The 288,358-nt window shown below is 43.7% G+C and overlaps 6 protein-coding genes and 1 long non-coding RNA gene across 14 annotated transcripts in view; 6 read left to right on the top strand and 1 right to left on the bottom strand.

Moving 5' to 3' along the window:
- Positions 1-20,224, top strand: part of ABHD6 (abhydrolase domain containing 6, acylglycerol lipase) — a 43,777-nt gene extending 23,553 nt beyond the window's left edge. For both annotated transcript variants that reach the window (XM_040359214.1, XM_040359213.1), the window contains exons 4-9: positions 915-1,028; positions 5,372-5,504; positions 8,737-8,897; positions 14,074-14,128; positions 16,417-16,517; positions 19,322-20,224. In XM_040359214.1, the coding sequence (XP_040215148.1) occupies positions 915-1,028; positions 5,372-5,504; positions 8,737-8,897; positions 14,074-14,128; positions 16,417-16,517; positions 19,322-19,498 (741 nt within the window). In that variant the 3' untranslated portion in view covers positions 19,499-20,224. The remainder of the gene's footprint in view (positions 1-914; positions 1,029-5,371; positions 5,505-8,736; positions 8,898-14,073; positions 14,129-16,416; positions 16,518-19,321) is intronic.
- Positions 20,225-39,392: 19,168 nt separating this feature from the next.
- On the top strand, positions 39,393-50,926 carry LOC120944814. Of its 2 annotated transcripts, XR_005750477.1 has the most exons (6): positions 39,393-39,547; positions 39,807-39,828; positions 43,584-43,601; positions 49,251-49,319; positions 49,437-49,444; positions 50,738-50,926. It is a non-coding gene; the product is annotated as an uncharacterized LOC120944814 (long non-coding RNA). The 2 variants fall into 2 exon arrangements; XR_005750476.1 differs by lacking the exon at positions 49,437-49,444 and having other exon boundaries at positions 39,400-39,547.
- Positions 50,927-53,470: 2,544 nt separating this feature from the next.
- LOC120945221 (ribonuclease P protein subunit p14-like) lies at positions 53,471-65,073 on the top strand. Of its 2 annotated transcripts, XM_040359212.1 has the most exons (6): positions 53,471-53,631; positions 55,671-55,824; positions 56,282-56,366; positions 61,035-61,111; positions 62,941-63,019; positions 64,062-64,125. In XM_040359212.1, exons 2-6 carry the CDS (start codon positions 55,733-55,735, stop codon positions 64,116-64,118), a joined length of 390 nt encoding a protein of 129 aa, XP_040215146.1. In that variant the 5' UTR covers positions 53,471-53,631; positions 55,671-55,732; the 3' UTR covers positions 64,119-64,125. The 2 variants fall into 2 exon arrangements, with proteins under 2 accessions (XP_040215146.1, XP_040215145.1); XM_040359211.1 differs by lacking the exons at positions 53,471-53,631; positions 55,671-55,824; positions 56,282-56,366; positions 61,035-61,111 and having other exon boundaries at positions 64,062-65,073.
- Positions 65,074-74,723: 9,650 nt separating this feature from the next.
- Positions 74,724-183,747, top strand: PXK (PX domain containing serine/threonine kinase like). Of its 2 annotated transcripts, none has more exons than XM_040359209.1 (18): positions 74,724-74,885; positions 119,700-119,750; positions 122,971-123,018; positions 131,209-131,395; positions 136,758-136,835; positions 136,951-137,024; positions 140,896-140,970; positions 145,668-145,772; positions 147,933-148,034; positions 149,752-149,913; positions 150,588-150,705; positions 152,942-153,020; positions 155,263-155,311; positions 158,671-158,748; positions 158,838-158,924; positions 160,294-160,363; positions 170,257-170,316; positions 181,542-183,747. In XM_040359209.1, exons 1-18 carry the CDS (start codon positions 74,784-74,786, stop codon positions 181,754-181,756), a joined length of 1,740 nt encoding a protein of 579 aa, XP_040215143.1. In that variant the 5' UTR covers positions 74,724-74,783; the 3' UTR covers positions 181,757-183,747. The 2 variants fall into 2 exon arrangements, with proteins under 2 accessions (XP_040215143.1, XP_040215144.1); XM_040359210.1 differs by lacking the exon at positions 181,542-183,747 and adding an exon at positions 173,748-174,246.
- A 23,326-nt stretch (positions 183,748-207,073) lies between these two features.
- LMOD3 (leiomodin 3) lies at positions 207,074-239,439 on the top strand. Of its 2 annotated transcripts, XR_005750545.1 has the most exons (4): positions 207,074-207,707; positions 224,101-225,576; positions 226,046-226,144; positions 238,306-238,410. XR_005750545.1 is itself a non-coding variant. In XM_040359207.1 (3 exons), exons 1-3 carry the CDS (start codon positions 207,240-207,242, stop codon positions 238,351-238,353), a joined length of 1,992 nt encoding a protein of 663 aa, XP_040215141.1. In that variant the 5' UTR covers positions 207,075-207,239; the 3' UTR covers positions 238,354-239,439. The 2 variants fall into 2 exon arrangements, 1 of the variants encoding a protein (XP_040215141.1); XM_040359207.1 differs by lacking the exon at positions 226,046-226,144 and having other exon boundaries at positions 207,075-207,707; positions 238,306-239,439.
- A 10,175-nt stretch (positions 239,440-249,614) lies between these two features.
- On the bottom strand, positions 249,615-268,304 carry ARL6IP5 (ADP ribosylation factor like GTPase 6 interacting protein 5). The gene is made up of 3 exons (XM_040359206.1): positions 268,066-268,304; positions 253,488-253,705; positions 249,615-251,086 (listed from the first exon to the last, which is right to left on the bottom strand). Exons 1-3 carry the CDS (start codon positions 268,278-268,280, stop codon positions 250,914-250,916), a joined length of 606 nt encoding a protein of 201 aa, XP_040215140.1. The 5' UTR covers positions 268,281-268,304; the 3' UTR covers positions 249,615-250,913.
- Positions 268,305-272,012: 3,708 nt separating this feature from the next.
- The window catches only part of UBA3 (ubiquitin like modifier activating enzyme 3), a 43,460-nt gene continuing 27,114 nt past the window's right edge, over positions 272,013-288,358 (top strand). Inside the window, exons 1-3 of one of the 3 annotated variants that reach the window (XM_040359204.1) lie at positions 272,023-272,118; positions 272,214-272,252; positions 281,590-281,710. In XM_040359204.1, coding sequence (XP_040215138.1) covers positions 272,099-272,118; positions 272,214-272,252; positions 281,590-281,710 — 180 coding nt within the window. In that variant the 5' untranslated portion in view covers positions 272,023-272,098. Of the gene's footprint in view, positions 272,119-272,213; positions 272,274-281,589; positions 281,711-288,358 lie in introns of all 3 variants that reach the window. The other 2 variants (XM_040359203.1, XM_040359205.1) reach the window with 2 other exon arrangements.

Here is a 288,358-nt window from a genome sequence, read left to right as displayed (position 1 = left end):
ACGTCATTGGTTTCGACGTGAACGTAAATGACGTCCAGCCCCATTCACGGACGACTTACGCAAACAACGTAACTTTTTCAAATTTCGACGCGGGAACGACGGCCATACTTAACATTGTTACGCCACCATATAGCAGGGGTAAATATACGCCGGGAAAAGCCTAACGTAAACGGCGTAACTTTATTGCGTCGGCCGGGCGTACGTTCGGGAATTCGCTTATCTAGCTCATTTACATATTTTGACGCGTAAATCAGCGTACACGCCCGTAGCGGCCAGCGTAAATATGCAGTTACGATCCAACGGCGTAAGAGACTTACACCGTCGGATCTAACCGATATCTATGCGTAACTGATTCTAAGAATCAGGCGCATAGATACGACGGCACAACGCAGAGATACGATGGCGTATATGGAGATACGCCGTCGTATCTCCACTGAGAATCCGGGCCTATGTGTTGTAACCTCTAGCAACCAGCCAGTGAGCGGTAAGGATAGGCTGTAACCTCTGGCAAACAATTGCAATCGCTGTGTGATCTGCTGCAGTAAACTGATTTTGAGTCTATCTGATATTTTTTTGTATGGAGGGGGGGAGCCAAGAAAATGTCTGCCCAGGGCCCAGTCAAAAGTAAAGACGGCCTTGGATACTAGTATCGGGACAACCCTATACTGTGTGTGTGTGTGTGTGTGTATATGTGTGTGTGTGTATATATGTATATGTGTGTGTGTGTGTGTGTGTGTATATGTGTGTGTGTGTATATGTGTGTATATATATATATATATATATATATATATATATATATATATATATATATATATATATATATATATATATATATATATATATATATATATATATATATAGTATTTACTATTGTATATTGCTGCTGTCAGTTTATAACTGCTGTTTATTTACAGTTCCTTCCTAAAAATGTACATGTGATTTGTGTGGATCTACCTGGTCATGAGGGAACCACACGCTCACCTTTAGATGACTACTCAATCAGCGGACAGGTGAAGCGGATACACCAGGTACTTGCTTTTCCTATGTTACGTCTTTGAATGTAATGGAATGAATCAATTAACAATAACTCCTAGGGAGGGGATGTGTCATGGTTTTTAGATTTTGTTAGGAACTTTCTAATACTCTGAGATTCTGTTTTACTGTCTGCTGTCCACCTTGAAAATTTAAAGTACCCAAAATACATGCTTCCAATTGTCTTATATTAAATCTTTTAAAAGTAACTTTACAAAACAATCCCCACTGGCAGATCTATGTACGTTGCAAGGATTTTTACAAACTTTGTTGCAGATTCTTACCTTTTTGTTATTCTGAAGAAATGGCAGTTTGTCCGTGTCCATGCGAAAGAGAATGTAAGTGACCTTTTCATTAGTGATGATCAGCTGCTGCACCTGCAGGGTTCTATTAAAGAAAGTGGCATGGTCTGAATCCCTTTTAGATGTGAATTAACCCTTTGGGAGTATCTCACCAAAACTAATGCTGGCCATACACTATACGAAAAATCGTCCGAACGAACTTTCGAAAAACGAACATTCGGCCGTGAGCGCAAACGTGTAATGACCGATAAATCGTTCAGTGGACATAAATAAAATAAAAATATATATACCGTATTTATCGGCGTATACCGCGCACTTTTTTCCCCTTAAAATAAGGGGAAAATCGTGGGTGCGCGATATACGCCGATACCCGCTTCCCGCGCTGTGTTTGAATGCCTCGAACACTCGGCTACATTCGGCCAGGCTCGGCTTCACTCGTGCTCACGCATAAACATCACAGAGCGTGAGCACGAGCGAAGCCTGGCCGAACGTAGCCGAGTGTACTGCACTCGGTATACGTCGGCGGAGGCGTTCAAACTGAGCGCGGGAAGCGGCGATTCGACGGGGAGACAGCGCGGGAGAAGCCGGGAGGACACCACCGAAGCCGCAGACGGACGCCGGACCCGACGAGGCCGCCGATGTAAGTATTAAAATTATTTTTTTTTACAGGAATTGCGGGTCCACATTAGGGGTGCGCGCTATACGCCGGAGCGTGCAATACCCCGATAAATACGGTATATATATATTTTTACATATACCTAGTGCAGAAAGTTGGGACGGGAAACACATTAACCTTTCAATTTATTGTCGTTCGGCAGAAACTTTCCAAACTTGTCCTTCGTTTTTTCGGCTCAAAAACGTCCAACGATTATCGATTTTGTGCTCATTAACTGTTCGAAAAACGAACGAACTGTCTGAACGACCGAAATTCGAACGATTTTTCATATAGTGTATGGCCAGCATAAAATCAAATTTGTATCTTGGTGCAGACTTCTGGAAAAATCAGTGAGCCAATCACATGTAGGAAAATACATTTCTGGGGGCGTTCCATACACCATCTGTGTACACACTACACACGCCTCCAGGTAGCCATACTGCATTGCATTTTATAGAACATTACAGTGCTGCAGATTGAAAAGGAAAGGTCATTTTTAATTACATTCAATTACAATATGACTTGTGTAGCAATTGTATATGCGATAGTAATTTTTTATGCCCATTTTTTTTCTCCCCACGATAGTGGACTTGCCCTTTAACGTAATTTTTGGACGAACATGTAAATGTTGGAGCAAGTTGTCATAATAGGACCAGGGTGGCGAAGTGAGAAACATAGTTACCCAACGCACGTCTTACTTCCTTGTCAGTGCTAAAAAAAGAAAAAAAAACATCTTATGCCCGTACACACGACCAGTTTTCCCGTCGGAAAAAGTCCGATGAGAGCTTTTGGCCGGGAATCCCAGCCGTGTGTATGCTCCATCAGACTTTTTCCAACAGGGAAACTGCTGGGGAAAAAAAAGAGCAGGATCTCTATGTGAAACGGAGGACCAGCGAGCCTCTAAGCTCTGCTCAACCTTGAAGCGTGCTTCAACACAACTACGTTACCGTTCCATAAATGCATTTTGTGAATGTAAATCTGATGTGAGGACGCACAACAAAATCACATTACCAGCACTCTGATAAATTGCTCTGGCTGATAAACACATGTCACATTCTCTCCTACAGATAGATCTGCCACTGCTCCCTAATTCTTTCCAGATTAAAATCTTCCCTGTCATGCTGCGTCTAAGATGATTACATTCCATCTGCTTCACCTTTCACTTAATAAAAAGGAATCAAAAAGCTCAGGCAAAGTTGTGATGAATTTACCAAAACCCATCCTCGTGAATCTGTTATAATTATAATTTCATCTTTGAATGTACTGCCATTGTAAGCTAATTACCTGAAAATGTTACTTATTCAATGGTATGCTTCAAGCGTTCAAGATTTGCCCCTAAAATTGGTTTAGAAAACAGTTTAGAAGTGTGTATGTGTGATATATATATATATATATGTGTATATGTATATGTGTGTATATATATATATATATATATGTGTATATGTGTATATATATATATATATATATATATATATATATATATATATATGTAAATGTATGTATATATATATATATATATATATGTATGTGTGTGTGTATATATATATATATTTGTTTTTTTTTTTTTTTTTTATTATTATTATCAATTATATAAAAAAAAATAAAAAATTATTTGGCATTAATTTTGTCCAGCTGACTACCATGAAATCTCTTTCAACGTCAGCATTCATATTTTTGTTGAAAGCCCGAAATCTGATTATTCAGAACAGCAGGCCAATTGTTTCCTGGTGCTGAGTACCACCGTCTGTAGTTCTTAGAAAAAGATTTCAAGGATGAATGTCATGAAACTGATTTTTAAAATGAGAATAAAAAACTTTGGCTTTTAGATGGTGCTCATACAACCAACCACACTTTTTAATGTCTATGGTCAACTTAGGTAAAGCTTGCAGGTGCACTTTAAATCAGTTGTTGTTAGTCAATGGACTGTGTACCCTTGAGAATGCTTTCAAAATCTTCATAGGTTATTCCTCTTTGCCAGATTATTTTTAATTAAAGGGGTTGTAAAGGTAAAACATGTTTTCCCTAAATAGCTTCCTTTACCTTAGTGCAGTCCTCCTTCACTTACCTCATCCTTCGATTTTGCTTTTAAATGTCCTTATTTCTTCTGAGAAATCCTCACTTCCTGTTCTTCTGTCTGTAACTAAACCCAGTAATGCAAGGCTTTCTCCCTGGTGTGGAGTGTTGTGCTCGCCCCCTCCCTTGGACTACAGGAGGGTCAGGACGCCCACTAACACACAGCTCCTTTCTCTATCTGCAATGTAGAGAGCGTCCTGAATCTCCTGTAGTTCAAGGGAAGGGGCGAGCATGACACTCCACACCAGAGAGAAAGACTTGCATTACTGTGTAGAGTTACAGAAAATAAGCTCAAACTCTACCTCCTCTCTCTTTCCCGTGGTCCACAATAAGCTCCCACTCTACCTCCTCTCTCTTTCCCATGGTCCACAATAAGCTCCCACTCTACCTCCTCTCTTTCCTGTGGTCCACAATAAGCTCCCACTCTACCTCCTCTCTCTTTCCCGTGTTCCACAATAAGCTCCCACTCTACCTCCTCTCTCTTTCCTGTGGTCCACAATAAGCTCCCACTCTACCTCCCTCTCTTTCCCATGGTCCACAATAAGCTCCCACTCTACCTCCCTCTTTTTCCCGTGGTCCACAATAAGCTCCCACTCTACCTCCTCTCTCTTTCCCGTGGTCCACAATAAGCTCCCACTATACCTCCCTCTCTTTCCCATGGTCCACAATAAGCTCCCACTCTACCTCCTCTCTCTTTCCCGGGGTCCACAATAAGCTCCCACTCTACCTCCCTCTCTTTCCTGTGGTCCACAATAAGCTCCCACTCTACCTCCCTCTCTTTCCCATGGTCCACAATAAGCTCCCACTCTACCTCCTCTCTCTTTCCAGTGGTCCACAATAAGCTCCCACTCTACCTCCTCTCTTTCCCATGGTCCACAATAAGCTCCCACTCTACCTCCTCTCTCTTTCCCATGGTCCACAATAAGCTCCCACTACCTCCTCTCTTTCTTGTGGTCCACAATAAGCTCCCACTCTACCTCCCTCTCTTTTCCTTCTAGTCCAATGTCAGCTTCCTCTCTTTGGCCTCCAGGCTATGATAAGCTCTTGCGCTTCCTCTTCTCTCTTCCTCCTGGTCAATGATCGGTTCAGTTTTTGCCTTTTTATCTCTTTCCCCCCATATTCTGTGGTTGGCTACTCCTCATTTTTACCCTTACCACTTGTCTGTTTCTTACATTAAGCAAAGTATCCTCCATGTTTAGTTACGTTGTTTTGTGGTGTCGGAGGCTCCCCCAGAAAATGTCCAGCAAAACTACTTTACAAATAGCTAATATGTCAGATTTAAGAGAACGCATTTTTTTTTCCTTGACAGTTTGTTGAGAGCATAAACCTGAACAAGAGGCCTTTCCATCTTGTTGGTACATCGATGGGTGGGTGTGTGGCCGGGGTATACGCTGCTCAGAATCCAGAAGACATCTGCAGTTTGACTCTAATTTGTCCTGCAGGTAAGTCACAATAATCACATCTTTACCTCTTCTGGGCTGGAGCTTTTTATTGATGTGTCAATGTAATCCTTAAAGTAGAACTATATGCAAAACTTTATTTCCATTTTTGGATAAGGCAAGGAGGGGTTCTAACTTCTGTCAGATCTGTGTCCCATTGGGAAGATTTCCCTTCACTTCCTGTCCCATAGCCAAACAGGAAGTGAGGTGAAATCCCTGCTAACGAAGAGAATTTATTGGGGGACCTCCAGGTCACCACTGTCCCCATTAAGAGATTTCCCTTCTATTTCTGTTCTGGGGACAACCCAAGATTTGGGGTTTTCTTTTACTCGCACTTTCAATAATAATGGTAAACAGGACAAATAGAAAGGGTAAATCTCCCTAATGCCCTTTACGCACGACCGGTTTTCCCGTCGGAATAAACTCAGACAGTTTTTCCGACGGAATTTAGCTCAAGCTGTCTTGCATACACACGGTCACACCAAATTCCGACCGTTGAGCCGAGAACAATGAAGTTCAATGATTCCGAGCGTCGACTTGATTCTGAGTATGCGTGGTTTTTAGTCCGTCAGAATTGCATCCAGACGAATGGAAATTCTGATAGAATTTTTTTTCATCTGAAAAATCTACCGTATATACTCGAGTATAAGCCAAGTTTTTCTGCACATTTTTTTGTGCGGGAAAAAACCCCCCTTGGCTTATACTCGAGTCACCTTTTTGCGCCTGATCTCCTGGAATTTGGGGACCCGGTACCGGCCAGTGTTCAAAGTTTGTTGTCCGGGGGACCTACGGCCAGGGAGCACCGATTTTTATTTTTTTATTTATATATTTTTTATTTTTTATTTATTTTTTCCCAAAGCCAGGCACTCCTTCCATAGACTCCCATGTTAAACGGTAATTTCTCCGGTGACTTTGAGGACCTGGTACCGGCCAGTCGTAGGTCCCCTGGACCTGGAACACGTGTAGCCCTATTTCTTCTCTACAAGTGTACAAAGTTTGTTGTCTGGGGGACCTACGGCTGGGGAGCACCGATTTTTTTTCAAACCAGGGCACCCCTTCTATAGACTCCCATGTTCAACATCAGTCTAGTCATGGGCACAGTGAGGCATGGGCACAGTGAGGCATGCACATCGACACAGTGAGGCATGCAGATGGACACCCTAGGCTTTTACTCGAGTCAATACGTTTTTCCCATTTTTTTGTGGTAAAATTAGGTGCCTCGGCTTATATTCGGGTCAGCTTATACTCGACTATATACGGTAAATCCGTCTGAATTTCCGACGGAAAAAGTCAGATGGGGCATACACACGGACGGAATATCCGATGAAAAGCTTCCATCTGATTTTTTTCATTGGAAATTCCGCTCGTGTGTACAAGGCATAACAGGGACACAGACCGCAATAAAAACTGACAGGTGTTCTAATCCTTCTCCACTCTATCCAAAACTAAAAAAAAAGTTTGCTTTTAGTTATACTTTAATCATGTTTTTATTATGTAAGTTATCAATTGGAATTTGAGATTCATGACCTACAGGCTATTGTCTCAGTCTCTCTCTATGCTTTCATAGGCACATGTTACTAACAATAAGGCCTCTTGCACGCGATACTCCTGTTTGAGCATCTACTTTTTCAGACTTTTTTTTTTATTTTTATTTTTTTTTATGTATTTTTGTGACCCTTCAGCACAGGACTACTTGTAAAGAATTATATTCTTGCTAAAACAAGGGTTACTAAACTTGCCTTTCTGGTGGTCTATTTGTTAAAACGCTGCCTGTTCCAGGTGTGTGAAATACCTGCTCCCCGGCCGCATGCTGTGGATTTTCCGCTGGTTTATGTATGAGTTAGCAGGAAGAACCACACCTTACAGGAAAACAGGTATTTAACCCATCTGACTGGTTGAATACTTGCAGTGGCAAGTCAGCAGCATGGCTAAGTTTCAACAAATGAGCCAACCCAAAGTACAGTGATTTCTTAAAGGGGTTGTAAAGGCTTGTTTTTTATTTTTTAAATAGGTTCCATTAAGCTAGTGCATTGTTGGTTCACTAAACTTTTTCCTGTCGATTTCCCTTTTAAATGTTTTTTTATCTTTGTTGTCTTTGTCTGAATTTCTCGCTTCCTGTTCTTCCTCAGTAAGCTGTTCTGGTTGACTAACCCCCATGGATGATGGGGGCAAGCTTACTGAGCAGAAACAGGAAGTGAGAAATTCAGACAAAGGAACAAATACAATTAGAAGGGAAATGGAAGGAAAAGGTAAGTGAACCAACAATGCACTAGCTAAAAGGAACCTATTTAGAACATAAAAAAACGAACCTTTACAACCCCTTTAAAGCAGGTATGTAATTGTGTACAAGTGACTCTGTGCTGACGGGATCAGTTTAGAAGAGAAGTATGGGCATTAAAAAAAATAAACATACAGTATCTCACAAAAATTAGTACACCCCTCACATTTTTGAAAATATTTTATTTTATCTTTTCATGTGACAACACTGAAGAAATGACACTTTGCTACAATGTAGTAGTGAGTGTACAGCTTGTAGAACAGTGTAAATTTGCTGTCCCCTCAAAATAACTCAACACATAGCCATTAAAGCGGGAGTTCACCCATAAAATTTTTTTTCAAAGAATCCCCTTAGATGGATGCTTGTTTTGTCTAGGGGAATCAGCTAATTGTTTTAAAATATGAGCCGTACTTACCGTTTTCGAGATGCATCTTCTCCGTCGCTTCCGGGTATGGGTCTTCGGGAGCGGGCGTTCCTTCTTGATTGACAGTCTTCCGAGAGGCTTCCGACGGTCGCATCCATCGCGTCAATAGTAGCCGAAAGAAGCCGAACGTCGGTGCGGCTCTATACTGCGCCTGCGCACCGACGTTCGGCTTCTTTCGGAAAATCGTGACGCGATGGATGCGACCGTCGGAAGCCTCTCGGAAGACTGTCAATCAAAATAGGAACGCCCAGTCCCGCAGCCCATACCCGGAAGCGGCGGAGAAGATGCATCTCGTAAACGGTAAGTACGGATCATATTTTAAAACAACTAGCCGATTCCCCTAGACAAAACGAGCAGGAATCTAGGGGGAAAAAGTGTCATGTGCGGGTGAACCTCCGCTTTAATATCTAAACTGCTGGCAACAAACATGAATACACCCCCTAAGTGAAAAAAGTATTCACTGTTTTTTGTCTTTTTTTTTTTTTTTATTCACAAATCTTCTTTTATTTGTCGTTTTCCTCCTCAACAATTAGGTTTGCAGTATCCAACTGAAAGCAAATTTGTGAAACAGCTACAAGGCTTAGCAGAATCTGGAGAAGAAAATCCAAGAATCCCCCTCGTTCCATCCACTGCAGAAGAAATGGGGCAGATGCTGAAACTCTGCTCGCATGTCCGCTTTAAGATTCCACAGCAGGTAGGTGGTGCTGAGTGCACAGAACTGGGGACACTTACCCCCAGCACCTGGGAATCTGGGAAATCATCTAAAGCATTTGTAAAGTCATAGTTATCACTGTAGACGAGACGGATGGATGGAACTGTGGAATAAGCAAATGTTGTCTGTTGTCTGTGATCGGACCCACTGGGTCCCTTCCACAGCTCTTCTCTCTACTTTACTTTAATAAGGTAATAATTGGGATTTCAAAAACATTTGGGGTATACAACGTGCATTTTTTATTCTTTATGGCTTAATCTGATTGTTTTTGCACCCCCTCATCAATATACAGTAAAACCTTGGTTTGAGAGTAACTTGGTTTGAGAGCGTTTTGCAAGACAAGCAACATTTTTTAATAAACTTTGACTTGATATACCAGCGATGTCTTGATATAAGAGTAGTGTCATGTCACAACTGAGTATAAAAGAGAACAGAGCCTCTAAGTGTAGCATTATGGTTACATTTAATGAAGGTACAACATTTAGAAATTCACATGGTTGATGATTAAAACAGGCACATCTAAGTATGCAGGCATCCGGGGTAAAGCTGTCCACATAGACCATTCTCCACACCGCCAATGATGTCGTCCCTTCCACAAGCCGTTTAAGCCTCGCTTTTTAGATCGCTTTACTTCAGGGTAGTCTTCCCGATCACCATTGCAGACTGACAGCGGTGAAGAGGATAGTCTATGTGGATCGCTTTACCCCGGATCCCTGCATACTTAGATGTGCCTCTTTTAACTGCTTGCCGACCTGCCGCCGCAGTTATACGGTGGCAGGTCGGCTCCCCTGCGCGAGAGCCCGTAGCTATACGTCGGCTCTCGCGCAGGCCACTAGGGGCCCGACTCCTGTGCGCGATCGCCGCCGGGCACACGCGATCGCTCATTACAGAGCGAGGATCGGGAGCTGTGTGTGTACAATGTATAAACAGAAGATCAGTTATTTTCCCTAGTGAGGCCACCCCCCTTCAGTTAGAAAACACCCAGGGAACATACTTAACCCCTTCACTGCCCCCTAGTGTTAACCCCTTCACTGCCAGTGGCATTTTTATAGTAATCCAATGCATTTTTATAGCACTGATCGCTATAAAAATGCCAATGGTCCCAAAAATGTGTCAAGAGTCCGCCATAATGTCGCGGTACCGAAAAAAATCGCTGATCGCCGCCATTACTAGTAAAAAAAATATATTAATAAAAATGCCATAAAAATACCCCCTATTTTGTAAACGCTATAACTTTTGCGCAAACCAATCAATAAACGCGATTTTTTTTTTCTTTTTACGAAAAATACGTATCGGCCTAAACTGAGGGAAAAAAATGTTTTTTTTATATATTTTTGGGGGATATTTATTATAGCAAAAAGTAAAAAAATATTAATTTTTTTCAAAATTGTCGCTCTATTTATTTTTGTTTATAGCACAAAAACTAAAAACCACAGAGGTGATCAAATACCACCAAAAGAAAGCTCTATTTGTGGGGAAAAAAGGACACCAATTTTGTTTGGGAGCCACGCGCAATTGTCAGTTAAAGCGACGCAGTGCCGAATCGCAAAAAGTGCTCTGGTGTTTGACCAGCAATATGGTCCGGGGGTTAAGTGGTTAATCATCAACCATGTGAGTTGCTAAATGTTGTACCTTCATTAAATGTAACCAGATTGCTACACTTAAGCCTCGTACACACGCACGGTTTTCTTGGCAAGCGTGTGTACGAGGCTTTGAGGTTTCTCGTCAAGAAAACTGCCCAGAATCTCGACGAGAAAAATAAAGAACCTGCTCTCTATTTTCTCGTCGTGAGATTCTTTGCAGTGTTTTCCTGCCGAGAAACCTGAGCGTCTGTATACTTACCTCTCCATGTAAACCCGCGCATGCTCGAAATGACTTTGACACATGCGCAGTAGCTTCCAAAGAAATAGGTAGGGTGAAGCAAGATGGCGGCGACGGCATCGATTGTGACAAGCGCATGCTCGTCGTTCTCTGACGTCACCGCGTTCGTGCCATTCAAACGAACGGCGGTTCTTTTGAATGGAGTGTGTGGACACTCAGCCGGCAAGAGAATCTTGCCAAGAATCTCATCAGGAAAAACTAAATTTTTTTCCTGACGAGATTCTGGCCCGTGTTTACAGGGCTTCAGAGGCACCTCTCTTCTCTTTTATACTCTGGAGCTTCTGCTGGATTTTGCTTCTAATCCCCTTGGGGAGGCTTCCATTTGTGGATGGACATTTTATGGTTACACATATACAAGTACTTTGGATTACAAGCATGCTTCCGGAACAAATTATGCTCGCAATACAAGGTTTTACTGTACTAAAGAAAAGTTTAAGTAAAATATTTCTCTTTTCATTACATACCTTAAAGAAGCACAGCCAAAGCTCATTTGCTGCACTCCTGTGACCTGTTTTCAGCAGACAGCGGGATGAAGGCGGCTTTCGGCTGACATGACAGAGCTGGTCCAGGCTCCAGAAAGATTGTAACCATATGGTCGGGATCCATTTACATGTCTGGACTGCAAGCCGGCCGCTCCTGCCCCCTCCACAGCCCAGTGTTCCAGTGGGCACGGGGGGGGGGGGGCAGAGCAGAGAGCGGTGACTGACAGTTACCAGCTCTTTGCTCAGGGAGCTCTGGGAACCGAGCGATTGGCGGCCATTGATCACTTGGATCTCAGCCTAAAGACTTCCATCTGACTTTTCCATGGATTTTGGTCCGATGGGCATTGTCCGTGAACTTGCTATGTATACACACAGCAGAACATTTTCAGCCAACAAACACGAACGTAGTGACGTAATAGACGTACTACTTGTTTTTTCTGCTCTTTAGTGCCACCCTTTGGGCAACTTCTGCTAATGTTGTCTTATGATTAGCATTGGTTCTGAGTATGCGTGTTTTTACTTTGGATTTTAGTCCGATTGACTTGTGTACACACGATTGGATAATCTAACATGCATGCACAGCCAACATTTGTTGTCGGAAATTCCGACAACAATTGTCCGATGGAGCTTAGACGGTCCGATAAAACACGTCCGTCGGACCGTTGTTGTTGGAAAGTCCGATCGTGTGTATGGGCCTTTAGAGCTAGCAGGGGGCAGATGCAGCATCAGACCGGTGCTGCATCCACCTATTTTTTATGATTTAAAAAAAATATATACTGTATTTATTGGCGTATAACACTCACTTTTTTTACCCTGAAAATTGAGGGTAAACTGTGCATGCGTGTTATACGGAGGGGGCTGTGGAAAGTTTTTTTTCCTGAAACTTCCCTCTTAAAGTTAGGGTGCGTGTTATACGCCTGTGCGTGTTATACGCCGATAAATACGGTATATATATATATTCCCATGCTTCAGCCAGGAAATGATGCAGGCTTTATCTGACTTGCTTTACCTTCTAGTGCACATGTGAGAAGTTTGAAGATATTTGTTGAGTGGAGAAATGTCAAAATTGGAAAAAATTACTCTTTTTGAATTCCCCTAGTAGATTCTGTAACATTATGTAATGCCCCAGAGACAGAAATTGGATTGAACCGTCCCTCTACAACAGCCTTTTTCCTGCTCTGAATCTGATTAGTTGCTCTACAAACATTACAGACACATTGATAAATGAGACTCACCACAGCCCAGCGCCCTGTGGCAAGAGTTTTTTTAAGCATTTTTTTTTCTGGCAGTCCAGGAAAAGCTGTTGTATGTTAGATTTGTCCACATGATGTTTATCTCAGATCTGCTGCTGATAAAAATCACTCTGTCTTATTATGGGTATCCCGAGCTAATGTGCATTTCATAATACAGCATAATCTGAGCTATTTTCAGCCTTGTCTGCACAGATGGCGGTGGGTAGCGGGGACTGGCAGTGAAAATCATGTGGGCAGCTGGGGGTTTTCAGGCATAATACCAACCTTTGGTCTATTTGGATAGAAAGGATCTCCTTCAACCTGTCACTCAGGTACCGACTGACAGGTGATGAATCCTTCAGTGTCCAGCTACCTTGATCCCCAGTGGTTTGTCAAGGCCCTTTTTGATCGCCAGCCTCTCAATGGCGCTCCTCAGACGGACTCCCCACTGAACAGCAATACAGCTTGGGATCCTCAAAGGTGGGAACCCAGTTGCTCAATAGGTTCCCGTCGCTGTTCAGATGCTCCGGGCCAACATGGCCCCGGAACCAGAAACACTGCGTGGCACGCACGCCCCCCGGCCAGGTAGGCCATAACGCCGGGGCGCCATGATGTGGTCACCCTAAAGGTGGAAGACCCAAAACCAATTGCATCTGCCTCATAAATACCACTCCCCAGCATGCACAGCGAGGCCAAACCCTCCTGATTGATCGCTGGGAAAGAGCACCCAAACCTTGACTCCACTGCTGTCCCCTGCAGCACCGGGGTTGGAAGAACACCCCAATGCAACAGAATAGCCTACAGAACAGCCAAGCTGAGACAGAGACACTGTTTTGCACTTAACAATATGGATCAGAGTTTAACTACACTCTGATCTCCCTCTAAATTTAACTAGCACCGGTACTATTAAGTACCCAGGCTCTACATATGTTTTTCATGAGCTTTAACGTAAACAAAAGCTTACTTTACCTTCCTAACTGAGCCAAATCCTCCTTCATTTGTGTCTCGCATGCTTCCCTTCCCAGACATTTCAACTCACATTGGGTGGGTTTCAGCTACCTAGGCTGTTCTGTCAATCCAGAAAGTAACGGACAGGACTAGGTGTCGGCAGATGCTGATTGACAAGCTGCAGGCTCATAAATCAGACTTGAAAATGCTACAAAATGCCCCCTACAGCATTTTTTCATGCCACTGTAGTGCAAGCCAACCCAGCCTACATGAGAGTGGCAACTCTGCTCTGATTTCAGGAGCAGTGCAGCATTGTTGCCACACTATCACGTAAAGCTGAATTGGGTAACTTCACAGGTAGACACAACAGGTATTTGTGTCTGAGAGAAAACTATAGATGCACATATAATTAGGTACTGTAGCGCATATTTTAAAGGGAGGACATTGTTCAACCACAAGGAAGTGCTATGGAAGTGTCTATCTGCTACATTTATAGCCCCAGTGTTGAATAGGAAGAAACTGCAGAGGAAAGCTATGAAACCAGTTTGTACTTAATTAATTCTGTGTTGAATATGTAACATATCTTTAATATTTGATCCACTTTATTGTTCCTAGGTGCTGCAAGGACTCGTGGATGTTCGCATTCCTCATAATGAATTTTACAGAACGTGTAAGTAACAGTCTGTTAGTAGAATGCATTAAGGTGAAAAAACATGAACCTTTACAACCCCTTTAAAATTAATTAAATAGTGTTTTTGGTGCCCAGATGCAGTGTAGTTCTGCTTTAAGGGAAATCTCCCTGACAGAACATGAAAAAAACTTGACCGGTTGTAACCTTTCCCTACTCTGGTCCTCAAGTTCCCCCAACAGGTCATGTTTTCAGGCTTTCCATTATTTTGCACTGGCGATTTGATCAGTTTCAATGCCTTAGTAATTACCACAGCCGTTTCATCTGAGGGAAATCCTGAAGACATGACCAGCTGGGGGTACTTGAGGACTGGATTTGAGAAACTTTGTCCTACTCTATCCAAAAAAATGGTTACTGTATTTTCCGGCGTATAAGACGACCTTTCGCATGAAAAAAAAACTCGGGGGTCGTCTTATATGCCGGTACCTGTCTGTAAGGCTACGAGTGTCCATTATTCAAAAGCCGCGCCTCCTCCTCAGGCTTTTCCGTGATAGGCGGAACACTCATTTTCCCAGCAGAGCCTCTGTTCAGTGTTCCGCCTATCAGGGATGCCTTCTCATCCTCGGACTAGAGGACATCCGTGATAGGCGGAACACTGAACAGAGGCTCTGCTGCGAAAATGAGTGTTCCGCCTATCACGGAACAGCCTGAGGAGGAGGCGCGGCTTTTGAAAAATGGATGCCCGCAGCCTGAGAAACTCTGCAAACAGGAGAAGGTAGGGAGATCGTCGAGGCAGGCATACTGGCACAGTGAGGCAGGCATACTGGCACAGTGAGGCATGTATAATGGCACAGTGAGGTAGACAATGGCACAGTGAGGCACGTAATGTAATGTAATGGCACAGTGAGATTTGAAAAAAGCCTGTTTCTGTCAGCGGTTTTTCCTGTCAGTGGTTGTTGCGTCTACCCCTCAGCTTCCAGAAAGACTAGTAGGAGGGGGGTCGTCTTATACGGTGAGTATATCCCAAAACCAACATTTTAGCTGGAAAATTAGGGGGTCGTCTTATACGCCGGCAAATACGACACAACTCAACAATAAAAGACAATGCATGTCAGATACTGTAAAGATGCTTCATGTAAGAGTTCTATGTGCCATTTCATTTCAACCTACATAGATGTGAGATATCTGAGTATGTGGCAAATTATTATCCTTATTTTTATAAGTACCACCTGGCAACTAAGTAAAAATTGATAAAAAAAAACTATTCTTTAAAAAGGCCCCAAAATGATTTATCGTGGAGTGCTTTGATTGTAAGAAGGCAGACGATGGTGCAGATTTGGTGTTGGGAAGCTCTTAAGCTGGCCACGCACTGTACACAATTCGTCCTGTTCCCAAGGAGCTGGCTAAAATTCACTCAGTGAGTGGCCCAGTTGGTGACACATCCCGCACAACATCCCTTGATTGAAAAATCGAAGGGCCCGGGCCAGCTTTACTCTATGCACCAAGTCATGGCTAAACCCAAGAACAAAAATGAGAGGTATTGCAGTTTAGCAGTCCTTGGGTGGGAGTGGTGGCTGCATATATTCTTTATTTTTTTAGGTGAAGGTGTATACCCTGTTTCCCCGAAAATAAGACCTACCCCGAAAATAAGACCTAGCGTTATTTTCCAGGAGGGCTGCAATATAAGCCCTACCCCGAAAATAAGCCCTAGTTTAAAATGTTTGTAACATCCTATAATCCACTCTATTACAGTAGTATATAATGTACAATGTGTGTGTTTCTGTAATATAACTGTGGGGAAGAGAGCTCCGGCGGGTCACAGAAGCGCCGAACGGCGCTATAACGAAGGTATTTGGCACAATTATATTACAGAAACACACACATTGTACATTATATACTACTGTAATAGAGTGGATTATAGGATTTTACAAGCATTTTAACTCGGTTTACACTGGGGATTCCTGTCAGGCAGGGAGAGAGAGGGGGAGAGAAGACAGCACATTACATGGTAAGACCTACCCCGAAAATAAGCCCTACTGTGTCTTTTGTTGCCAAAATTAATATAAGACCCGGGCTTATTTTCGGGGAAACACGGTATTACTAATCTCATCACCCCAGCCAGGGTCAGGTGGGTTATTTGCAGGATTACCAGGTGAAAATTAAGGAAATCAAATCCTGAAAAATAAAACATGCAGTCGTCACCTCTAAGGCCTGGTAAGCTGCAAAATTATACTTTTTTTTTGTTTTTGGGGTTATATATACTTTAAATGTGCGCATAGTGTGTGTCTGGGTTGATAATGGTGACATCTAACAAGCAATATTCTGTTCAGTGTTTTTAGATTTGGTTGCTGAGAAATCGCGTCACATTCTTCATGAAAACATGAACAAAATTACAGCTCCCACCCAGATTATCTGGGGCCGACAGGACCAGGTGGGTCTTTTTTTATTTTTTATTTGTGACATGTATATGGTAGGCACATACCTTATTTATCTTCGTATAGCGCGCACCCCCAACCTGGAAGGGAAATTTCAGGAAAAAAAGAAAATACTTACAGTTTGAATGCCCCTTGTCGGTGTCTTGCCCGGCGTCCATCGGCGGCCTTGTCCGGTCCGGCGTCCGTCTGCAGCCCTGGTGGTGTCCTCCCCGCTTCTCCCGCGCTGTTTCTGAGTCGATCCCCGCTTCCCGCGCTGTGTTTGAATGCCGCCGCCGACATATACCGAGCGCAGTGCACTCGGGCGCGCTCGGCTCCTCTCGCATAAAGGCTAGGAGGCGGCACAGGGCGTGACCGCGAGGGGAGCCGATCCTGGCCGAGTGTACTGCGCTCGGTATATGTCGGCGGCGTTCAAACACAGCCCGGGAAGCGGGATCGGCGTATATCGCGCACCCACGATTTCCCCCTGATTTTAAGGGGAAAAAAGTGCGCGTATACGCCGATTAATACGGTAGTTAAAGCGGTTGTTACCCCAACATTTCATATTCCTGATATGTGCCTGCTGTACCGTGTACTTGTACGAGAAAGATTCCTGTTCTCTTTGTACTGTTTCTTTATGTGAAATCCCTGGTGATCCTGCTAGTCCCCTTGCTTTCCTAATATAAACTGACCACGCTAAGTAGGAAAGTACCCCATGGTCAGTTCTCTAGCTGCTCTGGGAACTCAGTGTACTCTCCTGCAATGATCAGACTTGTCCTGACATGCCCCCACTGCACAGCCATTCACTGGGAATCTCAGTGTGCTGTTGCTTCTCCTCCCTCAGCTCATAGGCAGCTGGGAATAGAGGGAATCTGATCACTTAAAAAAGGAGGAAAATGTATTTATAATGTTTTTTTTATATCTATACAAAAAAAAAAATTGCCTTTCATTTCTATTTTAAACCGAATGGGTTATTTTACAAGGTAATCATTTACAATTACTTTAACCGCTTCAGCCCCGGAGCATTTTGGTGGTCAAAGACCAGGCCGCTTTTTGCGATTCGGCACTGCTTCGCTTTAACTGACAATTGCGTGGCCGTGTGACTTGGCTCCCAAACAAAATCTATACCAGACCCTTATCTGAGCATGCAGCCCGGCAGGTCAGGAAAGGGGGGGACGAGCAAGCACCCTCCCCTTCGAACCATGCCAGGCCACATGCCATGTTGGGGTGGTTGTGGGGGTCTGTGGGCAGAAGGCTTATTGGAATTTGGAAGCACCCTTTAAGAAGGGGGCACCCAGATCCCCCCCCCCCACCTCATGTGAATGAGTATCGGGTACATAGTACTCCTACCCATTCACCAAATAAGTGTCACACAGTAATAAAAACACACACACAGTTTTTGACAAGTCCTTTATTTAAAAAAAATATATATAGTGTTCCCCAATGTAAATGCTTCGTCAATCACGCCACCCGCCGCACCCGAAAAAGGCGCCCCCGCCGACGATGAAGGCTGGCTGCCTATTGCAGGCTCTGAGATCTGACATTTCTTATATAGGTAAGGGGCGAGGCCACCAGGAGGTCCCACCCCTTGTGACATCATGGACTGGTGCATGCACTGCACTGCAAAAGTATGAACTATGCCTTGATTTTGAACTATCTATGCAGTTGAGGCGCAGTCAAAAAATGCAGCTTACTGCATCCCACTGCGTTAGGTGTGAATGGGCCCTATAGCAGGGATCTTCAGACTTTCAACAAACAATGGGCCAGTGTACTGTCCTTCAGGCTTTGAGGGGACTGGATTGTGGGCAGTGTAAGTGGGGGGAGGGGGGGCAGTGGCGGAATAATGCCTTGTATAAGTGACAGGAATAGTGCTTCAAGGGCCGGATAAAGGCAAGCAAAAGGCCCCACCCGGCACCCAAAACGCTTTTTGGAGACCACTGTTTTAAAACACCCCAAACTTGGTCTAAGTTCTATAACTGGTGCATAAGTTAACCACTCTTTCCAATCAATGGGGTTCCCGGCAGGGCCGGCCTTTTTGGGTGTGCAAGCTGTGCGGCCGCACAGGGCGCCATGGGCAACAGGGGCGCCGTGCGGCCATCACAGCTCGCAGAATGTGATTTGCAGCAGGGCCGGCGCCAGCTTCCTACCACCCCCCCTGTACCCCACTGCCAGCTTCCTAACACCCCTCCAACGTCATCCCCCTACCACCCCACCCCCGTCATTCCCCTGTCACCTTCATCCCTCCTGTACCCCTCCTGTGATCAATGTTTTGATACATATTTTTGGTTAAAAAAATCTCATTAATGATTGGTTTGTGCAAAAGTTATTGCGTCTACAAACTACGGGAAAGATTTATGTCATTTTTATTGTTTTTTTTTACTAGTAATGGCAGCGATCTGCATTTTTTGCGGGACTGCGACATTGGGGCGGACAGATCAGACCCCTAACTGACACTTTTGGGGGTACCAGTGACATTACTACAGTAATCGGTGCTTAAAATATGCACTGTTACAGTAATAATGCCATTGGCAGGGAAGGGGTTAAGTTATTTATTATTGTAATTGTTTGCACAAGCACATGCAGTTAACTGTTATTAAAACAAATTATTTGTTACAAATATTTTTTTATTCTTTGTGTATGTTTAGGTGACCAGGGGGCGAGGGGTGAAGATGGGTGGGGGGGGGGGGGGCGCCACAGGATTAGCTTGCACAGGGCGCCTGAATACCTAAGGCCGGCCCTGGTTCCCGGCATCCCTTTTAGTCCTTATGCGTTATTCTCAGCTCAAATGTATAAAACACTACCTGTGCTTTTTTCTGTGTTGCAGGTCCTGGATGTTTCTGGAGCAGAAGTCTTGTCCGGTGCCATACCTGGATGCCAGGTGGAGATCCTGGAGAACTGTGGCCACTCAGTAGTGATGGAGAGACCCAGAAAAACAGCCAAGCTCATAATGGACTTTTTATCTTCCATGCAAACCACAGAGAACAATAAAAAACATGATTAACAATCAGGAAAGGCCTGGGACAAGTCTGGTCCTCTCTGGATACCATACCACTCTGAGTTTCTCAGGGGATCTTGTAGAACTCTTAGGAAAGTAGTTTAGTTCCTTGTGAACACAAGACCAGGACTTCAATATCTACATGCAGATGCGTTCCAATGTTTCAGTGGCTTATGATAATGCATGTGATGGACATGGATGATTAAGGTCTCTATGGTATGCTGATGGTGGTTTCCAAAGTCGACATCATCTGATAAAATTGAAAGCCTTCAATCAGGAACCAGTCACAAATCTGATGCACGGAAGGTGTTGACCCAACACTTTAAAACCACTATAGATGCAAGATGATCTTTTAAACCTGTTTATTATATGCAATGTACAGTACTGCTGTTGCAGAAATATTTGTTAATAGGGCCTCAAGGGTAGAAGATTTCCCTTTTACTGTGATGCTGGTGAGTCATTGTGCAATGGAAGTACCAGTCCTTCCAGCTGCTGAGATGTACAAGTATGAGCACACTGCTTGAGATGTGTGCAATATGCTATAAGAATATTTTGGTACCGTGCCTTCAAAGCAGCATTGTGCAAACCGCACATTGCACCAATCAGCTTTGACACTATGCGCACTGTGATCTAAGGCATGCATGATGTAAACGATCAGAAGATTTGTACCACACATGTGCTTCCATGAAATATCACACTCAGAGGAATACAAATAAATGTCCTTAACTGATATGCAAATGTTCATGTTCACACCAGCCACGAAAGTACTGAACAGTTTTACAGAGTTGTATTTTAGTATTTGCCACTGAGACTGGAGATCATAATAAGGATGTTATTTGTTATGTAGATTAAACATTAAGGCTGGATTCACACCTTTGCATTTTTAGTGCTTTTTGCAGATTTGCACTACAGCCCATTTAACCACTTGTCCACCGGGCCTATTTTGGCACTTCTCTCCTTCATGTAAAAATCACGATTTTTTTGCTGGCGGTCATTGCAACTTTTTTTCTCGTACAGTATTTTTTTTTTTTGATCACTTTTATTCCTATTACAAGGAATGTAAACATCCCTTGTAATGGGAATCCGTGTGACCGGTCCTCTTTATGGAGAGATATGGGGTCAATAAGACCCCACATCTCTACTCCAGGCTTAAAAGCATGAAATCAGTGGAAAAAAAATCACAGATCACATGCCGACAGCCGCAATTGCGGCTTTGTTTACTTCCGGGTACCGGGCATGACGTCATAACGTCGCACCCGGGCCTCCGACGGTCATAGAGATGACTGGTGACCATCTGGTCACCAGTCATCTCTATGCTTTCCAGGCAGCGCCGACCGATTCGCTCTCCGGGGCCCCCGATGGCACGGGTGAGCCCAGAGAAGCAGCGGATGGCGGCGGGAGGAGGGGGGGGGGCATCCCCTCCTGCTGCCTATAAGAACGATCAATCGGCGGACCCGCTGCTTTGATCGTTCTTATCGTGCACAGAATCAGCAGCTGAAGACGGCGATATCTGAATGACGCCTGTAGCTGCAGGCATCATTCAGATATCTCCGCACAAATTCAAGGACGTCATATGACGTCCTCCGGTGGACAAGTGGTTAACATGGTTTCCTATGGAACACGTTCTGTAGAGCAAATCTGCAAAATGCAAAAAGTACAAAAAATGCATAGGTGGGAATCCAGCCTAAAATCAGATGTTCCTACCACGATGTGTGATAAGAATATTAGGTTTGATTTACTGAAGGCAAATAGGCTGTTCACATTGCAAAGAATACAAAATCACCTGCAAGGAAAATATAAAAAACAGTGTTTTACAGGCACATTATTGGACGATGAAAGTCAGCAGAGCTTCATTTGATTCCCTAAGCTCCGAGAGAAATTCTCTTGCAGAGTGCAACTTCCCTTTGCAAAGGGAACAGTTTATTTGCCTTTAGTAAATCAACCCCATCATGTCTAATTTATCAAGCTGCAGTGGCTCATAAAAGAAACTAAAGTGGCCTCTCAAGTTATATCATGACGTGCCTGAAAGGTGACTTTAGCACACTTTTTAAAACTATGGGCAAAATAAAAAAAAATGCATATATGATGCAGTATGTCACTAGCATTAACACAGCAGTTTTATGTCTTTCATAGTCCCCCGTTGTAAAATTTTACAGTTTATATTGCCAATGGCCCAGTATTTTTTTTTTCACTTCTATTAACAGGCCTGGCTGTCCAGCAAAAGTGTCCTTTAGGGGTAATTCAGACAGGCGCTGAGACCCATCCTCTATGGCTGCTATGCTGCTTTTTGCTGCATGTGCATTCAGCACTGACACGCGGGCAGCAGAGGGTGCATGGATCCAAATGCAGTGTCTGCAGGCAGATCCATACATGCATTCCTGCCTGCATGTCAAGTTTTGAAATGCGACTGTGTCCATGCCGCCGATGCGTCTGCATCCACTTCTGTAGGCTCGGAAATGGATGCAGACAACGCAAAAAGTTGACAGTGTCTGTCTGAATAAGCTCTTATAGAGGTTTTATCAAACCCCATTAAAAAAAAGGACAGGGGTGCATATTCATTTGATTTAGGAACAGGTTCATACTCTTGCACATAGTGCAGGTACGTTGTCGCATGTGATCCGAAATGTTACATGCGTTCCCTGGAGATAGCATATTTATTATTGTACCACACTGCACAGTTATGCATTACCGTCTATTATGGTACTCTGCAATGTACGTTCATTTTCAAAGTGCATCGGGTTGCCATTAAGAATGAATGGCACCACATTGCACCAATGCACACCAAATGGACATTGCAGTAATGCGCACTAACCCATTGCAGTAATGCGCACTAACCCATTGCAGTAATGCGCACTAACCCATTGCAGTAATGCGCACTAACCCATTGCAGTAATGCGCACTAACCCATTGCAGTAATGCGCACTAACCCATTGCAGTAATGCGCACTAACACATTGCAGTTAGGGTTGTCCCGATACCACTTTTTTAGGACCGAGTACAAGTACCGATACTTTTTTTCGTGTACTCGCCGATACCGAATACCGATACTTTTTTTTAAAATGCAGCCACGTGTCCCCAAATGCAGCCTTGTGTCCCCAAATGCAGCCTTGTGTCCCCAAATGCAGCCTTGTCCCTTAATTCAGCCATGTCCCTAAATTCAGCCATGTCCCTAATGCAGCCTTGTGTCCCTAAATTCAGCCATGTCCCTAATGCAGCCTTGTGTCCCTAAATTCAGCCATGTCCCTAATGCAGCCTTGTGTCCCTAAATTCAGCCATGTCCCTAATGCAGCCTTGTGTCCCCTAAGACAAAGCCAAGTCAATCCCCCCCCTCCCCCCGCCGCTGCCGACATCTAGTTACTATGCGCTGGGGTTACACAACAGCTGTCATTTGCATTTGAATAGCTGTGTGTTTCCCCACCGCGCCGTCATGTATAGCCCCTCCCCCAGAAACTTTGATAGACAGGTTACCCGTCGTATCAAAGTGCCCGGGCAAGGGGGAGGGGCTATACATGACGGCGCGTCGGGGAAACACACAGCTATTCAAATGCAAATGACAGCTGTTGTGTTCCCCCAGCGCATAGTAACTAGATGTCGGCAGCGGCGGGGGGAGGGGGGGGGATTGACTTTGCTTTGTCTAAGGCGGCAGCAGCTCTCCTCTCCCCCATACGAGGACTGCTCTGCTCCGCTCTCCACCCGCACTGGGAAAAAAAAAAAAGTATTCTATCTGGCATCGGGAGTATTTGCGCGAGTACAAGTACTAGCGCAAATACTCGGTATCGGTCCCGATACCGATACTAGTATGGGTATCGGGACAACCCTAATTGCAGTAATGCGCACTAGTCCATTGCAGTAATGCGCACTAGTCCATTGCAGTAATGCGCACTAAGACATTGCAGTAATGCATGCTCACAGTACAAGTGCATGAACCCAGCCTAAACCATTTAAAAAAAAAATGCATGAAGGTAAAAAAACCTTGAGCCTTTACAACCACTTTAAAATTTAGACACTGGCCTCCTGTATTTTGTGTATTTTGTGTTAATGAGAAGAAACTTAGTGGTCTATTGTTGGATGAATGTCACGCATTCATGCAGCCTGGCCACATTTTGCCCATCATGCGGAGGGAGAGACCCGGAAAGCCGAGGCTCTCGTGCAGTGCTGGATCGACATGGGGCTCAGGTAAGTATTGGGGGGGGGGCTGAGGTGGGCTACTGCACACAGAAGGTTTTTTCAGATAAAAAACCTTCTGGGGTAGATTCACATACCTACGCTGCGCCCGGTGCAGATGTCACGCTACGCCGCTGTAACTTTGAGTTGGTTTGAATCCTCAACGAATTTGCGCCGTAAGTTACGGCGGCGTAGTGTATCTCTCGCGGCGTAAGGGCGCGGAATTCAAATTGGGCGGGTAGGGGGCGTGTTTCATTTAAATGAAGCGCGTCCCCGCGCCGAACGAACTGCGCATGCGCCGTCCCTAAAATTTCCCGGCGTGCATTGCTCTAAATGACGTCGCAAGGACGTCATTGGTTTTGACGTGGACGTAAATTACGTCCAGCCCCATTCACGGACGACTTACGCAAACAACGTAACATTTTCAAAATTATACGTGGGAACGACGGCCATACTTAACATTGAGTACGCCACCATATAGCAGCTTTAACTATATGCCGGAAAAAGCCGGCGTAAAAAATGCGACGGCCGCTCGTACGTTCGTGGATCGTCGGAAATAGCTAATTTGCATACTCGACGCGCAATACGACGGGAACACCACCTAGCGGCCGCAGAAAAATTGCATCTAAGATCCGACGGCGTACTAAGGTGTACGCCTGTCGGATCTAACACAGATGCCGTTGTATCTTGTTTTGTGGATACTAAAACAAAGGTACGACGCGCAAAATTTGAAATTACGCGGCGTATCAACAGTTGATACGCCGGCCTAATTTCTTTGAGGATCTGCCCCTCTGCCTTTAGAACCACTTTTCAGGGAAATTGTCTAGGGGAGAAACGGTTTTACTCAGTGGATCCTCTGATCCTCCAGCAGACATGGTGGAGTGTCCCTCGGTGTCCTCACAGCCAGAGCAGGGCAATGGAACCCTGCTCTACTTTCCATAACATCATGACGCTACAACACAGGGGTACAGAAGCTGTGAGGACCCGTCCAGCTGCAGAAAGAAGTGGATGATCGGGTAGGTATATTTTCTTTCATTATTCTCCTAGACATAAACAAGAAATAAACCCCATGTACTTTGGGCACAGCTCCACTGCAAGGGATCATTTTTATTTTTCTCTAGGTTAGGCATTAAAGTCAATGTAGGATTACATGGTTTAAGACTAAACCTAAACCGTCCTCAGGGGGACAACACTGTTTGTGATTTAACTGCAGTGCGAACAGTGTTGTCCCATTACAGGAAGTAAAACTATAAGGCCCGGTACACACGAGCAAACATGTACGATGAAACCGGTCCGTCGGACCGTTTTCACCGTACATGCCTGCCAGAGGGCTTCTGTATGATGGTTGTACTAACCATCGTACAGAAGTCCGCGCGTAAACAATACGCGGGGCGTGTCCGCGTCGTCGCCGGGCCTGCCATTTAAAGGCTTCCACGCATGCGTCAAAGTCATTCGACGCATGCGAGGGACGGCGGGCGCTCGGACATGTACGGTAGGTCTGTACTGACGACCGTACATGTCCGAGCGGGCAGGATTCCAGCGGACGGTTTTAAAACACGTCCAGGAATATTTGCCCGCTGGGAAAAGGCCCGGCGGGCAAATGTTTGCTGGAATTCGGCCCGCTCGCGCCTACACACGACCGAACATGTATGCTGAAACTGGCCCGCGGACCAGTTTCAGCAGACATGTTTGGTCGTGTGTACGGGGCCTAACAGATCTACTGTCTGGATCAACAAGTAATAAACTTGTTACGGGGGGGACCCTGAAAAACAAAAACTGCTCCTAGTTGCTAGTGACATGTTCAATATATATATACGTAATGTATTATGTCACCCAGAGTTCAACTTTAAAGGGGTTGTAAAGGTAAAAATCCCTAAATAGCTTCCTTTACCTTAGTGCAATCCTCCTTCACTTGCCTCATTCTTCGATTTTTGCTTTTAAAGCGGAGGTTCACCCTAAAACAATTATATACCATTACATCCAGCATACTTCCGACATCTGCAGTATGCTGTTTTTTTTGCCGTACATACCGTTTTATTGTTATTTTCCCCCCCGGGTTCTGGCTCCCGCGGGACTGGGCGTTCCTATTCAGAGGCTAGATGATTGACGTCTGGTGAAAAACTTCCCCTGGCGCATAAGGTGCGTCACCAGTTAAATAGCCGACCTGCGAGACGGCTCTATACCGCGCCTGCGCCCGCCTTGTAGAGCTGACTGCGCAGACGCCATATAGAGCCGACTCGCAGGTCGTCTATTTACGGAAAACTGGTGACGCGCCTTATGCGCCAGGGGAAGTTTTTCACCAGACGTCAATCATCTAACCTCTGAATAGGAACTCCCGCGGGAGCCAGAACCCGGAACCTGGGGGGAAAATAACAATAAAACGGTATGTACGGCAAAAAAAACCCAGCATATTGTAGATGTCGGAGGGTATGCTGGATGTAATGGTATATAGATGTTTTTTAGGGGGAACCTCCGCTTTAAATGTCATTTCTTCTGAGAAATCCTCACTTCCTGTTCTTCTGTCTGTAGCTCCACACAGTAATGTAAGGCTTTCTCCCTGGTGTGGAGAAAGCCTCTTGAGTGGGCAGGGGGCGAGCAGGAGGGTCAGGACTCCCACTAACACACAGCTCCTTTCTCTATCTGCAATGTACAGAGTGTCCTGACTTGCCTGCTCGCCCCCCTTCCCCCTCAAGAGGCTTTCTCCACACCAGGAAGAAAGCCTCGCATTACTGTGTGGAGTTACAGACAGAAGAACAGGAAGTGAGGATTTCTCAGAAGAAATAAGGACATTTAAAAGCAAAATGGAAGGATGAGGTAAGGGAAGGAGGACTGCACTGAGGTAAAGGAAGCTATTTAGGAAAAAAATTACCTTTACATCCCCTTTACCTACTTGATAGATCAGAGCCAGTGACGATGGTCGATTCCCAGGTCCCCTGATGTCAACTGTATCCACCTGGGTTATCACTTGGAATGTTGGCAATGATGTAGGTTGGGGCTGTATATATTACTGCCTCTAGCAATAAAGATGACCTGCCACTTCCTAATATGTTATTATCCATCAGTTTGATGAAAATAAAGACAACTTGAATGCAGTAAAGCACCAGGTGTAGATGGAGGAGAGCTTTTCATTCGGTAGCAGGGTTAGATCCTTTTGATATTTATAATTTGAAATCATCTTCAGAGTCCAATACATTAACAACCGCTAACGAGTTATTACCAGCCACACAACGGCATCATTTATGAGCGTGTCACAATTTCTGGTGACCGCCACCCTACATGAATGAATGTATCCTGGAATAATAAACTACCTTTTGCACTGAAAAGCAGAACAATTCTACCTGTCAATCTTATTTATGATTAGTGTAATTCTTATCGGAATGGTCAATGAGACTAAACACAAGACCCAACGAATTGTCCGCTATGTTAGTCCTGGCACTGTGTATGTTTTCCCACAATTGACGCTCGGTATAAGATCTCCCTTACAATGTTTGCACCAAATTTGTTTGATCACCAGCGGGTTGCTTAGTAACTAGGCACTTCCTACCATCAGAAATTGAACAGTACGATATAAATACATCAATCATGCCATAGTAATTAACACTGACTTCGAAAATATATTTTTGGAATGCATTTTGTATGCCAAGTAATTTCTTCCAATCTTCCATCTAACCTCTCATATCCCTCCTAACAAAGCCACCTCCTCCAGTCCTCCTCTGTCTGAAACTATTGGGCCAGATTCTGAAAGGACTTACGACGGCGCAGCGCCATGTACGCCGTCGTAAGTCCTAATCCGACCCGTTGTATCTATGCGCCTGATTCTTAGAATCAGTTAAGCATAGATATCCATTAGATCCGACAGGCGTAAGTCTCTTACGCCGTCGGATCGTAACTGCATTTTTCCACTGACCGCTAGGGGCGTGTAAGCTGATTTACGCGGGTCGAAATATGTAAATAAGCTAGATACGCAAATTCCCGAACGTACGCCCCGACCGACGCAGTAAAGTTACGACGTTTACGTTAGGCTTTTCCCGGCGTATAGTTGCCCCTGCTATATGAGGCATAAGTGCGGCGTACCAATGTTAAGTATGGCCGTTGTTCCTGCGTCGAGATTTGAAAAAGGTAGGTCGTTTGCGTAAGTCGTCCGTGAATGGGGCTGGACGTCATTTACGTTCACGTCGAAACCAATGACGTCCTTACGGCGTACTTTGGAGCAATGCACACTGGGAAATTCCACGGGCGGCGCATGCGCCGTTCGGGAAAAACGTCAATCACGTTGGGTCACAGTAGATTTACATAAAACATGCCCCCCTGATCCAAATTTGAATTAGGCAGGCTTACGCCGGCCGATTTACGATACGTCGCCGCAACTTACGGAGCGAGTGCTTTGAGAATACAGCACTTGCCCGTCTAAGTTGCGGAGGCGTAACGTAAATCAGATACGTTACGCCCGCACAAAATTGCGCGGATGTACGAGAATCTGGCCCATTGTGTTTAGTATCAAGGGAGATACTTGACATGTTCCATTTTTCAGTCGAATTTGAGAAAGCATACCCAAAAAAATCAAAAATAATATATATATATATATATATATATATATATTATATTTTTTTTTTTTTTACCCTTTACATCAGCCTAACCAGGGTTCCTTCAGAGATTGTTATGGGTTCCTCAAGTTATGGCTATTTGGCCTTCCATCTGATGGTGCCTTCCTAGATCCAGGTCCATCACCACTTGACAGAGCCGGGTAGAATGACAACATTGGGCCAGATTCAGGTACATTTGCGGCGGCGTAACGTATCGCATTTACGTTACACCGCCGCAAGTTTTACGGGCAAGTGCTTGATTCACAAAGCACTTGCCTGTAAAGTTGCGGCGGCGTAGCGTAAATCCCTCCGGCGCAAGCCCGCCTAATTCAAATGATCCGGGTAGGGGGCGTGGATCATTTAAATTAGGCGCGTTCCCGCACCGAACGTACTGCGCATGCTCCGTTTTGAAATTTCCCGCTGTGCTTTGCGCGAAATGACGTCGCACAGACATGATTTTTTGAACGTCGACGTAAGTTACGTCCTTTCCTATTCACGGACGACTTTGAAAATTTGACGCGGGAACGACGGCCATACTTTAACATGGCAGGTCTATCTATACGCCAGGAAATAGCAGCTTTAACTATACGCCGGGAAAAGCTGACTAGCGACGACGTAAGAGAATGCGACGGCCGCGCGTACCTTCGTGAATCGCCGGAAAAAGCTAATTAGCATACCCGATGCGGAAAATGACGAGAACTCCACCCAGCGGGCGCCAAAGTATTACACCTACAATCCGAAGGCGTACGAAGGCATACTGTAAAGGAAGGGCTCTCGCACTATCAATGTTCTAAACCTAGGCATACGCCTGTCGGATCAAAGCCAAAAGCCGTCGTATCTTGGTTTGAGGATTCAAACTAAAGATACGACGCAGGTAATTTGAAAGTACGCCGGAGTATCAGTAGATACTCCGGCGTACTTCTTCTGTGAATCTGGCCCATTGATCTTTAAACATGTCTGAAAGGATGGCTTTCTAGCCACCACTGTAACGGCCCACCAATTTAAGAGGAATTTTTCTAGTGACCCCCCCCAATGGACTAACCTTAGCAGGGGTTCTCTTAGACATGACAATTATTTCAAGGGTTCCACTTTGAGTAAAAAAAAAAAAGGTTGGGAAAGGCTGTTGTATGCCCTGTACACACGATCGGAATTTCAGATGGGATAAAATCCGATGGAATTCCGTTCAAGCTGTCTTGCATACACACTGTCGAACCAGATTCCGACCGTTCAAAACGCGGTGACGTAAAACACTACGACAAGCTGAGAAAAATTAAGTTCAATGCTTCCCAGCATGCGTCGACTTGATTCTGAGCATGCATGTTTTTTTTCTCCGTCGGAGTTCCACACAGATGATCGGAATTTCCATCGTCAAAAAATAAAACATGATCTATTTCTAAACTCCGACGGAAAAAAGTCAGATGGGGCTCCACACACACGGTCGGAATATTCGATGAAAAAAGTCTGTCTGACTTTTTTTATCGTAAATTCTGTGTACAAGGCATAAGATGTTTCTCAGGAGAAGACTTGTGCCAGACTGCAAGCATTTATGAACAATTTCGGAGTGACTTTGCCCCAAAGGGTCTATTTATAAAACATTTGTTGCGCAGATAGAATTAATTTTGACTGTAATTTCTGAAATAGATGGATTCCTATGATTGTCATCTCCGTCTAGTGGCCAAAATGTTGTATATTTTCTCACTGAGGTATTTCAGAAAACTATACAGCATTTTGGCTACTGCATGGAGCAGACGATAATATGAATTACGGTAATCTATTACAGAAATGATGGCCAAAATCTGTGAAGCCTGCATGAATGCGTGACATTCATCCAACAAATATTTTTTTTAATAGACCCCCAAGTTTCTTCTCATTAAAACACAATGCAGAATGCCAGCTTCTACATTTTTAAGTGGTTGTAAAGGCTCAATATTTTTTTCCACCTTCTGTGTGCAGCAGCCCCCCTAATACTTATCTGAGCCCCATTATGATCCAGCGTTGTGCACAAGAGCCTCTGTTTTCCGGGAACTCTCTCTCCTCATTGGCTGAGACAACAGTGGAAGCCTTTTTGTTTCTACTGCCGTCAATCACAGCTAGTGAGCCAATGAGGAGAGAGAGGAGGCAGGGCAGAGCCACGGCTGTGTGTGGGAATAGACACGCAGAGCAGCAGTTCAGCAGCAATCTTAGGTGCCCCCATAGCAAGCTGTTTGCTCTGGGGGCAATTGGCAGGAGGGAGGGGCCAGTAACACCGGTAGGGGACCCGAGAAGAGGAGAATCAGGGGTGCTTTGTGCAAAACCATTTCACAGAACAGGTAAGTATGACACGTTTGTTATTTTTAAACTGGCCTTAAATATCAGTTTTGGTTAGCACAGACAGTGTTCAAATCTAGCTTAGGCCCCTTTCACATTGGACCTGTAGCCGCGTTTGGCGGTATATCGCCGCTAAAAATAGCGGCGCTATACCGCCGAGATTGCTGCGGGCATCGGCCGCTAGCGGTGCGGTATTAACCCCCGCTAGCGGGCGATAAAGGGTTAATACTGCCCGCAATGCGCCTCTATAGAGTATTGCCGCGGTTTCCCATTGTTCTCAATGGGAAGGAGCGGTGAAGGAGCGGTATACACGCCGCTCCTCACCGCTCCAAAGATGCTGCTGACAGGAGATTTTTTTGTCTCCTGCTAGCGCATCGCCTCAGTGTGAAAGCCCTCCGGCTTTCACATTGAGGTAGCTGGGCAGGAATTTTTCAGTTGGTATAGCAGTGCTATTTTTAGCGCTGTACCGCCTGAAAAACTTCTTAATGTGAAAGGGGCCTTACTGATAGTGAGATCTGCCAGTACAGTGTGTACAGGGTTAATGTTGGCAAACACAGCTCCCCAGCCCTCTCACAAACAAAGAGAACTATGTAGGATTTTCAGTGCTGGAGATATCAGACAAGAGCATCTAAAATGGTAAGTAGCTTATTTTTTTTTGGTGAATAGGAACATGTAGCAGATGCTAAGTAGGTGTTATCCTAATTTGTCTGAAAAATGTAAAATACACTTTAAGCTTGAAGAAATAGTATTACTACTAGTGATGAAAGAGCTTAGAAGTAGAACTGAACAGTCTATAGTAGAGCTGCATGATTCTGTCTAAAATGAGAATCACAATTTTTTTGCTTAGAACTTGAGATAGATCACAAATTTTGGCGCAACGTAACATCATCTTTCACATTTAAATTATGCTAACTTTACTATTTCGTTTTTTTATTTTATTCATTGAAGTGTATTTTTTTCCCAATAAATTGCATTCGAAAGACCGCTGGATAAATACAGTGTGACATAAAATATTGCAGCAATTGCCATTTTATTCCCTATGGTCTCTGCTAAAATATATTTCCTGACGAGATTCTTGGCAAGAATCTCTTGCCGCCCGAGTGTACACACTCTCCTTTTTTAAAAGAACCACGGTTCTCTTGAAAGGCAAGAACGCGGTGATGTCATTGCATACGACGAGCATGCGCTCGTCACATTTGATGCCGTCGCCGCCATCTTTCTGCACCCTACCTATGCCTAGGAAGGTACAGCGCATGTGTCAAAGTCATTTCGAGCATGCGCAGGTTTCCATGACGATAGGAAAGTATACAGACGCTCGGGTTTCTCGTCGGGAAACAGGCCAACAAGAATCTCAACGAGAAAATAGAGAGCAGGATCTCTATTTTTCTCGTTGAGATTCTGGGCAGATTTCCAGACGAGAAACCTGAAAGCCTCGTACACACGAACGGTTTACTCAGCAAGAAAGCTCTGTCAGCAGTTTTCCTGCTGGTTCTTACCGAGAAAACCGAGCGTGTGTACGAGGCTTGAGTCTCAGTCCTCCTTGCTGTATTCTGAGTGATATCAAATTGATTGAAGATCTAGCAGCAAGCATTTACCCCCCCCCCCTTCCTTCCTTCCAATTTATTAATAGCACTAAGAGGGTTAAGCTGGGAAATCCGTTAAAGGTAACTGGTCACTACAATATCCAAGGAATATATTCAATTCTAAAGCCGCGTACACACGATCAGTCCATCCGATGAGAACGGACCGATGGACCGTTTTCATCGGTTAACCGATGAAGCTGACTGATGGTCCGTCGCGCCCACACACTATCGGTTAAATAACCGATCGTGTCAGAACACGGTGACGTAAAACACAACGGCGTGCTGAAAAAAAACGAAGTTCAATGCTTCCAAGCATGCGTTGACTTGATTCTGAGCATGCATGGATTTTTAACCGATGGTTGTGGAATCCATCGGTTAAATTTAAAGCAAGTTTGCTTTTTTCTAACCGATGGTTAAATAACCTATGATCAGTTTTGACCGATGAAAACAGTCCATCAGATCGTTGTCCTCTGTTTGTGGAGGTTCACCCGAAAACTTAATTTTTACCATTAGATTGATGCTCATTTTGTCAAGGGGAATCGGGTAGTTTTTTTAAAATCGAAGCTGTACTTACCGTTTTAGAGAGCGATCTTCTCCACCGCTTCCGGGTATGGGCTGCGGGACTGGGCATTCCTATTTGATTTACAGGCTTCCGACGGTCGCATACATCGCATCACGATCTTTCGAAAGTAGCCGAACGTCGGTGCGCAGGCACCGTATAGAGCCGCACCGACGTTCGGCTTCTTTCGGCTACTCGTGACGCGATGTATGCGACCGTCGGAAGCCTGTCGGAAGCCTGTCCATCAAATAGGAACGCCCAGTCCCGAAGACCATACCCGGAAGCGGCGGAGAAGATCGCTCTCTAAAATGGTAAGTAATGCTTCGATTTTAAAAAAACTACCCGATTCCCCTTGACAAAATGAGCATCAATCTAATGTTAAAAAAAAAATTCGGGTGAACTCCCGCTTTAACCTATCGTGTGTAAGAGGCCAAAAGGATGATTGGACCTGCCAGTATCTATCCATTTCATATTCATTATGTGGAAAAATAAGCCAGTACATAGGCAATGCAATTCATTTTTCAGCATTGAGCTCCATCTGAAGATATGCACAGTATAATATGCAGAAAATAAAAAGCCAAAATACCTCAATGCATAGACTACTGTCACTTTTCTGTTACCATCTTTAATTATTTTATAAGTTTCACTTAAAAAATTAAATTTGTTCATTCGATAAAAAATTTCCAACCTCCTCCTGCGATCTTTTTAGCAATCTAAAGTTGAAACCGATTAATTGTACCCAATAATTTTCAGAAAATCAAATGATTGTTTCCAAATTGACAAATTCCCAACACATTTGTACAGGTCTATGGTCAATGATCTATTACTCAATTACCCTTTACCAATAGGGTGAATGATGGGTGATTAGGTGTCCCTGGCAATAAACAGGACACCCAACAGGTGGAATCTAAAGAACATGCTAGCGAATGTTTAACTTCTACTTTATGGCCTCCTACTACACAAAGGTAGGATTTAGATAAGTGGAACAAGCATTGAATGGTCTTGTGTCCTGTTGTCACCGGGTTCAGATTTATATTTCCGTTCGTCCCTAGGTCTTGTGCCATCCACATCCCACCCCAGTGACTTGCTAAACATCAGTGCCACCCAAGTCACGCTACAGTTGGAGGTGGAGAGGCTGTGGATTAGAAGAGAGGGGCAAGATTTACTGGCACAACCAAGGTTTTACTGACATTTCCAAAAGTTACAAAATTTCAGTTTTATGTGCACATTTCAGTATTAAGACTGACCATACATTATAACTCATATTTCGTGTTCAATTTCCTTTAGATTTACCTTCAACTATGTAGTGGAAGGATAGAAACTTCGAAGCCAGCCAGCCGCACTCCAAAAGAACTCTTGAGTTGTCTTTATTTGTAAAATCAATTAAAAATGCACTACAAGAAAGCAGCAAAAATAGGGAACCAACAGCCGACTCGTTTCACACTGACTCAGTGCTTATTCATGTCTGTGAAACGCGTTGGCTGTTTGTTCCCTATTTTTGCTGCTTTCTTCTAGTGCATTTTCCATTGATTTTACAAATAAAGACAACTCAAGAGTTCTTTTGGAGTGCGGCTGTCCATCCTTTTTTGAAGTTTCTACCATAGCCCAGTGCATTGCCGGAACCCTTGGTTTACTGAGAGGTTCTTGATTGCATAGTGGACCCACCTGGAGCGGTGACTCCCTTTCCCTATGTAGTGGAAGGACCTACCTGATTGCATACAAATTAGAATGTTTAGGTTTGACCTCATATATGGTTCTGGTAAATCTAAAGGAAAATTGTGTAACATTTGGCCAGCCTTAGGCTACAAACAACTACATGGAAATGAACGGTTTTTGGCAGTTTTCCTATGGGAAAAACTGCGACGGAGCATACACACGGCCGGGATTCCTGACCAAAGCTCCGTCACAGTTTTCCTGTCTGGAAAACCAGCCGTGTGTAGGGGGAAAGACTGACAGAGCAGGTTCTCGGCTTTCCCCTCTGGAATTCCGACGGGAACTTTTCCAGTCGGAAATCCTGCACGTTTGCATGGGGCATTACAGTGACAGCAGTGTGCAGCAGCACAGATGATGATTGTAACGGTCACCACCGTTTACGACCTTCCATCAACCCACGACAGCTTATCGACACTCCACAATCAGGCAAACAAACACGATCCATAAGAATTCCCCCCAGACACGAGACACACAGCTCTGTTCTGGTTTCAAATGCAAGACAACTTTAATGGTTAGCTCTCAAGTTTATATACAGTTCAAGCATGAAAGGAACCATCAAACTCTCCACCCACACATCATACCCTGGGGGGCTTCAATACACCTTCAGATGGCTAATTGCTAAACATTCCAGACATCTCGGCGCCGGGCTATAATTATCACTGCACCTGAGAAGTCACATTCCTTCATTAACAGAATTCAAACAAAACACCATCACACAATAAATCCCTCTCAATCCACATCTTTAGACAGACGTTCTGTCTCCGCATGAAAAGTATTTACACCTCTGAGCATCAATAGGCTTTAAACAGTGTTATCACACAATGAATGGCCTTTAAAGAGCCAGCCTTATTTAACATGTCAACAGTCTACACAGAGAGATGAGTCATAGAATAATAGAATAAACCAACACTTTGCAATATCTCCAATTGCAATATGAGCTATCAGTAATGTCCACTGTCCTGTAATTTAGGATATAATTTCTCAGTCACCCTATGGCCCTATTGGACATAAGGTGACCCTAGACATAAGAGTTATTAATGACGCTGGCACAGGAGTACCCCTCATCCTTCCAAAGTCTCTGTTTGTCCCGGGTCATTCCGTTACATCGATAATAACACCTCACCCACATGACTGAGTCACATTGACAGTCTCTCTCCACAGCAGGTGGTTCCTTCAGTCCACTCTAGTCCAAACAGCACTGATAGTCCCACTCCCAGCTTGCCTTGCTCCCGTCCCGCATACAAGACTCTGGCTTCTCCACTCGCATCCCCCTTGCACCATGACATCACACAACACACTCAGGCACCTCCTCCACCAGACCTGCCTCTGGTGCCACCTGAACCCAGCCAGCTCCAGACTGAAACTTCATATGCGCAGTTCTGAGATAAGCGTCACAGCTATATTTTTACAGGTACTGTCACTAGCATTTACTGGCATGAGAAAAGTACCATTTTTTTAGTGGTTGCTAGTAAGAATACTGATGGTTGGCAACACTGACTTAGAGCCACTTGTTCAGATCTAATCTTGTGCATCGCAGTTTGTTGTGCATGGGGCTGCAAAGTCGCAGACCGGTGAGGGTGCCCATGCTGACCCGTGTCCACAACCAAAAGCACCTACAATGGACATGTGAGCATCAGAACTGGACCAGATACCACAGCATACCTTCATAGGTCTAGTGGCATCCATGCCTCGATAAGTCAGGGCTGTTTTGATGTCAAAAGGGGCGGCCTACTCAATATTAGGTGGTGGTCATAATGTTATGTCTAATTAGTGAATATTTGTTAGAGAATAGAGATCTCTTCCAGCAGGACTGGGTGGACTCTGCATTGAACCCTGTACACATCTCATAACCTTTATCCCAGTGTAGAGAGATTATTATAATCTGACTACATTCCTGACCTCTAGTCTACATCACCGTGCCCTGTTCTCTGTGCTGCTATCTTATCGCTCATTTGAAAAAGCCGACCTCAAGGTCCATTACTACTCCTCTGAGTATCATATATCTCATATAGTCCATTCATTTACTATTTCTCATACTGCAGGAAATGCCATGTTTGTGGAGGGGAGATGAGGACACGCGGTGCCCAGATTTATCAGGATATACATCTCTCCAGGCACAAGTAACATTTGACAGATAAAACGTTGGCAGATAATGCTGTATGAAAAATACAGAAAATTGTAGTACAGACTTCATATTAATAGACAATCTCACTGCTCAACCTGTCCAAGACTAGTGCCCTGGCCTTGTCTGTAATTATCATGTGGCAGGCCCCAGGGCCGCCATCAGGGGGGTACAGGCAGTACCCCTGTAAGGGGCTTGGAGGTCCCCAGGGGCCCGGATGGCAACCCCCTTTTTTTTTAGGGGTCCGGAGGTCCCCAGGGGCCCGGAGGCCTACAGGGCCCCAGGTGGCAACTCCCCTTTTTTTTCTATAAAAAAAAAATTAAAAATGTTATATATTTTTTTTTTATTATTAAAGGGCCCAGAGGTCCCCAGGGCCCTGGATGGCAACCCCCCCCTTTTTTTTTTTTATAAATGTTTATTTTAGTTTTTTATATATTTTTTTAATTTATTTTTATTAAAGGGCCCAGAGGTTTCTTTTTTTTGTTATTATTATTAAAGGGCCCAAAGGTCCCGGATCGCAACCCCCCTTTTTTGTAGTTTATTTTTATAAAAAAAATAATAATAATTTGTGTGTGTGTGTATATATATATATATATATATATATATATATATATATATTTATTTTTTATTAAAGGGCCCAGAGGTCCCCAGGGCCCCGCATGGCTACCCCCTTTTTTTATATATATTTTTCTTTATTTCTTCTTTTTTTGTAAAGGGGCCCCCCCCCGCTTCTCAATTTCAGGCGGCAACACCCCCCCTGGTTCTCTGCTCCAGGGGGCCCATGCCTGAAGCTGTGTAAGGGGCCCAATAATTCCTGATGACTGCCCTGGTGGGACCTCTGGTGTGATGGGGTTCCTCTGATGTGATGGTGGGACCTTTCATGTGAAGGGGGTTTCTCTGATGTGATGGGAGTTCCTCTGATGTGATGGGAATTCCTCTGATGTGATGGTAGTTCCTCTGATGTGATGGCGGTTCCTTTGATGTGATTGTGGGACCTCTGATGTGATGGGGGGTTCCTCTGATGTGATGGTGGGACCTCTGATGTGATGGGGGTTTCTCTGATGTGATGGGGGTTCCTCTGATGTGATGGTGTGACATCTGATGTGATGGGGGGTTCCTCTGATGTGATGGTGGGACCTCTGATGTGATGGGGGTTTTCTGATATGATGGGGGTTCCTCTGATGTGATGGGGGTTCCTCTGATGTGATGAGGGTTCCTCTGATGTGATGAGGGTTCCTCTGATGTGATGGGGGTTTCTCTGATGTGATGGGGGTTCCTCTGATGTGATGAGTGTTCCTCTGATGTGATGAGGGTTCCTCTGATGTGATGAGGGTTCCTCTGATGTGATGAGTGTTCCTCTGATGTGATGAGTGTTCCTCTGATGTGATGAGGGTTCCTCTGATGTGATGGGGGACCTCTAATGTGATGGGGGTTTCTCTGATGTGATGGGGGTTCCTCTGATGTGATGAGTGTTCCTCTGATGTGATGAGGGTTCCTCTGATGTGATGGGGGTTCCTCTGGGGTGATGGTGGGACCTCTGATGTGAGGATGGGGCTTCTGATGTGAGGATGGGGCTTCTGATGTGAAGTTAATTTTATCAAGGGGTAGGGGGTTATGTTCATCATCTCAGGCTCGGGTTACCCTTTGATGGGTAACATTTACATTTTTTACATTTTGGACTGGGTGCCTTGACATGTTGCATGCTTTTAAGTGGTGCCCAGACTAAAAAAAGGTTGCGAAACGCTGGTCCAATGACATGCGATAGGTGAACAGGGATCTACTTTTCACAGGACAGGATAATTTAAGAGAATTTTCACTCATTTTGTTGTGCAAAAATTCTCAGCTCTTTTGTAAACAAGTCTTTGAATAAAGACATATGAATTTACACAGCACTGATTCACCCAGCAGACCCACCCACCTTACATATGAGGGTCTTTCTGGAATCTGGATGAAGTGACTTTCTCCCATTGGCACTTTTGAAATGTTTTGAGCATAGCCTTTCACTGGGCAATCTAATCGTATCATGTCTACAGAGGAGACAAGAAGCTTCCAAGGTCAAATTGGTTGTCGCCTTGTATAAGCATCTGGTATGGGGCATCTACACAAAACTGAAATATCTGTTCTGGACAGACTGACCCAAGATAAAAACCTTGGGCCAGATCCACAGACAGAGTACGCCGGCGTATCTACTGATATGCCGGCGTACTTTCAAATTACCCACGTTGTATCTTTGGTTTGAATCCTCAAACCAAGATACGACGACATCTGGGTTAGATCCGACAGGTATACGTCCTCGTACGCCTTTCGGATCTAAGATGCAATACTTCGGCGTCCGCTGGGTGGCGTTCACGTTTTTTTCCGTGTCCGGTATGCAAATTAGCTATTTCCGACGATCCACGAACCTACGCGCGGCCGTCGCATTCTCTTACCTCGTCTCTAGTCGGCTTTTTCCGGCGTATAGTTAGATTTGCCATGTTAAGTATGGCCGTCATTCCCGTGTCGAAATTTGAATTTTTTCTTTTTTTTGCGTAAGTCGTCCGTGAATCGGGATGGACGTAAGTCACGTCTAAGTTTAAAAAATGACGTCCTTGCGACGTCTATTCGCGCAATGCACGACGGGAAATTTAGAAACGGAGCATGCGCAGTTCATTCGGCGCGGGGACGCGCTTCATTTAAATGAATCACGCCCCCTAATCGCCGATTTGAATTCCGCCGCCAGAGATACACTACGCCGCTGTAACTTACGGCGCAAATTCTTCCAGGATTCAAACCAGTTACAGCGGCGTAGCGTATCTCTGATACGCTGCGCCGATCTAATTCTATGTGGATCTGGCCCCTTTGTTTTCTGAGAACACCATCAGCCCCTGCTTTCTTATCACACCAATCATTCCTAATCCTTGAAGATTAATTCTTCTGTGAAAATAATCTTTCAATCTTGGAAATGAAATAGCAGGGGCTGGGAGGTGACTCAAGGAGTGACCATTATTCTCTGCAGCCATGGGCTGTGGGCCCTCCGTGGATGCTGGTAATGTAGACTTTCAATCATTACAAATACAATTGTATACTATTATTATTTTTTTTAGCCTTGTAACATTTGAGCTTCCTAAGGGTTGTATTCTTACAAGAACTTTTGCAAACTATAATGTTGGGCTGGGTACAGCCAGGAAGTGAGGGGAAATCTCACCAAAGGGGACACAAGCAGTAATGAAAATAATCTGTAAAATAACTTTCATTTTCTTCTGCATGCCACCTTGTAATGTGTAATAACTCCTTCTGTTCCTTAGCTGCACGAGAGTGTAGAGACTGGTAAGGCAATTTTATTTTATATTATACTCAGTTTTATGGCATGAGACATCACACAGAAGGAGTGTATAAAAAAATTGCATATTGGTCCAGTAAAACTGTATGTACATTCGTTATGTGTGAAATAACCAGCATTGGCTCATTCATTTAGGGATTTTTCATACAATGTATATAGCTGTGTCTGTTGTGTGAATAGGACAAAATCGAATGTTCTTAAGGTATTTTCTCTTCTGGTCGAATGTTCTTAGTCTATGGTCAAAGGGTATTTTTTCTTCTTGTGAAATGTATTTAGTCTACGGTTGAATGTCCTTAGCCTAAAATTTATATTCGCAAAGGTTATTGTTTTAGGCTATATTTTTTCAGGCCGACCTAAAGTTCTGAAAGTAAAATTTCACACAAATTAAAAACAATGTGAAATAACCAGCATTGGCTCATTAGTTTTAGAGATTATTCATGCAATGTATAAAGCTGTTGCTGTTGTTTGAATAGGACAAAATCAAAAGTTCTTAAAGCGGGGGTTCACCCTTAGAGGGCACTTTTCCCCCTTAGATTCCTGCTCATTATTACTAGGGGAATCGGTTATTTATTTTAAAATATGTGCAGTACTTACCCGTTTACGAGACGCATCCTCTCCGTCGCTTCCGGGTATGGGCTTCGGGAATGGGCGTTCCTTCTTGATTGACAGGTTTCCGAGAGGCTTCCGACGGTCGCATCCATCGCGTCACGATTTTCCGAAAGAAGCCGAACGTCGGTGCGCAGGCGCAGTATAGACCCGCACCGACGTTCGGCTTCTTTCGGCTACGAGTGACGCGATGGATGCGACCGTCGGAAGCCTCTCGGAAGAATGTCAATCAAGAAGGAACGCCGGCTCCCGAAGACCCATACCCGGAAGCGACGGAAGAAGATGCAGCTCGAAAACGGGTAAGTACTGCACATATTTTAATATAAATAGCCGATTCCCCTAGACCGAACGAGCAGGAAGCTAAGGGGAGATTTTTTTATTTTTTTTAAATGGGTGAACTCCCGCTTTAAGGTATTTTCTCTTCTGGTCGAATGTTCTTAGTCTATGGTCAAAAGGTATTTTTTCTTTTGGTCAAATGTACTTTAGCTATGGTTAAATGTCCTTAGACTATAGTTTTAGGCTTTTTTTCTTCCACCAAAAAACTATTTAAATATAAAAAAATATTTGCAAAGGTTATTGTTTTAGGCTTTTTTTTTCGGCCAACTTACATTTCTGAAAACAACATTTCACACAAATTAAAAACAAAACAATGTGAAATAACCAGCATTGGCTCATTCGTTTTAGAGATTATTCATGCAATGTATAAAGCTGTTGCTGTTGTTTGAATAGGACAAAATCGAAAGTTCTTAAGGTCTTTTCTCTTCTGGTCGAATGTTCTTATGCCTTGTACACACGATCGGTTCGTCTGATGAAAGCGGTCTGATGGACCGGTTTCATCAGACAAACCGATCGTGTGTGGGCCCCATCGGTTTTTTCCCATCGTGAAAAAACTTAGAACCTGTTTTAAAATTATCTGATGGTTAAAAAAACGATAGAAAAAAACGATCCTCTGTTTTAGGCTTTTTTTTTCACCTAACTTAAATTTCTGAAATTAACATTTCGCACAAATTAAAAACAATGTGAATTAACCAGCATTAGCTTATTAGTTTTAGAGATTTGTCATGCAATGTATAAAGCTGTTGCTGTTGTTTGAATAGGACAAAACCAAATGTTCTTAAAGTATTTTCTTTTCTGGTCGAATGTTCTTAGTCTATGGTCAAAGGGTATTTTTTATTTTGGTCAAATGTACTTTAGCTATGGTTAAATGTCTTTAGGCTATCGTTTAGGCTTTTTTCTTCCGCCATAGGACAATTTAGATATAAAAAAATGTTTGCAAAGATTTTTTAGGCTTTTAGGCTTGTTTAGGCTTTTTTTTCACCTAACTTAAATTTCAGAAATTAACATTTCGCAACACATTAATATTATTTGAATGAACCAACATTGGCTCATTCGTTTTAGGGATTTGTTGTTCAATGTTTAAAGCTGGGGCTGTTGTGTGAATAGGACAAGATCAAATATTCTTAAGGTAATCTCTCTTCTAGTTGAGTGTTATTAAGCTATGATCAAAAGGTATTTACTCTTCTGGTTGAATGTCCTTAAGCCAGTGTTTCTCAATTCCAGTCCTCAGGCCCCCCCAACAGGTCAGGTTTTCAGGATTTCCATTATTTTGCACAGGTGATTTGATCAGTTTCACTGCCTTAGTAATCACCACAGCCTTTTCATCTGAGGGAAATCCTGAAAACCTGACCTGTTGGGGGGGCCTGAGGACTGGAATTGAGAAACACTGCCTTAAGCTATCATTTTAGGCTTTTTTTTCTTTAACCGAAAGAAAGACAAGTTAAATTTTAAAAATAATACATTTTCGCCAGGGTAATATTCGTGACTTTTGTGTAGCAATTTAATTTATTGTTAGCCCACTTTACAATATGAGATGCCTAAAGCCTCGTACACACGATAGGTTAACCAGAGGACAATGGTCTGAAGGACCGTTGTCATAGGTTAACCGATGAAGCTGACTGATGGTCCGTCACGCCTACACACCATAGGTTAAATAACCGATCGTGTCAGACCGCGGTGACGTAAAACACAACGACGTGCTGAAAAATACGAAGTTCAATGCTTCCAAACATGCGTCGTCTTGATTCTGAGCATGCGTGGATGGTTTAATAACCTATGGGGCCTACACACGATCGGTTTTGACCGATGAAAACAGTCCTGCAGACCGTTGTCCTCTGGTTAACCTATCGTGTGTATGAGGCCTAAGAGTTTAAAGTCTTCTGGGAAAAGCAGTGAGCCAATCACAAAAACAGAAAATTTGAGTCCTGGGACCATTCTGTGCACCAGCAATGTATAGAACGTCTTTAGGTTACAGTATTACAAAGAAGCAATTTTGGGAAATACGTGATGGAAATATAACAGTAATTATTAGGAATATTAAAGCGGAGTTCCACCTAAAAGTGGAACTTCCGCTTAACCCACTCCTCGCCCCCTTACATGCCACATTTGGCATGTAATTTTTTTGGGAGGGGAGTGGGGGCTTCAGGAGAAGGGGACTTCCTGTCACACTTCCTCCTTCTGCCGAGGGGCTGGAAAGGCAATTAGCTTAATCGGCCTTTTCACAGCCCCTCCCTGTAGGCGAGCGCCTGTCCAATCGGACGGCGCCGCTCACGCATGCGCACTGCCGCTCACGCATGCGCACTGCCGCTCACGCATGCGCAGTGGGTGCCCGGCCCTGAAGTCGAAAGCTGTCACGGCCGGGTGCCCACACTAAGAATGAAGATGCCGGCCGGCGAGGGGCGTCGCGTCGCTGGAGCCGTGGAGCAGGTAAGTGTCTGTTTATTAAAAGCCAGCAGCTACACTTTTTGTAGCTGCTGACTTTTAATAAACTTAAAAAAAAGGTGGAAAACCCCTTTAAATTACAAGATGGTTTGTGTTGCAATTATTATTATTATTTATTTTTTTTAGCCAGAATTGAGTTTTCCTTGAATTATGTGTATTAAATGTCATAAAAAAGGTGTTAAAACTCATGACTTGGACTCAATATTATTGTTCATGTTCAATATCTATAATAATGGTCACTCCTTTATTGTGCTAGCTAGAATGTTCTATAGAAGCGGGATGAGAATAGAGATCAGGATCCTTTTATCCACTTGTTCATTTATTTTTTATGATTTATTTATTTCTACAATATAACTAGGAATGACAGTGAGGGCAGGTAAGATTTGGTGGTGTTTGTATTTTGTGTATTTCTATTAGCAGTCGTGTCCCAGTTTGAAACGTTTGTGTTAAATAGAGTTTGAATGGAACATTCCACCATGTTTATTGCCCAACTGAAATTTCAGTTTAAAGAATATGTAAACCCAACATTTCATATTCCAAATGTGTGCCTGCTGTACCGCTTTCCTATTAAAAACTGACCACACTAGGCAGAGGGGCGTCAGTTTTCTGGTTTTGCTGGGAGCTAATCCAATGATCAAGCTCATGCTGACACACATTCCCCCCACCCCCTGTACAGCCATTCACTGGGAAGAAATGTTTTTGCCTTTTATTTTAATCTGAATTTAGAAGGTGAGGGTTCACATTTACTTTAAATCAGCGAATGCAGTCCAGCTGTACAAAGTCTTACAGCTCATTTACTTTACAAAGCAGCATCAGCATTAAAAGTCTGTACTCTGTGGTCTTGTCACCTCTCCACTAAGCAGGGAGCTCTAGGCAGGGCCAGATTAAGAACATCATGGGCCTGGTGCTGAGGATTTTGGTGGGGCCTTTTAGGCTGCATTCACACCTCCGCGACAAGTAACGCCACGTACGCGGCGTATTTTGCCGCGAATAGTGTAACTTTTGTTTACAAATCCTTCCTATTGCTTTGTATGGCCGAACGCCAATGCCGCCAGAATAAAAGGGTCCGGGACTTTTTTTCATGCCGCAGGTGTACGGCGTCTATGAGATGTGAACCATCTCATAGACAGCAATGGGAATTCTCCCCTCCCTGAACGCAGCCCAGCCAAGGCAAGTGACCAAAGGCACAGAACCCAGAAGGAAGACCGGGTGAAGATGGAAGTGTCCAGGCCCCGCCTGATTCATCGCAGCACTGGAGGGCTCAGTCTGAAAATGTAAGTGTACACTAATGTGCTAATATGCTGTGCATACTTGTACATTGTGGCATAACCTACCCCAGGGCCTCTAAAAAGTAGTAATGTCAGGAAAGTTTACTACCGCTTTATTATCACAGGATCCCAGGAGCCTCTCATGGGGCCCCCTACTATTTTCAGGGCCACTTTTTTATATAAGTGCTATATTTAGAGTAGCTGAGATCCCCGATGTTCCTCTATACATCATAGTAGTAATCACAAAATTAAATGAGTACTAATAATGGGCAGAACAAATATGAGAACTGATATTTCCTTTAGTTGAACTAACAAAAGTGTGTCCATTCTAGAGCTGGTAACATTGAGGATATTCAGTATAATTTTAAAGAACTGTTTTTGTGGGTAAGCGACATAGGGGAGGAGTATGGACGGTATATAAGTGGGAAGTATGTGCAGGTGAGGGAGAGGAATGTGGAAGGTCTAACAGTGGGCACTATGTACAGGAGAGGAGTACAAAGGGTACGGAAAAAAGCACTATGTACAGGAGAGGAGTGTGAAGGGTATGACAATGGGCAGTATGTACAGGAAGAGTGAGGGGGTATGACAGAGGGTAGTACATACCAGAGAGAAGTGTGGAGGGTATGATGGGGCAGTATGTACAGGAGAGGAGTGTGGAGGGTATGACAGTGGGCAGTATGTACAGGAGAGGAATGTAGACGGTATGATAGTGGGCTCTATGTATAGGAGAGGAGTGTAGAGGGTATGACAGTGGGCACTATGTATAGGAGAGGAGTGTGGAGGGTGCGACAGTGGGCACTAAGTACAGGAGAGAAGTGTATGACAGCAGGCACTATGTACAGGAGAGGAGTGTGAAGGGTATGACAGTGGGCGCTATGTATAGGAGAGGAGTGTGGAGGGTATGACAGTGGGCGCTATGTATAGGAGAGGAGTGTGGAGGGTGTGACAGTGGGCACTATGTACAGGAGAGGAGTGTGTAGGGTATGACAGTGGGTACTATGTATAGGAGAGAAGTGTGGAGAGTATGACAGTGGGCACTATGTACAGGAGAGGAGTGTGGAGAGTATGACAGTGAGCACTATGTACAGGAGTGGAAGGATATTTAGGGACTGAGTAGTGGTTAAGCGGGTCATACATGGATTGAAATTATGCAAATTATGCAGAGACCAGCCATAGTCGATCTATGTATGGGCTAGCTGGTTTTACACAAGTCAATCTATTAATCAACTTGAGTACAACCAGCCTGTTTTTTTTTTCTTAAAACAATCAGTGCTGCCAGCTAAAGTTAGCAACACTGATCATTGTACGCACTGGCAGAACACAATAACACTGCAGGAGTGATTCCCCCATCCACAGGTCAGAAGGTGAGAGGGTGTGTCTGGACAGGCTGGGGAGAGATACTAGTCAGTGGCTGGGTAGGCACTGGTAGTATCAGAGCCAGATACACACAGGTTACATACGCCACGATCGTTAGAGCGAGAACAATAATTCTAGTACTAGACCTCCTCTGTAACTCTAAACATGTAACCTAAAAAAATGTAAAGCATCGCTTAGGATACCAAAAAAAATTGTGCTAACTTAACTAACTGTTTTTTTAATGAATGAAACATTTTTTTTCCAAAAAAACATGTTTGAAAAATTGCTGCACAAATACCGTGCTAGAGCTGCACAATTAATCGTTAAAAAAATTGTGATCTTGATTCAACCCCCCTGACGATCTCCAATGCAGAGTTTGATGATTCTTTCATATAACAAGTGGAAAGACTTTCAGCTGTCAAAAGAAAATATCTGGGCAGTCTGCCAAGTTTTTAACAGGAAACATTGTAACTGACACTTCCTTCTTAGATCAAAGGGATACACTTCTGTGTGTAAAGAACAAATCTGGGCAGTCTGCGAAGTTTGTAAACAAAATGAAACATTGTAACTAACTAACATTGTAACTAAATTTAACCACTTAAAGTCCAACACTTGTTTCTTAAGTTAGAAAGCAATATTATTTGCTAGAAAATTACTTGGAACTGCCAAACATTATATATATTTTAGCAGAGACTCTAGGGAATACAATGGCTATTGCTGCAATATGTTATGTCACACTGCATTTTCCCACTTCAATGAATAATAAAAACCATAAAAACAAAACAGTGAAGTTAGCCCATTTTTTTTTTTTTTTTTTATGTGAAAGATGATGTTACGCCGTAACAATCGTGAGAGAATCGTGATCTATCTTCTAAGCAAAAAAATTGCAATTCTCATTTTAGCCAGAATCGTGCAGCTCTGTACCCTGCAACATAAAAAGTGCAAAGACCACCATAGAGTAATTTTCTAGCAAAAAACAAATGATGATTTTTACATGTAGTAGAGAAGTGTCAGAATTGGCCTGGGTGGCAAGGGGTTAATTACCATGAGTAATATACAAATAATTATTATAAGCACTGTGATCCTATCAGTCTGCTGCAGTGTGTCAGCTTGTATTTATATTGGCCGCTCTGAATGTAGCTTCTGACAGGCTGTGCAAGCAGGCCCGTATCTCCGGAACCATAAATGATAGCCGTCTCATATTTTAACCAGTTGTGGGGTAGCTCTTCCCATGCCTACCTCCAAATGTGGGGTTTCTGTGACCTCTGGTCATCGAGCTACAACCCCCCAAATTCGATCTTAGAAAAAAAAATTCTTAAAAAAAAAAAAAAAAAAAAAATTTTTTTTTTTTTTTGGGCAAATGGGCCTATCTTGAGAAAGGGGCCTGGAGCTGCAGCTCCATCAGCCCCATTGTTAATCCGGCCCTGGCTCTAGGTTTGACCCAGCAAGGGTGTGTTTGACCTCTGCAGAGAGACCACTGATTCCATATAGAGAGCAAGGGTGCTTCTTCTACAGTTTGCTGTCAATGGGCAGGCTTTGCTACTCAAGCTGTGTCTTCTTCTAAAGAAAATTAATTGTAAGACTTCAAAGACCTTTTTATGCACCTGGGACGTATTTAGCAGATTTAAACTAAAAGTTCAGCCGTAGGTGTACGTCGGCCGCTTTAAGTGCTCTAGGGGGCGCGCAATCTCTCCTCAGAGAGCCAGAACGGGGATGTGTCAATGTAAACAGACAGATCCCCGTTCTGTCAGGGAAGTAGAGAGAGATCTGCTGTTCCCAGTGATCAGGAACAACGATCTCTCTGTACTCCCTTTCAGTCCACTCCCCCCACAGTTAAGGCCCGTACACACGATCGGATTATCTGATGGGAATTATGTGATGACAGGCTGTTGTCAGAAAATCCGACCGTTTGTACGCTCCATCGGACAATTGTTGTCGGATTTTCCACGAACAAATGTGGGATAGCACGCTTTAAAATTGTCCGCAAACAAATGTGTGTTATCGGATTATCCGATTGTGTGTACACAAGTCCTTCAGTCAAAACTCCAAAGTACAAACACGCATTCTCAGAAGCAATGCTAACCATAACACGACATTAGCAGAAGTTGCCCAAAGGGTGACACTAAAGAGCTGAAAAAACATGTAGTTTCTTGTTTGTTGGCCGACAATTCTTTGCCATTTGTATGCAATCCAAGTTCACGGCCGACACCCTTCGGACAAAAGTCCTACGCTTTGTTCTCAGAAAATCCGATCGTGTGTTATGAGGCTTTAGAAACACCTCCCTAGGGAACACTTAACCCCTTGTGTTAATCTCTTCTCTGCCAGTGACATTTATACAGTAATTAGTGGCTATTTTTATCTCTGATCGCTGTATAAATGTCACTGGTCCCACATATTCACGTACAGTGGAACCTCGGATTATGCACGCGTGCATAATCCGTTCCAGGAGAATGCTTGTAATCCAAAGTACTCACATATCAAAGTGAGTTTCCCCATTGAAGTCAATGGAAACGAAAATAATTTGTTCCGCATTGACTTCAATGGAATGCAATACCGTATACGGCCTGAGGCGGGGGGCGCCAGAGAGCCTCAGAAATGGCGGAAAAGGCCCAAGCAAACCACAGAAAGACTTCCTACCCGAGATTTGCTGAGGTCAGCCGTGCTGTCCTCGGGCCTTTCCGTGCATTTCGGTGCGGATCAGCTGCAATCGGCGACGTTCGGCTTTGCTCAGCTCCAGCACCCCCCCACCTCAGGCCAAAAGCGGTACTGCACATAGATTTGGCCTTAATCGTGCTCGTTTTGTGAGACAACACTCGCAAACTGAGTCACGTTTTTTTAAAATACGAGTCTCGTATTGCGAAACGCTCGTTAACCGTGTTACTTGCAATCTAAGGTTCCACTGTAATTGTATGTCGCCCCCAGAGCCAACGAAAGCGACGTCATACAGCTACGTGAATTTGCACTGAAGGGCCGCCCTGCCGCAGTACATTGGGGCGGTCCTTAAGTGGTTAATATCACTTTAAAGTAATTCTATCTTTGTAAAACTGCTACTGTCCCCCCTCCCCCCAACTTCCCCAGGCCATGACAGAGCTGACCATACACTATACCAGGGGTCTAAAACTGGCAGCCCTACAGCTGTTGCGGAGCTACAAGTTTCATCATGCTTCTGCCTTAGGGGGGTCATGCTGTAGCCTTGCAATGCCTCATGGGAGTTGTAGTTCTGCAACAGCTGGGTGGGCCGCCAGTTTGAGACCCCTGACCTATACTATCTGATTGTGGTGTGTATGACCACCCTAAGGCAACAACAGGCAGCACAATGTCAGGTGACAAATGTACATCTGAAATATATGAATATATGAAGAAACATGCATGTAATTCCAAATCTCTTGATGACAATACAGACCCCCAACGCAGACCACACAGGTAACGGAGGACCCGGGAGACGACAACATGGAGGATGACGTGAATAGGTAGGTGGAATGGATGGAGCCACTGAGCACCACGTGAGAGAGGAGGGTGGGGAGAGTTCATCTCTAATGTTTTCTAATTATTCTTCCCATTTTATATTTTATATTTGCTGCCTGAAGGTCCAAAGGTAAGAAAAAGCATTTAGATCAAAGTATAATTAAAGGCAAAACTTTATTTAGTTTTGGAAAAAGTGGAGAAGGATTAGAACCCCCGTTTCTGGGACCATTATCATTTTTACAGCTATAAAAATGCACCGATTACTGTGAAAATGACACTGGCAGTGAAGGGGTTAACCACTAGATGGCACTGAAGGGGGTTAAGTGTGCCCTAGGGAGTGATTCTAACTGTAGAGGGGATGGGCTATGTGTGACACAACACTGATCACCGCTTCCGATTACAGGAAGCTGTGTACACTGTCCTGTCACTAGGAAGACTGGGGAAATGCTTGTTTACATCAGTATTTCCCCGTTCTTCCTTATCATGCCCGCGGACATCGAATCCGAGGGACCCGCGGTTGGAGTCACGGAGCTTGCGGCGGGCGCGTCCAGGGTTGGACTGGGACAGAAATTTGGCCCTGGACTTCATCCAGACTGGCCCACTTTGACAGGTCTCTCCCATGGCGGCCGGACACCTCCCGCACCCCCCTGGCCACCCAAGCCCCCTCTCCCCCTTCACTAGCCGTTCTACTTTATTAGAGTAGAACGGCTGGTACTGGTACTCTTATAGGCAGTACCAGTGGGGAAGCTAGACATTATTTCACCCGGGGCAAAGAATCAGTACGGTGCCCCCCCCCCCCGCATGGGACAAGATTAGGCAAAAGTGAGAAACTCCCAGGCCATAGCTGTTGAGTCAGCTGTCTGTCCCCTCCCCCGTGCTCCTCTGTAGTCCCCCCTGCTTCTTTGTTCCCCTCAGGTGAGCGCTGCGGGGAGGGAGAGACAGAGGAGCAGAGGGGGGCAGCGGTCCGCTGTCACTGAAGCCGGCCCACTGAGCCATCGGCCCACCGGGAAACTCACTGTAGTCCCAATGGCCTGCGTCTGCGTGCGGCGGTCGGGAAGCAGTTAAAGCAACCTAAAAATATATATTTTTTAAAAACATTCTATACAGTGAAACCTCGGATTGCGAGTAACGCGGTTAACGAGCGTTTCGCAATGCAAGCATTTTTTTTTTTAAATCCTGACTTGATTTGTGAGTGTTGTCTCGCAAAACGAGCAGGATTCAAGCCACAGCGGTGTGCAGTACCTTATTTGGCCAGAGGTGCGGGGGCGCCGGACCCGTTCGGAAGATGCTGGAAATCGGCAACACAGGCATGCAACAAAAAGGGTGAAAATTGCCCTTTATTTAAAAAGGACAATTGTTTATGATATAAAAATAATTTTAATAGAAATATGATTTTTTATTTATATTTTACGTTACATTGCAGATACTGGAGGCACCTAGGAGGGAACTCTATTATCTGAAGACATGAGAAAAGAATTCACTATTGGAATGGGAAAACAAGATTCAACGTATTACAAATATACATTCAAATGTCCAATCAACTTACACTGTCCTACATACATGATTTGTATCTACTTTGCAATTCTAGGAAATAAAATAAGATTCTTATAAAGTGTATGGCTGTTTATTTCAATGTCCTTCTAAATAAAGAGTGAAACATTTCTGATTGTGACGGGTTATAACCTTAGTGTGAGTTCCCATTTTTCCACTAGGTGACAGCAAAACACCAATGATGGGGCACAATTCCTTCTACTGACACCAATGATGGGGCACTATTCCTTCTACTGACACCAATGATGGGGCACTATTCATTCTACTGACACCAATGATGGGGCACTATTCCTTCTACTGACACCACTGATGGGGCACGATTCCTTTTACTGACACCAATGATGGGGCACCATTCCTTCTACTGACACCAATGATGGGGCACTATTCATTCTACTGACACCGATGATGGGGCACTATTCCTTCAACTGACACCAATGATGAGGCACTATTCCTCCCACTGACACCAATGATGGGGCACCATTCCTTCTACTGACACCAATGATGGGGCACTATTCATTCTACTGACACCGATGATGGGGCACTATTCCTTCTACTGACACCAATGATGGGGCACTATTCCTCCCACTGACACCAATGATGGGGCACTATTCATTCTACTGACACCGATGATGGGGCACTATTCCTTCTACTGACACCAATGATGAGGCACTATTCCTCCCACTGACACCAATGATGGGGCACTATTCCTTCTACTGACACCAATGATGGGGCACTATTCCTTCTACTGACACCAATGATGGGGCACTATTCCTCCCATTGACACCAATGATGGGGCACTATTCCTCCCACTGACACCAATGTTGGGGCACTATTCCTCCCACTGACACCAATGATGGGGCACTATTCCCCCCACTGACACCAATGATGGGGCACTATTCATTTTACTGACACCAATGATGGGGCACTATTCCTCCCACTGACACCAATGATGGGGCACTATTCATTTTACTGACACCAATGATGGGGCACTATTCCTTCTACTGACACCAATGATGGGGCACTATTCCTTCTACTGACACCAATGATGGGGCACTATTCCTTCTACTGACACCAATGATGGGGCACTATTCCTTTTACTGACACCAATGATGGGGCACTATTCCCCCCACTGACACTAATGATGGGGCACTATTCCTTCCACTGACACCAATGATGGGGCACTATTCCTCCCACTGACACCACTGATGGGGCACTATTCCTCCCACTGACACCACTGATGGGGCACTATTCCTTCCACTGACACCAATGATGGGGCACTATTCCTTCCACTGACACCACTGATGGGGCACTATTCCTCCCACTGACACCACTGATGGGGCACTATTCCTCCCACTGACACCAATGATGGGGCACTATTCCTCCCACTGACACCAATGATGGGGCACTATTTCTCCCATTGATACCATAATGGGGAACTATTCCTCCTACTGACACCAATAATTATATAGTTGCATAGTTAGTCAGGTTGAAAAAAGACATAAGTCCATCTAGTTCAACCATAAAAATAAAAATAAAATAATTTCCCCTGATATCAATGATGGTTCCTTCTTCTGACACCAGTGATGGGCCACTATTTCTCCCACAGACAACAACAATGGGGCACTATTTCTCCCACAGACAACAACAATGGGGCACTATTTCTCCCACAGACAACAACAATGGGGTACCATTTCTCCCACAGACAACAACAATGGGGCACTATTCCTCCCATTGATACCAACAATGATGCACTATTCCTCCCAATGACAGGGCTTTTTTTCCTTCCACTGTTACCAACGATGGGGCACTTCTCCTCTCATTAACACCAATAATGGGCCATTGTTTACCCCCCATTGACACTATTTTATACCAGCACTCATTGACTGGCACATCCAACCCCAGTCTGAAAAACAGTAAACTGACCCTTTGTTTAGAAAGTTTGGGTACCCCTGATTTAAATGTAAGGAGTGAAATATACAGTATGTGATTGTGATGTATTGTAACCTTAGTGTAAATTCTTATTTTTCCAGGTGGCAGTAACACATCGGTCATTGAACCAATTTTGTCAATTCCTATTTCTGCACTAGGTGGCAGTATCACACCAATATTGAACACATTTATATATTATGTCCTTTGTGTAAATTCCTATTTCTCCACTAGGTGACAGTAACACATCGGTAATTGAACCAATGTACACTATATGTTATAACCTTAATATAAATTCCTATTTTTCCACTAAATAGCAGCAGCACACCACTATAGAACCAGTTTATGTATTATGTCCTTGGTGTAAATTCCTTTTTCTCCACCGGGTGGCACTAGCACACCAATATTGAACAAATTTATATATTATAACCGTAATGTCAAATCCTATTTCTCCACCAGGTGGCAGTAGTAAACCATTATTGAACCAATTGTATGTATTATGTCATTGGTGCAAATTTTTATTTCTCCACTAGATGGTAGTAATACACCAATTATTGAACTGCATCGACTATATTTTCGCTCTAGGAACTAGGCTGATACAGTTAAGTTTCCAGGGGGTGGTTTACAGTGTTGCGCCTGCAGATGTAGTCCATAGAGGTCGCGTGTCGTTTAATTTTGTCCCCATTGTGGAGCCATTTTGCGGTGGATATCGCAGCCAATGTGAGAGCTTCTTTGATCTCCTTAAACATGGCGGTCGCCTTAGATCCTGGAGGACCATCTGTACCGGTAGTGCAGACATGCGAAGATTTGTCTTTCTTGTAGAGTCCAAGTGGAGGGATGGTGAGTGTCATGGTGGTGAGAGGGGTGTAGGACATACAAGGTACAGAGGGTTATGGTGGTGAGAGGGGTGTAGGACATACAAGGTACAGAGGGTTATGGTGGTGAGAGGGGTGTAGGACATGCAGGGTACAGAGGGTTATGGTGGTGAGAGGGGTGTAGGACATACAGGGTACAGAGGGTTATGGTGGTGAGAGGGGTGTAGGACATGCAGGGTACAGAGGGTTATGGTGGTGAGAGGGGTGTAGGACATACAAGGTACAGAGGGTTATGGTGGTGAGAGGGGTGTAGGACATACAAGGTACAGAGGGTTATGGTGGTGAGAGGGGTGTAGGACATGCAGGGTACAGAGGGTTATGGTGGTGAGAGGGGTGTAGGACATGCAGGGTACAGAGGGTTATGGTGGTGAGAGGGGTGTAGGACATACAGGGTACAGAGGGTTATGGTGGTGAGAGGGGTGTAGGACATACAAGGTACAGAGGGTTATGGTGGTGAGAGGGGTGTAGGACATACAGGGTACAGAGGGTTATGGTGGTGAGAGGGGTGTAGGACATGCAGGGTACAGAGGGTTATGGTGGTGAGAGGGGTGTAGGACATACAGGGTACAGAGGGTTATGGTGGTGAGAGGGGTGTAGGACTTGCAGGGTACAGAGGGTTATGGTGGTGAGAGGGGTGTAGGACATACAGGGTACAGAGGGTTATGGCGGTGAGAGGGGTGTAGGATTTGCAGGGTACAGAGGGTTATGGCGGTGAGAGGGGTGTAGGACATACAGGGTACAGAGGGTTATGGCGGTGAGAGGGGTGTAGGACATGCAGGGTACAGAGGGTTATGGCGGTGAGAGGGGTGTAGGACATGCAGGGTACAGAGGGTTATGGTGGTGAGAGGGGTGTAGGACATGCAGGGTACAGAGGGTTATGGTGGTGAGAGGGGTGTAGGACATACAAGGTACAGAGGGTTATGGGGGTGAGAGGGGTGTAGGACATGCAGGGTACAGAGGGTTATGGTGGTGAGAGGGGTGTAGGACATACAAGGTACAGAGGGTTATGGTGGTGAGAGGAGTGTAGGACATGCAGGGTACAGAGGGTTATGGGGGTGAGAGGGGTGTAGGACATGCAGGGTACAGAGGGTTATGGTGGTGAGAGGGGTGTAGGACATACAAGGTACAGAGGGTTATGGTGGTGAGAGGAGTGTAGGACATGCAGGGTACAGAGGGTTATGGTGGTGAGAGGAGTGTAGGACATGCAGGGTACAGAGGGTTATGGTGGTGAGAGGGGTGTATGACATACAGGGGAGACCTGTGTGTGCGTCCCCTGCTATCTTCTGGGAGACAAACAGATCCCAGAAGACCGTAGGGACCAGTAAGGACTTGCATTGCACAGTAGGGAACCAGGCTATGAAGCCACAAGGCTTCACTTCCTGATTCCCTTACTGAAGATGGCGGCGCCTCCACCCGGAGCAGAGGGATGGATTGGCTTCGGGTGAGGACATCGCGGGCGCCCTGGACAGGTAAGTGCCCATATTTTAAAAGTCAGCAGCTGCAGTATTTGTTGTTGAGGACTTTTAATTTTTCGGCAGAACTCCACTTTAATGCTTTCTGCATTAATGTTAAAAATCTTCTGTGTTAGATACCCCTCCCCCAGCCCTCCTTATACTTATCTGAGCAGATCGCCATCTGGAACAGCGGCTCTCTTGGTTCTCTCCCTTCTCATAGGCTCAGATACAGCAGAAGGAGTCATTGGCTCCCACTGCTGTTAATAACTTAGAGTGAGGCGGGAGCAGGGACAAGGCTGAGCCATGCTTTGTGTGCACTAGTGCCCCATAGCAAGTGGCTAGCTACAGTGGGGTACATGGGGGTGGTGGGGAACCCTAGAAGGGGAGAATCTGGTCTGCTTTGTGCAAAGCCTTTGCACAGAGCAGGTAAGTGTAACATGTTTGTTATTTTATTTTTTTAAATATGAGTTTACTATCACTTTTTAAAGTAAAAAAAAAAAAAACATGTTTCGCTTTCAGAACTGTTCTAACTTCTGTTTGTTTTTATTAGCGAGCCTATGCATCTGGATAAGAAGCCTTATATTTTCCTTGAAGTAAGAGGATTGTGGAAACATGAAAGGGCGACCCGTTTCATCGGAACCAACTTCTTATGAAAGGACTGTGCTGAAGAACCCCTCCGAGCATCAATACTTGAAGGTTCAGCTGTGAGTTCCTCTACACCAGGGGTAGGAATCCTCGTCCCTCAAGCTGTGGTGAAACTACAAGTCCCATGAGACATTGCAAGACCCTGACAATCCCAGACATGACCCCTAGAGGCAGAGGCATGATGGGATTTGCAGTTTCACCACAGCTGGAGTGCCGAGGTTGCCTACCCCTGATCTACACTATTTATAAGTCGGGATGAGTCCGGAAATTTTCAGATCCTAGTCCGGACCCAGGTAAGTGAGCCTGCCAGGAATCTGTCACTTGTACTGGGCTGAGGCAGTTGCTCATATACAAGGGGCGTGTGGGGCAGGAAATGCCATGGCCACAGAAGATTGGCCCAGTATAGGTGACAGCTTCCTGGGGGGGGCTCGCTCAACTGAGGATCCAAAACACGCCACTCATCCCTAATTATAAGATCTCTGTGTACTTACTGATATACTTGTGTTTGGTCTGCAGAGTATTTCAGCGTGAAGGTGTCAAGTTGACTGCGGCTCAGTACAAATCGCTGATCGTGTCTGCTGTAAAGGAATTGCATGGAGAGGTAAGTACTTCTGGTGTCTGATATTCATGGACTGTCCACTTTTATGGCTTCCAATACAGAATACTTCCCTGGTAAAATTGTTACATCCCCATCACCAGAATATCCTGTGAAAAAAGCACACAACTGACTAGGCTTATGCTATTTAGGATGTAATGTAATCATATATAGAGTGGTTACATACCTACAAGGATGGATATACACTCCTGGATGCACATTCATCCCAAAGGCTGGATTCACACCTATGCAGTTTTAGTGCTTTTTGCATTTTGCAGATTTGCACTACAGTCCATTTACCATGGTTTCCTATGGAACACGTTCTGTAGTGCAAATCTGGAAATTGCAAAAAGCACTAAAACTGCATAGGTGTGAATCCAGCTTTTGGGATGAATGTGCGTACAGCAGGTAAGCAATCCATGTGGCTGCAGACAGCAGTGGACAATGTCTGCCTGTTATTGATGAGCTCAGGCGTGTTTGCAAATCCACTTGCTGACAATCTGCATCGTTAATCACAGGCAGAGACACAATTCCCCATGTGCGGGTGCACAGATCGGAAAATGTCTCACTGCCTGTGATTAGCGCTACGGAGTGTCGGCTTCCACGTGGGCACGGGCACATTGACTTGCGAACACGCCTGAGCTCATCCTTGGTATTGATTTATACAGGCTTCCTATCCTTCCACTACTGATTGGAACACATGTTTTATCCCTTCAGATATATGCTGGTCTGGGTGGTGTACGGCCCTAATCTGCTATGTGCATGAGCTTATAATTGTAATGATTTTTGTTTTTTTGGATTCAATTTTTTTAAAGGATAAGTTCACTTTTATTAAAAAATACACATTTTTTTTGCAGGTACAAATTTGCATTTTTTTTTTATTTATTTGGAGCCTGTAAAGCTTTGCACCAGCTATCAGCGGATCGCTGGTACCATTCAGGTCTCTTCCAGATCTGTTAAAATATGTGTGCCAGTACATCCCGTATGGGCAAGCAGATATAATCTGAAGAAGAATCGATGAACTACATTGAGAATTTCAAGCCGACAGGCGCAAAGGACGTTGGGGCTCGTAGTTCATTAACACACAGAACCTAAAAATGGGTGGAACATGTAGCATATTCCCAAAGGTGAACTTATCCTTTAATCACTTCCCGGCTGGCCTATAGCAGAATGATGACCGGGCGGGGGTTCAGTTATCAGGACTGGGCGTCATATGATGTCCAGCAGGATAACAGCCACCACACGCCCGTGGGGGGCGCATTGCGTTGATCGGTGGTGTCAGTTTGACACACCGTTACACCTATCTCAGTAAAGAGCCTCTGACGGAGGCTCTTTACCACGTCATCAGCTGTGTCCAGTCACGGCTGATCACAATGTAAACAGGAAGAGCCGTTGATCGACTTTTCCTCAATCGCGTCTGACAGACGTTAATCGGCTGCTCTCCTGACAAGGGGGGGTCTGTGCTGATTGTTTATCAGCGCAGCCCCCCCGCCCAAGACCACCAGGATGCCGCAGTGGACCACCAGGGAAGGCCACCACACTGGACCACCAGGCAGCTGCCAATCAGTGGCAAATAAAAAATGTCTGCCAGTGCCAACAGTGATGCCGATCGGTGCAGTCTATCAGTGCCACCCATAAGTGCCCTTATGAGAGCCCATCAGTGCCCATTATCTGTGTCACCTATCAGTGCCCATCGTCGGTGCAGCTTATCAGTGCGCATCAGTGAAGGAGGAAACTTACTTATTTACAACATTTTATAACAGAAACAAAGAAAAACCTTTTTGGTATTTTTTTTTTTTGTATTTGTTTAGCAAAAAATTAAAACCACAGAGGTGATCAAATGCCACCAAAAGAAAGCTCTATTTGTGAGAACAAAATTATAAAAATTCTGTTTGGGTACAGTATAGCATGGCTGTGCAATTGTCATTTAAAAAGTGACAGCACTGAAAGCTGAAAATCGGCCTGGGCAGGAACGAGGTGTAAGTGCCTTGTATTGAAGTGGTTAAAAAAAAAAAAAATACAATGTAACAGCCACATTTCCATGGATATGAGTGAATAGACCAGCGGTCTCCAAACTGCGGCCCTTTGCCTGCCTTTATCCGGCCCTTGGGACTCTACTCCTCCCACTGATACGAGACACTATTCTGCCAACAGACACCAATAATAAAGCACAATATCTCCCACTGACCCCAATAATGAAGCATTCTTCCTCCCAATGATGGGCCACTGCTCCTCCCCTAATACCAAATGTGGCGATGTTTACTCCCACGGGTACCAGGAATATTTCCCCTCCCAATGGCCATAGTATGAAGGACAATAAACTGACCCTTTTGTTTAGGAAGTCTGCAGACTCCTGGAATATACAGTAGTAGAGAATATGTCAATTCATAGCAATTGGGTATTTTTTGTTTCTTGTCCAGCTCCTTCTAAAAACGTTGGTCTCAAAACTGTGACTGTGCGTAAGGTTCTGTTCACACCTATGCAGGTGTGACGGTGTGCTTGTGTTTTGGAGCATCACGTTTAGGCTGGATTCACCCCTATGCATATTTTTTTTGTGCTTTTTGCAGATTTGCTCTACAGTCCATTTAACACGGTTTCCTATGGAACACGTTCTGTAGTGCAAGTATGCAAAAAGCACAAAAAATGCATGGGTGTGAATCCAGCCTTAGGGCAGCCCGTTCAATTCAACACTTGACATCACACAAGAAATGCAAGCACCATTTTTTTTTTAAATCGCACCACACAAAATGCATGGTACTTAACGTATGTGTTTTGGTGCGCAAATGTGAACACATCTTAGTGTGTTGGGGTGCCATTAATTAATGGCACTGCTGTGTGCGTTTTTGTACCTTGTGGGAACACGTGCGATTTTGTGTGCATTCCTTTATCGCACAAATGTGAACCTAGCCTTGCTGTTCCACTCTGTGTAAGACCTCTTTCACATTGAGGCGTGGAGCCGCGGTGACGGTATAGCCGCGCTATTTGTAGCGAGGCTATACCGTCGTATTTACCGCGATATTCGGGCGCTAGCGGTGAGGTTTTAACCCCCTGCTAGCGTCCGAAAAAGGGTTAATACCGCCCGCTTTGCGCGCAGTATTACCGCGCTTTCCCTTGATTTCAATGGGAAGGCGCGGTATAGGAGCGGTGAACACACCGCTCCTATACCGCGGTAAAGATGCGGCTAGCAGGACTTTTGGAGCGCTCCTGCTAGCGCACCGCTTCAATGTGAAAGCCTTCGAGCTTTCACATTGAACACTACAGGGCAGGTTTTTTCATGCGGTATAGCAGCGCTGTACCGCATGAAAAACGCCTCAATGTGAAAGGGGCCTAAGACTATCATATTTCATATTGAGTCACAGAAATGGAACTTATTTGCGGCTAATTGTCCTTAAGCCCTGGTTCACACTGGGCTGCGGGAGTGAAGCCGTGCGAATTCAGCTGAACTTGCACGATTTCACTCCCGCTGGCAGTCCTGATTTCGGCCGCGATTTAAGAGACATCTGTGCAGGTTTCTGCACAGATGTCAATCGCGGCCCGAAATCGCAAAAATGTGGACCTTGGATTAATAACTGAAACGGAACTGGCTGAGGGCACATTCTAGTTTCCTTTCAAATTGGTTGTGACATCCAGAATACCCCCCACTGTTACCTGTGATTTTATCTTCTTTTTTGACAATTCCTTTTTATTGCTTGTTCAATTATTACCGTAAATGTTGTAAGGAGCAACTAATGAAGAGACACTAACGATTAAAACATGCAGCTCTGGCCATAATGTAATGGTGTATGTAAAGCCCAAATTTTTTTTTATATATTGGTAAGAATAGGAAAACTAAGACCCCTATCCAGGTTTTTTTGTTTGTTTATTTTTGTTTCTCTTTGCTGCATTTGTCTTAATGAGGGGATTTCCCATCACATCCTGTTTTTGCGAAGCAACAGGAAGTAAGAGAAAATCTCTCTCCCATTGAACAGAATTGCTATTCTAGAATGTTATTACAGGAACAGGTGTCCCTATTGGAGGACTTTCCCTTACCCTTTTTTTCTCTGGAGACAACTCTTAAGCCTCGTACACACGATGGGTTAACCAGAGGACAACGGTCTGAAGGACCGTTGTCATGGGTTAACCGATGAAGCTGACTGATGGTCCGTCACGCCTACACACCATCGGTTAAAAAAAACGATCATGTCAGAACGTGGTGACGTAAAACACAATGACGTGCTGAAAAAAACGTAGTTCAATGCTTCCAAGCATGCGTCGACTTGCTTCTGAGCATACGTGGGTTTTTAACCGATGGTCGTGCCTACTAACGATCGGTTTTGACCTATCGGTTACCAATCCATAGGTACATTTTAAAGCAAGTTGGCTTTTTTTTAACCTATGGTTAAAATAACCTATGGGGCCCACACACGATCGGTTTTGACCGATGAAAATGGTTCTTCGGACCGTTGTCCTCTGGTTAACCTAACGTGTGTACGAGGCCTTACAATAATTTATTTCCTCCTTATTTTCTTTCTCAGTGACTAATGGACTATACTCTACTCTACACTTGTTAAACGAAAAAATTGTCGTTTATATACACTTTATTTTATGACAATTTCATCAGATTTTTTTATTTCTGTATAGACCTTCTGCTATTCAGTCCACTGAGTTATCCTTTTCTTTGTGTTTGGTTTGTAGGTGGGAGCCTCTTGTCCTTTGGACTTGTTAAAATATGATGATAAGACTTTGTCTGCGATATTGAGAATCAACAGCAGGTATGTGAAGTAGATGTAAAGAACTATGTACAGGGTATGTATACATACATAAACAGTATGTAAAACGGAGACATAATCAGTTGTCTCACATGAATCGGTTACTTTCCACGCAGAGAACCTGGTGCTGCTTGTTTTGGGATCAGGGACCAGGTGGCTTTGCGAACGCAAGAGGGTTTTATTGGGTTGAAGGATTTTTTAAGGTAAAAAATCTTTTGTCTTCTACCTTTTGAAAACACGTCAGCCAGTTTAGACCCCTTTAGGTTCCCCCCTGAACTCTGATGAACATTCTTTACTCACTCTTTTGTGTGTTAATTTTACAACAATTTCTTAATAAATAGATTTTGTGGGATAATGCACTAGGCTGGTGCACCCTTCTGTGTTTGTTTCTTGTACTGACTTCAGGACACCCCCAATCTTAGAGGGCAGCACAGCTTGTAGTGTGTCCCTATGATGTGAATTCATCTCTAATACTTGCACCAGGCTACCACATTTATGTGCAAGAGGCATTTTAATTGATATTGTGGAAGTCTGCAGTTGGTTGCAGATCTGAAAAGAGGGAGGCCATGGCCCAGTGGTTGGGAACCACTGCCCTTGGTTCAAAGTACTTTGTTTTAGGTGCTTTCTAACATTAGTTATGAGGTCCATCCTACCCCTTCGCACACGATCCAACAACAGCTATGAAGGAGATTTATAGCTGCAGCCTTAGGATTAGGTCTCAGCTGTGAACACTTTCTATAGACATGCAAATGGAAAGATGAATGCAGAGCCTGACACGCCCCCCTCCCTCTGCTTTCCTCTTGCCATTAATTGTCTTGGGAAAGTGATGACAGCCAAGACAAGCTACAGCTAAAAAACTGCTGTCTCCTTCAAAGCTGTTGTTGGATCGGCAGGAGACGAGGGGTGGGGCGCAGGTCAGTGCTCATAATTGGTTTTAGAAAGCACTTAGAAACCTACTTTGTCCAATACGGCAGTAGTTTCCAACCACTGGTCCATAGCCTGGTGCTGGGCCATGGTCTCCCTCCTCCCAAGTCTTCAACCATCTGCAGATCTCCTACCCTTCCACAGTGCCTCATAGCTTCCATAGTGCCCCCAACCTTCCATAATTGCTGGAAATGCCTCTCAACCCCTCACAGTACCCTTGGGCTACCCATAATGCTCCCAACAGTGTCCCGCAGTGCCCTCCAGTCTCCCACAGTGCCCCTGCAAAGCTCCCAGTTTTCTGGAGAGACTCCTACTTCCTCTAGAGAAGTCATCCCCTACAGGGCTGCCAGGTCTGATGCAGAATTAACTTGCCCCCCCTCCCCCCCCCCCACAGTGACACCCCAGTGAGTATAAACTTTATATATATATATATATATATATATATATATATATATATATACTGTTTTGGGCATGGAGAGATGTGTGTTTTTTTTTTTTTTTTGTAGGGGATTTAACTGTAAAATAAAAAATTGAATGATCTTTTTTTTTTTTAAAAGCAATGACACGGGTTCATATGTTTGTATTATCTTTATTAAAAAGGTCTTATGCTCTTTCTTTTGTGAAACTAAACACAACCTCCAATTGCAGATGAGTAAGATAAGAATCTGATTCTAATCCTACCTCTTTGAATTAAAGCATTTTCCCAACATTAAATCACATAATCCAAGGGGGTCTCATCTTTCATTGAAAATAAGTCCTTACATGCTACACTAAGCATGAGATCTGATTTAAGGTGTGATTTGTTTGAAGTTTTATACTTGCTAGCAGCACACACAGAACCCCTATAATATGCATCGTCTATGGTTGCTTGCATGTCTAATTAGGTTGATATTCTTCTTTTCTCGCAGTGGATTTGTGAAACTGTGGACTTCTCTGACTCTTCTGGGACATTATCAGAACCAGGAGTGCTCTATCCGTGTTTTACAGGTAAATCTATATTTCTAGCTGTCACTGCATGGAACAATAACACTGGGCTTTCATTCATGTCTGAGATTCGGAGCTCCTGCCAATGAACTTTCTAACTGTAAAGACCGGACAGACCTGTTCTGTGAACCTTCCATTCCTTCTGGAATGGAAACAAAAAACATTTAAAACACGCCACAGTTTACTGTATTGTTACAGCTCAAGTTCATGTTTGCAAGAAAGCAGGTAAAGAGTATCTGGTATTTGCAGATATAAAACTGCACGTGGGTATTTAAATGAGAAGTTCACCTTTTTGTAAATAAAAAAAATTATACGCTCCTATGCATAATTACTAAACCGCATGTTTTTTTTTTTTTCGATCCACTGTACTTTAATCCTTTTTTTACTGGCCACTTCCTGTATATGGATTCATCAGGTAGTGTGTGGGTATTCCGTCACTTCCTCGATGCCGCAATGTCTCCTGGGAGCTTTTGTCATTGTTCCCAGGAGACATTGCAGAGGTCTGCCGCAAGTTATCGCGGGAAGTAGAAAGAAGCAAGTTCTTTCTACTTCCCGCGATAACTTGCGGCAGACCTCTGCAATGTCTCCTGGGAACAATGACAAAAGCTCCCAGGAGACATTGCGGCATCGAGGAAGTGACGGAATACCCGCACACTACCTGATGAATCCATATACAGAAAGCGGCCAGTAACATTAAGGATTACTAAGGTTTGCCTGCCCCTGACAGTGACTCGAGCTGGGAATTGCCGCTTAGTGAAGGATTGGCTCGGGGCGGCTCGGCTGCAAAGGGAACTGAGTTCCTGCTGTGACAAAAGTGCAGGAACTCCGTTCCCACGCGTTCCTGCAGGACTTGAGCCCTGATCTGGCTCCTGGGTAAGACAGACTGGAATTCGTATACATTTTTCCTCCCCTGCATGTTGCATCCTGGCATGCCAGGACTCAAAGCATATACAGTTACATATACAACTACAGTATTCATAAAATATACAAACATATTGATTCATGCTGATCAAGTAAAATTATTATTATTTTTCTTTTTACATAGGTCTCTCCCTTCTTGTTGGCACTGGCTGGCAACAGCAGAGAACTGGTTCTTGACTAGCTATTCTGAAAAATGTTCCGTAGCTTGGTCACCAGAGGAACAATACTTGGTATTTCCAGCAGTCCATTATCATCCAAGTGGTACAACAACTTGGTGTTGTGGCAGCCATTGCACCTGCAGGTTGGGGATAGCGCTGAGCTCTTCAGGACCTTCACTCAGAAGGATGTCACCCTGTTCTCTGAACTTACTGGCGATACAAACCCACTGCATCTGGATGAGGAGTTTGCTAAGAACACAAGATTTGAGAAACCGGTTGTTCATGGTGTTCTCCTCAATGGCCTAGTGTCTGCAGTCCTGGGCACTAAACTACCCGGGGAAGGCTGTGTGCTTCTCTCCCAGAACATTCGCTTTCCAGCTCCATTACATGCTGGGGAGGAGGTTGTAGCGAGAGCCCAGGTTACATCTTTAAAGAAAGCCTTGGCTTTCATTAGTGTATCTTGTGTTGCAGTGGAAAGCGGACGGACTGTAATGGAGGGGACAGTAAAAATTCTTGTTCCTGGAGATTGATTTTGAGGCTGTTCTGTAGTTCAACAGCAAAACAAGGACAAAGCTAAAATGTGTCCATCGCTTCTAGTCAAAGCAACATCTTGCCTGTCTTCTAAACATGAGAGTTGTGATAGTAGACTAATATTCATTGAAATAATGATTCTGCCATAAAAAGACCTTTGCAGGAATTTCCTATTATATGGTGACCACGCTCTGTCCTTGTCTTACAGTTGTGCACTTGTTTCCAATGGAGATTCCAAGTGGCCATTTTATCACCCATTATGCAGACTTGTCCCATTGTTGCCACAGTCCGGAAACCTGACCTGAGAAATGACATGCGGTCAAGGCTGTAGTATATGTAGATAGAAAGTTATTCCAGGAGATGAACAACACTGAGATGAAACAAAGATTGAAAATTAATTTTTTGTTGTTATTTTTTTGAAGAGCAGTGGCTTGTCATACACAGTCCTTTTAAAGCGGATGTGCCATGGGAACAAAATATTAAAAGCCAGCAGCTACAAATACTGCAGCTGCTGACTTTTAATATTAGGACACTTACCTGTCCTGGAGTCCAGCGCCGATCGCAGCAGAGCACGAGCGATCGCTCGTCACTCTGCTGCTCCCCCCGCCATCCACGCTGAGGGAACCAGGAAGTGAAGCGCTGCGGCTTCACTGCCCGGTTCCCTACGGCGCATGCGCGAGTCGCGCTGGGCCCGCCGATTGGCTCACACGCTGTGTGCTGGGAGCCGAGTGTTCCCAGCACACAACGGGCGACAGACGGGATGTGACGGAATGCCCGTCTTTCGCCCGTAGCGTGTGGCCGGAAGTGGGTGCAAATACCTGTCTTTAGACAGGTGTCTGCACCCCCCTCCCCCCTGAAAGGTGTCAAATGTGACACCGGAGGGGGGGAGGGTTCCGATCAGCGGGACTCCACTTTAGGGTGGAGGACCGCTTTAAGAAGGAAATCTAATTCATTTAGGATTTATATATACTTTGAGGCCTGGTGTAAAAAAAATCTGGTGCAGTTGTGCATGGTAACCAATCGGCTTCCAGGTTTTAGCCCCTGTTCACATGTCAAATCACAGCCTATTGCCGGCAACGGCACTGTCCCAATTGGTGCCACGCCAACTTTGCGGCCCCACACTGATTTCCAAAAGTAGTTCCTGCACTACTTTTGCTGACTTCGGGGACAATTTCAATGGACTTCTGTGCATTTACACGAACAGTTGTCCTTCAAATCGCCCCCGAACTCGCACTGAAATGGTGGTTTGAAATTGCGCGAGTTCATCTGGACTCGCACGATTTCAAACCCAAATTCTGTGTGAACGTACCCCAAGGCTGGGTTCACACTGGTACGACAAACGTTCCGAAATTGGAAGCTCATGTCGCATGATGTTTGAAAATCAATGGTTCCCTATGGGAGCCGTCTTAACTGGTCCGATACAAGTCGGTGCGACTTTGAAAATGCTCCCTGTACTACTTTGACCTGACTTTGGTCCTACTTCAGCCCATTGAATATCATTGAAGTCGGGTCAAAGTAGGATCCTTGTCCTTACCATCCGACTTGTGACATCTCACATGGCGATTACAGCAGCAGTAAAAGGAATTTATGTCGCACTGGGATTGATTTGATTGGTCAAAGGACAAGTCGTACTAGCACAAATTTGGATCAAAGTAGTATCCTGTTCATTCAAGTTGGATGGATGTAGGACTGATGTCGCAGGGCAAAGCAGGATGACTGTCGTGTAGTATTGGTGTGAACCCAGCCTTTGTCAAAGCTTGCTTGAACAAGCTGAAGTTAAAATCTAGTTACTATGCACAGCTCCACCAGATTCTGTGTGCTCCAGTTTTAGGCGCCTTTTACGCTATTTTTTAGCAGTGCTTTACCATCAATTTTGCAGCACTAGTGGGGCGTTTTTACCCCCCCCCCCCCGCGCTAGCGGCCAAGAAAGGGTTAAAACCACCTCAAAGTGCCTCTGCAGAGGCGTTTTGCCGGAGGTATAGCCGCGGTGCCTCAATGTGCCTCAATGTGGAGGAGCGGTATACACATCGCTCCAAAGATGTGGCTAGCAGGACTTTTTTTACCGTCCTGCTAGCGCACCCCTCCAGTGTGAAAGCCCTCAGGGCTTTCACACTAGAGAGACAGCAGCGGCTGTTTCAGGTCGCTTTGCAGACGCTATTTTTAGTTTTGTAGCGCCTGCAAAGTGACCCAGTGTGAAAGGGGTCTTGGTTAAACTTCCCTGAGTGTTACGGTAATACACGGTAAAACATAATGCGGGGTGGTGAAGAAACCATGGTGCCGCCTTGATGCTATTCTTTTACCATGCATTGGCACATAGGGCGCACACTGTTACAGTAGTGGGCAACACCAATGCATTGCACCACAATGCACAGGAATGCTCTTTGCCAACATGTGCATGTTAAGCATCTGTTTGCCGGGCATGGAGGACTGCCTGACCATATAAGGCTCCATGCACACTGAAGCTGATAAACTGCAGTTTATTGGCGTTTTGGCTTTTTTTTTTTTTTTTTAAAGCCCATGAACTGAACTCTGTTAGCCTATGTGCCCATGCACACCTGGGCATTTTTTTAGTGCTAATGAGCTTTGGAGTTTATTGTTTTTTTTTTTTTTCAGAACACCCGAAATTTGCGTTCAAAGTGCAGTTTTTTGGCAGGAAAAACACTCTAAAACGCCGGCGCCAGCGTTTTTTATCCATAAAAAAAAGAAAAGCTACACTGAAAAATGCTGATTAAAGCGATTGCAAAAACGCTAAAAAAACGTTGAAAGGCTCCCTGCAAAGCTACTGGCGTTTTTTTTTTTTTTATAGCTTTTATCAGCTTCAGTGTGCATGGAGCCTAAAGGTGCATTACGGGCATCTGTGTACATGGGCTGGCAGTCCTCCATACCTTGTAATCAGGAATGGCACAATGATCGTGTAGAAGTGGTGCCACCTTCGGGTTTTTTCATATGGCGGTCAGTTAGCACAGTCTGAGTTTTGTTTGGAAATCCATGCTGTATAATGGCTTATGTTCAGAATCTTTTATTGGTAATGAGAACTGCAGACAGATGGCCAATTCTGTAAATTGTGTGTATCTGAGATAAAAACATGTAATTCTTTTTGCGATTGTTTATTTGCCTTTGTGCACAATTATCATTATTTTATATACATATAATAAAGAATTGCATTACAGTTTAATTTAAACTCTTTTTATTTGGGTCAATATATTTCTAATGCTGGCTGCATGTGACAATTTGTATGCAATTCCAAACACTTTTAATCGGCTTTTGAATGTCGAAGCAACCAAATAATTCTGGGCAACCTACTACCGGCACTACCAAGATCCTGACCTGGAATCAATAGAAACTGTTGGCGGCGGGCTGCATTGATCACTATGGCCCTGTATAAAGTTAAAGGCTGAAATTCCTTGAAATATACAGCATGTGGACAGTATAAGTGTATGTATAGACGATACTTTTTATTTTTTAGGTAGTGTAGGGAAGTGTTAAAACCCATGTTAGCACCTCATTGGGGCGATTTTCCAAATGTTACAAATCTTGCACAGTTGTCATCACATGTGTCTCCATTTAGAAAGTTTGTATTGATTAAAGTAAATACCTTAAAGTGGAGTTCCACCCATAAATATAACATTACATCAGTAGTTTTAAAAAAAATTCATTAGTCCTTTACGAAATGTATTTTTTTTTTTAGATGCCTTCAAAGTGTTGTTGCTAGGCAGAATAGTTAATCTTCCCACTTCCTGCACCTAGGTGCTTAATGCTTCCTAACCTACACCGCACAGACTCCTGGGAATGTAGTGGGTGTAACTTTCCAGGAGTCTGTGCATTCCCCAGTCTCAAAGAATCATGTGACTTGGACAGCACAGGTGCTGAAACCTGATCTGACACTGCTTGTGCAGCACTGAGCATGTGCGAGGTCTGCAAGGCTGAAATCCAGGAAGTCATACAGTCTGGCTTCATGATGCCCACACTTAAGATGGCCCCAGTCAATTTCTATTTTATAAAGTGTCTAAATGCTGTAACAACCTAACAAAACAGACCTTAGTTTACAGGCCAACTTTACTAGAATACATTAAGCTTGTGTATTACAGGGGTATTTATATTTAAAAAGTGAAATTGTGGCCGGAACTCCGCTTTAAAGTGTTCTCCTTTACAAAAAAACATGCAATGGACACCCCCATCCCCCTCCCGTCCACGCAGTACTTGGCTCCAAGGATGCTGAGCTATCAGATCTTACACAGCTGGTCCAGTGGTCCAATTATTTTAGTAAATATAAACTGCTAAATACCTTTTCTCATCAGCAGTACATAGTAGTATCATGACTTCTATCAGTGTCTGGTTAAAGCTTGTAGGAGGAGTTTTCATTCTTCTCGGACTGTCCTGTGAGCCTGTAGGACCCCTTACCCTCTCTGGTTGGACTTGCGCTGATCACATGCATTCCCCCCCCCCAAAAAAAAACCTCTCGAGCAATACACACCAAACTGAGCATGTGCAGAGTGCCTCCTAGGGCTCTGTACTCTTAGGAGATGGATTAGGGACAGTGGGAGAAGGGGAGGATCAGAGAAGACCGATTTTACTGTTGTGGGTTTAGTAACACGTTAATGTCCGATCTCAGACTGGACTGGGGAAGGAGATGCGAGTAAGGAAGAATTTCAGCAGAGATTTTTTTTCCCTATAGTCGTTCAGTAAAATGAGTGAGCATCTTAATCATCATTTCAGAGAGGGGAGGTTGTTGATTTGTCCAAAATAAGGATGCCTCCAACTATAAGTGTAAAGTAGAACATACAGTATCTCACACAAGTGAGTACACCCCTCACTTTTTTTGTAAATATTTTATTATATCTTTTCATGTGATAACACTGAAGAAAAGACACTTTGCTACAATGTAAGGTAGTGAGTGTGCAGCTTGTATAACAGTGTAAATTTACTGTCCCTTCAAAATAACTAAACACACAGCCATTAATGTCTAAACCACTGGCAACAAAAGTGAGTACACCCCTAAGTGAAAATGTTCAAATTGGGCCAAATTAGCCATTTTCCTTCCCTGGTGTCATGTGACTCGTTAATGTTTTTCAAGGTCTCAGGTGTGAATTGGGAGCAGGTGAGTTACATTTGGTGTTATCACTCTTACTGGTCATTGAAAGTTCAACATGGCACCTCATGGCAAAAAGCTCTGAGGATCTGAAAAAAAAATTGTTGCTCTACATCAGGGATATGCAATTAGCGGACCTCCAGCTGTTGCAAAACTACAAGTCCCATCATGCCTCTGCCTCTGGGTGTCATGCTTGTGGCTGTCAGTCTTGCTATGCCTCATGGCACTTGTAGTTCTGCAACAGCTGGAGGTCCGCTAATTGCATATCCCTGTTCTACATAAAGATGGCCTAGTCTATAAGAAGATTGCCAAGATCCTGAAACTGAGAGGAGAGGAGAGCCGCCCACCTGAGCGCCTTCTGGAGCCTGCAGGCTAAGATGGACGTCACATCACACATCCCGCGGCTATGGCACTCAGCCACTCCCTCCCGACGCCCCTGATCAGCCCCATGTGTCATTATTTTGTTGGACCCATTTTTGCTCTATTTACAGCCTTTAGTATGTCTCGCATATCTACAAAGTCTACATCTAGACTTTGCAATATTTGCCCACTTTTTCCTTTTTAACTGTTGTTGTCTCACAAATGTGTATAGATTGCACCTATAAAGTCCCAAAACTCTTCTCTCCTTTTCCTACTATATACCTAAGGGATGTTGGTGCCACATACAGTTGTGCTCATAAGTTTACATACCCTGGCAGAATTCATGATTTCTTGGCCATTTTTCACTTTAGAACGACAAATTGCTTTTTAAAAAATGTGCCTGTTATGATCCCATAGAGAAGCATTAGGATTTTCTTAGGGACCTATTGCCGTAGCAAAGTGTCGTCAGTCTTTATAATGCTGATCTTAAAAAGTCAAAGTGTGTGCTGTGGCCAGAGAACTCCTTTAACCACTTCCTGTTCAGCATATGTCTGTAAATGTCCTGGACAGGAAGCAGTTATACCAATGTTAGGGCAGCACCTGCAGCAACCATCCTGGTATTGTTTTAGTGCCAGCAATCAACTTTCCTGTAAAAGTGATCTAAGCGGCTTTACAGCTGCCCAGGTCACTTTTAGAGCCTCTGTGCTCACTCATGCTCTTATGCAAATTCACATTTATGTCTGGCAAGTATATGTAAAAAGTGATCGCGCTACACGTGAGGTATCGCCGTGAACGTCAGAGCGAGAGCAATAACTGTAATGCCAGAGCTCACATTTACTCTAAATTTCGGGATGTAAAAAATGACATTTTTTTTTAATGTCATTAAAAACGATCGTGTGTGTAGTATCCAGAGCATTTTTCACGACAAAAAAAATGGGCATTAAAAATTTAGAACATGCTCAAAATGTTCACATCGTAAAAAATGGTCGTGTGCGGGCTTTAACAACGTGAAAAAAACGTGCATGCTCAGAAGCAAGTTATGAGACAGGAGCGCTCGTTCTGGTAAAACTAGCATTTGTAATGGAGATCGCACATTCATCACGCTGTAACAGACTGAAAAGCGCGAATCATCTCTCGCCAAACTTTTACTAACACAAAAGCAGCCTCAAGGGTGACGCCATCCGAATGGAACTTCCCCTTTATAGTGCCGTCGTACGTGTTGTACGTCACCGCACTTTGCTAGAGCATTTTTTTTTCACGATTGTGTGTAGGCAAGGCCGGGCTTAACAATAATCGGGTTGAAAAAAACGTTTTTTTTTTCTAGACCATTAAAAATGGTCGTGTGTACGCGGCATAAGGCTTTGTTCACACTTCTTCACATGGCTGCGGGTGCAGGAATCACAGCGATTCCCTCACCCGCAGTAAAAACACGCTGCTCTGTGAAAACGCACAGGGCTGCCATTCATTCTGAATGGCACCACCATGCATGTAAAAGCAATGCAGGTGCGGGAGACAAAGAGAAATCGCATGGTCACAATGATCATGCAACTTCCATGCATGCTGCATTTTGAAAAAGGTGCATGCCTCAATTTCTGCGGGAAACACAGGCACGGCAGGCTATTGAAATGAATGGGCTGCCGCCTGCCGTGCCCATGCAAGCGTGGCCGGCAAAAACACATACAGTTAAACCTTGGTTTGAGAGTGTTTTGTAGGACAAGCAAACATTTTTAATAAATTTGAAATTTTATATACAAGCGATGTCTTGATATAAAAGTAGCGTCATATCGCAACAGAGTATGAAAGAGAAGAGAGGCGCCTCTAAGTGTAGCAATATGGTTACATTTAATGAAGGTACAACATTTAGAAGCGCACATGATTAAAACAGGCAGATCTAAGTATGCAGGCATCCAGGGTAAAGCTGTTCACATACCATTCTCCGCACCGCCAATGATGTTGTCCCTTCCACGAGCGGTTCAAGCTTCATTTTCTGATCGCTCTACTGCAGGGTAGTCTTTCCGATCACGATTGCAGACTGATAGCGGTGAGAGCTGGCGGTGAAGAGGATGGTCTATGTGGATCGCTTTACCTCGGATCCCTGCATACTTAGATGTGCCTCTTTTAATCATCAACCATGTGAGTTATTAACTGGTTGCCGACCAGCCGCCGCAGTTCTACGACGGCAGGCCGGCTCTCCTGTGCGAGAGCCCGTAGCTCTACGTCGGCAGTTGAAGCGGCCGGGCACCCGCGATCGCTCGTTACGGAGCGAGAATCGGGAGATGTGTGTGTAAACACACAGCTCCCGGTCCTGTCAGGGGAGAAATTCCTGACCAACTGTTCATACAATGTATGAACAGCGATCAGTCATTTCCCCTAGTGAGGCCACCCCCCCTACAGTTGGCATTTTTATAGTAATCCAATGCATTTTTATAGGACTGATCGCTATAAAATGCCAATGGTCCCAAAAATGTGTCAAAAGTGTCCGAAGTGTCCGCCATAATGTCGCAGTACCGAAAAAAAATCGTTGATTGCCGCCATTACTAGTAAAAAAAAAATATTAATAAAAATGCCATAAAACTACCCTCTATTTTGTAAACGCTATAACTTTTGCACAAACCAATCAATAAACGCTTATTGCGATTTTTTTTTTTACGAAAAATATGTAGACGAATACGTATCGGCCTAAACTGAGGAAAAAAAATTTGGGGGATATTTTTTATAGCAAAAAGTAAAAAATATTCATTTTTTTCAAAATTGTCACTCTATTTTTGTTTATAGCACAAAAACTAAAAACCGCAGAGGTGATCAAATACCACCAAAAGAAAGCGCTATTTGTGGGGAAAAAAGGACGCCAATTTTGTTTGGGAGCCACGATGCACGACCGCGCAATTGTCAGTTAAAGCGACGCAGTGCCGAATCTCAAAAAGTGCTCTGGTCTTTGACCAGCAATATGGTCCGGGGGTTAAGTAGTTAAATGTTGTACATTCATTAAATGTAACCATATTGCTACACTTAGACGCGCCTCTCTTCTCTTTTATACTCTGTAGCTCCTGCTGGATTTTGCTTCTAATCCCCTGTGGAGGCTTCTATTTGTGGATGGACATTTTATGGTTGCACAACTTATCACATTGCTATAATCTTTTTATATGGACTATAAACTGAAGGATTTATGAATAAATGGTTGTGGAACGAATCATTCAAATTTCCATTATTTCTTATGGGAAAATTCGCTTTGGATTACAAGCATGCTTCCAGAGCGAATTATGCTTGCAATCCAAGGTTTTACTATATGTGAACCTAGGGGTAAAGTCTTGTAAAGTGTCACCAATAGACAATTTTAGGTTTTGTAGTTTGTTGCCATTTCACAGGTGTGCCCAATTTTAAATCATGTTTGGAAATCTATTTACTCGGCGCAAGTTCATTTTTAATATTTTACAAAATTTTTATTGAAATTAATTTTGTGTATTTTTTTCTAAAGATTAGCGTTTTAATAAACCGTTGTGCAAATATTATGCAATAAAAATTTGCATCAACTACCATTTTATTCTCCGAGGCCTCTGCTTTTACAAAATATATAGGGGCTAGATTCAGCAACAACATACGGCGGCGTATCTCCAGATACGGCCCTGTAATTTCAAATCTGCGCCATCGTATCTTTACGCCGATTCTCAAAGGCAGAAAGGCTTCCTCCGCTGACGTAAGTTGAATACGCCGGCGTATAATTGTGTGAAATTTTACACTGGCCGCTAGGGACGCTTCCGTAGATTTCAGCGTAGAATATGCAAATTACCTAGATACGCCGATTCACAAACGTACGTGCGCCCGACGAATTTTTTTTACGTCCTTTGCGTAAGGCTTTTCCGGCGTAACGTTGCTCCTGCTTCTATGAGGTGTACGCAATGTTAAGTATTGACGTCGTTCCCGCGTCGAATTTTGAATTTTTTTACGTCGTTTGCGTAAGTCGTTCGCGAATAGGGCTGGACGTAATTTACGGTCACGTCAAAATCAATACGTCCTTGCGGTGTACTTTGGAGCAATGCACACTGGAATATGTACACGGATGGCGCATGCGCCATTAGTAAAAAACGTCAATCACGTTGGGTCACCAAGAATTAACATAAAACACGCCCTCTCATCCACATTTGAATTACGCGCTTACGCTGGCCCCATTTACGCTACGCCGCTGTAACTTAGAAGGCAAGTGCTTTGTGAATACAGCACTTGCCTCTCTAACTTACGGCGGCGTAGCATAAATACAATACGCTACGCCGCCGTAACATTGTGCGCCTCTACCTGAATCTAGCCCATAATGTTTGGAGGTTCTAAGTAACTTTCTAGCAAAAAAAAGTAGATTTTTGCAAGGATACAAAAAAATTCAAAACCAGACAACAAGTGGTTAATGATGTAAATGTGTGTGTCTTTTATGTATGCCTGGAGGCATCAGTTTCATCAGAGCCTTGTACATAGGGAGGACTGTACATGAATCAGACCATAGACAGCTCTGTGCAGTGCAGCACTCTCTCTAGGACCCAGAGGCGGCGTCAGCTCCTCCCTCCCGTACACGCCCCAATAGCAAAGTCACACCCCTCTTCCTCGTGACACTGTCTCGTGGAACGCCCATCATGTCACGGTAGCCCCACCCTCAGCCCCTGGGCACGCCCCCCTGAGTGGCCGGGCCTGCGCTCAGTAAGGTTGTCTCGGAGTTGCCGGGATGGCGTTCATGGAGAAGCCGCCGTCCAATAAACTGTCTCTGGATGACACCGCACCGCTCACCGCTGTCATAGAGGCCAGCCAGAGCCTGCAGTCCCACACTGTGAGTGTGTATATAGATACATGTGTGTATAGAGTGTGTATATGGAGTGCTGTGTGTACTGTACTCCCTCCCTGCGTGTCATCTGTACCCTGTCCTGTACATCATACATGGAGGGTGTATATATACAGATCACTGATACATGGAGGGTGTATATACATAGATCACTGATACATGGAGGGTGTATATACATAGATCACTGATACATGGAGGGTGTATATATACATAGATCACTGATACATGGAGGGTGTACACTATATCTGATACATGGAGGGTGTATATACATATATCTGATACATGGAGGGTGTATATATACATAGATCACTGATACATGGAGGGTGTATATATACATAGATCACTGATACATGGAGGGTGTATATACATAGATCACTGATACATGGAGGGTGTATATACATAGATCACTGATACGTGGAGGGTGTATATACATAGATCATTGATACATGGAGGGTGTATACTATATCTGATACATGGAGGATGTATATACATAGATCACTGATACATGGAGGGTGTATATTACAGATCACTGATACATGCAGGGTGTATATTACAGATCACTGATACATGGAGGGTGTATATACATAGATCACTGATACATGGAGGGTGTATATACACAGATCACTGATACATGGAGGGTGTATATACACAGATCACTGATACATGGAGGGTGTATATACATAGATCACTGATACATGGAGGGGGTATATACATAGATCACTGATACATGGAGGGTGTATATACACAGATCACTGATACATGGAGGGTGTATATACACAGATCACTGATACATGGAGGGTGTATATACACAGATCACTGATACATGGAGGGTGTATATACACAGATCACTGATACATGGAGGGTGTATATACACAGATCACTGATACATGGAGGGTGTATATACACAGATCACTGATACATGGAGGGTGTACACTATATCTGATGCATGGAGGGTGTATATATACAGATCACTGATACATGGAGGGTGTATATATACAGATCACTGATACATGGAGGGTGTATATATACAGATCACTGATACATGGAGGGTGTATATATACAGATCACTGATACATGGAGGGTGTATATATACAGATCACTGATACATGGAGGGTGTATATATACAGATCACTGATACATGGAGGGTGTATATACATAGATCACTGATACATGGAGGGTGTATATTACAGGTCACTGATACATGGAGGGTGTATATTACAGATCACTGATACATGGAGGGTGTATATACATATATCACGGATACATGGAGGGTGTATACTATTCAGAAGCAGAACTATAGTTTTGTCTGCATTTAATATTTATCGCATCTTCATCACAATAAATTATTTAGGGATGATGTTTATATGAGTTGTGTGTGTGTGTATATATATATATATATATATATATATATATATATATATATATATATATATATATATATATATATAATGCTCTTCATAACATATCTGTCACAGGTTATGTCTATATAGTACACACATATGTTGTACAACATATTATATAGTATGTGTGTGTGAATGATGTACAGCCCATTATATAGTACATACAAATGACATACAGTATACTCTACAGTAGATATACATATGACGTACATTACATTTATTATATATGTATGGCAATGGCACGCAATACTTTTATATAGTGTGTGTGTGTGTATATACACACACACACACTTGACATACAGTATACCAATGATGTACAGCACATTTTATAGTACATACAGTTTACTCTATAGTGTGTACATATGACTTACAATACATTTATTATATATGTATGGCACACAGTGTGTATATATATATATATATATATATATATATATATATATATATATATATATATATATATATATATATATATATATATATAGATATATATATATATATATATAGATATAGCCGGCACTATGATTATACCATATGTGGTCATTATTGTATCCTGACAAGTATAAAAAGGACAAGCAGACACATTTGGGCACATGCCTTGTTCACAGCTCTATTATACATTATATAATATATACTCATGATGTTGCCAGTAATGAGTATATATGTCTCTCTAGGATGCGGTATGTTATAATCTGTTATAAATTGTTTGTAATCTCTCTGTTCATCTACAATCGGTTGTACATATACTGTGTACACCAAGGGATGTCTGATAGTCTATAGGTAACTAGGACATATACACGGAGAGCACTTACAACTGTCTGTCTTGTATCTGTATGGGATAGATAATGAAGATAATTACAGTACAATTTTGTTTTTTCTTTAATGGGTCTTATCTCCACAGATATAATCACAGGGCTTATTAATGTGTCTATCGTATACAGATGACGACTATAATGTGTGTTATAATCCGCTCTGTATAATAATCACTTGATACATCCGTTATTTCATGGTCCAGTGGTGGTATATCAGGGCAGAATGGAGACATTTGCATGCATTGCAGAGATGTACAGAACATTTTCTGCATTTTATCCCTCTATAGACCCCTCAGGTACAGAAGAATACTTTGTTGATCTGACAGAAATATGCCCCCCTCCTCAGTCCTGTGGTGATCTCAAAACACGCAGAATTTTTGAGGCCTGCCCAGTGTCGGCCCTGCCAAGCTATCTTTTGCTGAACTACTCAAACCCATAGTTTGTTCTTCACATCATAAAATTGTTCTAAGATAAGAGCAAGGGCTAATTAGGTTACCTCAGGTAGATATGCACAGGAGGGCTCTGAATTTTTGGCAGGACCAACAGGTATTTTTGTGCTCTCGTTGAACAGCTATTACAAAATGCTTCCAATGAGAGCAAATACTGTGCGCTGTGGTGTATGAAGCACAACAACACATATGACATGCATTACCATGCACTGCTGTATTGTGCACATGATCACAGTGAAATACTGTAAATAGGCCCATGTTTTCATGAGGGGTAATGGAACACAGAGCACAGATTTATATATTATATACTGTGCCAAGTACAGCTGATATCCACACAGGATGTGTGCAGAATGGAAACTGAAAGTAACTGAAGTACGAGTTGTGTGATGTGTACAGCATAATGGTGCTGGAGCTGTGAGGGTTGTGTGAGGCTTTCGGAACAATAATACTCTAACTATGAGGGTTTTACAAAGTATATGGGATGCAAGTGCTATAGTTATGAAGATTATGTGAGGTATACGGGAATATAGCGCTGTACCTAATGAGGGTTGTGTGAGGTATATGGGATAGTATCGCTGTACCTCTGAGAGATGTGTGAGGTATATGGGATAGTAACTCTGTACCTAATGAGGGTTGTGTGAGGTATATGGAAAGTATTGTACCTATGAGGTATATGCAGGGCTTTTTTTCAGGGAGAACTTGGTGGAACTCAGTTCCACCACCTCTGGCTCAGACCCTTTGGCGCCTGCTCAACACAATCACTTGTAAACACAGAAGTCTGGTTTCTGTGTTTACAAGCAACAGCTCTACACTCTGTGTGTTACCACCTGAACTCTGCACTCTGTATGTAATGCAATCCTGGTATTTAATGCCCCTTTAAGACCCTTCTACTGTTTGTGAAATCTGAACGGGGTCGCGGTTGAGTTCCTGCACCTATTTTCTGAGAAAAAAAGCTCTGGGTATATGGGATAGTAACGCGGTACCTAATGAGGGTTGTGTGGGGTATATGGGATAGTAACGCTGTACCTAATGAGGGTTGTGTGAGGTATATGGGATAGTAACGCTGTACCTAATGAGGGTTGTGTGAGGTATATGGGATAGTAACGCTGTACCTAATGAGGGTTGTGTGAGGTATATGGGATTAGTAACGCTGTACCTAATGAGGGTTGTGTGAGGTATATGGGATAGTAACGCTGTACCTAATGAGGGTTGTGTTCGGTATATGGGATAGTAACGCTGTACCTAATGAGGGTTGTGTGAGGTATATGGGATAGTAACGCTGTACCTAATGAGGGTTGTGTGAGGTATATGGGATAGTAATGCTGTACCTAATGAGGGTTGTGTGAGGTATATGGGATAGTAATGCTGTACCTAATGAGGGTTGTGTGAGGTATATGGGATAGTAATGCTGTACCTAATGAGGGTTGTGTGAGGTATATGGGATAGTAATGCTGTACCTAATGAGGGTTGTGTGAGGTATATGGGACAGTAACGCTGTACCTAATGAGGGTTGTGTGAGGTATATGGGATAGTAACTCTGTACCTAATGAGGGTTGTGTGAGGTATATGGGATAGTAATGCTGTACCTAATGAGGGTTGTGTGAGGTACCGTATTTATCGGCGTATAACACGCACAGGCGTATAACACGCACCCTAACTTTAAGAGGGAAGTTTTAGGGAAAAAACATTCCACAGCCCCCTGCGTATAACACGCAGGCACAGTTTACCCTCTATTTTCAGGGTAAAAAAGTGAGTGTTATACGCCAACAAATACAGTATATGGGATAGTAATGCTGTACCTAATGAGGGTTGTGTGAGGTATATGGGATAGTAATGCTGTACTTAATGAGGGTTGCGTGAGTCAAGTACAGTAAAACCTTGGTTTGCAAGCAATTTTTGTTCCAGAAACATGCTTGTAATCCAAAGCACTTGTATATCAAAGCATTTTTTTTACAGGGTATAAAAGAGAAGAGAGGCACCTCTAAGTGTAGCAATAAGTTTCTAAATGTTGTACCTTCATTAAATGTAACCATATTGCTACACTTAGAGGCTCCTCTCTCTTTTTTTTTTTTATACTCACTTGTGACATGACGCAACTCTTATATCAAGACATCGCTTGTATACCAAGGCAAAATTTATTAAAACATTTTGCTTGTCTTGCAAAACGCTCTCAAACCTAGTTACTCTCAAACCAAGGTTTTACTGTACAGAAGAATACTTTGTTGATCTCCAGAAATGTGCCCCCCTCCTCAGTCCTGTTGTGGGCTCAAAACACGCAGCATTTTTGAGGTCTGCCGGGTGTCAGCTCTGCTCAGCTATCTTTTGCTAAACTGTAGCCGTGAGGGTTGTGTAAGGTGAACGGGATAATTGTGTTGTAACATTGAGGTATATGGTTTAATAGTGTTGTATCTGTAAATGGTTGTGTGAGGTATATGGGAAAATAGTTGTGTAGCATTGAGGTATGTGGAATAATAGTGTTGTACCTATGAGGGTTGTGTGAGGTATATGGGGAAAATAGCGATGTAACCTATGGGGAAAATGGTATTGTAAGGGTTTTGTGAGGTATACAGTATAATGGTATTGTAGTTATGAGTGTTGTGTGAGGTATACGGGATAATAGTTCTGTAGCAGTGAGGTATACGGGATAATGGTGCTGTAGCTATGAGGGATATACAGGATGATGGTATTGTAAGCTGTGAGGTATACAGTATAATGGTGCTGTAGCTATGAGGGGTATACGGGATGATATCGCTAGAGCTGTGATCACTGTCTGGGCCCACTCACACCTCTCGCTCCTATTGGTTACTTTCATATGAACACTTTGTATCACAGCACACCGTATTTTACATTTTTTTTTCTGTGGTAGTTGAGCTGAATTTCATTGCTTGTTTTTTCTCAGAATTGTTATTTCCTTGATGAAAATAAAAATAAATTCTAGCTATTTCCTGGTAGGTCTGAAAGGTCAGAAGAAATACTTTTTGCATAATTGTCAGCGCGACAATCAGGCTGCTGGCATTTTCAGAAGGTGAGGTCAGCAATGGCAGCATGTGTTTTTATTTTTTTCATAGAAGGGTTTCTTAAAGCAGAACTCTGGTGAAAACAGAAGCCGATTCTTGTATTGGCTCCCCCTACCCACTGCCTGTGTTTACCTTCTCATGCCACTGCGTTAAATCTAGGTGTTTTGGGGGCAAGGGAGGCACAGGTGAAATGTACAGCCTGCTGCCAACAGCTTACCAAAAATTAATGGCTGAAATGCATGACGGCTGTACACTGTTCTTAGCAGTTCTTACATTTAGGGACAAGTTCCCCATAAATTTCAGCCTGTCATTTGATTTTGACGGGTGCTGACTGCATCTCTGCCTCACTTGTGCCCAAAAATGCCCACATATATGGCTGTTTTGCTCATTTTTCTCTAGAGGCAGAAGTAGAAAAGCTTACCTTATTAATTGCTTCTGTGGGTTTTCTTCACGTCACGCAACCAGTCTCTAAAGCCGCTGCTCAGCCTCTCTGACCTCATCACATACAACACAGGACCAGTGGTCATGCGTTGTGTGAGGATGTCAAGGGCTCAGCCATGAACTTGGCGTGTCGGAGAGCACTGGCTGCCAGGGGAGTTAGGAACAAGGTAAGTATTTCCGCTTATTCCTCTCCCCCAGAGAAAGCAAGAATTTAACCCTTGCAGTTCAGGGTTTAGTTTTTTATTTTGAAGTGAGCCTGTCATAAATTTGACCAGTCAAAAATTAATTATCCTGCAAAAGAAGGCTTGGACATATTTAACTTTCCCACTGCCCATATTGATGAGTAATGTACCCCCAAAGTCTGCTGGGAAACCCACACTTCTGCGATTGCTGATCTCCTGTGTCCCCCATAGCACTCTGTGTTTTCTTTTTCTCTCCTCCATGTCACTATTGTGTCCTGCACTGGAGTTGAACTGGAGTTTGACAGGTGCTCTTTATATAAGACCCCAAACCCCTCCTTTGCACTTGAAGTATTCAAAACGTCAAGATTGACGTTTTTGAATACTTTATTTTTTAAAGCTGGCACCTTTAAGATGCCAGTAATCTGGGAACTGATGTCATGACATCACTTCTGGATTACTAAATTCGAGACAGAAACAAAGCATCGCCTTTTTTCGGGTCTTCGGCCAGCCGGTTGCTCGGGCCTCATATATATATATATATATATATATATATATATATATATATATATATATATATATATATATATATATATATATATATATATATATATATATATAATATATACACACTGTAGGAAACACACCGACTGATTATCCAATAGAACTGCTGTACACTATGGGGCAGATCCACATACATGCCCGGCGCAGATGTAAGATACGCTAAGCCGCTGTAACTTACTTTGAGTTGGTTTGAATCCTCAACGAATTCGCACCGTAAGTTACGGCGGCGTAGTGTATCTCTCACGGCGTAAGGGCGCGGAATTTAAATTCGGCGGGTAGGGGACGTGTTTCATTTAAATGAAGCGCGTCCCCGCGCCGTCCGTAAAAACTCCCAGGGTGCATTGCTCCAAATGATGTCGCAAGGACGTCATTGTTTTCGACGTGAAAGTAAATGGTGTCCAGCCCCATTCACGGACGACTTATGCAAACGACGTAAAATTTTCAAAATTAGACGCGGGAACGGCCAAACTTAACATTGAGTACGCCACCATATAGCAGCTTTAACTATACGCTGGAAAAAGCCGAACGGGAACGACGTAAAAAAATGCGACGGCCGCTCCTACGTTCGTGGATCGGCAGAAATAGCTAATTTGCATACTCGACGCGCAATACGACGGAAACGCCACCTAGCGGCTGCCGAAACATTGCATGTAAGATCTGAAGGCGTACGCCTGTCGGATCTAACACAGATGCCGTCGTATCTTGTTTTGTGGATACCAAAACAAAGATACCACGCGCAAAATTTAAAATTACGCAGCGTATCAAGAGATACGCCGGCGTAATTTCTTTGAGGATCTGCCCCTATGTTTTGTTTTATATACAGCATTCTGTATTTAAAGCACAAAAGTGTGTAAATGGGTCCAAAAACTGACCCATAGTTTTGACTTTTAGGTTGTGGATAGATATATAATATTTTGTTGAAAAAATGTCCTTCCAGTTCACATATATCTGTGTGTATACTGTATGTATATCCATGTACCCAGAATGTCATGGCTGATAATAGTAAGCATTGCAAAATTGTAAACCTTTCCATGACGTTGTGATAGTTCAGCTAGCATTAACTGCTGCTTGTTTTGGTGTAAGCAAAGCTTGTATGATTTAGCTTTACCTGTACTGCCTCTTGGCCGTCATGCACACGTTGATTTGAAGAGCTTTTCCAGAATAATTTCAACATTAAGCTTTCCATGTTATCCTTTGTGCTGTTCACATCTGAGCAGTGTGCTAACGCTCAGAAAAAGTACAGGAGCTCCTTTTTGCCATTTTTGACTTTAATAGGCTTCAATCGGAGCACCTAATACATTGAGCGGAAAAAGTATTTGATCCCCTGCTGATTTTGTACGTTTGCCCACTGACAAAGAAATGATCAGTCTATAATTTTAATGGTAAGTTTATTTTAACAGTGACAGACAAAAATATCTAGAAAAATGCATTTAAAAAAAGTCATAATGAATTTAACGAGTGAAATAAGTATTTGATCCCCTGTCAGTCTGCAAGATTTATGGCTCCCAGGTATCTTCTATACAGGTAACAAGCTGAGATTAGGAGCACTCTCTTAAAGGGAGTGCTCCTAATCTCGGCTTGTTACCCATATAAAAGACACCTGTCCACAGAAGCAATCAATCAGATTCCAATCTCTCCATCATGGCCAAGACCAAAGAGATGTCCAAGGATGTCAGGGACAAGATTGTAGACCTACACAAGGCTGGAATGGGCTACAAGACCATCGCCCAGCAGCTTGGTAAGAGGGGGACAACAGTTGGTGTGATTATTCGCAAATGGAAGAAACGCAAAATAACTCAATCTCCCTCAGTCTGGGGCTCCATGCAAGATCTCACCTCGTGGCATTTCAATATTCATGAAAACAGAGAGGAATCAGCCCAGAACTACACGGGAGAATCTTGTCGATTAATTTCAAGGCAGCTGAAGAAGCAATGATAGGCTAGCGAAACCCAGCTTCAGCATGACGTTGGCACGTCAGGGACGGCCCACAGTACATGCGGCTTTGCACGGCTCTGCACAGCGGTGGTAAAGGGACCCCTGGAAGCATTACCTGGATGTTGGTATATAGGAGCTTAACTGCTTCAGCATTCAGCCGCAAACTGCATAGAAGAGCTGGGAGTGAATGGTGGATGTCCTAGTGGAGACGACAGAGGTGGTGAGATGATACCTAAACATTATTGATCGTCACATGATGTGACCCTGAACGCTTTAGATCTCTCTTCTCCCTCCCGTAGGTGAACCTTCCCACCATCCTCCCCTTGATGAACTATCCTCAAGGAACTCTTGTATTCCAGGATGATCTCCCCATGTTTGACGCTGGTTATTACAAGCTTGACTGACCAAGCAGCCTGTAGTCATAGCCTAACGCCTCAAAGAACTAAGTACCAGGACTGCAGGAAGTACCTCCACAGACTTTTACTTCATCCTTCTAACTCGGACAATTTTCTTGAGCAGTTCCTAAATTGGCAAGCCGCTCTGTAGTGCCTGCAACCACACCAGCAAATATACACAGTCCATCTATGGTCCCATGCAAATGGATTGCCCCTATGGATTTTACAGTGCTATCAACCAATTTATGGTAGACCATATATAAGTGTGACTGCTGTGTGAATGGATGCGAGCGCAGTGTATGTGTGTGTGTGTGTGTATATGTATATGTATGTGTGTGTGTGTGTGTGTGTATATATATATATATATATATATATATATATATATATATATATATATATATATATACATACATACATACATACATACATACATACATACATACATACATACACACATTAGGGCTGTTACTGATTAAAATGTTTGTATTCGATTAATCTTTTTTTTATTAATCAACTTATTTTGATTAATTATAATGCGCATACATTTTTCGGATCACCACCAAATATATTGCCTACTGTAATATCCTCAGACACCTCCCCCCCCCACTGTAATATCCTCAGACACCTCCCCCCACTGTAATATGGTCCACATCTCCCCCACTGTATGGGAAGATTAGTGCTTGCTTAGTCCTACCAGAGAAGCCGGCCGAACATGAGCAGTTGAGGCCGGGTGATGACGTCAGCGCGCCCCTCTAGGCCGCCGCCGGGTGGACCAAGATGACCGACGCTCCGGGAGCTAGGCCGAAGCCGCGGTCTTTCCTATGGCTGAGGCCGCAGCGGAGCTCCGCAGATCACGTGGTGTGCCGATCCGCATATGATGACTCGTTCAGATCACGGATCATTTCGATCCGTTGCACCACTAGTATCGATCAACATTTTTTACGATTAATCGAGGAATTAATCTTTAATTTCCACAGCCCTATATATATATATACACAAAATAATCTATGTTATTCACTGCATATAAAAGTTATGGCTGATCAGCATATACTGTATGACATTTGTTCTTGGGTTTAGATGCACTTTTTTATCTTATGCATCTAAACCCAAGAACAAATGTCATACAGTATATGCTGATCGGCTATAACTTTTATATGCAGTGAATAACATTGATTATTTTGTTACAATAATCTTGGTGAGATATATTAGGCAGTGAGTAAACATGTCTCTGAAGTTAAAGTGTTTGAAAGCCAAAAAAATGGGCATCGCAGTATGTTGGGTATGGGGCAGCCTAGTTGAAAACCCGTCTTGACCCGTGTCCTCAGCCAAAAATGCCTACAGTGGACATGTGAGCATCAGAACTGGACCAGTTCTGGCCTGATCTGAGGAATCACACTTTTTCTTTTACATCGTGTGGATATCCAGGTGCATGTATGTTGCTTATCTAGGGAAGAGATGGCACCAAGATGCAGTATGGTAAGAAGGCAAGCCGGTGGAGGCAGTGTGATGCTTTGGTAAATGTTCTGCTGGGAAAACTTGTTTCTGCCATTTATGTGAACGTCACTTTTGACACAAACCACCTACCTAAACATTGTTGGTGTCCAAGTACATCCCTTCAATAAGAGTATTCCTCTTTACAGCGCGCTTTATTCTCTCTTCCTCATTAAGATATGTGAAATGTTGGTATTCTGTACTAAAGGTTGGAAGTGAATGCCATCGAGGGGGTCAGGAGGATCTTGGAGAAGATAAACACTGTGGGGGTCCCTCTCGAACTTCCTGCACATTGTTGTTTTACCCTGGGCCTCAATACTAAACACAGCAGCTGGTTCAGTGCAAACACAATGCCCCTGCCTGCAGCACAAATAAGCATTTTAGTACCGTTTATTAAAAAGAAATATACCAACGTTGATGTGGGACCAGCTTTTCTGCTAATGCATAGAGAGCCAGCAGAGTAATAGGGAGATAGAAGAACAAAGTCTCTCTTGTTTTATTTTATTTAAGTCGGCTACATTAATGCTGTCATTAAGCAGTGAGCCTGGGTGAGAAGCCTCCGATGAATGCTGCCATTCCCTGACTCTCAGGCCATGATAATGCAGGACGGCAACGCTGAACCGATTTGGCTTTATTTACTAACTAGTAAGTGGTTTGAGATTGGTAGTTTATATCTAGTTATTAGAGGTGCCTGTCATACTTAAAGTGCACCTGTCATGGAGGCTTTTATCTGTGTCTTACTTCACAGTCCTGGAACAAGCATTTTTATTTTGTGTTAAAAAGTCAGAAAATAATAAAAGCAAAGCATCAACATGACAACTAGACAGCCAGGTAACTAACACTTTTGCAAAGAGGGTTCAGTCATGGCAGCAAACATGTGACCCTGAACTCCAGCTGGAAGTGTTACTAAACCCATAACAATAAAACCATATATATGCAGTAAAGCATGCTTTTTGTACTCGCTGTGGAACTAATCCTCCACATTGTGTATAAAGGCTGTTAGATCCTGTCTTCCCTTTAGCCTCCCCTTTTTCCACAGTCCCCTAACCATCTCCTGATAAGACAGAGCCTTGGGGGCACTTTGCACATGCTCAGTTTGAAGTGTATTGCAAGAGTTTTATTTATTTTTTTTTTTTTTTTTTTTTTTACTTGTGACAGACAGAGGGTCAGGGGTCCTGCAGCTTCAAAGGACAGTCAGAGGAGAATAAAAACTCCTCCTGCAAGCTTTAACCAGACACAATAGAAGTCACAAGACTGCAATATTGCTGATGAGAAAAGATATTTAGTAGTTTATATTTACTAAAATAATCGCATTCTGTGTACTGTGGGATACCGGATATAGAGAATGCAGGGTCCTGGGTTGAGTAATACTTTCAAACTTAAAGCGGAGGTCCACCCACAAAAATAATTAAAAACCTGCAGCTACACATACTTCAGCTGCCGGCTTTTAATAATGGGACACTTACCTGTCCTGGAGTCCTGCGATGTCGGCACCGCAGCTGATGTTTCCATCATCTGTTGGGTGTTCCGTCGCCATTGTGGGTAAGGGTACCCGGCAGTGTAGCCTTTCGGCTTCATGCTGGGGGGAACCATACTGCGCATGCATGAGGCCCGCTCCTCTCTCCTACCGGCCAGGGAGGAGGAGGGAGCCCCAGCCGTGAAAGCTGAGGCTCCAGGAAGTGGGAATTGATACCTGTCTAGTATTCCCCCCTCCCCCCCCCAATTTTGGCACCGGAAGGGGGGGGGGGAGAATCAGATGAGTGGAAGTTCCACTTTTGGGTGGAACTCCGCTTTAAAACTGAACTCCAGCTTCCCTACTCCCTCAACCCCCCTGCAGTCTTTAGTCTGGTACAGTGGCATCACAGGGTCTCCTTCCTTCGTGTTAGTTGTCTTTCCTCCTGGAGTGAGTGGCACTAAGGGGGTCAATTCACTAAAGGAGTCTGCATGTAATATGAAGGTCACGTGACAATTTTTTTTTTAAATACCTATTAAAAAAAAAAAAAAATGAGAACTCATTTTAAAGTCAATTCACAAAAGAACCCACACATTCCAGTATGTGGTCGGTATTTTAGAAAAGTACAAAATAACAAATGAGGGGAACTCTGCTCTGGCCAGTAAGCAAAAAGTATACAATGTCGATTTTTTTTTTTTCCCCTGGGCTCAGGAATGAATATACATTGTAACATTTTACCAGATGAAGATCTTTCTGTGAGAATGTGTTCAGAGCCAGTTCACACCAGATGCAGTTCAGTTTTTTCTGCACCAATACAGTCAGTTTCCGGTCAGTTTCTGCAGTGTTAAATGGTTCGTCTGGAAATAGAGCTTGTTCTTTTGAAAAACAGACTTGCTGGCTGGATCACCAGGAAAGAAAGCCTAAAAAAGAAATCTAATGCAGCCATCACATCTAAGTATTAGTAAGTAGCAATATAATGTTTGCTTTTGGGTATAATACTACTTTAACTTCAAGCAAGATGGAAGTTTGCACTGGGCACCACTAACCACAAATCTAGATGTTGTAATCTGTTCACCTATTTGACTACGGAGACCATACCAGAGAGGCTCAGAACCTGTCGTTTCCTTTACCATAAACTAAACTCCGGTGAGGAAAAGGTGTTTTAGTGTGTAAAGTGTGTGTGTGTGTGGGGGGGGGGGGGGGGTGGAGCAGCAACGCTTAGTTTTTATTTTTAGTAAAATTGTGTTATGAATTCAATAAGGCCCCTTTCACACTGGGGCGGGAGGCGCGGTGGCGGTTCGTCCGCTAGCAGTGCAGTATTAACCACCGCTAGCGGCTGATAAAGGGTTAATACCGCCCGCAATGCTCCTCTGCAGAGGCACATTGCGGTCGATATTACCGCGGTTTCCCATTATTTTAAATGTGAAGGAGCGGTATACACACCGCTCCTCTCACCGCTCCAAAGATGCTGCTGGCAGATTTTTTTTCTCTCCTGCCAGCGCATCGCCTCAGTGTGAAAGCCCTACAGTATAGGAGTTTTTCAGGCGGTATAGCAGCGCTATTTTTAGCGCTGTACCGCCTGAAAAACTCCTCAGTGTGAAAGGGGTCTAAGGGTTACAAAAACAGCTAAGAATACTGAATGGGTGATATGCATGGCTGCAGATCAATGGGAACACATGCTGTACAGGAAACATCCGTGGTATGATTCTGTGTGATAAACATGTGTTGAAACTTGTGACTGGAAGAGAAGCTCGTTGTGGGATAAACTTTGGTGACTCTGTTGCAACACATCCGCTGTGTACAATGTGAAAATCATCCATCATTGATGATTGCAGACCAAATGTGTTCTGACTAAAAGTCAGGACTGAAATCTGTATTCTTATCAGACCAGGTTGGCATTTATTCCAAACTGTATATTAAAAAATGTGGCAACATACTTAAAACAGAGCTCCAGGCTCTTTCAGAGAAAAAATAAAACTCGGCAGCTGCAAATACTGTAGCTGCTGACTTTTAATATTGGAGCACTTACCTGTTCACGAATCCAGAGGTGTCCTCACCCGAGCCATTTTTTTTAATCGTCTCTCGGGTGCTGCTGCCACCATCTCAGCTAAAGGAAACCGGCAGTGAAGCCTTGTGGCTTGACAGCGGTTTCTCACTGTGCATGCGTGAAGCGCGCTGCGTTTTGTGGATGACCTGGTGATGGAGGAAAGGGGCCGAACGTCTGTCTGAGTTCGCCGCGGCGAGCTCACCCGGGAGTGCGAGTGGGTACCTGTCAAAACCAGGTACCCACTAACCCCAAAGGGTGCCGAATGTGTCAGCGGTGGGGGGGGGGGGGTGTTTTGGGGTGGTGCTTCCCCTTTTTGGGTGGAGCTCTGCTTTAAAACAAAAAATGTGTTTTGATTTTAATTGCAGCTTGCCAGAATAATAATGTTAATATGTATTATTTATTGCAATTTACCATTATTTGTATTATTATTATTATTATTAATAATAATAATAATAATAATAATAATAATAATAATAATAATAATAGTTGTGTATTGCAATGTACCTTAAGACCCAGTTCACACAGGGGCGGCACAACTTTGGGGGCGACTCGGGAAGGCGACCCCAAGACAACTTCAGAGGCGACTTGCAAAATGGCTTCTGTATTGAAGTCAATGCCCCCAAAGTCGTACAAGAACCCTTTTCTAAGTTGGAGCGACTTGAGTCGCTCCTATTAGAACGCTTCCATTGAACAGAGCGGAGCGCGACTTGTCAGGCGGCCGAGTCACCCCAGTGTGAACCGGCTCTTACTGTTATTAATGACAATAAGTATAAATAACAACAATAAGTGATATTGCAGCTTAAAGTGTTTTTTTTTTTTTTAACCTTTTATGCATTTTATGCGTGAAGGTAAAAAACCCTCTCTGTGCAGCATCCCCCCCAATACTTACGCGAACCCCGTCGCACTCCAGTGGTGTGCAAGAGAGCAGTGGCTATCCGGAGTCTTTTTCCTCATTGGCTGAGACAGCAGCGGGAACCATTGGCTCCTGCTGCTGCCAATCACATCCAGTAAACCAATGAGGAGAGCGTGGAGCAGGGCGGGGCCAAGCCATGCTTCATATGTGAATGGACACACAGAGCAGTGGCTCGGGAGCAAGCCTGCCTGGGTGCCCCCATAGCAAGCCGCTTGCTATGGTGGCACTCGGCAGGAGGGAGGGGCTAGGAGTGCTGGCATGGGACCCAAGAAGAGGAGGATCGGGGCTGCTTTGTGCAAAATCACTGCATAGGGCAGAGAAGTATGACCTGTTTGTTATTTAAATATATTTTAAAAAAAGTATATGTAATATACAGTACCTCATATATACATTATAATGTATATATATATTATACTGTACATTATGTATTACATAATACAGTATAATAACTATTGTGATTAACCTGTCCTTAGTAGGAGTGGCTCCTTTTAACCTGGTGATGACAGATAACACACTTCCTGTCGTAGGGCGACAAGGCTCACTCACCGCACTGTATCTTTAAAGAAGCGGTATTGTCAGCCTAGTCTGCTGTCTTTATTTGTATTGCCAACACCTCCTTCTGTCCTCAATCCCGTTTCATGGGGGAGGTGTTTTGTAGTAATCGGAGGATGGCTGGAAAAGCTGATTACATTGTTTTGCAATTCATTGTTCAATTCACAGGAAGTGACAATGACAGGGAATTCTGGCAAGATCAACGTGTAACCTTTTTTGCTTGCAGAAACCCTTCTTAGCCTGAAAAAATAAAACTAATGCAGTTACCTCCTCTAAGGACTGGTAAGCTGATTATATATATATATATATATATATATATATATATATATATATATATATATATATATATATATATATATATATATATATATATATATATATATATATATATATATATAAATATTTTATTTTATGGAACCTCTTATCTGAATAGGCTTGTTCAATAATGAACCCTGTTAGCTGTAAGGTGGCCATCAACTGTCTAATAATCCCAAATGGTGATTCTTATATGAGTGTTGCTTGTGACGGTTTAGCTGTTTCTGACTTAAAGGGTTGTGACAAGTATTTCATCAGACGCTCGGTATTGCTGACAGAGTTGATCAGTCACTCTACTGTAAAGTGGATAGGATCAAAGTATTCTGTGGGCTGCACTGTCCTTGTCAGCTGGCTCTGGTGCTCCAGCACTTTAGGTAAACCCCTCGGGTATTTCAAACCAAGCATATGGTGAAAAAAATGCAAAAGTAATTTGGAGATCCAGACAGCTAAAGTTGACACCTAAAGTTGACAATCTCGACCCTTCCTGCGACGGTTGATCTTGACTAGGTCCTGCTGACCTTTGTTGTCTCCTTTTTGGCCCATGAAAGCACCCTTTACATTAAGAGCCGGTTCACACTGGGGCGACTCGTCAGGCGGCTCAGCCACCTGACGAGTCGCGTCCCATTCAATGCAATGGAACCGTTCTAATAGGAGCAACGCAAGTCGCTCTGACTTAGAAAAAGGTTCTTGCACGACTTTGCGGGCGGCTCGGGGCGACCTGCATTGACTTCTATACAGAAGTCGTTTTGCAGGTCGCCATTTTCATCAGATTTCAGGTGATCCAATCCGCCAAGACAGATGGCGAACGTATCGCCATACGTCTGATTTAAGCGGATCGGGTGTCAGTGGAAATCCGAAAAAACAGAGAAGTGGACCCGAATGGGCTTTTTGTGTTAAAGGGGCCTAAAGATGAACTTGTGCTTCGCCCATGCCGGTTGGAATCGCAGGTTTTGTTTATGGTTCACAGTTTTGTTTTAACTTTTTATACTTTAAAGCGGGGGTTCACCCTAAAAAAAGTATATGCCAATCAATCCAGCATACTGCCGACCTGTACAGTATGCTGTTTTTTTTTGGTTTACATACCGTAGTATAGGTATTTCCCAGGGGACTGGGCGTTCCTATTCGAGACTAAGTGATTGACGTATGACAAAAGTTTGCCCCTTGGCGCATAATGTGCATCACCAGTTTCCGAAAGAAGCCGAACTGCGAGTCGGCGCTATACAGCGTCTGCGCACCGACATTCGGCTTTTTTCGGAAACTGGTGACGCGCCTTTTGCACCGGGGGGCAAGCTTTTGTCGTACGTCAATCACTTAGTCTCGAATAGGAACGCCCACTCCCGCGGGATTCACTACCCGGAAGCCGGGGGAAGAAATACTTATACTACGGTATGTAAACCAAAAAAAAAACAAAAAACAGCATACTGTACATGTCGGCAGTATGCTGGATTGAATGGTATATACTTTTTAGGGTGAACCTCCACTTTAACTAAAAGCGGAACTTCAGTAATTTTTCATCTTTCCATCTATTACATTTTCTGCCCTTGTTGTTTTACCTTTTGGATCGTAAAACATTTTTTTCGACCAATAAATACCTTATACAGCCCACTTCCTGTTTCTTGTCTGGTATTTTGCCTAGGCTTATGACATCATGCACAGCTCCCTCTCTCTCACTCTAGTGAGAGTTTGCCATGAAGGCAGGGGGAATGAGTCATAAGGGGCCAATGAGAGCTGCAGAGCTGGAGGTGTGCCTCTGTGTGTCTGTAAATCCAGGAAGTGAACAGGCAGCAGCTTCAGCTGCCCACAGTTAAAATGGTTGCAGCCAGACTCAGTGGAGGGAGATTTCTGCAGCATATTTGGCAAGTACAGAATCGCAGTATATAATATGCAAAGTGGTTGGAGGGAAGCTTCAGAATGGAAAGATGGTTTTATTACAAATTATGTGAGCAGACTGCAGTTCCTCTAACTTTTTATGCCACTTTTTTTTTTTTTTTTTACTTCTCTCCCCCTCTGAATTGTATTTTATAGCATTTCTACCTTTTTTATGCTCTGTTGTTAATCTTTAAACATTTTACTGGATATTGTTACCTGTTTACTGCTGACAACAACCCAGCAGCATGAAATCATTTTCTATTTTTGCAGCAGTGTTATCAAAAACACGTGATAGAAGGGATTTTACCAGTCTCCTGGTATTCCTTTGTTGTGTTTTTCCCTTCTTTCTTTTTTTTTTTTGTAACAGTGAAAATGACAGAGAAAGAAAGACCAGTACAACAAGTTTGAAGGTAAAGCTAAGTCGGTACAAAAATATTCACACCTTTGCACTCTTGCTAGAGTGAAATCAAGATTAACGCATCTCAACACATGTAAAGAGGCACGTCTGCATGCTTTGTGACGGCACTTTGAGGCATCATGGGGCACATATTGGCAGCAGGGCAGCCATCAGAAATTTTTGGGCCCCCTGCACAACTTTAGGCCTGACCACCAACAATGCCAAGGGCTTCCAAGCTAGTTTAAAAAAAAAAACAAAAAAAAAGTTGCTGACACAGAGGAGCACAGTACAGGCAGCTCACACGAGGGGTGCACATGCACATAGTAGCCAGAGGTGGCCGTAAAGAGCTTGATGTCTGAGCTCAATGACACAGAGAGCAGCAGAAGCTGCAAGATCATTTCTAGTGCACAACACTGTTCCCCTTCACCCGTCCTGCCTTCTTCTGGCCCAGGCGGGCCCCTCAGGCCCTCTTACAGTTGTATGAACCCCCTGATGGCTGCCCTGATTGGCAGCATTACTTGCATTAACATTCAATGCAAAGTGAATGCTCAACAGCATGCATCAACATTCATTATAAAGTGCATAAGCATCAACATTCATTATAAAGTGTATGCATAACAACATACATCAATGATTGTTTACATGCATTTCATTAAAAACCGCGGTGTGAATCCAAAATCACAGTTGGTATCATGTCTGGTGGGTGAGCTCTTGCTATAATTCACATCATAGTTGCACATTATGGCACACTTACCCTCTAGTGTTCCCTCCTCCAGCAATGGGATGTGTGCGCTCTCCCTTGTTTCGTCTATGGGCCAATCTTCTCCTGTTTCTAGTGTGTTCACAGTTGAGCAGCCACTGATGATGTAACTCCTGGACATGCAATAGAGCAGGGGTATTGAATTAAAGTAACATTAAACCTTATTTTTATTTTTTTATTAAAATAACAAACATGTTATACTTACCTGCTCTGTGCAGTGGTTTTGCACAAAGCAGCCCCCGATCCTCATTTTCTGGGGTCCCCTGCCAGCGCTACCTGAAGTTCAGCTTTAGGTAAAGGGGAGCAACACCAACCTTTTAGGCCTTTTGCACACAGGAGTAGAAGACGCTGCGTTTTTTTACTGATCTAAACAGGGGTGCATTGTTGTCTTTAGAACAATGCACAAGGCTGCGTGAAGATCAGTGATCAGTACAGAGCCTTAAAATAAACATAGAAAATGAGACATTTAGGCTGGGTTCACGTACTGTATATGCGAATTGGATGTGGGTTTCCCTGCTTTCAATTGGCATGAAAAGGAGACTGTGACTGGCTTTGAATTGAGTCTGTTCACACGGCTCCGGGGCAGCTTCAGTCTGCAATGACAAAGAGTTCTGTGCGTCTTTGGCTCAGTTTCAGGTGCAAATTCAGGCAAGAATTTGGACCTGATTCGCACCTGAATTGGTGTATAGGGACGCACTGGACCCCCTAATGGGAACCACGGCCGCATCAGTGTGAACTCGGCCTTAAAGAGGAACTGCAGTCTGCTCACATTTTTTATAAAAACATCTTTACCATTCTGAAGCTTCCCTCCAATCACTTTGCATATTATTTTATGTATATACTGTGACTCTGTTCTTTTCCAAATATGCTGCAGAAATCTCCCTCCACTGAGTCTGGCTGCAACTATCTTAACTGTGGGCAGCTTAAGTTACTGCCTGTTCATTTCTTGGATTTTACACAGACATACCTCTAGCTCTGCAGCTCTCATTGGCCCTCTTATGACTCCCCCCCTCCTCCCTGGCAAACTCTCAGGCGAGTGCGAGAGCTGTGCATAATGTCATAAGCCTAGGCCTTTTCCCAGACAAGAAAAAGGAAGTGGACCGTATAAGGTATTTACTGGCAGAAAAAAATGTTTTACCATCCAAAGTTAAAACAAGGGCAGAAGATTTAATGGATGGAAAGATGAAAAAATGACAGAAGTTCCGCTTTAAAGCGGAGTCGCACCCAAAACTGGAACTTCCGCTTTTGGGAACCCTCCCCCCCCCCCCCCCCCCCCACTCCGGTGTCACATTTAGCACCTTTCAGGGGGCAGCAGATACCTGTCTAAAACAGGTATTTGCACCCACTTCCGGGGCATAGATGGACACATTTTCTGTGGGTATCTACGAACCCCACCCCTGTCTTCTGGGGGACACACAGGTCCCAGAAGTCAGCAGGGACCATTCGGAATGCGCAGCGCGACAGGGAACCAAGAAGTGAAGCCGCAAGGCTACACCTCCTGATTCCCTTACTAAAGATGGCGTTGGCAGCATCCGAGGGACGGTGTTGGCTTCGGGTGCCGACATCGCGGGCGCCCTGGACAGGTAAGTGTCCTTATTTTAAAAGTCGGCAGCTGCAGTATTTGTAGCTGCTGACTTTTAAAAAAATAAATACAAAAATTTGGTGGACCTCCGCTTTAAGGATCTGTTTCCACCAGAATGTAGTGAGGGAACCACTTGTTTCCTATACCTCCGTTCAAAACGCACTGCAGTTGCGATCTGCAATGGGTGACAATATTAAGCTAATGACACCCAAAAACACAGGTCGCAAACGCAGTTAATTTTCTCACCTCCGGATTTTATGGTTCAGATCGCATGCGATCCAGGTTGCAGTGAGTTCCCAATAGTAGTGCATACACTTGTTTTGAATGAGCTGAAATTGCACTGCACCAAAAATAATGTGCTGAAATCGCACTACACAGAACTACATGTGGATCGCACAGGAACACACACGGCGTGTGCAGCCTTTGGTGGAGTAATTTATACACGCATGTATGTGCACATATTGCAACACTGGCAACCAAAGGAGGAGGAAGAAGAATTGTTTTCTTTACACAAGGGCCCCCCGAATCACAAAGCACTTGCGCCGACGTATCTCCAGATACGCCGCGTTAGTGCAAATATGCGCCGTCGTATCTGTGCGCCGGACCCACAAACTAAGATACGCCTAAAAACAGGCTTCGTCCCAACGACGTAACTTGCCTACACCGGCGTAGGGTGGGCACACATTTACGCTGGGCGCATATTTACGCTCACATTGATCAGCCATTCAAATATGCAAATGAGGAAAATACGCCGATTCACGAACGTACGTGCGCCGGACGCAGTGCGTGTAAGTTATACGTCCGGCATAAAGTTATGCCCAATAAAGGAGGTGTAACTCGGCAGCATCCATGCAAAGGGCTGCACCAGGGAACCCAAGCCGGCGTAATTTATCTTGGGCAGTTGTTCCGACGTGGTTGTGAGCATGCGCACGGGGATGCGTCCACGTTCCGGCGCATGCGCAGTTCGTTATACGTATGTGTCTGGCGCTTGGCCCATCATTTGCATGGGGTCACGGATCATTTGCATGGCTCACGCCCACTTCCACCTACGCCGGCTTACGCCTTTCGAAACCAAGCGCAGTTTTGGGAGCACTGGCTTTGTGAATTCCGTGCTTGCCTCTCTGCGTCGGCGTAGCGTATATTTTTTGCGCTACGGCGGCTTAAATGTGCGCCGCTCTCCGTGAATCCGGGCCAAGGTGTTTATGGAACATTTTTAATCAGGATCTTTCTATCAACAAGATCCTGAGTATAAACATCGGTAAATCCTGTCCATTTATAAGTACATCTGTGTAGCTATAATAATTTAAGAGTTCATTTTGGATTCTTGCATAAGGCCAGCTGTGATTGGTTATCTATAAGCTCTTCATTTTCATGCTGGCTCTGGATGTCGTCTGATGCTGGCTGGGAAGATGTGTGTGAGATGGGAAATGAAATGAACCGTGGAAGGTCCAAGCTGTTGAAATATTATGTGTCTGGCGGTATAATACGGATGTCTATCACCGTGTGGAGGTTATTGGTCACCTTGATGCTGCAGCGATTTATCTGTAAAGAGCTGTAAATGAGCATTCTTTTTTTTGCACGGGTCTTTGAACCTTCTAAAGTGCTGATTGCAACGATGAACACATTTTCCAGCAGGCTCTGTCACAGGCTGGGTTCCATTCATGGCAGCGGCCAGTGACAACATCTTTTTGTTTACAATTCCAGCAGGCCAGCTCAGTGTGTGTTTATGTTGGATGAGCCCAGCCAGGACGCTATGGATTATGGCCAGTCTGAGATCTGACACACCAGTAATTTATTTACTTGTGAGGTTTAGGCCTTGTACATACAGTATGGGCTTCAGGTTGTATTAGAGCAGTGGTTCTCAACCTGGGGGTCGGGACCCCCTCAGGGGTCAAATTACGATTTGCCAGGGGTCACGAATCCTAGGCTGTTCCTGAAGCCTGTGCTGCTCTCCCAGCCTTTTCGCAGCTGCCCAGCAGGGCTGTCCCTGGAGCCTGTGGCCACCCACTCAGCCTCTTCGCAGCCGCCCATTCAGTTTACGGGATGGGTGGAGGGCAGAGACTAGAGGTTAGCTGACTGGTGAGGAATGTGAAGTGGGAGGGGCTGGAGGAGACCCTATTTCCTATTTTCGGCATAGGTGTCACTGCTACGAGACACCACAGAGTCAAAGACACAGGGAGTAACACCATCTGTGATTATAGTTGCCATTAAAAGTCCCCACTACAGTTCTCGATCAGTAGATGACCTTGATCAAGAGCAACTAAGTTGGTTAATCAGAACTCCCACCAGCACTACCACTGATCCCAACTCCCCCCACCCCCACCAAGGATTAAAAGAAGGAATTAGTTGAGAATACATGGAAGGGTGAGGAAAAGAGGTGGAGGAACAAAGAAGAGGGGAGAGAAACAACAAGAAAGACGGATAGAGAGAGGGATGGGGGGGAAAAAACAAGAAATTAGGATAGAGATTAAAAGGAAAGAAAGGAGAACAAACAGAAAGAGTAGTGCATCCGAAATGTAGCCTAAGTGTTTTAATACTTTATGAGTGCAAGGGAGCGCTAAGTGTCCGTGGGTTAAGGGCATTGTCTTGCCTGGGATGCTGACAACCCACGCTACAAAAATAATTTTACTGTTAGGGGTCCCCACAACTTGGGAAATTTTATCAAGGGGTCAGGGCACTAGAAAGGTTGAGAACCGCTGTATTAGAGCAATATGGAAAAAAGATTTTACAAAGCATTTGCAAAACTCTTAAAGTGTAATTAAACTCCAAAGCCAAAATGTAATATATTGCAGCTTACCAGTCATTAGATCTGATGGCTGCAATCATTTCCTTTTTATAGGCTCCCCCCTGGTGATCTGGCCAGTAGCGCACCTCCTGTATTAGAGTGTCCCCGACTCTGGATGAAGGAGCACATGAGGCACCTTTTGGACAGCAGCATTGTCAGTCTGTTAGGGAGGGGAGGGTTAGATGTACTGGCAGATTTTAAATACACTAACAAATTGAAGCCAGACTCTAAGGGCCAGATTCAGGAACGAGTTACGACAGTGTATCTCCAAATTACTGTGTGGGCAACTATACTTTTGAAATTTTAATAAAGTTTTATAAAAGTGGGCCGGTAAGCCCTTAAAGCGGAGTTCCGGCCACAATTTCACTTTTTAAATATAAATACCCCTGTAATACACAAGCTTAATGTATTCTAGTAAAGTTAGTCTGTAAACTAAGGTCCGTTTTGTTAGGTTGTTACAGCATTTAGACACTTTATAAAATAGAAATTGACTGGCGCCATCTTAAGTGTGGGCATCATGAAGCCAGACTGTATGACTTCCTGGATTTCAGCCTTGCAGATCTCTGTATTAGGTTTCAGATCAGGTTTCAGCACCTGTACTGTCCAAGTCACATGATTCTTCGAGACTGGGGAGTGCACAGACTCCTGGAAAGTCTGTGCGGTGTAGGTTAGGAAGCATTAAGCACCTAGGTGCAGGAAGTGGGAAGATTAACTATTCTGCCTAGCAACAACACTTTGAAGGCATCTAAAAAAAACATTTTTTTTCTTAAAGGACTAATGACATTTTTTTAAAACTACTGATGTAATGTTATATTTATGGGTGGAACTCCACTTTAACCACAGTTCAGACTGGCATGACTCACTAAAAAACACAATACCACTGAGCTAACCACCCCCCAATATGGCAATACTTGGTCAAATAGAAACAAAAGTTCAGCGCCACTATAGGAAAAACAAGAGAACTCCCAATATGATAGGAATTTTGTAGTGAGGTGAAAAAGTATTACACAATAAAATACAAAGGTGATGTATAGTATCAAAAAAATATATCTATCAAAGATAACATGTATAACACATTACTCTTATTCGGAAATTAAATTGTGCAAGTGTCCATGAGACAAAAAAAACAACTGTCCATAAAAGTGATGATATAAAGACATCAGATTTTAGCATGGAGAATAAGGAATGGTTCCCTCAACATCACCGTAGGTCATTCACACCCAGGAGTATATGCACCATCCGATCAAAGGAAAAAAAATGGGTACTCTTACCGGATCTGATAAACCCAACTCACCGTACCGCGGTGGATCTAACGAGCATAGACAGCCAAAAGGCTGATCTGGTCAAATCTGCTACCGAACTCCTCGCTTTGCGTCAGGATGAAGATCTTTGCGATGAATAGTTGTACCATCAAACATCAAGGTAACCAATCCAAATCCACTTGACGTGATAAGATAAAGCAATATTCAACCTCCTCTGCCGCCAGATCCAGCAACGTCTCCTCTCTACTTCACTTGACTGTCCGTAATAATAAAGTCTTTCTAAAATAAACCTGTACTACCCCCGGATTCCCCAAAATACTCCAGCAATTTTACCATAAGGTTCCTGCTCCTACCTTGCCCACTTCCTGGTCCACAACTTGAGCCCCCTGAAAAGCCTATACCCTACTGACTCTGAAAGCCAATATTTTTATTGGGGTAGGCACCCTCCAAACCAAGGGGTGTCTAACTTGGTTTCATCGCAGGCCACATCAGCATTTTGGTGGTTGCCCTCAAAGGGCTAGATGTTGTTTTTCTAAGGCTAGATGCCCAGAGCATCCCCACCCCCTTTCATCAGATGACAAGAGTCCTCTACCCACATTTCATTACAATGCATCTCCCCTACCTTGTGATGATGCTGGGGAAAAAGCTGACGGCAGAGCTAGGAAGCAGAAAGAGCAAGGTCTGGAGGAGGAATAGAGTCGGCTGCCTGAGTCTTCTGAATGCTGAGACCTATGGCGGTGGAGACTAGGGAGTGCTGCAGCTGCACAGAGCACAGGATCTGTAGGAAGAGTTCTGTCCTCCTCTATGCTTCTGACTCCTGAGATGGGGGAGAGGTTGGCAGAGACGAGCCTCTCTGCGGCTGCAAGAGAAGTGCAGGATCTGGTGGAGGAGTTCTGTCATCCTCCCGAATTCTGAGACAAGGTTGGAAGAGACTAGCTGTGTTGTAGCTGCAGGAGAAGTATGAGGGCCACATGAAATGACCTGGCGGGCAGGATTCAGCCCATGTGCCTTGTGTTTTGAAACCTAAGTGTGTTGGGGGGGCACTGGAGATCAGCCAATCGAGAAATAAATGTATTTAATTGTGGGAGAACCCCAAAATGGGAAGTACATGTTTTTACTGTGGCTCCAATGGTAGCTCTGGGAAGGTCGGAGCAGAAGCCTTCTGTGCAATGGCTTTGTTACTTTGGGGAGCTTTACTATGGTAAAGGTTTTACTTGAAAGCCTGCCCCCCACCCCCACCCGGTATGTATATTATGCTTTAGAATTTTTTTATAATAAACCTTTCAAGATGATCACATGAAGCCCACAGTCCTCTTCCCTTTTTTTTCGTGAGCTGGGTGGACTTCAATGATGCAGGGCGCCCCCCGTAGTGTGCAGATGGTACAGCAGGTGCTGCAGCCTTCGACTTGTCTATTTCCTGTAGGACTTGGCTCAGCAGCATTCCCCCTCTCGGTCATTGCTGTAATACATTGTCGCTGACTGCCATGAAATATTTGCATAGTCATAGTTTCAACTTTCCAGTGAACAATGAAGACGGAAATGAGTCGGCTATATACAGCAACGTTAATAGAGCAGTGATTTGATATGAGGATGAATATGAAATGCAGAAGTGGTGTACTCCGCTCTGTTTCGGGGAAAGTTTTGCCAAGAGCTGTTGCTCTGATCTTGATCGGCTGTTTGTGTGGGGTCTTAAAAGTCCATTTTCTTTGCCACCTGGAGGGAGCCGCATGTAATCCGGGGGGTTCCAGGAAGCCAGCATGTGTTCAGAATGGATTGTATTCGAAGAATCCACTGGACGTCTCCTTTTTATGTTGTGAATATTGAGAACATCTGTTAGTGCTGTGTTATTGCTGAATTGTGGGAAGTGACTTTACATCGATTCTGTTTATTAAAATTGTGTAGGTTCAGCTCAGATATCCGATTTCACAATATACTCCTATCTGGAGTATTGATGATTGGTGTTTTTTCTGTAGATTTTGCTAGAGATCTAAAGCGTTAAAACTAGGGATGTTACTGATTACAATTTTTGTGTTTTGAAGAATCAATTTTTTTGTTTTTTTTTTCATCGATTTAATCGTCCAAATTTCGATTAATTATAACGCACATACAGATCCAACTACTTTTAGCTGATCTCCTTGCAGGCTGATTCCCAGTGCAGCTACCAACCACTGGAAAAATGGATAGCAGGATACAAATAACACACAAATGCAGTGCTCGATGGGAATAGCATTAAAACTTTTATAGTCTTCAAGTAGGTAACAAAATAAATATGCACTGGAGATAAAATTGATGTAGCTACATAAACTGTAAAAATGGTGCTAGTAATAACAAACGGTAGCAAAAGCAGTAATAAAAACATGTAGCCAAGTATGATACTGGTATAAAAATGTGCACAACGATACCACTGCTGAATCCAGATGAGGGGTTAACATCTGTCCGTCGGCATATAGATGTCCCATGATGGGAACTATCACAACTCCCAGTGGATGGCTGTAGAATCCCAGGTTGATAGAGGGAAGTGTAACAGCCCCTGCGTGTGGCAGATAGTAAGGTCCCGCCGGCATGCAGATATGAAGGCACAGCAAAGGAGCCCTTCAGATGTACACGGCAAGCCCTGCCGGTGTCTGTGACGTCACCGGATCTCCGACAGAACTCCCTGAAGACCCAGAAGCCGGCACAGAGGTGAGTACCAATCAAAAGAATTTTGATCGATCAAAAAAATTAACAATCAATCGAGGAATTAATAATTAATTTCCACAGCCCTGGTTAAAACCCCTATTGGACCTTTCTCTGTGTGCCCCTATTGGGTAGAATTCCTGGTTACAGACATTCCTTGAAACACAGGGTGCCACCAAGACTGGAAACCGGCAAAATCTCCCCAAGAGGGACTTATGGAGCAATAATAGTCCTCCTCGCTCTACAAAAAAAAAAGATTGTTTATTGGCGTCTCTTGCAATTTGGAGAGATTCTCCTTACTTCCTGTCTCAGTGGTTACAGAGGAAAAGAGGGCAAACGTCCACAATGGGGAAACATGTAGGATTGTAATTCTAAAGGTTTGAGGATTTCCTTTTTTAAATAAAAGCGGGTAAACCTTGCTATGCAATGTTTGCAACACTCACCACCTCTATGGCACTGTCCCGCCACCACAGCACCCCCTCTCCATCATAAGATGCTCTTATTCTCCTGGGTTAAATGACGACCAGCGTTCCTCAAACCAGAAGACTGAATAAATATTCTAAGTGTGGGGCATCATGGACCCGCCCCTGAGGGGTTGCCACCATGGCACCCTGCACTCACAATATAACGATAGAGTGGTGCTGCTGTCTGATATTGAGAATCTCCAGGCCCAGGAAAAGGACGATTACCCAGGGCATCATGTGACTGGTCTGAAGACTCCTGGGAAAAAAGGTAAATAGAACAAAATAGTGTCTGAGAGGCCTGCAGAAGTACACCAGAGGGGGGGAAGCCCAGAGCTTCACTTTTAATGAGGTTAGCCCCCTAACAACATTTTTATTGTTTATTTTATTTTTTTAAAGTGAAATTTTGCTTTAAACATTGCAAAAAACATAAGTGGTCACTGAAAACACCCTATACTTCTCCTGTATACTGAATAACTGTACTTATAAGAATATGACGCTCTGTGTTCACGACTTGTATAGCTGACCTTAGGGCATTATGATCCACAAGTCTAAAGATCGCTACTTACTTGAGATAAGTTATCTTCATCCATGGCCTGAATGCCGCAATAGTCATGTGATAATGACTTTCTATCGTTAAATGATAACCGTAAACACGCAATGATTCGGTACCCCATAACTATTACCCTTTCCCGTGGTTTACAATAAGGCCTCATGTACACTGCTGCTGGTAAATGGACGTTTAGGAGCAGTTGGGCATTTTTTTCAACTGCACCTGGACACCCCTTTGTTATCTTATCAGTTCCTGTACACAGGGTCGTTTATAGTCATTTCTAGAAACCAAAAAAATGTGTTCAGAAGCTGTGTTTGAGGCATTTCAGGCGCTAAACGCCGTAACTCGCATTTAGCAGTGTTTCGTTTTACAGACGTTTTTCATTTAAAAAATAAATTTCAAACGCTTCTAGATGCAAACGCGGCATGTAAACGCGGCTAAACTGACGTTTTTAGATGCCGGTTTCTATCTGTCTCTGTGGAATATAGGGAAGAGAAATGCTGCTTACCGTTAACACGGCTAAACGCCCGTTAACGTCAATGTAAAATGCTTCTAAAAGTGCGTTTTTACAGTCACTTTTTCGTGGCGTTGGTATTGGCTTTGCAGCTAGTTTTTTAAATTGCCCTATGTGCAAGAGGCCTTAAAGTGAACCTGTGCTGAAGTAACAGTCCTATGCTACTCTTAACTGCTCCTGCTCAAATAGTAAGTGGAACTATTTAGTTTTCCTGCCGTCCTGGTAGTGCCATTGATGAGACCAAATGCAGGATCACTTAAAGTGGATGTAAACCCACTCTCATCCTTTCTAAACTACTGCCATAGTGCTGATCTATAAGGATATAGATGCCTCCTGCATGTATCCTTACCTGTCAAATGTCTCCCCTCTGTCTGTTATGAGACCCGAAAAACTGCAGATTCTGTGGGTGGGTCTGTTGTCTGGCGCGCGGTGAGTGGAGTAGTGATGTCGGAAGACTCCCTGCCCACCTCTACACTCCCCTGGTCACCATGCATTTTTTCCTTTGTATTCCTTACACTGAATTCTGCTATGATCACTAACATCCAGTCAAAATCCAGAAAAGTAAGCACATGATTTCAGAAAAAGAGTGGAGGTGGGAATTAAAAAATAATGCCTGTCTCAGGCTAGTGCATGGTAATGGGGACTGGGGTGTTCTGAAATACATAAATAAACTTAGGTAAACAAGTCCTCTTTATAAGATTGATTCTTCTTCCTACCAGAGTCAATGGCAAAGATGTCCATACAGGGGCTCCCTGGGTTACGAACCCGTTAGGGACTTTCCTCCTGTTTGTGCAGACCGGCAATTACGAACATTTCCGATGTTCCGTCGAATGCCGTTCTGCGCATGCACAGCCAATTACGGACATTTCCCGAGGCTCCGTCTGGCTGCGTAGAACAGCAGACAGTCCGCCCAAAATGGAGGAGGGTACCCGCAGCGCCCCGATTCGTAACTAGGAAAAATTCGTAACTCAGGCATTCGTAAGTCGGGGATCCCATGTACTGTACATTTCTGAGTAAGCTGAGTAAGGATGGAGGTTATTAGATCGATGGCGTGTAAGTACATCACTTTTTTGCACACAATCATCGCGCATTTGCAGGTGCTCCAATTTAAGTACGGTGTAAAAAAAAAGCCTGAATTTGCTCAAAAAAGCTCATGTACTTTTTTGAGTATCGAAAAGACTGAGTACAAGTGTGAGTGAGGACAATTGGAAAGAACAGGATAATGCATGGAGAACGAGCAGAAAAATACTCAGTGTGAAGAGGGTTTCAGTGAGGAGAGTTGGAAATTACTCTGATAACAAATGAGCTTTGTGTCGGTGGGAAGTATACTTTCAGGATTATGAAGTCAAACCTCATCTTCTCACTTCTACTTGCACTTTCATTTCCCTCAGAATACTATTGTTTAGAGAAATAGTAATACCTAGAAAGCAATTGCAGTTCTATATATGTACTAATAGCTAGATTCACATAGATGGCCGCAACTTTAAGGCGGCGTAGCTTAAGGCATTTAAGCTACGCAGCCGTAAGTTAGCGAGGCAAGTACATGATTCACAATGTACTTGCCTGCTAAGTTACGGCGGCGTAGCCTAAAGCAGGCGGGCGTAAGGGCGCCTAATTCAAATTTGTCTGAGGGGGCGTGTTTTATAATAATGAGGCTTAACCTTAAGTTGTTTGCAAACTGCGCATGCGCCGGGCGCCTACATTTCCCAGGGTGCATTGCGGCTAAGTATGCCGCACGGGCCTATTGATTTTGACGTGGATGTAAACAACGTAAATCCCGATTCACGGACGACTTGCGCAAACGACGTAAAGAATTTGAATTTTGACGTGGGAACGGCGGCCATACTTGACATTACTATTCCAATAGGGCCTAGCTCTAACTTTACGCGGCCTATCTCTTACGTAAACGGCGTAAAAGTACTGCGTCGGCCTGGCGTACGTTCGTGAATCGGCGTATTGCCTCATTTACATATTCTACGCCGACCGCAATGGAAGCGCCACCTAGCGGCCATCCAAAATATTGTAATCTAAGATAGGACGGCGCAAGATATGTTTAAGCGTATCTCTTAAACATAAGTCGGCGTAGATTCTGAGTTAGGTCGGCTTATCTACTGATAAGTCGGCCTAACTCTTACTGAATCTACCTATCGGTGTGAAGAGGGTTTCAGTGAGGAGAGTTGGAAATTACTCTGATAACAAATGAGCTTTGTGTCGGTGGGAAGTCTACTTTCAGGATTATGGAGTCAAACCTCATCTTCTCACTTCTACTTAATTTCCCTCAGAATACTATTGTTTAGAGAAATAGTAATACCTAGAAAGCAATAACAGTTCTATATATGTACTCGGTGGCTGGAATATTAGAACTTGTTGAGTAGCATGTTGGACCACTAATGTCTCCCATACCTTCCATGTGAGACTCTGCTGGTGTTTTCTTGCTCTGAGCCCTGGTTCACACTGGGTACGATTTGGAACGATTTGGAACGCGATTTGACATGTCAAATCGCATCTCAAATCGGCGGCAATTGTCGGCAATGGCACTGTCCTAATCAGTGCGACGCCGCATCTGCGATTTCAAAAAGTAGTTCCTGTACTACTTTTTGCGATTTCGGGCCACGATTTACATTAAATTGCGGCCGAAATCGCAGCCGCGAAATCGCCGTAAAATCGCGCATTTTACCGCGATTTTGAATTCGCAGCAGTGTGAACCTAGGCTGAAAGCCATCTGTATAAATATCAATGCAGCAGCCACATGTTGATAGGAGGATGTTTTTTTACAAACGAAACTTGAGTTCATCCCAAATATGTCCCGCCCTAAGTCTACCACCCCATTAGTGGTTTAATGGGATTCATCAAATCGCATGACAGTTTCCTGTTATGGACAACCAATAGTGATGTCCTTTAAACCAGACAAATGTTTTCGGTGGGTTAAAGCGGGAGTTCACCCGAATTTTTTTTTTTAACATTAGATTGAGGCTCATTTTGGGCAGCAGAATCGGGTGTTTTTTTTAAAAAACTAAGCAGTACTTACCGTTTTGGAGAGCGATCTTCTCCGCCGCTTACGGTTATGGTCTTCGGGACTGGGCGTTCCTATTTGATTGACAGGCTTCCGACGGTCGCATACAGCGTGTCACGAGTGCGGCTCTATACGGCGCCTGCGCACCGACGTTCGGCTACTTTCGGAAAATCGTGATGCGCTGTATGCTACCGTCGGAAGCCTGTCGGAAGCCTGTCAATCAAATAGGAACGCCCAGTCCCGCAGCCCATACCCGGAAGCGGCGGAGAACATCGCTCTCTAAAACGGTAAGTACTGCTTCGTTTTTTAAAAAAACACCTGATTCTGCCGCCCAAAATGAGCCTCAATCTAATGTTAAAAATTTAGTTTTGGGTGAACCTCCACTTTAAAGCAGAACATTTAGTACATTATAAGTTGCTAATTCTTTGATGTATCAGTTACAGGGCTGGGACAAACCAATTAACATTGGCAGGGATGCTTACAATGATCAGCATTTATTTATGTAAAATCTTTATTCTAAAAGGTAAAAAAAAATGCTGTAATTGGTTATAAAGTGAAAAAGTGAAGATCGTGTGCACATTGTTGGTTTCTGAAATTATTCAGTTAAGTGTGTGTGTATGTGTATGTGTGTGTGTGTGTGTATGTATGTATGTATGTATGTATGTATGTATGTGTGTGTGTATGTATGTATATGTGTGTAAATATATATATATATATATATATATATATATATATATATATATATATATATAATTTATTTATGGAATAAAGGGCTTTTATGTATGATACCAACAGTCTTCACATGTGGTGGCGACCTGGGGCTAGCACCTGGTATGCGTTAAGTCTGCGGTGTGATTCCTGTCCAAATCGCATGCAGTTTCCCGCACCTCTCCTGTGTGCACCCAGGCTGATTTCACAATGACAGCCCTGGGTTCACACAGGAGCAGTGGGGGGAAACTACACGTGATTTGGACAGGAATCGCACCGCATCCCTGTTTAAATCACATGCGGTTCTTTGCAGTGCGATTTGAGCCCAATAATTTAGTATGGGCTCAAAGCGCACCGCAAAGGTATTGGTTTCAGGTATCCGAGCATTTGTATGCGGTATGAGTACTTGTGCAAATGCTTAGTATCGGTACCGATGCTGGTAACCTACTTATTACCATTTTTTGCTGTCTGGGTATGAAAATAAATGCAGCAGATGGAGGGTTTCTGTTTTCTGGCCACTGAGTATATTCATATATATTATGTCCGTTCTATTCTTCTTTTTCCTGAGAAAGGGTCAGTTGTACAATTTTCTCAGTTGTATTTACTATCTTCATTGTGCATTTTTCTGAGCGAGTGCTTACGAGTTTCCTGAGTTTCCTTTTTCCCCGGCAATGTTCTTTTCCTAATAAACAAGATATTGAAAGTCTGCAGATTGTGCGGTTTATGTAGCCTGTTGTTCTCTTCCTATTTCTGAGTAACGGTCTGATTCAGCACAAATGGCAGCTCTGGCTCATTAATACAGCGCTTCCTGCATGTTCGCCTGTGCCAGGACTTCTCAGTCTGTGGCACATGTATCCCCGGGGGTGTGAGGCTAATCGGAGGCTACACCGGGCTTTTCGTGAAGATCCACAAAGCGATGTATGCATATAATGACCAATGACAAAAACTTTGTTCTATAATTTAAAAAGAGAAAGACAACCCTTCTCGGGAAAAGAAAGAAAGTTGTCTCCTTTCCTCTAACTCAGTGGCCCAGATTCAAGAAGCACTTGCGCCCGCGCAACCATAGTTGCGCGGCGCAAGTGCTTACTTGCTCCGGTGTAACGAGTGCTCCTGATTCAGGAACCTCGTTACACCGAATGCAGCCTAGGATGTGACAAACATAAGCCTCCTTATGCCTTCACATCCCAGGCTGCATTCTTGCGTTGGCCGCTAGGGGGCGCGGCCTTTGTGATCGGCGTGTAGTATGCAAATTGCATACTACCACCGATTCACAAAAGTTGCGCGGGCCCTGCGTACGCAAGGTACGGAGTTTCCGTACGGCGCCTTTAGCATAAGGTTGCTCCTGCTAATAGCAGGCGCAGCCAATGCTAAAGTATAGCTGCGCCTCCCGCTCGCGACGTTCAAATTTCACGTCGTTTACGTAAGTGAACCGTGAATGGCGCTGGACGCCATTCACGTTCACTTACAAGCAAATGACGTCCTTGCAACGTCATTTGCCGCAATGCACGTCGGGAAAGTTTCCCGACGGAGCATGCGCTGTTCGCTCGGCGCGGGAGCGCGCCTAATTTAAATGATTCCCGCCCCCGGCGGGATCATTTACATTAGGCAGCCTTGCGCCCGGCTGCTTAGCATATTGCCCGCGCAATTTACGGAGCAACTGCTCCGTGAATCGCGGGCAAAGCGCAATATTTGCGTGGGCGCAGAGAAAAAAATGTGCTCTTTGCCCACGCAAATATTGCGCGATTCTACTTGAATCTGGGCCAGTGTTTCTCAACTCCAGTCCTCAAGGCGCACCAACAGGTCATGTTTTCAGGATTTCCTTCAGTTAAAATGGCTGTGGTAATTACTAAGGCAGTGAACCTGATCAAATCACAACAGCAGCTGTAAAATGAGTGTTGGGTGGTGTAATGCTGCACGGGTTGCCATAGCCATGCTGTAAACATTGTAGCACATGTACGAGATCTGGCACTGATGTCATCGGTGGGCCAGCGGAGAATAAGAAAGAAGAAGTTGGCCACTGATGATTTCATTTTCAGTTTTATTAAAGTGGTTGTAAAGGAAAAAAATGTAAATAAAATAAACGAACATGTCTATACTTATCTGCTCTGTGCAATAGAATTGCACAGAGTTCCCTGATCCTCTTTTTCTTAAGTCCCCCCCCCCCCCGCTGGTGCTCCTGGCTCCTCCCCTCTTGCTGGGGCCCTCAATAGGAAGCTGATTCCCATGGGGGCACTCGGCCCCGTTCCCTCCTCACTGGAGTTCAATGACAGGAGTGGGAGTCAATAGCTCCCGCTGCCATCAATCTGCCTAGGGAGGAGGGACAAAGCCAGGAGAGCCGCACTTTTAAAATGGAGTTCAGATTTAACCCCTTTACGACCGCCTAACACATACAGTATGTTTGGCAGCAAAATGTGCTCTCGGCATAAAGACTGAGATGTCGAAGACCATTTCGGAAGAAAGATTGTTAGCCAGTGGGACCAGTTTCTGATCATGTGACCAGTGTAACCGTGATCACATTATCGCTGATCCTTCCTGCCCCTCAGGCATTCAGAACTACTTAGAGATGCCGGGGTGGTGGATGGAAGGGGTTAAAGACCCAGCAAGTGCAGACAAATACCTGTTGATCTCCCAGGAAGATATTCAACTGCTGAGTCCTGTTGTAGGCTGACAACACAGTGCTTTTTGTGGTCTGAAACGCATCGAACTGTTTTTTTGTCCCAGGCCCTCCCATCTCCACAACAATATAGGCTGATCTTTCTGTAGTTGAAGGCAAGCAGCATCCTTGGAGAGCTTTAGGAGTGGTGTATGCACCGCTCCTAAAGTGCCCCTGCCCATTGAACTCAATGGGCAGGGGTGCTTTGCGGGCATTTTAAACCCTTTATTTGCCCCTTTAAAAGCGCCCTGCTAGCGGCCGAAAAGCACCACTAAAACTAGCGGCGCTTTACCGCTGATGCCCCGTGCTGTCAGTGTGAAAGTACCCTTAATGTACACGAGACGTTTTAAAACCTCCGTGTTTTATGAGTGTTTAAAATGTATTTTTATTTTTTTCAAATAGTCAAAAATGTATCTCCATTAAAAACGCCTGTGAACGAAACGCGGCTTACCGTGTTTACAAGCTGTTACAGGCATTTGCCGTTTCAAATGCCTCTGAATATTCATCCTAAACTTATTTTTTTTTGCTTTCCAAAAAATGCTTCTAAACTCAACTGCCTAGAAACTACTAAAAACGACCCTGTGTACATGTACTGATAAGATAACATAGTGGAAAGTTCAGGGGCAGCTGAAAAAAACGCCCAACTGCTACTAAAACGTCCGTTTACCAGCAGCCGTGTACATGAGGCCTTATAAAAACGCAGAGGGAGGGTTATTTGCTATCCTTGAGGTGACACAGAAAGTGTGCACAGGACGGCTCTGAATTCCTGACTTGATTGACAGGTATTTTCTGCATTCTCAAACAGATTTAACAAAAGGCTTCCAATAGTAAATTTATTAGACCAAAACTGAGCCAATAGGAGACGTTAATTTTTGGGGTTTACTTACGTGGTTTCTGTAGACCCTTTTCCACCCTGAGTGATTTTAGTGATCTATGTTGTAAATGGATTTAATGTCAGCTTTATGCAAACTCTAAGGTTCACTCCTGTGTCCTTGATGTATTATCAGGAACTTTATTGCTAGTCCACACATTCTTATAAGATTTGTGTCTATTTAGCTGAAGAACATTTTGTATTGTAAGCTTTCAAATGAAATAATTCTGCTCTAAACAAAACCTCTTCTGTATGCTTTTATGCTTTTTTTTATGCATGTAAATGCTAACCACTACATACAAGGCCATTCACAACATCGCCCCCATCTACATCACCAACCTCATCTGCAGAAATCGCCCCCTCCGCTCCTCCCAGGATCTCCTGCTCCCTTGTTGCCTCCTCTCTAGCTCCCTTGTTTCCTCCTCTCTAGCTCCCTTGTTTCCTCCTCTCTAGCTCCCTTGTTTCCTCCTCTCTAGCTCCCTTGTTTCCTCCTCTCTAGCTCCCTTGTTTCCTCCTCTCTAGCTCCCTTGTTTCCTCCTCTCTAGCTCCCTTGTTTCCTCCTCTCTAGCTCCCTTGTTTCTCTTATCACCTTCCAGGACGGCACCCGAGAGATGATGGCTCCTCCCTGCAGGAAACACAATCACATGACAGTTTAAAAAGCCCCACCCTTCCCCTTGCTCCCCAGTATTGATTGTGTTTCTCCGAACACAGCGACACGTTTATTTTTTTTTAAGAAAACCTAGAGACCGGGGAGGGTCGAAGGTACCCCTGTGAGACAGGTTTTAGGGAGGCCGGGGAGGGCTGAACTAACCTGTAGACTTCGGTCCAAACTCACAGGTCGCCCCCTATACACACCAGTGCTCTGAGCTGCGGGGAGGTGAGCCATCACTGAGTGCTGTTGAAACCACCGCCATCGAAAAGGCTGTTCCCGGGTCTTCAAAATTCAAACGCTGCGTTCCAAGCCTCGTTCTGGGAACAGGAACCGCATCACAGGAAGTGGGCGGTTCCCGGCGGCGTAACCCGGAAGTTCCTGTCGGCAACGTGACACAGCGCTGAGCGGTGGGCAGGTCGGCTTGTGGACGACTCGTGTAGGAGTATCGACAGCCAGGACCAAGTCACCCTCCTCATGGAAGAGGACGGAAAGACAGATGCGACCGCTGGCAGATCCAGGTCGGGGGTCGGTAAGTACGAATCCCCCTGGAAAGGGAGGAGGGAAGCAGTGAAGATTTCCCAAACTTTTAGGGAACGACCAGTGCAGGATCTGGCCCTTCTTCTACTCTGCTTTCTCTCCTCCCCAGTACAGCCAGCAGTCTTTGGGGAAAAAAGACAGAGTAATGTGTGTATACCTCATGTCTTTCAGAATCCCCCAGCGGAGCCCAGGAGGCCTCAGCTCAGTCTCCTGCCGCTACAGGGCATAGTTCCTCTAAGAAATGTGGGAATTGCAGAGAGAAACTCCCCAAATCTTACTCTAAGCCTTTCTGCTACAAATGTATTAATACTTTAGCAGGGAAGGAGGCTGCTGCAATGATGAAGAATTTTCTTACATCTATGCAAACAGAAATGTTAGCAACAGTAAAAGCTTTCCGGGAGGCAGCTGGTCAGACAGCTCAGACTGGGACAGAGGATCTTACCCCCAGGGAAGGCACTTCCTCACAAGAAAACCCCTTTTCTAGGGGCCCAAGTGCCTTCTTCACATCACCGCAAATTCCCCCTCTGGGGGAGATAGAGGGTGAAGAAAGTGAGGTAGCAAGCTTACCCAGGTCCCGGCACAGCTCAGGAGAGGTAGAAGGGGACCCAATTAGTCAGTCTCAGGAAGACGCACGTCTTAGGAGACACCTCTTTGCCGTGGAAGATCTGGAGGGTCTCCTCCAGGCAATTTACGCCACAGAGGAGATACCAGAGACCCCTAAAGCAGCATCAGCACAGGATAAGGTCTATAGGGGTTTGGGCGACACCCAATCTAAAGTATTTCCCCTACACCAGTCCCTCAAGGAATTAGTCCTACAGGAGTGGAGAGATCCTGAAAGGAGGATTATCAAACAAAAAACCTGGAAAAGAAGGTTTCCCTTCTCCCAGGAAGACGAGGAGGTCTTTTTTAAACTCCCTAGACTTGATGCGGCTTTGTCGCAAGTCACTAAATTGTCTGATCTCTCCTTTGAGGATGCGGGTAACATCAAGGATCTGATGGACCGTAGAGCAGAATCTCTCCTTAGAAAAGCTTGGGAGGCCAACTCGGCAGCACTGAGTCCAGCTCTAGCAGCAGCATGCGTAGCTAGGAACACCGATATATGGGTGGAAACGCTCACCGAGCACATGGCTCAGAATACTGATGCAGAAGAAGTAGTTGAATCACTTACAGTGATAAGGAAAGCGATTGCTTACCTAGCAGATGCAGCAATTGAATCTGCACGAGCATCAGCTAAAACAGCAGCCCTCATTAACTCAGCCAGGAGGGCAGTTTGGATTAAAGCCTGGGAAGGAGATGTAACATCCAAGGGTAAATTATGTGGTATCCCCTTTCAGGGTTCCCTGTTGTTTGGCAAAGACCTAGATGATGTCCTGGCCAGGTCATCAGAAAAAGGCAAAAAATTTCCAGTTAAACCCAAAAAAGAAGTTTTCAAAAAAAACTTTTCGAGGCCCCCAGGGGCAGGGTAAACAAAAATCCAAAAAGGAACCTTACAGGCGCTGGAACTTTGGTAAAGGGAATAAGAGGAACAACCTGCTTTTCCCTCCTCCAAAAGCCGGCGACAAGCAATCCAAGTGACGCCGAGATCAAAGTGGGGGGTCGACTGTCCCAATTCCTTCCCCAATGGGAAAAAATTTCGAACAGTCCCTACATTCGCCTAATAATTCAAAAGGGCTATCGTCTAGAATTTCTGACGACACCCCCCTCTATGGTCACGCTTACACATCTTCCCAGGGATGCTCTGAAGAGATCTGCCCTCTTACAGGGCATAAGGGAGTTAGCAGAACAACTAGTGATAGTGCCGGTACCAAAGGATCAGCAATACCGGGGATTTTATTCCCATGTATTCGTGGTTCGCAAACCTTCTGGAAAATACCGTTTAATAGTGAATCTGAGAAACCTGAACAAGTTTCTGGAATACAAAAAATTCACTATGGAAAGTATTTATTCGGTAAGAAAGAACCTCATGAAGGAAGCCTTCATGGTGACCCTAGACCTCAAAGATGCCTACCTTCACGTGCCAATTCATGTGGATCACCAGGCATACCTGAGGTTTGCGGTTGTAGTGGAAGGAGAAATCCTCCACTGGCAGTTCAGGGCACTACCCTTTGGGCTAACTTCCAGCCCAAGAATATTCACAAAAATCCTAGCGGAAGCTACGGCATTCCTACACCTACAGGGCATATCCCTTATACCCTATCTGGACGACTTACTGATATCAGGAAAGTCTGCCATTCAGGTCTCGTTGGACACCAACAGGGTAATAGCAGTCCTGGAGGGTCTAGGGTGGATAGTCAACAAAGAAAAATCCTCCCTCAAACCAGAGCAGGTCAAGACCTTCCTGGGATATATAGTGGACACTCGGCAGCAGAAGCTCTTCTTACCAGAAGACAAGGTGCTAAAGCTAGCCTCAGCGGCAGGGGCCCTAAAAAAGAACCCCAGACTCTCCAGAAGAAGTGTTCTGAGAGTCTTAGGCCTTATGTCAGCCAGCATTCCAGCAGTGGTCTGGGCGCAGCTTCATGCCAGGACACTGCATTTCTTCTTCCTGTCCTCATGGGACAAAAAGAGGGAGTCCCTAGACCAGGACATTCTGCTCACCCCCCAGGTCCTGACCTCCCTGGAGTGGTGGACGTTTCACCAAAACCTGAAGGAAGGGCGACCATGGGCACAGTGGAACCCAGTGAAGGTTACCACCGATGCCAGTTCCTGGGGGTGGGGCGCCCACCTGGAAAAGAAAAAAGCTCAGGGGCAATGGGACAGCTCACTAGCTCGCAGGTCATCCAACTACAGGGAACTCAGAGCAGTGGGGGAAGCCCTAATAGCCTTCCAGGAAGACATCAGGGGCAGAGAAGTCCTAGTAAGCTCCGACAATTCCACAGTGGTAGCGTACCTAGGCCACCAGGGAGGGACCAGATCCAGCCCCCTATTAGAATTATCCAAGGAGATCTTGGAATGGGCAGAAGGAAGAGTAGTCTCCATTTCAGCCATACACATAAAGGGGACGAACAATACAGAAGCGGACTTCCTCAGCCGTTACCAGTTGAGGCAGGAGGAATGGGAACTGAACCCAGAGGTCTTTCAAACTTTGGTCCAGCTCTTCGGAAATCCAGAGATAGACCTATTTGCCAACCGACAAAACAGGAAGGTGGGAAGGTACTTCTCGATTTCCAGGGAACCACAGTCGGAGGGTCTGGATGCACTATCCCAGACCTGGGACTTCGGGCTGGCCTATGCTTTTCCGCCGGTGATACTTATCCCGCGAGTTCTCCAAAAACTCAGCAGGTCCCTGGGCCAGATTCTTCTGATAGCACCATGGTGGCCAAGAAGAACTTGGTTCGCAAACCTAAGATCCATGGCGATAAGGGAACCAATAAAACTCCCGTACAGGGCAGATCTCCTCAGGCAGGGCCCAGTACTTCACCCCAAGCCGGAATTTTTTCAACTAGCGGCCTGGTTAGTGAGCGCCAGATCTTAGAACGCAAAGGCTGCTCAGAGAGGGTCATTAGTACTCTCCTCATGAGCAGGAAATCAGTAACTCAAAAGATTTACCTTAAGGTGTGGAAGACCTTCTGTTCCTGGGGTAAGAAAAAACAAGTATCCTTAACTTCTATCCCGGTTATCCTGGACTTCCTCCAGGATGGGGTAGACATGGGACTAAAAGTCAGTACCCTTCGGGTCCAGATAGCGGCCCTCTCGGTCTATCTTGACAAAAGATTGGCCAAAGAGGACCTGATTAGACGTTTCTTGTTGGCCAGGGAAAGAGGGTCTCCAGTCCAGAAACATAGTTGTCCGCCTTGGGACTTAACTAGGGTGTTAGAGGCGTTATCTATACACCCATTCGAACCTCTGGAAGAGGTTTCCCTTAAGTTTCTAACTTTAAAATTGACTTTTTTGTTAGCCATTACTTCGGCCAGGAGGGTAGGGGATTTGCAGGCGCTATCCATGAAAGAACCCTTCCTGAGAGTACAGGCAGATAGGATCACTCTTAGAGCAGACCCCCTGTATTTACCGAAAGTGGCATCCTTATTTAATAGGACGCAAGACATAATATTGCCGTCCTTTTGTTCTGAACCAAAGAACGAGAAAGAAAAGAAATTTCATTTTTTAGACGTAAGAAGGTGTCTTCTTAATTACCTAGAAAGAACTAAGAGTTTTAGGAGATCCAATCACCTATTAGTTCTACATGCTGGGCCCAGGAAGGGACTGCAGGCATCAAAGGGCTCAGTCTCAAGATGGATTAGAGAGGCTATATCCATAGCCTACGTATGCACCGGAGCGACTGCTCCCAGTAAAATCAAGGCTCACTCTACTAGATCCTTGGCAACTTCCTGGGCTGAGAAAGCAGGGGCCTCCTGGGAACAAATCCGCAGCGCGGCTACCTGGTCCAGCCATCACACATTCCTGAAGCACTATCGTGTGGAAATGTTATCACAGCAAGACTTAGCCTTTGGTCGAAAGGTTCTACAAGCTGTGGTCCCACCCTGAAGGTAGGCCTGTGTATACTTGATTATCCTCTCGGGTGCCGTCCTGGAAGGTGATAAGAGAAAACCTACGTTAGGCTTACCGGTAACGGTATTTCTATGAACCTTCCAGGACGGCAGGCCTACTTCCCGCCCTATGTGGAGGGAAAAAGGTAAGTACCTATAAGGACTATGTCCCTTGTGAACCAGTTCAGGATTACTCTATTACATACTGGGGAGCAAGGGGAAGGGTGGGGCTTTTTAAACTGTCATGTGATTGTGTTTCCTGCAGGGAGGAGCCATCATCTCTCGGGTGCCGTCCTGGAAGGTTCATAGAAATACCGTTACCGGTAAGCCTAACGTAGGTTTTCCTCTCTAGCTCCCTTGTTTCCTCCTCTCTAGCTCCCTTGTTGCCTCCTCTCTAGCTCCCTTGTTGCCTCCTCTCTTGCTCCCTTGTTGCCTCCTCTCTAGCTCCCTTGTTGCCTCCTCTCTAGCTCCCTTGTTGCCTCCTCTCTAGCTCCCTTGTTGCCTCCTCTCTAGCTCCCTTGTTGCCTCCTCTCTAGCTCCCTTGTTGCCTCCTCTCTAGCTCCCTTGTTGCCTCCTCTCTAGCTCCCTTGTTGCCTCCTCTCTAGCTCCCTTGTTGCCTCCTCTCTAGCTCCCTTGTTGCCTCCTCTCTAGCTCCCTTGTTGCCTCCTCTCTAGCTCCCTTGTTGCCTCCTCTCTAGCTCCCTTGTTGCCTCCTCTCATGCTTGCCTTTAGGACTTTTCCAGAGCCTCTCCCTTCCTCTGGAACTCCCTGCCCCGTTATGTTCGATCAGCCCCTAACCTCTCCACCTTTATGAGATCCCTGAAAACTCATTTATTTAGGGAAGCCTATCCCACACCCACCTAACAACTGTCCCCGAGCCACCCCCATCAAATCATTCGCTGCAGCGATTACCTTTTGTACCAGCACCCCCTCCCTTTAGAATGTAAGCTCTACGAGCCGGGCCCTCCTGTACCTTCTGTATTGAACGGTACTGTAATTGTGCTGTACCCCCTCTACATAAAGCGATGTGTAAACTGTTGGCGCTATATAAATTGTGTATAATAATAATAAGAAAAATAATGCTTTCTAATGGCAGAGGCTTGAAAATTAAAGAGACCCTGCCTCCAACTTTAAAAATGCACAAAAAAATCAACCACTTTAAATACTTTTAGAATTTTTTTTCCCATAAAGGATTTTTATTCACTTGCAATGTGCCTGGCTAGAAAGTTAGCTTGTCATTTCTCTAGCACAGCCTGCTCCTTCCTGGCATGTCCTAGTCCTCTTCTCCTCTGGGAGTGTGTAATATGGGGAATAAGAAGGAAGGCCACAGTCACCCAACCGTCCGCACTTAGGGGGGAGATTTACTATAACCAAATTCTGTGTGCACAGGTTTTTTAGCCCCCATTCACACCGGTGTGAGAGGTCAAATCGCATGACAAGTCGCACCCTATTGTCAGCAATGGAACTATACTAAACGGTTTAACACCAACTTTTTGTGGTGCCGCACCAATTTGAAAAAGTAGTTCCTGCACAACTTTTGGCGATTTTCAGGTGCGACTTGCTTAGACCTCAGCCAAGTCACACCTGAAGTCACACTGACATGGCTTTGAAATCGTGCAATTGCAAGTGAAGTTGTGCGATTTTAAAGCCACATTAAATGTGAACGAGGGCTTTAGTAAATCTTCCCTATAGAGAAGGTCCCCACCAAAGCGAGGAGGGAGAAAATGCACAGGCTAAGGGTACCATATTGTGTTTACACACAGCTCTCCCCGTTCTTCAGCTCCGGGGACCGATCACGGGACTCCAGCGGCGATCGGGTCCGCAAGTCCCGCGGCCGCGGAGCTTCGGACCGGGTCGCGGGCGAGCTGACATATATCGGCGTTAGGCGGTCCTTAAGTGGTTAAGAAGCCCAGCCGTGGGTCGCGAGCGAGCCGTCGGCTCGCTCGCGACCAGTCCTGTGCTCCGTGACCGCGCCCGCGGGACCCGATCGCAGCCAGTGTCTCGCGATCGGGTCACAGAGCTGAAGAATGGGGAGAGGTAAGTGTGTAAACAAACCTCTCCCCGTGCTTCCTAGTGAGCCTGTCACTGATCGTCTGTTCCCTGTCATAGGGAACGACTATCAGTGACGTCACATGCCCAGCCACGCCCCCCCTACAGTAAGAAACACACATTAGGTCACACCCCTTTAGCGCCCCCTACAGGTTGCATTTTTATAGTATTGTTTGCTGTAAAAATCACAATGGTCCCAAAATAGTGGCAAAAGTATCCTATGTGTCCGCCATAATGTCGCAGTCACAATAATAATTTTTTACTAGTAATGGTGGCGATCAGCAATTTTTAATAAAAATGCCATAAAACTATCCCCTATTTGTAGACGCTATAACTTTTGCGCAAACCAATCAATAAACGCTTATTGCGTTTTTTTTTTTTTAACCAAAAATATGTAGAAAAAAACATATCGGCCTAAACTGAGGAAAAAAATTATTTTTTTTTTATATATTTTTGGGGAATATTTATTATAGCATATTGCATTTTTTTTTTAAAATTGACGCTTTATTTTTGTTTATAGCGCAAAAAATAAAAACCGCAGAGGTGATCAAATACCACCAAAATAAAGCTCTATTTGTGGGGAAAAAAAGGACGTCAATTTTGTTTGGGAGTCACGTCGCACGACTGCGCAATTATCAGTTAAAGCGATGCAGTGCCGAATCGCAAAAAGGGGCCTGGTCCTTTTAGCTGCATAATGGTCCGGGGCTTAAGTGGTTAAGGGGTTCCTGTAATCTAACTTCAGGCTCTGGGTGGACTTTTCATAAAGTCAGCGAGCCAATCACAGGAGATTATGTTATGACATTTTTAATAAATATATTGTATACATGTATCTATTCTGTGGTTAGGAATGTAAAGCAACATGTACTAACCAGATGCAGCCCTTTTTTCTCTCTTATGTAATGCACTCTGTATATTGTGTGTTGTACAGTTTGATGCGGTGACACTGCTGGAGGCTATGTTGGTTGATGTAGATAATTACAATGCTTTGCTCAGTACTCTGCTTTGGTTCCACAGGAATACATCATACGAGTCCAGCGAGGAGTATCCATGGAAAACAGCTGGCAGGTAATTCATGTGCTGATTTCTTCTTGTCAGCAGCATCTTTTGCATTGTAAACACGTCCTTGGTCACAGCATTATTGTGGCTGGTAAACACACAGATCCATCATCTGCACTGTAATAATGACGTGCGTTACACGGCTGTCTGAGAGCTGCTCCTACATGGTTCTGAAATAGATAATCAATGGGGCTCAATAAGGGGATCAATAAGGGGATCCTGACGCATCACTCCTCTGATGAAGGTGTTTATAAGATGCGGGCATTCCTATTGTAGAACTCTTACAGGGGTTTACCCTGCTCTACGTGAGCCTACTGGTTATAAACCAATGGTCAAGGGCATATTTCTGCGATGCTCTTTATAAAGAACACTACAGAAATTGCCCTTGGGCAGCCAGTGCGCCCCGTCAATCAGTGCCCCCCCCCCCCCCATCTGCCTTCCTCCTTTACCTTCCTTATTCTGCACATCTGTACTTTAACCCCTTCATCTCCATCCTCCCACTGTATGTGACCTATACTTTAATCCCTAAGTGAATAATTTTTTTTGTACTATATGGGCATTTTTGTTGTATAACCGAAAGTAAGGTAAACTTTTTTTGTTTTAAGTTCTTTATTTTAAGGGTCCTTTCACACGTGCGGACCGTTCGTCCGTTTTTTCATACGTCCGTTTACGGACTGCAATGCTTTCCAATGGGATAGCGTACGTTAGCGGATGAGCATCCGCTAACGTCTGTTAACATCCGTCTCCGTTAAGCTCCGTTTTTTTGAACGGAAGAAAACCCTATTTTTCTTCCGTCAAAAAAAGGGAACGGACGAAAAATGTATGTTAGCTGACGATCCGTTTAACATCCGATCCGCTAACATCCGTTTTTCATCAAAATATGTAATAAAAATAAAGTTCTAACAAAAAAAAACGGATGAAAAAACGGATGAAAAAACGGATGAAAAACTGATGACAACTGATGACAACTGATGACAACTGATGACAACTGATGACAACTGATGACAACTGATGACAACTGATGACAACAAACGCGACAACTGATGACAACAAACGCGACAACTGATGACAACAAACGCGACAACTGATGACAACAAACGCGACAACTGATGACAAAAAACGCGACAACTGATGATAAAAAACGCATCAACTGATGATAAAAAACGCATCAACTGATGATAAAAAAACTGATCTAAAAAACGGTCCGCACGTGTGAAAGGACCCTTAAGGATAAGTTCACCTTTTTAGAAAAAAAGTTAATAAATGTGAGGACGGGGTTAAATGTATTCCCTGGGTGTGATTCTTACTGTGTGTAGAGGGGGACTGACTGGGGGAGGTGACCGATGCTGTGTCCCTATAACAGGACGTGGAGCTCTGTGTTTACACACAGAGCTCCACGTCCCTGCTGTCGCTGCTGATCGCGGGTACCTGACGGACATCGCGCTCGCCAGGCGCGCGCATCGGCATCTTAGCGATGTGCCGGGCAGTGTTTTTCCCTGCTGCGCGCCCCCCGGGAATGCAAATAAAAGGACGTCCAGGGACGTCCACCCAGCAATTGAGAGCCGCGCTGTGGACGTCTTTCGTCTACAGCGCGGGTCTCAAGTGGTTAAGTAGGGTCTATTTTCCTAACGTGTGTAATTGTTACTGAGAGCTAAAGCCAGCCATACATGGGTCGAATTCCGATTTTTTTTTTTTTTTAATGAAAAATGTAACTAAGAATTTTTCGTTCAAATTTTGCACCATTAGTGGGCCGCAGCAACGACCAATTTTTGTGCGGCCATCGAATTTGAGTGATCGGAAATGTTGGAATTTTTTGAAAAACACATTTCTAATCAATGATGGGAGAATCATGCGGAATATATATAATCGAAAAAGAAATGCATGTGAGCTGTGACCTGTAAAGAAAACAAGGTTCCTGGCCACAATTTATTTTCTGTAGCAACATGAGAAGAAATTGAAGGCTTGGTTGGTCGAATTTTGAAATCAATGGTGGCGTCATCGGATCACAAAACGCACACAGCTTCAGTTTTTTTTTTTTTTGAGAAAATTTGTTCAGAATTATATCAATGTATTAGTCAGTTTCCAAAAAACTTCCATGCACTTTCTGTGGAGGTGTGTTGTTGTTCTCAAGCCCCAGTAATCAATTAATGTGCTGGCCAAGAATGACAGTTATCACTTCAGAGCTTCTCTAGATAGGAATGCAGTAGAGACTAACCAGACTCAGCCAGGGTTGGTCTAAAGCGGTGATGGCAAACGTTGGCACCCCAGATGTTTTGGAACTACATTTCCCATGATGCTCAACTGCACTGCAGAGTGCATGAGCATCATAGGAAATGTAGTTTCAAAACATCTGGGGTGCCAAGGTACGCCATCACTGGTCTAAGGCTGCTTCTAGCTACACAAATGGGCCATTAGAGTGTAATCAATACATCTAATCTTGACCAAGGGCTAATTCCATTTTTGTTACTATGTTTCATGTTACCTCAAACTGCCCCCCCCACACACTTGTATTATGGGGTTCTTCTCCTGAAGCATTCTTTATATATATATATATATATATATATATATATTTTTTTTTATTTGGCTGAGTTACGCACATTCACATCATTCATTCACAGATTCATTCACAGAATCTGTGAATGGAAAAACTACAAGTTCCTTCTGACACCACTGCAGAGGGGCTTGTAGTTCTCAATGGTAAACATCGTTGCATACATAGTCAGGTTGAAAAAAGACACAAGGCTATCTGAGTCAACCAATAAAAAAAATCATCCAAAGACATGGATAAGCAAGTTTGGGGTGGAGGAACTTGACTGGCCTGCATAGAATCCTGACCTCAACCCCATAGAACACCTTTGGGGTGAATTAGAGCGAAGACTGAGAGCCAGGCCTTCTCATTCAACATTAGTGCCTGACCTCACAAATGCTCTTCTGGAAGAATGGTCTAACACTCCCATAGACACACTCCTAAACCTTGTGGACAGCTTTTCCAGAAGAGTTGAAGCTGTTATAGCTGCAAAGGGTGGGTCAACTCAATATTGAACCCTCCGGACTAAGACTGGGGTGCCATTAAAGTTCATGTGTGTGTAAATGGCAGGTGTCCCAATACTTTGGTAATATAGTGAGTGTGTGTGTATAGAGACGGAGATAGATATCTATCTATCTATCTATCCATCCACACATCATTGTTTTTTTGTTTTTTAATATGTAATTTATTTATACCTTTCAGATTATAAGAAGATACAGTGACTTTGACACGCTCAACAATAACCTGCAGGTAATTTTTGACTTGAATTAGTCATGAATATTTTTAGCACGTTTTTAAGTTAGAAGATTTAAATTTTTCTCACAGTGTGAAATCCGCAAATAAAATGGTAAATATCAGCTCTGCTCATTGCTCATCATGTGTTCTGAAATTATACTACATGTCCCTTCATTATATATATATATATATATATATATATATATATATATATATATATATATATATATATATATATATATATATATATATATTCAAAATATTGAAGGCTAGTAGGGGGAAAAAAGCAGATGTAAAACAGTTTAAAAATCTATAAACTTAAAAAATATACACATTTACCCAATGGTTTAATTTCTTAAAATTGCAAGGGATTTTATAACTTCAGTATATTATATTGGTACTAGATAAGAGACTAGTTTCACTTGTTGCCTGGAATTCATTTTTATGAGTGGTGACTTTCCAACATAAGATAATTCTTATGGATAGAGCAGAGAAACCCTGTCTGTTTTTGTTCCCATCTGTGTACATTGGGATTTACCTTATCTTCCTGTCCTAAAGATATAATGTGACCTAAGAGAAAACCTTACTAAATTGAAAGCAATCCTCTTGTAGAGAGTTGTCACCAGAACAGGTTTTCTCATTGGAAGATTCCCCCTTCACTTACTGTTCTGGTGACAACTTAAACTTTTGCATATTCTTCCCAACAGGTTCCATGGAACAGTAGAGTTCCTCCAGAGGTTGCTAGGGGTTCATTGTGCTGAACTGATTGACCTCCTGTGTGATGATGCCTGCATGGTTCTAAAGCCAAAACCACTTGGAAAAGCCAGTGGTGTGACACTAATGATCTCTGTTAGGGTGGCATTCTGACCACCAATGTAAGAGTCCCTTTTCTCTGACCCCCAATAAATTGGTTTTAACGGGTATTCCCCATAATCTGACATATCTTAAGGCAGGGCTCGACAAATCCCGGTCGCCATGGCGACTAGAAATAGTGTCCTGGCGACTTGGCTTGTGAGCTGGCGCCATCTGGTGGTGAGCCATTGGTATTACAAGTTATTACCACCAGATGTGAGCTGGCGCCATCTGGTGGTGGCCGTTGGTATTACAAGTTAAGCATTACAAGTTAAACAGCAATTCTAATGTCATTTTTCACTATTTTCACTGCCATCTTCTTCCCTCTAATTGGAACCCCCAAACATTATATATATTTTTTTATCCTAACACCCTAGAGAATAAAATGGCGATCGTTGCAATACTTTCTGTCATGCCGTATTTGCACAGCGGTCTTACAAGCACACTTTTTTGGGAAAAAATTACACTTTTTTTAATTAAAAAATAAGACAACAGTAAAGTTATCCCCATTTTTTTTAATATTAAGAAAGAGATAATGTTACACCGAGTAAATTCATACCCAACATGTCACGCTTCAAAATTGCGTCCGCTCGTGGAATGCCGACAAACTTTTACCCTTTAAAATCTTCATAGGCGACGTTTAAAAAAATCTACAGGTTGCGTGTTTTGAGTTAGAGGAGGTCTAGGGCTAGAATTATTGCTCTACCAATCGCGGCGATACCTCACATGTGTGGTTTGAACACCGTTTACATATGCGGGCGCTGCTCACGTATGTGTTCGCTTCTGCACGCAAGCTCGTCGGGACGGGGTGCGTTTTCTGGCTCCTAACTTTTTTAGCTGGCTCCTAGATTCCAAGCAAATTTGTCAAACCCTGTCTTAAGGGTTCCTCTGGAGAACAAAGTTGAGAAAGTCTGCTGTTGGCTTTCAGTGCTCCCCCCCCCCCCCCCCCCCCGGTGTTATGGGGCTAAAAGGAGTTTTTGTTCTGGAGTCCTAACACACCTTCCTTTACTAGTGTAACAACACTGTCACCCTATGATAGGAGGTCACTTTTCAATATGACATGAACTTTACTGACAAGCATTCGTTTTAATGGCACATTTAAATCAGATCCCTGGTTTTGTGTCCGTTGAAAAAAATAAGGCACAGGAAATGCTTTTCTGCTTAAACCTTGCATTCGATCCTTGCCATGCCAAATGGGCACTTAAAGTAGTTGTAGATGTATCCCCACTTAAGTATGATGAGCTCTATATTAGCACTGAATAGATTTATAGAACCTTTAGAGGAGACTCTCAATTTTTGTTCTGCGCTGTCATCACAATCGAGAAGGTGAGGGCACCGAAAATGCTTTACTGAGTAAGCTGCATATTCTCCCCCTGTGGCTGATCATTTAATTTTTCGTCGTTCTCGCTCTCAAATGTGACTTGTTTCAGGTGTAATTGGATTTTCAGACGCTTGTCAGATCTGATAATCTCCATTGCTCACATCTAGCATGTAAACTGGCAGTAATTCCTCCTTTTTAACGCAGGCCACGCTTCATATCCTCTTCATTACCGTGCCCTGTATCTCGCACTTTGGCTTTCTCCTGGGCTGTGTTTAATGGGCACAAATTGAATTTCAGGACAGATGGTTATAAAGTACAACTGTGAAAAGAAAATGTACGTTTTATAATGCCACGAGTTCAGGATACAAAGTCAGACCGGCAGAGAACATGACGTATTTATGTCAGATGGGCAGTTTATTTTAAGGTCTGTTATACTGATATGATCATTCAGCCAGCAGACATAGGTCCTTCTTTATCTCATCTGGGTGCGGTATCTGTGATCATTATACAAGCAGAAGAATGGCTTCTTATGACGTATACAAAGCTTTGAAATAATAATTGTGTGTAAAAAATAAAAGCCTATGGGTAGCGGTGATGGATTACATGCTTCAGCTGGGTTTATAACAAAATCAAACAGTTGTAATCCAGTGTAGCAATTTAATTGGCTGTTCAAACGCCCGTATGATTTTATTCCCAGGATTAACAAAAGCTTTTTGTGTTCATGTTATGAGCGCTGCAGATGGGTCAGCATGCACAAGTCCCAATAGTAAAGTAACCTAGAAACCAAAAAACTACAGCTGACCATTCATTTTTTTTAGACTATTATTGCTAGTGAACAAGTCACACTTGGAGTTATGAGGGAATCTGTATACCCAGTCTTAATTTATCATTAAAGTGGTTTGTAAACCTCAGGCATGAAATATGAACAAAGCATATCCCTCCATCATGTGTACTTGAGCACTAAGAGTAATGTCTTTCAGCTGCTTCGTTCTTCTGCTATAGTTCTGCTATAGTTCCAGCATACTGCTAACATCTGCAGTATGCTGGGTTTTTTTTTCCCGCTACTTATCGTTTTATGAGATGTTGTTATCCGCCTCCGAGCGGGGAATCCTGCGAGGAGTAGGCGTTCCTAAGCGAAGAGGAGTTGATTGACGGGCTGCTAAAATGCGTCACGGCTTCCGAAAATACCCGAAATGACACTAGGGTGTTTACGGCGCTAAACGGCGCCTGCCGTGTAGAGCTGACTGCGCAGGCGCCGTAAACACTCTCGGGTATTTTCGGAAGCCGTGACGCGCTTTAGCCGACCGTCAATCAACTCCTCTTTGCTTAGGAATGCCTATACCCGGAAGCGATCCCCGCTCGGAGCCAGATAACGACGGCTCATAAAACGATAAGTAGCGGGAAAAAAAAAAAACAGCATACTGCAGATGTTAGCAGTATGCTGGAATTAATGTCAGAAAGTTGATTTGGGGGTGAACTCCCGCTTTAATAAATTCTGCACTTTGAACGGATGTAGAGTAAAGAGAAGACTGCAGATAGAGAGGTACAACTTTATATAGGAGAATTTGTTTAATCATCTTATAAATCACCTGAGACCAGTCACTTCACTGGGTATATGTAAGGGTTTACAACCACTTTATTGTGCAGGCCTATCTTTAAAGAACCTAAATTTGCCATGAAATAAAATGATAATAAATCTCCTCCTTTTCTTTAATTTAAGAAGAGGAGGTCCAGGCTCACCTTATACAGGGCTTGATCAAACTGGGCTGCCGGACAAATTCTACCCACATCCTGCAGGCCCCACCACCCCCCAGCTATGTATCCTGGGCTCTGCTTGCCCATCTGCGGGCCTGGGAGCAATATAGCGGGTGCCGCTGTGGAGAGGGGAGGGAGGAGAGCAGACACGTTATTTTGCACTGTTATTTGTTGATCCAGAAGTGACGTGTGATGTCATTTCCGGGTCCCCGTTCAGTTTCCTTGGCCATGGAGGCCGGGAAAGACCGTAATACAATAACATTCACTGGAGCACAGGGGAGACATGCAGGGTCTTTTTTAATTTGTAAAAAAGTAATGTTACACCCAAGCACACAACCCCAACGGAGGCCCCCCCACATATAGGCATGTACAAGATGGGGCGCCTGAAAACGTTGATTTGTGATGCACATATTGCATGACACCGTAAACACCGGAATGAGAGCAATAATTCTAGCACCAGACCTCCTTTGTAATGCTAAACTGATGACCTATATGAGTTTTAAAGCATCACCTATGGAAAATTTGGGTGCTAACATATTTAAGGTTTGACATGTTGGGTATCTATTTACTCTGTGCAACCTCCTCTTTTATATTTTACCCAAAATTTGGTAATTTATTGCGTTTCTTTGCCCCCCCAAAACATTTTCTTTTTAATGTTTTTTTTTTTTTTAATGAAATAAATAAGAAAATACCTTTGCAGTAATATTGTGTGACATAAAAAATTCGAACTTCCACTATTGTATTCTCTAGGGTCTGCTTTCAGAAAATATATATAATGTTTGCGGGTTTTATGTAGTCTTCAGGCCTCAAATGATTTTTTTAAATGTGTGGAAAAAACACAATAATGGCTCTGGATGTGAAAGGGTTAAATGATAAGTTTGCCTTCGGGACAGGTTACGTGTTCAACCAAAAAAAACTGTCTCCTATCTTTTAGCAGGTTCCTAAATTCAAAGTAAATTTGTCAAGCCCTGACCTAATAGTGACCAGGGCAGCAGGTAAGTGTTTGGAGATGTAGTTGGAGGATGGTTTTCGCATGTACTGGGCACTTTTTACCTTTCACCTTTTTAGCCTGTGAAAGCTTCAAGGTAAAGAAACGTTAAACTTTTAGTACTACTTTAACTTATTGTGTTTGAGGATGAATGAACCTAGGACTTGAGATTCAGGAGGTAAAAGGTCACCTGAAGTCTAGCATTTGCTACTCTGCCAATTACCTGACTTCATGCTGATAACACAGGGTCTTCTGAGTGCGCATACCAATATCTCATAACAAAAAACTGTCCATAACAAGCATGTGAGCAAACGCAGGGCTTGCGCTTTGATGATCGTATTGTTACTTAGAAGCTGGAAGACCTATTTCTTTATCAGTATGGGTCCAGACACCTGGCAGGGCAGCAGTTGTCACCCAAGGAGGCTTCCATCTCTGACTCTAGGCTGATGTTATACATGTGATCCTTGCCCGTCACAAGATCGCTGAAAAATGCAGAGAAAATACTTGCCTGCTTCCATGGGTCACTATCTCAGTGGAGATGTGGAGAGTGGATGAGCAAAGCATTGCAAAAATGTTGCAGAATGTAAGTTGCTAGCGAGGGAGCAAAGAGTCTCTCATCCAACCAATGAGGGAGTGACACATGGAACCAGGTGAGTCTATTTCTACCCTATTTAGGCCCATATAGCAATCCTGACATTGGCAAGCTCATAATGGCTACAAGAGTGACATGGACTTTAGTTCCAAGATTCATTCTCATAAAGTTGAATAAGAGGGATATAAATCATGCATAGACAGGTATAATAATATAGAAAAAATAATGTTCCAATCCTTGCATTAACTTTGTGAAGTTCCCATTAAAGAACAGTGGTACCAAACCTATTAGCTTTTTTTTAAAGCAGAATTTAGCGATTTAACTCTACAACTTTTTTTTAATGGCCCCTATGAGGCATTAGCCATAATGTGCGAGTATGCCCAGCATATTAGCACATTATGGCACACCTAACTGTCAAACAATCCCCTCCAGCAGTGTGCTGTCATTGTTTGCCTCCGTCTTCTTTCTACGGGGTTCCTACTGTTCGACCACTGGACTGGCCAGGTTGCAATGATGTCACTCCCACACATGTTATCGCGAATAACATCATCTCGGCTCAAAACAGTTCCATAAATAAATGGACATGCATGGCTCAGTGTACATAATTATTGACAGGCAGTGAGAAGGCATTTATGACAGAAGAGACCAATAGAATCTCCTCTGTCATAAAAATCATACCTGTCAGTGTTTCTTGTTTTTTAAGTTGGTTTCCATTTTAATATACTCAGGGATACAAATTAAGATACCAGGGAATGCCACTTGTTGGCTTTTCTATACCTGTGCTTTGAGAGTTGTCATCGCATGGCCGGGTCTGTGTAAACGGTGCTTAGTATTATATTCAGCTGTCTGAACATGCAGGTTGGAGGGTGATCTGACTTCAGACAATGACTGACAAGTACAAGGAATGCATCTGCCCCATGTATCTGTTCAATGTATTCAGTCCCAGGAGCTGTAAATGATGACTTTAAACGACACTATAATAGACAGAGTAGGGCTAAGCGCTAAGGAGCCTGGTAGACCAACAAGTATCAGATGCAGCTGTATAAACCTCCTGGGAGTGAAAGCAAAGCATACAAAACAAAAATGAAAACAGCGCAGTGAAATTGAGCAATAGTTAGTAGCCAATGATGTAGGAAAATCTTGCCCAAGAAGAGATTAAAAAACAACACAATGCTGTCCAGTATTGAAGAATAAAAGTAAGTCTTAAATAGTTACAAAACTGTGTAACAATATATAAAACAACCGCCATATGGTGGTATAGGCTCATGGGTATATCGATACTTTCTCACCGGACCCATGGTAATATCTCCTGGTGGGATGTGGAGAACATGGCGTGTTTGTAGATTGCTTGCTCGGTGGTCCCAGAGTAAGCACCAAGGTAGCGCTAGTATTCGACCCGCAGAGTTCTCCGGTCGAAGACAATTGTTGTATGCGGACGCCAAGTAACTGACAGGTAACCAACAGTATGGCCGCTCTCTAGGACCGTGCTGTCTGCAACTGGAAGTGATGTCACCACTCGGCCAGATATGACATCCACGGGACCCCGGTGTGGATGGTGGCTGAAAATACTCAAAAAAGCCAACCTGATGGATAACGTGTTTCAAAGCAAAAGCTTCTTTATCAAATACAAACAGTAAACAAAGAAAGTCTATTGTATAAACAACCCTGCGGGTGGAAATGGGAGGGCCTGGGAGGTGAATTTTTGCGCTCCAATTTCAGTCCAAAGGGTTGTCTATATAATAGGCTAAATATGTTCATTGTTTGGATTTGATAAAGAAGCTTTTGCTTTAAAACATGTTATCCATCAGGTTGGCTTTTTTGAGCCGCCATTCACACCGTGGTCCCATGGACGTCGCATCCGGCCGACTGGTGACATCACTTCTGGTTGCTGACATTACGGCTCTAGAGAGCGGCCATACTGTTGGGTTACCTGTCAGTTACTTTGTGAACAGCGTCTGCATACAACAGCGGCTTCGATAACTATTAAAGACTTACGTTTATTCCTCAATATTGGACAGCATTGAATTGTTTTTTAACCTCTTCTTGGACAACATTTTCCTACATCATTGGTCACCAACTATTGCTCAGTTCCAGTGCACTGTTTTCATTTTTGTTCTTGGTTAAACTACACTATGCTCATCTACTCACTGGAGCAAGAGATCATAAACCACTGGGCTACATAACTTTAGCCAAGTCATGCCCATCTCCCATACATTGTGATTTAGGAAGCCCATGCTTTAAAACTGAATGCACATATAGGGGTATTCCATATGTCTTTCCTTGTTCATTCCTGATTGGCAGACACATGTCTCTCTCTATAGCCTAAAATCAAGACCAGAAACAAGTTGAATGTAAACAAAGCACTGGCCTGGACCTGTGATAACTTTTTAAACACATCAAATGAAATGGTAAAGGATTATATTTGCAAAATTTGCTTCTCTTCTCAGGATATAAAAAAAAGAGCAAATGTTTTTCAAAATTACAGTTATAGGCAATCCTCCAAGCAGTATCATAGCCCTCATTATACCGACCACACTTCTAGCCATATGCGACGCAGAATATTAACCATTTGTTTTTGCTGCTGTGTTTGATGTAATGAATTATTTTGCATGCTTTGTTCCACCCAGCTGGAAAGTTTTTGCTTGGTGAACTTTAACAATACATTACCTATACTTTTGTGCTTTTATGTCTTCTCAGATCTCAGGTCTAAGTCTACCTCTTCCCCCCAAGAAACTCATTGGAAACATGGACCGTGAATTTATCGCTGAGCGACAGAAAGGGCTCCAAAATTATCTGAACTTTATCACCTCCAATCATATACTGAGTAATTGTGAAATTGTAAAAAAGTTCCTGGACCCAAATAATTATTCTGCAAATTACACAGGTAGGTCACAAGACTGATGTTTTATGTCCCCTACAGTGAGTTAGATTTTGGCATGATTCAGATGATGCAGTCATATGGTAGTCTGATTGTGTATGATAGTGTCACTAAATCTACAGGTCCGCATTGGCTGCAAGAATGTTATTTGGAGGGTCCATACTAGTGCGGGCCGTTAAACATTTAAGATGCCCACACATGTAATTATTTACCGGATTTTGCTGACATAATTTGCCAATATTTAGGCTGCGAGTAGATTATCTCTGTCTCTCAAGGCTGAGTATTAACTGAAAGGCTGCTTTATGTGGCCTTATAATGGATGCATCAATGATGAATATGAAGACCTAAAATAACCGCTATTTTTTTCTATTGCATGAATGCTGCAGACAAGATATGTCAGACCTCGGAATCACTATGACGTAAACATGGCACCAGTGCCCAGTTGTCAGGTGGCCTGATCTGCATCATTATAACTGCCTTAATGCTAATCTTCAGGCTCTCTAAATTATCCTTTTTAGCTAAATTACCCAGCTTAACAGGTTCTGAAAACAGTATTACCTTAAAGTGCCTCGTGTTTTGCTAATTCCTGCCGTCTGCCTAATTCTTGCAGTAAAGCCAAGGAAACAAACCAGCGGTATATTATTGTGTCCTTGTACTAAAAAAGAAAAAAATACATATGTTTATTACTAAACCATTGAATGGCATAACATAATGCAGCATAACATGCATAGTACAGTTGTCCGCTTACATCAAGATAATTGTTGATCACATGGCACATAACAGTAAAAGGTACGCATACTGGATATTGGGTAAAATTTTGTCTGATAGAAACATGCATCCATGTTCTAAAACGGGAAGGGATAGATAACCATTATAGTCTGTTGTATCAACCACCGTAAGGAACTTGGTTACTTAAAGATTGCTGGCCATACCTAAAATTACTCGCGTATGAGCTAAAATGTGTGATAGCGTGTGCCAAGGACCGACCAACTATGTCTCACCCGGGAGCTGAGAAAGGGATCCAATAGGAAAAGCCAGGCGCGCAGTCACAGTCCCCTATGGAAAGTGGGTGCGTAATGTCATTGTTAATGGGAATTCTGGAATATGTGAAATAAAGTAGAAAATATATAGTATATATATATAACCATATCAATGTATATAGATATGCGAGAATTGAACCCATAACCACGATGAGAGAATGGAAGTATGATAGGTGTGCACAGTCAATAATGCCACGTACACACGACCGTTTTTCGGGTTGTAAAAAAATGATTTTTTTTTTAATGTCATTAAAAACGATCGTGTGTGGGCTCCAGAGCATTTTTCACGACGTAAAAAATGGGCATTAAAAATTTAGAACATGCTCTAATTTTTCACGCCGTTTTTAACGTTGTCGTATTTAACGTTGTAAAAAATGGTCGTGTGTGGACTTTAACGACGTGAAAAAAACACGCATGCTCAGAAGCAAGTTATGAGACGGGTGCGGGAAAGGGGAGTTAACGCTCCAGGTGGGTTTGCTGGACAATCAATAGCTTCTCAGGAGACCAGGAGTGCCGGCAATGCACAAGGCAAAATGTAGAGGCTAGAAGAATGGACAGCCGCACTTCCAAAAAAACCCTTAGGTTGTCTTTATTTTAAAACCGATGGCAAATGCACTACAAAGTACATCAAAAAAATTGAGATTGCAGCCTACGCGTTTCACACTACGATCAGTGCTTAATCCTGGCTCATGAGACGGGAGCGCTCGTTCTGATAAAACTAGCGTTCGTAATGAAGATGGCACATTCATCACGCTGTAACAGACTGAAAAGCGTGAATCGTCTTTTACTAACACAAAATCGGCAAAAGCAGACCCAAGGGTGGCGCCATCCGAATGGAACTTCCCCTTTATAGTGCCGTTGTACGTCACCGCGCTTTGCTAGAGCATTTTTTTTTTCACGATCGTGTGTAGGCAAGGCCAGTTTAACGATCGGGTTGACCATTAAAAACGTAATTTTTTACAACCCGAAAAACGGTTGTGTGTACGCGGCATTAGTGTCCTTAATAGAACCAGAATGAAAGAGTGAAGTGAGAGAGAACATGAACATTCTGTCTCTTGTAGTGTGGCTTTTACTCTTGGCAGAATTTTGGGGAGTCCCAAATCTTTTTCAGCTGTGAGTAGGTTCATGCAGATCCTGGAGGGGTTCCCTTAGGTGTGTGTGTGCGCGCGCACGTGTGCCAGCGATGTAAGCTGTACCGTGCACGTGCAGCTATGTTTACATGCAGCAGAGGTCTGCACACAGGCAGGTAGGTGTGTTTTATTGCAGAAGGGATATTGCATATCTCTTCTGCGATAATAGCCTGTCTGCTTGCAGTCTTATGTTGAATGCCTTTAGTTCCGCTTTAATGTTCTACTGGGTCATTTTGTTGGCTTTATTGCAAGAATTAGAAATGTGCCATGAATTAGTAAAACACCAAGTACTTGCTCATGTGGTTCTTCATGCTTTGATTTTGAAAAATGCTAGGTGAGTGTAACAACTGGATAACATATCTTCCCGCTTGAGGATCTTCTATCAGGCTTTAGTGTGACTTCATGTAGTGGAAAGGTTTTGGGTCATGTTTTGGGAGTTAATGAGTGGTAACGAAACAGTAGGTATGACATGTAGGTAGCGCTATCAGTTATGGTGGTTTAGCTTAGCAGACAAGGTAGCCATGAGGGACATAACGTTTATACCGATGATTGTTTACATCATAGCACAGACCATTGCTGATCCTGCTTTCTTTAGGGGGGAATTAGAACAGCCTGGTATTCCTTAGAGACATATAGAGAAGAGCAGTTTGGGGACTTGGAGAACACAATCTTAAGAACTGCTATGGCGTGGAAATTATCCGTAAAAGCTGAACTGTAAAATACTCAGAAGTTTAAGTATTTGCAATCAGGACTATTGTGTATATGTTCTTTTTGCTGAACCAAGAGTGCAGCTTTAAGATTTTTTTTGTTTTTGACATAAAACAATTCATGCAATAAATATGAAGGGCACCAAACCAAAAACAATATACTGCTTTTATTTAAGGCTGCTGCTCCATTAAGTTCAAATAAAACACTGACAATATATATAGAATTATGAAGGGTAGGTGCTGCCCTATACACCAAAAACATAAAAAAAATAAAAATAAATCCCAAAACAAATGAATTAATATACAAAAAAGATGCTAAATATGTGACATGTAGATATAAAAAGTCCATATATACAGTGGGGAGAATGATTGATTATTTGATACCTTGCAGGTTCTGTAAGCTTGCCCACTTACAAAGAAATGAATGGTCTATAATTTGTTTTAGTTTCAATCCACCTGATGGTCACCTTGCTGGGCGTATTGCTTTGGTGAGCCTGAATTTTATAAGCACGTGGTGGAGCACTTTCGATAGAAGATTTTTGCCACTTTTCAGACTTTTCAGCAACACACTATTGCTTGTGTGGACTTTTTATGTCTACACATGTCAAATATGTGGCATCTGTTTTGTATATTAATTTGGTTTTTGGTGTATAAGGCAGTGCCTACCTTCCCTTTATACTTATAGAATAAAACAATTGTCTTGTGATTGTACTATTTTTGGGTTTTAGACTCAAATCAACCGGGTATCACCTGCCCTGTGTCTAGCTTAGATAAGATATAGGAATCCAGAAACATGATAATATCCTAAGGCAGTTGGGTGAAACATGTAAGCTGGTTTTATTTGTTATCGCCTCATAGAAAATAAAGAATCAACACTGATGTTTCGGCTTCCTATATCTTATCTACATTTGGTGTAAGTGATTAAGAGGACACTGAAGCCTGAGCACCGATACTTGCAGGACGCTAGACTTGGATCTATTTGGTTCCTGGTGTGAGCGCTGCTACCATTCTTTTCCTATTTCTTGCGTGTTTTATCATCTAATGGACAAATAAAAGCCAGCTGTAGCAGCTGCCTCTGATGTCTACGTGAGGAGATGAAATACCTTGCTTTTATCAACACATGTTCTTCAAGTGTTCACATATTGCACAGAACAAAGGCCCAAAGCTTTGCTATAATGACAGCTTTAGCAGATGTGACAACAGAGAGAAAAGGGATATATGAACACCTTAAAGAGGAAATGAACTCTAGAAGCTGTGCCCATAAAAAAGACAAGCAGAGGGAAAAGGCTCGGTATTACCTGTGGTGCTGATCTTCCTCCATTATTGACTTAAAGTGCTACTAAAGACAAAACTATATATATATTTTTTTTTTTTTTACAAAACTGCTTTTATTGCAGTCTGTGCCACCGTTCAGGAGATTCACCACCCCCCCCCCCCAATTGCTCCTTTTTACTGTTATCTTTGAAAGTAAAAGGAAATCCCTAATTTTGGGTTGTCCCCAGAAAAAAAATAGAGAGCAAATCTTCCAGTGGGGATACTAATTCTGGGGACTTGGGGGTCCCCAAGGATTTTTTTTTTGCTTAATATACAGGGATTATCGCTAGCTTCCTGTTTGGCTGGGGGACAGAAAATGAAGATAAATCTCCACAATGAGAAACAAATGGTAAAAATTTCCAAAACGGGAAAAGTGTTTGCCTATAGTTACATACATTATTCTGCACTGTGTATCTGTGTGGAAGGAGGGCTTTTCTTCCTTATGTCATAAGTTCCAGCTAGCGGCACAGTTATAACATTATTAAAGATTACTGTATATTATTATGGGTTTAGGTCCACTTTTAGTTTGGATGTGCAGTTTTGAAAACCAACTACATCATGTATAACTTATTTGTATTTATTTTTTTCTGCTGGGGGGGGGGGTGTGGTTTAAAACACACCTAATGATTTAGATTTTTCAGCTTGAGTTACCTGGGTCTGTACATCTGCAGCTACTTCTACAAAGGCACCCAACTGCTGGGTTTTCAAAGTCCCACTGCAGCCATATTGTTATAGTTGAGGCTAGAGTGGGGAAGAATTAGAAGGTCTCTTAGAAGGTAAGTGGCAATGTCCCAAGTCAGGGATTGCTAGCATTGAAAAAATGAGTTCTCAAGGAACTCAAGAAACATGAAGTATGTCATAGGATTCTTGCATCTGTAGTAGCGCTATCTGAAGCTACCAGGTGACACTTAGTCTGTTTTACAGACTCCCTATGAGATTGATGGGGCATTAGACTGCTGTAGATGCTTTCTATTTCCCCCTTGGGAGGTTGGAAAGTAAAAATTTAAATCGGGAGCATTCCTTGCTATTATCGAGCAGGTGGTAGATTTTTTTCCTAGGAGCTTATTATGTTTTTAATTATACATCATAAGTAATAGGTAGCTATAAATAAGTAAAATGCTAAAAAAAAAAAAAAAGCTGATAATAAATTAAACAAATTACTGTTATATTTGCACAGAAATTGCCTTGCAACAAGTGTCCATGTTCTTCCGATCAGATCCCAAATACGAGGTGATGGAGCCTCTTAAAGACATAGGTGAGATTGTGTGTAAGAATCATTCGTGTCTGAAATATGTGCAAGAACCATCCCTGTCTGAAATTTCTTCTGGTCCTGATATCTGTGGATCCCATTTTATGTTCTTTTCCCATAGGCTGGAGATTACGGAAAAGGTATTTCCTAATGAGATGTAAAAGTCAGCCTAAAGAGCATCTTGTGTTAAGCTGGGTAAGTGGATTAACTGTTCTTCCTGATTCATTTAAAGATGCTCTCCAGACAAAATGTAAAATGAAAGCCTGACAGCAGAGCTTACAGTACCCACTGACTAGTGTTATATATATATACATATATATATATATATGTATGTATGTATGTATGTATGTGTACGTACGTACGTACGTACATACGTACACACACAGCTAGTCAAGAATAGATCATAACAGCCCCCATATGAATGTGCAATGTTGGATCTGTATTTGGCTATGCAAAGGGTTAAAGGGTCACTAAAGGAAAACAATTTTTTGGCTGAAATGACTGTTTACAGGGTATAGAGACATAAAAGTTAACTTCCTTTTAAAATTACAAATAGATAAAAATCAATCATATAATGTGCCTGCAGGTTAGTTTCACTTTTAAACTGGTTTCATGTTCTTGTGAACTAGAGAGACACACAGAACAAAAACAAACAAATCCAGGGCAGTATTTTGTTTTTAAAATTAATCTGATTGGTTCTGTTATGTTTTAGACACACAGTAATGACAGCTTAGACCACAGTGAAAAGCTCCCAGTACTGTGTTTATAAGGAAACAGACAACCAGGAAGTGTGGAGATCACAGCAGAATTACAGCAACTTCAAAGCAAAAACGAACAATAAGGACATGAAACCAGTACTGCAGTAAGGTAAAGGAAGCTATTTAGCTAAAAAAAATAATTCCTTTAGTGATCCTTTAAAGAGGAACGAGACCATGGAATCTGTCCAAAAAAAGGCAGTCAGAGGGCAAAGGATTAGTCGCCAGTATTGCCCGTGGTCTCCCCTCAGCTGAGATGCCCCCTTTACAGATTTACAATGCCTTGTTCAGCGCAGCTTCTCTATGTGGAGGTGGCTATCTTTGTAGAGGTCGGGGGTTTTCCTCCTCATGTCATAAGTTCCAGCAAGGAAATAATTAAGCAGCAGAGTAGGGACATCGGAGGCAACAGTGCCTTAGATCTTACACTGCAGATATACAACTATCAGACAAATAAGCACAGGAGGGCCTAGGCACACTCGCATACCAGGAAGTTCACAAAAGGTAAAATTTTTAGGATCATGCCTAGGCACAACTGTTGGACCTCTAGATGTTGGAGTAATGCTTGCAATGCCTCATGGGACTTCTGCAACAGCTGGAGTACTGTTAGTTTGACACCTGTGCTCTATGGGGTTGTGTGTGGTTATTCTTTAGGGGATTACACAGAATTCGGATACTTTTTGAATAAATTTTTATTATTTTAACACATTTGTGTTTTTCGGGTAATATTAGTCACTCACTGAATACTTTCATTTGTTACCTCTTTCTTCTCCTACCGGACAGCTCCTCTTAAGCTGTCCATAGGTGGATCAAGATTTGACCAGTACTGGACGGATTTTGATCTTCAGTACAACCAGCCTGTACTTTTTTTTGTTTGTTTTTTTGATCAATGCCCGCGCAATTATAGCCGCTAACCGTGATAATTGTATTTAGAAGGCTGGGGAACCTCCTACTGTCAAAATACAATAGACTAGAGGGAGGCATTCATGTAAGGCAACACAGTCAGTGTTGATGGGGGGGGGGGGAAACAGGCATTTTTTTTTTATTTTAGTGCTTGAAGAAAATAAAATTGCATATTGTATGGGCCAGCCTTGCCTTATCGGGACTAGAAAGTCGCAGAAAAGGTTAAAAGGCCTACCCTCCCCTCCCATCAGTGTTTTCCCTGTCAGTATAGAATATGAGAAGGTTATTCTTGTCGGCCCATGTTTTTTATTATTTACTTATTTCTTTTTCAGCTCCTAGAGTTGCAGTCTTTCCGTTTTTTATAGATTTTTAGGATTACCTAGTCAGTATGCTGTTCAGGTAAAGATGCTGGTTTAAAAAGGTGGCCATACAGTCTTTATGTAAAATTGTGGAAACACAATTACCAGTAAGAGTAATCCCCGGATTTCTCAAACGGTGTTGCTCCAGACATCACGCCTCATGCAATCACCATGGACATCCTGGTTGCAGACTCAAAAGGCATGTCTTAGTTTCTATTGAAGGGCACTGATAAATGGAGAAGCTCTACACCACAATCCATTTTGTTGAACTGTCTATTGTACAGCTGGCAACATGATGCCCCCACCAGGAGGTCACCATTTCTTATGCATTTCACCGAAAATGAATTGATCACAAGGATGCTTGATCCTTGTGATCAAGCTGGCAAAATGAGCTAAGTGCATGTGACCTCTGAGCGGGGACACACTTTTACCAGCCAATGAAATAGATTTTGAAGTACAAGATATTGGTGTGTGGCCATCCATTCATTTATCCCAAATTTCTGTTATTAACTTGTTGGGTCCTTTTACAGTTTACTTGGTTCTGGATATACATTATTCAGTGACTGCTGTGAGCCGGTGGCATTACCTGTGGCTGGATACCAGCATGACAGTACAGTAGCCATTTAAGTACAGATTAACTTGTATATACTGTAAAGCACAACGTGAACCACCTGACCACTTCATAAAGTAACATAAGTTATTTAACCACTTCAGCTCTAAAAGATTTCCCCCCCTTCATAACCAGGCCATCCTTTGCTAAATGGCACTGTGCTATTTTACCTGGCAATTGTGTGGTCATGCAATGCAGTACCCAAACAACATTTATATAATTTTTTTCACACAGATAGAGCTTCCTTTTGGTGTTGGTCACAATTGTTAGTTTTTTTCCATTGATATCGCAAAAAATAAATAAAAATGTTTTACTTTCTGCTATAAAACATATCCAATAAAAAAAACAAAAAACAAATTTCTTCATAAATTTTGGCCAAAATGCATTACATGTCTTTGATAAAAAATCCCAACAAGTCTATATTGATTGGTTTACGTGAAAATTATAGCACCTACGAACTATGGTGTGTGTGTGTGTATATATACTGGAATTTTTATTTATTTATTTTTATACTACTAAAGGCAGGGATCAGCGACTTATAATGGGACTGCAATAATGCGGCGAACAATCTGCCACTGACGCTGGGGGGAACTGACTAACTGCCACTGACGTCATCACTGACATTAATACATCAGTGATAATATCATACATGGTCACTATACTAATGACACTGGCCCGGAAGGGGTTAACATCTGGGGTGATCATGGGGCTAAATGTATGCCCAACAATGTGTAATGTGTGTATATGTGATGCTTTTTCTAATAAGATAATTATAATAAGAAGAAGAATCTTAAGATTCCATCCCTGTTTTGCAGGGATGTAAAAAGAGAGGGATCGTTCTCTCTGTACAAAGTGCTGTGTTGTTTGTAAACACAGAGCTCTGGGTTGTGATTGTACAGAGCCGGCAGGACCCGCTGTGTACAATTGAAGCGGGTGCTGGCCAGGGGGCATGCATGCGTGTGCCCTAAACCCGGAAGTAGGCAGCGACATGCGGGTACGGTGCTTTGGCTACTTTCCGCAGTACATGGCAGGCATTAAGTGGTTAAGGTGTATCTAAACCCAAGAACAAAAATGGACTGTTTTGCAGCTCACCAATTTTTAGATGTGGTCACTGCATTCGTTTTGTATGAGCTCACTGAATTTCTGACAGAATAAACCAGTATTTTTTGCATTTATTGAACAGATTTACCAATACAGTTTCAGTTGTATATTTAATTGGCTGCAAGGGGCAAAAAGGAGAAGTTCATTGCTAGGATTTACATATCCTTTAGTGGAACTCTGACATGCACACAATTCAAATTTTGCTGGAACTTCAGTCTTTCTTGACTCCCAAAACTTAAAATCTGGCACAGCCAATATGGAAAGTGCAATGAAGGGGATGTCGCGTGTGTTTTTATTGTCTGAATATAAAAGCATTGATATTTTTTCCTTATCTCTGGCAGGCTGATCTGGGTCCTGAAAAATATTTACAAGATAAAGATTTTCAGTGCGCGATAAAACTCCTGCCATCTTGGTCTGTGAGTATACATGACTCGTACTCTCCCTATTCAATAATCGTTTGTTTTGTACTTTGCAAAATGTGTTTATTCAGAATTCATTCACTCCCTGCATTAAACCATTGCTTCATTTATATTGCATTATAATAGATGTAGGCAGATCCATAGAATTGGCAATTATTATTTCACATAATAATTACTTTTAAAATCCTGATATCCTATTTCAGATGTGTTTTTTTTTTTTTTTTTTTCATGGCAACATCCTATTCCATCAAGTTAAAATTAGGATTGTTGTAGGGGTGCCTGTACTGTGAGCTGGTTGTTGGGGGGGGTTACATAGGCAGGCTTATGGGTGCGAGAGCTCAGAGTGGGTATTAAATCACTGGCATGGTGATATTCTATAGAAGTCTAAAACAGTGGGTCTTGCAAAACCTCAGAGCAGGATTTGAGATTTGCCATTAACAGTGACCCATCATCTTTATATTAATTAAAGGTAATTTTTTTTCTCTTTAATGAGGCTTTTTACATTATGGTTTAGCCACCCAGGTTTCTCCTTCACTCTTCTATATTTATTGCCCATTGGAATGCACTGTGTAATACCTTTGTTTATTATGCTCCTAAAGCATTCCTATTTTTCTTCCATGTTCAATGCATCTAGGATTTGGTCCCAATTGATGTCGTGTAGCAATGACCGCAGTTCAGAAAAATTTATTTTTCTTGTACTACCCTTGTGCCTCCTTTTTCTATGTTTTATGTTAAATAAGATCATACTATGATCACTAGATCCCAAGTTATACCGTATTTCCACTGAGATCAGACTAGGATCGTTCGTAATTAATAAATATAGGGGGGCATTCTTTCTAGTTGGGGAATCCACCATTTGGGACATTAAGTTGTCCTGTAAGACATTCATTAAATGAGTGCGCTGTCTTCTCTGCCCAGTCATGATAATTGAAGTCCCCCATTATGATGACATTTCCCTGCCTTGCTGCCATTTCTAACTGTGATAGTAGGTCCCGCTCCTCTCCTCCTTCAGGTTGGGTGGCATATTAACACCCCCCCCCACTAATAATTTCACACTTCTCTTTGAAGTTCTACCCATACTGATTCCACCCCCCCCCCCCCATCCCATTCACAGTGTTGCTCCTCTATACCACCATTGCATATTTTTTTGCATATAGACACACCCCTCCCCCTCTTCTACCTTCCCTGTCTGTCCGATACAAGGAATACCCCTGGATATTTGCCAGCCAGTCATGTGAGCTGTCAAACCAAGTTTCAGTTATTCCCACAAAGTCCAAGTCCTCGTGTAAAAGCAGCTCCAGTTCCTCCATTTTGTTAGCTAGGCTCCTAGCATTTGTGTATGCGCCTCTCAGCGTTGCATGGGTGAATAATAACTTCCCCTTAGTTTTACTCGGGCTTTGTTTTCAAAGTGTCCTTGCATTCACCCCAAGATTAAAAGTTACAGCTGTATTATCACTACTGACGCCATTATTACCCTCTGTCCTATGTTCACCTACGGCCATTCTAATAAAAAAATTAAAATTACGATTACGTTTTGATCAGTAGAAGTGAACTGCCCTTTAAAAGTCCCATTTAGAGGAAAAAAATAAAAATGATCTTGTTCAGGGATGTGGGTCAGTTATTCAAAATTTTTGACAAAAAGCACCATTTTGCAACTTCTGGATATTGGTTCCTCTGCCCCCCCCCTCCTCCCCGCAATAAGTAGTTTAAAAGCCCCTCCAACTTTGTGGCTATCTTTCTTCCCAATGGGCTGTACCATCCCAATTAAGGTGCAGCCCGTCCTTTCAAAAGCGCCAGTAACTGACTGAGAAGTCAGCCCAGTTCTCCAGGAACCCGAACCCCTCTTTCCTACACCAATTCCTCAGCCACTTGTTCAGTTCCCTAATCTCCTGCTGCCTCTCTGGTGAGACTTGAGGTAAAATGCTAGATAACAGGATGAATATCAATATTGCAAACGGCAATAATTAGATTTTGCATTAGCTCAGCTGTGGCTTGTCCTCATATTGCAGGAATGCTGATTTCATTATTTGAAATACAGATAGAAACTGAAGCAAGTGCCTGCATATCTGTAAATTAAATTCTATCATGAAAATATTGCATGCATGTAAAATCTTAAACTGAAATGATACATAAAATCCAGGCAATAGGAACACAAATTAGTTTTCCTTTAAGACCGCAGAAAAAAGTCTATTAAGCATTTGCATAATGAGTTGAGCTTTATGTAAGATGCTTAGAATATCAAAGGTGACAGGTTGTCAATGATTTGTAAAATTATATAATCCTAGCATTACCCTCAAAGCTGACAGCTGAAAAATGTTAAGAAGCTCAGTATTAGGCATTGAGCTTGACAATTCTAGGTCATCTATATTCCGGGGCCGTCTTACAGAGCAGATCCATGTCATATAACAGGCAAATAAAGTAAACGACACTTGGCCGTCACTGTGCACAGCCTTTCGGATTTCCATGACTGCATTCTGCTGGCTGTGTACGCCAGAGCTGCATATACTTACTGGCTGTTCTCCGGGCACAAATGAATATGTAAAACCTACCTCATAAAAGCAGCTGTAAAAACAAAATGTGGGAGGACGTCTAACCAAAAAAATACTGCACGATATTAACTGGTACTGTCTGTGCCTGTTTATATACCAGGCTTGTAAAGTACATATTTTTTTTCCAGATGAAGTCCAGCCATGGCAGAATTGGCTTGTATCTGTAGCTATGGCATTGGTAAAGTGTACCTGTCATTCTAAAGTGAACCTGTCTGACATTTTTCTCATCTTGTCAAACAGTAGTGATTGTAAAGGGTGAATTATTGCGCTGTCTATTGAATGGTTCTACCTCACTCTAGTGTCATAGATATACAATACTGCTGCAACTAAAATGTGAGACTCACACAATGAATCTATTCTAAAAAAAAAAAATAAGCTGCGCCGTGAGAAAAATTAAATAAGTGACAAACATGAACATGTCCCATGCAGCGACAAAATAATTATGTAATGCTAATATCAGCATCAATGGGGGTCAGTCAGGCTCCCAATCCGCTGAAAATAATGATGATAAACCAAGAACTGTGCCACTTCAAAATATAACATATAAATCATAAATGAATATGGTAAACTTCAGATGATCTAAAAATCATATACCTTATTTCTTAGGGCCATATGTCCTATAAAAGTCCACAGTATTTGAGATAAAAAAAGTTCCTGCTATCATGCAATACTCCAGGGGGTTAATTCCTATGTGAGATCCACAGTTCACTTGGCATCCGTGACTTCAAACCAAAAAACCCAAGAAATAGTGATGAGTTGAGAAAAAAAAGTTCCTCCACCAAAGATACCACTGCCGCTTACCAGATAAATTGATGTCTTTTTAGAGAGATCAAAGAAGCCTGTGACTTATACCCCAGCCCGGGTCTCTATGCCTGTCAGCAAGGTATCCCAGCTCCTCTGCTCTAGATGTCCTCGGTACAGCCCACGGTTAGTGGTTCCCCATATTGGAATGAAAGAAAGCTTTCATTGTGTGATTCAGCAAAACATTTTAATATATATAAAAAAAACGGAATTGCACTTACAATGCACTTACAATGTGATATAGATAAAAAGCGTGTCATAAAAAATTATTCGCGGTGACGTCAGCACGCCGCTCCCCCCTACGCCGTTTCGGCACAGATGACGTCCTCTGTGACTAAACGGCGTAGGGAGGAGTGGCGTGCTGACGTCACCGCAAATAATGCAAGAAATGGGCTGATATTGAAAGACAGCCGGCTTGAAAACTTTTTCATGACACACTTTTTATCGACATCACATTGTAAGTGGAATTCGTTTTTATATATATATATATATATATATATATATATATATATATATATATATATATATATATATATATATATATACACTGTATTGTTTTGCGGAATCACTCTATGGAAGCTTTCTTTCATTCCAATATGGGGGACCACTAGCCGTGGGCTGTACCAAGGACATCTAGAGCAGAGGAGCTGGGATACCTTGCTGACGGGCATAGAGGCCCGAGCTGGGGTATCTTTGGGGGAGGAACCTTTCTTTCTCAACCCATCACTATTTCTTGGGTTTTTTGGTTTGAAATCACGGATGTCAAGTGAACTGTGGATCTCGCATGAATTAACCCTTGGAGTATTGCATGATGGCAGGAACTTTTTTCGTCTCAAATACTGTGGACTTTTATAGGGCATATGGCCCTAAAGAAATATATGATTTTTTAGATCATCTGAAGTTTACCATATTCATTTGATTTATGTTATATTTTGAAGTGGCACAGTTCTTGGTTTATCATTCTTATTTTCAGTGGATTGGGAGCCTGACTGACCCCCATTGATGCTGATATTAGCATCACATAATTATTTCCTCGATGCATGGGACATGGTCATATTTGTCACTTATTTAATTTTTCAAACAGTAGTGATTGTTTCTGCTTCCTTAGCGAGCAAAAAGCTTTCTCTTTGCCACACTGTGATCTTGCTTTGACTTTATCGCTAAAGGCTCAACATCACTAGTCTTTGAGTTAACCCCCCCCCATCTACCTGTTTGATGATAGTGCGTTTACTGACCACCTATGCACAATGATTAGATAGGTGGGTGGACAGGGTCAGGGTTTACAGTTTGCTCACATTGTTTGATTTTGGTGAGCAGTATCTCAATTTCTAATCTTCTTTGCAGCATTCGTATATATACCGAGTGACGTTTGCCACTGCTAGTGAGTCGTCTGCACTTGTGATTAGGCAGTTCAATGAAAAAGGGACGCTAAAGGATCTGATCTATAAGGTAATTATTTGAGAACCTGACTTCTGGGGGAATCAACAGCTTTAAAACCGGACATGAAAAATAAAGAAATGTTTTTAAGGCATCTCTGACCCCACTGGGGAGATTCCGCCTTAACTTTTTTTCCTTGTGACACCAGAAATAGAAACATGAGGTAATGTGTTTTCTAGGACAAGTAGATACTGACAGCAACACAGAACACACGCACAAAAAAAAAAAAAGTTTGTCAGTGACCTTAATTTATGGAGACCATGTCACGTCATAAAAACATTTCGGCAAATTGCTCACTTGAAAAGAGGCTGATTACTTACTACTACTTCTTCCACGTGGGAGTAGATTTTGGAGGGCCATTGTTGTGGAATGGAGCAGCATTTAGCAGCTTGGGTAACAGAAGGAGTATTCAGTCTCTTCTTTTCAGATATGTCCTGAAATGTTTTCATGATGTGACAGGGTCTCTTTAATTTTAGCATTCTTACCTAGTTTAGCCATATACACAACAATTTTTGGGTTTATTTGATAAAAATTGTATAACATTTAATATCTACAGTAAATAAATGGTTTCTTTTTTTTATATTTTTTGATGTGATATTTTATAGTTTATTTATGGTCCTTGTTTTATTTAGGCTTTGCAGTATACACCCTCAAAAAGAAAATATTCCAAGAAATATACACTTACCGGCCACTTTATTAGGTACACCTGTTCAATTAATGGGTAACCCAAATTGCTAATCGGCCAATCGCATGGCAGCAACTCAATGTTTTTAGGTATCTAGACGTGGTAAAGACGACTTGCTGATGTTCAAACCGAGTATCAGAATGGGGGGGGGGGGGGTTTAAGTGACTTTGAACGTGGCCTGGTTGTTTGTGCCAGATGGGCTTTTCTGAGTATTTCAAAAACTGCAGATCTACTGTGATTTTCACGCATGACCATCTCTAGGGTTTCCAAAAGAGAAAATATCCAGTGAGCGGCAGTTGTGTGAATGAAAATGCCTTGTTGATGTCAGAGGAGAATAGGCAGACGTTCCAGATGATAAAAAGGCAACAGTAACTCAAATAACTACTCGTTACAACCAAGGTATGCAGAATACCATCTCTGAATGCACAACACATCGAGCCTTGAAGCAAGTGGGCTACAGCAGCAGAAGACCACACAGGGTGCCACTCCTGTCAGCTAAGAACAGGAAATTGAGGCTACAATTTGCACAGCCTTGCCAAAATTGGACTATAGAAGATTGGAAAAACGTTGCCGGATCTGATGCGTCTGGTTTCCAGCTGCGACATTCAGATGGTAGGGTCAGAATTTGTTGAAAACATGAAAGCATGGATCCATCCTGCCCTTCAACGGTACAGGCTGGTGGTGGTGGTGTAAAGGTGTCGGGGATATTTTCTTGGCGCACTTTGGGCCCCTTGGTACCAATTAAGCATCGTTTAAACGCCACGGCCTACCTGAGTATTGTTGCTGACCATGTCCATCCCTTTATGACTACAGTGTCCCCATCTTCTGATGACTACTTCCAGCATGGGAGATGCACATCACGGATGCGTAGCCGACAAATCTGCAGCAACTGCGTGATGTTATCATGTCACTATGGACCAAAATCTGAGGAATAGTTCCAACATTTTGTTGAGTCTTTGCCATAAAGAATTAAGGCAGTTCGAAGGGGGTCCAACTTGGTACTAGCAAGGTGTACCTAATAAAGTGGCAGTGAGTGTATATTTTAGATTGTAATGGTCTAAATGCTAAATATTTGAATACAGTATATATCATCACTCAGAAATGACTCTGCTGAGAATGATGGTCTTCATTGATCATTGCAATATTTACAATGTCCTTGTAGCCACCAGTCCATCAAATGTGTAATTCTTGGATAAAGTCATCCTGTGTATGACCAGTACTCCATTACATTCTGACTCAAGATTACTAATACTCTACTTTAACAAAACCACTACCGACTTGAGTAAACTCTTCATTTACTGATAATGTCAAGATGTTTAAATCAGAACTGTGTTTACCCCTAACCACCAAACAGAATCAGACCTGCTCTATAAAGTATGGAATGAACATTTAATTTGGTATTGTGAAACCATAGAGAAGACACTTTATTAGAGAGTTTGACAGACTAGACTCCTCAATTAATTGGCTCTTATGTTACCCTCTTTTAGGCCAAACCTAAAGATCCCTTTCTGAAGAAATATTGTAATCCAAGAAAAATTCAGGGCCTTGAGCTCCAGCAAATCAAAACCTTTGGACGACAGATACTAGAGGTACAGTAGATTCATGTATGAGAATAAGTCTGATTACGTCAGGCAATGACAATGTAAATAAGCAACCCGCTCTCTCTGATCTGGACAAAAGTAGTGATGAATACTACTAATGTTGAAAACTACAGTCCACTCATTTAAAAAATGATCCGGTAAAATGAATACAAGGGAGAGCAAAAAGAAAACCGATGTGGAAGGGGTGGGATACCACAAGAAGCTTGGTCTTCTTTGAAAAGGTCCTCGCATAGAAGGCCAGTTTGCCAACAAGGGGTTTAATGTTGGTAAATGGCAGGATTAGTGTTAGGGGTACAAAAATGGCTTGTCTTATGGCTAGTGAAAGGTTATGGCCTACATGGAAGGTACAGAGTAGTGTTAAGAGTGGGAGCTAACATGGATGGTTGGTTTTAAGGTTATTGTTAGGATTAGAGTTGGAGAGAAATTTAGGAATGAGGTTCAGGGAAGAGGGTAGATGTTGGTAGAAGGGGGGTTTAGTGTTGGGGGTTAATACAAGAAAGGTTAGTCTTCAGCCTCGTACACGCGATCGGGTTTCCATCGGACAAATCCGTGGAATTTTGTGAGAAGGGCGTTGGCCGTGAACTTGTTCTGCATACAGACGGCAGTATTTCTTCAGCCAGCATACACAAAACTACGTGATTTTTCTGCTCTTTAGCGCTACCCTTTGGGCAACTTCTGCTAATGTTGTCTTATGGTTAGCAGTGGTTCGTTAGCCTAGTACCGGAACACGTTCCGGTTCTAGGCTCCACTAATTAATTCTGTCCGGTGTGCATGGAGCAGTCTTCTGTCTGCCCCGCCCCCTCTGCGTGTGTCGGCTCTTCTCCCATAGGCGGTGTGATGAGAGGCTTCTGGGTTGGTCGGAGCTGCTGCCAATTATCCTGTGCACTCCCAGAAATGCTCTCCGAGTGCCACCCTCCAAGTAACCAAAGATGCCACGTATGCCCCGCCCCCTGTAATGTGCTTCTGCTCTCAGCACGCCCGAGCTACAGGGATCTATTGAACAGGTACTGATCTATGGGGACACCTGCTGTGGGGGGCTCTGATGGGGGACACCTGCTATGGGGGGCTCTGATGGGGGACACCTGCTGGGGGGGCTCAGATGGGGGACACTAATAAAGACTTCTTAGGGGAGCATCTCTGTGTTTGAGTCGTAGCCATAGAAACATTTGTAAAGGGGAGGAGTTGGTAAGATGACTACGCCCATGTGGGGGCGCCAAAAATATTTCTGCACCCAGGCGTCTGTGACCCTAGGATCGGCCCTGGGTTCGGAGCATGCGTGTGTGTGTACACACGATCGGATAATCTGACGGCACACATTTGTTCTCGGAAAATTTGAGAGCATGCTAGCCCACATTTGTTGTCGGAAATTCCGACAACAATTGTACGATGGAGCGTACAAACGGTTCGGATTATCCGACAAAAACCCTGCCATCACACAATTGATGTCGGAAAATACGATCGTGTGTACGGGCCTTTAATCATCAAAACTACCAGTACTGAGCTTCCAGCACTAAAGCAAATGACTCCATTCTATACTGCCTATTTGGGATTTTAGGATTTTTTTAAAAAAAAAGCTCAGTTTGCTAACTGTAAACATTTTATTTGTGTAAGCAACCTGAAAAGTGTATCTTGGTGGCTGTGTCCTTTAAGTGGATTGTGTTTAGGCAACATTTCCATTCCTCACCAGTATTCTGATCACCGCTAGGTACTAAAGTTCTTACATGACCGGGGCTTTCCATATGGTCATCTCCATGCCTCCAATGTGATGCTGGAAGGAGAGACGTGTCGACTGATGGACCTGGAGAATTCTCTGCTTGGACTGCCGTCATTTTACAGATCGTACTTCTCACAGTTCAGAAAAATTAATGTGAGTTCAACACTAATTTAGGTTTCTGTAAAATGAATTTCATTTCTTTGTATAGCATTTCCTATGCACAGTTTAGAGGGCATGTAGGGCACCTACATTTGCTCATTATAAATGCAATGCATGCCGTGCTTCATCAGGAGTGCTGCATTGTGATTTTGATGCGTGTGTGACCATTCCTATGCAACTGCATTGACATGTACTTTATATTGGGTGTATAGGACATATTTATACATTGCCACATACAAATAATCATGACAAAAGTTGGCTATATGCATATTGATTTTTTTCTATTCAGCCTGCCTGCTGAACTGAAAAAATGTAAGCTTCCGCCATCCAAGCTACAAAGCATAGATGGATGATTCTCCTGATGTGGCTATTGTTTTTTTGACAGCCGGTGGCACATTGTATGCTGACAGTCGGTGGCGCCAGCTGTCAAAATACTAGAACAGAGCCTACATCTGGTTGAACGGTTTCCCCACCTGCTCCTTTGACTTTAAAATTAAGGGATGTCAGGCAGGAGGTGGATGACTGGGTCACCCACTGAGTGAATTTCAGCTGGTTCATCAGGAACCAAGGGAAATTTGCTATGTGTGGTTGTGTCAAGGGCAGGCGTTCAAAATGTAGATAAGTCTTTGTGAACTAACTTTTTATTGAAATGCATCTTTGTCTTCTAGACATTAGAAAGTATTGATGTGCATTGCTTTGGTCACTTACTATATGAGATGACGTATGGAAGACCCCCCGATTCTATACCCGTGGACCAGTTTCCACCTGCACCGTCCATGTCAGTGGGTGAGTGTTCAGTCTGGCAGTAATGATGAAAATCCCGTCTGTGTTAGGTTTAAGACTGTTTTGTATAGCCCCCTGTAGTATAAATTTGCAGCTAAACCATTAAAGTGATTGTAAAGCCATACCTTTCACTGTCAAGGGAACTGGTGTGAGCTTGCTCCAGAGCCGACTCTGTGTCCATAAGCACAGGAAGCTCAGCTCTGCCCCCTCCTTATTTACTGTGATTACCAGCAGCGGGAGCCTATGAGGAGAGTGGAGAGAACCGCTGCACTCGTGCACATTACTGGATCGAGATTGTGCTCAGATAAGGGGAGGAGCTGCACTCAATTTTTTTTTTTTTTTTTTTTTATGCAGAAAATGCATTGGGGTAAAGAAAACCTTCAACCTTTACAACCACTTTAATAAAACATAAGTTCACGATTACACCTCAATAATAGAATAATCATACGTGGATTTAATTTGCTTATACCTTTCATTTAGATATGTCCATAAAAAGCAACGTATAGTCTTTTTAATTAGTGAAAAACGTAAAATCATTTTTTTTGGAAATGAACGTTTCAGTGTAAATTAACGTCTTAAAATCATTGTTTCTGTGTATAGTTTGTGATGTACATGGGAGCAGCACTTCCCTGCCCATTCCCTTTGTCAGCATGAATACAGCAGCACATGTGTTCTCCACAAATGAAGCTGAACTTTAAAAAAAATTAGAACCTCTCTCTGGTTTTTATTGGTGACGTTAGAAAATTGCCCCAACTGGTGTGCTGAAAAAACACAGCTCAGTGGACATTGTGTAAAGAAGCCCTAAATCTAGTAGTGATTGAGCTTTTCTCATTTAACTAATAAAATGACACAGCATGATATCAATGGAAATACCTCCATTGAGGTCATAATTAAAAATCTTGAAAGATGTTCTACCCTTACTCTGTCTAAAGTGGGAAAGAAGTTTTAATTCTTCTTTAAAGGGGTTGTAAAGGTTCGTCTTTTATTTTCTAAATTGGTTCCTTTAAGCTGGTGCATTGTTGGTTCACTTACCTTTTTCCTTCGATTTCCCTTCTAAATGTTTTTTTTTTCCTTTGTTTGAATTTCTCACTTCCTGTTTCTCCTCAGTAAGCTTTCCACCATCATCCGAGCGGTGGAAAATCATTTAGAAGAGCTTACTGAACACCTTACTGAGGAGGAACAGGAAGGGAGAAATTCAGACAAAGAAAACAAAGAAAAAAAACATTTAGAAGTGAAATTGAAGGAAAAGGTAAGTAAACCAACAATGCAGTAGCTTAAAGTAACCTATTTATAAAATAAAAATGAACCTTTACAACCCCTTTAAGCTTGGAGATCCCGGTGATACAAATTTTCCACATAGGAAAGAAGATTTAGCTCAAATACGCTACATTAATGTGTTGTATAACTAGCTAATTAGGTCACGCTCGTAACATGCTCATTCTTTCGGATTATTGCATAACAAATTTGTTCCCTTTTTATTTATAGAACCATTTACTATAACAGTGGTTGCCAAATAGGAAGGACTTGTCAGTTTGTTCCTAGGCATGTGTCAAATCACCAGACAGGGCACCCACCATTTGCAATAGGAAGGACAAATACAATGCATTGGTTGCCATATGGGTCATTTACACAACAGTTTGTAGCTCAGTAAAATTAATGCTACTAGTTAATTGACCAAATTGTGACTTTCCAAAACTGTTCGGTCAGCAGGATTTCCGTGTGTTACCTCTCATGGCTTACAGCTCAGTTCCAGCCTGTTTGTACTCCATAGAGCACCCTCTGGATAAATGATTTTCAATTCATCTTTGGTCAGGGCATTATATGTCATGGGCCCGCTTTTAGTGCTGTAAAGAGAAAAAGGGAAACTGTGCCTTCTAAGTGTAGCATAAAAAACGAACTCTTTTATTTCCACAAGTAAGCAACTCACAAGAAACAATAAGGAGAGCGCTCCTCCAGCTACAAGCACTGGTTTTCGTCTGGTCTTGATGACTGTAGATCCCTGGAAGGCTATCCCAAGTTGTTGTTGGCTCCCAGCACTTCCTGGTTGACTTGGGTCCACAAGGGGTGTAAAAGTGGGTTATAGTAGCTTTCTTAAAACTAAAAATTCTAGACATTTGTTCCTTGAGACTTGTGTGTTGTGATCCTCTATAAAATGTCCCTCAGAAGGGTATTTGTATTCATACAATATTTGTTGCCATTTTCTACACTGAGAGTATATAATGTTTACATTCTGTTTCAGTGTCTGTTCTGGAGTCCATCCTGTCCTGTGAGGCCTGTAAATCTGGCATGCCTTCCGTGTCCCAGCTCCTACAGATGCCGTGAGTCACTTAATCCTTATGCTTTTGTTACTTACCTTAAAAGAGGAGTGTGGGCATCTATACTCTCCTAGATTACTGCAGCATCAATCCGATGCTGCTGTTTTAAACTGCCTTTACATCAAGAACTGAGTGATCAAAGATTGCTGATCGCTCATTTCTCATTGTGAGCAGAAAGCCAGTGACTGTTGGTGGCTCTCTGCTCTGCCTCGCCAGCGCTCATCTGCTGGTCAGGCATCTGGGCAGATCCTGACATTGTCAGGATCCCTGCAGAGTCTGGACCAGCTTGGTGATGTCAGGCGACAGTGGACTTTAGCCCATTGTGAGCTGAATCTTGGTTGCAGGAGTGCAGAACCACAAGGAGGGACTGCACACAAGCCTGAATGTCAGGGAGAAGAGGAGAGTATCTAATGCTGGAGAAACCGGGGGTAAGCTAAGATAAAGTTCTTGTTACTGATAAATGAGCATTTAACCCTTGCAGAGTTAAATGCAAGGTTTTTTTTGCAGTGTTAAATGCAAGGGTTTTTTTTTTCCTCCCAGAGCTCAGATTTAACCTCTTCTTTGCTCATTTAAAATAAAACGGGTTGCCACTCTTCCCACATGCTTGCCTTACTCTTGTTCCCCCAAATCTGCTCAGCCACCAGAAGCACAGAAAAAATCCAGTACTTCTGGTTCTGGATATGGAGAAGCATGTGATTCATTTACCATCCTCTTATGTGAGCTGTTGCTTGTCCCAGTGCTGTGACATTAGGGGTGGGGAGCCAGTCTTTATCCTTGTGTAAGTTACAGTTATGACTTGGAACTTACATAGGGCTTGCTTTGTTCGACTTCAACACATATCAAACATGCTTATTTGACATGTTTTTGATGCTTCTGCGATGCTTCAATGATGCTTCGGTTGTGTATTTTTGAAGCTTTAATGAAGCTTGGCAGATGCCCTGTGTGTGTGTTGTGTTGATATATCATACCTGCAATTGCTCCAAAACAAAGAGAAGCTAAAGCTGAATAAAAGCCTCTCAAAAGCTTTAGGTGCTTCAAGCGAGCTTTGCCGTAGACTTCTATGGAGGCTTTGAAGAAGCCTTAAAGGGGTTGTAAAGGTAAAAAAAATGTTTTCCCCTAAATGGCTTCCTTTACCTTGGTGCAGTCCTCCTTCACTTACCTCATCCTACGATTTTGCTTTTAAATGTCCTTATTTCTTCTGAGACATCCTCACTTCCTGTTCTTCTTCTGTCTGTAACTCCACACCGTAATGCAAGGCTTTCTCCCTGGTGTGGAGAAAGCCTCTTGAGGGGGGAGGGGGCTAGCAGGCAAGTCAGGACACTCTCTCTACTTTACAGATAGAGAAAGGAGCTGTGTGTTAGTGGGCGTCCTGACACTCCTGCTCGCCCCCTCCCCCCTCAAAAGGCTTGCTCCACACCAGGGAGAAAGCCTTGCATTACTGTGTGTAGTTAGACAGAAGAACAGGAAGTGAGGATTTCTCAGAAGAAATAAGGACATTTAAAATCAAAATGGAAGGATGAGGTAAGTGAAGGAGGACTGCACTAAGGTAAAGCTATTTAGGGAAAACATTTTTTACCTTTACAACCCCTTTAAAGCACCACTAAAGGGACATGGGGTTTAATTTTTGAAGCAAATGCAAAGTCTAACCATTTTATTTAGTGACAGGAGCTTTGACTGGCTTTCAGAGAGCTTTAAAAAAAGCGTGTCCGAAGCCAGGTTTTGAAGCAAGTGTAAAAGAGCCCTAAGTGATATTTGCCCTTTGAAAAGGGAAACCCCTTGACTTGTTGATCAGTACTTACTGCATTGGAATTCTGAGCAGGAATCCTTTGCTATAATAAGGGCCAATCGGCTATAATCCCTCCAGCAGTTTCTGGGCACTATTGTGTGCACAGCCGGAAACTGATGGGTGGAGATACTTGGCTGCGAGACACTCGCCTGTCATCAGTGGCATGTAATGCCTCGTACACACGATCGGAATTGCCGATGGAAAAAGGCCTCCTTTCCTCCAATGGAATTCCGATGTGAATTTGGTCAGACAAAAGTCCGATCGTGTGTACAGGGCATTAGAGTGCTTTACGGTTTTTTTTTCCCCTTCCCGTTGTATGCTTCCACCATTTCAACCAAATCTAGGAATGGAATTGGTTACTAAAGAGTACCTTTTTATTGGTTCGTATGTTCATTAAGCAGCAGAATCTCCCTTGTATAACAATCTTTACACTCAATATATATGTATTTTGTTTTGCAGGTTGTTCAGTGATGTGACACTGATGAATACTGAAAAACCTCAATTTAAGGTAATAGTCTGAGACCTAAATACTGAGGCCCAGATTCACAAAGGAGATACGACGGCGTATCTCTGAGTCTGAGCCGTCGTATCTATGCGCCTGATTCATAGAATCTGTTACGCATAGATTTCTATTAGATCCGACCGGCGTAAGTCTCTTACGCCGTCGGATCTTAACTGCATATTTATGGTGGCCGCTAGGGGCGTGTACGCTGATTTACACCTAGAATATGTAAATCAGCTAGATACGCAAATTCACAAACGTACGCCCGGCCGACGCAGTACAGTTACGCCATTTACGTTAGGCTTTTCCCGGCGTAAAGCTACCCCTGCTATATGGTGGCGTACATGCGGCGTACCAATGTTGAGTATGGACGTCGTTCCCGCGTCGAATTTTGAAAAGTTTGCGGCGTCAAAACCAATACGTCCTTGCGGCGTACTTTGGAGCAATGCACACTGGGAAATTCCACGGACGGCGCATTCGCCGTTCGTGAAAAACGTCAATCACGTCGGGTCGTGGTTAATTTACATAACACACGCCCACCTCTTCACAATTTGAATTAGGCGGGCTTACGCCGTCCTATTTACGCTACACCGCAACTTTCTTTTGAGAATACGGCACTTGCCTGTGAAAGTTGCGGAGGCGTAACGTAAATACGATACGTTACGCCCGCACAAAGATACGCCATTCTACGTGAATCTACCCCTGAATGTATGGATGTCTTATTGTGGCATGTTTAATGGAAGAAAAAAAAAACAAAACATGTAGACGAATTTCACGTTCCCTACATAATCATGTGGATTGGGTGTTTGAAAGACTCAATCACCATTTAAAAAAAAACATAAACTAATTGCAGTTAAAAGTACAGGAAAACCAAGTACTTTAAATGCTTACTTGCAGTGTTTTTCCTTCTAATACATTTTATTTATTTTCCAAATTCCTCTGAATTTGCTAAAACATTTGACCACTCCAGGAAAAATCCCTAGGACAGTCCTCCCCCTTTTGCATTTCATAGCACTCTCCTCTGTGCTGGCCCAGCTCCTTGTTTCCTTGCCCCCTTACCTGTTATGTAGCTGATGAGTTAGAAGAGAAGATGAATATTTTAGAGTGGCATCTGAGTCTGCTGTGGCTGCTGATATCACACCCAAGCAAGCAGTCTCTGGGTATTTGGATTTCTGTACAATCTCCAGTGAAGAGCACTGTTCTACAGAATACTCAGACATTTTTTACAATTGTGCATTTGTGGCAACAGTTTGGGGGAGGCTCTTTTCTCTTCCAGCATGACTGCCCCTGTACACAAAGCCAGCTCAAAAAAGATGTGGTTTGATGAGTTTTTTTTTCTGAAGGAACTTGAGTGGGGCTGTACAGGGAGAGAGTTGCCCTCAACTCGATTGAACACCTTTTGGATGCATTGGAACACTGATTAAAGGCCAAGCTTTCTTATCCACGTCCGTCCCTGACATTACAAATGCTTTTTTTTACTAATTGGGTGAATGTTCCCACAGATGCACTCCAAAATCTTGTAAAAAGCCCTTTCAGAAGAGTGGAAGCTGTTAGGCCTCCTTCACACGGGGAGGCAGCAATGGGACAGCTGGCATGGGGATGCACGCTATACCTGTGTATCCCTGTCTCAGTAAAACATGGCCCTGCGGGAGGCACGGATTAAAATTGGCCAGTGGCGGCTGGTGCTCAAAATTTTTGGGGGGCGCAAAAAAAAAAAAATTGCAGCCTCACTATGCCCATCAAAGGCAGCCACTGTGCCCATCGATTGTTGCCACTGTGCCCATCGATTGTTGCCACTGTGCCCATCGATTGTTGCCACTGTGCCTTGTAAAATGCTGCCAGATTGCACCCCTGCCTAGCACTTACATTTCTGGGGTCAGCCATCCTCCTTCCACCGTCCCTCGATGTCTTCTCCCGCCCTCGAGGATGCTTCAGCCAATCAGGTTACCAGAACCTGATTGGCTGAGACGCCTGTCAGTGTTAACCAGGGAACACACTTCCCGTGCGTCCTCTGGTTAACTATTTGGAAGCCGATTACAGCCCACAGCCGCTGGCTCTGATAGACACTTCCAAAGCCAACCAGCTGCCGTTATCCAGATGGCCGGCGCTCACCAGTGGGCCGGCCATCTGAATAGTGGGCAGCAGCAAACAATACATGGATTTGTGCAATGCATGAATCTATGTATTGTTGATCAGTGGCGGTGCAGGAGAGCGAGGGGGCGGCGCTCCTGCGCCCTCTATGGACGCACCGCCACTACATGTGACTGAGGCCTTATAGCCGCAAAGGAGAGAACCAACTCCATAATAATGCCCATGAGTTTGAAATGGAATGTCCAACAAGCGCATATGTGGTGTGATGGTCAGGTGTCCACAAACCATAGTATTATTACGATCCCCGCTGATGTTTCCTCTGCTGACTCATTCATTTTAAAGTGCATGTCCAGCCAAACTTACTTTGTAGTTTTGCATAGAGTGGGGAGAGGTTTGAACTTGAGACAGATTTTACTGTTATCTGGGGCTCTGATTGAGAGATTCCCCCCCCCCCCCCCTTGTGACAACCGTTTCATGAGACGGCAAGTAAGAGGAAATTCACAAAAGCAACACGGACAAAAATATTATTATTATTTTTTTTAGTAGAGTATGGGAAGGCTAGGACCCCTGTCCACTGCATATTTTTGTGTCCCCTGCTTCAGATTTTCCCTCACTACCTGTCGGGTGAAACCGTTGTCACTGTGTCAGGAAGTAAGAAGAACTTGAATGGAGCCCTGGATAGCAGTAAAAACATGAGTTTTTTTTTCTCATGTACTTTCATTCTGCCCCAAGGAGGTATCTTCCATTACCCATGCAGAATGTACCAAAAAAAAAAAAATCTGCATTTTCCTCCTCCTCCGGTGGCGGAACACAAATCTTCCACATTCAGGAGAGGGAGGTTTAACCTCACTTAAACGCAGCAGCCCCTAAACTCTGCTAAAAGCCTATGTGTACATGGACAGATTTTATAGAGTTTGAGTTTAGGAACTTTGGCAAAAAAAAACACTGCTAGTGTACATGAAGCCTTATGTGAAATGTTATGCTGCCCCTTCTAAACAACTGTGGTCAGCTAAATCAATTCATTATTTGTCTTGGATGACCCAGGTTTTGTATTATGTATCCTAAATTTGTTAGCATGAGCACAATTTAATACCTGTTAGTTCGTCTTGGTTTCAAAGAATGTTGAAGATTTGTATGTCAGGTTATAAAACACACTTGAGATGCTGCTGCATTTTTCTGCCACCTGCTGGCAGAATGATGAAATGACATCCAAGACAATGATTATTTTATTCTGTTTCATTTATTTAACCAGTCTTTATTTTTACTATTTCCAGATTCCTACCAAGTTAAAAGAAGCCCTCAAAACAGCCAAAGAATGTATGGAGAAGAGACTTGTAGAAGAGCAGAAATTGGTAATGTTTTAAAAATGTTATATATATATTGTAAGATATTATATATATCTGATGAGGTCATTTATCAAATTATGCTATCTGTACTGTAGATGTACCAGCACAGACGACTGACTCGAGCACAGTCACATCATGGGTCAGAGGAGGAAAAGAAAAAGAGAAAAATTTTAGCAAGAAAAGTAAGTGAATTTTTACTGAAATATCACACAGTACATTGTTTTACTTCTCCTGAATGAGTTAACTTGACAGCTAGAAACCGACATCTAAAAACGGTCGTTTAGCTGCCTTTGCATCTAAAAGCGGTTTTCTGCCAACATGAAAAATGTCTGTAAACGAAACGCTGCTGAATACGAGTTATTGCGTTTAGCAGCCTTTACAGGCTGTTACAGGCATTTCACGTTTCAAATGCCTCTGAACATCTGTCCTGAACGCAATGGGATGTGACTTGTCTTGCAACTTTGTTTCCAATGTTGCATGACAAGTGCCACTAATGTGAATGGAGCCTTATGCTGGCCATACACTATAGGAAAATTCAGCCGAAATTTGGTCGTTCAGACAGTTCTTTTGTTTTTTCGGGCAGTTAATGGGCACAAAATTGATAATCTTTAAGACTTTTTTGAGCCGAAAAAAACGAACGACACATTTGGAAATTGTCTGCCGAACGAACGATAAATCGGAAGGTTAATGTGTTACCGTTCGAACTTTTTTTCTTTTTCTTTTTTTTCTTCTTTTTCTTTTTTTTTTTGTAATTCTTTTATTTTCAAAAAAATATATGTAACTGACAAACCGTACAGCATACATATAGCATCAGTAAACAGAAACGATCATACAAAAAAGAAAAGTGTATGAATGAGAGGGGTCGTCAGACAAGATAAACACAGCAGATACTCCAGCAATACACTGTAAGAAGACCTAAATGGCAAGGCATTGAAATAGGATCAGAGTATGGAGCCATGGAGGCCGCTAGATAAGGGTTTGCACGACCAAAAACCTCTAGCAACATACACCGTGCTACTTAATATAATATAATTAACTTTTTCATAACAGTGTGGGAAGCGAAGCAGCCCAACTTTCTTTTTCTTCTTCTTCTTTTTATTTTTCTTCTCCTTTTTTTTTTTTTCTTCCTCCTAAATTTGAACAGGTTTTAGCCTGTTGAAGTCTCTATAGAGCAGAACTAGATTGTGAAAGGAAGAAGTAGCACAAGGAGCCAATCGATCATGTGCTGACAAGGATCACGCTGATTGAAAGAGAATGCAGAGTGACAGAAAGATAAGCTCATCACTATGCCTCTTCTCCTTTCATTGGTCTGTCACAGGCTGGGGTGAGTCCAGGACAACCTGGGCTCATAGGAAGGGAGTTTAATCATTCTGGTCTTCAGACTGAGGAAAACTAGTGGAGAAAAAACTACTGCAGGGGAAATTTCTAGGCTAGTAATATTTATCTTATTTTTGACTGTTTTTGTTTTAAGCAATACTATTTTTTTTTAAATGCTTGTCTGATTTTGGTTAAACCTCCTTAAATGTTCTGTCCCATCTTGCTTTTCTTTAGAAGTCAAAACGCACAAGCTGCGATTATGGAGAGGAGCAGTTAATTAAATGCAACAACTCAAACAATTCAGGTATGAAGTATCCTCCTTTTACAGCTAATAGCATTGTCTCTTTAAAGTCAGCCTGTGCCCAGATTTACACAAGTATTTATATTTTCTGAACAAGCAGTAAAGCCCTTTTAAACAAACCTTCATTCATTCCTATATCTGAAAGTATTTTGTAGAAATTTAAATTGGTAATCAACCCAAAAGCAAAAATTATATCGCAGCTTATCAGTTCCTGGATATGGTGGCTGCATTAGTTTCCTATTTTTAGACTTTTTCCTTTATCAAAACAAATGATCCGGCTAGTTAGATGATTGAGACAAACCATTTAACACTGTCAGGAATGCTTGCAATCATCAGATTTTGTCCTTTATGTAACATCTTTATCGAAAAAAGAGAAAAAATGTATTGCTGTAACTGCTTAAAAAATGTAAGCTGGAGTTCAGTTTTAACCGCTTGCTGCCCACCCACAGTAGTTGTACTGCAGGCCGAGCATCTTATTGGTACTGGCCAATGATTTTGACTGAAGTCAGATGACTGACTGTGCTCAATCACACACAGAGTTCTGTGTTTACAAAAACACAGAACTCTGTGTATTGTAAATGGCGATCTGGTAAAAAAAAAAAAAAAAAAACGGACTGATAGTTATGTAAATGCAGCACACATTGTTAGGCACACCGTTGCTACTTTCTTTGCCCTAAAATATTAACCCCTTCCCAGCCAGTGTCATTCATGCAGTGACTGTGTACAGTATTGGCACTGATCATTGTATTAGTGTCCTATTGATATCAGTGTTGGCTAGAGCCAGATTGCCCGACACACTATAGCAGTCCCATTCCCATTACATTTTTAATTTTTTTTACCAAAGACATGAAGCAGAATACATTGATGACAACATTTGATTTTTTTGATTGGTTATGTTTTGTAATAGAAAATATATATATATTTTTCTTTATCGTACATCACGGGACACAGAGCAGCATAGCCATTACATATGGGTTATATAGTGTACCTTCAGGTGATGGACACTGGCACTCTCCGACAGGAAGTTCCCTCCCTATATAACCCCCACCCATAGTGGGAGTACCTCAGTTTTTTCGCCAGTGTCTTAGGTGTTGGTGCACGTTGAAGGTTGTGCCTGCAGTTTGTCCTTGGGACCAGGGCCAGCCGACCGGATCCGTCCAAGGTGCTTCATAGCCAAAGTGGACGGTACCCGGGCCCCAATTCGTGGATGGGGTTTTGCCTATAATGCCTCTCCTTGGAGGGCTGGACTCTGGGTTCCAGGACTGGGTTTTTTAACCTATGGATACCTGCTGCCAGTAGTGCTGTATAGGTCCAGGTGTGTGGGGTTCCTGACTTGGACCCCGGTCCCTGAAGGTCTATGACCATACCCACGGTGAAGGGGGAAGATTGGGCCTCTTGCATGAGCAATACCCTGCGGCGTGGAAAGGTAAGCGGGGGGCCTACGGAACTTGGTTTGTCAGTGGGCTCCCCACAGGGGACTCTGGGGAAAAGCCTTTTTTTATGCCTCTGTGCATGGGCTAAAGAGAAACCACAAAGTCTGCATGACTGGATGGCTCAAACACCCAGGTATACTGTTCCTCTGGCTGGGCTAATAGACTGCTGCTGCTGCTACAAGGTGTTTTTGCTCCATGAAATGTAAAGGGGAGCATGTCAGGTTTAAATTACTTACTTCCTGATGTCTGTGTGTCTCCAGCAGCTCCCGGGCTCCTCTCCCCACATGGATTCTGCTTCCTGCTTCCTGTAGAGCGGCGTCGGGAGCGCGTGCGCGCGCACTGTTATAGGCGCCGACGCTGCGTGGAGGGGCGGGGGACGCCCAGGGAGTTCCCTCCCCTCTGTACATCAGAGGGAAAACTCTATTTAGCCTGTCAGTTTGCTGAAGGCTGTGAAGGGACACGGAGCAGCGATGCTGAGCTGAGCAGGATAGGTTTGCCTATGTTATGCTGACACAGTGACACCTAGTGGCCGTTTTTTTTGTACACACCTTGCTAAAGAGCTGTTTAAGCTCATATTTTCTCTGAAAAGCCGGTGTACTAAGTAGCAGTCAGAGTACTTAGCATTTGGTACTCTCTTAGCCCAGCATTAAGGGAAGCAATATTAGGATATGATTAAGCCCTTGGGGCTCAATATTGCTATCTCTTGTTAGGTTTTGGGAAGTTTAGTTTTCTGTCTAACATTACCCTAGCCTAATTTTTTTCCTCATTTATTTAAATGTGTGTTTTTCTCCAGCTATTACAGTTAGTTGTATATTAGCGGAGTATCTCAGATTTGTTTATTATGGCTCCTAAGGGTGCAGGGAACGCTAAAAATGCTAAAGGTGTTAAAAAGCCGAAGGGTTCCTCATCGGGCTCGGAGGATATTTCCCAGAATCCACCTGCCCCTACCTCCCCGGAGGATCCGGAGGTTGCTGCCCTGGGTGAGCCATCGGGGTTGCTAGGTGCTATGGCGGGCCCTATTCAACCAACTCCTTCCTATGTAACGGAAGAGATGTTAGCCTCCACCTTGGGTGGATTTGAAAAAAGGATGGCCGCTCTTATTACGGCCTCTTTATCCGGGAAGAAGCGGGCTAGGTCCCCGTCTCCCAGGTTTGAATCTCCTGAGGAAGATGTCCTTTCCACTGAGGAATTGGAAGATACAGGAGACCAGGCTGAGGATCACCTGGACCATTTAGGTTCTGAAGATTCTACTATAGAAGAACCTTTTTCAGCTTCTCACGCAGAAAAATTGTGGGTCCAGTCCTTAACGGATATGGTGCGGTCAGCTTTTAAAATGCCTTTGCCTCAGCCTCTGGCCTCCGCTGTGTCCTCATTGGGCTCCCTAAAAGCGCCCCAAGCCAACCTGGTGTTCCCGGTCCATCCTTTATTAAAGGACCTGATATTTCAGGACTGGGTTAAGCCAGACAGGATTTTTTTTTGCCTCCTAAAAGGTTCGCAGTTATGTACCCTTTAGAGGAGGAGTTTTCAAGGAAATGGGCTGTCCCCACTGTTGACGCAGCCATATCATGTGTCAATAAAGCGTTAACGTGTCCGGTGGACAATATTCACATGTTCAAAGATCCTGTGGATAAAAGGCTTGAGACCTTACTGAAGGCATCCTTTGCCACAGCGGGGGCAGTGGTCCAGCCAGCTGTAGCTGCCATTGGCGTCTGCCAGGCTTTAAAAGACCAGGCCAAGCAGGCCCTAAAGGACCTTCCGGCTCAACAGGCTCAGGACTTAGCCGATCTACCTAGAGCTTTATGTTTCGCGGTAGACGCTATCAAGGATTCAATCCAACAGGCGTCCCGCCTATCCCTGTATTTGGTTCACATGAGAAGATTACTTTGGTTAAAGAACTGGTCTGCAGAAACCCCCTGCAAAAAACTCCTTACAGGATTCTCCTTTCAAGGAGAGAGATTGTTTGGAGAAGATCTTGACAAATATATTCAAAAGATCTCTAGTGGTAAGAGCACCCTTTTGCCGGTTAAGAAAAGGTTCCGAGGTCCCTCTTTTAAGCGCCCAACCTCTCCAGTTCCAGGGCCCTCATTCTCTAGGCAGTATCGACGGCCTCCTGGACGCGCAGCTGCAAACAGGCCCCAGGGGCAAGCTGCAGGGAACAAGAGACCGTGGAACCGTAAGCCGGTTAAGGCTGCCCCTAAGGCAGCCTTGTGAAGGGGCGCCCCCACTCTCTCGAGTGGGGGGAAGACTCCGGTTGTTCTCGGAGTTGTGGGGGGCCCAAGTTACCGACCAATGGGTTCTGTCCTCAGTAACTCAGGGGTACAAGCTGGAGTTTCGGGAGTTCCCCCCTCCTCACTTTCAAACGTCAAGACTTCCAGGCGACCCTCAGAGACAGGCATCGCTTCTGTCCGCCCTAGAGCGACTCCTATCTCAAGGAGTGATTATGGAAGTACCAGCAGGGGAGCAAGGACAAGGGTTTTACTCAAACCTCTTCGTTGTCCCGAAGCCAAACGGCGACGTCAGGCCTATTCTGGACCTAAAGTTATTAAACCGCTTTTTAAGAGTCCGGTCTTTTCGAATGGAGTCCATTCGTTCGGTGGTGGCCGCCCTCCAAGGAAAGGAGTTCTTGGCCTCCATCGATATAAAGGACGCATACCTGCACGTTCCGATTTTCCCAGGCCATTACAGGTATCTGCGTTTTGCCCTAAACTATCGGCATTATCAGTTCGTGGCTCTTCCGTTCGGACTAGCCACGGCCCCTCGGGTTTTTACGAAGATCCTGGCCCCCGTATTAGCCATCCTAAGGGAACAGGGCATTCTGATCATGGCCTACCTAGACGATCTTCTGGTAGTCGACCACTCAGCGGCCGGTCTAAATCGGGCAGTGTTGCTAGCAGTAAACTGCCTAGAGTCCCTGGGTTGGGTTCTAAACCGGGACAAATCGGCTTTACAGCCCACAAGAAGGTTGGAGTATCTAGGTCTGATTTTAGATACAAGACAACAACGGATCTTCCTGCCCCAGTCCAGACTGGACTCGATAAGGGAGTTAATCCACATAGTCCTAAGCAGCACAAGGCCATCTATACGCCTCTGCATGCGCCTGTTGGGAAAGCTAGTGGCCACCTTCGAGGCAGTGCCCTATGCCCAGATCCATTCTCGGAGGCTACAGAGAGCAATTCTCACGGCCTGGGACAAAAGACTCCAGGCCTTGGATCTTCCCATTTCCCTTCCCTATGCGGTAAGGCAGAGCCTGTGTTGGTGGCTAGTCACAAAAAATCTTCTGAAAGGAAGATCGTTCAATCCCCCCTCATGGAGGATAGTAACCACGGACGCCAGCCTATCAGGTTGGGGTGCAGTCCTAGACGATTTAACCCTACAGGGGAAATGGTCAAGGGCAGAATCAGCCCTACCCATAAATGTCTTAGAGATCCGAGCAGCTCGGTTGGCTCTTTTGGGCTGGACGGAGGTTCTGCAGGGCTCCCCAGTAAGGGTACAATCCGACAATGCCACTGCCGTAGCTTATATAAACCACCAGGGTGGCACCAGGAGTCAGGCAGCCCAAAGGGAGGTAGATCGGATCTTTTCATGGGCAGAAGCCCATGTCCCCTGCATCTCAGCTATCTTTATCCCCGGGGTGGACAATTGGCAAGCGGACTTCCTCAGCCGCCAACAGATGTCCCCAGGGGAGTGGTCCCTCCATCCCGAAGTGTTCCAGGTCATTTGCCGGAAGTGGGGTACTCCGGAGGTGGACATTATGGCGTCCAGATTCAATGCCAAAGTAGCAAACTTTGTCTCTCGAACGAGGGATCCATTGGCCTGCGGGACAGATGCCTTGGTGTGTCCTTGGCATCAGTTTGCGCTAATCTATGCCTTCCCTCCAATACGGATGCTACCCCGTCTTCTTCACAGAATTCAAAGGGAACGCAAGCCAGCGATTCTAGTGGCCCCAGCGTGGCCCCGAAGACCTTGGTACTCCTTGATAAAAAGGATGACCGTAGAGGAGCCTTGGGTCCTCCCTCTACGTCCGGACCTCCTCTCACAAGGGCCATTCTACCACCCTGCCTTACAGGCCCTAAATTTAACGGCCTGGCGGCTGAGTCCCTGATTCTCAGAAACAGAGGCCTTTCAGGGCAGGTCGTTTCTACCCTTATAAACGCAAGAAAACCAGTTTCCAGGTTAATATACTATAGGGTGTGGAAGGCCTATATTACCTGGTGTGAAACCAGGAAATGGGATCCCCGCAAATATACTATTGGGAGAATCCTGGAGTTTTTACAGTTGGGAGTGGAAAAAGGTTTGGCGGTCGGCACAATCAAGGGGCAGGTGTCTGCCTTGTCGGTCTTCTTCCAGAGATCGTTGGCTGCCCATTCCTTAATGAAATCCTTTTTACAAGGTGTTATTCGGGTGAATCCCCCGATTAAAGCTCCCCTGTATCCTTGGGATCTAAATTTGGTTCTATCGGCCTTGCAAAGCCAGCCCTTTGAGCCCTTGTCCGTGATCCCTTTGGTCCTTTTGACTAGGAAACTAGTGTTTCTGGTGGCCATGGCATCCGCCAGAAGGGTGTCGGAGTTGGCAGCCTTGTCATGTAAGGCACCTTATTTATTATTGCATAAGGACAGGGTCGTTTTGCGGCCGCTTCCGTCCTTCCTGCCTAAAGTGGTATCAAATTTTCACCTTAATCAAGATGTGATTCTTCCATCATTTTTTCCAAAGCCTTCTTCTAAGGAAGAGAGGTTACTACATTCCTTGGATGTAGTTAGAGCTGTAAAGATTTACTTTGAAGCTACAGCCCAGATTCGTAAGACGGACGTCTTATTCATTCTGCCGGAAGGGCCCAAGAAGGGCCAGGCAGCGTCTAAGGCCACTATTGCTAAGTGGATTAGGCAGACGATTATTCAGGCCTATGGCCTGAAGGGGAAGAGTCCACCCTTATCGGTTAAGGCTCATTCCACTAGAGCTATAAGTGCCTCTTGGGCAGCGTATCACCAGGTCCCTATGGCTCAGGTCTGCAGGGCAGCAACCTGGTCATCTGTCCACACATTTGCAAAATTTTATCAAATGGACGTTAGGAGGAACGCTGATTCAGCCTTTGGGCAGGCGGTACTGCGGGCCGCAGTTTAATCTCCTCTTGTCCGGTGGCACCTCTTGTTTGGTTTTTTCTGGTTGTCTCCCTCCCCTCATGGAGCATTGCTTGGGGACATCCCATATGTAATGGCTATGCTGCTCTGTGTCCCGTGATGTACGATAAAGAAAAAGGGATTTTTATTAACAGCTTACCTGTAAAATCCTTTTCTTGTAGTACATCACGGGACACAGAGCTCCCACCCCTCTTATGGGGAATTTTGGGATGCATATTGCTTGCTACAAAACTGAGGTACTCCCACTATGGGTGGGGGTTATATAGGGAGGGAACTTCCTGTCGGAGAGTGCCAGTGTCCATCACCTGAAGGTACACTATATAACCCATATGTAATGGCTATGCTGCTCTGTGTCCCGTGATGTACTACAAGAAAAGGATTTTACAGGTAAGCTGTTAATAAAAATCCCTTTTTTTTGTTTGTTTTTGTTTATATTGCAAACAAATAAAAAAATAGTAGTAATCAAACCCTATCAAACCCTATTGTGTGAAAAAAATGATAAAAATGTAATTTGCGTACAGTGTTGCAATTGCCAGTTAAAGTATCGTAGTGCTGAATGCTCTGGTCATGAAAGGGGTAAAACCTTCTGGAGCTCAAGTGGTAATTTTTTAGAAAATGGGAAAGACACGTAATGAAGAGGGAAAATTACTGCTCACCCCGGATATGCGTGATATGGCATTTTCCCCCAATGGGGTTTTTAGGCAGCTCAATTAATTGATTGAAGACAATGGCCCGGATTCTCGTACGAGTTACGCCGGCGTATCTCCAGATACGCCGGCGTAACTCTGAGTCCGAGCCATCGTATCTATGCGCCTGATTCTTAGAATCAGTTAAGCATAGATTTGTATTAGATCCGACCGGCGTAAGTCTCTTACGCCGTCGTATCTTAACTGCATATTTACGCTGGCCTATAGGGGCGTGTACGCTGATTTACACCTAGAAATATGTAAATCAGCTAGATACGCCAATTCACGAACGTACGCCCGGCTGACGCAGTACAGATACGCCATTTACGTTAGGCTTTTCCCAGCGTAAAGTTACCCCTGCTATATGAGGCGTACCAATGTTAAGTATGGACGTCGGGCCGGCGTCAAATTTTTCACGTTTTACATCGTTTGCGTAAGTCGTTCGCGAATAGGGCTGGGCGTCGTTTACGTTCACGTCGAAAGCATTGGCTTATTGCGGGTTAATTCGGAGCATGCGCACTGGAATACTTTGACAGACGGCGCATGCGCCGTTTGTAAAAAGCGTCATTTACGCGGGTCACATTAAATTTACATAACACACGCCCATATCTACCACATTTGAATTAGGCGGGCTTGCGCCGGGCCTATTTACGCTACGCCGCCGCAACTTTGGTTTGAGAATACGCCACTTGCCTGTCAAAGTTGCGGAGGCGTAACGTAAATAGGATACGTTACGCCCGCACAAAGATACGCGGTTCTACGTGAATCCGGGCCATTGTATAAACAAAAGGTTTTATTTAGTAAAAAATGATGCAAAGAATCGTGACAGTTAAGATATGAGTTCCGGAGCCGCACATTCTTAAAAATTCATACACATGAATAGCAAACACAAAACATTGTCATACAGCTCAGCGTATGTCATATATAAACATGGAGCAATGCTAACGCGTTTCAGCCATTTTAAGGGTCTTCTTCAGACATGCTTTTGAAACTCATAATTTTTTTTTTCACAGCAACACCAAAACCTCTGAAGAAGACCCTTAAAAGGGTTGAAACACGTTAGATTTGCTACATGCTTATACATGACATATGCTGAGCTGTATGACAATTTTTTGTGTTTGCTATTCATGTGTATGCATTTTTAAGAATGTACGATACCGGAACTCATATCTAAACTGTCACGATTCTTTGCATATTTTTTTACTAAATAAAACCTTTTATTTATACATTGTCTTCAATCAATTTATTGAGGTGCCTAAAAAACCCATTGGGGGAAATTCCCATATCAAGTAGTCATTTCTTTTTACTCCAGTCCATTTAAATCTGCTAGTGCATCTAAAGCCAGCCATGGACGGTTCAAACCTTTTCCGCTTCAGCAGGGATCGGCCGAAATTCAAACCATATATGTGCAGACTAATTGTATTACCAGCGGCTGTAGCCACTAGCAATAATCACTGGAGGTTATTTACGAAAGGAAAATTCACTTTGCACTACAAGTGCAAAGTGCACTTGAAATTGCACTGAAAGTTCACTTGGAAGTGCAGTCGCTTTAGAACTGAGGGGTAGATCTGAAATTAGGGGAATCTCTTCTGATTTTATCATCCAATAATGTGCAAGCTAAAATGCTGTTTTTTATTTTCCTTTCCTAGATCGCAGTGCGAACTGTGAACTCGCACATGAATCAGATTGCATGAGTGAGAACACCTATGTGACCCGATTCCAGTGGGGGGGGGGGGGGGGGGGGGCGGCTGAACTCGCATTGCACAGACATCGCATGTGATCGGCACCACAGGGTGGGTACTAATCACAAGCAATGTCTGTGTTTGCACAAGTGTGAACCCAGGCTCAGTGTAAATGGGGAAATCGAGCGGTTTTCCTTCCTACAAATTATAGTTGCAGGAAAGAAAATAGCTCCATCCATCCATCCATAGCCAGCTTAATGCTATCGAAGATTAATTGAACAAGCTGAAGTTAGAAGCTGATTGGTTACTATGCATAACTGCACCACGTTCTGCACCACGTTCTGTGTGCACCAGGTTTAGAAAAATCTCCCCCATTGTGTTTTTAGACCTTTATATCTCCAAACCCATTATTATGACATCTAGGACATATAGAAGACCCATATTCAGCTGCAACTAATAGGCAGGTCGTCAGGGAATTGCTGTTCCTAGACAGGAAAAACATGACCCTATGCCTGTCCATGAATGAGAATTGTAGAACCATGGTGAATACTTTTGTACAGTTTGAACACTTTTATATAAGACTATATATAAGACTAGGGAAATGTCAACCCACGGCCAAAAACATTCAGTACCATTGGGGAAATTTCCCTTCACATCCTGTCCCATATCCAGAACAGAATGTTAGAGGAAATCTCCCAAAAGTAAGGGAAATACCCCTTGGACAGTTGTCCCCATGGGAATGTTTTCCTTACCTCTTGTTCTGGGGACAACTCTAAATATTTGGATTTCCCCTCTCTTTCACAGTGGTCATCAGTACAAATAGAGGGGTGAATCTTCCCAATGATTGTTCACCCAATCGAAAAACGGGGAAAAAAAAGTTTTGCTTAGTAATACGCTTTAGTAAAAAAAATTGTTGATTTAAAAATCTCAGTGCAATGACTTCTCTATGTTGATGATTAGGCTCTGGAACGAGTTCTCCTCTCACGTCGCCATCATCTCCTACACCACCGTCTACAGCAGGTCAGTAATATATACTCTTCTCTCTTCGTATCTTCAATTTTTTTATTTTACCCATTAATTGCAGAGTCATTACCAGTATATGAATGGAGAATAGTACTTATTTTGCTTGGAGACCAATCAAGTTCTTTCTGATAGTAAGAGAAAGATTGTGATTGGTTGATTTAAAAAAAAAAAGCAAGAACTTTTTTGTTCAGACCCATTTATATACAAGTCACTTTGTGTGTGTATGTGTAGCATTTGTATGTCTGAATGGCTTTTTTTACTGAACTGGAGCACGTTTTTTTAGATAAGGCTGCATACACACTAAAGCCTGGTACACACCACTGACAGCTCAGGTAGAAGCCGCTGTACTAACAATCCCATGTAAGTATAGCGATCTCCCCTACTGTGCTCTTGTGTTCTGCCAGAAAACTTCAGTCAACACACGCCATTGGCTGAGAGCGGTGATTGGGTGCCAATCGGCAGACCTTTTTTGGTCATGCCCCTTCGACAGAAGCCGGCCGGCTTCTGTCAGACCGGCTGCCATACACACAACAAAGCTTGCACTGCACAGGCCACCGGTGTGCAGTATCCCTCCAGGTGCTCGCCCCAGGTCACCACCATAACTAGATATATATATAAGAAAGAAAGTGGCCACACACTGGAACGAGAAGTTTGCTTGACGGGAATCTTTGTCGCATGCCAGACAGATGATACAGGACCAAAGATAATGTTTCACACATATATACCGTGCTTGTTCTGGATATACCATTTGGTTGGGAACAAGCATGGTATATTCGTGTGAAACGTTAACTTTGGTCCTGTATCATCTGTCTGGCATGCGACAATAAAGATTGCTGTCAAGAAAACTTCTCGTTCCAGTGTGGGGCCACTTTGTTTCTTCTGCCATACACACGGGTGGAATGTCGGCTGTTTTTTTATTGAACCGACCGACATTTAGCCCTCTGTGTATTAGGCTTAACTGTGAAAAACATGTTCACCTCTGTTTTGGTGGGTCACACTCAACGCATGTTAAACACAGAGAAGCTGTAACTGATATAATCTAATTAGAGCTATTTAAAGCACCCCTGCACATACCTCATATAAAAAGCTCAGTGTGAGCACATGTATGTAAACATCAATTACAGCGCACATGGAAGGTAGTGAGTGTTGGAGTGAGAGTAATTCTAGGGCCATAGATTCTAGGGCTCTTAAAGCGTCACCTAGGGAAATCTTTGGATACCATAGGCACAGTTGTGCGCAATTCTATGACTTGACATGTTTGGTATCTATTTACCCAATGCAACCTAATCTTTTATATCTTGCCAAAAAAGCTTTCCGCGGTTTGATAGTTTTTATATAGGGAAGGGGCGGGACCACGCCAGTGATGTTACCTTGTGACCCCGCCACCTCATGATGTCACTGACCCAGCATGCACCAGTTGGTGATGTTATGAGGGGCAGAGCCACCAAGTGACATCACGGGTGTGGTCCCGACCCTTTCCTACATAATAACTGTCAGACCGTGGGAAGAGTTCAACGGGAGCAGACCTTTTTTTATTTTTCAGATCACAGGCAGGGTGTTTGACGATGGATTTACATCAGTGTTCTTCTATTTTTCAATATTTTAATAAGGGACTTGTCGGAAACTGTGTGTGTGTTTGTTTTTTCTTATTTTTGATTTTTGCACACTTTATTGGTGAATGGGTACCCCATACTCATTCACATGGGTGGGGGGGCAGGATCTGGGATCCCCCAGGCTGTTTTTTTTTTTTTTTGTTTTTGTTTTTTTACAAATATCGCAAGTGATACCGCCAGCAAAACCCTGGTGTTAATTATCACAACCTTTTTTTACTCTGGTCCGTTGGTGAATTGGACTTAATATTTTATTTTTTTGCGATATTTACTGGCACATTTTTTTTTTTTTACGGTAAATACTGTATAAACTTTATTTTTTGTGAATTGGACTTTTTTTTAACCACATACAATTATTTATGCAAATGAGTAACCTTATACCCTTATCGCATGCAGCACAGCTTTTGTGAATTGACCCTTAAAGTGGTTGTAAACCCTTACACACCACTTTTACCTACAGGTAAGCCTATAATAAGGCTTACCTGTAGGTACTGGAAATATCTCCTAAACCTGCACTGTTTAGGAGATAATTTCCATATACGCTTGCACCGACTGACACGTGCGCACTGAAGAAAGGGCCCATGCCGTAAGTCACATGGCCAGCCAGCCACGGCCCCCGGAAGGAGAGGGGTGAAGATGGTCACAGCCACCAGCGGGGACATCGCAGCCTTCATTTGCAGGTAAGTGACACATAATGGGCTAGTATGCAATGCATACTAGCCCATTATGCTTTTACTTTGCAGGGGAAATAAGGGGAAATAAAACCCATCAGGGTTTACTTCCTCGTTTAGGAGCCCTTTCAAACTGATGCTCCCATTGACATACAATGGAAGGTGCCATTTTGGTGCGCTTTTGAAAAACTGCACCAAAGATGCATAATGCAGGACTTTTCAAAGCACAGTACACCTGCAGTGTGAACATTTACTTAGGATTTATTGGGGAATAGTTTTCTTGCACAAAAAGCACACCAATGTGAAAGGGGCCTAATTGTACAAGACTTGTTAGGGTGCATTGAATTTCCTTTGGATACTACACTGTGCCGTACTGCAGTTTATCGTGCTTTGTCCCCAAGGTGTTCTGAAAAGTGTTCCTTAAAGAAGAACTCCGATTTAAACAAAATATTAATATTATTTTTTAAGATAGCGCTTTTTTAGTCTCATCAGTCTGAATTTCCAGGGCTGGGAAGGTTCATCCTATGCAGATTAGCTACCATCTTAAATGAGAGAGCCAGAATGATTTGTTGTCTGTGTGGCCTCATACAGCTTCAGTTTATTTTATTTTATTTTTTTTCTTCCACTTATGCATGAAAAGAAAGACGTGGAAACCCAATATGGCCTTGTTTACACAGGGTGTGATATAGCATATGCTTGTTCAAGGGATGCACATGTGTTTTGTTTATCCCTGTTCAGACAGTCCCATTTTTGTCAGTTGGAACACAGCGGCTGCACGGACACAATCAATGCTCTCAATTTGACATTGGTGCGGGTACACAGCCACCAATGCAGCTGATGTCAAATTGGGAGCAACGGCTGTGTCTGTGCAGCTGCTGCTGCATCCCAATCAACATCAATGGGACTTCCAGCACAAGGATACACGGAAAACCTGTGCATCCCTGTTTGGGTAAACATGGCCCTCGCACAGGTGTACATTGTAGTATGCCCCATGTAAATGAAGCCTAACCGGTTGTTGTTTTCTTCTAAATGGTATATTGAAATAATATAATGAGCTTAGAGGCAAATAGTGCTTAGTGGAGTTCTTCCTTAATGATATACTTGGCGTGAACCTACCTGTTGATGATTTGTACGTTTGTTTTCCCAGAACCCCAGTGAGGTAAGTGCCTTCCTCTTTAAACTATTAGCGCATTTGTCTGTGCAGCTGAGCCATCTTGGTCTGCTTCTACCCCAAAACTTCCATCCACAGCTGCTGCTTATTCAGCTCACCGGCGGCTGCTTTCATATACACGCTGTACTCCATGATCATTTGTATTGAAGCATCCTGCTCTTGTCATGTATGGATATCCATGCTAATCCATATAATGCTAAATGTGCTATTGAGTCATGGCATAAGGCTTGGCTCCATCTTTCTGTCTGGTCAGTATACATGTTAGCCATGACTCTCAGCTGAGATGTATGACCCTTGGAGCAAGGTGGCAAATGGTTTCCACAATTACAAGGGACTACATGACCAATCATCAAAAGCTGTATTCTGTTTATACATGTCAACTTCTCTAATATTGATGCACTTAAGAGTAAGGCTTGGGTTCGCACCTATGCGAATCGGATGTGACTTTCTTCGCATTGCAGGAGATTGTGACCGTCTCTCTATGGAGCCGCATCGGCTCCGATTCAAATTTCTCCAAAACGTTGTGTGTCTTTTTTGGTCCCTTTTCAGGTCTGAATTCAGCCCAAAATTAGGGCTGAAATCAGACCTGAAATAGTTAATGAAGACGCACCGAACTCCTGCTGTGAGCCGCATGCGGCTTAGATGTGAACCCAGCCTAATGGTCTAGATTTCTGACTTTGTTACCAAATTAATGTTCAGTCTTAACTCATTGGCACCATATTGGCTATTTGCTGGAGGTTACTACTCTTTAACGTAAAGTTTCAAATATATGGTGATTGCAGGGATGTCACACTTTATGTGTAATGAAAAATATACTAACATTCTAAATAATTACAGCAAGAAAATACAACTACTTATAGGATTTGAAAAATACAAATGAGAAAACATAATTCTGATATTGTTACGCAAGTCTTTATTAAAGTAGTACTGTATTAAACTACAAAAATAATATTCGCTGACAGGTAGGGTCTCATGTCATAAATGTTTTTTTCTTAACATGTCAGTAGTTATGTGCTCTGAGCCATGCATGCGCAGCTCAGGGTACATTTACGGCACCCATTCTGTGCCATGATGAAGTGACTCCCATGTACATGCATGGGTGTGACATCATCGCAGCTTGACCATTCAAACAGGCAATAGAGGGAACCCGAAAGAAAGATCAGGTGAATATAGAAGAGTGCTGACTACACAACGTTGGAAGACTTCCTTAGATAGGCAAGTCTGTCATAATGTGCCAGTATGCCTTACATATGAGCACATCATGGCAATAAACCTCCTGGGGCAGTGTTACCAACCTACCAGATTGAAATTTACTGACAGGACATGCAGAGATTACTGGCGCAGCCAAGTTTTTACTGGCATTTCCATAAGTTACAACATTACAGTTATAAGTACAATATGCAATTGGACATTTGATTTAAGGTAGATATTAAGGCAAAAAACATATTTCTTATTCTTTTTTCGATATAGTAAGTAGGTAGCTCAGGGACAGGACTCAGGAGGGCAAGAAATTAGAACGGGCAGCACACAAACATGAAATTGACTCTCACAGTGACACTGACAGCAGTGTGCAGCAGCAAAGATCCCCAACACAACACATCCTCTCCAGAGTCAGTGACAGTCTCTCTCCACACCAGGTGGTCACCCCACTACAAACCGCATTGACAGTCCTGCTCCTGGCTTGCATTGCTCCCGTCCCTCAGATCCGCACACAAGGCTCCGGCCACTCCAGTTGACTCCCTTGCACCATGACATCACACAACACTCTCAGGCACTACCTCCACCAGTCCCATCCCCTGCCGGCACTGACTGAACACACTTCAGAGCGTACTTGGACGGTCTTGAGTGTCGCAGCCATATTTTTTTACTGACAACCTTTTCCTCTTACTGGCAGAAGAAAAGTGCCCATTTTTTACTGGCTGCCAGTAAAAATACTGACGATTGGCAACACTGTCCTGGGGGCACATAAAAAATACAAACCTTTAGCTGAGTTTAATACCGCTTTAAAAAAAATATACTTTGATGATGCTCTATTATAGTTTGCATCACCAACATTTCTAACCCACCATGTGTCCCCCTATAGATGGGGATCACATTATAATTCATACAATGCATCCACTGTGAAGGTTCCCATTTATCTTGGCCATGGTATATCTAGTAGTAGTATTAGTAAGCCACATTCAACTGGACTTGTTCTGTAATTTTGAAGACATTGCAAGCATATTTAAGCCATTTCTTCAGTTCTCTAATGGAGATTATATAGCCATACAGATGAAAGGTCTTGTGCATTGGATGCACGTCCTATATTTTGCTGCATTTGGTAGAGTTCTCTCCCTGGTGAAGGGGGTGTGTGTTGGTATATATGATATGATTAAATAAATATTCTATTCCATGAGTGGCACTCTATTCTTTTTTTTTTTTTCTTCTGTGAACTTGACCCGCAACACCCCCTTGTGGCCCTTTTTGTGTATTCCGGGATTGTTGCAGGGCGTAATATACTCTGTGTCCTAGACCCTCCTTATTCAAGAGCAGTGGTCTCCAGACTGCGGCCTTGGGGCTGGATGCAGCCCTTTGCCTGCCTTTATCCGGCCCTTGGGTCACTACTTCCAAAGATACAAGACACGATTCTGCCAACTGATACCAGCAATGAAGCACAATATCTCCCACCAATAATGGGATACTATTCATCCCACTGATACTAATGATGGGGCATTATTGCTTTCAAATGATACTGATGTTGGGGTATTATTCCTCCCCTCCCAATGATACCAATAAAGGGGCACTGTTCCTTCCAATTAAACCAATGACTGGGCACTATTCCTGCCAATGATAGGGTACTGCTTCTCCCCCAATACCAATTATGGCGATGTTTACTTCCACTGATGCCAAGAAAATTTCCACTAACACTGGCCATAGTCTGGCCCGCCTTAAGTCTGAAGGTCAATAAACTGGCTCTTTGTTTAGAAAGTTTTGGAGACCCCTGTTCAAGAGGAACCCAACACAGTGCTTGGATCCAGTGCCTCCCATCTACATTTTCAAACAAGTGTAGATTGCTGTCTGTGAGTTTCCTGTATCTTCCTGTCCTGGTGTCACCCTGTCTAACCCTGACATACAGTGATCCTGATACATAATGGCTACTAACAAAAAATAAGTGTGCTTATCGTCATTTGTGTCATGGTTTGAGAGATTTCCCTTCTCTTCCTATCCAGGTGAGGGAGACATTTATGCAACAGGGCCACAGAAAGCAATTAAAACCTGTCCTTCCCCACTCTATCACAAACTAAAAATCAGCCCCACCAACTGTATGGGGCATATTTAAAAAGCAGTGAATCTGACAGTCAACATTCTCTGCAGATGAATTTTCCTGGTATATGTGTTTTTGATTGACTCGCCACCAGTAAATGTATGATGAAAGTGGTATTTACTGCTTTATAAATATGCCAATATGCACTTATGTGTTGTGAATATTGTCTTCAATACCCAAATAATGATCAGTGTCTTTCTTTTCTCCCTTTGTTGTCTCTCTTCATTGTAGAGCATGCATGATTTTAAATGTGAGTTATCGGTAAAGTAAGCAAAGCTTCATTTTTTTCACCTTCGCTGTCATTCTTTATTGACAGTGCAGAACATTTTGTCATTACCCCTTTATACCATTTACAGTTTGTTGGCAAAGATCTAACAGCGAGACAAACCTTTGCTTTGTATCACTTTTGTCATTTTTATTCATATGCTTCTCTTGTTATTATATGTAAACCATTTTCCCTGCTTCAAAAATCCCCCCACCGTGACTATTTTTGTTAAACATCCATCGATGCTAAGGTGGAATAAAACATTTTTTGTTGTTCAGTGACTCGGATGCAGTACTATGCTGTTTATACTCTATTGCATTCTGATGCAGATCAGAGAACACTAATGATGTATAAAGTGTGGTGGATAAAAGTAACCATTCATCTTTCACTTTTTATTGACTTTGAGCAGTGTGAAAAATGTGCAATGATTGCTGATTGGTTTGAATAAAAAACGTACAGTGCTCTTTCATATGAAGTGTACACCTTTCAGAGTAAAAAAAAAAAATGAACTAACATCGGAAGCCCTCCCCACCCCTTGGTTTCCACTGTATTTGCCTTCAGGGACGCAGTGCTGTCAGCGCCCACACAGCCAGTCCATCAGTCCAAGGATTTGAAATCTCCGCTCTTCACTCTGCAGTGCTTCCTGGATGAACCAGAGAAATTCTCATTATTCAGAGCCATCACAGAGAATCACTCTGATCTGTCCTGGAAGTTCTCCACAGAGAGGAAAGGAGAAGACCTGGGATTTCAAATACCCAGACTGCTGGACCGGCTTCATATGCACTGATAGTACAGCATCCTGGAGGTAAGTACAGCGGCGACTGAGGGGTGGGGAAAGCATCCGGTGTTAGTTCACCTTTTAATTTTTTCTGTAGTTGAACTAACACTTTTTAAGACCATTCCTAAAAATAAAACGCAGGGCTTGGCTGTCAGTTTGACAGCTGGGTCCCATTCTATGTGTGAGGAATTTTCGATAGCAACTCTTATATGAATCAAGCCTGCAAGTAGCAGTTGGGGACTTCATTTATAAATACATTGTACCAGTATTGTTATGATGTATTTTAATTTGTGCACATATGAAAATCAAGCTATCAATCAAGTTGTACTAATCAGAATGACCTGGAATTTAACCATAGCAGCACAGTCATGGAGGCTGCTTCAGGTTTGTGCCTAGACGTGTCTACACTCCAATATGCAGTCAGATTTCAATTTCATCCTGAGATGTATTTCCAAATTTAGACACCTACTTTTATATGTTAAATGGTCCCATTTACATAGCATAATAAGTATTTCAAAATTACTTCATATCTTTTTATGTGCTTAAAAACGCTACCTAGTTTTCCCCATCTATGTCATGTTAAGTATGGCCAAAGCTTTTTTGGGAATACTTCTCTTGTGGGGATCACAGTTGGGCACTTACTTTTGCTTTCCTGCGACTCGGAGTCAGTTGACAGCGCGCTATTTTCCTCGTAAGGTTTTTAGTACAATGTGAAAATGCCATGTGTAAAGGAAAAAAAATAATTTTTTTAATTCCTTCATTTATAAATGAGGTCCACACAATGTAAGTCTCCTATAATAAGTGCTAATGTTTTTTAAAACCTTAATTATAGTACACAGAGCAGCCATATTGTCTTATTAGAAATGCAGGCTCTTCTTTATGTGCTGCACAGTTATCGAACTGAAAACCATGGCATAGACTATGGCTAGCTGAGTCTATCTCCATAGCCCTTAAAGGATACATGTGAGCATTTTAAAATGTAATATCCCAGTAGTAGGGTGATAACGCATGCTACTGCAAACACGTTTTATTTTTGTAGTATCCTGATTCCCCAAAAATGCTGGGATGCTGTGCAGAAACAAGGGGACCACAGAGTTTATAGATTTACAGTGGGAAGAGAAGTTCATAATGACAGCCAATAAAGGTCAGGTCGCCATTTATATATTGGACATCTCTGTTTTTTTTAAGTAACCAGGACATTATAAAAATAAAAGAAGAATGTATGTAACCAGTTGAGGGAGAGGATGCAACATTATATTTAGAAATTCCATAGGTACACTTGTGGAATAACAAATCTTTTAGGGCTCGTTCACACTGCATGAAAACTGTGCAGATTTCACTTGCAGAGACATCGGCTTTAATTTGTGTTTCAGTTGTTTTTTTATGCACGTTGACATCAGTTTTCATGTGTGTCAGTTATGTGCCCTATTCACACAAATGTTGATGCCACATCAGTTTGTTTTCCTATGCAGAAAACCGCATTCACGTTGCAGATTCCTGCATTTTTAGCATTTTTTTCCCGCCGAAAAACAGCACTTTGAACGCAAATTTCGGGTGTTCAGAAAAAAGGCAATAAACTCCAAAGCTCAATAACACTAAAAAACGCCCATGTGTGCATGGGCACATAGGCTAACATAGAGTTCAGTTTATGGGCTTTTTAAAAAAAAAATGCAGATAAACTGCAGTTTATCAGCTTCTGTGTGCATGGAGCCTTAAGCTCAACAATAGGGTACCAGTTCTTCAACCAACGATGGAATACCATTCCTCCCCCTGATAACAAATTTGGCAATGTTTGGAGGCCCCTGCATCAAAGAAAGGTTGTTAATTAAGTTTCCTGATATACAAACAATCACTGGAGGAAACATTTTCATATCTGTATATGACATATACAGAAGAGTAAGCAAAGTATAAAGATTACTTTCACGTAAATAATACATTAGTAATTCAACATGTGAACCTAATGAGAAATGTGCTGTGCTTTCCTTTTATTCTTCAGCATGTGTATGACAATGGTAGTTTTTTATTTCTTTTTTTTTTTTTTCATAGAAGTTCTTGATTTTCTGAAACTGTTACCATTTTACATGTAATCTTCAGTTTAGTGTGGTGGACAAATTCTCACCTCTTTATAAAGCTTATATTAGTGCTGTAAAGCATGATTTAAATCCTCACATGTATTTAGGAGGCGTGATTTAAAATAAACCAGTGGTCATGCTGCGCAGACTAAACTGCTACTAATGTTGACTAGCTGAACCTCCAGGAAGTAAATTCCTTTAATTGCAGAGAGTTTATGAGCCATAAATGCAGAGCAATTAATAATAATATTGACCACCTCCTATGGTCAGGTCCACTTAAGCAGCCCATTGGAAGAGACAGATGGGGGAAGGCCAGAGCCATCAACCACTGAAGGTGGTCAGTATTTGCATAGTAGATTGTTATAGAGTTTTGGGCTCCAAGAGTTTGGTGTGCCTACCTGTTGTTCAACTTGTGTAGCCTCTTTAGGGCAAAACATGATGGTGGCCACACCAGGTGCACAAACTAGCCTTCACTTTGCTCCCCGACCATTCTGTTTTGGCTGCAGGGAAGGGACAGCATTTACAGTACTTTTGGGTATGGGAGAGCATGTGCCTCACTCCCCTTCCCATGTGACAGCACTGGTGCTTGGCAATTAACTGCTCAGCCACCTAGTTCTGTCAAATAAGGGTGGGGGGAGTCTTCTGCAAAGAAAAGGTAAGTTTAAATGGTAAATCCTAACAATAAACTTTGTATGTGTACTTTTTGGTCTGCTAAATATAGCAATAAATGCATTTTTTGATATCTGTTTAATATGTGCAAAAAATAATGTGTTGGTCCTACCAGAAACTTTATAAGCAGACAACTACCTGTGTTGTATTCTTATCAGTTCTATTGTTCTCAGTTATCTCTGAGGACTACAGAAGCCCTCCTGTCTGTTATGGAGAAGAGGAGAGGTTTGCTTCTGTAGTCTAGTCTTGTTTCTGCTGTCCTGACACAGTGGGGTGAGGAAATGTATTACTGGCAGGATCACCAGGTGATAATAAAGGAAATGAATGCAAGTCATCAAATCAGCTGTTCAATTGCAAAATATTACATTTTTGTTTTTTATTTTTTATATACCTTTTAAGCAGCATTTATTTAGGTGAACCTGTTGATTTGTAATTTATGGGCAAAATACACGTTTGCTAAGCATCCAGTAGCTCATGTAGTAGAACACTGTTGTGGCACAAGTTTACTGTCCTGTATTATGAGGATGTTTCTTAAGGTTTTAGTACAGATTGTCCATAATTTAAGTATAGCATAATATTTAAGGATTACATATATTGTTTTTAACTGTATGGAAAAACATAAAGGAGGCATTCTTTACAATGTTATGCTTCTAATATTGCAATCTCATGTTTTTTTACACAGGAAATGCAACATCTCAAATACCAGCACCACCGCCTGCGCCGCCACCACCACCTGCGCCTCTCCCTCCTCCAAGCAAGGATGTGCCAACACAGTCGGTCGCCCCCGCAGTGAATGGTACAGACCGTGGAGCCTTACTTAATTCCATTAAAAGCTTCAAGAAAGGAGTGCTGAAAAAGTCTTTGACCAATGACCACAGCACCCCACGGATCAGCTGAAATCCGCAATTGAACTGCACCTGGCCATAAGCGCCAAATATGATATATATATAGATATATATCTATATATATAGATATATACATATATATAGAAAAAATAATGCTTGGGTTGCTCTCAGTTCAGATGTTTTATTTTGGAGCAGGATTTAAATTCTGGAAAAGCAAGTGTATAGTGGAAAGAAGGCCTTACGTTTTAAGAAAGGTTGAAGTGTAAAATATAGGCCTGGACTGGCCTAAATAATTCACAATACTGGACTCTCTTATCAAAAATTCTCAAGGAGGGATTCTCGCATCTTGTACATATTGGCTTCACTTTTTTAATAGCAGTGTGTACAGCAAGCTTCTACAAAGCATATGCAAAGCTTTTATCCAACTTCAAGCAGCATGTTTGAAATCTTTAAAGCACCCTTCAGCTCAAGTTTGGGAAGGTTTCACACAGATCTTAAAGAGGAGCTCCAGTCTCCCCCAATTAAAAATAAAACTCAACAGCTATAAATACTGTATCTGCTGAATTTTAATATGAGGACACTTGCCTGTCCAGAGATCCAACAATGTTGGCATCTGCGCAGATTCTTTGGGTGCAGGCATCTTGGGTCGCGCTGTGCATGGGGAATGGTCCCGCACTCTTTCTAGTTCATCTGACTCAGAAGTGAAAAGCTGTCAAAAACGTGTACCCACTTCCCCCAAAAAAGTGCCAAATGTGGAGGGGGGGGGGGGCGCAAGGGTGCAAACGGGCAGAGCTTCCCCTTTTGGATGTAGTTCAACTTAAATGGGGACTATCACTTGAAATAAGCTGCTAGCAAGTTTCAGTAAGCTTTAGCACTACTTGTTTAAAGCTTGTTTAAAGCAGAACTCTTACCAAAAATAATAAAATAAAAATGAATAGCCCAATATGTAATGCATGTGGTTGCTGTGTGCTAGTGCAGGGTTCAGGGATTAAAGCAGACAAAAAGGAGAAGATACAACACCGCTTTACCACCTGTCAAATGCGTTTAGATGAACGATTTCTAATAATTTATAATGCAGATCGCTCTTTAGAGAGCCAAGCTTGTGTGAATTGGTCCTAAAAACTACATTTAAATATGTCTTAATGATAACAAAGCTGCATTAATTTGTGTATTTTATAACTGCCAATAAATCAGCTTTAAAATGATGGCACTACCATTAACATTCACTTTCTGGAACTGAGTTTGCTTTGACAGAGCTTTCTGAAAGCTTTGCAAATGCTTCAAAATCTTGCAGTACACATTGGTCTTTAATATACTAATGTCCATATGTACAAGGCCTTAATACAAACACATGCTTTGCCCATGCCGAGCAATGTAACAGGTATACTTTAATGCTCCCCTCCTTAGCAGCATACACTCACTCTTCCTGCACTTTTCTATTGCTCTCTTCATCCACAATGGTGAATGTGTACTGCCGGGAAAGGGTACGTTCAATTAGACCTGTTGCCTTTGCCCTGAATGGACAAAGCATAGATTTCCTTTGGGCAATCTATGTTGCATATAGTTGTCAAATATTTTTCTGTTGCTATGTAGGTAAAAGTTAGAATGCAATGCAGCAGAGATTTGTATGAGACAGTCCTTCCTTACAACCCTTTTGCTATATGATGGCCATTTTGTTTTAAAGTAGTTGTTCATCCAAAACCTAACTAACTCTAAACCTATTTGCAGTCACATTCTAAAACTAATTTATCTAGCACTGTAAAGAAGAAATTGCTATACATACCTTTTCTGAAGCCGCTCCAGTCCAGTCTTTGACGGCGGATGCTGTGTGCAGGAGAGAATTGACAACAGTTGTGAAGTGACGTCACCCATAGACTATGGGGCTTCCGTTGTCGGCTGCCTCTCGTGCACACGCCTACATACTGAAGCTGCCGCTGACAGCTTAGTGGGGGACTGGATCAGAGCGCCTTTAGGCCCCTTTCACATGGAACGGTCCGCCTGTGAGTTTTTTAGGCGGACCTGAACGGACGCTCCGTGCAGGTCTATGGAGCCACGGATGTCCGCGGTAACATGTCCGCTGACATCCGACCCACTCCAGTCTGCAGCGGATCGGATGAAAACGGACGCTACGGTCCATCTTCATCCGATCCCCCATGGGGGAGAGCGGAGCTCTGACAGGTCGGTCCATGCACAGTGTGCAGAGACCGACCTGTCATTAGCCTGCTCAGCGGGGATCCCTGCTGAGCAAAGCGGAGCCCGCACACGGACACGTCCATGTGAAAGGGCCCTTACAGGGCTTGATGGATTTGTTTTAGAATGTGGCTTTGAGTAGGTTTAGCGTTTTTAGGTTTTGGGTGAACGTCTACTTTAAGAGATCGTCTTACAGATTCAGTAAACAGATCATCTCTTTCTTGTACAGTTTACCATGCACAATGTATCCCTTCCGCTTTAATGCTGCAATGTAATATTTTGGCATAAAACATACCAATCATTTGGTAAAGTCTAGTTGCTGCTTAACTTGCCTTAAAGAGATTACTGTTAAAGTCAAAATACAGATTTGTTAAGGGAACAAGCCCTAGATTATCTGGACAACTTTCAATATCCGCTAATCTTATTGCAGATCCCTACTCCTTTTCTGCAGCTGTTGAGCAAAAACCACAGCAGTTGCAAATTATTTTAAAGTAACGCCAGATATGGCAACCTGTCAGAATTGGCAACAGAAGTGACGTTCCGTCGCCGCCATCTTGCTACACCCCACATTCCTCCACAGTAATGATACACTGAGAAGGTGGCAAGCGGATATCTTGTTGCACCCCTTGGAGTTTTGCACTTCACAGGTATTTTTAACAGGAAACGGCCTGTATGGTGAAATACAGTATTTGAAAATCCGACGGACTGCTTACATGTTGAATTTTAAAATCGGCAGCGTTCTGTCACATTAGCAAAACTGTGAGGTCAGCAGGTTTGCCGCTGCTTTTAAAATTTAACATCGAAACAGTCCTTTGGATTTCCAAATACTGTATTTCACCTTATAAGCTCCGCTTCCTGTTAAAAAGAAATGTGAAATGCAAAACTCTGGTGGGTGTAAGAAGATGTCTGCTTGCCCCCTTCTCGGTGTTTCATTATGCCCCGTACACACCATCACTTTGTGATGAAAAAAAACGACATTTTCTGTGAAGTAAAAAATGACGTTTTTGAAACTTCAATTTTCAAAGACGAAGTTGCCTACACACCATCGTTTTTCTCACAATGTTCTAGCAAAGCGAGGTTACGTTCTCACCACTTTTCCCATTAAAGCTTGCTTCATAAGTAGCTTCTGGGCATGCGCGGGTGAAAAAACATTGTTTTAAACGACGTTTTTTACTACACACGGTCAATTTCTGTGAAGTAAAAAATGACGTTTTGAAAAACGACAAATAAAATTGAAGCATGCTTCAATTTTTTTTGGTTGTTTTTTACAAGACATAAAATGACATTTTCCCCCACACACGGTCAATTAAAGTGACGTTTTTAAAAACGTCGTTTTTGTTCATCACATAAAGTGATGGTGTGTACGGGGCTTTACTGTGGAGGAATGCGGGGTGTAGTAAGATGGCGGCGACGGAACGTCACTTCCGTTAACCAATTCTGACGGGTAACCAAATCTGACGTAATACCTGCAAAGTGGGAAGTTTTATGCTCAAGCCCAGTGTTGTATGATACAGTGCATCCCCGGCATCTGTTTGGATGTGGGAAGTCCTATGCTGAACCCCAGTGCTGTATGATGCAGTGCATCCCCGGCATCTGTTTGGATGTGGAAAGTCCTATGCTGAACCCCAGTGCTGTATGATGCAGTGCATCCCCGGCATCTGTTTAGATGTGTGAAGTCCTATGCTGAACCCCAGTGCTGTATGATGCAGTGCATCCCCGGCATCTGTTTAGATGTGGGAAGTCCTATGCTGAACCCCAGTGCTGTATGATGCAGTGCATCTGTTTAGATGTGGGAAGTCCTATGCTGAACCCCAGTGCTGTATGATGCAGTGCATCCCCAGCATAAATAAAGGAGTGCATGCCTCCCAAAGTAGACATTACAGAGTTATCATCGGGAGGCAAGGTTTGCTGGATAGTATTGCTGAAATCTTCAGTCAAAATATTTATGTAAACTTAAAATCTGTTTTCATTTTGTTTGGCATCATTCTTGACTTTCTTTAGCACAATGAGAACCCAGCCACTGCCTCCAAGTTAGCAGCAGTGTTGTCAGCCTGTGTGAGCGATCCCTTGGTTGGCTGCTGGGTTGTATGTCAGGTCTGTCAGACAACCCAACAGCCATCTGAAGGTGCAGATCACACGGCATGCCGACAAGCTGCTGCTACTACCCAGGCAATGACTTGGCATTGTCAGCTTGAAACCGGAAGTTTTGTTCCTGGCAGGAATCAGATCTCTAGGTAAAAAACTTTGTAACAGTAACAAAAAAGGAGTTGATTAAAGCTGAGGTTTAGGCTGTGTTCACACTGTTGCGAATTGGATGAGAGTTTCACCGCATCCAATTCGTATGTCAGGAGATTGTGACCGGCTCTCTATAGAGCCAGTTCACACATCTTCGGAGAGAATTGCACAGGAGTCCTGTGCGTTTTCAGGTCCGAATTCAGACCAAAAATTCTGACACAAATCAGACATGAAACACTCAATACTGCGGTGTGAACCCAGCCTTAATCTGCTTATATTTTTGTTTCCCCAATTCCTCCTTTCCCCCAGCAACATCATAATGAAAAAAAATTAACAAAAAATATATTTTTTTATTATGTACCTTATTTTGGACCTATTGAGAGCATCACTTGATCTCTGTGCTTCCCTATGCAATGCAGGCAGATCATAGCTAGCAGGAGGGGTCAGCAGGGTGCTGTACATAGCTTCCTGAAAACAACATAGTACTCCCCTCAACAGCCCTGAGACCTAAGGCTGTTTTTTTTTTTTGAGGAGTTATGCAAATATCAATATGCCTGGATGGGAGGGTGTCGGTGTGGAGGAGTGGGTGTTCCTAGGAGGCTGCATTTACATGTAGACAGTCCTACGTAATTCCCACATGTGGTGCTGAGCCGCCATGAATGAAAGGGACACGCCAGGGACAGAAAGGCTGGGGAGAAAAGAACTAGATGATGGTGTACGTCCTCCAGCCAGAAAATTAGCCTCTATCTGATGTGCAGCAGCCTCTAGTGCACACTGGGAGAAGCTTACAGTGTGCAGTGAAATCCAGTGTAATTAGTTTCAGTACAGGAGAGTAGCTTGTACAATTGTGCCAGACTGAAGGAAAAACTTTTAGGTTAAAGGATAAGCTCACTTTTAATAAAATAAATGCACTTTTTTTAAGCCTGTAAAGCATTGCGCCATTGGTCAGCAGATTGCTGGTGCCATGTATCTGCTTGTCCATACGCGATATGCGGGCAAGCAGATACACTGACAGGAAGAATCAGTGAACCTTGTGGAGCGCTGTGGTAGTTCATTGAGAATTTAAGCCGACATCGGCAAAGGATGTCGGTACTTGTAGTTCATTAATTCAGGGAACTCTGTAAATGAATGACGTAGCCGCGCGTGGGCGGAGTCCCGCACTGCCACGCTGGTTAATAAAAAATGTGAAGCTAGTACAGAGAACTTCTCCCCGTACTGCTGTCACAGGGAGGGATCAGGTGGAACATGTAACATGTTCTCAAAGGTGAACTTATCCTTTAAGGTGAGATTCAGATTAAAGGAAACTATATGCAGTGAAGTATGGTGCTAAACCCAATGAAAAACAGATTTTGAGTTTGAAATGAAGTGCTAGTGATGCCATACTTCATACTATAAATGTATTCTAAGTTGACTTCATACTCTGTGCATAGTTCCATGAGCGTGGAAGTGACCTTATAACAGACCTGGGGAATAAGGTTTCTGGGAATGATTTACTGCAAACAGTTTTTTTTTCTAATTGGCTTTTAGAGTGTCCATTTGGAGAACATTGCAACATTGGCCATTGGGCGTTTTACAGCTGTCTATGGAAAATTTGCATAGAAACAGAATTGTGTCTGCATTTGGCCCATAGCAACTAGCAAATGTTTTTCATTGGACACTGTCAGTACATCAAGGAACATTTACCGATTGTATCACACAATGTGCTTTGTTGTGGGCCTTGGGCTGGATTCACGTATATGCAAATTAGATGCTTTTTACACCGCATCCTATTGGCATGACATGTGAATGTGGCCAGCAGCCAAGGGAGCCGGTTCAGGTGCGAATTCAGGCAAATGAACAGACGCACACCCTGGACTGCAAACCGCAGCCACACATATGGGAACACAGCTTTAAAGTAAATGTAGAATTGTGGAAGATGCTATTGCCAACTTGGTTCCTAATGGCATCTTTCTGGAATGTTCTCCTGACCCTGACTTTATTTTGTAGTAAGTAATTGACCAGGAACAAGAATGCAGGCAGTGAAGTCTGAACTCCTGTCCTCCATACTTGTTTTCAGATGGTGACTCACTAGGAATGGAAGCTAGGAACAGTGGTGAGTGATGGTTCTGGAGCCTTTTCAATGGCTGCTGCTTTATTTCTTTGTCAGAGGTTCCCTGCAATTGACTCTAATGCCTCGTACACACAACCAGTTTTCCTGGCAGGAAAACTGCCATGAGAGCTTTTGGCGGGGAATCCCGGCCGTGTGTATGCTCCATCGCAGTTTTCCTTACAGGAAAAAGGAGAACATGTTCTTTACCTATGGGGAAAACCTGCGGTGGAGCATACACACGGCCAGGTTTCCCAACCAAAGCTGTCATGGCAGTTTTCCTGTCAGGGGGAAAAAGCTACCCGGCAGGTTCTCGGTTTTCCCCTCGGTTTTTCCGGCGGACTTTTTACCGCCGGGAAAACCGATCATGTGAACAAGGCATAAGGACTCAGAACAGAGCAACCATCAATAATAAAATCACCTCAGAGCCGGTTCACACTGGGGCGACTTGTGATCCGACTTCATGTCGCCTCAAGTCGTCCCAAGTCGCGCTGTAGAGAAAAACAATGGAAGTGAATGGGAGCGGTGTTAATACACACGACTCAAGGCGATCCGACTTCAGAAAAGGTTCCTGTACTACTTCAATCCGACTTGTAGGCGATTTGTACCCATTGATTTCAATGGAAATCGACTCAGAAGTCGGATCACTGTCTTAACTGAAGCGACTTTCCAGGAAGATAACATACATTTCTCAGGCAAACCCCTCCTTCCCCCTCCCTCTCCCAGAGCTGATTGTTGTTTTATTGGCCACAGGAAAGTCTCCTGTCCTGGAAACGACTTCAAGTTGTGTTGTAAATCGCCCCAGATCGCCCTGTGGTTCATGTTCAAGTTGTGTCGGAGTTGCCTCTGAAAGTCGCGCTGGAAGTCGTGTCGCCCTAGTGTGAACCGACTCTCAATGCAACGTACACTGCCAGCCAGTTTGGGTATCCTCTACTGTAGCGGTTGGTACTCGCAGATCTCCATGATGCGATGTCACCGCACTTGTAACTCATTGCTTGCCTCCCCCAATTCCAAACCGGTATGTCTGTATCTGAGTACAGACTTGGAGCTAGGGGCCGAGTCTTCAGGAGCCTGTGATGCCCTGATTGCGGTTACAATGTTCTGCAGGCCCAGAAGGCACAAAAGAGCACATTTTTTCTTTGATCCACGTGGGTGCATTTTATTTATTTATTTTCTTCCCCTTAAAAAGTGGACTATGCCATTTTAATAGTGCTGAAGATTACTGGAAGCCTAGTAAAACTCATTTAAAGTGAGAGCCAGCACTCCTGTTATGTGCTCTACTTAACATTCTAAAACTGGGACCTGGCATTTGCTTGGCACTTTACAGAGCTTTCAGACAGCTTCAAGCAGCTTTAAATACATTTGTAGTACACACTGCTGTTATACAAGCTAAAGTTCATGTGCACAGGACTGAAGTGCAGCTAAATGGATAAAGATGCAGTTGAAATACTTGCGTGCGTCTTACAAGCCCAATAGATTGCAATTGTCTTCAGCAAGTTTTCCCAACCAGACCCACTTCCAATTACTATAGACAACTCCTGGCCGTTCACATTTGTCCAATATAGTCAAAGCAATACAGCTTGGTGAAGATTGTGATTGGATAGTGAAGGGACAGCAGCTCACAGATGAGGCGATCTTTGTGCTCAATCCTCCAATAGGCATGCTTTATGTGTTTTATAGCACTCTGCAAAGCCTGACCAGGCCAACTGTGCTGTCCCTTTCTCTGAATGCTGGTGTGCAGGGGGGTGACAGGAGGCTATTACAGAAAAACATTGGAGAACTATTTACTACTGTAGTTGACTGTCTTCTGCCTGTTTTGAATTGCATAAATGGATTAAGGGGGGTGTATATGTGTGTAGCTAGATATATATATATATATATATATATATATATATATATATATATATATATATATATATATATATATATATATATATATACGCACACACACCAACTGATCAGCCGCACCATTATGACCACCCGCCTCATATTGAGTAGGTCTCCCTTTAGCCACCAAAACAGCTCAGACCCATCAAGGCTTGTCCCCCGACTAGACAAAGCTTCCCACTGCCTCAGCCGGCTTGCCATCCATAGTGCATACTGGTGCCGCCTGTTCCCCAGGTATGCAACACAAGCACCCGGCTATCCACATGATGTAAAAGAAAACATGAATTGTCAGACCAGGCCACCTTTTTTCATTGCTCCAATGTCCAGTTCTGATGCTCACGTTATAGACACTTTTAGCTGTGGACACGGGTCAGCATGGGCACCCTGACCGGTCTGCAGCTACACAGCCCCATACACAACAAAATGCCATGCACTGTGTGTTCTGACAACTTTCTATCGGAAACCAGCATGAACTTTTTCAGCAACTTTTTTTAAATCGATCGACTAATTTAGATTAATTATAACGCACATACATTTTTCGGATCACCACCATATATAGTCCCCACGTTAATATCCACAGACATCTCCCCCCCCCACTGTAATATCCACAGACCTCTCCCCCCCCCCCACTGTAATATCCACAGACCTCTCCCCCCCACTGTAATATCCACAGACATCTCCCCCCCACTGTAATATCCACAGACATCTCCCCCCCACTGTAATATCCACAGACCTCTCCCCCCCCACTGTAATATCCACAGACATCTCCCCCCCACTGTAATATCCACAGACATCTCCCCCCCACTGTAATATCCACAGACCTCTCCCCCCACTGTAATATCCACAGACATCTCCCCCCCACTGTAATATCCACAGACATCTCCCCCCCGCTGTGATATCCACAGACATCTCCCCCCCCGCTGTGATATCCACAGACATTTCCCCCCCCTGCTGTGATATCCACAGACATCTCCCCCCCGCTGTGATATCCACAGACATCTCCCCCCCGCTGTGATATCCACAGACATCTCCCCCCCGCTGTGATATCCACAGACATCTCCCCCCCGCTGTAATATCCACAGACATCTCCCCCCCGCTGTAATATCCACAGACATCTCCCCCCCCCCACTGTAATATCCACAGACCTCTCCCCCCCCACTGTAATATCCACAGACATCTCCCCCCCCCTGTAATATCCACAGACATCTCCCCCCCACTGTAATATCCACAGACCTCTCCCCCCCCACTGTAATATCCACAGACATCTCCCCCCCACTGTAATATCCACAGACATCTCCCCCCCACTGTAATATCCACAGACCTCTCCCCCACTGTAATATCCACAGACATCTCCCCCCCACTGTAATATCCACAGACATCTCCCCCCCACTGTAATATCCACAGACATCTCCCCCCCGCTGTGATATCCACAGACATCTCCCCCCCCGCTGTGATATCCACAGACATTTCCCCCCCCCCGCTGTGATATCCACAGACATTTCCCCCCCCCTGCTGTGATATCCACAGACATCTCCCCCCCGCTGTGATATCCACAGACATTTCCCCCCCCCCCGCTGTGATATCCACAGACATCTCCCCCCCGCTGTAATATCCACAGACATCTCCCCCCCGCTGTAATATCCACAGACATCTCCCCCCGCTGTAATATCCACAGACATCTCCCCCCCCGCTGTAATATCCACAGACATCTCCCCCCCCCCGCTGTAATATCCACAGACATCTCCCCCCCCCCCCCAGTAATATCCACAGACATCTCCCCCCCCCCCCACTGTAATATCCACAGACATCCCCCCCCACTGTAATATCCACAGACATCTTCCCCCCCCCCCCCACTGTAATATCCACAGACATCTCCCCCCCACTGTAATATCCACAGACATCTTCCCCCCCCCCCACTGTAATATCCCCAGACATCTCCCCCCACTGTGATATGGTCCACATCTCCCCCCACTGTGATATGGTCCACATCTCCCCCCACTGTATAGGAAGATTAGTGCTTGCTTAGTCTTACCAGAGAAGCCGGCCGAGCACGAGCACTTGAGGCCAGGTAATGACGTCGGTGCGCCGCTCTAGGCTCACCTAGGCCACCGCCGGGTGGACCAAGATGGCCACCGCTCCGGGAGCTAGGCCGAAGCCGCTGCCTTTCCTATGGCCGAGGCAGCAGCGGAGCTCCGCGGATCACGTGGTGTGCCGATCCGCATATGGTGACCCATTCGGATCACGGACCACTAGTATCGATCAAAAAAATTAATGATCAATCGAGGAATTAATCTTTAATTTCCACAGCCCTAATATATAACATTTCACAATGTAGGTAAGATGAAGGCAGTTTTTATACGCTTTAACAACGTAACTCTTAAACCTAACTGCAAAGTGAAACTACCCAAAACTAGACAAATGTTTTCCCTGGAGAGTAGGGAAGGGTTAGAACTTTACAGGATTTTTATTGTTGAAAGTTTCTCATAATAGCTGTCGCTCTGTCACTTGCTATCCTGGTAAGCATTGTCACCAACACAGAAGGTGATTTGAAATAAAACAATTTAGAGTTGTCAATGGAACAGGATCATAATAGGGACATCTTCTCCCACTGACAACTACTGTCTGAGAAGGGGTTTCCCCTTGCTTTTAGAGTTAATTTATTTTATTTCATGTTGTGTCTACAGAGCAGGAAGTGAAGGGAAATCTCCCCAGTGGGTTTTAACTCCCTTGCTTTGAGGAGATGTCGTCGAACTTCCTGTTCTGCATCTCCAGGACTAGTAGTGAATGGGAAATCTTCCCAAAGAGGCACGAACAAGAAACACCTTGCATAGTTGCATATTTAATAGGGCTCCTGTGTCATTTCATAAATAGGAACTTCTCCTTTTTTTTTTTTCTATTTGACAGTCAGCAGCTACAAATCACATACTTACCAATCCATGGAGTTCAGTAGGTCTTCCTGCAGCCCTGTGCCCCCTTCACACCACCATCTTGGATTTGGGAGTTGGCTGGGACTTCCTGAAGAATCACAGCTGGCTCCTACTGCACATGTTCACGATTGTGTGGCACAGTAAGACTGGTCCTGCAGCCTCCTGGGTGTTAGGTGTCTCAAGTGGCTGCAGTCCAGGATGGGAGCAGGATGAGCAATTTCATTCTTGCCTAGATGAAAATTAAGGAAGTGGAAATGGGTGCCTGTGAAGGAAAAGTTGCCCCGTCCCCAAACAAAAAGCCCCTCTGTGTTTGGACCCTTTCACACAAGCTGTCCAATCGGGTCCGCCAGTCAGTTTTTCAGGTGGACCTGATGGAACCCTCCAGTCTCTTCTATGGGGAGGCGGATTCGCTGACACCTGCCGCCATCCGATCTGATCCTGTCTGCCAAAAACAGATGGATGGTGGTACTATTCCCCATCCATTCGGGGGATTGGATGGAAACGGACAGACGGTCTGTTTCCATCCAATTACCATATAGAGCAGAGCAGGACTGTGTCCATGTCCACTCTGCATAGCGGCGCGAACACGGATCTGTCATTCGGAGAGATCCCGCTAAGCGGGATCTTCTATGTGAAAGGGGCCTTAGGAGTGGGACGGAGGATGAGTGTTACCTTTACTTGTAAGTGAAGATCTGCTCTAAGTACAACAATACTGTTTCATTGCATTTAATAAAAAGGGAATGCTAGCAGGTAGGTTAGATCTTGTCTAGCAGCCTGAAATGTGTGTCTACTTTGTACAGAGAATGCGATTGGATGGCCCATGCGTTATCCAACCATCATCCAATGCACATAATAATGCCATTCTGAGCGATTATTGATTTTTCACAATGTATCTCCGCCGTTCCTCTGTAGAAAAGAAAAGGCTGCAGATATCTGTATGGACCTATATAAAAAAAAAAAGCCACTCTCTAACTGCACTGGGGGGATTTAAACAAACCTATTTTTCATTTGGACTGGGAATGTATTGTATCTATAGTTTACACAATTTACTGGAAACACTACCATCTGCAAACTGATAAATGAGGCTGAAATCTGGGCCAAGCCCTCAAAGGTGTAAACTCTGGGTTGCCACCTTTTCTTCAGGCCAAACCCAAACAGTAGGGGCCTGGGACGCCTTTGGGTGCCCCAAGGAGAATAGTAATGCGGCGCAGCAAAATGTGGGTGTGGCCAAATTGCTCTCGCTGACATCATCACCCCCCAAGTGATACACAACCTGCCCCCAGTCAGCCACCCGCAGCTCTCGGATGACAACAGATTTGTGTGTGACTATCTTGATCACTTGGGGAGCCACAGCCCGCTCTAAATAATGTGTCTGGATTTCAGTCTGCTTGAAACCCGGACACATGATTCAAAACCTGGACTGTCTGGGTGAATCCCAGGTAGGTGGCAACCCTATGTACACTGCTCATAGCACCCAGATTCTTCCGTTAACTCCTCCAGTACAGGTTCATTTACAATATAACTGGTGGTCATGAGCAATGGACAACTGGGATCACTAAGCCCCACAATACCAGTAAATCCCTACTCTGGTTTCCAGCAACATGCATTCAAGCGTCTGTACTTTAACATTTCCTTTTAAGACTATAAGGTGTTTACAATGTTTAATCTGTTACCCAAATGTTATATATTAGCCAGGCAATGAGATATTGTATTAATATAGATGGTACACTTGGTGAATTTGAATCTAATTTACTTTTTTTGCACTTTAAATCTGTTTTACAGAAGGCAGAGGGATTGTCATGTGTATGATTATTGGGCTCAGTAATACAATGTATATTCAGTCATATTTTTAATAAAATAAACTCGTTCCATGATCTCTTATCTGTTCGTATTGTCAGTCATTTTAGGGTCATTCCACTCAAAGTCAAATTGGGTTTAAGGAAAGCTATAGTCTTAAGGCAACCAACGTCCTGACTACCAATCCGATATTTTGGAGTGCCGGGACAGTAGACACACCCACAAAATATCTACATTTTGGAGAGTAAACACCCTAAGGTATTTTTTAAGAGGCATGGTGAGTCTTTTGAAGATTTTTTATTTTTTTTTGCCACAAGTCTTTGAACAATGTAGAAAGAAAATGAAAATGTAATTTTTTTTCCACTCAGTTGTACCATTTGCAGACCACCCACCTGCCCAGTGCTCACAATGTACTGCGGATGGGCGGCACGTACAGGCACAGCAACGTGCTGGTATGACCCTCTGTGATTGTACACGGCAGGAGTTTTGGCAGTAATGATTCATGGCCAGGACCTGCTGATCAGCTGTGTCTAGTCACAGCCCAGAGCTCTGTGTTGACAATCAACACAGGTCTCTACAGAAGGAACAATCTCTGTTTCTCAGGGATAGGAAGCAAATGGATATTTGGTAAAAAGCAGCACACATTACACATGTTGGGTTCACATTTAACGCCTTGATTACCTAAGATGTTAACCCTTTCTCAGACAGTATCATTGGTACAGACAGTGGCAGTGTATAGTATTATCACTAATCACTGTATTAGTGTCTCTAGTGGTAGTTCTCATCCGGTGTAAATTAGTTTCAGATTGCCCCTCCCCACTATCACAGTCCTACTACAGGTGCATCTCAAAAAATTAGAAAATAATCCAAAAGTACATTTATTTCAGCAATTCAAAAAGTGAAACTCCTATATTCTGTAGATGTGTTACACACAGAGCGATATAGCTCAAGCATTTCTTTCTTTTAATTTTGATGATTATGGCTTACAGCTAGTGAAAACCCAAAATTCAGTATCTCACAAAATTTGAATATTGTGAAAAAGTTCAATATTGTAGACTCGTGTGGGTTGATTTACTAGAGGCAAATCCACTATGCACTACAAGTGCACTTGGGAGTGTAGTCGCTGTAGATCTGGGGAGAAGATCTGAAATGAGGGAAGCTCTGCTGATTTCTATCATTCAATCATGTGCAAGCAAAAATGCTTTTTTTTTTTATATATTATTGTCCTGGCATGTCCCCTTCAGATCTACAGCAAGTGCACTTGCAATGCACAGTTGATTTGCCTTTAGTAAATAACCCCCATGGTGTGGCACTCTAATCAGCTAAAAAACTCAAAACACCTGTGAAGGTTTCCTGAGCCTTTAAATGGTCTCCAGTCTGGTTCAGTAGGTTACACAATCATGGGGAAGACTGCTGACTTGACAGTTGTCCAGAAGACAGTCATTGACATCTTCCACAAGGAGGGTAAGTCACAAAAGGTCATTGCTAAAGAAGCTGGCTGTTCAGAGTGCTGTATCCAAGCATATTAATGGAACGTTGAGAGGAAGGGAAACGTGTGATAGAAAAAGGTGCACAAGCAACAGGGATAACTGCAGCCTTGAAAGGGTTGTGAAACAAAGGCCATTCGAGAATTTGGGGGCGATTCACAAGGGGGGGGGGGCTGGTGTCAGTGCTTCAAGAGCCACCTCCTGAACCAGAGACAACATCAGAAGCATCTTACCTGATAACGAACAATTTGGCTGAATATTAATTCGGATTGAAACAAACTGCACATGTCTATGTGGGCTTCATTGGACGTGTGTTCTCTTTACACCTCCATTCCACATGAGGTGGGCTTGTGGGCGCACAACCATTTTTTATGCAACGATTTTCAGATCAGTTCCAGAAAAGGCCCAGTTCCTAGTGGACGGCACCAAGTTTTGTTACAGCATGACTACTTTTTCAGTATAGATTTCATCTCCAAACCAGGGGTACGGCCATGGGTGCTAGTTTTGCTCCATGTTATGCAAACCTTACCATGGGACTGTGGGAGAATTCAGAAGGCGGTATGAATACTCCATCCAATCTGACAGAGCTTGAGCTGTCACTCTCTAGATCAGTGGTTCTCAACCTGGGGTTCGGGACCCCCTCGGGGGTCAAATTACGATTTGCTAGGGGTCACCAAATCCTGGGCTGTTCCTGAAGCCCACACCATTCTCCCAACCTTTTTGTGACCGCACAAAAGGGCTGTTCCTGGAGCCCGCGGTCGCCCACTTAGTCTCTTCGCAACCACCCATTCAGTTTATGGCATGGTTGGGGGGAGAGACTAGAGGTTAGCTGACTGGTGAGGAATGTGAAGTGGGAGGGGCTGAAGGAGACCCTATCTCCTGATTTCGGCATAGGTGTCACTGCTACGAGACACCACAAAGTGGGATACACCATGAGTAACACTACCTGTGATTTAGTGTTGCCATTAAGTCCCCACTACAGTTTTCAGATCAGCAGAGGACCTTGATCAAGAGCACCTAAGTTGGTTGATCGGAACTCCCCCCAGAACTGGCACTCATCCCGCCCCCCCCCCTCCTTACCAAGGAGTAAGAGAAGGAATAAAGATGGAGAATACGTGGAAGGGAAAGGAAAATAGGGTGAGGAACAAAGAAAAAGGGAGAGAAAGAATAAGAGAAAGAACAAGAAAAGGGGCTAGAGAGAAGGATGGGGAAAAAATAAAAATAAAAAAAAATTAGGATAGAGGGAGATACAGGGCAAAGAAAGGAGAACGAAGTGGTACATCCTAAAATGTACCATTAGGGGTTTTAATACTGTACAAGTGGAAGAGACTCAGGGAGTGCTAAATGTCCGTGGGTTAGGGGCGCAAATTACTTGTCTTGGGTGCTGACAACCTACGCTACGAAAATAATTTTACTGTTAGGGGTCCCCACAACTTGGGAAATTTTATCAACGGGTCACGGCACTTGCAAGGTTGAGAACCCCTGCCCTAGATGTTCAAAGCTGGTAGAGACATCCCCAAAAAGACTTGCAGCTGTAATTGTAGCGAAAGGTGGTTCTACAAAGTATTGACTCGGGTGGGGGGGGGGGGGGGTCTGAATACAAATGCTTGCCACACTTTTCACATATTTATTTGTAAAAAATGTTGAAAAACATTTATCATTTTCCTTCCTCTTCACAATTATGTGCCACTTTGTTTTGGTCCATCACATAAAATCCCAATAAAATACATTTACTGTTTTGGTTGTAACATGACAAAATGTAGAACATTTCAAGGGGTATGAATACTTTTTCAAGGCACTGTATTTCCTCACCCCCTGCACACTCCTATGTCTCCCACTCTAACAATAACTCTGTACCGTCCATGTAAGCCATAACCTTCCATTAGCCATAACACTAATCATCTCTGTAACCCGATTAATAATCCTCCCAGTAACTGTAATGTTAATAAATCTCTCTACAACTATAATTCCGCGTACAGACGGTCGTTTTATGCGATGTAAAAAAACAACGTTTTTAAAAACGTCAATTTAATTGACCGTGTGTGGGAGAGAACGTCGTTTTATGTCTTCTGAAAAACGTCGTTTTTTGTTTCACAGAAATTGACCGTGTGTAGCAAAAAACGACGTTTAAAACGAAATTTTTCAACCCACGCATGCCCAGAAGCTAGTTGGGAAGCTAGCTTCAATGGAAAAGAGTGGTGAACGTAACCTCGCTTTGCTAGAGCATTGTGAGATAAACGATGGTGTGTAGGCAACGTCGTTTTTGAAAATTGAAGTTTCAAAAACGTCGTTTTTTACTTCACAGAAAACATCGTTTTTTTACAACGCATAAAACGACCGTCTGTACACGGCATAACACTGCACACAGGAATACACCCCCCACCCAGATCCTGGATCTGATTCCAGGATCAGTGTACACAGGGGGTGCGAGGATCAGGGTCACCACAAGAGGGCGCTCCAATCCTCCACTTTCTCAGCCAGCATGGGCCAATCCTCTCCTTCTCCAAAAAATTAAGGCACTAAAGTGACAGCTAGAGTGTGCGCACTGAGAGACCGCATTTGTAACAACCAACAGACATACAAGTTGTAGATTATTTCGGCATTCAACAGATTTTTTTCAGGTCCATACTGTGCATGCGTTGAATCCTGATCGACACATACACAGTAAGGTCCTGAAAATTGTCACACTTCTGCACATGCATCGCCTATATGATTTGCTCAGTTGTCTCTTCAGTGGGCACATTACTCAGCGCATTCATTTTTCTACCGGGGTGGGGGGAGCAGGGGAGGATTGGCTGATGCTGGCTGAGAAATTCTATATGTTATCCCTCACTCCTGGTGTTATGTCAGATTAGACAACCTGTCAAACTCCAACCACATCACTTCCGGTTTCTTTATAAACCATCAGTAATTAGAAATTTTGACAAATTGCTGTTTGGGCACAACATCGGCAACAGAATACAGTCTGGTACAGGAAAATGTTGCTGTTTTGACGGCACAACAGCCAACGAGGACAAAGTTGTCGCTGCCTCAGAGTCGCCCATTTTGTTGGCTAGTATCAGAGCGAAGTAACAATCTCCGCTCATAATATCGTGCACTGGACTGTATTCGGTTGCCCGTGTTGTGTCCAAACAGCAATTTATTAAAATCTGCAATTACTGATGGTTTAAAGAAACCGGAAGTTAAAGGAGAAATTTTTTAGGCTGGGCTTCTCCTCTGGGTCACAGGAGTGCAATTTGTTTTGCACGCCTGCGACCCGTTTTCAGCAGAGCGCGGTCAGAAGTTCGCTCTCTGCTGATGTCACTGCCATCAGTTGGGGCAGCGCATCATCGCGACTTCCAAGTTGGGATCCGCCAGCTGCCTTGATTGATGGCATTCTTAGCGAACCGATGAGACGGCCGCTCCCCGCCCCTCCACGGCTCAGGTAAGTATGATTAGAAAAAAAACCTTACTTCTCTTTTAAGTAGTTGGAATTTCTGATGATTTGTCTATTTTGACAGAACAACGGCTGCCTCTGTAGATTGCTATGGTGGAGTCTTCCTTTTCAGCAGTCACACTTGTAAGTTGTAACCCTCCATGCCCCCTCTTGTGGTTGGCCCGATCCTCACACCCTCTGTGTACACTGATTCTGAACTCGGATCCAGGTGATGGGGGGGGGGGGGGGGGGGGCTCTGTGTATTCCTGCCCTCCCCCTTCTAAGTGTATTTATAGCACCCCCCCAGGACGGACCAGAGAGGTGATGACATGGTGGGGGAGGGACATCATTTTCCGCAGCGTCATCACTTCACCATTAGGATGAGAGAGATGAGTGTAGATTGGGGAGGGCCTGTGTTATTGGATGGAGTCAGAGACACCAAATTCTATAGGCTCCTGGGATGTAAAACTCGCCCTGGTGGAATTCCTTCCATCCTATTATTTCTCACTCCTGAGAAGTAAACAAAGCTTTCACTTTTCCTCATTGCGCACCTTTTTTTTTATCCTTTTTTTTTGGGGGGGGGTGTGTTTACAATTATTTTGACCACCCCATCACACACACATCCTAGATTTTTTTTTTTTTTTTATTATTCTGCTCTATTCTAATATTTTTCTATTCAAATTTGAGTTCATTCTATATGAATTTCGAATTTCTGTTCAGTTCACCCAATTATATATATTTTTTATCTTGTCCCCTAGATGGATGCTCGTTTTGTCTAGGGGAATCGGCTAGTTGTTTTAAAATATGAGCCGTACTTACCGTTTTCGAGATGCATCTTCTCCGTCGCTTCCGGGTATGGGTCTTCGGGAGCGGGCGTTCCTTCTTGATTGACAGTCTTCCGAGTGGCTTCCGACGGTCGCATCCATCGCGTCACTAGTAGCCGAAAGAAGCCGAACGTCGGTGCGCCACTATACTGCGCCTGCGCACCGACGTTCGGCTTCTTTGGGAAAATCGTGACGCGATGGATGCGACCGTCGGAAGCCTCTCGGAAGACTGTCAATCAAAATAGGAACGCCCAGTCCCGCAGCCCATACCCGGAAGCGACGGAGAAGATGCATCTCGTAAACGGTACGTACGGATCATATTTTAAAACAACTAGCCGATTCCCCTAGACAAAACGAGCATCCATCTAGGGGGAAATAGTGTCATGTGCGGGTGAACCTCCGCTTTAAGGGCACTATATAGACAAAAAGGTTTTTATAGCTTATTTTAATTATTTACGTGCGATATTAAAGTGGTGGTTCACCCTCCATAACAACATTTTAGCATAAAATTAGGCATAGTAGCGCGAGCTACAGTATGCCTGTATTTATTTTTTTTGCCCCGTACTCACTGTGCAATCGTATATTGAAGATTCCGACTCCCCGCGGGGAATGGGCGTTCCTATCCAAAGGGAAGGTGATTGACGGCACGTCACGCTCCCCAAAGACAGCCGGAGTAGGTCTCGGCGCTATACGGCGCCTGCGCACAGACTATGCGCAGGTGCCGTGAAGAGCCAAGTCCTATTTCGGCTATTTCCGGAGAAGCGTGACGTGCCAGAGCCGGCCGTCAATCACCTTCCCTCCTGATAGGAACGCCCATTCCCCGCGGGGAGTCGGAATCTTCAATATACGATTGCACAGTGAGTACGGGGCTAAAAAAATAAATACAGGCATACTGTAGCTCGCGCTACTATGCCTAATTTTATGCTAGAGGGAAATTTTTTTTTTTTTTTTATAGGGTGAACCCCCGCTTTAATATTTCTCTGATTATTAATTATGTACGTGCGTTATTAATAATTCTATGACAACACTCAGTGGCGTCGTATTTTAAGCGGCTCTTTACCATTGTTTTTGCGGTGCTTTTCGGGTGCTAGCAGGGAGTTTTTAACCTCCGTTAAGGCCGAAAAAGGGTTAAAAGCGCTTGATTTCAATGGGCAGGGGCACTGTAGGAGCGGCAATGATGGGTATTACAGGTTGGTACTCATGTGGTTAATAGAAATGACCCAGATCTACATGGTAGCAGGTAATCTCCCAGCCGTGCCCAAATGTCTTTCCCAGAACTCTAGACAAACCTCAGTTGCTGGCGTCAGCCAAGGTCTCAAAGTTCACGCTTCTATATTATCATAAACATGATAATGCTAATCCCCTCCAAATCCTCCAGAAGGTCTGTGCCTTTAACCGTGCCAGTCTCCGATATCAGGGTAAATCCCTGGGGGCCCTGGCATCATATGCCATCCTAACAGGTGCCCGCCACAATTATTTATAGTTGGCCTGTCAGACCTGGAAGCCTCCTATAAGCTTTGTGCGTCAGTGTGATAAACATAATGCAGATAAACAAGGGTCTTTGAGAAACTTTTTGAAGAACACTTGTATAGGTCAAATTTAAAACTTTCCGCTTATACCGGTTTTATCATTTATGTGCATGTGGGCAGCCACCTTCCCCTTTACTATAACCATGAATTTACTTTTTTTTTTTTTGTTTACAAACTATTTTTATTATTTGTAGAAGGTCATAGTTTATTATTATACACAATTTATATAGCGCTAACAGTTTACGCAGCGCTTTACAATGTATAGGGGGGACAGCACAATTATAGTACAGTTCAATACAGAAGGTACAGGAGGACCCTGCTCATAGAGCTTTTATTCTACAAATGTGTAACAGAAACATAGGTACATCCAATATATCAACATTCAAAGTGCGACAGCGCTAAAAGATGAAAATAGGCCTGGTCAGGAAAGGGTTTAAAGTGGTCAGTAGACAAGTGGTTAAATAAATAATTTTGCTCTCAAGTTGCTGTAATTCTTCTCTGATCTCCACACTTCCTGGTTGTCTGTTTCCTGATAACCACAGTACTGGGAGGTTTCTCTCTGTGGTCACTAATCAAGGAGGTGTGATTACTGTGTGTCTAAAATAGAGGTCGACCGATATGGGTTTTTCTCTGGCCGATGCCGATATTTGGAAATCGGGGCGGCCGATGTCCGATATGTGTTGCAGATTTTTGCGGCCGATATTTTAGGCCGATTTTTTAATTTTTTTTTGGTGGCACTGACCCGTGGCACTGGATGCCACTAATTGGCACTGGAAGGCGGCACTAGCATAAGGCACTGATTGGCAGGTGGCACTTATTGGCACTGGCAGGTTGCACTGGATGGCACTGAAAGATGGTACTAGCAGATGGCACTGATTGGCAGGTGGCACTGTTTGACACTGGCAGGTGGCACTGATTGGCAGATGGCACTTGCAGATGGCACCGATTGGCACGTGACACTGGCAAGTGGCACTGGTTGGCACTGACTGGCAGGTGGCACCAATTGGCACTGGATGGCAATAGTTAGCACTGGCAGATGGCACTGGTTGACATTGGCAGGTGGCACTTGATGGCTTTAGTTGGCATTGGCAGGTGGCACTTAATGGATGGTGGCACTGGTATTGGCACTGGTATTGGCAATGGATGGTGGCACTGGTATTGGCACTGGATGGTGGCACTAATTGGCACTGGATGGTGGCACTGGTATTGGCACTGGCAGGTGGCATTAGCAGATGGCACCACCCTCAGTACAGAGTCAGACCCCCTCTCCCTCCAGTATAGACACCCATCCCCCTCCTCAGTACAGCCCCCCCCCCCCCCGTGCTATTGGCCATGTTAAATATCGGCCAAATTTGGATAAAAATCGGCCGATGCCAATTTCTCCAAAACGGCCAAATATCGGTCGACCTCTAGTCTAAAACCCCTCAGCACCAATCGGTTTTGTTTTTCGAACCATCACTGCCCTGTATTGGCTCTGTGGCTCTGTACATCAGAGAAGCAGGAAACATGCAAAAACGAAACTAGAAACTACAGGTACATTACATGATTGATTTTTATCTATTTTTAATCGTTTTTAAAAGGAATCAGTTAACTATTATGTCTCTATACCCTGTAAACAGTAATTTCAGCAAAAAACATTGTTTTATTTACAACTCCTTTAAGAATCCTTTAAGTTTATCTGAAGTCACGAAAACATAAATGTCTGCTTACCTACTCTTTTATATGTGGTGGCAGCATTAGTTTTCTCTTTTAGATTCCTGTCCTAGGATGACAATGCCCAATTTTGTATCTACGGAGGCGCAGGACAGGAAGTACATGCATGTGAATGAGGCCTAAGTATTTGATACAATTTTCAGCTATTGTTAAAGGAGTTGTAAAGGAAATTATTATATTTTTTTTTTTGCTGAAATGACTGTTTACAGGGTATAGAGACATAATAGTTCCTGATTCCTTTTTAAAATGATTAAAAATAAATAAAAATCAATCATATAATGTGCCTGTAGTTTCTAGTTTCGTTTTTGCATGTTGTTTCCTGCCTCTGCTGTACAGAGCCACAGAGCCAATACAGGGCAGTGATGGTTTGGAAAACGAAACTGATTGGTGCTAAGGGGTTTTAGACACACAGTAATCACACCTCCTTGATTAGTGACCACAGAGAGAAAGCTCCCAGTACTGTGGTCATCAGGAAACAGACAACCAGGAAGTGTGGAGATCAGAGAAGAATTACAGCAACTTGAGAGCAAAAACGAACAATGAGGACATGAAAACAGCACTGCATTAAGGTAAAGAAGGTTATTAAGATAAAAAAATAAATCCTTTACAAACCCTTTAATAAACTTGTTACAGAAATCTGGCTCTGCATAGAGAGTTATATCAACAGTGAATTCTCTTGAATCCCTTAGGATGTGCATGCTAGCTTCTAATAAGCCAGAAAATTGCACATCTAAAGGGATGCCAGAAATATTGTCTCCAAAAAAAGGAAAATTTTCCCAGGGTTTTTTTAGAAGCAAAAAATAGTTTTTTTACTCCTTATTGTACTGTATAAACATTATCAAGGTAAACATTACAATTTTAACAATATACATCTTCATTCGAATATATTTACCATTTGATGGATGGAAGTGGTGTGCAACACCCGCCTAGAATAAAAATAAAACAGATGTATTCAGTGATCCAAAGGTAAAGTCAGGACTGATTTTCATGCTTGTTCCAAGTCAGTAGCTAACAGTTTTGAGGTTGTTAAGTATTAGCAGTATTGTCAAAACACAGGTTCACTTTAACCACTTAACCCCCAGACCGTTTATTGATTGGTTTGTTTAAAAGTTATAGCGTTTACAAAATAGGGGGTATTTTTATGGCATTTTTATTAATATTTTTTTTTTACTAGTAATGGCGGCGAGCAGCGATTTTTTTTTTCGGGGGCTGCGACATTATGGCGGACACTTTTGACACATTTTTGGGACCATTGGCATTTTTATAGCGATCAGTGCTATAAAAATGCATTGGATTATTATAAAAATGCCACTGGCAGTAAAGGGGGCAGGGAAGGAGTTAAGTTAGTTCCCTGGGTGTGTTCTAACTGTAGGGGGGGTGGCCTCACTAGGGGAAATCACTGATCTTCTGTTCATACATTGTATGAACAGAGGATCAGCATTTCCCCCCCCCCTGACAGGACCGGGAGCTGTGTGTTTACACACACAGCTCCCGGTCCCCGCTCTGTAACGAGCGATTGCGTGTGCCCGGCAGCGATCGTGCTCGCCGGGGGCACACGCACGGGAGTTCGGGGGCGAGCGGCGGGGGGGCGCGCGCGCCCCTTGTGGCCTACGAGAGGGCCGACGTAGAGCTACGGGCTCTTGTACAGGGGAGCCGACCTGCCGCCGTAAAACGACGGCGGCAGGTCGGCAAGCGGTTAAAGGGGTTGTAAAGGTTCGTCTTTTATTTTCTAAATAGGTTCCTGTAAGCTAGTGCATTGTTGGGTTCACTTACCTTTTCCTTCGATTTTCCTTCTAAATGTTTATTTTCTTTGTCTGAATTTCTCACTTCCTGTTTCTACTCAGTAAGCTTTCCACCATTATCTGAGCGGTGAAAAGTCATTTAGAACAGCTTACTGAACACCTTACTGAGGAGGAACAGGAAGTGAGAAATTCAGACAAAGAAAAAAAACATTTAGAAGGGAAATGGAAGGAAAAGGTAAGTGAACCAACAATGCACTAGCTTAACCCCTTAACGCCCGCCGCACGACTATTTACATCCGCAAAATGGCACGGACAGGCAGATGGGCGTATATATATGTCCCTGCCTTCTAGCGGGTGGGGGGTCCGATCGGGACCCCCTCCGCTCCGTGCGGCGGGCGGGTTCCCTCAGGGAGCTATCCGGGACGTCGGCGCGGCTATTCGTTTATAGCCGCTCCGTCGCGATCGGTCCCCGGAGCTGAAGAACGGGGAGAGCCGTATGTAAACACGGCTTCCCCGTGCTTCACTGTGGCGGCGTATCGATCGAGTGATCCTTTTTATAAGGGAGACTCGATCGATGACGTCAGTCCTACAGCCACACCCCCCTACAGTTGTAAACACACACTAGGTGAACCCTAACTCCTACAGCGCCCCCAGTGGTTAACTCCCAAACTGCAACTGTCATTTTCACAATAAACAATGCAATTTAAATGCATTTTTTGCTGTGAAAATGACAATTGTCCCAAAAATGTGTCAAAATTGTCCGAAGTGTCCGCTAAAATGTCGCAGTCACGAAAAAAAATCGCTGATCGCCACCATTAGTAGTAAAAAAAATAATAATAAAACTATCCCCTATTTTGTAAATGCTATAAATTTTGCGCAAACCAATCGATAAACGCTTATTGCGATTTTTTTTTTTTTAACCAAAAATAGGTAGAAGAATACGTATCGGCCTAAACTGAGGGAAAAAAACAGTTTTATATATGTTTTTGGGGGATATTTATTATAGCAAAAAGTAAAAAATATTGCATTTTTTTCAAAATTGTCGCCCTATTTTTGTTTATAGCAAAAAGTAAAAACCGCAGAGGTGATCAAATACCACCAAAAGAAAGCTCTATTTGTGGGGGGGAAAAAGGACGTCAATTTTGGTTGGAAGCCACGTCGCACGACCGCGCAATTGTCAGTTAAAGCAACGCAGTGCCGAATCGCAAAACCTGGCCTGGGCATTTAGCTGCCTAAAGGTCCGGGTCTTAAGTGGTTAAAGGAACCTATTTAGAAAATAAAAAAGGAACCTTTACAACCCCTTTAAGCCGTACCTGCACTGAATGGTGAAGACACCACTGCAGGTGTAAAGCCAGTCAGGTTTCAAAGCATGAAATATTTATTTAAAGCTACAGGTTTGCGGTGACCCTACAGAGAGCAACATATGTTGCCTGTCTGTGGTGGAATCCTCTAGAAAGTGACTGCTACATGTGAGGAGGGGGGAACTCGCTGTACTCAAATGTCAGAAGCGTTTGCACAGCTGACACCAGTTGCTGAAAACAGAACATGGCAGCGCTGTCATAAATTCTCTATGAAGCCTTGTGGCAGCTTAATATAGCTCTGGCCTCAGCTGGAGTGACTCTTGTCTGATGGTGAGGAGCTCTGTACAGGTACCGTAGCGTCTTATTTCCCTCACGTTCATTGTTCAGACAGCACTGATAACCATGACAAAGTCCAGCCACGATTCAGACTTGGACGAGTTCTTTGAGGACATCGATGAAGATGAAATTTTGGCGAATCTTTCTCCGGAAGAGCTGAAGGAGCTTCAGAATGAGATGGAGGTTCTGGCGCCTGGTACAGATTTACCAGGGGGAATGACGCAAAAGAACCAAACGGATAATGCTTCATCAGGCCAGTCTGACCTCCAATCCCAGGACTCTATTGGAGACATCGACGAAGATGAAATTTTGGCCAATCTCTCTCCGGAGGAGCTGAAGGAGCTCCAGAAAGAGATGGAAGTGTTGGCTCCAGATCCACGTTTACCAGTGGGGATGATACAGAAGGACCAGACTGAGAAACCACCCACAGGACAATTCGACCACCGATCCCTCATTGATTACCTGCATTGGGAGAAGGAGTCAACGCGAATGTTAGAGGAGGAGAGAGTTCCTGTTACGCTGCTGCCCTCTGAGGTAAATCATAAACATAATAGAAGGAAATGACTAATAATGTGTGTCTGGGTGCTACATCAAAACGGAAGCAAACATTCCTGATAAGTAGCCATTCCTAAATAATTAGTCATGCGAATCGCCTATCGACGCAAGTGTCCCAGTTGTGTTCCTGTCCCTGTCTCACTCCTCCAGCTCCACTCTCTTTACTATGAAATTAAATTGCACTATCCATAAAAGGTGGGCAGATCAACTGAAGCAGAGATCTTATCAATGAAAGTGTATGTCCAGCTAAACATTTTCTTAGTTTTGGATAAAGTGGGGAAGAATTAAAATCCTGTTGGGTTTTTGCTGCTATCCAGGCCTCAGAGAGATTTCATCTCATAATGCTGCGTACACATGGTTGGAATTTCCGATGGAAAAAGTCAGATGGAGCTTTTCGTCGGATAGTCCGACCCTGTGTATGCCCCATCTGACTTTTTCTGTCGGAATTTCCGACAGACTTAGATAGAGCAGTGGTGTCACTAGGGTTGGTGTCACCCGGTGCGGTAAAACATGGTGTCACCCCCCAGCACCAAGCAGGCAGCGCACGGGGTGCACCCCAAACCAGCCCCTGTAAATGATAGTATAGGGCAGTATAGTGGCAGGTTAGGGTAGTATAGAGTGGTACAGTGGCAGGTTGGTGTAGTGGGGTGGTATAGGACAGGTTAAGGTGGTATAGGGCATGTTGGGGTGATATAGGGTAGTTTGAGGTGGTATAGGGCAAGTTAGGGTTGCATAGCGCAGGTTGGGGTGGTATAGGGCAAGTTAGGGTGGTATAGTGCAAGTTAGGGTGGCATAGGGCAAGTTGGGATGGCATGGGAAAGGTTGGGGTGGTACAGGGCAAGTTAGGGTGGCATTGGGCAGGTTGGGGTGGTATAGGGCAAGTTATGGTGGCATAGGGCAGATTGGGGTGGTACAGGGCAAGTTAGGGTGGCACAGGGCAAGTTGGGGTGGCATGGAAAAGTTTGGGGTGGTACAGGGCAGGCTGTGGTGACACAGGGCAGGCTGTGGTGACACAGGGCAGGCTGGGTGGTACAGGGCTGTTTGGGGGGTACAGGGCAGGCTGGGGTGGTATAGGGCTGTTTGGGGTGGTACAGGGCAGGCTGGGGTGGTACATGGCAGGCTGGGGTGGTACAGGGCAGGCTGGGGTGGTACAGGGCAGGCTGGGATTGCACTGGGCAGGCTGGGCATGTCAGCTAAAAAAAAAAAAACGGGATGGTGTCACCCCTCTAGCGGGTGTCACCCGGTGCGGACCGCACCCCCCTAGCAACGCCTCTGAGATAGAGAGCAGGTTCTCTCTTTTTCCGACGGAAAAAAACTCTAGCGGAAATTTTTTTTTTTTTTTTTTTACAAAGGAAATTTATTTATTTTTTTTATAAAGGAAAATACGTTTGTGTGTGGATACAAAACAAAGATACGACGCAGGAAATTTAAAATTACGCCGGTGTATCAAGAGATACGCTGGCGTAATGCTTTTGTGGATCTGCCCCGTATAGTGTTTGTCATTCATAATAAAGAACTATTTAATTTCACTTACTTTTAAGGTGCAGAAAATTTTATAGAGGGGTCCTCCTTTTGTATCTCGATTTTTATTTCTGTTTTTGTCCCTACTGGAGATTTTCCCTTACTTCTTGTTAGGTAAATCTATTGTCAACAGGACAGGAAGTGAGGATTAGGGCCCTTTCACATGGGCAGACCTGTCAGTTTTTTAGGCGAACCTGAACGGGCGCTCCAGGCTCCTCTATGGAGCCACAGATGTCAGCGGTGACATGCCCGCTGACATCTGACCCGCTCCGATCCGCCAAAGTGTGACGGAGGAAAACTCTACTTTTCCATCCGTCTGGCGGATCGGATGACAATGGACTCTACGGTCCGTCGTCATCCGATCCCCCAGAGAGGAGAGCGGCGCTCTGATAGATCGGTCCCTGCACAATGTGCAGAGACAGACCTGTCATCTGCCTGCTCAGCGGGGATTGACGGAGCGATCCCCACTGAGCTAAAGTGGAGCCTGTACATGGACAGCCCTGTGTGAAAGGGCCCTTACAGAACAGAAGTTCTGGGTGGGTTTAAGCCAAATACTTACCCAACCTATAGAAGTAAAAGTACTGCTTTGCCATTTAAGATAAATCACAGGCCAACACAAATGTTGGTGCCTCGAATGTTAGACCTGTTCCTGGGTATATTTTACCCGCTTAATGCAAAAATTTAGGGTTGTCCAGATACCGATACCAGTATCGGTATCGGGACCGATACCGAGTATTTGCGGGAGTACTCGTACTCGCGCAAATACCCCCGATACCTAAATAGAATACTACCCCCCCCCCGCCGCTGCCGCCGCATCGCGCCACCGCATTGGTTAAACGGCGTGCGGGAACATCACAACTTTCATTTGAATAGCTGTAGTTTTCCTGCGCGTATAGACACTCCCCCTTGCTCGGGATTGGATGGGTGATCGTGATCTGTCCAATGCCGAGCAAGGGGGAGTGTCTATACGCGCGGGCAAAACAGCTATTCAAATGAATGCTGTGATTTTCTCCATGCGGCGGCTTTCGGCGGCAAAGGTATGGGGGAAATGGCTGGAGGGACATGGCTGCATATGTGAGGGACATGGCTAGAGGGACATGGCTGCATATGTGAGGGACATGGCTAGAGGGACATGGCTGCATATGTGAGGGACATGGCTAGAGGGACATGGCTGCATATGTGAGGGACATGGCTAGAGGGACATGGCTGCATATGTGGGGGACATGGCTGCATTTGGGGACACATTTAAAAAAAGTATCGGTATTCGGTATCGGCGACTACTTGAAAAAAAGTATCGGTACTTGTACTCGGTCCTAAAAAAGTGGTATCGGGACAACCCTACAAAAATTGCTTAATTTTTTTCTTGTCTGCTCTAGTTTTTGAGATCCTGACATCCCGTATGCATATCATATACCACTCTTCACTCTGGCTGCACATCAAAAATCAGGATATTTTTGTGTAGTGCTTTAGGTTTGGTTCACTCTGGAAGGGTTCTGTACTACTTCAAGGCGACTTCTATCCGACTTGTGCACATAGGGCCAGATTCAGGTACCTTTGACGTATCTCTGTGGCGGCGTAACGTATCCGATTTACGTTACGCCGCCGCAAGTTTTTCAGGCAAGTGCTTTATTCACAAAGCACTTGCCTGTAAAGTTGCGGCGCGTAGCATAAATCACCCGGCGGAATTCAAATTCGGCGGGTAGGGAGCGTGTATCATTTAAATGAAGCGCGTCCCCAGCCGAACGAACTGCGCATGTGCCGTCCATAAAATATCCCAGTGTGCATTGCTCCAAATGACGTCGCAAGTACGTCATTGGTTTAGACATGAACGTAAATGACGTCCAGCCCCATTCATGGACGACTTACGCAAACAATGTAACTTTTTAAAATTTGGACGCGGGAACGACGGCCATACTTAACATTGGCTGTGCCTCATATAGCAGGGGCAACTTTACGCCGGGAAAAGCCTAACGTAAACGTCGTAACTTTACTGCGTCGGCCGCGCGTACGTTCGGGAATTCGCATATCTAGCTAATTTGCATACTCGACGCGGAAATCGACGGAAGCGGCACCTAGTGGGCAAAAAAAAAATTGCAGTTTAGATCCGACGGCGTAAGAGACTTGCGCCTGTCGGATCTAATGGATATCTATGCGTAACTGATTCTAAGAATCAGTCGCATAGATACAACGGCCCAGATTAGCACTTACGACGGCGTACATGGTGCTGCGCCGCCGTAAGTCCTTTGTGAATCTGGCCCAAAGACTTTATTAGAAGTTGCCTCCAAGTCGGATCCTCATCTTAATTGATGTGATTTGGATCCAACATTACATGAAGATTACACGGGCAATCCCTGAAGTTGCTTCAAAGTCACGCCAAAGTCGCATTGTGAGTCGCGCGACTTTCATGATGCAGCAATGTGAACCCAGTCTTATTAATCTCCTTGTAGCATGAAATAAACACAACAAGTAGCCATCACCACAGTGCTAGATCTGCAAAAATGAAATGATATGAGTCGCAATATACACAGACCGCCTATAAATGATCAGAACTGTAATACCGTTATTAACTTGCACTTTAGAATCCAATGTTTTCCAATGTAAAATTGCAGTTGAAAGTATGTAAACACTCTTGCTATATCTGCTAACTTGTACCCAAAAACACAGACTTGGTAACAGAAGAATAAGTTGATTAGGAAGATCTTTTCAAAAGAACTGACTGAAAAATGATAAAAATTCGACCATATCTAAGAAATTAGAGCTGATGCAGTCTAGCCCATGCCAATGCAATTTCTCAAATCAGTGCCCCAAATAACCCCAAGAATAGGTCTAAAAGGCAAGGCACCAAGAATAAAGATTTTTATTTGTTGGGCTGTATAATAAATGAGGAGGGATATAATGTTCCTCTTAAGTGGCCCATTGTAAATTGAGAAAAGACCGAAGAATGCACACGATATATTGCAGCAAAAGTCTTGCAATGGTATATGTATACAGTTTATAATAGAACAAGAGGGGGCAAATAAGAGGTTAATTTTTAGGGTTTACATACACTTTAAAAGGTAACCTAAACTTATTTCTCTTTTTTCAGTTTTGGAGAGAATAGGAAATAGTTGGAACTCATGTTGTCCCCTTTTTTCTTTTCTTTTTCTATGCCAACCTGCCAGCCCACAGTTTATCAAACTGTTGTGGGGTGCCCCTGTGAATGTAGATCAGTTTTTATAGTTTGATAATAAATGAATAATTTTGTCAGTGCCCACAAACCAAATAAACAAATAAATGTCTCCAGTGCCTTTAACCACTTAAGACCCGGACCATTATGCAGGTTAAGGACCTTGCCCCTTTTTGCGATTCGGCACGGTGTCACTTTAACCGCAACTGACAATTGCGTGGTCGTGCGACGTGGCTCCCAAACAAAATTGACGTCCTTTTTTTCCCACAAATAGAGCTTTCTTTTGGTGGTATTTGATCACCTCTGCAGTTTTTATTTTTTGCGCTATAAACAAAAATAGAGCGACAATTTTGAAAAAAATTCTATATTTTTAACTTTTTGCTATAATAAATATCCCCCCAAAATATTCCCTCAGTTTAGGCCGATACGTATTCTTCTACATATTTTTGGTAGAAAAAATTGCAATAAGCGTTTATCGATTGGTTTGCGCAAAATTTATAGTGTTTACAAAATAGGGGATAGTTTTATTGCATTTTTATTATTTTTTTTTTTTTTTACTACTAATGGCAGCGATCAGCGATTTTTTTTTTGTGACTGCGACATTATGGCGGACACATCGGACAATTTTGACACATTTTTGGGACCATTGTCATTTTCACAGCAAAAAGTGCTATAAAAATGCATTGTTTACTGTGAAAATGACAATTGCAGTTTAGGAGTTAACCACTAGGGGGCACTGTAGGGGTTAAGTGTGACCTCATATGTGTTTCTAACTGTAGGGGGGCTGGGCTGGACACTTTCCCTGTTCTTCACTGTGGCAGTGTCATTGATCGTCTGTTCCCTGATATAGGGAAAGACGATCAATGACACTGCCACAGTGAAGAACAGGGAAGGTGTGTTTACACACAGCTCTCCTCGTTCTTCAGTTCCGGTGACCGCCGCCGGTGTCCCGCGATCGATCGGGTACCGCGGGCGCGGTCACGGAGCTTAGGACCGGGTCGCGAGCCGACCCCACGGCTGGGCTTAAAGAGACACGTACAGGTACGTGATTGTGCCCAGCCTCTGCCGACGTATATCGGCGTGAAGGGATCCTTAAGTGGTTAAAGGTAATTTTTTTTGGCTACACTGGACTCCAATCATTTTCACTACGCCATTTGACCTTGATTCTCTTGATTTGATTTGCTGTGGTGATGTGACCTGCTGTGGTGACCTAAGTGTGGAACTTTTTATCTGTCGGGATTTTTTATATACATCTGTACTGTTTGGATTCTCTCTCTGCTGTGGAACATTTTTTATATCTTTTGAGAGATTTTATTAAATTTTTCTACACGATGAGGAGGTGTTCTTTTTCCCTTTTTTCCCTCTGAAACCTGGAGTGTTTATTCCACACCATCTCACGGACGCTCCTGGGGCCAATACTTCAATCTCCTTCAGGAACATCAGAATCAGGATTTCTTCCTTCATCGGTGCTGTTGGAGGGTATCTGAGCCCATATAAGCCTTGGAGACCTACCCACCGTACGGTGAGATGTGGGTCAACGGGAGTCGGTAAGAGTATTCATCTTTTAACTTACCAAGGAATGTCCATGAGAAGAGGTTTTTGCCTTTCCGTGTGAAGTGGTGTTGTTTTCTCAACTGAGGGAAATATCTGAACGTAGTCACAAGCTATGAATGTATCATAAAGAACCACCCCCACATATATACATGGGACTTTTTCAATTATAAATTGTATTTGTGGTCACACACTTTTACAGGACTTATTAATTACTTTATTTACCTTTGTTGGTTCACTTATTCATATCTAACCGTGATCATCAGTTGTTTTTTGTTCATGGTATATATGATCTTTTTCCCATCGTGTACCCAGTGAAGTTTTTGGACATATTTCCCTACAGGGTGTCTGTCCATTTGGGGCCACTTTGTGGATAAAAAAAAAAATTTTTTCACATAGGTTGGCGCTACATTTTATATTTTTTTATTTTTGCACAATTATCCATTGGTATGTTGGCTGCCCACAACCACTGATATATAGTATACATTTTTTCCGAGTAGCGCAATATTTTTTGTATATAATTTTTTTTTCCTAAATAGCTTCCTTTACCTTAGTGCAGTCCTCCTTCACTTACCTCATCCTTCCATTTTGCTTTTAAATGTCCTTCTTTCTTCTGAGAAATCCTCACTTCCTGTTCTTCGGTCTGTAACTCCACACAGTAATGCAAGGCTTTCTCCCTGGGGTGGAGTGTCATGCTCGCCCCCTCCCTTGGACTACAGGAGAGTCAGGACTCCCACTAACACACAGCTCCTTTCTCTATCTGCAAAGTAGAGAGCGTCCTGACTCTCCTGTAGTCTAAGGGAGGGGACGAGCACGACACTCCACACCAGGGAGAAAGCCTCGCATTACTGTGTGGAGTTACAGACAGAAGAACAGGAAGTGAGGATTTCTCAGAATAAATAAGGACATATAAAAGCAAAATGGAAGGATGAGGGAAGTGAAGGAGGACTGCACTGAGGTAAAGGAAGCTATTTAGGAAAAAATAAATTACCTTTACAACCCCTTTAATTCATTTTACCGAGTGCAAAGTTTGCAGATTAAAGTGCTCTGAATGAAGTGCATGGATGGACATTTATAACTTCTTCCAAACATTCCTCTATGGTGTCAGTTTTGTGTTCCAATCACATATAAAGTGTTCTCAGTGCTCTCCCCCATATCACACCATCATCACTGGAAATAAATGACCTTTGTAAATAAAAAGAGCGCTTTGGTTCTGGTATCACACACCAGTAGGGGAATCCTCCATTTCACCATTCCATGTCTCCTTTAGTCCACAGTATCTCTCACATACATATAACATGGGGGGGGGGGGCAGTGGGTCCCATAGTGTTAAACTGTACCAAACTTTATTAAATGAACTGCTAGTGAGTTTTTTCTGTTGATAACACTTTTTGGGTAAGCAGCTTAACATATTTCTGCTTGACACATACGGCTAGTTTGTACACATACACACAGGTGTTTTATTAAAAATATTTAAAATAAGTCCATTATTATTATTTATTAAGACTTAATTCTAGTTTGATAGATATGTTTACATGAATACACCATGCTTGCAATAAGAGACTTTCAATGAACAACGAGTAGCTTAGTTCAATAGTTTTAATAAAGTCAGAAGGCTAAGGCCCCGTACACACGAGAGGATTTATCCGCGGATACGGTCCACCGGACCGTTTCCGCGGATAAATCCTCTCGAGGATTTGCGAGGATTTTGATCCGATGGAGTGTACTCACCATCGGATCGAAATCCGCGCCGAAATCCCATCGCGATGACGTGTCGCGCCGTCGCCGCGATGACGTGTCGCGCCGTCGCCGCGATGATGACGCGGCGACGTGCGCGACGCTGTCATATAAGGAATTCCACGCATGCGTCGAATCATTACGACGCATGCGGGGGATTCATTCTGACGGATTGATCCGGTGAGTCTGTACAGACCAGCGGATCAATCCGTTGGGATGGATTCAAGCGGATAGATTTGAAAGCATGTCATCAAATTTTTATCCGCTGGAAATCCATCCCAGGGGATAAAAATCCGCGGAAACAGATCCGCTGGATTGTACACACCAGGGGATCTATCCGCTGGAGCCGGTCCGCAGATCAATTCCAGCGGATGGATCCTCTCATGTGTACGGGGCCTTAGAATCCGCCTGGCTTGTATGGCTGTCGGCAGGGGCGGACTGACCATTGAGTCACTCGGGCACTGCCCGAGGGCCCCATGCCACTAGGGGGCCCCATCAGGGTTGCCAGGCTCAGTAAATCCAGGGACAGTATGTAAAAATCTATGTTTTTTTTTACATCTGTCCCTGATATGTCCGAAACCGACATGCTTTTAATGTGAAAATCTCGAGATTTTAGCTGCCCCGCCTCTACACTGCCTCCTGGCGTGGTGGCCATCTGTAAGCCCAGGGGCCCCATAATCTTCTATTGCCCGGGGGCCCCATGAGTTGTCAGTCCGCCTATGGCTCTCGGTGTCCTTAACCACTATAATACCGGGCACTTTCCCCTCTTCCTGCCCAGGACAATTTTCAGCTTTCAGTGCTGTTGCATTTTGAATGACAATTGCGTGGTCATGCAACACTGTACCCAAATGTTTATAATTTTCTTCCCAGAAATAGAGCTTTCTTTTAGTGGTATTTGATCACCACTGGGGTATAATTTTTTGAAAAAAAAAAGTTTTTTTTCTTTGTATCTGTTATAAAATGTAGTTTTCTTCTTCACTGACAGGCACTGATGAGTTGCCACTGATATGTAGAATTGATGGGCACTGATAGGCGACGCTGATAGGCAGCACTGATATGCAGCACTGATGGGCACTGGCAGGTGGAACTGATGGGCACTGACAGGCAGCACTGAAGGACACTAATAGATGGGACCAGGGGCGGACTGACCATTGGGACTCCCGGGCACTGCCCAAGGGCCCCATGCCTCTAGGGGGCCTCACCTGGGTTGCCAGGCTCAATAAAACCAGAGACAGTGTGTAAAAATCTGTGTTTTTTTTTTTTTACATCTGTCCCTGAGATGTCCGAAACCGGTATGCCTTTGATGTTAAAATTCTGAGATTTTAGCTGCCCCGCCTCTGCACTGCCTCCTGGAGTGGTGGCCATCTGTAAGCCTGGGGGCCCCATAATCGTCTATTGCCCGGGGGGCCCATGAGTTGTCAGTCCACCCCTGGATGGGACTGATGGGCAGCACTGATGATGAGGTACTGACAGATTTTACTGATTGGCACTGTGGTAGGCACTGAATGGCACTTTTATGGGCACTGATAGGCGTTCCTGATGGGACACTGACTGGCAGCTGATGGGCAGTGATTGGCATTGTTGGTGGCACATCTGATGGGGCTTGGTTGATAATCAATGGGTAGATTATCAGCACAGACCCCCCCCCCCCTCTGACAGGGAGAGCCGCCGATCATCTCTCCCTGTCAGCACGAACTAAGGAAAGCCATTTACTTGCACTTCCTGGTTCATGTGAAGATCCGCTGTGATTGGTTTACAGCTGATTACGTGGTTACTACGATTGGAGATGTCAGAGTGGAACACAGCACCACTGACATGCCGACATGTTATCCTGCTGGACCTCATATGACGCCCAGTTCAAGATAACTGAACCATCAACCGGCTGTCATTCTGCTATAGACCGGGCGGGAAGTGGTTAAAGATTGGCCTCAGTACCGGTGTTATTGAGATAGAATTTCTCACGTGGGGACGCAGCCAAAAAATAGTACTTTTTTTTTTGCTGAGTCTCCATTGGTGAGATTCTTCTCACTTCCTGTGTCCAAAACTAAATTTTGTTCAGCCAGACTTTTACTCTAAATGAAATTTACTGGATCTTGTATGGATATAATAGGTTAAAAAATACCATAAATATGTTTTACTGTGGTTAAGCTACTGTCCTCCGTTCAGTAGATTTTTATACTTGTGTTGGAAAGCACCATTCGAGCAACAAAGCTGATTTAAATGTGTGGGCAGGCTGAATGTACCGAGTTGATGGATTGATCGACTTGGGTACAACCAGCCCGGATTTACTTGCGATTGCAGCTGCTATCAATATCCACAATCTTCCCCTGGTGGGGACGGCTCCCCCCTGGGAGGACAGAATGTTTCAGCAAGAGGGATTTACCTGTCAGCACTGTCTGTGTTGATGGTGTATTTGTGCAAATTTATTTCCGAAAAATTGCACCATCTATGGCCTGCCTAAGAGAATACCTCTAGTGTAAACAAGTTCTTACTGATGCATCGTTTTGGAAATCGCAAACATACTGGCCCCGATTCACGTAGATCTGCGCATTTTTACGGCGGCGTAGCGTATCGTATTTACGCTACGCAGCCTTAAGTCAGAGAAGCAAGTGCTGTATTCACAAAGCACTTGCCTCCTAAGTTACGGCGGCGTAGCGTCATTGGGGCCGGCGTAAGCGCGCCTAATTCAAATGAGGGGGGCGTGTTTTATGTAAATGATTGGTGACCCGACGTGATTGACGTTTTTTACGAACGGCGCATGCGCCGTCCGTGTACATATCCCAGTGAGCATTGCTCCAAAGTACGCCGCAAGGGCGTATTGGTTTCGACGTGAACGTAAAGTACATCCAGCCCCATTCATGGACGGCTTACGCAAACGACGTAAAATTTTCAAATTTCGACGCGGGGACGACGGCCATACTTAACCTTGGCTAGGCCACCTAGGGGGCAGCTTAATCTTTACGCCGGCAAAACGCCTTACGTAAACGGCGTATCTTTACTGCGACGGGCAAGCATACATTCGTGAATCGGCGTATCTAGTCATTTACATGTTCTACGCCAAACTCAACGGAAGCGACACCTAGCGGCCAGCGGAAAAATTGCACCCTAAGATACGACGGCGCAGGCCGTCGTATCTTAGCTAGGTTTAAGTGTATCTCAGTTTGAGAATACACTTAAACTTACGACGGCTTAGATTCCGAGTTACGTCGGCGTATCTACTGATACGCCGGCGTAACTCTTTGTGAATCCGAGTCTAAGGCTTTATTTCGTTTTAGTTGCTTCTGAGATGCTTTGACTTTCTTTTTATGTTTGTTAACCCTATGAATTTATTTATTTGCCTTTTGGTTTGGGTAATATACAATTGAAAGCATTGTGTTAGATCTGTACAATAAGTGGCAAAAATACTTGTTAATCTTAATAGAAATCTTGTGAGCTGATAACTTTCTATGCAGCACTCTTACCTGTTAGCATCACTTCTATCTTTCTATGTGGACTACAGAACATCTTTCTATGGTATTATTAGGAGGGTGAAGTGTTTTGTAGTCCTAACACACTTTTGGTCCTATAATGACAATGCTGTTTTCCCACAGATAGATCACAATGAGTGAGCGTTGTTACCACAATTCAGGAATTGTGTTACTGGCAGGATCATCATGTGAAGAACTAGCAGAATTGGATAAATAAACCGGTACCTGGAGTGATCCCTCCTGCTTGGTGATTAATTAGTCTTCAGGATTTATCCAATTCTGCTAGTTCAGAACTAACGTTTTCAGCACTACTAAGCCCAGATAAAGGGGGACCCTTACAGCCCCTTAAATCTGTTGGTCAGAGTATATCAGGTCTTTACACAATCTTCGTCTGGTGCTTTTCTTCTATTTATCATCTTTACCTGAGATAAGAGCCAAGCCTTGGCTACTACACCTAAGGATGGTCGTTCCTTCCATGATGTGAGATACTCAACTGGATATTGCTTTCCGTGTGAAATACACCCTCTCCGTTTGGCCTTTTGACCATCACCACTGGAACAGAAAGTAATGGAAATCCAAAATTCTCCAGCTGTCTCCCAAACAGAAATAGAAGGGAAGTCCTCCAACGGAGACACCTGTTCTGATGATGTCAACTCTCTAATGGGGTAATTACACCCACTTCGGAGAGATTCCCTCTAACTTCCTGTTGCATCTCTGGGACAGGAACAGAAAGGAAATTCCTCCAACATGTGATACATGCCTCCACTGTGCAGTTCGTTTTGCACAGGGTGGCCCCAATCCACGTCTTCTGGGGTCCCTCGGCGGCTGTCTCTGTCCTCTCCGCAATTACTGACCACAGTCATGCGAGAGCTCGCATGGTGGTGAGTAATTGCAGGCGCGCTCCCGCCATAGCCGCTCACTGTATCACTCTGCCCCGCCCCTCTGCGCGCTGCGTCACTGGATGTGATTGACAGCAGCGCCAGCCAATGGCTGCGCTGCTCTCAATCCATCCGCTCTAGCCAATCAGCGGCCAGGCTGAGCAGCAAAGAGGATCTCGGGACCGCGCGGGACTTTCGAGGGATCAGGCAAGTATAACGGGGGCTCGGGGGGGGGGGGGCCTAAACTGTGGAATTTTTTTTTTTTTTATATAGATTTTTTGGGGATATTTAATATAGCAAAAAGTAAAAAAAAAATTGAGCCAAAATAAAGCTCTATTTGTGGGAAAAAATGACGTCAGTTTTGTTTGGGAGCCACGTCGCATGACCACGCAATTGTCAGTTAAATCGACACAGTGCCGAATCGCAAAAAATGCTCTGGTCTTCGGCCAGTGAAATGATCCCGGGGCTGAAGTGGTTAAAAGGAATATACAGTGTTCTCTATGCATTTTCCTTATTTATCTAATTCAAGTTCAAAACTATGTTTTGTGTCACTAAGCAGAATCACACCTAAGCTGGCAGTATAAAAAAAATATATATATTGCAATTTATAGAGGTGCTTTTACTTTTATGACTTAAATATTGACCACAATAGAACTCTGTGTGAGCGACAGAAAACAGATTATCACCTACATCTTTCCAGTGTAGAATAGAGGATGGAAGGAATGATTTGACTTGTTCCTTTGGCCAACAGAGACGGTTCTTAGTTACTGACACTTTTATACATGAGGCCCTGTCTATAGGAGTACATGACACAAGAGAGATGGCATGTGTACAGGGATTAATCCATGCAACATCAGAACAGACGGAGTCACAGGACATTGCCAGCTGTCTCAGCTGTGATTGGTCATTTGAGAGCCACTCAACATACAAATGGCATTGATGCCAGCCACAGGCATATATATGTATACATAAACACACACACAGTAGCTCACAAAAGTGACTAAACCCCTCCACATTTAAAAAAAAATTATATTATATCTTTTTCTGTGACAACACTGAAGAAATGCTACAATATAAAGTAGAGTATATAATATAAATATATAGAATATACTGGGCTAGATTCAGGTAGGGGCGCGCATTGTTATGGTGGCGCAGCGTATCGTATTTACGATACGCCGCCGTAAGTTAGAGAGGCAAGTGCTGTATTCACAAAGCACTTGCCTCCTAAGTTACGGCGGCGTAGCGTAAATGGGGCCGGCGTAAGCGCGCGTAATTCAAATGAGGATGAGGGGCGTGTTTTATGTTAATTCTTGGTGACCCGACGTGATTGACGTTTTTCCCGAACGGCGCATGCGCCGTCCGTGGAATTTCCCAGTGTGCATTGCTCCAAAGTACGCCGCAAGGACGTCATTGGTTTCGACGTGAACATAAATTACGTCCAGCCCTATTCGAACGACTTACGCAAACGACGTAAAAAATTCAAAATTTGACGCGGGAACGATGTCCATACTTAACATTGCGTACGCCTCATAATAGCAGGAGCAACCTTGCGCCAAAAAAGCCTAACGTAAACGGCGTAAAAAAATAGCGCCGGGCGTACAAAAACTTGTGAATCGGCGTATATCTAGGTCATTTGCATATTCTACGCCGAAAACGAGGGAAGCGCCACCTAGCGGCCAGCGTAAATATGCACCCTAAGATACGACGGTGTAAGAGACTTACGCCAGTCGGATCTTAGGCTAATGTCGGCGTATCTTGCTTTCTGAATACAGAAAGAAGATTTGGCCACCAGCGGGGACATTGCAGGCTTCGTTTGCAGGTAAGTGGCACATAGTGGGCTAGTATGTGATGCATACTAGCCCATTATTATTTTACTTTGCAGGGGAAAAAATAGAAAGTAAAACCCATCAGTGTTTGCTTCCTCTTTAATGTCTAAACCGCTGGCAACAAAAGTGAGTACACCCCTAAGTGAAAATGTCCAAATTGGGCCCAATTAGCCATTTTCCCTCCCTGATGTCATGTGACTTGTTAGACTTACAAGGTCTCAGGTGTGAATGGGGAGCAGGTGTGTTAAATTTGGTGTTATCGCTCTCACTCTCTCATACTGGTCACTGGAAGTTCAATATGGCACCTCATGGCAAAGAACTGAGGATCTGAAAAAAAGAATTGTTGCTCTACATAAATATGGTCTAGGCTATAAGAAGATTGCCAAGACACTGAAACTGAAATTCAGTACAGTGGCCAAGACCATACAGTGGTTTAATAGGACAGGTTCCACTCAGAACAGGCCTCGCCATGGTCGACCAAAGAAGTTGAGTGCAAGTGCTCAGCGTCATATCCAGAGGTTGTCTTTGGGAAATGGATGTATGAGTGCTGCCAGCATTGCTGCAGAGGTTGAAGGGGTGGGGGGGGGGGTCAACCTGTCAGTGCTCAGACCATATGCCACACACTGCATCAAATTGGTCTGCATGGCTGTTGTCCCAGAAGGAAGTCTCTTCTAAAGATGATGCACAAGAAAGCCTGTGGCCTGATGAGACCAAGATAAACTTATTTGGTTCAGACGGTGTCAATTGTGTGTGGCGGCAATCAGGTGAAGAGTACAAAGACAAGTGTGTCTTGCCTACAGTCAGGCATGGTGGTGGGAGTGTTATGATCTGGAGCTACATGAGTGCTGCGGGCACTGGGGAGCTACAGTTCATTGAGGGAACAATGAATGCCAACATGTACTGTGACATACTGAAGCAGAGCGTGATTCCCTCCCTTCGGAGACTGGGCCATTGGGCAGATATCCAACATAACTACACCAAACACACCTTTAAGATGACTACTGCCTTGCTAAAGAAGTTGAGGGTAAAGGTGATGGAGTGGCCAAGCATGTCTCCAGACCTAAACCCTAATGAGCATATGTGGGGCATCCTCAAATGAAAGGTGGAGGCATGCAGGGTCTCTAACATCCACCAGCTCTGTGATGTCATCATGGAGGAGTGGAAGAGGACTCCAGGGGCAACCTGTGAAGCTCTGGTGAACTTCATGCCCAACAGGGTTAAGGCAGTGCTGGGAAATTATGGTGGCCACACAAAATATTGACATTTTGGACCCACTTTGGACATTTTGACTTAGGGGTGTACTCACTTGTGTTGCCTGCGGTTGAAACATTTATGGCTGTGTGCTGAGTTATTTTGGAGGGGACAGCAAATTTACACTGTTATACAAGCTGTACACTCACTACTTTACATTGTAGCAAACTGTAATTTCTTCAGTGTTGTCACATGAAAAGATATAATACAATATTTACAAAAATGTGAGGGGTGTACTCACTTTTGTGAGTAACTGTGTGTGTGTGTGTGTGTGTGTATATGTGTGTGTATGTGTATATATATATATATATATATATATATATATATATATATATATATATATATATATTATACACACACACACACAGTATGTATATATATATATATATATATATATATATATATATATATATATATATATATATATATATACTGTGTGTATGTATATGTATGCCGGTCCACAGCAATGATGCTGGAGAAAGTGCATTTAGACAGGAAGCGGTTAAAAGACCCTGATGGAAGTCAGAAGCACTAAAATGAATGGAAAAAAGAGATTCAAGTATTTTTTTAAACAAAGAAAAAAAATTATTTTTAAGAGCCGGTTCACACTGGGGCGACTCGTCAGGCGCCTGACGAGTCGCGTCATATTCAATGCAATGGAACCGTTCTAATAGGAGCGACGCAAGTCGCTCCAACTTAGAAAAAGGTTCTTGCACGACTTCAGGATCGGCTCGGGGCGACCTGCATTGACTTCTATACAGAAGTCGTTTTGCAGGTCGCCTCTGAAGTCGTCTTCAGGATGACTTGCAGAGTCGCCCCCGAAGTCGTGCCGTGGAAGTGTGAACCGGCTCTAAAGGTACAGTTGTTTTTTATAACTACGGTAAATGTCATCCAGTGAGGGTTTACATCTATTTAAAGCAGAAATGGAATATAACTTTTCCTCAAAATTAACCTTATGCCATTTATTTCTGATAGAGAAAAATTGCTGCAGCAGAAAAAGAGAGAAAAGCAGAAAAAGAGAGACCAGAACGTCTGGACAGAGAGGAGAAACAACAAAAAACAGAAGAGAATAAAAATGAAGTATTGGAGAAGGTCTGTAACAAGGACAACCATGTTGATGGCACAAAAGATGTGCAAGAGAAGGTACAAACAAAGCAAATCCAAGAAGCAGAGACACAACATGAATGTGCGAAAACTGCACTGGATAGTGAGGGTGAAAAACCAACCCAACAGGAGGAGGAGGAAGGAACGGAGTCTGTGGTTGAGAAGGCAAATGGTAGCACACTGACTGCTATCAATGATCTGGTGGACAACACAGTGGACAACACAGAAAACATAAAGCCAGCAGGGATTTCCAAATTGAACATCCCCAAGAAACTAGCTATAGACTCCAGCTTCATCAAGATGACTGCCAGGCCTTCTGGCAACCAAACTGACTTGGACAGAACATTGCAGAGCATCAGGAAAAATGATCCAAACATCAAAGAGGTCAACTTGAACAACATTGAGAATATTCCAAAGGAAATGCTGGTTGACTTTGTAAATGCTCTGAAAAAGAACAAGCATGTAAAAACCTTCAGTATGACCAATGTGGGAGCTGATGAGAACATTGCATTTACTTTGGCCAACATGTTACGTGAAAATAGAAGCATCGTCACCTTGAACATTGAGTCTAATTTTATCACAGGTAAAGGTATTGTGGCTATCATGAGGTGCCTTCAGTTTAACGAATACTTGACTGAATTGAGGTTCCACAATCAGAGACATATGTTGGGCCACCATGCTGAAATGGAAATCGGAAGGCTTCTAAAGGCTAATAACACTTTACTGAAAATGGGGTATCATTTTGAGGTGCCTGGTCCCCGAATGGTGGTTACCAATCTGCTGACCAGAAACCAAGACAAGCAAAGGCAGAAAAGGAAAGAAGACCAGAAACAGCAACAAGAACAAGATGAGGAGGAGATCATGTCTATGCTAGAGAATGGTCTGGAGTTGGGTATTCCTCCACAACTTTGGGCTATGATTAATCAAGCTTCACCAGCTCCTAACTCAAGGATGCCAACAATTCCTGAAGAGCCTAAGATTCCAATCCCACCGCTCCGAAAAAGTAAACAAAACAAGCCACAGCTTAGCTCAGAAAACAATGTCAATGCTGAACCCCTACCTTTCAAGGATGTGAAACTAAAAAAATTTCAGCCAAAATCTGTTGCCCAAAAGTTGAGAGAAGAGACAGACAAAACCAGCCTGCGAGACATGATACAACTAAAGAGAGCAGCACCCAAGTCAAGTACGTCTCAAAATTCAGAGCTGTCAGAGAAAACCAATCTCAGGGATGTAATAAAAACTCTCAAGCCAGTGCCAAGAAACCGGCCACCACCTCTTGTCAAACTGACACCAAGGGATGAACTTTTGAAAGATATTCGCCAGAGTAACGTGGCTTATCTTAAAGCGGTGAGTCATTTCAATTTAAAAGGGTTTTCTACTTAACCAAGTTTATCCAGTCTTCCTATACACCCTGCATTCTTAAAAGATAAGGATACGCCCTTCTACAGGATAGCATAGCCTTAGCCAAAACTTTTTTAATACTGATTATTATTATTATTTAAATCTGTTTTCATATTTGCCATTTTGTTTTTTTAAAATCTGTGCTGCTCTTGAATTGGCAGCAACTGATTAGGCTTAGTCAGCTTTGTAGTCTAAGTGATGAGCGAGCAGCCTAGGGTGACAATGCTGCTTTTCTATAGATATACAGTGTGTGAGCGTTGTCACCCTAGGACAGCCAACACACATATAAAGACTGGTAAGGTGTAATATATGACTTTTTGTTCTTGGTGTTTGTTGTGATCACTCTGAAACATTTTTCACAATATAGTCAGGAGCTACTGGCACACTCTATAGTTTATACTTTAATTTTTTATAGGAAGCTACTAGTGACTAGGGATGAGCCGAACACCCCCCGGTTCGGTTCGCGGCAGAACATGCGAACGGACCGAAAGTTTGCACGAACATTCAAACACCGGTAAAGTTTATGGGACCCGAACGTGAGAAATCAAAAGTGCTAATTTTAAAGGCTAATATGCAAGTTATTGTCATAAAAAGTGTTTGGGGACCCGGGTCCTGCCCCAGGGATCATGTATTAATGCAAAAAAAGTTTTAAAACTGGCCGTTTTTTTTGGCAGCAGTGATTTTAATAATGCTTAAAGTGAAAAAATAAAAGTGAAATATTCCTTTAAATATCGTACCTGGGAGGTGTCTATAGTATGCCTGTAAAGTGGCACAGTGTTCCCGTGTTTAGAACAGTCCCTGCACAAAATTACATTTCTAAAGGAATAAGAGTCATTTAAAACTGCTTGCGGCTGTAATGTAATGTTGGGTCCCGGTAAATATAGATACAAATTATTGATAAAAACGGCATGGGTACCCCCCCCCCAGCCCATTACCAGGCCCTTTGGGTCTTGTATGGATATTAAGGGGAACCCCGCACCCAAATTAAAAAAAGAAAAGGCGTGGGGCCCCCAAGCCCTATATAATCTAAACAGCAGTATACAGGCAGTCCCCGGTTACAAACAAGATAGGGACTGTAGTGTTGTAATATGTTGGCCGATTTATGTGGGATGTTCTATATATTGAATCTGTTTGTAATTTGGAACAGGTACATTTTGTAAGTGCAGCTCCAGCCAAAAAATCTATTTTTAAGCTTTTTGATAACATAGGGAAGGGTTATCACCCCTGTAACATTTGTTGTGCTGTCTGTGCCCCTGTTCAGAAGATTTCACCTCACTTTCTGTCCCAATGACAATTGGATTTTGAAAATTTGGGGTTATTAGGGAAACACGGCTTTGTGATAAAGCATCAGTGGAGACACCTTTTTCCCATAACACTTACAGGAGAGAATATCCCTTCCTAGGGGTAGATTTCCTTTCACTTCCTGTTGTCTTAAGGAGTGGTGGTGGTGCCACAACACTGTAACTCCTCACAGATTCTCTTGTTGAGCGCAGGAACGGAACCTGCTGTGAAATATTAGATCACAAATTTTAATTGGGCAAAAAATTGGGCCTTAGGCGGTGGTGGTGACACAACACTGTAAAGCCTCTCGGATACTCAGATACTCTTGTTGAGCACAGGAACGAGCCCTGCTGCAAAATATTACAGCAACAATTGTAATTACACCCCCCTGTTAAACAGGGGCAAAGAAAATGGGCCTTAGGTAGTGGTGGTTGTGCCCTGAACCAAAAATATTCTTAAAAGTTAGCATCATCAGGATTGATAAGGAATAGGATAGTCACTCAGCATAATAGGATAGTCTCTCAGCATAGGCAGTCTTCAAGGGATCCCACATCCATAGAAAAATTCATTGTTACATCAGCATCAAGTGCTTAGTAGCTGGTGATCCAAGAATAATTGATTTTTATGAAGGTGAGCCAATCAACAGCGTCTGCGGACAGGCGCACTCTGTTATCAGTTACAAAGCCTCCAGCAGCACTAAATGTGCGTTCAGAAAAAACGCTGGATGCAGGACAGGCCAGTAGCTAAATTGCATATTGTGCAAGCTCTGGCCAGTGGTCCATCCTCAAGACCCAGTAACCCAGTGGATTTTCTGTTGGAAAGGTCTCCAAGTCTGATCTTGCCCCTAGGTGGCTGAAGCTGGCGTGGCGTCAACCACCTCTGAGTCTGCCCCTGCAGAGCTGACAGAATCTCTGCCCCAGTGTGGCTCCTATCCCCTAAGCAGACCAACGTAAGCACTGCATGGCATCTTTTTGCATGAGTGCTTGCGTAGCCTCTTGAACGCCTACGGAGCACCGCTGGTTCAGAGGACAAATCTGCAGAGGAACAGGCCATAGAGGAAGAAGAGAAGGGGGTGGAGGAGAGAGATGTGGCAGAATCACCACTACTAGCATTTTGGAGGCGTGGTGGCGGAACAAGCTCCAACAATACTGCACCCTGTCCTGCATTCTTCCCAGCTGCCAGCAGAGTTACCCAGTGCGCTGTGAAAGTAAGGTAACGTCCCTGTCCATGCCCGCTGGACCATGAGTCAGTGGTAATATGCACCTTACTGCTGATCGCCCTGTCCAACGAGGCCAAGACATTTCCTTCTACATGCCGGTAGAGCGCCAGAATGGCCTACCGTAAAAAGAAATGGCATTTGGGAACCTGCTACTGAGGTACCGCACATTCCACAAATTCACAAAAGGGGGCAGAGTCTACCAGCTGAAAAGGCAGTGCTAGCAATTTAGCCAAGCTAGCATTCAGACGCTGAGCATGTGGATGGCTGGGACCGAATTTTTTTCGACGGTTAGCAACTGGGGTAGGGAAATTTGCCTGCTACAATCTGATGTTGGTGTAGCGATAGCAGATTGCCTGCAAGTACTTGGCACACCTAATTCTGCACCTTCATTCCGCTCAGTGCAGGTTTCTGAGAGGACCGAAGGTATAGTGGGGTTGGAGATCCCAGCTGATCAGGAGCAAGGAGAGGTCTGCCTTGATCTTTGATGTGGGTCTTTTAAGTACTGTTACCAAAGGACTGCATGGGAGGTCGACATATGTCTGGTCAAGCATGTGGTGCCCAAGCGGCTGCTGTTTTGGCCACGCTTGATACGCTTCAGACAAACAGCAACGGTGCGATCTGCTGCACATGTGTCAAAAAAGGCGCACACAAAAGAACTTTTCAAAATACGCGGGGAGTCAGCAGCGCCCTGCACATGCTTAGCTCTGCGATGTGATGCAATAGTGTGGCTGCCCTTAAGCTGGCCCCTGGAGGGCATCCGGCCTCGTTGGAGATGTGCCTCCTCCTCTCTTCTATCGGGCACCCACGTAGAGTCAGTGACCTCATCATCCCCTCCCTCATCGTCACTGGAGCAAACTTGGCAGTATAGTGAAAAGGGCTACAGCGCTACTAACAAATAATCTCAAAGAAACCACACAAAAAATAACTAAATAATACAGCAGCAATCAAAAAACGGTGAACTAAACCAAATGATAAATGAATAAATACTGATGCGCTCGTATTAACTCATGTGCAATGTGAATCGTACATATACAATCAAGCAAAAAAACCTGGTGAACAAACTCTTAATATATGTGAGTAGATCATGAAAAAGTCCTGATGATTGAATCAGCCAGTCTGCAATGATCCTTCCCTAATTGCCAAGCTCTCACTTCAATGTGATCAGGTTACAACAACCTCCAGCAGTGATCAGATGTTTCCAATTTCATTCAGTCACATGCAAAAGAGGAGGAAAGGAAACATAGCGCAATATTGTACCATATAGATGTGTATAAAGGCTGCACCTAGTGCACTCACGTATCCTCGCTTATGTTATAGACAGGGTATGTTGCCGCTCAGTTTAAGTGGACTCCTCACTCGGGATAGACATCCGATGGTCGGTCACTGTAAGCTCCTCCCCCACATATATCGTCACTCGTCACGTGACTTAGTCATGGGTATTCTACCCATGACTAAGTCACGTGACGATACATGTGGGGGAGGAGCCTACAGTGACCGACCATCGGATGTCTATCCCGAGTGAGGAGTCCACTTAAACTGTATCTATAACATAAGCGAGGATACGTGAGTGCACTAAGTGCAGCCTTTATCCACATCTATATGGTACAATATTGCGCTATGTTTCCTTTCCTCCTCTTTTGCATGTGACTGAATGAAACTGGAAACATCTGATCGCTGCTGGAGGTTGTTGTAACCTGATCACATTGAAGTGAGAGCTTGGCAATTAGGGAAGGATCACTGCAGACTGGCTGATTCAATCATCAGGACTTTTTCATGATCTATTCACATATATTAAGAGTTTGTTCACCAGGTTTTTTTGCTTGATTTTATATGTACGATTCACATTGCACATGAGTTAATACGAGCGCATCAGTATTTATTCATTTAAAACTTGGCAGTATGCTGCAGCTGGGGGAACATGACTGCCAGTTTCTTGTCCTTCTTGGGCACCCCTCTCTCTAGGCTTACATTACTCCCTTCCTCAACCTGGGTACCATCATCGGAAACCTTTAAAACGCTGCGCATCCTCCTGCAGCATGTACCCGACACTGTGGTCGAACAGTTCAGGGGGACTCCTTCGTGCATGATGGTAGGGCTAGGAAAGGAGTGACTGATGACATGGAGCCGATGGAATAGGCCGCTTTGGCAGCTGTATTGGCAGGAAAACTACTCTGAGCCTGAGTGACAGAGGATGAGGACGGCTTTGTTATCCACTCCACCAACTCTTCTGCATGTTGTGGCTCAATGAAAAGGACAAGTGTGCCCCACGGCCACGTGCTGAGGATGCATTGTGTCCACGACCAACACTGTTGGCTGTAAACACATAGCCTGTTTGCCCTCTTTTAGTGGCCTGTGAGCGTCTGCCTCTGCTTGGTGTCCTTCCGGACATGCTGTAAATTTTGATTAGCAAAACACTGCCTGAACTTTATTAGAAAAAGTACAGCAGGAATGGCCTGCAGTCAGATGTAGGCTTGGCTAGACTGGATGCAGTGGATATATATATGTAGGAGCAGTGGCGGCTGGTGAAGTTTTATGATGGGGGGGCGCAATACCCCGCCCTTCCACATTTGGTCCCTCCCATTTCTCATAAGCCACACCCCTTATAGAATCCACCACTCCGTCCCCTGTATTCCACTTGCTTCCACTCAATGTCAGGAGTATACAGCTCAGCGTCACAGCACAGAGTATATAGCCCCAGCATCACAAATCATGGTATATAGCGCAGCCTTACAGATCGGTGCAAACAAACTAAAATATGACACTGTTAGTAATGAAGGACTCGAAATGGGCAGGAGATTAGACTGCGGACATACTGCACAAGATTACCAGAGACTGCGGACATACTGCACAGGATTACCAGAGACTGCGGACATACTGCACAGGATTACCAGAGACTGCGGACATACTGCACAAGATTACCAGAGACTGCGGACATACTGCACAAGATTACCAGAGACTGCGGACATACTGCACAAGAGTACCAGAGACTGCGGACATACTGCAGAAGATTACCAGAGACTGCGGACATACTGCAGGAGATTACCAGAGACTGCGGACATACTGCAGGAGATTACCAGAGACTGCGGACATACATAAAAGATTACCAGAGACTGCGGACATACAGCAGGAGATTACCAGAGACTGCGGACATACTGCACAAGATTACCAGAGACTGCGGACATACTGCACAAGATTACCAGAGACTGCAGACATACTGCACAAGATTACCAGAGACTGCGGACATACTGCAGGAGATTACCAGAGACTGCGGACATACTACACAAGATTACCAGAGACTGCGGACATACTGCACAAGATTACCAGAGACTGCGGACATACTGCACAAGAGTACCAGAGACTGCGGACATACTGCAGAAGATTACCAGAGACTGCGGACATACTGCAGGAGATTACCAGAGACTGCGGACATACTGCAGGAGATTACCAGAGACTGCGGACATACATAAAAGATTACCAGAGACTGCGGACATACAGCAGGAGATTACCAGAGACTGCGGACATACTGCAGGAGATTACCAGAGACTGCGGACATACTGCACAAGATTACCAGAGACTGCGGACATACTGCACAAGATTACCAGAGACTGCAGACATACTGCACAAGATTACCAGAGACTGCGGACATACTGCAGGAGATTACCAGAGACTGCGGACATACTACACAAGATTACCAGAGACTGCGGACATACTGCACAAGATTACCAGAGACTGCAGGAATTACTTGTCCTGCGACTTGGGACTTAAATGTTGCATGACAAGTCGTACCCCATGATTTCCAATGAGAACCGTTCATATCTGTGCGACTTCAAAGTAGTCCCTGCATTACTTTGGTCCCACTTTGATGCAACTTGAGGTCCCATAGACCTCCAGAATACACAGGCATTGCTTTAAGTCACATCAGAATTGCAGTAGAATTGTGCAACTTTCAGACTGCATTAGCCTGAAAGTCGCAAGATTCTGCCACAATTTTTTGGTGCGATTTTGCAGCGATTTGAAGCAATGCCTATGTATTCTGGAGGTCTATGGACCTCAAGTCACATCAAAGTGGGACAAAAGTAATGCAGGGACTACTTCAAAGTTGCACAGATATGAACAGTTCTCATTGGAAATCATCGGGTCCAACTTATCCTGCAACTTTCCAGTCCCAAGTCGCAGGACAATTTGCAAGCGGGGGGTGGGGTGGTGTTGACGGCCGATATTTTCCCTGCACATTAAGTATAAAAAAAGTTTTTTTTTTAATAACTGGGGGGGGGGGGGGGGGGGGGTGGTCTGGTGGGGTAGTGTTACCGCCCGCTATTTGTGCTGTAATGAATTTTTACATAGAAAAGAAATGTTGTTAATAAATGGGTAAATGAATTATAAAAAAAAGATTTTTTTAATAACCGTTATTGGAAAAATCTTTTTTTTATAATTCATTTACCCATTTATTAACAACATTTATTTTCTATGTAAAAATTCATTACAGCACAAGTAACACTACAGCGGGCGGTAACACTACCCCACCAGACCACCCCCCCCCCCCCAGTTATTTAAAAAAAAACTTTTTTTATACTTAATGCTAAATTGAATCAAATATAAAAAATAAACTGTTAATAATCTTAATATATTTAACTAATATTAAATAAAAAAAAAACATTGATGGGGGGGGGGGGGGGTGGGTTGTTGCCTGGCATTATTTTCGCTGAATATTAAATATTAAAAAATATTTTAAAAAAATATAAAAAAATATATAAAAAAGAAATTGGATTAAGCAGGGGGGGTGGAGGGTGGATGCCAGCCGCTGAATAAGCGGGGGGTGGGGGGGGCCGCCGAATAATAGAAAAAAAACTTTGAATACGCGGGGGAGGGGGGGGGGTGCCGGGCGGCCACCAAATACGAATGTGGACATACGATAATGGAAATCACGGGAGGGGTTGAATGCTGCTGTGAGACAGGCAGGCTTACCTGTTCCTCGGTCGGGCGCAGTGAGCTCGAGCTGACCCGACGTCACTTCCGGTTTTTCCAGTGACGTCGGAACGAGCACAGAGACGGGCGGGTGCACACAGACAGTGTATGCACCCGCCCGGCCATAACAATACACTCCATCGCGCCAGAAGCAAGTGGCGCGATGGAGAGCGCCACAAAGGCATATTTTTGGTGCCAATGTAGCGCCGCGTCTGCAATCCCGTGATTGCACAGACGTGGCGCTACTCCTAAAGGACTGTTCCCGGCGTCCGGCGCGCGGACATAAGGCCCTTTTTTGGGAAAAAAAAAATTCTTAAAGGGACAGATTTAAAAAAATTTTTTTTTTTTTTTTTTTTTTTTTACTGACTGTGTGATGGGGGGCGGCGCCCGGGCGCCCCTATGGACGGGCCGCCACTGTGTAGGAGACTGTATGTATAGTTAATGCACTGCAGCTCACTGAATCACCTGCCTGCCTGAAAGTATATTTGAAAACGTACACCAGGAATGGGCTGCAGTCAGATATAGGCTTGGCTAGACTGGATGCAATGGATATATTTATGTAGGAGACTGTATATAAATTTAATGCACTGCAGCTCACTTAATTACCTGCCTGCCTGAAAGTATATTTGAAAACATACACCAGGAATTGCCTGCAGTCAGATATAGGCTTGGCTAGACTGGAATGCGGTGGATATTTATATGTAGGAGACTGTGTATATATTTAATGCATTTCAGATCACTGAATCACCTGCCTGCCCGAAAGTATATTAAAGTACACCAGGAACAGCCTGAAGTCAGATCTAGCTACACTGAATGCAGTGTGTATATATATATATATATATACTGTATATATATATATATATATATATATATATATATATATGTATATATATATATATATATATATATATATATATATATATATATATATATATATATATACAGGGCTGGACTGGGACAAAAATTTGGCCCTGGACTTCATCCAGACCGGCCCACTTTAATTCAAGAAAATCACGCCCACCAAAAGGCCCCTACATCCATTATTGTATATCATGAGAGGGTGAGAGAGAGGGGAATGAGAGAGAGGGAGGAGGGAAAGGGGGTGAGAGGGGGTGGGTGACAGAGGGGGGTGAGTGTAAGAAAAAGCGAGTGAGTATAAAAGAGAGGGGGTGAGTGTAGGACCCCTTTTTACACTGAGGCATTTTTTACACTAAGTCCTTCAAGCAGCATCTCTGTTTTAAAAAATGGCCCACTGAGCCATCGGCCCACCGGGAAACTCCCTGTAGTCCCTATGGCCAGTCCATCCCTGTATATATATATATATATATATATATATATATATATATATATATATATATATATATATATTAGGGCTGTGCGTTAAACGCGATATTAACGGCGTTAACGCAAACCCATGTTAACGCCGTCAATATTTTTGTCGCGCGATTAACGCGGGAGCGCTCGGGGTGGACGTGCAGAGTGTGCAGCGGCGCGGCTTACCTTCTCGCTGGATTCACAGGCAAGTTACTCACCTTGTCCCTGGATCCAGCGATGCCACCCCGCTGTGTGATCAGCGATGCCACCCCGCTGTGTGATCGAGCGGGTCCTCCTTGCTTGGCGGGTCCTCCTCGCTTGGCGGGTCCTCCTCGCTCGGCGGGTCCTCCTCGCTCGATTCACAGTGTCTGTGTGCCGCCGATCTCCGTTCCCTGCGACGTTACGACGCACGGGAGCGGAGAACGGCGCCAAATTCAAAAAAGTAAACAAACACAATACACACAGTATACTGTAATCTTATAGATTACAGTACTGTATGTAAAAAATACACACCCCCCTTGTCCCTAGTGGTCTGCCCAGTATCCTACATGTACTTTTATAAAATAAAAACTATTCTTTCTGCCTGAAAACTGTAGATTGTCCAAAAGTGTCCCTTTATGTCAAAAATGGTTTTAGATCAGCTAGAAAACAGCGATCATAAATTATAATCACTTGCAGAATTGTGCGATATTTGTGGGGAAATTCGTCATAAATTAGATAGATTAATTGTGAGTTAACTATGACATTAATGCGATTAATCGCGATTAAAAATTTTAATCGTTTGACAGCACTAATATATATATATATATATATATATATATATATATATATATATATACACGAGACTGTGTGTATGTATATGTATGTGTGTATGTATATATGTTGTGTGTGTGTGTGTGTGTGTATATATATATATATGTATGTATGTATGTATGTATGTATATATTAAATGCACTGCAGATAACTGAATCACCTGCCTGCCTGAAGTATATTAGAAAAAGTACACAAGGAATGGCCTGCAGTCAGATCTAGCTACACTGAATGCAGTGGAGATATATATATATATATATATATATATATATATACACGAGACTGTGTGTGTGTGTATATATATATATATATATATATATATATATATATATATATATATATATACACTAAATACACTGCAGCTAACTGAATAACCTGCCTGCCTGCTCAATCTAAATGACACTCTCTCTCGGTCTACGCCAGCAGCACACTGTACAGGGCCAACGTGCAGGTGGACTTAATCCCCCTGAGCCATAAATGGCCAAAGGCACCCTGCCTTTGGCCAATCATGGCTCTCTTTGCTGACAGCGCTGGGATTGGCCAAAGCATGCGGGTCATAGTGCATGCTTGGCCAATCATCAGACAGCAATGCACTGTGATCTCGCAGTGCATTATGGGGTGTGACGCCCCGCTCGAATTTGGCGCGAACGCCCCATAATGTTCGTTTTTCGACGAACTCTCTAAACAGACAGGTGGCGGGGATGAATTACTTCATTCATCTGATTTGTGTGAATGGAATAATCCATTAATGTTTTTTTTTTGTTTTGCTTTTTTGTTCAGCCCAATAGCTGAGTGAAAAAAGGTGTATAACCAGCTTAAGGCTGGCTATACATTAAACAATTTTCCTTTTAGATTTACCAAAATCATATAATATGAGGTCAGATCTAAACACTTTCAATTTGTATACAATCAGGCAGGCACTTGCACGACATAGTTGAAGATAAATCTAAAGGAAATTGAATAAGAAAATCGTATAATGAATAGCCAGCTTTCGAGGTGGCAACACATTCTTATTTTAGGCCAGGCCTTTACCAGATAGTATGCACAGGTAATGCCTTTGACACTTCACAGCGAGGGATGGATAGATAGAGATAGATAGATAGATAGATAGATAGATAGATAGATAGATAGATCTTGCAAAAAAGGACATGCCTGTAGACAAGAGAGATAAAGATAAAGATGCCATCGTTATATTTATACTCAAATACACCACTTTTTACAAACTGTGGCTCGTAAGGGTGATATAGCGACATTTACGCCCATGGAACATTTATGTAGCCAATATGACAAAATCGGAGGCCATATATATATCAGCTATGTATACAATCTTCATGTATGTTCCGAAGAAGCTGAACTATATGCTCCAATGAGAAGGTGACCTTCAGGAAACCCTTGACCTTGAAGAGTGGCACGCGATATCAGAGACGGCGTCTCGGTCACTTATCAATACCTCTATTATTGAGGCCAATTATAAAGTTTTATTAAGATGGTACATTATGCCGGTTAGGTTGGTCTCATTTATATCTGGGGCTTCTTCAAGGTGTTTCAGAGGATGTGGCCAAGAAGGTACCGCCCACCACATATGGTGGACGTGCCACAAAGTCAGGAGATTTTGGATCAGGGTTTACAATTTTATATACACTCTTACACAGATTAGCCTGACTAAATCAGCAAGACAGGCTCTGTTGGGTGACAGGGTGGTGGAGGCTTCCAAGCCCCAAAGGCGGCTCCTTACCTTTATATGAATTTCAGCAAAAATAACTATAGCCAGGAACTGGAGGTCCACTGCCCTGCCATTTGACCAGCTTGGATACAAAATGTCATGGCTCATGTTGAATGAAAGGTTAACTGCAATGGTGCAAGATAAGATGACATTGTTTCATAAGGTGTGGGATCCATGGATTGGATACCTTACGAATGTCCCCAGGACACTCGCAAATTAGACCAATTTTCAGGACATGGATCTCTGGGTACGGCACCGTAATCCCCTCCCCTTCCTTCCCCCTTTCTTCTTTATCTGCCCTCTTCCCTATACTTATCCTCGTCTCTGCTTTGCCCTTCTCTATCCTTTTGTTTAAACTTCCTAATTGCTAGTAGGGCTGTTACTGATTAAAATTTTCGTGTTCGATTAATCTATTTTTTTTTTCCGATTAATTATAACGCACATACAGATCCAACTACTTTTAGCTGATCTCCTTGCAGGCTGATTCCCAGTGCAGCTACCAACCACTGGAAAAATGGATAGCAGGATACAAAAAACACACAAAGGCAGCGCTCGATGGGAATAGCATTAAAACTTTTATAGTCTTCAAGTAGGTAACAAAATAAATATTGCACTGAAGATAAAATCGACGTAGCTACATAAACTGTAAAAATGGTGCGAGTAATACCAAACGGTAGAAAAAGCAGTCATAAAAACATGTAGCCAAGTATGATACTGGTACAAAAATGTGTACGATACCACTGCTGAATCCAGATGAGGAGGGGTTAACATCAGTTGGTCGGCATGTAGAAGCCCCGTGAAGGGAACTATCACAAGTCCGAGTGGATGGCTGTAGAATCCCAGGTTGATAGAGGGAAGTGTAACAACCCTTGCGTGTGGCAGATAGTAAGGTCCCGCCGGCATGCAGATATGAAGGCACAGCAAAGGAGCCATTCAGATGGACATGGCAAGCTCCACTGATGTCCTTGACATCACCGGATCTCCAACAGAACTCCCTGAAGCCGGTGGAGAGGTGAGTACTGATCAAAAGAATTTTCATCGATCAAAAAAATGAACGATTAATTAAGGAATTAATAGTTAATTTCTACAGCCCTAATTACTAGGTTCAACTTTGGTTAAATTGTGTTGTGGCGATTTTCTCACTAATCACTAATCCATTTATGTTATACCAGGAGGATTTCTCAAGCCTATTGAACTAATTAATGTTTGACTCCCTATGTTGTATCCTGTGCAATGAAAAGGAGAATGTCATGCTCTGTACTGTTAAAATGTCAATATCCCAATATTTCAATGATACTATCATGTGACACATCAGATAAGTATGTTTCTTAATTTTAATTTGTGTGTTTATTTGTATTTCCAGGTACCCCTACCCAAAGAGCTAGAAACCCCCCTGGATGAATTGTTGTGAAGATTTTTTTTACATAGGCTGTACAAATATTGCTTACAATGAACTTATGGAAACAATGGAAAGTCTTTTTAGCTAATTACTGTATATGGGATCAACGCAGCACATGGGATGAATAGTAGATTGAATGGTGTGAATTGATAACACGTATCTGTCAACAACCTATTCAGGAATGGGACACAGCAAGTGACAGGCCCGGAAAGTCACTGGATACGGCATATAGTGGCATCATTAGGAGTGAACACACAAATACTGGAATTCCAGAATAGATGCTTATGCATCCCTTCACTGATGTGTCTCAAGAGAAAATCCCAAGATTGTCATCAAAATCAATGCATATCATACATCATTTACTGATGCAATGGAAATATTCTGATCTCTGAATCCCCAAATGGAACACGAAAAAAAAGAAAAAAATACTTGCGCTTATAGAATTCTTTGTAATTGGTTGTCGCTAACTTACTTTTTATTATCAGGCCATCACATTATATATATATATATATATATATATATATAACTGTATATATTATAACTAGGTTGTCTGTGAATGTTAAAGTTTAACTCCAGCCAAAATAATGTATGGCTTTAAACTGCACTGTGCTGTGCCGTTTTTTAATTTGGAGTAGAGTTCTCTGTGGCCCACCATGAAAGTATAGCAAATGTTGAATCAACTTAAAGCGGAGTTCCACCAATATAAAAGTTAGCAGCTACAAAAAGTGTAGCTGCCGACTTATTAATCGGACACTCACCTGTTCCAGATTCCAGCGATGTGGGCGTATGAAGCTCCGCTCGTTTCCCCCTCCTCTTCCCGGCGCCGGCATTGTGACTGCGGGCACCCGGCTGTGGCTTCACAGCCAGGTACAAACTGCACATTCGCGAGCTGCTCTGTGTGCCGTGATTGGCCAGGCAATCATCTGGGACCTGTGACCTGTTCCAGATGATTTCCCAGAGGGAGGGGGGAGAGGTGAACTTCCTTCCGGCGCCATGATGCCCCCGGGAGGAAGTGGTAGTTGGAACCCTCTAAAAAGAGCGTTTCTGCTCCCCCCCAAGAAATGAAATGCCAAATGTGACATGTCAGGGGGTCACCTTCCCTTAAAGCGGAAGTTCCATTTTTGGGTGGAACTCCGCTTTAAGGCCTCTTGCACACTGCAGCTTGAATAATCTCAGTGCGTAAACAAGCATTGTGCATTCTTCGGTAAAAAACAATCTGCATTTTTGATCAGTAATTTACACCTCGAGCGTGCATAAAACATGCAAATGGCCATTTGCATATTGTGCAGAAGGAAAACGGGAGAATCAATTTGCGCACACATGTGTGTGGGAATGCACAAACTTATATACGCGAAAATGCGCTCAAATATGTACAAAAAAAGGCATGAAATTATGACTGAAAAAGTAGACGCTCAAAGAGGAGTATTATGTACAAGAGGCCTTAAATTAGTGTGTGACTGTCCCTGGAATTTATGTTAAACCCTGGGCAATGACACCATATGACAGATGTTCTGAGAAACTAAAGAAAGTTACAAATCTTCCGAAGTTGGTGTTTGGTTTGATGTGAGCAAAGTTTTAGAAGAAATACCGGTAATGGAAAGTTTGCAGAAGGACTTCAGGAGGTCATATTTGAACTGAGCTATGACTGCATTTTGGATAGGGTTATCATATGTGACTATGCTGAAAGGGTAACTGAGTGCTGCAAATTAAATCAAACTAGCTTGATTGTGAAAGATAATAGAGATATCTAGTCTATGTTGCTGCCTGCTCAACAGAAAATGATCTTACCCCCTCTAGTGGCAGAAAAACATAACACTGAAAACTGTCTAGGTTCACACTCCTGTGTCTACATTTTCATGTTGTTTTTTTTGGAATGCATTTTTCATACACTTCCATTGAAGTATATGGACAAAGAACAAGCATTGTCACACCAAAATCTTTTTCCAAGACATACAGAAGAAATACGTACAAGTGTGAATGGGTAACAAAAATGGTAATCCTCTGGTCATGCACTGACCAACGCATGTACAATTGCACAGGTGTGACCTGTACATGAGACCCCAGGATGAATTGGAACCACAGTATGCATTACTAGGGCAAAGAGTTTATTATATTTGTGTACTATAATCAGAAGAAATCTTAGCGGTATGTGTAAACCCAATCCATAAAATCAGAGCCGTTTAAGGGTGCTGTTTCAGGCACTTTCTGCTAAAAGGTGACAATGCTTTGTCCCTGTCTCCTAATAAGAAACCTTCCCTGAGAAATGCAATGCAGCCTTTCCTAGAGTGCATATTGTAGATGGGAAGATCAGCAGCACGAGATACAACAAAGGTGAAAAATATCATATTTAAATTAAAGCGGTAGTTCCCCCTCCAAAACATGTTTACCCTTAGATTGATGCTCATTTTGTCTAGGGGAATCGGCTAGTTGTTTTAAAATCGACGCTGTACTTACCGTATTAGAGAGCGATCTTCTCCGCCACTTCCGGGTATGGGTCTTCGGGAGTGGGCGTTCCTTCTTGATTGACAGCGTCGATTTTAAAACAACTAGCCGATTCCCCTAGACTAAATGATCATCAATCTAAGGTTAAACATTTTTTGGAGGGGAAACTACCGCTTTAAATCCAATTAATAATTGATGAGCAGATAGGAAGCAGTATGATGGCCGAGTGGTTAACACTACTGGTACCTTTCAGCACCTTAGACTAGATTTATTTATATTTGAGGACAATGTTTGTGTAGGTATTTTCCACAATCCAAATAGTAAGTGGTTTTTGTTGCGATTGACCATACTGTGCGTATGACATTTTGAGGATGCTATATTGTAAGCTCCTTTCTGGCAGGTGAATGGTTGTCTGTAAAGTGCTGTGGAAAAAGTGTCAGTGCTATATAAATGACTAATATCAATAAAACTGGATTTTTTTTTTATTATATTATATATGTATATTATTTTCTGATTTAAAATGGTTTCATGTGATTTGTGACTATAACCTGCAGATGGCACTACTGCTATTGCTCCCTGTAAAAGGATTGTGATTAATAGCTTGAGGCATTGTGGCATATCCTCACAGGGGCGAGGTGTTTAATTGCACTCCATTGGAAACAGAGAGATCCCCCCTCCCAGAGAGCATTATATGCGAGATTTAAAGATGTGGAGTTAATGGAAATAATGACAGCTAGACTTAACGATACCCTGGAGAGACATAACACTGTATGAGAACCATGGCATCGTCAGAATAGTCCACTTTTCTGGCTTCGTGACCATGGGAGACATTGAGAGGCCAGAGATGAGGTGGTGGGCTGGGGGCTATTGTCTTTATCTGCATTTGTTTTTCTCTTTTCTGTCTATTTTCTATATTGTTTCATCAGTATACAGAATTACTATGGAAAAAAGGCTATATAGTTGCGCTAAATAAATGGGAAAAAATGTCAGGTAATACTTATGAATGGTGTTAACGCCAAAATATATCCCAAAAGTGACACAAAATTGAAAAGTGCATATCGAAAGTGAATACGTGATAAAGATAAAATTAAACAATAGTAACAAGTGAGTAAGGAGCTGAAAAAAACTTATTGAATGACATCAGCGAATATCTATAATAAGTAATAGGGTGATGTTCACAATCCAAAAAAAACTTTTACACATAAAAATAAAAATAGGTATAAAAATTCTGGTATACAGCATCCAACCAGGACCAAGGAACCATAAGACAATGTCCCAAAAAATGGAGAAAATGATTCCCAAAGATTGAGGAAATAATATGACCACAGAGTCCAAATAAACACACAAAACTGTAGATGCAGGGAAGAATGTCCAGTATCCGCACAGACGTTGGTAGATGAAGGAGATAGATGGCAAGGCTGCCGTGCACCACCACACTTAAGCTTGTTTCAGTGCAATACAGGCTAATAGGGTACTCTTACCAGATGGATGAGACCTCGAGGGTCAACAGCGCGTCTGCAGAAACAAACCTCTGCAGGGGTTATCAGGCAAGCTGGAACATCCGACCACTGGCGTCTCCTATCTCTGAAGTCAGCAGCGGGGGAGTACCTTCCTCCTTCCGAATAGGTAAATTGGTGGGCCGAAAAGAAGTAAGGCAACCATGTGTATTACCTTTAAAATAGCTGGGTCTTTATTGTAAAGCTCTAGGCATTACAAACAAAAATTGATAAAACATTTAAAAAAGCCGGCATAGCGTAGAAGCCCGTGCAATCGGGTCACATGGGAGCGTGGTGACGTCAATGCATAGCATTGCGTATAACACGCAGGCACAGTTTACCCTCTATTTTCAGGGTAAAAAAGTGAGTGTTATACGCCAATAAATACAGTACAGTAATTTAGTAATACATTATATGTCGGGTACTGGATTTACTTAAAAGTGTTACTCCAAACAAAACCTACCCAAGCCTAAATCTACTCCCACCCCCATTTTAACCTCATTCTCTCTACCCTGCAAAAGAAAGGAGAACTTTGCTTACCTATTCTGAAATTGCTCTGGTCCCGTCCCATGATCATGTCCCAGTGTAGAGGAGAGAGATACTTTTTTTTGTCCCCCATCAAGAACACATACATGAAATAAAATGTCTGGACTGTTCAGTTTCATCAGGTGACTGTTTATTGGTAATTAGCTTCTCAGTTCTAAATAATTCATACACATTTGTGAAATACTGCATGAATACGACACTCTTTCCCATACATTATAACCAGAATATTCCAAGGTTCCCTTAGTTCAGTGGTTCTCAACCTTCTATTGCTGTGACCCCTTGATAACATTTCCCAAGTTGTGGGGACCCCTAACAGTAAAATTATTTATATAGTGTGGGTTGTCGGCACCCAAGGTAAGACAAGTAATTTGGGCCCCTAACCCACAGACATTTAGCACTACCCGAGTCCTTTTGATGGCTACTCTAATCACAGGTAGTGTTGCTCACTGTGTACGACTTCACCGTGTCTCTGAATTTGTGGTGTATCGTAGCAGTGACACCTATGCCAAAATCAAAAGATGGGGTCTCCTTCAGCCCCTCCCACTTCACATTCCTTACCAGTTAGCTGACCTCTAGTCTCTGCCCCCCAGCCATGCCGTGAACTGAATGGGTGCCTGTGAAGAGGCTGAGTGGGCAGCTGCGGGCTCCAGGAACAGCCGGGGGCGGCCACAGGCTCTAGTAATAGCCCTGCTTGGTAGCCCCAAAAAGGAGAGTGGTGTGGGCTTCAGGAACAGCCCAGGATTCGGTGACCCCTGGCAAATAATGATTTGACCCCCAAGTTGAGAACCACTGCCTTAGTCGATATTATAGTCATTCTGAAAGCTTTACCCCAGTATTAGCTATGGCTAAAACGCCTAGAAAATAGGGCCCTGTCAGCCTGTATATAGATAAGAAAGTGATGCCAGTCTATCACTGTTAAAAAGGAACTTCACCCGGATTGGGCAAATTGAAATAAAGGCATCAATAAAAGTTTGGTAAAGTGCCAATGTAAATCAGATATTTACTGTTAAATGAGGGCTATTATTTTTGTGGATAATTTTAAACTTTAATATTTCCCGATTCTATCCTGGCTGTCATTTTCTGTGAGGTCTTTCCCGTTACTTCATGGTATTCTTTGTTGCCCCCACAGTGTTGTGCAAGAAGTTCATGTGCCTTGGCACTTGCTGCTCTAGCTTAGGAATCATATGGTCCACACAATTTAATACAATTCCGTGGGTTAAGTGCCGAGTGCGAAAGTGCAGGATTTACAGTGATATTGTGTAGGAAATGATTTTCCCCGCCAGAGTATGCAACTGCTGCCAGATCGGTGCACGTGCACCAGGCGTTCTTGGGGTTGCCTGAAGACTTCTGGGCAATATGATGTTCAAGTCCCATAAGCCTGCGCGTTTCACAGTACCAACGATGACATTCTGACCAAGGCAAGAATATGGAAGTGGAAGAAGTACAGCCAAAGTTCTAAAAAGGAATTTAATAATAATTTTAAAAAAATTTTTTGCAAGGAGGGTGCAAATAAAATCAGGAAATTAGAATAGATTGAAGAAAAGCAACATCTGTGCTGCTAATTGCAACAAAGGTCAGATTTTCTTTATTTTAAGAATGAGAACTCTGGTAACTATGGACAAAATATTCCCTTAAACTCCAGTATTTACACATAAGCCTAACAGTGCTCAAAGGGGAACCATCACCAATAGGCGTAGTTTTCTCAAGTCATGTTATGGTACATGAAATAAATTTTGTATAAAATGAGTATGTACTGTATTGTAAAGTTTGACCCCTTCCGATTCACTGTGGCCCTTTAACTAGGTCTTGGAGGGAAGAAGGGGGGGGGGATTGCGGGTACACTTCTCAATAACATGACCACTGTGAATGGCTGTCAGAATGATCACATGTTTATGATCGAGAGCTGGTAGGATAACCTCTCAACCTTTCTGGCGCTGTCCTTCATAGTCAGGCTTATTGAGGCATACAATTTTGACTTTTTGCATGCTCTGGAAGTTTCAGACATCATACAACGTCCTCCTGGTCACACCGCTTGTGCACGTGGCGATCAGTCGTGAGCCAAGTGCCTTGGACACAGCGCATCACCAATCACGATAAAGAGCCAATGACATTGGTTCTTTACCATGTGATTAGCTGTGTCCAATCACAGCTGATCCCATGTAAACAAATGCCTGTTACTGGCATTTCCTTTCCTCAGCACTGTCACTGTGTGAGGAAAGGAAAGCCAATAATCTGCTTTCCTGTGACAGCAGACATTTACATGGCAGGGCAGGAACTGGTTAAAGAGAACCTGTGATTTGTCCTTGCAGGGCACCTTCATTGTGGCAAATTTGAAGCTTCCATGGGCCTTTAGATTTTCTCCTTACTCCTGTGTGATAGTGCTGGGTGCGTTAGCATCCAATCACTAAGCAACAGCACTATGACATGGAAGGAAGTGGAAAGTCACATGATTGTTCATACCAGGAAGTACAGTGCATTTCTCTTCCCCCTCAGCAGTCGACAGGAGTGGTAGGAAATTGAAGGAAAGGTGAGTATATGCCACTGGAGAGGCCGACATACAGGCTGGGTTCACACTATTGCAAATCGGATGCCGGTTTTCCCGTAATAGCAGGGGATTTTGACTGGCTCTCTATTGAGCTGGTTCACATATCTCCTCTGTGGCTCCGGTGCGAATTTGCATCTTTTGGTCCATTTCAGGTGCGAATTCAGCCAAAAATGTGCTGAAATCGGACCTGAAATGGTGAACAGGGACGTACTATACCCCTATTGTGAGCCGCATGCGAAGACTCAAGAAAAGAGCAAAACACAGGTATGCACTAAGGCCTCATGCACAATGAGTGTTTTCTTAGCTCCCCCGAATGCCCTCTCTCCTTCCAGGAGAAAATCTGCTTAAAAATTCATTTTTCACACACAAAATTGGTTTATATTCATGTACAATCTCAAGATTTTCCCATCTCATAGCCTATCAAGCATGTTAGGATGAACCACAATATGGATGAAGCAAACATGAGAAAAACTTTTATTGCATTCAGATGTGCATCAAAAAAAATGAAGCCGCTTGCAAGCAATGTGTACTTACACAGGAAGGATATTTATTCATTAAACAGTTCTTTAGAACATCACACAGCCACTATAAAGGTGTTTGCATTAAAAAGTAATGAGAGGGCTTTACTAAACAATACCAAGCATGTAAACTCGTTTCTCCATCATCTGCCTGTAAACAAACCATACAAACAAGTGCAAACATACAGTATGTCCGACCCCAAAAGTGTAAAAACGAAAAAAATAAAAAAATAAAAATACATTAACAGTGGAAAGACAAGAGCCTGCGCAAACTCCTGCTATAGATGAGTACACGCAGAGTGCGCAGTAATCTGTAGGAACCAATCAGAAATTAGACTTCTGTCAAAATACATTCTGGTCAGAATTTGATGTACAAGCTGCAGTCCCACCCCAACATACATAAGGGGACCTCTGCACAGAGATAAGAATGATAGATCAGTGCAGCTGTGATAAAATCTCATTGTCTACTCTGTCATTCAATAAATGTTAACTGCAGTTACCGACATCTGATTGGTTGCTACACATTCTTGCAATTTAAACTGTGATGGTAAACATAACTGGAAAAGTAGTGCATGGAACAAGGATGAGATGCAGGGTGTAGTAACCAGGTATAAGACCCAATTATTGGAGGTGCAAGCTGCATACTTGACAGTATCCAAAAGCAACCAGTCCGGAAGGTTTCTTGGACTTCCGTCAACTGAAATCTAATTGGTTGCTTATTTGTGCGCTGCCTGGTCATATGAACAGCAGACAGTTAAAATGGAAATTTGCAATTTGCTTGTGGGATTTTGATTGCACAGAAGGGCCTCAACCTGCATATATTTGTAGCTCCAGATATTACCAATCAAATACAGATTTCACCCACTGGTAACATCTGGAACTGCAGCGTGACCATGTACATACAACAGTTCTCTATGACAATGGTCTGGGTGGCTTCACTTTCATTGGCCAAGCAATGGTAATGACAGTGGTGGGTTCTCAGAACTGAGTCAAGTCCACACAATAGCTAGTCTACCAATAGACAGGATGGAGTGTAACAGAGGTCAGACTATATCGGTTTAGTGCAAAAAAAAAAAAAAAAAAGTGAAAAGCACAACTGCAAGCTTACACAAGACACAAAGGGGTTTGCATAGTTTTTCTCCAATTTTTCTGTCAAGTGTCATTTCTATAACTGTGCAAACAGCAGCAGAAACAAGATTAACATAAGTATACCTTTTTATTTATATATATTAATAAAAAAAAAAAAAAAAAACCAACAACTTTGAAACTAGTTAACAAATTTCCACAAATCTCTATTAAATTGGGCAGGAAATTAAACTGCTGCAAAACAGATTTGTATTTCAAAGTCTGCTCTAAGTGCTGGTGTACTTATCAATGAAACTATTTAGTTATAACTTATATTAGAGAATAAAACAGGATTTAAAGCAGAAAATAGCCAGCACAAAACAGACGTATAATAGATATACCCAGCAGAAGCGCAATCACTAAAATGCACGTTATTCATCAGCTTAGTGCTAATAAAGGAATAAAACTACTAAGCATATAAAGCCTATGGCCACGCTCCAGCTGAAGTCAAATGACGCAGAACATGGCTGTAGCTACTCATGGCTGCAGTAATCACCATACTCAAAAATGAAGTCGCTGGTCTGAATTGTTAAAGCTCACATTCACAAGCTGTTGGGCTCCATGTGTAGCTGTGTCAGATGTAGAGATAATGGTTCTTTGTGGTGGACAGGGGGCTCGGTTCTGTATGTTCAACTGGAAAAGTGTGAGAACTACGTGAACTCATTACAGCTGAACAAAGGCTAATTTTATATAAAAAATTATGGGGGAAATAAATCCCATGCAGGGGGTGCCCTCCGCAATGCAAGGGTAAAATGGTCATTAACTTTAGGAGATTGAGGCTGTACTTCTTGATCCGACACATTTGGGTCCTCCCTGATGCTGTGGGTGGTCCCTCTGTTATCCGTACAATGTAGGGCTATATGTCCTGCATTGTATGTGAGCAGATAAGCGTGCAAGAGAGGAGACCGATTGCGTGCGTGTTGCTTGCAGGCCCTAATCTGTCCATTTCTTTGGATGACCAATATCTCAGAAACAGACACATACTGAGCCCAACAGTGTCAATAAATGGAGACATTACATGACAAATGGTGAGACAGACACTTGTGATCTTGAGCTGTTGGGGTTCATACACATGCAGAACCATTCAACATGCCAATATAATGTTAACCGAAAAACCAAACAAAAACATGCCAGAGAGCGCCAAAAGGTGAAAAAAAAGTACCAACCAGTCATCGTTTTTAACAATTGGTGAAACTGGTTGGTTGCCATAGATACCACAGACTGAGGTTGATTTACTAAACCTAGTGCAGTTCTGCATAGAAACCAATCAGCTTTCAGGTTTTTTTTCTTGTGAAAGCTGAAATGGGCTGTAAAGTTATAATTTTTTTTTTTTTTTAAATAACAAACATGTTATACTTACCTCCACTGTGCAGCTCATTTTGCACAGAGTGCTCCCAAACCTGGTCTTCTGGGGTCCCTCGACGGCTGTCTCGGCTCCTCCCCGCAAGAAGTTAACACATTCATGCGAGCGAGCTCGCATGGTGTTGAGTCCCTGCGGGCGCGCTCCCGTGATCCAGCCGACGGCTATTGCCGCTCACTGTATCACTCGGCCCCGCCCCGCCATTGGATGCGATTGACAGCAGCGCGAGCCTATGGCTGCCCTGCTTTCAATCCATCCAGTGTAGCCAATCAACGGCTAGGCTCGGAAATGAGGAGGATGACGGGGGCAAGCACAGGACTTTCGAGGGTCAGGTAAGTAAAACGGGGGCGGTATTGTCAGATGTTTTTTCACATTTACATTTACAACCCCAACTGAATAAGCTGAAGTGAAAAGCCGATTGGCTACCATGCACAGGTGCACCAGGACACCTCTGACCATAAAGTCAACTACTTACAGCAGCTGCCCAAGAGCTATGCATGCAGTTTCAGCATTGTCTTAAGACAAAAAGGGCCTTTCTACAACAGCAAGGAAAGCTTTGGTAAACGGCTGGCCTTCTCTCTATAGCAAATCCAGGGAGCCAGATTGCCAATATGCCTAAAATATGACAGCAGGTGCTAAATTATTTTTGAGCCTAATCTACTGTTGGCAGCTGAGAAGCTTGTTCCCTGGCCAGAAAAACAGACCTTGCATCAAAATGAAAGGTCTGTTTATTCTTTAGCCCCCATGTAAAAATTAGGCAATAAACATTAGAGGGAGAGAAAAAAAAAAACCCTTCCAACCCGTGAGTGTTTTTCTGGTGAGATCCAGGGAAAGCTTGGTATCCTAAATCTCACTAGAACAGGGATATGCAATTAGTGGATCTTCAGCTGTTGCAAAACTACAAGTCCCATCATGCCTCTGCCTGTCATGCTTGTGGCTGCCAGTCTTGCTATGCCTCATGGGACTCGTAGTTCTGCAACAGCTGAAAGTCCGCTAATTGCATATCCCTGCACTAGAAGATATTCCTGTGCCATGATTTGGGGGCCCTTTTTCCCCAAGGATCTTGTTAGAAGGCCACATCACACTTGCCTTGGCGCTGCAGGCAGAGGATGGAATAGAAGGCCAACAAGAGGGGAAAGCTAAAAGACAAATGGCCCGTACACACAATCCGAAAACCGCACGACAGATCGCCCATTTTTTATTTATTTTTTGCATGCATGCTAGTTGCATATCAAAAATGGAGCGGTTACTAAAAGTGAGAAAAATCCTTGTATGACAGAATAGGAGAAAAAAAATAGTGATGTCATGTGTTATAATGTATTTCTATTGTATTTTGGGACGACAACTGCACCGATTCAAATGAAAATTGTACAATCTGGTATCGTACAAATTTTTTTTTTGCGTTGTCCGATCAAATGAACCGTTGTGATCGGCTCTCAAAAGCTCTGTATTAACCATCGGATTGCTTCGAAAGCGGTATTTTTTTGTCCGATTTTCGGATAGTGTGTACGGGCCATAAGCAAACTTAATATTTAGATCCAAGGACAGCTTTATAGCTAAGCTCTGGGTTTATATTTAAAAGAAAAAAAAAACTTTTCAGTTGGGTAACATGCAAGGGTAACATGCCAATTTCTATGGGTATCAGAGAAGGCTGTATTACTTTCCGTACTGGGCGCCCTTTTGGGATACACCAATACTGGACCAGTCATATGTATGAAGGAAGCTTGCTGGAGCCAGGAATAAGGTACAGTACATATTTCCCGTTATTCTTGTACATTCTAAACTCAACAAGCATTCAATCCTTCTAGTGTGTAGGGAATTTTTATTTTCCAACCCAGAGTTCAAAGTTTGGCTAATAAACTGGTATTGCTCCTAAATCCTTTATGCATTTATTAATACCTCTTTAAAAATAATCAATGATCCCTTGTACCAAGTGCCAATGACATTCTATGCTCAGTCCAAGAAAAGGAGTAACAATCCTATAATATATAAGTTATAAAGCAAGTAATATTTAGCGACCGTTACAAAACAAAGAAATCATCAATTCAATAACATGGAAAAGAAGGGACAAAATCAACCCCCGATATGCAGGGTCACATCATCCCGCAGGGAAACGAGGCATGGCGGTCATTTTACAGCGACCAAAGCAAGCGCTGTGTAAAGGAAACTTAACACTTTTAATGTCTAATCATACTGTAACACTGGGGGTAACACCTCTAAGTGTGGGGCAGTGGATCCCCCAAATTTCCTAAAACCACACAAAATAATGGAGCGAGTGGTGGCAAGGGGGAAGCTGGTGGAGTCTATCATCAGTTGCGGCTCTGAGACAACGAGGCAAACAACCTTATTGGTAACACAGCAGGCCGATTGCTTCATACCATTAAATACAAACAGCATTAGATTGTCTGACAGTATTCTGGGGAATAACATACATGGCAGTGAGGTGCTACTGCCGGTATACACAACTGAACCAAAACAGAAAAAAACTTCAGCAGGTAAGTGGAACGTTTAATGATCTTGGGGTTCCAAGACCGTTCATCTTATTCCTTTAATTTAATTAAGGAGTCGGCTATTTTCGCAAAGTTTTCCTCCTGCTGCTCGAGAGCGTCAAGCACGATCCCCATTGGAGTCTTCTTAAGTCCGGCGCTCTCTATCTTATTCTCCAGCTTGTTCTTTATGTTACGGAGCCTCAGGGAGGCATGGATGAACATTACTGTTGAGGAAAAGGATAAAGAAACATAATGACAATATGAAGATAGAGACCATCTGACCAAAGCAGCTTTCTTGGTTAAATGTTAGATGACAGCTAATGGTGGGTATAAAGGGATATACTTAAATCGCAACTTAAAGGAGAATGTCACCCAAAGGCAGACGTTCTGCTTTAAGGCCTCCTCCCTCGCTGCTCTTTGACACTTTCCATTTCTTTTGGAGGGGGTACCTGGTTTTGTTTCTTGGACACATCACAGGTCCCAGAAGACTGCGGGACAATTTACAATGAGCAGCTTGGCTTGCGTATGTGCAGTGGCCACCCGTCTGTGAAGCCGCAAGCAGTCACAGCAGGCTGCCCACAGTTAAGATGGCGGCGCAGAGGACTGAAGATGATTCCCCAACGCCCCTTCGGGTGAGCACAGTGCTGGATCTTGGTCAGGGGACAAGTCCAGGGGGAAAAAGTGTGGGAACTCCCACCCAAAATCCACTTCCCCACCAAAAAAAAATAATAATTATACGCTCATATGCATAATTACTAAACCGCGTGTTTTTTTTTTTTACTCACTGTACCCTAGTAATCCTTTATGTTACTAGGGTACATAAAGCAAGTTCTTTCTAAATCCTGCGATAACTCGCGTCAGACCTCCGCAATGTCTCCTGGGAACAATGACAAAAGCTCCTAGGAGACATTGCGGCATCGAGGAAGTGACGGAATACCCGCACACTACCCGATGAATCCATATACAGGAAGCAGCCAGTAACATAAAGGATTACTAAGGTTCGCCTGCCCCTGACAGTGACCCAAGCTGGGCATCGCCGCTTAGTAAAGGATTGGCTCGGGCGGCTCTAGTCCTGCAAAGGGAACCGAGTTCCTGCTGTGAAAAAAGTGCAGGAACTCCGTTCCCACGCGTTTCAGCAGGACTTGAGCCCTGATCTTGGTACAGGTAAATGTCTTTATTAGAAGTCAGCAGCTACAGTTTTTACAGCTGCTGACTTTAATTTTCAGAAAATCGACTGGAGCTCCTCTTTAAAATTACCTCCAGGCAAACCGCTAAATAAACACTGAAATACATATAAGGGAGCTGCTTTAAATGCAAAAGAGCTTGTATTTCTTTCCACTTATTCTGAATATTTAGGGCTTATGCATACTGCAGCTCAAAGAAGCTGCTCCTACAGGCGTTTGAGGTTTTTTGAGCTTCCATTTTTCTCTGCCTGGAAACTCCCCTCCATGTTAGCCAATGTGTCCAGGCACACTATAGCCGTTTACAGGCATATGAGCTTATAGGCAAAAAAAAAACCCTTTCTCTGTGCAGCAGCCCCCCCCCCCATACTTACCTGAGCCCCTGCCCAATCCAGTGAAAGGCTTTCAGATCTCTGGGGACTCTGCCTCCTCACTGGCTCCCGCTGCTGTTAATCACAGCCACTACGCCAATTAGGGGAGCGCGCCTGCTTGAGTGCCTCCACTGCACTGCAAGCCGCTTGCTCTGGGGGCACTTGGCAGCAAGGGCTAGTAGCACCGGCAAGGGACCCGAGAAGAGGAGGATCGGGGCTGCCCTGTGCAAATCCACCTGACAGAGCAGGTAAGTACAACATGTTTTCTTTTTTTTAAAGAAAACTTTAATATCACTTTAAACTTCTTTGTATGCCCTTTAACATCTTTGGTACCACCTAAAGGCCATATATTTGCCTTTATTTTCTGTATGGCCCTTTGCTGTTGAGCACAAGGTAGTTGATTCTCCATGCATGGTTTTATGTCAGACAACCTTTGACTAATGACATGACACCGCTTCTTGTACTTAAAGCGGGGGTTCTCCCTAAAACATTTTTTTTTCTTCTAGCATTTCATTCAGCATAGTAGCGTGAGCTACAGTATGCCTTTATATTTTTTTTTGGCGCCGTACTCACTCTGTAATCGCGTAGTAAATTTTCAGGGGAATGGGCGTTCCTATTCAGAGGGCTCGTGATTGACGGCCAGCTATGGCGCGTCACGCTTCACGGAAATAGCTGAAATAGGTGTTTGCTCTTCACGGCGCCTGCTCAGTCAGCTCCGATGTCTGTGCGCAGACGCCGTATAGCGCCGGGAAGAGCCGAGACCTACTCCGGCTATCTTCGGGGAGCGTGACGTGCCATAGCCGGCCGTCAATCATCTTCCCTCTGGATAGGAACGCCCATTCCCTGCGGGGAGTCGGAATCTTCACTATAGGATTACACAATGAGTACGGGGCAAAAAAAATAAAGGCATACTGTAGCTCGCGCTACTATGCTGAATTTAATGCTATAATGTTGTTACTGAGGGTGAACCACCGCTTTAAGTCCTAGGTACTAACAGATATCTGCTCCATTTTTTTTTCAATAAACACATTGAAACAAAATAGTAGAAAAACTGCTAAGTGTAGGAAACTTACACAAGAGTGGCAAAGAAATTCCGAATACAAAAACCATGACGCCCCCACACAAGGATATGACGAAGTAGCTGCACAGCATGATAGACATGACAAATACGGTTGGGTATTTCTTCTTAAATTTCTTGACGATGTCCCTGTTGTGCGAGGTCCACACGAAGGCCAAGAAGACCAAAATCACCACCGTGGCTCCCAGGATCATGTTGAAAGGACTTAAAAACCTGAAAAAACAATGAGAGGCAGAAAAGCCAAAATTATTTATTTTTTGCAGAGGATATTTGTTTGATCCATATTTTTATCCAACACTCTCTGGCTGCCATGCAGATGTCCTTCAAAACCTTTTTGGTCAATGACCCAAGAGAGACCAGGAATTTAAGATTTTATAACATTCAGTTTTCGAACGATTGTTTGTAGTTCGTGACCCAGAAAGTATTGAAGCCAGACACAGTCAGGCAACTACCGTATTTGCCGGCGTATAAGACGACCCCCTAATTTTCCAGGAAAAATTTTGGTTTTGGGATATACTCGCTATATAAAAGACTACCCCCTTCCTACTAGTCTTTCTGGAAGCTGAGGGGTAGCCGGAACCGCTGACAGAAACAGGCTCCACTCTGCCATCACTTGCCCCCACTCTGCCATCACTTGCCCCCACTCACGTTTTGCTGATTTGTTTCCAGGCCGGTGACAGTCTCCGTGCTGCAAGCGTCCATGATTTGAAAGCCACGCCTTCTTCTCAGTGTGTCCTGTGATAGACGGATGTCCTCTCGTCCGAGGATGAGAAGGCATCTGTGATAGGAGGAACACAGAACAGAGGCGCTGCTGGGAAGATTTGTGTTCCGCCTATCACAGGACACGCTGAGAAGAAGGATCGGCTTTTAAATCATGGACGCTCGCAGCAGACGGAGACTGTCACCGCCGTATAAGACGACCCCTGACTTTGGATGCATTTTTTTCCATCCAAAAAGTCGTCTTATACGCCGGAAAATACGGTATTATGCAATGATGAACTGATATTTCTCGTATGACAGGTATACTAAATATATTTATCTGTAAAATAATGATCACATATAAAACAACCGAAATATAAGAAAACAGTTCATATAAAAGTTTTATAAAATATAAAAATAAACAAAATTGACTATTATATGTGTATGGGTGTGTGTCCCCAAACGCAGGGCAAAGATGGCCCTCGCACCAGTGTAAGCATCGCCAGGGTGCATGTAAATGAGGCGTTAAAGTCCAAAACTAAAATTCTATAGACACCAACGATCTAATGCTAACCTATCTAGCCTTGTAAAGAAGAAAAAAAAAATCAAAAAAAAATCAGTATACATACCTTTTTGGAAGCCGATCCCACGCTGAGCTTTCAGTTGCGGCTTCACTGTGTAGGCGTGTACAGAGGACACTGGCGACAACGGAAGCCCCATAGTAAGTCTATGGGGGACATCACTCCCCATTAATTTCACAGCCATTGTCGGCTGTGACCTCTGCAGAGCTTATGCCGCCTGAGATCGGATCGGTTTCCAAAAAAAGGTATATGTTATGTATGTATCTTTTCTCTTACAGGGCTAGATAGGTTATAGTTAGATTGTTGCTGTCTATAGATGCATGAATTTTAGTTTTAGCATGGACTTCCACTTTCATTGAATCTATTTATGCAGTGTGTTACTGTGTCCTAAAGTCAATCCGGTATCAAATCCCTTTACTGTTAGGCAGAACCCACAATGTGGAGAAAAATAAGGATTGTTTACACCTACACCTTATTGGTTTGAGAAAGTCCCAAATCCTTGTTTTTCTCCACATTGTTCAGCCAGAGGCCTTAATTGGTATAGCTAGCCTTATAATGTCCAAGGCCCAAAGATGGTGACCTTTGAGCTCTCAAAATGCATTTTCTGCTTAAAAACTACTATGTACACATGGATCAAAAAAAAAAAAAAAGGGGGGGGGGGGGACGGGTTCTAGCCTTCCTTACCCCATGATTATTGCTGAAAATTAAGGGGAACCGATCCCAAATTATGTGAAATTTTAGGCCTTTTCTTCCCTCTGGTTGTGTACCAAGACAAAGTGATGGAAACTCCAAACTCTGACAGCTGTCACCAGAATAAAAAGGTGAAGGCGGTAAATGACTTCCACTTGGAACACCTCTTTTGGTAAAAACTAGGGAAGAATTTCCTCTTAAGTTGGATGAGATGGAGATCGCTCTTCCCAGCTCATGTTGTATCTATTGGGACAACCCCAAAAGGTTATGAAAAAAAAGAAAAAAGGGGAAAAGAAAATAAAACCACACACAACAAACTGATAGAGGTTTTAACCAACCACTCCTTACTCAATCCAAAAATAAAGTTTTTGGCTTTGGACATACTATAATAAAACTGGGGATCCGGGGGAAATCCGATTGCCTCTCGGGGGGATCAGGAAGGAATTTTTTCCCCTGCTGTTGCAAATTGGATCATGCTCTGCTGGGGTTTTTCGCCTTCCTCTGGAAGAACTGTGGGTATAGAATTGGGTATATGGGATTGTATGATATTATTGTTATTTAATTTTTTTATGGTTGAACTGGATGGACTGGTATCTTTTTTTTTAACCTGACTATGTAAAATGAATAAGAATAAGATGAATTGGGTTACTTGTATTGGGTTAGTGATGCAAATTATTGAAGCCTTTGGATCACCATAGAAGTCACACAACTAGCATTTACAAAATTCAACCAAGGCAGCCTATATGTACTCAATACAGGTATCCTTTACCGAAACGTACTTGGCACAAAGTGGTAACTTTAGCACTTTTACAAAGTTAAAACCCAAAATGGAATCCTATAATTCTCCTTTATCATATGCCCAAAAATCCAGCATGGAATCTTAGAATTTTCCTTTATCAATGCCCCAGGAATCCAATATTAAATCCTAGAACTCTCCTTTATCAAATCCCCAAAAACCCAACATGGAATCCTAGAATTGCCCTTTATCAAATCCCCAAAAACCCAACATGGAATCCTAGAATTGCCCTTTATCAATGACCCAGGAATCCAACATGGAATCCTAGGATTTGCCCTTTATCAATGACCCAGGAATCCAACATGGAATCTTAGAATTGCCCCTTTATCAATGCCACAGGAATCCAACACGGAATCTTAGAATTGCCCTTTATCAATGACCCAGGAATCCAACATGGAATCCTAGAATTGCCCTTTATCAATGACCTAGGAATCCAGCATGGAATCTTAGAATTTTCCTTTATCAATGCCCCAGGAATCCAATATTAAATCCTAGAACTCTCCTTTATCAAATCCCCAAAAACCCAACATGGAATCCTAGAATTGCTTTTTATCAATGACCCAGGAATCCAACATGGAATCCTAGATTTGCCCTTTATCAATGACCCAAGAATCCAACATGGAATCTTAGAATTGCCCCTTTATCAATGCCACAGGAATCCAACACGGAATCTTAGAATTGCCCTTTATCAATGACCCAGGAATCCAACATGGAATCCTAGAATTGCCCTTTATCAATGACCCAGGAATCCAACATGGAATCCTAGAATTGCCCTTTATCAATGACCCAGGAATCCAACATGGAATCCTAGAATTGCCCTTTATTAACACACCAAAAACCCAACATGGATTCTTAGAATCCTCCTTTAACAAAATACCAGCAATACACACACACAAAAATCTGAAACAAAGCTGAATTCCTCTTCTGTCATTCCCAGAATCTTCTGTCAATGACGACTTGGTGTTGAAAACTAGTGACTCAATTGGCTCGGATCCATCAGAGCGATACACGAATGATCATTTGAAAATTTCCAATTTAGCCCTCCACCTGCTGTGGTCAGTCTTTCCTCTCTTGCATGAAGAGAGCCTGGCTGCCTGTATGCGTTATGTCCAGCGCAGCCGAGGTGGGGGTTAATAAGTGCTGGGTTATATTTAGATCACAAATAGCTACGTTTCTTGGTATGGAAAAAGTGAATACGTTGAAAGCCACAAGCACTGAATGTTAACAGATGTGTAGAGACGAGAACCAACACCCAGTATTCACAGCAAGAAAATCAAAGTCTTACTAATGTGCTTCGTATTCTCAATGCTTATTCTACATACCAATGCCTCCTTTGTAGGAAAAAATACAAGTTTATAAATCTCTGCAGTATGATCCATTTATTATTTGGCTTTTATATTGGCTATTTTATTTCCATTTAGATTTTCTAAATTACATATATATATCCCCCCTAAAACTATACAATGTACCATATTTATCGGCGTATACCGCGCACTTTTTTGCCCTGAAAATCAGGGCAAAATCGTGGGTGCGCGATATACGCCGATACCCGCGCCGAGTTTTGAATACTGCGCCGGCATATACCAAACGCAGTACACTCGTGTATAGTCGCCAGTCTCGGCTACTCCCGCGCTCACGTCCTGGACGTACAGGACGTGAGCGCGACAGTAGCCGAGCCTGCCCGAGTGTACTGCGCTCGGTATATGCCGGCGCAGTATTCAAACTCGGCGTGGGAAAGCGGGAAACGAGCGAGGAGGACGCCGGACCCGACGAAGAGGACACCCGAAGCCGCAGACGGACGCCGGACCCGACTAGGCCGCCGATGAACGCCGCGCAAGACACCAAAACTGTAAGTACAAAATCCTTTTTTCCACAGGAATTTCTGGCCAACTTTAGGGGTGCGCGCTATACCCCAATAAATACGGTACTTTAGATTTACCAAAACTATGCACAGCGAGGACCTACCTATTCAATAATAGTCCCTCCACCCATGCCAGCGTGATATCTATAATCCTGGACTCTGACCTGTCCTTCAGGCCCCACGCCCAGTTACTGTTCAAATCTTGGAAGCTTCACTTCCATAACATTTCCAATATTTGCCACCTTCTCAAAGAGGTTGTAAACCCATAACAACCACTTTTACCTACAGGTAAGCCTAGATTAAAGGGGTTGTAAAGGAAAAAGTTTTCACCCTAATGCATTCTATGCATTAAGGTGAAAAACTTCCAACTATACCGCCCCCGTTATACTTACCTGACCCCTCGAAAGTCCCGCGCTTGGCCCCCGACATCCTCTTCGCTGCTCAGCCTGGCCGTTGATTGGCTAGAGCGGATGGATTGAAAGCAGCGCAGCCATTGGCTGGCGCTGCTGTCAATCACATCCAATGATGCGGAGCGCCGAGGGGCAGGGCCGAGTGATACAGTGAGCGGCTATGGCCGCTCGCTGTATCACGGGAGCGTGCCGGCAATGACTCCACACAACGCGAGGAAGCTCACATGAACGAGTGGAGTTATTGCGGGGAGGACCAGAGACGACTGACCCCAGAAGAAGAGGATCGGGGCCACTCTGTGCAAAACGAGCTGCACAGTGGAGGTAAGTAGAACATGTTTGTTATTTATTTTTTATTTTTTTACAACCCCTTTAAAGGCTTACCTGTAGGTGCTCGAAATATCTCCCAAACCTCCAAAAAGCTATTAATTCACTCCCTGTTTATCGCTCACTTTGACTATTGCAACTAGCTCCTTGTTAGCCTACCTCTACACACGCCATCACCATTCAGTCTATCACAAATTTCTGCTGCCAAACTCATCCACATTACCAACCACTTGGTTTCCACCACCCTCTCTGCCAAGGTCCCAACCGGCATACAAAGCCAACTGCAAGTGAGCTACATCAACAACCATATCTCAGAATAGCACCCAAGCCGTCTTCTTAGCTCCTTGCAAGATCTCCTGCTCTCCAACTCTCTTCACCACCTCCTTCCATGCACTCCGCCATTCCTCTGGAACTCCCTACCCCAATCTGTCCAGTTATCTCATACTCTGTCCGTCTTTGGGTGGTATAAGGTATGAGAAAAAAGACTGAAAATTCTGTAAAAAAAAAGAATTTTTCTTTGTTTCTGTTATAAAATGTAGCAAATTTAGTATTTTTTCTTCATTATTTTCCATAAATGTGAAAGATGAAGTTACGCCGAGTAAATAGATACCCAACATGTCACCCTTCAAAAATTGCACACGCTCGTGGAATGGCGCCAAACTTCGCTACTTAAAAATCCCCATAGTCGACGCTGCAGGGTATTGTGGGGTATTGCAGAGTAGTGTGGGGTATTGCAGAGTAGTGTGGGGTATTGCAGAGTAGTGTGGGGTATTGCAGAGTATTGCACAGTATAGGTGTGTAGTATTGCACAGTATGGGGTAGGGGTGGCTGAGCAGGGATGGATGGATGGATGGCTGGCTGGATCTGTGACTGCATGTGTCACAGATCCAGCCCACAGCACTCGTGCTGCATCTGCTCTCCCCCCCCTCTCCTCTCACACTGTACCGTTCGGTACAGAGAGGGGAGGGAGGAACCGGCGGCATCACATGACGCCGGTTTGTTTACAAGTGATCGCTCCGTCATTGGACGGAGCGATCACGTGGTAAACCGCCGCTATCAGCGGCGATTTACCGCGATGCGCCGGGTCCTCCGGACCCGGCGGTCACGGACATTTCCGTGTGCGCGCCCCAGAGGGCGCGCGGGAGCGTGATTCTGGGAGGACGTCCATGGACGTCCTCCCAGAGTTAAGCAACCTACTTGTAGATGTATATCGTCTATAGGGCGGTTGTTAACTGGTTAAGGAAAGCCTATCCCGCGTCTCCCTTACAACCGGAATTTTAAATTTTCCATCAACTCATCCCAATCTAGTTATTACTTCTCACTTGTCTGTGTCCTTTTTAGTTTGTAATCTCCCACGATCAAGGCCCCCCTAATATTCTTGTTCTGAATTGTATTATAACTGTTCTGTCTCCGTTTAAGTCTGTAAGGCGTTGCACAAATTGTTGGCACTACATGAATCCTGCATATTAATTCAATGTCCAATCAAGCAGGACCTTGCACTACCTAGGATCAAAAGGGGACTTTATAATTATACCCCAAGTATATCTTTAGAACCCAATCACCCTTTGCCATTCTTGTTTGTTGTATTAACACAGGGCTCGACAAATCCCGGTCGCCAGGGCGACTAGAAATAGGGTCCTGGCGACTTGGCTTGGAAGGGGGGGCAAAAAAAAATAAAAATAAATTTTTTTGTGTGAGCTGGCGCCATCTGGTGGTGAGCCGTTGGTATTACAAGTTAAGCATTACAAGTTAAACAGCAATTCTAATGTAATTTTTCACTATTTTCACTGCCATCTTCTTCCCTCTAATTAGAACCCCCAAACATTATATATATTTTTTTATCCTAACACCCTAGAGAATAAAATGGCGATTATTGCAATACTTTCTGTCACGCTGTATTTGCGCAGCGGTCTTACAAGCGCACTTTTTTTGGGAAAAAAAAATACACTTTTTAATTAAAAAATAAGACAACATTAAAGTTATCCCCATTTTTTTTTATATTATGAAAGATAATGTTACGCCGAGTAAACTGATACCCAACATGTCACGCTTCAAAATTGTGTCCGCTCGTGGAATGGCGACAAACTTTTACCCTTTAAAATCTCCATAGGCGACGTTTAAAAAATTCTACAGGTTGCATGTTTTGAGTTGGAGTTGGTCTAGGGCTAGAATTATTGCTCTCGCTCTACCAATCGCGGCAATACCTCACATGTGTGGTTTGAACACCGTTTACATATGCGGGCGCTGCTCGCGTATGTGTTCGCTTCTGCGCGCAAGCTCGTCGGGACGGGGCGCGTTTTCTGGCTCCTAACTTTTTTAGCTGGCTCCTAGATTCCAAACAAATTTGTCAACCCCTGTATTAACATATGTTGAGTTATGGGTAAGGCGCGGTTTACATATGTCCGGGCACAGTTTCCTTGCGATTTTAGTCTGGTGCCGTTTCGTTCACCAGTTCAGGTGCGATTAAGGTGTTCATTTTTACAGTGTATGACACTTAAATTAGCACCTGAACTAGACTGAAAAAACGTGGAGGCTCCCTTTAAAAACAGACAGCAGTCGGCCTAGACATATGTGAACCGGCTCTACAGAAAGCAAATTGGATGTGGTTCAAAACGCAACCAATTCGCATATATGTAAACTGAGCCTTAACGTTTGGTGCAGAAAGGAAGCCCATTTATTTTGAATGCAACAGATTGGACATAAAAAAATAAAAACAGTAGGATCCCTACTGTGTAAGAAAAAATACTGCATGTACCTTTTTTTTTTTTTTATATATCCAATCTGTTGCATTCAAAATAAATATATTCATTTATTTTTTATTTTTTACCACTTAACCCCCGGACCATATTGCTGGCCAAAGACCAGAGCACTTTTTGCGATTCGGGACTGCGTTGCTTTAACTGACAGTTTTTGCGCTATAAACAAAAATAGGAGCGACAATTTTGAAAAAAATTAATATTTTTTACTTTTTGCTGTAATAAATATCCCCCAAAAATATATAAAAAAAAAGTTTTTCCCCCTCAGTTTAGGTCGATATGTATTCTTCTACATTATTTTTGTGTAAAAAAAAAAAAAAAAAAAAAAAAAAAAAAAAAATCGCAATAAGCGTTTATTGATTGGTTTGTGCAAAAGTTATAGCGTTTACAAAATAGGGGGTATTTTTATGGCATTTTTATTAATATATATTTTTACTAGTAATGGCGGCGATCAGCGATTTTTTTTTCGGTACTGCGACATTATGGCGGACACTTCGGACACCTTTTTGGGACCATTGGCATTTTTATAGCGATCGGTGCTATAAAAATGCATTGGATTACTAAAAAAATGCCAATGGCAGTGAAGGGGTTAACACTAGGGGGGCGGGGAAGGAGTTAAGCACGTTCCCTGGGTGTGTTCTAACTGAAGGGGGGGTGGCCTCACCAGGGGAAATCACTGATCTTCTGTTCATACATTGTAGGAACAGAGGATTAGCATTTCCCCCCCTGACAGGACCGGGAGCTGTGTGTTTACACACACAGCTCCCGGTCCCCGCTCTGTAACGAGCAATCGCAGGTGCCCGGCGGCGATTGGGCACGCGCAGGGGAGCCAACCTGCTGCCGTACAACGACGGCGGCAGGTCGGCAAGTAGTTAAAGCATCGGTATCGGGCACAAATGTACCCAATATTACTTCAAATGGGTTTTATGAGGGTGATGATTTCAGCTGCAGGCATTACCCCGGTACTGTTCTTTAGAGTGGACGGTCGGCTTTATTGTAGCCACAACTGATGCGGTTCAGCAGCCGCTCAGCTGTTATTACAAGCAGTGGGAGGGGGTGGTCCCCCCCTCCCGCCCAGGCTCTCTCGTCCCACCGGGAGGCCCGAGCAACCAGCCGGGAGGCCGATGCCTTGTTTGGGTCTCGGATATAGTAACCTGAAAGCTATGTCTTACCGGATTATTGGCAGCTTAAAAAGCGCCAGTTTTAAAAAATATAAACAAATCAAAAATGCAGATCTTGACGTTTTGAATACTTTCTAGTGCAGAGGAGGGGTTTGGGGGTCTTATAGACCCCCGATCTCTCCATAAAGAGTACCTGTCACTGCCTATTACCGTCACAAGGGATGTTGACAGCGCAGAACCAGAAGTCATCAGCTTATATTGGATTACAGGAAAAGTGTTCTATTTCTGTGTACAGGGAAAGGCCTTCTAGAAGTATTACCATCCGGATAAAGAACACTGCCAGAGATCACAAATGGCATTAAAGAATTCCCTTGCTCTGCCAGTAAATATTGATTGCATCCGTTTCCAAGCCAACTAAACAAAACTCAGGTTAATAAGTTGGGTGACTCAGGAGGAGAGAGGGGGGGGAGGAGAGAGGGGGGGGAGGAGAGAGGGAGAGAGAGAGAGAGGAGGAGAGAGGGGGGGGAGGAGAGAGGGAGAGAGAGAGAGAGAGAGAGAGAGAGAGAGAGAGAGAGAGAGAGAGAGAGAGAGAGAGAGAGAGAGAGAGAGAGAGAGAGAGAGAGAGAGAGAGAGAGAGAGAGAGAGAGAGAGAGAGAGAGAGAGAGAGAGAGAGAGAGAGAGAGAGAGAGAGAGGGGGGGAGAGAGAGGGGGGGGGGAGAGAGAGGGGGGGGGAGAGAGAGGGGGGGGGAGAGAGAGAGAGAGGGAGAGAGAGAGAGAGAGAGAGAGAGAGAGGGGGAGGAGAGAGAGGGGGGAGGAGAGAGAGGGGGGAGGAGAGAGAGGGGGGGGAGAGAGAGAGGGGGGGGAGAGAGAGAGGGGGGGGAGAGAGAGAGGGGGGGGAGAGAGAGGGGGGGGGGAGAGAGAGAGGGGGGGAGAGAGAGAGGGGGGGGAGAGAGAGAGAGGGGGGGGAGAGAGAGAGGGGGGGAGAGAGAGGGGGGGAGAGAGAGGGGGGGAGAGAGAGGGGAGAGAGAGGGGGGGAGAGAGAGGGGGGGGGGAGAGAGAGAGGGGGGGGGGAGAGAGAGGGGGGGGGGGAGAGAGAGGGGGGGGAGAGAGAGAGGGGGGAGAGAGAGAGGGGGGGAGAGAGAGGGGGGGGGGAGAGAGGGGGGGGGGAGAGAGGGGGGGGGAGAGAGAGGGGGGGAGAGAGAGGGGGGGGAGAGAGGGGGGGGAGAGAGAGAGGGGGGGGGAGAGAGAGAGGGGGAGAGAGAGAGAGGGGGAGAGAGAGAGGGGGGGGGAGAGAGAGAGGGGGGGAGAGAGAGAGGGGGGAGAGAGAGAGGGGGGGGAGAGAGAGAGGGGGGGGAGAGAGGGGGATTTTTTAACGATTAATTGTGCAGCTCTAATGTATATGGCCATCGAACCATTTGTGGAATTTCTTTTAATCCCTCGAAAATAAAGCATTTGGATAGCTAAGAAAATTGATTGCTTCTAAAAGGGGTTTTATAGTGTGTGGAATAGCAACTTTTTTTTTTTTTGTCATTGTCATTTTCACAGCAAAAAATGCATTTAAATTGCATTGTTTATTGTGAAAATGACAGCTGCAGTTTGGGAGTTAACCACAAGGGGCGCTAAAGGGGTTATGTTTCACCTAGTGTGTGTTTACAACTGTAGGGGGGTGTGGCTGTAGGTCTGACGTCATCGATTGGGTCTCCCTATAAAAGGGATGACACGATCGATGCAGCCGCCACAGTGAAGCACGGGGAAGCCGTGTTTACACACAGCTCTCCCCGTTCTTCAGCTCCGGGGAGCGATCGCGAGGGGGCGGCTAGAAACGAATAGCCGCGCCGTCGTCCCGGATCGCTCCCAGACGATTTCCGACCGCCGCATGTACTGGGGGGGGTCCCGAATCTAGGCAGGGACGTACGGGTACGCCCATCTGCCTGTACGTGCCATTCTGTGGACGTATATGTACATGCGGCGGTCATTAAGTGGTTAATCTAGGCTTACCTGTAGGTGTAACTTCTCCCAGAGGGTTTACAACCACTTTAAGCTTGCATTCACACCTAGGCGACAAGTAACGCCGCGTACGCGGCGTATTTTGCCGTGATTCGTTTAACTTTTTTTAACAAATAATTTCCATTGCTGTCTATGGCCGAACACCAATGCCGCCTGAAAAAAAGGGTTCGGGACTTGTTTTCAGGCGGCAGGCATACGGCGTTTCGGCGTTCGATGTGAACCATCTCATAGACAGCAATGGAAATTCGCCCCTCCAGCGTATCGAGCGTTTTGTCGCCAAGGTGCGAATGGAGCCTTAAGCTTGTAGAAGTTTTCATTCTCCTATGAGGATGCAGGACCCCTGACTCTGTCTGGACAATGCTGATTGGCCCAGTGCTGATCACCGCAAAAAAAAAAAAAAAATAATAATAATTAAAAAAAAAAAAAAAAAAAGCTGTGCAGCTTGCCTCCAAAGCTCTGTACTATAAGTAGATGGCTTGGGGACTATGGATGAAGGAGAGGATCAGAGAAGACAGGATCAAACAGCCTTTTTACACAATGCAGAGGATTAACCCCTTGGATTCCACAGCGAGTATAACAAGCAGGCTTTACTGCATATACAGACTGATTTTACTGTTGTGGCTTTAGTTTAATACACTGAGCATCATAAAATAATGCTGCTTCCCGGAACTTCCCGTCTTCACAGCAAAGTGGTAACAGTGGACAGTACAGTCTCCAGCTAGTCCGTTGGGGGGAAGGAGGGGAGGGCTTCGTCATCCTAGTCTATGTGGCTGTGTGTTTCTATTTATGTACACAGTGTAGAAAGGCAAGGGTGGCTCCATAGGATGCCATAAGAGAAAGAACGCCTGGGGCAGGGGTCCTGGCACCAGCCTAAACTGGAACATAGACCAGGATTAAAAGATAAAAGAAGCTGCATAATCAGCGAATGATTAAATCTGCTGCCAAAAATGTGCTTAAAAAAAAAAAAAAAAAAAAAAAAAATCGGAGTTTATAGTGAATGTAAAGGATTTAAAAAATAAAAAAATTAAAATGCACAGCGGCCACTTCTTGGGTCCCATCGCCAGTGCTCTTGCCGCCTCCTCCTCTCTGTCCAATGCCCCCATGGCAAGGTGTTTCCAATGGGGGCACTAGTGTGTGCTCGCTCCTGAGCCCCGATGCTGCGTCCATTGACACGGCCCGCCCCCCATCCTTGGCTTTGATTGACAGCACTGGGAGCCAATGGCTACTGGTGCCCTAGCAAAGCCAGCGAGACCCGAAAGGGAGGGGAGAAAAGAGCTGCAGATGTGCACAGCACTGGATCGAATGAGGGGCTCAGGTCAGTATAAGGGGGGTGCAGGGCCAAAATATATTTTTTACCTTTTTAATAATAATAAACTGTCTACAGATTTTATACAATTAAACAAAACACTCCAATGAAAACAAACATCCACAGAAGAGGGGGAAGGGGACAGAAAATCATACATTTTATGGTGAAACCCTGGGACAGTCCCCAGATATCGGGCACAACTGGCACCACCGGCTGCAGCACAGAACGATGAATTCAAGTTGGAGCCGATGATCAGTGAAACTATTTATTTATGGGTGCATGCTCAGCAGAGGTCATGAGAAATGCTCCATGTCCAGCGTCCTATGAATATCCTATGTCGCATCCTGTACAGTCCATGCTGAGCCTTGTAGTCCCCCAGCTGTCTGTATCTGATCCTGTACAGTCCATGCTGAGCCTTGTAGTCCCCCACCTGTCTGTATCTGATCCTGTACTGTCCATGCTGAGCCTTGTAGTCCCCCCAGCTGTCTGTATCTGATCCTATGCAGTCCATGCTGAGCCTTGTAGTCCCCCCAGCTGTCTGTATCTGATCGTGTACAGTCCATGCTGAGCCTTGTAGTCCCCCCAGCTGTCTGTATCTGATCGTGTACAGTCCATGCTGAGCCTTGTAGTCCCCCCACCTGTCTGTATCTGATCCTGGACAGTCCATGCCGAGCCCTGTAGTCCTCCCAGCTGTCTGTATCTGATCCTGTACTGTCCATGCCGAGCCTTGTAGTCCCCCCAGCTGTCTGTATCTGATCCTGTACTGTCCATGCCGAGCCTTGTAGTCCCCCCAGCTGTCTGTATCTGATCCTGTACTGTCCATGCTGAGCCTTGTAGTCCCCCCAGCTGTCTGTATCTGATCGTGTACAGTCCATGCTGAGCCTTGTAGTCCCCCCAACTGTCTGTATCTGATCCTGTACTGTCCATGCTGAGCCCTATAGTCCCCCCAGCTGTCTGTATCTGATTGTGTACAGTCCATGCTGAGCCTTGTAGTCCCCCCAGCTGTCTGTATCTGATCCTGTACTGTCCATGCTGAGCCTTGTAGTCCCCCACCTATCTGTATCTGATCCTGTACTGTCCATGTGTACAGTCCATGCTGAGTCTTGTAGTCCACCAGCTGCCTGTATCTGATCCTGTACAGTCCATGCTCAGCCTTGTAGTCCCCCCAGCTGTCTGTATCTGATCCTGGACAGTCCATGCTGAGCCTTGTAGTCCCCCAGCTGCCTGTATCTGATCCTGTACAGTCCATGCTGAGCCTTGTAGTCCCCCCAGCTGTCTGTATCTGATCCTGGACAGTCCATGCTAAGCCTTGTAGTCCCCCCAGCTGTCTGTATCTGATCCTGTACAGTCCATGCTGAGCCTTGTAGTCCCCCACCTGCCTGTATCTGATCCTGTACTGTCCATGCTGAGTCTTGTAGTCCACCAGCTGCCTGTATCTGATCGTGTACAGTCCATGCTGAGCCTTGTAGTCCCCCCAGCTGTCTGTATCTGATCCTGTACAGTCCATGCTGAGCCCTGTAGTCCTCCCAGCTGTCTGTATCTGATCCTATACAGTCCATGCTGAGCCTTGTAGTCCCCCCAGCTGTCTGTATCTGATCGTGTACAGTCCATGCTGAGCCTTGTAGTCCCCCCAGCTGTCTGTATCTGATCCTGGACAGTCCATGCTGAGCCCTGTAGTCCTCCCAGCTGTCTGTATCTGATCCTGGACAGTCCATGCTGAGCCCTGTAGTCCTCCCAGCTGTCTGTATCTGATCCTGGACAGTCCATGCTGAGCCTTGTAGTCCCCCCAGCTGTCTGTATCTGATCCTGTACAGTCCATGCTGAGCCTTGTAGTCCCCCCAACTGTCTGTATCTGATCGTGTACAGTCCATGCTGAGCCTTGTAGTCCCCCCAGCTGTCTGTATCTGATCGTGGACAGTCCATGCTGAGCCCTGTAGTCCCCCAGCTGTCTGTATCTGATCCTGTACAGTCCATGGTGATCTGTCAGTGTCTCCCTGTGTGCTGCATCATGCTCGGACTCACCCCACCAGGCAGATGACGGCGGCCGCCAGGGCCATGTAGTTGGTCTGGTAGTAGAGCAGGTTGCTCACCACCCTGTTGTTCCATTTGGAGATGTCTTTGAGGTCCGGCCGGGAGAAGCGGTCAGAGCCCGGGAAGAAATCATCCCAGGCCCGGAGAGGAGCCATCTGGACGTCCATGTTTCTGCAGGTCTGGCTAAAGCTACATCTACTGCGCATGAGCACTCAGCCCATCCGCAGCCCAATGACTTCATTCAACTATCTACTGCGCATGAGCGCTCAGCCAGGGCTTGTACTGCCAGTGAGCACTAGAGGGCGCGGTGTGCTACTAAAAGTCGCCATGTTGTGGCTGGCAGATTAAAGAGAACCTGTCTGACCACTTACATTATTCCTAAGGCTGGTCATACAGGTATCAATCCAAAATATTCAGCAAATATCTACATTGAGGTTAGATTAAGTCATTATCTATAAATATTCACTACCATTTGGTTTGGCAAGATTGAACCCAACATGAAAGTGGGATTAGCAGAATTCTAATAGCCGGCGCTCAGGTTTATTGTATGCACAGCAAATTCGCTCATCAAGGCCAACTTGTGCAATAACCGCAACGTCCCTTGACGTTCTGTTCCTGCCGCTGACATTTTTTCCCAGTCTTCTTCTGGGTTGAGCATCTTTGGCCATCTTGATTGGCCAGCCCATTGTGACATACCTTTAGAGCATGCACAAGGGAGTGAGTTCATCCCGACACCCAGTTTAGATTGTACCTGAGCTGCGCATGCATGGCTTAGTGTACATTAAAATTAAGCTAAACATACATTTTCTTAATTGGACCCTTGCTTGCATTTTCTGCTGAGTGCTGGTCTTTGGCCATCTTCATTGGCCAGTGCAGGATGATGTCACACCTGTGCAGGTGGCGGACTGACCATTCGGGCTCTTGGGCACTGCCCAAGGGCCCCATGCCACTAGGGGGCCCCATCAGGGTTGCCAGCCTCAATAAAACCAGGGACAGTATGTAAAAATCTGTGTTTTTTTACATCTGTCCCTGAAATGTCCCTTACTGACATCCTTTTGGTCTAAATATCCCAAGATTATAGCTGCCCCGCCTCTCCAGTACCTGCTCAGTAGGGTGCCCACGTGTCCCGGATTGCCCGGGACTGTCCCGCAATTGACATGTCTGTCCCGGGTCCCTTCATTCCGGGACAATACAATGTCCCGGAATGAAATAGAAGACACATCCACCCCCTACTAACTAATAACTACATTTCCGGAACTGGTTCCTAGGGCATCTTGCAACCAGTGACAATTTACTCTCAGACAGTGAGACCGGGAGCGAGGCCTACGCCTAGTGCAGCGCTGCTGTCCCCACCCACCCCGTCACCTCCTCCTTCTCTGGCACCCAGCGTCAAGCAGCAGGAACTGGTGTGATATTCACTCTCCAGATAGTGACGCCACTCCTTTCCTTCTACGCACGCGGGTCATGCAGTGGGAGTGACAGCAGCACTGCGTCTGGTGGCAGGCTATGGGTGGCAAGCGGCACCTCATCTGGTGGCAAGTGGCACATTCACCTGAAAAATAACCCGTCTCCAAATTCCCCATCAACCCGAGACTACATTTGCCCCCGCCCCCCCTTTTTTGGGGGAAGGTGAGAGAGGGGTTGTGTCCCTGAATGGCAGTTTGGAAATGTGGTCACCCTACTGCTCAGTGTGTGTATGTATACTGTGTGTGTGTTCTGTGTGTATGTATACTGTGTGTGTATACTGTGTATGTGTGTATACAGTACTGTGTGGCCCCATAATCTATTGCCCAGGAGGCCCAATAATCTCCTATTGCCCGGGGGCCCCATAATCTCCTATTGCCCGGGGGCCCCATGACTTGTCAGTCCGCCTCTGCACCTGTGCATGTTCAGTCGTCAGTAATCCTGGCACACATGAACTGTGCATCTCTCCTGCAACAAACTAATTCTGCTTTAAAAAAAACATTGCTGGCAGTCAGGTAAGAAGAGACATACAGACAGGAGTGTGTCCAGGTTAACTGCTGCTTAAGGCAGCTATTGTGCCATCCCCCAACCCCTGGAAATTCAAAAGCTTGTATGATCCCTGGCGGGCGGGTGTCCCTATTATATTTGCAACTGCATGCGACAATGTTTGCCTCCCATCTTTGGTTGCTTGGATAGTGACACAACAAAGAATGACACTGTGGCCTGGTCGACAGCATTCTAGCAACCAATGTGTCCATAGGTGAGTGCACCGAGTGTGCCAGGTGTGCTTGGGCACACCTTAATCACCCTATGTGGCGCAGATACCCCCTGATGTTTCAGCAAAGCCCCCTTAATGGGGCTCCTAAAAAATGTGTAAAAAAATAAAAAACAGAATACAATTATAAAAAATAAAAGTAAAAACTACTGACACTGTCCCACTGACACTGTCCACTGCTCTACTGACACTGTCCACTGCCCTACTGACACGTCAGTTTTTATACACATGCATGTGTTTGAGCTCTGAGAAGCACACCCTAATGCAATAGGCTGTGCACATCTATGTGTGTCATTGGTTGCTAGGATTCAATTGATTGGGTGGCACAGCATTATTGGTTGCTAGTATGCAGGTGACTGGGCTGCATAGCATTATTGGTTGCTAGGATGCAGGCGACTGGGCTGCATAGCATTATTGGTTTCTTGGATGGTTTCTTGGATGCAAGTGACTGGGCTGCACAGCATTATTGGTTTCTTGGATGCAGGTGACTGGGCTGCACAGCATTGTTGGTTGCTAGGACGCAAGTAACTGGGCTGCATAGCATTATTGGTTTCTATAATGCAGGTGACTGGGCTGTGTAGCATTATTGGTTTCTAGGATGCAAGTGACTGGGCTGCACAGCATTATTGGTTGCTAGGAGGCAGGTGACTGGGCTGCATAGTATTATTGTTTGCTAGGATGCAGGTGACTGGGCTGCACAGCATTATTGGTTGCTAGGATGCAGGTGACTGGGCTGCACAGCATTATTGGTTGCTAGGATGCAGGTGACTGGGCTGCACAGCATTATTGGTTGCTAGAATGCAGGTGACTGGGCTGCACAGCATTATTGGTTGCTAGGATGCAAGTGACTGGGCTGCATAGCATTATTGTTTGCTAGGATGCAGGTGACTGGTCTGCACAGCATTATTGGTTGCTAGGATGCAAGTGACTGGGCTGCATAGCATTATTGGTTGCTAGGATGCAGGTGACTGGGCTGCACAGCATTATTGGTTGCTAGAATGCAGGTGACTGGGCTGCACAGCATTATTGGTTGCTAGGATGCAAGTGACTGGGCTGCATAGCATTATTGTTTGCTAGGATGCAGGTGACTGGTCTGCACAGCATTATTGGTTGCTAGGATGCAAGTGACTGGGCTGCATAGCATTATTGGTTGCTAGGATGCAGGTGACTGGGCTGCATAGCATTATTGGTTGCTAGAATGCAGATGACTGGGCTGCACAGCATTATTGGTTGCTAGAATGCAGGTGACTGGGCTGCATAGCATTATTGGTTGCTAGGATGAAGGTGACTGCGCTGTACTGCATAATGTCATTGGTTGCTAGGTAGGATGCAGGCTCAGTGATGCAGCAGGGTAAGGTTTGTAAGTTTCAGTGAGGAAGGAGTGGACACATCTACCCCTGAGAAGACGGTCACCTCAGTTTGCCTCTATGGCTGCACTTTTCTGCACACACACCAACCCCCCTCCCTCTTTAATAATAACTGCCAGCAATGTTTTGTACACTTGAATTTAGTTCAATTTTTATGGACCATAAGTAATTTATTTTCTACCTACATTTATTTCTATACATGAACACATAAAAACGGGCCATGGAAGAGGAAACAGAACACAGAAGCCGCACTGCATTCTCCTGGCATACAGTGGTCGCTCAAACTGTCTGTTGTTAATAAAGTTAGTTTAAAGAAATCAAAAAAGACGGCTTGGAGCCGCTTGTGGCCTGTCTGCGCGCTGGCCCCGCCCCCTCCCGAGGCCCGGTGCACTGTGGGAAGTGACAGGCTCAGGCGAATATGGCGGATGCTGAAGAGCCGTGAGTATCCGTGTGTGTGTCCAGCTAGGGTCCCCTCTGTGTCCCAGGCCGGGAGGGGGTGAGACCCTTCTTTTATTCTCTCTCTCTCTTTTTAGGGAGAAGAAAAGAAGGCGGATAGAAGAGCTCTCTGACAAGTTAGTGCTGGCACAGGGGAGGTGTTAGAACATGAACAGAGGAAAGCCCCTCAGACAATGCCCCATAGGGGAGACAGGAGAGAGGCGGGGCCACCTGTCATTCACGTGACCTGTGCACCATCACCACACTGAGGAGCACATAATACTGACCAATGGGGCTTCACTGGAGCGTGCAATGATTGGTTCATTTTAAGGATATGTCCACCTAAACTAAAATGTGTGTCAGGAGGGTTACTTTGTGTTTCTTTTGTTTGTTCACACCACCTCAGTGCACCCGTGGTAATGACACGTGTTGTGTCAAGGCGGCCCACCCCTGTGATGTCTGATGCACCACAAACCTTGTATATGTACTATTTATTTTTGTAGTGTAGTACAGTATGTGGTATGTTGTTATCGTGCGTTGCAATCCCCTCCCCCTGCTGTACTTCCCTCCAATCATCCCGAGCCGTCAGCATCTCCGCAGCCGGTGGAGCTTGAAATCCCCGCTCTTCTCTTAAGGATGGGCGCAGGCATGTTCGCAGCTCCACGTGCCCGCCCGCCCGCCAGGAAGCTCACACGTCGCTAATCACAGGCAGTGAGACATTACCCAATCATGGCTGCGCAGATCAGGAAATGTCTCAGTGCCTGTGATTAGCGCTGCGTAGTGTAAGATTCCTCAAGCACATGGAGCTGCGAACACGCCTGAGCCCATCATTGCTCTTCTCTGTCAGTGCTTCCAGAATGGACCAGATTGATTATGATTGGTCAGCACTACCCATGTGACAGTGCACACCGATCTGAATCGATCTGGTCCATTCTGGAAGCGCTGACAGAAAAGAGTGGAGATTTCAATTGCCCAACCACTGGACCGGCTGCAGGGTGCTGACCGCTCAGGATCGCCAGAGGTAATACAGCAGAGACCAGGGGGGGTGGGGAGCGTGTCTGGTGTTAAGGTGTAACTAAACCCAGGACCCTGCATTCACTATATCTTCTCCCACAGTGCACAGAATGCAATTATTTTAGTAAATATGAATGGCTAAATACCTTTTCTTATCAGCAGTATATAGCAGTCTTGTGACGTCTATTAGTGTCAAGCAGAGCACTGGTTAAAGCTTGTAGGAGGAGTGTTCATTCTCCTCTGATTGTCCTATGAGGCTGCATGACCCCTTACCCTCTGTCTGGACAGTGCTGATTGGCCTGGGTCTGATCACATGAACTCCCGAGAAAAAAATAAAACTCTCTAGCAATACACACCAAACTGAGCATGTGCAGAGTGACTCCAAAGGCTCAGTGCTATCAGCAGATGTATTGGGGACAGTGGAAGAACAGCCTTTTTTACACAATGCAGAGGATTAACCCCTTAGGTTCCCCAGTGAGTATAACAAACATGCTTTACTGCATATACAGACTGATTGTACTGTTATGGGTTTAGTAACAAGCTGGATCAACATAATTGCGTATAAAATATCTCTACAATATCATTCACTTAGAGAGAAAAAAAACACAAGCATTTGGGTTACTTTTATAAGTTTCTCTGCAGTTCACCTTCAATGTATGTGGAGGTGGGAATGGCCCCTTAAAGCGGAACTTCAGTCATTTTTTTCAACTTTTCCATCTATTAAATCTTCTGCTCTTGTTGTTTTAACTTTGGATAGTAAAACATTGTTTTTTCTGCCAGTAAATACCTTATACAGCCCATTTCCTGTTTCTTGTCTGGAGAAAAGCCTAGTCTCATGACATCATGCACAGCTCTCTCTGTCTCTCTCTCTCGTTTGCCAAGAAAAGAGGGGGGATGAGTCATAAGAGGGCCAATCAGAGGTACAGAGCTGGAGGTGTGCCTCTGTGTAAATCCAGGAAATGAGCAGGCAGCATCTAAAGCTGCCCACAGTTAAAATGGCAGCAGCCAGACTTGGTGGAGGGAGATTTCTGCAGCATATTTGGCAAGTACAGAATCACAGTATATATAAAATAATATGCAAAGTGGTTGGAGGGAAGCTTCAGAATGGCAGACTGCAGTTCCTCTTTAAAGGAGAACTGTATTTGTAGAACCGTTACACTCATTGGCCTTGCGTCCTCAGGCCACTGGGGGGGGGGGGGGGTAAACGCAGAGCTCCACGTCCTGTCAGAGGAAACAGATGCTGTGTCCCTTGTACATAGGGATGCAGCATCGGTCACCTCCCCCCAGTCAGTCCCCTCCCCCCACAGTAAGAATCACTCCCAGGATACACATTTAACCCCTTCCTTGCCCCGTAGTGTTAACCCCTTCCCTGCATGTCACATGTATACAGTAATCAATGCATTTTTATAGTACTGTTCGCTGTATAAATGTAATTTGGTCCCATGTGTCAAAAGTATCCGATTTGTCCGCCGCAATATCGCAGGCCTGACAAAATTCGCAGATCGCTGTATTACTAGTAAAAAAATAATAAAAAAAATGTCCGAATTCGATCCCCTATTTTGTAGCCACTATAACTTTTGCGCAAACCAATCACTACACGCTTTTTGCGATTTTTTGTTTTTTTTTTTTTTTTTTTTATTATTTTTTTTTTTTACCCAAAATATGTAGAATACGCATCGGCCTAAACTGAGAAAAAATGGGATATTTATTATAGCAAAAAGTAAAAAATATTGTGTTTTTTTTTTTTTAAATTGTCGCTCTTTTTTTGTTTATAGCGCAAAAAATAAAAACTGCAGAGGTGATCAAATACCACCAAAAGAAAGCTCTATTTGCGGGAAAAAAAGGACGTAAATTTTGTTTGGGAGGCACGCCGCACGACCGCGCAATTTTAATTTAAAGCGACGCAGTGCTGAAAGCTGAAATTTCACCTGGGCAGGAAGGGGGTATATGTGCCCAGTAAGCAAGTGGTTAATCTGTATTAAGAATTTTTGAATTCTGTACAATTTCGGCCTGTGAAGCAACAGAAACATTAGGTGTGTGTTCTTTAGCAATCTGTTGCTGGAGACTTTTAATCAGCAAGTATGACACAGCACTTTGCTAGTCATTATTATTGTAGTTAAAAGGGTCTGACTATCCAAAAGATATAACTTTATCCCACCAGACACAAACCTACCTACAGACATCCAGGATTCTAATAAACGATTGTAGTACATATTCTTTAACTAATAATAAAAAAAAAATTAACAAGAAGGTCAGCTGCAAAGTATTTTATACCTGATGGAGCGAGTGCATGGTAAAAGTCCTGATTGCTTATTATTTAAAACGATTAGATATCAGCACAGAAGATTCCCTATAGCAGTGATGGTGAACCTTGGCACCCCAGATGTTTTGGAACTACATTTCCCATGATGCTCAACTACACTGCAGTGTAGTTGAGCATCATGGGAAATGTAGTTCCAAAACATCTGGGGTGCCAAGGTTCGCCATCACTGCCCTATAGTATGTGGGGAAGGATATCTGTTGGTGTGCTGAGAATGGGATCATCAGTGAAGCTCTTCATTCTTCAGAGGCTCAGGCAGAATGTAGACATTTTTCTTGTCCTCCTTTGATGTTGAGTGCTACTAAGTTACAAGAAGGGTAGGAGTGTCTGTTATTGGGGATGCGCATGATTGGACAGACGCCAATGTAAACAAGCTAGGCCTAAGATGGCATTCTGAGCTCTGAAAACAGAAAATTCAATGCTTTTACTTTCTGTCATTTTCTTTTCCTGGTGCTGATAAATGGCAGCATACATATGGTTGAAGCTCCAACACCCCATTCAACCCACATGACCTACCATAACTCTATAAAAAATTACAGTAGAACTATAAGAAAAACTTTATACATTTTGGATAGGGTAACCAATGGAAGGTTACCATTGTCTCATTGGGGAGAGTTCTCTTCACTTCTTGCTCCAAAGCTAAAACATAAAGTGAGAAGAAATCCCTGAACATTAACGGAATCAGAACTGGTGTCCCTACTGGAAGATGTCTCCTCTTACATTTCTGGGTACAACCCAAAATTTGGGATTTTTTTTTACTTTCAATGATAATGGTAAAAGGGAGAATTATCCTCTCGGTTTTGTCCCAAACAGGGACGTGGACAGCAATAAAAACTGACAGGTGTTCTAATCCCTCTCCACCCTATCCAAAACTGAAATAAAAGTTTTGTCTTTAGTTATACTTTAGTTAGTCCATAGCAGAACCGTTATTAAAGCGGGGGTTCCCCCTAAAAAAAATGTTTTTCTTTATCTACAATCCCATCCAGCATACTAGCGTCAGCTATAGTATGTTTTTTTTTTTTTTGTTTTTTTTTTGCCGCTGTATTTAGGCATTCCTATGGAGTAGGTGTTCCTATGAAGAGGGGAACATTGATCATCCGGCTATGGCGCGTCACGCGTTCCGAAAATAGCCGAAATAGGACTCGGATATATACGGCGCCTGCACAGTCAGCTCCTAGTCTGCCGTATAGCGCCGTGAAGAGCCGAGTCCTACTCCGGCTATTTTCGGAACGCGTGGCGCGCCATAGCCGGACGTCATTCATGTTCCCCTCTTCATAGGAACGCCTACTCCCCGCGGGAGTCTGAAACGAAACTAATGGATTAAACGGTAAATACAGCAAAAAAAAACAAAACATACTATAGCTGACGAGTATGCTGTATGGGATGGTTCATAGATGTTTTTTAGGGTGAACCTCCGCTTTAAGCTAGACAATGGTTCCCATTCATAAAACTTGAAGTAAATAATTGTACATTTGTCGCTTTTAGAAACTAATTATCCAGCAGCTGTATCTCAGAGACTGGAGAGAGTGTAAAAGGTAACATTTTATTGGTTAGTATGGGCAGTTTTTATAAATCGGCCCAGAGATAGACCGCTATTATGTACTTAAATCACAAAGTACCTCCAGCATTTTTGTTTAGGTGGATATATTTTGTTATACTGATACAGTATTAATGCTCTGTTATTTTCCTTTATGTATTTTTGTTGTTTTCTTAATTTTTTTACAACTTTCTGTATGTTTTCCTTTCTGTTTTCCCCTTGTTTTAAAGCTGTTTAATATTTTGAACTAGCTCAGCTTTTTAAAATGACTTAATTTTTTTTTTTATTGGTAATAATAAAAAACACAATAATTGGCTTTTATTACTCCGTGTTAAAAGTAAGTCTTATTTTTTCTCTTAACATCCCAATGTTTTAGAATTATTCAGTTAATGATTTTTAAACAAGTATATAGGTAAAGGTTTCTGAGACTTATCAGAAAAAATGGCTTACTAGAGACGCATTGACCATATACCTGCTGAACTTTTTTTTTTAATTGTTTTTATTAAGGTATTTTCAATGTTGTTGAGATACAAAACAGGGCCATAGGGGCATTCCCCGGCCAATCAATGCACGTAGCAACGTGCACAAAAAGTAACAAAATAAAAGAACAGACATAACAGTTAACCTCACACCATAACTCTAGGCATGTCTAACTAAACACTACCTAAACACCTCTCGGGTTGCACATATCAGGAATACAAAAGGAGCTATTGCATCTTGCAGAACCTCTTCCCAATATCCCTGCTGAACTTTAGTCGGCTTATAAATACAACTTTTGAGTGCCACTCATATAGTAGGGATCTATTCTTCTATCACTATAGGGAATATATAACTTATGTACTTAAAACTTTATATATGTTATAACTTAAAGCGGAGTTCCACCCACATAAGCATGTTTACAGGATCCGCTTCTGAACAGCAAACTAAAATATCATTGTGTATTTTGTTTTGTCCCCCCCCCCCTCCCCCTAGCTCTCTGTACCTTGTTGCTAGGGTGTATAATGTTTTCTTCCTCCCTCCGGGCCGCGGTGTTGTACATCAAATTCCTGTGGTGCCTTGGCTCCTGGGAGATGTGTGTTGTCATTCCTAGGAGTCAGTGGGCTAGATCAATAGATTAGGTTGCCATCACAACGGGGCAGGAACTTCCGCCGTTGTGGAGACAACCCGTGCGCTGCGCTGTTTTACGCACATGCGCGATATTGGGAGGTGCATGCTGGGTCACCAGCATCACCTTATCCCGGAAGAAGACACTAGTGGGCTTCACATGTCCACAGTTAAGATGGGTGTGCGCTGACAAGTCAAACGAAAGGTTAGTTTGAATGAAAAATACTGAAATAAGATGGCGACTTTGCATATAATTAGCTTTTTGGAAAGTTATTATTAAGGGTGGAACTCCGCTTTAACATATATATATATATATATATTGTGTATATCATTTATATAACCTAATATAATAACTTGCATGCCTTATTCCTCTCTCTAAAAGCCGATGTTCTTCTCTACTTGCTTTCCTGCCTTCTAATATGGGTTGGCCTTTTGACGTCCTAACTTGCATTGCAGGACAGCTGGTCCTGCATTATACTTCATGGCGTTGGTGAGGCTGCAGCTGCACAACCAGAGAAGAGGCGTACCCCCTTATATTTGAGGGTCATTTAAACATCCCCTAATATGAGGGACACCCAGACATTATTTTTTATAAGCTGACTGGAGTTCAGAATTTGAAAATTTGGAGTGAAGTTCTGAATCTGGCCTAAAACAGAGAAAGCAGCAAGGTTTGGACTTTACAGCCCTTCCCCATTTGTAGAAGAGCCAACATGGATTGCCATGTGGTTAAAATGAAATACCGACTTTCCATAGTCCGTATGCTAGACATACATGCTAGACGCATCCTCGTAGCTTTTGAGTGCAAAACAGATCAAGGCAATCGACCATAAAAAGTTGTTATAAATTTATATGGCAGGTATGTTGATTGACTTGATTTGATTAAAGTCCATGTAAACCCAAACCAAATGGCATTTAATTTGCTTTAGCACCTTGTAACATAAACCCCCTTGGCCTTTTTTTGTGCTGGTTTCACCATTTTTTGCATCTCAGTGCTTTGTATTGTCTCCAGCTCCTCCACCCGTTTCACCTTTCTGCATTTTAGCTGGTGGGGCGCTGGGGGTAGGTGTAGGAGCAAAGAGCAATAGAGCATTAGTGGGCAACCTTGTCACTCCAGCTGTGATGGAACTACAAATCCCATTATGCCTCTGAGCCTTGCCTGTGCCTGTCTGTCCTGCATTGTCTCATGGGACTTGTAATCTTCCTACAGTTGAAGTGCTGAGGTTGCTTACACCTGCAGTAGAGTCCATGCTCTGGGGCTGCTGACATCACATCCATGAAGGCGGCACAGAGCAGCAGTCTCCGGGTATTTGGATGTCCACACAAAGGAGGGATTTCCAGGTCACTATAACCATAAAAATGCATATTCAATTTTATAAAAAGATTTTCGTTAAAAAGGTCTGGCGACAGGGTCTCTTTAATCTCCTTATGCAATCAAAATCTGGTTGAAGTTCCTAGAAATCTGTGTATGACCAACGTTGGCGATTTATAGCCTTGCTGCAATGCAGGGAAACTTTAGGACACGTCTTTGATTTGTTTTCTGGATAGCTTATAGACGTCCTTTACAGAAACAGCTCCAGAATTTTAAAATGTTTGATAGTTTGTCCCTTTCATTCCTTTACGGCTATATTCTCCTCTGCTGTAAATCTAAATCTTTCTCTCAGCTCTTTATTATAAAAGTAATATGAACTCGATCACTTTGATTTGCTGTCTCAATAAATACCACCAGTTTTTTGCTAAATGTTCTGTTATTATGTAATAATAAGCAGGATTTTATTTTCTGTGAATGTCATTGATAGGTAACTTACACTTATTAATCAGCCATTATATGAGGTTATGTATTCTGTGGGCATTGTGGCTAGGGCTTAAAGTGGACCTATAGCTGACATACAACCTCCACCTCTATCCTGACCCGTCTGGTTTTAATCTAATAAATGACATGGAAGGAGGATCTTTGTGATATAATAATTTGTGCTGCAGAAAATCTTACATGCCGGTAATTACTTGGCCATTTGCCTCGGCATTTTATCATCTGGCCTCCGCTGAAGCAGCTTGGGGGGCTAGGTGAGCCAGACAGTCAATGGGGTTGATGCACTAAAACTGGAAAGTGCAAAATCTGGTGCAGCTGCACATGGTAGCCAATCGGCTTCTAACTTTAGCTTGTTTAGTTAAAGCGGCGTTCCGGTGATCTGCCGATATGGTTCCGGCTAACGAGAAAGTTCCTTTAAGGACTGCGCAGGCGCAATCCTTGCCGAAGGAAATCTCCGAACCTCGGCCGGCATCCAGGACGACGTGGAATTTGAGGAAAGTGGCCAGTCGGCCTCACGTCTTCGCTCGGATGGCTCGCTCCGCTCGCTCGGCCTCCTGGCTCTTTTTTTAACATCCTCCAATCCACGGGGATGTTAAAGAATGAGCCTGGATGCCGGCCGAGGTTCGGAGATTTCCGTCGGCAAGGATTGCGCCTGCGCAGTCCTTAAAGGAACTTTCTCATTAGGGGAACCACCGGCCCAAAAATAAATAAAAGCCAGCAGCTACACATACTGCAGCTGCTGACTTTTAATAAATGGACATTTACCTGTCCTGGAGTCCCTCGATGTGGGCATCAGCTGTCAGGTGCTGCCGCCGCCATTGCGGGTAAGGGAACCTGGCAGTGTAGCCTTTTGGCTTCACGCCGAGAACCCTACTGCGCATTTGTGAGGCCCCCGCTCCTCTCTCCTATTAGCCCGGCGGCCGGGGGAGCCCTGCGGTGACATCATCCAGAAGTGGGAAAGGATACCTTTCAAAAACAGGTATCCTGTCCCCCCTCTCCCCGAAAGGTGCCAATTGTGGCACCGGAGAGGGGGAGGAATCAGATGAGCGTAAATTTTACTTTAGGGTGGAACTCCGCTTTAAGCTTTAATAAATAATCCAGAAGCTGATTTGTCTCTATGCAGAGTTGCACCAGATTTTGCACTCTCCAGTTTTGGTAAACCAACCTCAATGGCTTTGCCTAATTTTTGATCTTCCTTTTCACCGAAGAGTATGGAACGAAATGCTTAGACATATGGTCACCTGGCTATCCATTATAGGAACTTGAGGCAGGATGGGAAAGATGTATATTTATTTTTTTACTATAGGTCTACTTTAAGATGTTTAGCTCGGGCAAGTATAGGCCAATTAGGAACATATCCTATTTCTGTGGGCAGTGTACAATCTCTGCAGACATTCTCTGGCTGACCATTCCTGGGGAGGGGGACAATAGATCATCCCAGCTGATTTCCAGATAAGTCCTTGTTGCTCCTCTGAGGTGAGTCTAGCACTGTAGGTTTCTGTTCAGTCCATAAATATGTATGTTCTCCTTAAACAAGCACACTTCTTCATGTCACAATCTTCAGAAAACCTGTTTTGTGGTTGGATTTTCTAATTGCCATCTAATGCCTATCTGTCATTTCCAGAGATCATTTTCTGTAAATAATGCTTTGTTGTCGAATAATGTCAGTGAACTGTATTGTGTTCTATGCAGAATGGCTGTGGATGTTGGGTGTGGGGAGACTGGAGACTGGGAAGGTCGCTGGAACCATGTTAAGAAGTTCCTCGAGCGATCGGGACCTTTCATACACCCCGCGTTCGAACCAAGCAATGAAGTGAGAAACCACATGTTTACATTTTTATTTTGTCTATATCTTTGCACTCTAGCTAGGTGGAATAATACTTCTTATTTATGTCTTGTAACAAGTGCTATTGTATGATCCATTGAAATTAGGAATAAAGCTGAACTCCAGGCACATGGCTCAATGCACAAATAAAATGCACACATAGAAGCAATCTAACCTGCTAAAGGATTTATGTGTCTGTCCGATTTTTTTAGTTCTGCCACATAGCATGGCCCTGTTATCAGAGCAGGAGACCTGATTTATTTTCTTCTTCCTTGCATTTTAAGCTGGGTTCATACTATTGCGAAGGATGCGGTTTTTCCCGCATTCAATTTGCATAGCAGGAGACTGTGACTGGCTCTCTATAGAGCCAGTTTACACATCTCTGCAGGGGCTCCGGTGCGAATTGCACAGGAGTCCTGTGTGTCTTTTGGTTCTTTTCCGGTCCGAATTCAGCGATAAATTCGGTCTGAAACTGTAATGGAGATCCCCCGGACTCCTACTGTGAGCCGCTGCGATCTCCAGTGTAAACTTCAACCTGAGTCACAATTAGACTACATTTGTAGGCTTCTTAGGCTAACACAAGCGTTTTGCCATCGGGCAAATGCCAGCAGCAGGAATCTACATATTCCTGCTGCTGTGTTTGAGGCAGGGTTCACACACATGTGAATTGGATGTGGGTCCCCCCCCATCCTATTCGTATGACAGGAGAGTGTGATCTGAACTCATTGAAGCGGGTTTACACAGCTCTGGGGGCGACCGCGGTCCGCATTTGGAAAAGGTCCTGTGCGTCTTGTCCTGTTTCAGGTGCGAATTCAGGCAAAGATTCAGACCTGATTTGCACCTGAATCGGTGAACAGGGGCGCACCAGACCCCATGTTGTGAGCCGCGCCCCCAGAGCATGTGTGAACGGAGCCTAACCGTGGCTAAAATCCCATACACATTATTAGATTTTCTGAAGATTTTTGTCTTCAAATTCACCAAAATCATATAAGAGGTAAAACCTTAAAGTGGATGTAAACCCGACTATTTTTTTTTTTTTTTTTTAATTAAGGCTTGTACAGTATAGGATTTAATGTTATCTGTAGCCAGTCTTGCCACAAAGAGGTAATCCAGTTCTGAGCAGTCCTCTTATATTTCATCAGTTAGAAAAATTGACACACAGAGAAATAAAAGTCAGTTCTTCCCCCTTGCTGTGAGTGACAGGTGATTTCCTTTTCTCATGCAAGGAGTGAAAGAGACATTCTTAGTACTTCAGATCACCTCCTCCTTTCTTCTCCAGCTCTCCCAGGATTGGCTGCTTCACACCTCAGCATGATTGGGCATGCTGAAGTCATGTGGTGACCTTTCTGGGTTTTGACTGGATATTGGTGATCATAGCAGAAGTTAAGTGTAAGAAATACACAGGAGAAAATGCATGTTGACAAGGGGCATGTAGACTTGGGCAGGGATTCTACTGACATCACGACTCCACCCACCGAGCTTCGGACAACAGATCCACCCACAGAATCTGCAGTTTTTTGGGTCTCATAACAAACAGACGGGGGGACATTTGACAGGTAAGGAGGATTCATGCAGGAGGCATCTATATCCTGCACGGCGCTAATCACAGCCAGGGACACATTTCCCGATCTCTGGCTGTGATTAGTGCAGCGCCGTGCAGACCTCCTGGCGGGCTCTGCATGTGTACCATGCAAACACGCCAGAGCTCATCCTTAATATTGAGATACTTGCGCTGCTTAAAATACATGTAAAATGTAAAAATACATTTAATGGTGTTTTAATTACAGAACTGGATTAACTTGTGATATATATGCCTGGAATTCAGCTTTAAGAACAAATTGGTGATAAGAGAATTATGGTGCTGCCATTGCTGATCTCTTCCTTTTTAAAATTCTAGTTTGTCTGCCAGATACAAAACATGTATGCAGACCTGGAACTATGCATCTATTCTGGCTTCATGTGCCCTGTGCTTGTTCTAGATCAGTGGTTCTCAACCTGGGGGGTCAAATGATGATTTACCAGGGGTCACCGAATCCTGGGCTGTTCCTGAAGCCCGCATTACTCTCCCACTGCATTTTTGCAGCCACACAGCAGGGCTATCCCTGGAGCCTGTGGCCACCCATCTGGGCTTTTCCTGGAGCCCGCAGCCACCCACTCAGCTTCTTTGCAGGCGCCCATTCAGTTTACGGCATGGCTGGGGGGGCAAAGACTAGAGGTAAGCTGGCTGGTGAGGAATGTGAAGTGGGAGAGGCTGGAGGAGACCCTATCTCCTGATTTCAGCATAGGTGTCACTGCTACGAGACACCACAGAGCTGGAGACACAGTGAAGCCGGAGACAGTGAGTGACACTACCTGCGATTATAGTTGCCATTAAAAGGACTCGGGGAGCGCTAAATGTCTGCGGGTTTGGGGAGCGTAAATTACTTGTCTTGCCTTGGATGCTGACAACCCACGCTACGAAAATAATTTTACTGTTAGGGGTCCCCACAACTTGGGAAATTTTATCAAGGGGTCACAGCACTAGAAGGTTGAGAATCACTGTTCTAGATAATTGATTTGGAAACTGTTGAGGTCAGAGACAGCCAGGCATCTGGAATTTTGAGAAGGTCAGCAGTGTCAGTCCCATTATTTCCCTCATTCCAGTTTCTCAGTAAGGTAGCAATAAGTTGCTAAATGTTGTACCTACATTAAATGTAACCATATTGCCACACTTGAAGGCTACATGACGCTACTTATATCGCTGGTATATCAAGACAAAATGTATTTAAACATGTTGCTCGTTTTGCAAAACGCTCTCAAACCAAGTTACTCTCAAACCAAGGTTTTACTGTATATAAATAGTTAAAAATGTGACAGTGGCTGCTAGGCTGAAAAAGATGTGTTTTTTTATTTTATTTTCGTCATGCTTGGGGATTGGCGAAATCTCTCTATCTAAATATTTTTGGGTGGATAAAACTTTTTTTCATTGTTTGAAGTTTGATTTGTTTCAAACTTGGCAGCATCTTTTGTGCCTCCAGTGGATTTAGACTGCTCCACGCCTCACTGATCATCAGATACTCTCCCATATATGCAGTAAGCCTGCTTGGTTGGCTGACTTTTGCTACTTTAGAATGGATGAACAGTGAACATCAGGAGTCTCAGTTGTGTAATACATATTGCATTGGTTTAGCAACATGTTTATTACAAAGTGGTAACTTTGGCATTTATTAACTACTACGTGAAGCAAGATATTCAGTGATACGGTTTCGGTGCTTGTTTGACTTGATAACACCATAATCAGCATGCATATACCGTTCGCATTCACTAAAACTATTATTTTCCCACTTTACAAAACTCTCTGGTTCGACCCCATGGTTGTGCTTGAGCTGGAGAGAGTCCACAGAAGGGCAACAAAGATAATAAGAGCACTGGAGGACCTTAGTCCTGAGGACACTGAGATTATTCTAGAAGTGACACTTCTAGTATAACTAAAGGCAAAACTTTTTTTATTTTTTAGGTTTTGTATTGAGTCCAGAGGGATTAGAACACCAGACAGGTTTTTATTGCTGTCTGTACCCCCATAAATCACTCTCTTTGTCCTATTGTTTTCTATTCTCGTTGAAAGTGAAAGTAAAGAAAATGCCACATTTTTGGTTGACCCTAGAAATGTAATGGAAGGGAAATCTTCCAATGGGGACACTAGTTTTGGTGACCTGGGAATTCCCTTCATTTGCACGGATTTCCTCTCACTTCCAGTTTTGCTATGTGACAGGAAGTGAAGATAAATCATCCCAATGGGACACAGATGGTGAAAAAAATACCGCCAACAAAGCGCTGCTGCTGCAGGTTGGTTTTAACCCTTTCTCGGTCGCTAGCGGGGGTTAAAAGCGCCCCGCTAGCAGCTGAAATGTGCCGCAAATCCACCCATAGCGTTGGCGGTAAAAATAGCAGAGCGGCTCAGTGTGAAAGGGGTCCGATCAGGTCCACCTGAAAAATTGACAGGCAAATTTGATCAGACAGCCCGTGTGAAAGGGGCCAAGCAGGGTGATGACTGATAATAAATTTGTTTTAATTAAGAAAAAAATAAACAGGTTTTACTTAAAAGAATAAAATAAAAGCTACCCCACACTCACCATTAGGCAAAAGGCGCCAGATGACTGCTGCAAACACTTTCTTCTCTTCTCCACTTTGGGAAAGAGATGGGCGGGCAGTAAAAACAGTCAGGAAGCTTCCATTAGCATTAGCATTGCTGATTTTCTTCTTGTCATACCATCGGCCACCACAAGATGACGCCAGGTCACAGAAGGAAGCATAGAAGTGCAGAAGGCCGCAAAGCCGTGGCCTCAATTACCGTCCGGCGCGGCCCTACGCGATTGCGTTGCAGCGGGGGGCGCACAGAGACGCAGGATACCCCAGTTGTGCCGCCTCAGGCGCCAGGTCATTAATTCTAGTCGCATATGCGACTTGGCGCCCAGGTTTGTCGAACCCTGAGGTAGATAAAGTGTATTTAAAGCCAAAACTTTTCAGAGAAGATATGCAACCTTTGTCAGAGGGAGCTTCATCCTCTTTATTTGTCCTAGTTACCATTATCACCTCGACTTAAAGATGAAGCCTAGTGTATGCTTAAAATACCTTCCCTTGAACACAGACCTTTTTGTAGACTCGGATAGATCTCTATTGTCCTCCTTGTTGCTCTTTGCTTGTAGATGTTTGGTGGGTGGCAGGATCCCTCCTAAACAGTAGGCAGGCTCTTGGGTGTGTGAGTAGGTTCATTTTATTGGCCTTGGTGGGAGTCCCAGCTAAAGCACACAATAGAAATGGGGCAAACTAAACCACACCCACAAATGATGCCAGACACCAATCATTCTCCAACAAGCAAAAAATATTGATGGGGGGAAAAGTTATAAAGCCCAACTCTGGCCCCCCACTGCAAAGGTATATAGCTTGTTTTGTCTAGGGCAGTGGTCATCAACCCTGTCTTTCAGGGCCCACTAACAGGCCAGGTTTGCAAGATAACTGAAATACAGCACAGGTGATATCATTTGCTGCTCAGTGATTGCAGTATTCTAGTCTGCATCTCCCCAAGGTAAGGCTGGGTTCACACTACGGTTTTCCCGTCCGTCAGCCGCATACGATTTCAGTATTGAAAACGTACGGGCCCGGACGGGAAAACGTAGAGATAGAGAATGCATTGCAAATCGTATGCACTCGGATGCATCCGGGTGCGTACGATTTGCTGGCAAAACGTTTTTTAAACGTACGCAAAACCGTGTTCAACCACGGTTTTGCGGTCGTTTTTAAAACAGTATGGCAACCGCATACGTTTTCCTTTAACATTAATGTTAATGGAAAACGCACATATGTGCGGTGCCATACGTTCCCGTCCGTTTCAGCCGCATACGTTTTTTCATATAAATCGTATGCGGCTGACGGACGGGAAAACCGTAGTGTGAACCCAGCCTAATACATAAAACCTGGCCTGTTAGTGGGCCCCCGAGGACAGGCTTGATGACCACTGGTCTAGGGGACAGGTGAAAGGGTTTTTACTTGCCGGATTCTCTGCAGTGGTCAGTCTAGTTACAGGGAGGAGTGGAGACTTGAGTAAGTAAACCACCTTTTTTTTTTTTGTTCCACCAACACCATCTCAGGCTACATTCACATGACAGCTCCTGGAATCTGATGATTTAGCCACCTATGTTTGGCTAGTTGCCGCTGTTGAGCTCTGCACATTTCAGTGCCAGGTCAGTAGTAGTCGCACCTGTCCATGCCAGTCTGCACAGCCAGCGTTTACCTTCAATGATTGCTGCTGGACCTCTAATACCGAAGGCAGATTCATAAAATGTTACAATGCATTTTGCACAGTGTTTTTTGTTGTAATAAAAAAAGGCCAGCGTGTATAAATTTCTTTAGTTTGCATTGTGCTCTTTTTATGTGTTACTGGCTTCTCTGCCTCCTGTGTGACATTACAGTAACAACAGTAATCCAATAATTGTGTTTTGATGGTTAGTATGCTGTGCTGTGTAATAGAACTAATCTAAAATCTTCCAATGGAATTGAATGACTTTATCAGCCCAAAGTTTTACTTGTAGCCAGAGCTATGAGTTGTACCCGTTATATTGAAACATGCGCAATGTGAGATCGATGATTTCTAAGGGAGTCTTCACCTATGTACAGCTTTCCTGTGGTGTAACACATGACCAGTTACCGCAGGTAAGCCTCAGGACACAGGTAGGTCAAAGCAATAGATTGCCTTTCATTCCCACCCCACCCCATGCCAGCAGCGTTTACTTCCCTGCCTATTACCCCCCCGCCCCCCATATTTTGTTAAACAGTTGAGAAAGAAAACTTTGTGTAAGCCCCAAGTCGCTCTAGTCAGAGCTTACACCAGGTTGAGGATTCTATCAACATTCATGTGACTGTGCTAGGCAAGTCACTAGCGTTGTCCCACGCTTCTCTGTACACATAAGTACTGGCTATTTGTTTCACTCCTAGTTGCTCAATGGAACAATGAGGGAGCTAATGAAAGGTGAGTGTATACTGCTGTGAACTATTAAAGTGGTTGTAAATCCTTACAGACCACTTTGACCTACAAGTAAGCCTAGATTAAGGCTTACCTGTAGGAGTAAGAAATATCTACTCAACCTACATGGTTAAGGA

The sequence above is a fragment of the Rana temporaria genome, chromosome 7 (genome assembly GCF_905171775.1).
Source record: "Rana temporaria chromosome 7, aRanTem1.1, whole genome shotgun sequence".
NCBI classification, from domain to species: domain Eukaryota; kingdom Metazoa; phylum Chordata; class Amphibia; order Anura; family Ranidae; genus Rana; species Rana temporaria.
Note: the sequence above shows the minus strand (reverse complement) of the source record. Positions and strands in the feature narration are given on the sequence as shown.

Coding starts and splice junctions, on each gene's coding strand:
- LMOD3 (XM_040359207.1), top strand. CDS start 207,240: ATGACAAAGTCCAGCCACGATTCAGACTTGGACGAGTTCTTTGAGGAC. Junction 207,708..224,100: donor TTACGCTGCTGCCCTCTGAG/GTAAATCATAAA, acceptor TATTTCTGATAG/AGAAAAATTGCTGCAGCAGA. Junction 225,577..238,305: donor ACGTGGCTTATCTTAAAGCG/GTGAGTCATTTC, acceptor TTGTATTTCCAG/GTACCCCTACCCAAAGAGCT.
- ARL6IP5 (XM_040359206.1), bottom strand. CDS start 268,280: ATGCGCAGTAGATGTAGCTTTAGCCAGACCTGCAGAAACATGGACGTC. Junction 253,706..268,065: donor GCCGTCATCTGCCTGGTGGG/GTGAGTCCGAGC, acceptor TTGTTTTTTCAG/GTTTTTAAGTCCTTTCAACA. Junction 251,087..253,487: donor AATTTCTTTGCCACTCTTGT/GTAAGTTTCCTA, acceptor TTTCCTCAACAG/TAATGTTCATCCATGCCTCC.
- PXK (XM_040359209.1), top strand. CDS start 74,784: ATGGCGTTCATGGAGAAGCCGCCGTCCAATAAACTGTCTCTGGATGAC. Junction 123,019..131,208: donor CGCTCAACAATAACCTGCAG/GTAATTTTTGAC, acceptor ATGTCTTCTCAG/ATCTCAGGTCTAAGTCTACC. Junction 136,836..136,950: donor GGAGCCTCTTAAAGACATAG/GTGAGATTGTGT, acceptor CTTTTCCCATAG/GCTGGAGATTACGGAAAAGG.
- LOC120945221 (XM_040359211.1), top strand. CDS start 64,131: ATGTTCCGTAGCTTGGTCACCAGAGGAACAATACTTGGTATTTCCAGC.